Source organism: Macaca nemestrina, chromosome 2, assembly GCF_043159975.1.
Source record: "Macaca nemestrina isolate mMacNem1 chromosome 2, mMacNem.hap1, whole genome shotgun sequence".
NCBI classification, from domain to species: Eukaryota; Metazoa; Chordata; class Mammalia; order Primates; family Cercopithecidae; genus Macaca; species Macaca nemestrina.
In genome coordinates, this window is record NC_092126.1 from 12,236,222 (window position 1) to 12,480,014 (window position 243,793).

General features: G+C 36.8%; 1 protein-coding gene and 1 long non-coding RNA gene across 51 annotated transcripts; one reads left to right on the forward strand and one right to left on the reverse strand.

Moving 5' to 3' along the window:
* Positions 1-86,106: 86,106 nt before the first annotated feature.
* Positions 86,107-242,860, reverse strand: LOC105470906 (cAMP regulated phosphoprotein 21). Of its 50 annotated transcripts, none has more exons than XM_071090688.1 (21): positions 242,595-242,860; positions 200,601-200,774; positions 198,705-198,871; positions 197,699-197,740; positions 196,832-196,921; positions 192,762-192,906; positions 191,273-191,351; positions 190,533-190,592; positions 189,681-189,821; positions 173,270-173,378; positions 171,260-171,361; positions 164,868-164,905; positions 162,988-163,047; positions 158,755-158,984; positions 151,076-151,309; positions 143,122-143,306; positions 142,165-142,269; positions 140,905-141,165; positions 136,508-136,634; positions 88,057-88,205; positions 86,107-86,893 (listed from the first exon to the last, which is right to left on the reverse strand). In XM_071090688.1, exons 3-21 carry the CDS (start codon positions 198,831-198,833, stop codon positions 86,636-86,638), a joined length of 2,544 nt encoding a protein of 847 aa, XP_070946789.1. In that variant the 5' UTR covers positions 198,834-198,871; positions 200,601-200,774; positions 242,595-242,860; the 3' UTR covers positions 86,107-86,635. The 50 variants fall into 50 exon arrangements, 48 of the variants coding, with proteins under 48 accessions (XP_070946789.1, XP_011721509.1, XP_070946790.1 ...); XM_011723207.3 differs by having other exon boundaries at positions 158,752-158,984; positions 242,595-242,745; XM_071090689.1 differs by lacking the exon at positions 242,595-242,860 and adding an exon at positions 241,234-241,446 and having other exon boundaries at positions 162,988-163,044.
* LOC139361836 (uncharacterized) lies at positions 215,967-217,228 on the forward strand. The gene is made up of 2 exons (XR_011619555.1): positions 215,967-216,351; positions 216,738-217,228. It is a non-coding gene; the product is annotated as an uncharacterized lncRNA (long non-coding RNA).
* Positions 242,861-243,793: the final 933 nt, after the last annotated feature.

Below are 243,793 nucleotides of genomic sequence, written 5' to 3' on the forward strand. Positions count from 1 at the left end.
CTGTGGGGGATAAATGCAGACTATCCCAGGGAGGCAGGAGATGTTGCAGTTGTTGGAGAATAAAAACAATTTGTTATTAAGGTCTGTATAGGTCCTCCAGTGGATTTCCACACCTTTAAGACACAGCCTTAGAGACAGGCACACCTGTGACACAGCGTCCAAGAAGAGAAGGGAATTGAGACAATTAGATAAACTGCAAGGGAAAGAACAAAATTTAAAGAGAAACTTCATACCTGAGGTTACTAATGTTCCAATTTCCTGACACTGCAAGAAGTCAGCAATGTTCCAGATAATACTTTAGAAAAGGAAATGAAGGTTTACATGAATTTCTTCCCTCTCTCATATATCTTAATTCCATAGAGGCAAAATTAAGCTCTTACAGGGAATCAGATGGAACATTACAGGCAAAAAATGAGTGCTTGTTGAATAAATAAAGACATTTAAAAAGTAAACCTGGCAGAGCAAGATGGCTGAATAGGAACAGCTCCAGTCTCCAACTCCCAGCACCAGCGACACAGAAGACAGGTGATTTCTGCATTTTCAACTGAGGTACTGGGTTTATCTCACTAGGGAGTGCCTGACAATCAGTGCTGGTCAGCTGCTGCAGCCCGACCAGCTACAGCTGAAGCAGGGCTAGGCATCGCCTCACCTGGGAAGCGCAAGGGGGAAGGGAACCCCTTTTCCTAGCCAGGGGAACTGAGACACACAACACCTGGAAAATCGGGTAACTCCCACCCTGATACTGCGCTCTACCAAGGATCTTAGCAAATGGGCACACCAGGAGACTATATCCCACACCTCGCTGGGAGGGTCCCACACCCACGGAGCCTCCCTCATTGCTAGCACAGCAGTCTGTGATATCCCGGCAAGGCAGCAGCAAGGCTGGGGAAGGGGCGCCCGCCATTGCTGAGGCTTAAGTAGATAAACAAAGCAGCTGGGAAGCTCCAACTGGGTGGAGCTCACAGCAGCTCAAGGAGTCCTGCCTGTCTCTGTAGACTCCACCTCTGGGGACAGGGCACAGCTAAACAACAACAACAACAACAACAAAAAGCAGCTGAAACCTCTGCAGACTCAAAAGACTCTGTCTGACAGCTTTGAAGAGAGCAGTGGATCTCCCAACACAGAGGCTGAGATCTGAGAAGGGACAGACTGCCTGCTCAAGGGGGTCCCTGACCCCTGAGTAGCCTAACTGGGAGACATCCCCCACTAGGGGCACCGACACCCCACACCTCACAGGGTGGAGTACACCCCTGAGAGGAAGCTTCCAAAGCAAGAATCAGACAGGTACACTCCCTGTTCAGCAATATTCTATCTTCTGGAGCCTCTGCTGCTGATACCCAGGCAAACAGGGTCTGGAGTGGACCTCAAGCAATCTCCAACAGACCTACAGCTGAGGGTCCTGACTGTTAGAAGGAAAACTAACAAACAGGAAGGACGCCCACACCAAAACCCCATCAGTACATCACCATTATCAAAGACCAGAGGCAGATAAAACCACAAAGATGGGGAAAAAGCAGGGCAGAAAAGCTGGAAATTCAAAAAATAAGAGCGCATCACCCCCTGCATAGGAACGCAGCTCATTGCCAGCAACGGATCAAAGCTGGATGGAGAATGACTTTGACGAGATGAGAGAAGAAGGCTCCAGTCCATCAAACTTCTCAGAGCTAAAGGAGGAATTACGTACCCAGCGCAAAGAAACTAAAAATCTTGAAAAAAGAGTGGAAGAATTGATAACTAGAATAATTAATGCAGAGAAGGCCATAAACGAATAGACAGAGATGAAAACCATGACACAAGAAATACGTGACAAATGCACAAGCTTCAGTAACCGACTCGATCAACTGGAAGAAAGAGCATCAGCGATTGAGGATCAAATGAATGAAATGAAGCGAGAAGAGAAACCTAAAGAAAAAAGAAGAAAAAGAACTGAACAAAGCCTGCAAGAAGTATGGGATTATGTAAAAAGACCAAATCTACGTCTGATTGGGGTGCCTGAAAGTGAGGGGGAAAATGGAACCAAGTTGGAAAACACTCTTCAGGATATCATCAAGGAGAACTTCCCCAACCTAGTAGGGCAGGCCAACATTCAAATCCAGGAAATACAGAGAACGCCACAAAGATACTCCTCGAGAAGAGCAATTCCAAGACACATAATTGTCAGATTCACCAAAGTTGAAATGAAGGAAAAAATCTTAAGGGCAGCCAGAGAGAAAGGTCGGGTTACCCACAAAGGGAAGCCCATCAGACTAACAGCAGATCTCTCAGCAGAAACTCTACAAGCCAGAAGAGAGTGGGGGCCAATATTCAACATTCTTAAGGAAAAGAATTTTCAACCCAGAATTTCATATCCAGCCAAACTAAGTTTCATAAGTGAAGGAGAAATAAAATCCTTTACAGATAAGCAAATGCTTAGAGATTTTGTCACCACTAGGCCTGCCTTACAAGAGACCCTGAAGGAAGCACTAAACATGGAAAGGAGCAACCGGTACCAGCCATTGCAAAAACATGCCAAAATGTAAAGACCATCAAGGCTAGGAAGAAACTGCATCAACTAACGAGCAAAATAACCAGTTAATATCATAATGGCAGGATCAAGTTCACACATAACAATATTAACCTTAAATGTAAATGAACTAAATGCTCCAATTAAAAGACACAGACTGGCAAACTGGATCAAGAGTCAAGACCCATCAGTCTGCTGTATTCAGGAGACTCATCTCACATGCAGAGACATACATAGACTCAACATAAAGGGATGGAGGAAGATCTACCAAGCAAATGGAGAACAAAAAAAAGCAGGGGTTGCAATACTAGTCTCTGATAAAACAGACTTTAAACCATCAAAGATCAAAAGAGACAAAGAAGGCCATTACATAATGGTAAAGGGATCAATTCAACAGGAAGAGCTAACTATCCTAAATATATATGCACCCAATACAGGAGCACCCAGATTCATAAAGCAAGTCCTTAAAGACTTACAAAGAGACTTAGACTCCCATACAATAATAATGGGAAACTTCAACACCCCACTGTCAACATTAGACAGATCAACGAGACAGAAAATTAACAAGGATATCCAGTAATTGAACTCATCTCTGCAGCAAGCAGACCTAATAGACATCTACAGAACTCTCCACCCCAAATCAACAGAATATACATTCTACTCAGCACCACATCACACTTATTCCAAAATTGACCACATAATTGGAAGTAAAGCACTCCTCAGCAAATGTACAAAAACAGAAATTATAACAAACTGTCTCTCAGACCACAGTGCAATCAAACTAGAACTCAGGACTAAGAAACTCAATCAAAACTGCTCAACTACATGGAAACTGAATAACCTGCTCCTGAATGACTACTGGGTACATAATGAAGGCAGAAATAAAGATGTTCTTTGAAACCAACGAGAATAAAGATACAACATACCAGAATCTCTGGGACACATTTAAAGCAGTGTGTAGAGGGAAATTTATAGAACTAAATGCCCACAAGAGAAAGCAGGAAAGATCCAAAATTGACACTCTAACATCACAATTAAAAGAACTAGAGAAGCAAAAGCAAACACATTCAAAAGCTAGCAGAAGGCAAGAAATAACTAAGATCAGAGCAGAACTGAAGGAGATAGAGACACAAAAAACCCTCCAAAAAATCAATGAATCCAGGAGTTGGTTTCTTGAAAAGATCAACAAAATTGATAGACCACTAGCAAGACTAATAAAGAAGAAAAGAGAGAAGAATCAAATCGACGCAATAAAAAATGATAAAGGGGATATCACCACTGACCCCACACAAATACAAACTACCATCAGAGAATACTATAAACACCTCTATGCAAATAAACGAGAAAATCTAGAAGAAATGGATAATTTCCTGGACACTTACACTCTCCCAAGACTAAACCAAGAAGAAGCTGAATCCCTGAATAGACCAATAGCAGGCTCTGAAATTGAGGCAATAATTAATAGCCTACCAATGAAAAAAAGTCCAGGACCAGATGGATTCACAGCTGAATTCTACCAGAATTACAAGGAGGAGCTGGTAACATTCCTTCTGAAACTATTTCAATCAATAGAAAAAGAGGGAATCCTCCCTAACTCATTTTATGAGGCCAGCGTCATCCTGATACCAAAGCCTGGCAGAGACACAACAAAAAAAGAGAATTTTAAACCAATATCCCTGATGAACATCGATGCAAAAATCCTCGATAAAATACTGGCAAACCAGATCCAGCAGCACATCAAAAAGCTTATCCACCATGACCAAACAGGCTTCATCCCTGGGATGCAAGACTGGTTCAATATACGCAAATCAATAAACGTAATCCAGCATATAAACAGAATCAAAGACAAGAACCACATGATTATTCCAATACATGCCGAAAAGGCTTTTGACAAAATTCAACAGCCCTTCATGCTAAAAATGCTCAATAAATTCGGTATTGATGGAACGTATCTCAAAATAATAAGAGCTATTTATGACAAACCCACAGCCAATATCATACTGAATGGGCAAAAACTGGAAAAATTCCCTTTGAAAACTGGCACAAGAAAGGGATGCCCTCTCTCACCACTCCTATTCAACATAGTGTTGGAAGTTCTGGCAAGGGCAATCAGGCAAGAGAAAGAAATCAAGGGTATTCAGTTAGGAAAAGAAGAAGTCAAATTGTCCCTGTTTGCAGATGACATGATTGTATATTTAGAAAACCCCATTGTCTCAGCCCCAAATCTCCTTAAGCTGATAAGCAACTTCAGCAAAGTCTCAGGACACAAAATTAATGTGCAAAAATCACAAGCATTCTTATACACCAGTAACAGACAAACAGAGAGCCAAATCATGAATGAACTTCCATTCACAATTGCTTCAAAGAGACTGAAATACCTACGAATCCAACTTACTAGGGATGTAAAGGACCCCTTCAAGGAGAACTACAAACCACTGCTCAGTGAAATAAAAGAGGACACAAACAAATGGAAGAACATACCATGCTCATGGATAGGAAGAATCAATATCGTGAAAATGGCCATACTGCCCAAGGTAATTTATAGATTCAATGCCATCCCCATCAAGCTACCAATGAGTTTCTTCACAGAATTGGAAAAAACTGCTTTAAAGTTCATATGGAACCAAAAAAAGAGCCCGCATCGCCAAGACAATCCTAAGTCAAAAGAACAAAGCTGGAGGCATCACGCTACCTGACTTCAAACTATACTACAAGGCTACAGTAACCAAAACAGCATGGTACTGGTACCAAAACAGAGATATAGACCAATGGAACAGAACAGAGTCCTCAGAAATAATACCACACATCTACAGCCACCTGATCTTTGACAAACCTGAGAAAAACAAGAAATGGGGAAAGGATTCCCTATTTAATAAATGGTGCTGGGAAAATTGGCTAGCCACAAGTAGAAAGCTGAAACTGGATCCTTTCCTTACTCTTTATATGAAAATTAATTCAAGATGGATTAGAGACTTAAATGTTAGACCTAATACCATAAAAACCGTAGAAGAAAACCTAGGTAATACCATTCCGGACATAGGCATGGGCAAGGACTTCATGTCTAAAACACCAAAAGCAATGGCAACAAAAGCCAAAATTGACAAGTGGGATCTAATTAAACTAAAGAGTTTCTGCACAGCAAAAAAAACTACCATCAGAGTGAACAGGCAACCTACAGAATGGGAGAAAATTTTTGCAATCTACTCATCTGACAAACGGCTAATATCCAGAACCTACAAAGAACTCAAACAAATTTACAAGAAAAAAACAAACAGCCCCATCAAAAAGTGGGCAAAGGATATGAACAGACATTTCTCAAAAGAAGACATTCATACAGCCAACAGACGCATGAAAAAATGCTCATCATCACTGGCCATCAGAGAAATGCAAATCAAAACCACAATGAGATACCATCTCACACCAGTTAGAATGGCGATCATTAAAAAGTCAGGAAACAACAGGTGCTGGAGAGGATGTGGAGAAATAGGAACACTTTTACACTGTTGGTGGGATTGTAAACTAGTTCAACCATTATGGAAAACAGTATGAAGATTCCTCAAGGATCTAGAACTAGAAGTACCATATGACCCAGCCATCCCATTACTGGGTATATACCCAAAGGGTTATAAATCATGCTGCTATAAAGACACATGCACACGTATGTTTATTGCAGCACTATTCACAATAGCAAAGACTTAGAATCAACCCAAATGTCCATCAGTGACAGACTGGATTAAGAAAATGTGACACATATACACCATGGAATACTATGCAGCCATAAAAAAGGATGAGTTTGTGTCCTTTGTAGGGACACGGATGCAGCTGGAAACCATCATTCTCAGCAAACTATCACAAGAACAGAAAACCAAACACCGCATGTTCTCACTCATAGGTGGGAACGGAACAATGAGATCACTTGGACTCCGGAAGGGGAACATCATACATCGGGGCCTATCATGGGGAGGGGTGAGGGGGGAGGGGGGAGGGATTGCATTGGGAGTTATACTTGATGTAAATGACAAGTTGATGGGTGCTGACGAGTTGATGGGTGCAGCACGCCAACATGGCACAAGTATACATATGTAACAAACCTGCATGTTATCCACATGTACCCTGGAACTTAAAGTATAATAATAAAAAAAAAGTAAAAAATAAAAAAAAAGTAAACCTGAATACACAATCTATAGAGTCAAAAGATCTGTCTTATTGATAGGCATGTTAATGGGCTGAAACTAAAAGGTTTCTTCTGTTTACTTTCATTGTCTTAGATACCACTTATTGTTTTCTATGACTTTTAACGAACCCTACTATTGAAACTTGAAAAAATAAATTTCCATATGATAATTACTTTATAGGCAGAGAATTACCTTTTTTTCTGAATTTGGAATGTGGAGCCCAGCTGGCACTGTGATATTCTTTGTGTTATCTCTTTGGACTCTTCAAATTGGAAAGTCCTGAAATAAGTGTTTGGAAGTAGTGTAACACCCATGGCCCTCAAGGACAGATTCTGTTATTAAGGTCTGTGTAGGTCCTCCAGTCAACTCCCATACCTTTAAGATACACAGTCACACCTGTTCCAGTGAGAGAATCCAGGTATCACCTACTGAGGGAGCTTCTATTGATTCAAAATAGAACTACCCAGGAACCAAGAGTTCTTCTAGCTAGAAAGGCCCAGAATAACAAATTAAGAAGGGCCTTAATTTTTAGAAATGTTTTTACTATGCTAAAATATTACATAAAATTGTCATCTTAACTATTTGGAGGACATAATTCAATGATGTTAATTATAGTTATGATGTTGTGCAAGCATCACCAGTATGAATTTCCAAAAGTTTTCCATCACCCCAAAGAAGAACCTTATACCCATTAAACAATAACTCACCATTTTCCCTCTCCTCTGCCGTTGGGAACTTCTAATCTATTTTCTGTCACTATAAATTTTCCTATTTTAGATATTTTACATAAGTGGAATTACACACCATTTGTCCTTTTGTGTCTGGCTCATTTTAGCCAATTATAAGAATATGGGAGTTGATATCCGTGTGACAAAATGGTAAAAGTAGACTGATATCCCCCAAGGCAACACTAACTTTGCCATTATCTGCAAATCTGTACGGAGAAGAGAGAAGTACACACTTCTTTCTGATCAGTAGTTACACATCCCACCTCAGGCCCATGTTGATTTGCGTAAAAAAATCTACAACTTTCTTTCTTTTTTATTTTTTTTCAAATGGAGTCTTGCTCTCTCACGCAGGCTGAAGTACAGTGGCACAATCTCAGCTCACTGCACCCTCTACCTTCCGGGTTCAAGTGATTCTCCTGTCTCAGCCGCCTGAGTAGCTGGGATTACAGGAGTGCACCACCATGCCCAGCTAATTTTTTGTATTTTTAGTAGAGACGGGGTTTCACCATGTTGATCAGGCTGGTCTCGAACTCCTGACCTGATGATCTGCCTGCCTCGGCCTCCCAAAGTGTTGGGATTACAGGCGTAAGCCACCGTGCCCAGCCAAAAAAATCTGCAACTTTTTAAACAGCAGTGGTCATTGGAATCAATTCATGATTAATTTTTCACCTATCTTTCACTTTCAAGATCCTACTGCCACCAGTCCATAACACTGGTGCCTTCAATAAGCACTTGAAGGATGTTATTCTTGTCTGCAACCTATTCTGGTACCAAATACTACATCAGTTTGAACTCAGCTGTAGATAACAAAAGTACACTTGACAGTTTAAGCAGATATAGAATGTAATACATGGAATTAAAGGCTTACAAAATTATTGGATGAACCACGGGAGCAGTTTCCACTCTCAGCCTCTGTGGATGACTCTTAGAATAACACAACACACTAGCTCATAAAGAAAACTGCTTCCTCTGCCTCAGCCAGGAAGCTCAAAATCACAAAGCAACTGCGCCAATTTGTAGAAACAAATCACTTTAGCTAAATTTGGGTAGCAGAAAACTATCACAACAACAGTTGGTTTTGGAAACATGTCACCTTATGAGTGATCTGATGTTACCTGTGGAGGGTGTCCAGGTTCTTGGCATTTTGCACAAAGAATTGGACAAAATTTACAAAGAAAGAATGAAGCAACAAAAGCAGACATTTATTGAAATGAAAGTGCACTCCACAGGGCAGGGAGTGGGCCAAACAAGTGCCTAAAGAGCACTGGTTACAGAATTTTCTGGGGTTTAAGTACCTTCTAGAGGTTTCCCATTGGTTACTTGACTTAAACCCTAGGGAAATGTAGTAATGGCCTGTGATCAGTCTGATTGGTCACATTGAGGCTGAAGTTACAAAGTTATACTCCTATGCAAATGAAGAATTGACCTACCATCAGTCTGATTGGTTTGGGGATGGGACCAATCAGAAGTACTTTCAATGTTTTTATCTGCCATGCAGTAAAGTGGGGTGGGGTTTGCAAAGGGAGTAGCCTCTGGTCCTTTTGTTACTTGTGCATGGAAAATTGGGGTTTTCCTTTTGATTTAGTTCTAGGAAGTCAGCATGAATCAGCCTCAGGTTCATTGCCTCCAGACCCTATTTTCCTGCCTCACTGGGTTACAAGAAATTATGACAAAACGTGTTTATCTTCTGAGTCAGGGCATTCCCATTTTAACCAGCACTTGCAAAATGGACACCTTGCTTGCTATCAACTTATTTCGAATTCAAGTCAGAGCAAGTATATGTAACTGATAGAAACTAAGTTGTATGCAGACTTCTAACTACAAAAACAATTGTAGCTTTCATTTCTTTTCAGTTTCTGTAGCGCAGGAAGTTATTCTGGAAAGTATAGAACATATGGTTAGTGAATGAATCTTCCATCTCCCCCAGAAGAGGTGACTCTAGCTTTATTCAATATTTTAAAAGAATTCCTAATGCATACAAAAAGGAAAAACTTTCTGGTGTTTGCCCAGAACCAAGTAATTACATGTTAACTAGACTCTAGTCATAATGATAAGATACTATACGCAACAATGGACCTTACTGAATCCCAATAATTAAATCATCGTAAGCTAGGTTAAGTGATCTTTTGTTTAATAATTGCTTTAAAAATTGTTAGGTAACTAATACCTAACATTTTCCCCAAAGGCATTAAGATACTGTGTGACAGAAATTATTTAGAACAATAATTTCCTTTTTAACATCCTGTTAAAAAAAAATGTGTGTAACTTAAATGCAATTCAGGCAATAAATAGAAATAAATGTACTTTTGACTTTTGTTTCTCATTTGGTTTTTGTTTTCCTTTTGGTTTTGTGAAAATGTATTTCTGGAATAACTTAATATATCTCTTTTTCAAGATCTCTGTTAGGTATATCCTCATTAACCAAGCCATGACTAAAGCACTGGAGTGGTGAGTTTGATTATTTGGAAGAAAGTATGACAATAGTAAGTTCAGATGAAGCCAGTGAATATTTTTATCCATGTAAGAGCTACTTGCCTTCTGAATAGTCTTTTAAAATGATCTGAGATGTTTCAAAGTTCAGATTTTCTACAGGAAACCATAGCTGATAGTTGAAAACAAAAATGTAAGCTGGGTGCGGTGGCTCACACCTGTAATCCCAGCACTTTGGGAGGCCGAGGTGGGTGGATCATTGAAGGTCAGGAGTTCGAGACCAGCCTGGCCAATATGGTGAAACCCTGCTTCTACTAAAAATACAAAAATTAGCCAGGCTTTGTGGCACATACCTCTAATCCCAGCTATTCAGGAGGCTGAGGCAGGAGAATGGCTTGAACCAGGGAGGTGGAGGTTGCAGTGAGCCGAGATCACGCCACTGCACTTCAGCTGGGTGACAGAGCAAGATTCTGTCTCAGAAAAGAAAAAAAAAAAAAGAGAAAGAAACAAAAATCTAGCATTTTAAGGCAAAAAACTAATAATACTTGTTACCTGGAAAACAATACCTTAATAACTTAATTATAACTTGGTCACTTCTAACCTTAGTATCCAGCTTAAAGCTGTCTTTATAACATCAAGGAAAAAAGCATAAATGAAATTAAATGTGTTAAATTTCATAATAATTTGCAAAGTACTTACCAGCTAAATTTTGATTTTGTTATCCACTAACAGGTTGGATTGTAACTTTTACATAAGTGAAAAGATAAAATAGGCGACAGATACATAAAATGCACACATCTGAGAGTTAGGTCAAACTGCATTCACGTACTTGAATGGTCACTTTCATGTTGGAAATAGTAAATTACTGTCTGTAAGCCACAAAACGAGTAATCATTTATTGTGTGCTATCTATGGGCCAGTCACTGTTATAAGTAAACCATCCATATTGTGAGCCATGGAATGCTCACAATAGGGCTAGATGGTGGGTAGTATAACTATGATGATGAACAAACATATGATGAAAATAAGGCACTGAATAACTGACGTGAGGCCACACAGGTAAGATGTGGACAACAATATTTGAACTCAGGAGATTAAACTGTTTCATATCACACAAGCAACACTAAAAGAAAAGTGGACTGAAATACAATGAGTTGGAGAATGAGGAAAGAATCTTTCCCTTCCTTCTACTTATCCTCATTTCTTCAGGCACCCTTGAAGAAATGAGGCCTCTGTTTAGGCCTCTGTGTTATCATGGAAGAGAAAGCTGTTGTATTTTCTTCCAACTCAATATAGGAGTTGCTCTGGGTTGCATCTTACGAGCTGTGGTGGTGGTCCCAGCTTACACCCATAAACCGAAATATATTAAAAATATTTTGATTATTTTTTGCTGACTATATCCTTATCAATGGGAGATATATGGTAGACATGAGTTCTAAACTTGAAAGCTCAGTGAAATTCATTTCACTTTCAATCCATATCTGTCCCTGAGCATCACCCTTTACCAATATAAATAGATAATGAATAAGTAAGTAATGAGTACTCTTCTCAACCTGACTCCAACACTTTCTCTAAGGTATAACTGGCTAGTGCACGTGTTTCCCCTGATTGATTTTATCTTGTTTAGGGCTGTCCTTTGTGATTTTTAAAACGTCACCCTGAGGAAGAATCACCAGGAGGATCACCCGTGTAATTCCACCTCACGTAGGCCCTGGACTATTTTTGACAGCACACCTAATGTGTTGATAACACTCCTGCACTTTGCGAAATGCCAACACTCTGTAGGCTTTCCTAGATACCTTCTACATTCTGTCAACACCAGTCTCTTAAAAATGTTTCCTCTTCTCTTTTCATTGCCTTTAGAATGATTTGATATTTTATCGTAGTTTTTGTATTTTTCGATACATTTGTTGTAAATTATATATTCCTTTTATATTTCAGTGTGTAGACTTTACATCTTAAAATGAATATTTATGTTTTAAAGTTAATCATGTTTCTTACTCTTTTGTGAACAATACTTTAAGTAGAATTATTATTTTTTACCAGTAAATATTTGTTTCTATACATCCATGTGTACTGCTTTCTTTGCTTTTTACTCCTGCTTGCATCTAAAATCTTCCATCTCATCACATTATTTCTGCACTATCTATTAATTACCTATTTCTTTATTTTTAAAGTTCTTTTAAAAAATGCGTGTATTCCTTATTCATATTTTGTAGCCTTTCAAATGAATTATTTATAAAAGGCTGAACATTTTATTTTGGCATTTCCTAAGTTCAGTATCTTTAATTTTTAGGCTCTGATTTTGATATCGATTGTTCCTGCTGACAAGCTTATATGCCTTATTTTTCTGGGTATTTTGTGAGTTTTCTTCCTGTGAGCTGCTAATTTTTCCTGTAACTGTATGCATGCACATTTTCTGAGGCCTGGAATAATGTGAGTTTTTCAATAGAAAACGTTCAAATGCTCTTATAAGGTGCCCTAAGGGACTGCACTTTAAAAATAACTTTAAATTAAATACATGATTTAATTACTTTTATGTCACTCACACAGTTTGTGTTTACTCTTCTGTAAAGTGCCTGCTTAAGTCATTTATCCGTTTTTCTACTGTATTTCTTATCTCTTTCATATTGAGAGTCTCACAATTTTAGATAAGAATACTATTTTGGATAAATATACCACAAATATTTTTTCTAAGTTTGTGGTATGTCTTTTAATTTTGTTTGTGTTACGTTTTCAGAGGTGGCATTTATTTCTTTTAATGTAGTCATATTTATTATTTCTCTACATTTTGTTTAAGAACTACTTCTCTCTTATGTTATACATGTATTAATAGTTCACATTTTTCTAATGTGTTATAGTTTTGCCCTGCACATTTAAGCAGTTTATCCACAAAATACTTTTGTGAAAAGTCAGAATTGTAATTTATTTTTTCCCCATATGTATAACAAATGTAGAAGACGCTGCCCATTGAGTAATCCATCCTCGACCCACTTATCTGCAATGACGGATGTAACAAGGATTATATTCCTACATTGCCATCAGTCTGTTCTTAGAGTTCTACTCTCTTCAATTTGGTCTATTTGTTTATCACTAAGTCAAAATCACACTGTTTTCATTGGTAGCCTTTAAAACAAATCCTTGTATCTTGTTAATAAATCTTTGTATCTTGTTTCCCACCTTGTTATTTTCCTTCATTATTTTGACTATTTTTTAGCTTTGGTCTTCTCATGTATATTTTAGATTAAGTTAACTATTTCTGTCAGCCATCTACTGTCTTTGCTATTGGTGTTAGATTAGAATGAAGAACCAGAATGACATTATGCTATTCTTCTAGTACTTCCAAATTTCTACATTGAGAAATTTAAAGGCGGGAAAGTAATTATTTTTTGGGCACATGTTTCTTCATTCTTATTTTAAAATATAAAATAAAATCAAACTATGTAATAGATACTCTACATTGTGTCTTTGCCTACTTTTCTATCATATTTTCCTTTCCTATCTCCATGATTTGATTCTTTCATGCATTGATTATTTCATGCATCATTTGATTCATGCATTGAGGCATTCATGGGTACAGTTTACATGGGTCAGAAGTTTCTATTCGTCTACAAGTAGAAACTCTCAGATAACTCTTTTTCCCCTCCATAAAAAAGCTACATTTGATCTTAAATTACTGAAGTGTATGGCTAAAACATCTAAATTCATTTGATGTTTAGACCCTTCCCAGCAAGGGCTTAAAAATAATACTTTTGATGAGGAATGGAAATGCAATGATCTGTTTAAATTAAGAATCTTCTGTAAGAATTTTAAGGGGACCTACCACTCTCTGAGATGGATCTTGCTCAAAAATGAACCCTAATTTATTACTTCCAGTCCTGGTTTTTCTGTTGCTCAGTTGATAATGAGGGCTAAAAATAGCAACGCAGCAAACACCCAAAACACACAAAGTCTAACAATTTATCCTGCCAAAACTTAGAGAGAAAGTAGTACAAAGATATTCAGCAAATATTCAATCTCTTAGGGAATTAAAGGAAACATTATTTTCAATAACAGCTTATATCTAGGTTGAAAATTTAAAACTTTAAAAAATAGCTTCAGTCCATGTTGGAACTTGGATTTTTCCCCCCTTGTTGATACTGGTGGCATCAACATAGCTTAGCAAATTTTTGTCTGGGAAAAAATTGAACAAGAGTAGTTCTATATTTTTTTCTTTCTGCTTTACAAATACAGCATAAACTTAGACTGTTACTTTCAGAAGTCAAATTTACAGATTCAATTTTGTACTACTAATCTTCCTTTTAAAGTTATATTTGTATCTATATTTTCAGCCAATGTTTACTGTGTGCCTCTTCTGCATCAGACATATCTTTAGGTGCAGCATTAGAGAGAAAATACAGACATAATTTCCTACTCTTAAGGGGATGCAGCTTAATAGATGAAGGCATTCAACCTCTGGCCCTTATCTATTCAGAATTGGTTTGTGAGTGACGATTTGGGGGAAATCATCTCCCGGTATAGAAAAACAAGGAGTAATGAGACACTAAACTCAGCATGCACCTAAATTCATTTTAAATACACTTTAGTGAGGCCAGGCGCGGTGGCTCAAGCCTGTAATCCCAGCACTTTGGGAGGCCGAGACGGGCGGATCACGAGGTCAGGAGATCGAGACCATCCTGGCTAACACGGTGAAACCCCGTCTCTACTAAAAGATACAAAAATATAGCCGGGCGAGGTGACGGGCGCCTGTAGTCCCAGCTACTCGGGAGGCTGAGCCAGGAGAATGGCGGGAACCCGGGAGGCGGAGCTTGCAGTGAGCTGAGATCCGGCCACGGCACTCCAGCCTGGGCGACAGAGCGAGACTCCGTCTCAAAAAAAAAAAAATAATAAAAATAAAAAAAATAAATAAATACACTTTAGTGAATAAGACAAGCTAGCCACAACTCTAGGTTCTGAAGACACACTGAGATTCAGTACGGTCCTAGATTCTACTGGGAGAGATAGCTATCTAAACAGATTATCGTAATATCATATGATTAAAGGAAGCTCCTCACAACTTAGATTGAGACAAGTAAGATTTCACAGAGTAGGTAGCATTTGAACTAGTAAAATTATACAGTGAGTTCAGTAAAGACAAGATTTTCCATGTGGACGTTTTATGGGAAAAGGGGGAATTACACTAGATTTTACTTAACGATGACGAGTGAATGTCTAGAGTAAGCATTTTGCTAAAAATAGATTTGTCTTCATTGATAAATACTTCAGACAACACTTGACTCGGCAATATACCAAAACATTCTGTCTCCAATGAAGGAGAAACTCACTTTTAAACCATTTTTCATGTCAAATAACATTTTGTAGCTGTCTACTAGTGGGTATGAACTGTCAACTCTCATTCATGTTTCCTTGCTTCTTGAGGTCTCCCTTTTGTAGATATTGAGATCCTATAACCAGTAAACTTTTCCTAAAACATAGGAAGATTATGTGTGAACTGGAGAATGTATGAGTCCCTTTGCTATCATATTGCTATTTATTTTATTTAAATAAATAAAGCTTTCTACTTCAAAGAAGAAAGCTTTGATCACTTAAAGTCCCCAAGAAGGCTAAAAGTGACACTGAAGTTGTCTTTCCCTGGAGATAATAAATATAATTGGCTCAGTCATGAAGAGCACCTGTAGCATTAGAGCACCTGCTTAGCTATATGGATCCAGCTGCCCTTGACACCCCACTTTATGAATTAACTGAAAAAGAAAAAAAGAGGTAGAAGAAGGCAAAAGAGTCAGAATGTAAGGATCGAAAACAGAGGGGTTTAGATGACAATGCCAAAATTACATCTGGGGGAAGAATAACACTGATTTGGCCTAGATTCATTGACAAGACTAAAGAGAATCAATTTATAGCAAGCCTTTTATAATCTCTTTTAAGTTCATTTTTGTCTCTACTCAAATTATTGGCATGTCCTTGCACAACAGTCAAGAACGACAAGTATCAAACAATTAATCAAGCAAAAACTATCAGTATTTCAAAATGATTAATTTATGTGATATAGAGAATCTGCGATACACCAGAGTGAAGGCAAGTAAAGCAAGCCCTGTATTGCTAATGGCTTATAGCTGGGTAGAAATTAAGAGAGATTACTCATTCATTAATTTAACAAATATTTATTACACCCACTAAGTACAAGATTGTCTTTTTATTAATGAGTAAATAGCAGGGATCAAAAACAATAGATTTTCTGCTTGTGAGAGCTTATATTCAAACGAGAAAGAAAGAGAAACAATAAACATGTAACCAAGCAATTAAAAAACTACATAATATATCTACAGGTAGTTACAAATCTTAGCGGGGGGGAAAAAAGGGTAGACTGGGTAGATGTACAGGAGGATACTTAAAATTGAGTGGACAGAAAAGTATCTTTGGGAAGACTTTGAGCTTTGACTTGAGGGATTAAAAGTGATCATTTATACAAAGTACTAGGGAGAATGTTTCAGGCAGTCAGAGAAGCCAGCATGCTAAGAGTAAATTAGTCTGGCATGTTTGCAGAACAGAAAGAAGCTACAGTGGCTGAAATTTGGTAAATAAAGGAGAAAGTTTTATGAGAAATTCAGAAAAGTAGCCAGCCATCTGGTTGTATAGACTCTACATTGTAGAGTCTGGAAATATGTGATGAAAAATTTAGATTTTATTCTAATTGCAGAAGCAGACAGCTGATGGTTTTAAAAGAGAACTGAAATATTGTCAATTATATTAATAAAAAATGACTCTAGCTACAAGTCTAGAAGGGACCATTATATATGCACCAAGAATGGAAGCAGGAGATCAGTGAGGAAGTTGTTTTAGTAATTCAGGCAGAGTAGATGATGGTAGAAGTGACCATATAACAAGCAGTTAGATTGAACATATATTTAGAAAATAGTGTAGCTAGATCTACTTTATCTAGTGCAGATAGGTCGGCTTTGATATGAAAGTGAAAGAAAAAAGAGGAACCAAGAATAATTCTTCTTTAGTGGGGTGGTGGGGGGACAGGCTTAAAAATCAGGTAATGATATTATGATGATGGCATTTACAGAAAGCAGGAAGACTTCAGAGGAAAATAAGAATTTTATTCTGACATGTTCAGTCTGAGATGATTGTTGAACATTTAAGAGATATCTAGTAGGCAGTGATCATATATCAATGAAGGTGATATTACTGGGAGATAGCACTTTGAGAGGCCGTTTGCGCATTGATGGCATATGAAGACATACGTCCTAATGATAAGTTTTTTGCAGTATTAAAAATTATATAACTAGAGGCTTCTGGTTCTGAAATGAGATGGCGTAGATTCAATTTCCCTCCTGCTCTCCTCTAAATACAACTGAAAGCCCTATAAATAATTCAACAGACAACCAAAATATGACTCTGGGTAAGAAGAAAGTGAACTTATTAGGGATATCAGGACTTAAGTAAACAACACAGTGAGTTCTCTGAGTTTTTGGTTTTTATTTGTATTGTGGATTGGAGACTGAAGAGGGCTGCAATCCAAAACCACTAACAGTTGTAGACAAAATGATCAAACAAATAAGAAAAGCTGGCTAAAGAATGAGAAGCGAAAGCACATCAGAGAGCCAGTGGGGTGTTTCAACCCCTTCTTCACAACCACGCGCTGGCAGGATCTCCAATCTACCCATAAAGTCACAGGGGAATCTCCAGTGGAGCAAACAAAGTCCACAGTGGCAGTGAGGCCCCTGGCCACTCCACAGCCAGATCCCCAGCAAGCAGTCTAATTCTACCACAGCAGCAGCAACAGCAACAAGAGCAGCAGCAGCAGCAAAATCACAGTGCAACTACCCAATCCCTGCTCCATAACCAGCTACTTGTGGGTAGAGTCATCAGCCCAAAAACGTAGTATCAGAGAAGCTTAGCATCTCCACCTAGTGTTACAATGAGACGCAGGTCCAACACCTCAACCTCTATAATAGCATTGCAATGGGTCTGAAATCTAAATACACTGAGGTTGTAGCTCACATAAGCAAACCAGAATTTATGCCAGAACAAAACTTAAACTAAAGCCACGCTAAACATAAACAAGGCAACTGCATGCTAAAATACAACACTGAAAAATGATCAAAAGTGTTCTAATATAATGAGCAAATGATATGAGATATACTTACATGCTAAGAACCAAGGACCAAGAATCACAAGTTGGATGACAATAGACAATCAACTGATGTCAATACCAAAGTAAATCAGTGGTAAAATTGTTTGACAAGAATTCTAAAGCAGCCATCATAAAATTCTTCAATAAGCAATTATAAAATTTATTGAAAATGAAAAAGAGATCTCATTTAAAATTTGATATTATAAAAATAATCAAATAAAAAACAGAATTACAAAATATAATAGCCAATTTTTTAAAAAACAATCTGGATATTCAATAGTAGAGAGGAGAGGACAGAATATAGCATCCGTGAGTTTGAAGACAGACCAATAAAATTTACTCAAAGAAAAAGTAGAAAACAAAACAACAACAAAAAAACAGTGCCTTAAGAACCTGACAATAAAAACCAGTTCAACATTTGCACTGTTGATTAGTCAGGAGAGAACAGAAGAGAGTGTGAGATGGAAAAATATTTGAAGAAATAATGACTTAAAACTTCCAAAACTTGCCGAAAGGCATACATCTACAGATTTCAAAGATCGGGTTAACTCCCAATAGGAAAACCTAAGGAAATTTAAACCAAGACACATCATAATTACACGCTAATAAATTAAACAAAGAAAAAAATAAAAACAGCCAGATAGACAAAATTGTAGAAATAGATATTACCGACAGAGTTACACCAATTTGGATAATAGCAGATTTCTCATCTAAAATCATGGAGGTTTGAAGTAAGTGGCACAGATTTTTAAATTCTGAAAGACAAAGAAAGTCAAGGTTGAGCCTATATCCAGCAATACTATCCTTCAAGACATCCTAAGATGGATAAAAATTAGAGAATTTGCCCAGAAAATGTGGCACATATACACCATGGAATACTATGCAGCCATAAAAAAGGATGAGTTCGTGTCCTTTGTAGGGACATGGATGCAGCTGGAAACCATCATTCTCAGCAAACTATCACAAGAACAGAAAACCAAACACCGCATATTCTCACTCATAGGTGGGAATCGAACAATGAGATCACTTGGACTCTGGAAGGCGAACATCACACACCGGGGCCTACTATGGGGAGGGGGGAGGGGAGAGGGATGGCATTGGGAGTTATACCTGATGTAAATGATGAGTTGATGGGTGCTGACGAGTTGATGGGTGCAGCACACCAACATGGCACAAGTATACATATGTAACAAACCTGCACGTTGTGCACATGTACCCTAGAACTTAAAGTATAATAAAAAAAAAAATAGAGAATTTGTTGCTAGCACATTGACCATTAAGGAGTGGCTTAAAAAAACTCTCAAAAAATAAAAATAAATAAAAACAGGAGAAGGGTGGAAGCTTCAGATAGGAAAGAAGAATAATGTAATGAATAAAAATCAAGATAAAGATAATATAATGTCACTTCATGAGTTTCTTAATTTGTATAGGCCTAGCTCATTTTATGGTGCTTTGTTTCATTGCACTTCACTGATACTTCATTTTTTTTTTTTTTTTTTAACAAATTGAAGCTTTGTGGCAACCCTACATCGAGTTTCTATTGGTGTCGTTTTTCCAACAGTATATTCTCACTCCTTGTCTCCTCACATTTCAGTAATTCTTACAATATTTCAAGCCTTTTCATTATTTTTATGTCTATCATGTTCATCTCTGGTCAGTGATCTTTGATGTTACTATTTTCATTGTTTTGTGGTACCACTAACTTGGTACCCACATAATATGGTGAACTTAAACAATAAATGGTGTGCATTCTGAAGGCTTCACTATCTATTACCCTATTTCTTTCTCTTCATTCAGGCCTCCTTATTTCCCAAGGCACAACAATATCAATTCATTCATAAATAACCCTATAATTGCCTCTAAATGTTCAAGTGAAAAGTTACATGCCTCTCTCTTTAAATAAAAAGCTAGAAATAATTAAGCTTAGTGAGGAAGGCATATTGAAAGCCAAGACAGGACAAAAGGTAGGCCTCAAAAGCTGAGCAGACAGCCAAGTTGTGAAAGCAAAGTAAAAGTTCTTGAAGGAAATTAAAAATGCCACTCCAGTGAACACCCAAATGATAAGAACGCAAAACAGCCTTATTGCTGATACGGACAAAGTTTTAGTGGCTTGGGTAGAAGACTAAACCAGCTACAATATTCCTTTAAGCCAAAACCTAATCCAGAGCAAGGCCCTAGCTTTCTTCAAGTATATGAAAGCTGAGAGGTGAAGACACTGTAGAAGAAAAGTTGTAAGCAAGCAGAGGTTGGATTACGTGGTCTAAGAAAAGAAGCCACCTGTATAATATCAAAGTGCAAGATGAAGCAGCAAGTGCTGATCATGGAACTTCAGCGAGTTATCCAGAAGATCTAGCTAAGATAATTGATGAAGTTGGCTACACTAAATAACAAGAGTTTTAAGAGACCGGTTTCTGTGTCATCTCACCTTGTGCATTGATGGCAACCGCATAGTTTGAATGACTTTAGGCAACTAAAAAAAAAAAAAGGAAAAAGGTAGGCAAATAGCTGCAGAAAACATGGCTGTGCAAAACTGAAAGAAGATGTAGAATCTAAAGCTTCTCTTCCAGGAGAAAGGGAGAAAAGTTGAGCAGTCTTTCAACGTCCCAGCCTTTTAGCGTGTTGCCCAGTGGACTGGATCTTGCCTTACCTTGCCAGGACCATTGTTGAAAATGATGTAGTTTGGATGCCTGAAGGCAGCATGAAACAAAGGAAAAGGGTGGGTGTATTATTGTAGCATGCTCAGCTCTTCAAGATTTGGAGAAGACACACAAATTAGAGTTTCTTTCCAGGAAGGAAATTACAGGAGTAGAGTGTGCCTCCAACATCCCAGGCCATAATATAGTAGTCAGACACCAGGGGAAGCAAAAGATTATAGGCTCTTGAGAAACAAAATTATAAATCCCTCTGATTAGGAATCTATGTGCACACTACAGAGAAGACACATCCATAGAAAATGTTTGAGAGATGCTCAGAATCTCTATCCAGACTGACTGGGGAAGATCTTTCTCTGCCAGTCTATAGAGACTGGGAAAGGTGGCTATTTTATCAAATGCACAGATACTAATGCAAAGCTGAAAAAACAAAGACTCAAAAACCTAACCCAATCAAAAGAATAAAATAAATACCTGGCAACTGACCCTAAACAAATAAAGGTCTATGGATTACCTGAAAATTAATTCAAAGTGATGAGTTTTAAGAAGCTCAGTGTGTTACGAAAACACAGACAGCAAAACAAAAATCAGGAAAACAAAAGATGAACAAAATGAGAATATCACAGACATAGAAACTATATGTAAACACGGATAGAAACTATATATATATATACACACACATTTAAAAAACAGAAACTCTAGAGCTGAATAATACAATAACTAAACTGGAAATTTTACTAGAAAAATTCAACATCAGACTTAAAGAAAAAAGAATCAGCAAATTCGAAGACAGGTCATTTGAAATTATCCATGTAGATTATGAAAAAGAAAAAGGAATGTGAAAGAGTGAAGAAAGCCTAAGGGAAATATGGGACATCATCAAACAAGTGAATAAATGATACAATATGGGAATGCCTTTAGGGAAATACAGAGAGAAATGAGCAAAAACTTATTTAAATACAGAACAGCCCCAAATTTCTCTAAGGGCAGGGAAATTGACCTCCAGATTCATAAAGTCCAACAGATTTTAAATTGGCTAAACCTAAAAGAGGACACACCATAGTACATTATAATCAAACTGTCAAAAGTCAAAGACAAAGAGATAATTTTAAAAGCAGGAGGAAAGTAGCAGGAGGAAAGCTACTTGTAATATATAGGAGAGTTTCCATAAAACTTTCAGTAGATGTCTTAGCATTCACCTTATAGGCTAAAAGGGAGTGGGATAGTATATTTAAAGTATTGAAAGAAAAAAAGCTATCAATGAATAATATAATATCTTGCAAAAGGCATACTGTCCTTCACAAATGAAGAAAAGATAAAGACATTTGTGACAAACAAAAGATTAGAGAAATGTCAGTCAGAATGGCTATTAAAATGTCAAAAAACAACAGTTGCTGGTGAGGTAGCAGAGAAAAAGGAATACTTTTACACTATTGGTGGGAGTGTAAATTAGTTCAATCATTGTGAAAGACAGTGTGGCAATTCTGCAAAGACAAAGAGGCAGAAATATCATTCAAACCAGCAATCCAATTACTGGGTATATACCCCAAAATATGTAAATCATCCTATTATAAGGATACATGCACATGTATATTAATTGCAGCACTATTCACAATAGCAAAGACATGTCATCAACCTAAATGCCCATCAATGATAGACTGCATGAAGAAAATGTGATACATATATACCATGGAATACTATGCAGCCATAAAATGGAACAAGATCATGTCCTTTGCAGGGATATGAATGGAATATCCTTAGCAAACTAAAGCACGAACAGAAAACCAAACACCATGCATTCTCACTTATCAGTGAAAGCTGAATAATGAGAATCCATGGACACATAGGGGGAAATAACACATTGGGGCTTGTCAGAAGTGGGGCTTGCGGGAAGAAGAACATCAGGAAGAATAGCTAATGGATGCTGGGCTTAATACCTACGCAATGGGATGATCTGGGCAGCAAACCACCATGGCATATGTTTACAAACCTGCACATTCTGTGCAGGTACCCTGAACTGAAAATAAAACTTGAAGAAAAAAGCTTAGAGAGTTCATCACCACCAGACCTATCTTGTAAGAAATGCTAAAGGAAGCTTTCAGGTTGAAATGAAAGGATGCTGAAGTGCAACAGGAAAGCATACAAAAGTATAAACCTCAGTGGTAGGAGGAAATATATAGACAAATACAGAATACTGTAATATGATAATGGTGGTAGTTACATCACATTGAATTATAGTATAAAAGTAAATATAGAAAAATATTTTAAAAATATACAACATGTTAATAAATGCACAATATAAAGAGATGTCAACTGTGACATCAATTACAAAGTATTGGAGTTGAGAAGAAGTAAAAGTGTGGAGTTTTTGTATGTAAATGAAGTGGTTTATATCAGCTTACAATAGACTGTTCTAACTATAAGATGATTTATGTAAACATCATTGTGACCACAAGGAAAATACCACAAGGAAAATACCTGACCTCAGGTGATCCAACCACCTTGGCTTCCCAAAGTGCTGGGATTACAGGCATGAACCACTGTGCCTGACCAAGAAATTGAAATTCTAAACAGACCAATGATTAGTAATAAAATTGAATCTGTAAGCAAAACTTAGGAACAAAGTAAAGCCCAGGACCATATATATATATACCTTTATATACCTTTATATACCTCTTGGAATATAAAAAAAATTCAAAGTATATCACTACAAAAATTAACAAATTACAAAGACAGACAACAAGAGAAAGAGAGGGACAAAATAACAAGACAAACATAAAACAATTAAAAAATGACAATAATAAGTTATTCTCCATCAGCAATTACTTTAAATTTAAAGGATTAAATTCCTCAATAAAAAATACACTAGATGAATAGATTTGAAAAAAAACAAGATATTACTACATGTTGTCTGTAAGAGATGCACTTTTGTTTACACACACACATAAGCTGAAGGTGAAGTAATAGAAAAATATGCAACTCTATGCAAATGGTAACCAATTTATATGTATATCAGAAAAAAATAGATTTTAAGTCAAAAATGGCACAATAAACAAAGAAGGTCAATATAAAATTATAAAAGGGTAAATTAGTCAGTAAGATGCAATAATTATAATCATATATGCACCAAACATTAAAGTACCTGAATGTATAAAGCCCATAAAGACTTAAGTATGGTATATGAAGATTTTCTCAGGTCAAATTTTAGTTTAACAACAGGCACATGAAAAAATGCTCAGCATAACTAATCATCAGGGAAATACAAATCAAAACTACAATAAGATATCACCTTACCTGAGTTAGGATGGCTATGACTAAAAAGATAAAAAGTAACATGCTAGTGAGCATGTGGAGAAGGAGGAACTCTTATACACTGTTGCTGGTAATATAAATTAGTATAACCACTATGGATAACAGTATGAAGATTTCTCAAAAAACTAAAAATAGAACCAGCACATGATTTAGCAATTCCACTGCTAGGTAATTATCCAAATGAAAAGAAATCTGTATATCAAAGGGATACCTGCACTTGCATGTTCGTCTCTTCAAACTATTTATAATAACAAAGATATGAAATCAACTAAAGTGTTTATTGGATGGATGAACAGACAAAGAAAATGTGGTATATGTACACAATGAAATACTATTCAGCATGAAGAAAATAAAATCATGTCATTTGTAGCAACATGGATAGAACTGTAGGTCATTATGTTAAGGGAGATAAGCCAGGCACAGAAAAATAGATACTACATGTTCTCAATCACATGTGGGAGCTAAAATATTGATCTCATGGAGATAGAGAAGAGAATAATAGATATCAGAGGCCATGGAGGTTGTGTGGATGGGAGCAAAATATAAATATAAGTTTACTGGTGGATATAAAGAAATAGTTTGATAGAAGAGATAAGCCCCAATATTTCATAGCAGAGTAGGGTGATATAGTCACCAAAAATGTACTGCATATTTCAAAGCAGCTAGAAGAGAGTATTTGAAATATGATGTACACATAGAAAGAATAAATACTCAAAGTGATAGATTCCCCAAATACCCTGACTTGATCATTACACACTTTGTGCATGTAAAAAATATTAACTTATACCAATTAAGTATGAAAAATATGTTATATCAATTTTAAAAAACCAAAGTGGAAAGCTAGCAGAAGAAAGCAAGGAAAAGATAGAAAATAGAAAACAATTTTGTTTCTATAAAATATAGAGGGAAAAGATAGAAAATAGAAAACAATTTTAAAAGATCAAAGAAACTGAACTGTTTTTCCAAAAATATTAACAAATTTGAAAAACATTTAGCTAGACTAGGAAAAGGAGAAGACTCAAAATCTAAAACGAAATAAAAATGATGTTACAATTGATGCCACAGAAATAATATTGATCATAAGAGACTACTGTGAACAATTATATGCCAACAAACAAAATAACCTTGGAGAAACGGATATGTTTCTAGAAACATTACAACAGACCAAGGCTGAATCAGAAATATAAATTTTTTTTTTTTTTTTTTTTTTCTCGGCCAGGTTCTCACTCCATTGCCCAGGCTGGAGTGCAGTGGTGCCATCTCCACTCACTACAACCTCTGCCTTCTGGGTTCAAGCTATTCTGCCTAGCCTCCAAAGTAGCTGGGATTACAGGTGGACACCACCACATTCGGCTAAGTTTTGTATTTTTAGTGGAGACAATGTTTCACCATGTTGACCAGGCTGGTCAAACTCCTGACCCCAGGTGATCCACCCACCTTGGCCTCCCAAAGTGCTGGGATTACAGGCGTGAACCACTGTGCCTGACCAAGAAATAGAAATTCTAAACAGACCAATGATTAGTAATAAAACTGAATCTGTAAGCAAAACTTAGGAACAAAGTAAAGTCCAGGACCAGATGGTTTCATGAGTGAATGCTAGCAAACATTTAATGAAGGATTAACATCAATCCTTTTCACACTCTTCCAAAGAAATGAAAAAGAAACAGTTTCAAAATTATTTTATGAGGCCAGCATCACTTGACACTAAAGCCAGACAAAGACAGTATAATAAAAGAATACTATAAAACAATATTTCTGGTGAACATAGATGTAAAAATTCTCAACAGAATTTTCAGTATTCCATACTAGTAAATGGAATCCAACAGCACATTAAAAAAATCATACATCATGACCAACTAATTTTTCCCTGGAATGCAAGGATAGTTTAACATAAGAAAATCAATCAATGTGATGTACCACATTAACAGATGGAAGAATAAAAATCAAATGGTTATTTTAATAGATGCTGAAAAACATTTGACAAAATTTAATATCCTTTCACAGTATAAATTCTAAATCAACTAGGTATAGAAGAAATTATTAAAATAATAAAGTCCATATATGAACAGCTCACAACAGACACCATACTAAATGGAGAAAAACAAAGAACTTTTCCTCTAAGATCAGGAAGAGGGCAAGGATGCTCACACTCTCCATTTCTATTCAACATAATGTTGGCCTCCTAGTCAGATAAATTAGGCAAACTAACAATAGTAATATAAAATAAAATACATTCAAATTGCTAAGGAAGAAATAAAATTGTCTCTGTTTTCAGTTGGCATAATCTAATAATAGAAAACCCTAAAGACTAGTTTAAAAAAACTGTTAGAACTAAAAAATGAATTCAGTCAATTTGCAGAATACAGAGCCTACATACAAAAATTTACTTTTTTTTCTTAGGAAAACAATGGACCATCTAAAAAAGAAATTAAGAAAAAATTCCCATTCATGAAACAAAAAAATATATATATACTAAGGAATAAACTTAACCAAAGAGAAAACTTAAATAAAATAATAAAAAGCTTGTACACTGAAAGTGAGAAAGCATTGATGAAGAAAATTAAAGAAGACAAAAATAAGTGGAAAGATATTCTATGTTCATAGATTGGAAGATATCATATTGTTAAAATGTTCATACTACCCAAAGCAATCTACAGATTCAATGCAATTTCTATAAAAATCCAAATGGCATTATTTATAGAAAAATAAAAAAAAATCTAAAATAAATATGGAACCACAAAAGACCCCAAATAGCCTAAGAAATTTAAGCAATAGAACAAAGTTGGAGTCATTACACTACTTGATTTCAAAATATTCTACAAAGTTATAGTAATCAAAATCAGCATGGTATTAGTGTAAAAACTAACATATAGACCAATAAAACAGAATAGAGCCCAGAAATAAATTCTCACATATATGGCCAATAGATCTTTGACAAAGATGCTAAGCACACATTCTGAGGAGATGATAATATTATTCATTTGTATGTGTAAATCAAACATTTTTAACACTAATAAATAATGTGAATAAATTGAATAAAATTAGACTCTTATCTAACATCATGTTAAGAAATCAACTGAAAATGGATTAAAGTAATAAACATAAGACCTGAAGCTGTAAAAGTACTTGAAGAAAGCATAAAGGAAAAGATTCTTGATGTTGGTCTGGGAAATGATTTTTTATGACACAAAAAATACAGACAAAAAAGTGAAATGAACAAATGGGATTACAACAAACTGTAAAGCTCTGTGAACAAAACACACACAAAAAATCCAACAAACAACAGCAAAAAACAAAACAACAAACAAACAAATGAAACCAATGAACAGAGTAAAGTGTTAACCTACAGAACAGAAGAAAATAGCTACAAACCACAAATTTGATATGCAGTTAATATTCTCAATATAGAAGAAACTCCTACAACTCAACAACAATGAAAGAAATAGCCTGATTAATAAATGGGCAAAGTTTTTAAATAGAATTTTCTCAAAAGAAGACAAGGGATAGTATATTTTTTTCTTAGTCATGGTTTTGGTTCTTCCCTTTACTTCTTTAAAACATACTATACAGAGTTTGCTTATAAAACAAGTGTAAAATTTTTTTTGCATCGTATAATTTTAGTAGCTTTTTCACTTGTGTCTGTTTCTGTTGCTCGTTTCTTCTGCTGACTTTAATTCTTAGAGACTTTTTTTCTATTTCTTTTTTACTGTAATGTCACCTTTGTTGCAAATTATTCTGTAGGGTTATTTTATGATTCATTGAATGTGCTATTTATTACAAAAAAATTGTTATTTTTTATTGTGGTAAGAACACAACATGAGATCTACTCTCTTGATGTATATTAAGTTCATAATAAATTACTGTTAATAATAGGTACACTGTTATACAGAATATTTCTAGAGCTTATTTTTCTTGGATAACTGAAACTTTATACATGTTGAATACCAATTCCCCATTTCTCTCTTCCCACAGTCCCTGGTAATCATCATTTTATTCTCTGTTTCTGTGAGTTTTACTATTTTCAATTACTTATATAAATGGAATTGTGCAGTGTTAGTTCTGTGACTGTGTCATTTCAGTTAGCATAACATCCTTCAGGTTCAACTATGGTGGCAAATAACAAAGTTTTCTTCTTTTAAAGAAAGTAAAACTAAATAACATTTCATTGTAGTCTATATCCATTCTCTGTTGATAAACATTTGTTGTTTTCAAATTTTTACCATTGCTTATAATGCTGCATATAAGCAATAATGCTTCACATAAGAATGCAGATATGTCTTCAAGATCTTCATTTCAATTCTTTTGGATAAATAGCCAAAAGTTAGATTGCTGGATCATATGAAAATTCTGGTTTTTTTGAGGAAACTCCATACTGCTATTCGCAGTATAAAATGCACCATCTTATGCTCCCACCAATAGTAAACAGTATACAAGTGTTCCATTTCTCCACATCATTGTCAATACTTGTTATCTTTTGGGTTTTGTTTTATAGTAATTATTTTAATAAGTGTAAGCTGATATCTCATGGTTTTAATTGACATTTCCCTGATGATTATGGTCATTGATCACCTTTTATATATGGCTGTTGGCCATTTGTATGTCTTCTTTTGAGTAAAATCTATTTTAAAACTTTGCCCATTAATTAATCAGATTATTTATTTCATTGTTGTTGAGCTGTAGGAATTTCTTCTATGTTGAGGATGTTAACCCTGTGTCAGTTACGTGGTTTGCAATTATTTTCTTCTATTCTGTAGGCTAACACCTTACTCTGTTTAACTCTTCCTTTGTATTACTTCAAAAAATATATTTTTAATCTCTGGAAGTACCATTTTTGGTCACATATACTTTGACAAGGGATATTTGACCAAAACTGCTATTTCCAGAGATTAGAGATACATTTTTTGAAGTAATGCAAAGGAGGAGTTAACAGATTGAACACAGTTTAAGGACAAAGAGAAAATGGGAAGAAGAATCTGAGGAAATTATACAGATTGCAATAGTTAGAAACTATAAACAAGAAAGAAGTTAAGAGATATTGGAGATAAACTAGAAGACCCAAAATATATCTCTAATCAGACAATTATGGAAATAATGGGCAAGGCATGATATAAAAAGAGAGTAGTAAAGATTGTTCAGGAATTTAAGTCATAAAACCTCAAATTTAAAAAGCACAAGAAATCTCCACCATGATGAAGAAAAATATATTAACAACAAAGCATATAATAGTAAAACCGCATGAAACCAAATAAAAAAATTCTCCATAGCAAGTGAAAAAATTGATTGTCTAAAAATAGAAATAAGACAGCTGATTTCTCAGCAGTGACAAAAGAACTCCAAAAATGTCAGTAGTAACATAAAAGTGGCTGAAATAAACCTGAAGTTGTTTAAAGAGGATAAAGATATGCCAGAAAAACGAAAATGAATTTTCTATCCAGAGAGCTTCAAAATAAAATAAAAATAATCCCCAAACTACTCTGCAATGTAACAGGAATTGTGAACAAAGAAAACCATAGGTAAATGTTAGCAAGCACTGACAGCATAGGATAATGTTTTTAATGTCTAATTTACAGGGTTACAAAAATACCAAAAGTACATATCTTTTAACATCTAAATCATAGGTACCAAAAATGCCACAAGCTAAAAAAGTTGAAGGCAATGTATGGGGTCTAAACTGTGTAAGATTATTGTATTGTTTGAGAGGATTATAACCATTATTAATTTGATTTTTAAAAAAGTATGTACATTATAATTTCAAAAGTAACTACTAAAGAAATGTACGTAAATTAAAATGTTTAAACCTGTGAAGAGGGAAGGAAAATAGAAGAAAAGAACCCACAATATATTAAAAGGAAGAAAAAATATGAGAAACTGAAGAAAAAAAGATAGAAAAATGCAAATGTTGCTATTGTTACAATAATAAAACTGCATTAAAATCGCCAATTAAGGGAACCCGGGAGGCGGAGCTTGCAGTGAGCTGAGATCCGGCCACTGCACTCCAGCCTGGGCGACAGAGCGAGATTCCGTCTCAAAAAAAAAAAAAAAAAAAAAAAAAAAAAAAAAATCGCCAATTAAAAGACATGTTTGTAAGATTAGATACCAAATAATTATTGCTATATGAAGTATATAGAGACATATGTAAAACATAAGGACAAAGAGAAGAAACCATAGTAAAAGAAAGGAAAAAATGTGTATAGAAGTGTTAATGAGCTAAGTAATTTCTACACACCATCACAGAAAGAATGATTCAAAACCCTGTAGCACTTTGTGGGTTCTGACCTGTAGTACTTCTGACTTCTGGCATGATGAGGTGAAAAGTTTAAAAAGTCGCTTCCCCAAAATACAGCTATGAAGCTGGACAAAATGGCCCAAAACAACTGTTTTAATGCTCCAGAATATAACCAAAAGCATACAACAAACTGATTAAGTGGTTACTTATAAAAACTACTGAACTTGGGTATAAAGAATATGGGTACATGCTATTATTTCCTGGGGCTGCCTCCATCTTCCACCAAGCAGTCAGTACGGTTTTTCTGTTGTTGGGGGTGAACTATAAAACAATAAGCTTCACTGTCATTGCCAGATGGAAATGCATTTGAATTGAAGCATTATCAGTCCAAGTGATCATCCCAGAGACAAGTGAGAAAGATGGTCAATTGCTGTTCCTTGGGGTCGAAAACACAGATCATCGGACTTGCCAGGGATTTAACAAGGAATTCCTGAATGTGAGACAGCCCTATAGGAGACCTAATACACTCACTATATTTCCTGAAATGACTGGAGAAAGTGTCAGAACCCAGGTCACTCGTATTTTCCTGACTGACAGAGCCTGCACTTGTGCTTCTTAAACATAAAAGGCCAGCACAGACCAAAAGCCAGGGAAGGCTTGAAAATAATCTGAACTTTGAGTGCACTTCCCAACCTACAAACAAACCCATTAGTAGAGAATGGAAGCCTTAGTGACTTGAGATATTTGAGTGCAATTGCTGACCAACCTTTTGCAGAACACTAAGTCTTACTGTCACAAGGACAACCACTAGGAAAGCAGTCTTAAAGATGAAAACAAGGTGTTTTTAAAAAATGAGCAAGGACACTAGCAGCCAGATATCATAAGGTAGAGAGTCATCACACATTCTGTTCACACAAGTTATTAAACAAACAACAACTTTAGCAAAAACAGCATCAATCCTTGTGGGGGGTGGGAAGAAAGAATGCAGAATCTCTACAATATATTATCTAAAATGTCAAGTATTGGCAGGGCACAGTGGCTCACGCCTGTAATTCCAGCACTTTGGGAGGCCGAGATGGGCAGAACATTTGAGGTCAGAAGTTCGAGACCAACCTGACCAACATGCTGAAACCCTGTCTCTACTAAAAATAGACGAATTAGCTGGTTGTGGTGGTGTGCACCTGTAATCCCAGCTACTTGGGAGGCTGAGGCACGAGAGTTGCTTGAACCCGAGAGGTGGAGGTTGCAGTGAGCCAAGATCGTACCACTGCATTCCAGCCTGGGCGAAAGAGTGAGACTGTATCTCAAAATAAAAAACAAAGAAACAAATAAATAAATAAATAAATATAAAATGTCAAGTATTTAATAAAATATTGCAAGGCACTCAAAGAAATAAGCATAATCTATACTCAGTAAAAACAAAAAAACAAATCCAAGAGTCAACAGAAACCACCTCTGAGTGTTTTCAGATAGTGGATTTTGCAGACAAATAATTCAAATCGGATATTATAAATATGGTAATGAAAAAAGGAAATCACTTGTAAAAGAAAGTATAGTGACAATGCATCAACAAATAGAAAATCTTACAAAGAAGTTAAAATTAAAAGACAGAAACTAAGGACTTGAAAAAGGTAATAACTGAAAAGAAAAATTACTATAGTGGCTTAACAGCAGATTTGAAATATCAGGAGAATTAATATATTATAAAACAGATTAACAAAAATTATCCAATATGAAAAATACATAAGAAAAATATTAAAGAACAATAGAGACTCAAAGACTGGTGGGATACAATCAAGCATACCAACATATACATAATATGAATACCAGAAATAAAGAGAGAGAAAAAGGAACAAAAAATAAATATATAAAAAAATTACTCAGAACCTTTCCAATTTTATGAAAATCCATAATCCATAATACTAAGAAGCTCGGTGAACTCCAAGAAGAATGAACTAAGTAATTACACTTAGACAGATCATAGTCAAACTGTCGAAAACCATGACCTTGAAAGCAGCAAGAGAGAAACGACTCAATGCAGTCATAAAAAGACTATTGAGGGCTGACTTTTTGTCAGAAAAAATGCAGTTCATAAAGCAGTTGAATGACATACTCGAAGTTCTGAAAGATTAAAAAAAAAAAACACCAAAATTCTATAAATAGCAAAACTATGCTTCAATAATGAAGACAAACTATAGATTTTTCCAGATAAACAAAGATGGAAACAATTGTTGCTAGTACACTTGTTTTAAAAATAATGGAAGGAAAAGCTCATTGGTTTAAAGGAAGTGACTCTAGATGATAACTTGTATCCACGGGAAATAATGAAGACAGATGAAAAACAAAAAATATGTAAATAACTTTTTAAAACTCTACAAATACATTTTCTTACATATTTACACCTTGTTTAAAATACATAAAATGATATAAATCAATAATTATAACACTGCATTGTTGGTGCATAGCATATAAATATTGAAGGCAGTGACAGTGAAAGCACAAAGTATAGGAAAGGAAAGGAGATACATTGGAGAAAAAATTCTCTATTTTATCTGATTTGTTGCTAGTATTCTGAAGTCAATTGTAATAAATTAAGATATATATTTTATTTTCTAGACCAACCAATAAGAAAATAGCTCAAAAATATGGTAAAACTCAACAGAAATAAAAGTGGTACACTAAAAAATGTATTTAATGCAAAACAGGAGATAAGTTAGAAAGAGAGAGACTCAAAAAAACAAGAGCTAAATAGAAATCACATACCAAAATGGCAAGTATAAATTCAACCACAGTAGTAAAATGAGCCTTAAGCTGAACTTCATATCTTACACAAAAATGCACTCAAAATAGATCCCATTAAATGTAAAATGTAACTTTATACTAACTAAAACTTTTGGAAAAATACACAGGACTAAATCTTCAGAGCCCAGGAAAGATTTCTTACATTTGACATGAAAAACAAGTTCTGAGAAAAAGAAAAATTGGTAACATTTTACTTTATCAAAATTTAAAACTTTTGTTCTGTAAAAGACTCCATGAAGAGGTTACAATGACAAGCTATTAACAATGAGACAATACTTGCAAACCACATATCCAACAATGAACTAATGTCTAGAATACATAAAGAATTATAAAAACTCAACCCGATAAGAAATGAACAAAATACAGTAACAGACATTTCACTGAACTATATACAGATGACAAGTAATCATGTGAAAAGATGTTCAATATTATTAGACATTCAAGAAATAAAAAATTAAAACCACAATATCTCGGCAAAATTACAAAATTAAACAGTGATAACATGGCATTTTGGTGAGTGTTTGGAGAAACCGGATCACTCAAACATTGCTATTTGACATGGAAAATGGTACAGACACTCTGGGAAAGAATATGACAGTTCCTTACCCATTAAATATGCTTCTTAAACCTGAACATATGCTTATCACAAACACTCAGCAATTGCTCTTGGATATTGATCTCAGGAAAATAAAAACTTATATTCCTGCCAAAACATGCACTGAGTGTTTATAGCAGCTTTATTTGTAATAGCTCAAAACTATAAACGACCCAATGTCCTTTAAGAGGTGAATGGTCAAAAATATTGTGATATACGCATAGTGTGGATCCTGTTCATCAATAAAAGGAACAAACTATTGATACACACACCTACTTGGACGGATCTCAGTGTCATTGTGCTAAGTAAAAAAGCCAATCTCAAAAAGCTACTGTTATGGGCTGAACTGTGACCCTTCCATATGTATATGATAAAGTCCCAAGACCCAGTTCCTCAAAATGTGAGCCTGTTGGGAGGTAAGGTCTTAAAGAGGTGATTAAGTTAAAATGTCACCATTTGGGTGGGACTCTAATCCCATATGACTAGTGTCTTTAGAAGAAAAGGAAGAGACATTAGGGGTGCATGTGCACAGAGGAATGACGAGATGAGAACGCAGTTAGAAGGTAGCAATCTTCAAGCAAAGAAGATAGGCTTCAGGAGAATTCAAACCTGCCAAGACTTTGGTCCTGGACTTGTAGCCTCCAGAACTGTCAGCTAATAAATTTATTTTGTTTAAGCTACCCAGTCTGGGGTATTTTGTCATGACAGCCCTGAAAACCTAATACAGTTACATACTATATGACCCCACACACATCATCTTTTCAAATGACAAAATTATAGAGATGGAGAACAATTAATGGTTGCCAGGGAGTAAGGAGGAGTCAGGGAATAAGGTGGTTGTGCCTATAGGAGGATGGTATGAGAAATCCTTTTGATGGAACTTTTCTGTATCTTGACTATGGCAGTAGTCACATGTAATTGCACATGTGATAATATTATAATGACACACATGATAAATGAACACATGCACAATGAGTGCATGTAAAACTGTTGATGTCTAAATAAGTGAGTGGATTGTAACATTGTCAATTTCCTGGTTATGATATTGTACTATAATCATACAAGATGTTACCATCGGGGGAAACCGTGAAGACTATATGGCATTCTCTGTATTATTTCTTAACACTGCATGCGAAAATAAATTATCTCAAAATAAATCATTAAAAATATAGAAATACATTGTGTTATTGCATCATATCTTCCTCTAGATATGATTTGAATTTATATCTGGAAAGTGCTTAGATTACCAATAATCATGATCACTTTAGTCTAATTTCAGGGATTGATATGAATTGAAGCTGAGATGTAGTCTGTGTAAAACCACTTCTATTTCCAGTTTTCCCTTCCTAGGTTATACTTCTTTGTCGGGAAGAAGCCCTACGGCCTGGCATTGCAATAAAGTTTTATTGTGACATAGGCACACACGTTTATTAATCATCTGCAGCTAATTTCATGTTACAATAACAAAATTGAGTAGTTGCAATAGAAATGGTATGGCCTGCAAAGGCAAAAATCTTTGCTACCTGATTCTTTATAGACAAAGTTTGTCTACCTTTATTCTAGTCCAAAATGTGAAATGTTATGCTTGGCAAGTTGGTAATCCAATTTTTATCCCTGCCCCCACCTCCCCCCGAAACCCATGAGGTTGTCAGATGTACTGCTCACCTTCTCAATTTCTCTGTCCTCTACATTCTACAGAGGACTTTAGAAGAAAAGCAACCTCAAATGGCCATCTGACCTCTCTGGGCTTCATGTTTTTCTAGGTCTTTTTTTCCTGGGAATTCTTCATAGCCTTGCTATCAATCCAGTGTCTTTAAACGGGCTTCATTTCCAGTGATTCTAATTGTCCTCAGCAATCTGGTTGGTCTAATTTTCTTAGGCTGCCATCACCAGAAGTAAAAGTCAGTAATCTCCCCAGTTTCAGTCTCCATGGTATCTAATAAAAGAGCAATTTCCCCATTAACCATAGGAGCATGACTTTTCAAGCTTAAAGCATTCACATCAGATCCATCTAAAACATCCGAATTGTAACTCTCACCATTTATTTGAATTTTTAGTCATCTTCATGATGACTCCCCAAGGACCTCATGATACTGACTGCCCATGTGAATAATTTGAGAATCATTAAGCTAGATATAGTCATTGGAATATCTGTTATCTACAGGCACCACTTTAGAGTAACCGCAATGACCAAGGTCAGGGACTTTCAGATTTAGAGGCTACTTAAGGGAAAACCTAAAAAGACTGTGAGAGAAGTAGCTTTAATAAACTTCAAAGGGGTACTTGAAAGAAATGGGAAGCATGCTGAATGGATGGGTGAACAAAGGTTTCATGGTCATGAAGGGCAGCAGTGAGAAAATCAGGAATATGGAACTCCAGCAGAGAGGCATGAGTAAAAGGATAAAATACATCCAATGGGATACATAGAATATCTTTTCTATATATGTAACTTTTTTTCCATTGGCTGGTGGTCAAACGCTGACCCCTTTATAAAGTCACCTCCAGATGTTTTATACTATTTTGGTGCAGCCTTTAGTCTCAGAATATGTTGCCATGAGAACATGAATTCAGACAGATTTAGGCACGCTTTTTTTTTTTTTTAACAATAAGATGAAAGAATTTTTTTTTTTTCATTCAGGGCATGATGTGATAAAGCCCTCACCATTCTCCCACTGTGAAGTTCCAAGCCATGATTCATTTATAGTCTTTAAATAGTAGCAAAGATATTAGAGATATACAGAGAACAGACTTAACAGTGTGACATTATTGTTATTATTAATAATAATTACGAGAAATGTGATGGCATGTAGAGTAACATGCTTCATTCAGCCTCTTTAATTCTATGTTTTTTTCAGCCCTATCCATTTAGTTGCACCTGAAAACTTGTAGATAGCCAAAAGGCAAATGTATTTTTATCCATACTTAGAATGTTTTCTTTCAAAAAGCTAATCTAGGGTAAACTGCAGTACTGACTGTACTCCTTCATTCAGAAACTGTAGTCAGGGTCCACAGGTAGGCACCCAAACCAGCTGTGGTCACCTCTAGCCTACAAGGCAATTTTGTGGGAATTTGGAACAACACTCCCTCCATTTGGTGGGACACAGCTGCATTGATGTGTGGCTTGAGGGAACAGACAGTGAAAAAGGAACAATGAAACTGTAGAAAAGGAACTATGGACTGATGCTTGGCAAGGGGAAATTGGACTAGATTTCAGATGCAATTCGTCCTCTTTGCCAGATGTTCTTGTGACGTTAACTAAGTCTGTGATATCCCTAAAAGTAATCTTGAATAAATTTTGGGAGTTGTGGATGTTGCTGATCTGGCATGCGGCTCTGGAGAAATCACGTCTTCACTGTTACAAAGCCTCATATTAGTGTCCAGTATGGACTAGAAGATGATATTACAGAGGATTTATAGTTTTACTATAAATGGGAAATTTTAAATATGAGTATTACGCTCAGGTTTGGATGTCTATTACTAATACACATGCTACTATTATTACTACCACATTGATTTGCAATAATTCATCAGAACAGAGTGGAAAGCACATTAATGAATGGATATTGCAGGCAAAATATGACAACTTAATAGAAGACTGTTTTCCCTAGTTAAAACAGTCTGAAAAAAGATATTGTCTATATATTTTTGCTGTAATTATTGCTGAATAAATGAATTTTGCTGAATAAATGAATGAATTAATGAGCAGCAGTTAGAGCAGGACAAGTGCCTCTGCTACATACTCATAAAAATAACTTGTTATCACTGATGGAATTGCAGAAATCAAAACTGCTTTAAAATCAGACAAATTTGTATGTGAAACCTGTATATACAATATATTAACTGATGACCTCAGGGAAGTAATCAATCTTGCTAAACTTTAGTTTAACTGTAAAATTGGGATATAATCCATCCCCCACAGAGATATTGTGAGGATTAAATAAAAGTAACTATGTAAAAGACTTTACCCACTGTCTGGCACCCACAATCATTTGATATACAGTAACTATTATTTTTAGGTTTTTAAAAATAAACCAGTTCCTCTCTCTCTCTCTCTCTCTCTCTCTCTCTCTCTCTCTCTCTCTCTCCCCCACCCTCTCTCTCCTTCTCTCTATTGGTGGTATAATTGTCCACTCATTATTACAGGCCAGAAATCTAGAATTCATTCTCATACTGCTCTTTTTGCCAATGATCCACAGTCAAATTCAAGTCAAACCCCTCACCAAATATATAATATATATCCCATTCACCCTTCCTTCCCATCTCCAATGCCTCTGCCTTGGGTCAGACCTTCAACATCTCTTGGCTTGATTGCTGTCAGAGGCACCCATCTGATCTCCTGGCTTCCGCTTTCAATCCTTTCCAAGCAGGTATTTTATATGGAGCAACATAGTTATTTTTCTTAATTCTATCCTAACCATGCCACTGTTTTACTTTAGTTTTTAAGCTACCCTCCACCCATCCATTTGCTACAAATTAATTATAAACTTTTAAAACTAACATTCAAGGCTGTTAGCAATCTGTTCTTTCCTATTTCTTTAGACTAAGCTCTGCCTTTCTCTCATCCCTGTACCAGTCTTAAACCAAGCTAGCTTTCATCTAGCTTTAAATGTGTAGACTTCATTATAAAAAATAATGGCCACATTAAGTGAGATTTGGGGGATAATCCCTTAGTGATAGCCCACATAACCTCGCTTTTATTGAGATTCTCTTTCAACAGGTTTTAATTTTCCAATATGCTTTCCCCTATGAATGCAACTAGTTAGATCATCATAAAGCATACTCATTGCTATCATAGGATGTTATCTTAATCTGGAGACCCAGAGTAGAGTCTTGATTCTAAGGACCTGGGAAATACATAATTTGGAAATTCAGATTGATTAGCTTACCTTAGCTGCAATACAGTGCTTAGGAGAGCAAGATTACTGTCTCTTTTATATGTGGGTTGAATCTGAACATCCGGTGCATCTGGTACCACTTAGACTGAATGGGATACGTACCCAAGACTGTACTGAGTCTCTTCAGACATTCCACAGCTATATTTGTAACTTTGCACTTCTAGAAAAAAAGTTTTTCAAAAGGAGTAGCATATTATACCTGTCAGAGGATGTGAACATTTAGACAGGTTTAACGAGCCAAGTCTGGGACCCCTCAGTCTATCATTCTGCCATTGCAGAGAAACTGTCAATAGCAAGGGTATGTTTGAGTTCTGAGTTGCTTTGGTCCCACCCAACCCATGAACACCTTTCTAAATGTGTTATCTCTGCATATTTCTCTGCCTCCTGGTCATACTGGATTCTGTTAGGTATAATGTCAATGTGGGGATAAAGAATAGATGTTGTGTAACTTCTAGGGCCTACAGAACACATTTCAGGATAATACTGATTAGTCTGTAACTCCTTCAAATAAAAAATATCTGGAAGAAAGAGAGTTGCACACATAGCAGCTGATCATCCTAACCTATGAATATGTTCCCTTCTCACATTCTTATTTGAACTCTCACCTCATCTGTATAGCCCATAAATTGAGAAAACTGCCTTTCCCACTGATCAAACTATAATGTGAAAACATACATTTATGGTGATCCTTGCCCGCCGGGAATCCCAATAAAGCTTTGTGTCAGGTGGTGAACAAATATGCTGGCATCATTATTTTTTCAATCACAACCCAGAGACCTGGAGTTAGTGGCATCAGAAAGGCATCCATTAAAGTGCTGGTTTGGGCATCTGAATGTATTTCCTCTCTATACGAAGACCTGACTAAAATGTTAGTGAAGTATTTTATCTGCTCCATTGCGACAAGATGGACAACTCCAAAAACCTGGTTCAGATATTGACACTGACGGCACTACACACACAGTAAGAGAGTATGAAAAGCCTTTTTACTTACCTAATGAGACTTTCAGAGGAGATCATGGTGGCTCCCAAGTGATCTGAAAGTGGCTTAAGAGATGAGAAAAAGGAGACTGGCTTGGAGTTTTTATTGTTTAAGAGTGAGAGTGAGGTTAGGGTACCTGCACATGCTTTGGACTTCACCTCAGTGGCAAAGGAGGGAACACCCAGGCTTTCTTACCATATTGTCCAGATGTGGGGCAGAAGGCAAAGAGGAATGAGGCTTAAAAGCTGTCCTCAAAAATTCAAACAAACAAACAAACAAAAAACCCCTCAGACTCTTTATTACATAAAGGAGTGTAAAAAGTATCAACCTGTAAATCTAAACTAATCTGAATTGGAACATCATGAATAAGAAATTTCAATAAGATGTGGAAAAATAAAAGCAGTGGAGGATTTGGCAAGGAGGATAAAAACACAAGCTAAAATATATGTAAAATTGGACAAAGGTGTGAAGAGATTCAGTTCACCCTGCAGACTCTCAGAGTGTTAAGGCATCTAATACTATAATCTTTGAGTGTAAGTGTTCCACAGGGAAGTTTCTCAGTGGAGAAATTTCTCAGTGGTCCCTTTTGCTTGGACCACTTCAAGTACTCTCATGACTTCCAGCATCACTGATATTCTTGATATTGACAGGATATGTTGATAACTCACCCATAGCTCCATTTACACCTTTCCCTTGACCTACAGACCTAAACACCTACCTGACTGCTGAAGATCCTTCTCTGTATAACCAAAAGCAAGTTCCACTCCACTGCCCAAAGCAGAATTCATCATCTTTTACTTCAGCTTACTCAAGATTTGTATTTCTTACTCCCGTGAATGACTTTGCAATACATCTAGTCATCTCTCAAGATTCATCTCATGTTGCCTCACCTGAGAAAGCTTTTCTTCCTCACCTGTCTCCAGCTCACTCCATAGCTCTTTGGACTGACCCCTGTTTTATTAGTGACCCAATAGGTCAATACTGCAATTGATGATTCATCTTCCACTACAATGTAAACTCCTTTAGTGAAGGGAACATCTAATTTATAGCATTACTCTCATAAATCTGCCTGGATGCAAAATAAATGCTGTAACTGCTATAAATTTTACTTCACATCTCAGTTGTGAAAAATGTCACAGTCCTTTATTTTATTAACTCACATAAAGCAGGTAAGATATCCCAAATGGATCAGTCAGTGGAAAATTCAATCACAGTAGTGAGCTATAGAATCTCTTCCCCTATTCAAGAATATTCAAATTTTATGGACTCTGCATTCAAGAACGCACAAGGAAGGGGCATCCATCTTCATTCCATATTTGACAGCAATGATCTACTCAAAATTCCAGTATTTATAATTTCATATAAGAGAGAAGTTCAGCTGTTTTTAGGCTGATCTCAACTATGGAGAATTTTTACCCCAGGTCCCAGGGACTTGGCCATTTCTGGTGACTCCACTTCTTCTCTCTATACTTGGGGTTACTTTGTCATCCCATAAATGGTCCCGTACCTTGAAGAAGCACTGCAGTGGACTTGGTCTTGTGCCTCCCATTCACAGAAAACCCATCAAACTTGTTTCTTTCTCAATCTTACAGAAACCATCAAAAATGTTCTCCTGCCATAGTTGGCTCACCTTTGTGTTCCATATCCGAGGATCTCTTTCTTCCCTTTCCCTTGCAACTAAAGCCTCCATGAATTGCTACATTTGGCATACCTGGCAGTGACTGCTTTGGGTCTTAAATATACATTATGAGCTGCTTTTATAGTGAGAAGTCAAAATCTCTTCCAGAAAGTTCAGAGGGATTTGAGAGAGATGATACTGTTATTTTTCACCTACTATAATAATGAAAACAAAATATAAATAAGTACCTCAATAGATTATCCTTCTGTTTATAGAGTAAATGATAGATTCTGATTATGAGTCCCAAAGGAAAATGTTATTAAAGTCAACAAAATATTTACTAATATTATTTTACATTGTCTACAGATTTATATTGCCTGAGATAAGACAAATGCCTTTTAAATCTCTCGATCAACTGCCCTAAAGTGGACTCATTTTACTCAATGAGCATTAAGGAGCAGCAAACAACTTGATGCGTTTGTTTTGTTGCAGTCTAGACCCTTTCAAATAAATCTCTTTCTGAGGCCTCAAAATCAGGCAGCTATTGTTACAAAAATGGTACGTATTTTCATGATATGAAATTCTCTTTAATGTGATTAATCTTCATCTTTTACCTCCCTGCACCTCTTTCTGTCTCTCTCTCATATACACACACACACACACACATACACACACACACACACACACACCCCACAGTTATCATTAAGGGCTGTTTTTATTTCCAAAATTATACCCTGTGCTACAGTGTTTTTCCCCTCGTTAAATAGCTGAATTTTTTTTTTTAATGACAGGAATTTGACAACATCTGGAAAAGAACAAGAGTTGACATTAATTCATGAAACATTTGTACTGTGCAAAGATCAAACTGGTAAATGTTCTTGTGGTATATTCTACCTTCTATGCGATGCTCACATTGAACAAACAAATGGCGATATTCTTGGATTAAATGTGTTGTGTTTTTTCACCCTGTGCCCCGGTAAAGGTAAAGAAAAAATGTTTCTTTGCAGAACATTTTCCTGTCATGTTGGTGTAATCATTGCTGGTTTTGGTTTTTTGCCACAGTGAAATTATAGGTGGGTATGTTTATGTGTATACACAACTAAACAGATATAAGCATAGGCACAAATATTGATCCTAAGCCTCTCCTTTCTATATTATTTCTTTGCTCTTTAATCTCTGTCTGTTTCTTTTTTTCTCTCCTCCCCATACATACACATACACAGAGACACACACACACACACACATACAGACACACACAGAGATGTAAATAAATGTGTGTGTGTGTATATATATATAAAATAGGCATATCTCCCTTTATTGTACTTTGCAGATATTGCAGTTTTTGTAAATTCAAGGTTTGTGGCAACCCCGAGTTAAGTCTATTGGTGCCATTTTTCCTACAGCATGTGATCATTTAGTATCTCTCTGTCATATTTTGGTAATTCTCACAATATATCAAATGTGTTCATTATTATATCTGTGGTGATCTGTCATCAGTGATTTTGACGTTACTAGTGTAGCTGTCTTGGGGTGCCACAAACTGCACTCATTTAAGACAGGGACTTTAGTCAATTAATGTTGTGTGTATCCTAACTACTCCACCAGCCTGCCATTTTCTTGTCTGTCTTCCTCTCCTTGGGCCACCCTATTCCCTGAGACACACAATTTTGACATCAGGCTAATAAATAATCCTACAGTGGTCTCTAGGTGTTCAAGTGAATACAAGAGTTACATGTCTCTTACTTTAAATCCAAAGCTGGAAATAATTAAGCTTAGTGAGGAAAGCATGTCTAAAGCCAAGGTAGGGTGAAAGCTAAGTGTTTTGTGCCAACCAGCTAGGTAAGTTGTGAATATAAATAAAAAATTCTTGAAGAAAATTAAAAGTGCTACTCCAGTGAACACACAAGTAAGTAAAACAGCCTTATTACTGATATGGAGAAATTTTTAGTGTTCTGGATAGAAGCTCAAACCAGCTACAATATTCCTTTAAGCCCAAGCCTAATCCAGAGCAAGATCCCAACTCTTTTTAAATCTATGAAGGCTGTCAGGGGTGGGAAAGCTGCAGAAGAAAAGTTTGAAGCTAGCAGAGATTGGTTTACAAACTTTAAAGAAAGAAACCATAACATAAAAGTGCAAGATGAAGTAGCAAGCTGTGCCCCAAGCCATGTAGAAGATTTAGCTAAGATCATTGATGAGGGTGGCTACACTAAACAACATATTTTTCATAAAAACAAAGCAGCTTTATACTGTATTGGAAGAAGATGCCATCTAGGACTCTCCTAGCTAGAGAGACATCAATAACTGGTTTCACAGCTTCAAAAGACAGGCTGACTCTTGGTAGGGGATAAAGCAGCTGGGTGCCTTTAAGTTGAAGCTAATGCTTGCTTACCATTCTGAAAATCTAGAAGGCTGGTGAATTATGTTAATTCTACTCTGCCTGTACTCTATAAATGGAATAAAAAAGCTGGACGACAGCACATCCGTATACAGCATAGTTTACTGAATATTTTAAGCCCACTATTGAGACCTTCTACTCAAAAATGATTCCTTTCAAAATATTACTGCTCATAGTCACTCAAGAACTCTGATGGAGATGTACAAGGAGACTGATGTTATTTCCACACCTACTAACACAGCATCCATTCTGAAGCCCATGGATAAAAGTGTAATTTTGACTTTCAAATCTTCTTTTTTAAAATTTTTTTTATTATACTTTATGTTCTAGGGTACATGTACACAACGTGCCCGTTTGTTACATATGTATACATGTGCCATGTTGGTGTGCTGCACCCATTAACTCGTCATTTACATTAGGTATATCTCCTAATACTATCCCTCCCCTCTACCCCCACCCCATAACAGGCCCCGGTGTGTGATGTTCCCCTTCCTGTGTCCAAGTGTTCTCATTGTTCAATTCTCACCTGTGAGTGAGAACATGCGGTGTTTGGTTTTTTGTTCTTGTGATAGTTTGCTGAGAATGATGGTTTCCAGCAGCATCCATGTCCCTGCAAATGACATGAACACATTCTTTTTTATGACTGCAAAGTATTCCATGGTGGATATGTGCCACATTTTCTTAATCCAGTCTGTCATTGATGGACATTTGGGTTGGTTCCAGGTCTTTGCCATTGTGAATAGTGCCACAATAAACATAAGTGTGTATGTGTCTTTATTACAGCATGATTTATAATCCTTTGGGTATATCCCCAGAAATGGGGTGGCTGGGTCAAATGGTATTTCTACTTCTAGATCCTTGAAGAATTGTCACACTGTCTTCCACAATGGTTGAACTAGTTTACAGTCCCATCAACAGTGTAAAAATGTTCCTATTTCTCCACATCCTCTCCAGCATTTGCTGTTTCCTGACTTTTTAATGATCGCCATTCTAACTGGTGTGAGATGGTATCTCATTGTGGTTTTGATTTGCATTTCTCTGATGGCCCGTGATGATGAGCATTTCTTCATGTGTCTGTTGGCTGCATAAATGTCTTCTTTTGAGAAGTGTCCATTCATATCCTTTGCCCACTTTTTGATGGGGTTGTTTGTTTTCTTCTTGTAAATTTGTTTGGGTTCTTTGTAGTTTCTGGATATTAGCCCTTTGTCAGATGAGTAGATTGCAAAAATTTTCTCCCATTCTGTAGGTTGCCTGTTCACTCTGATGGTAGTTTCTTTTGCTGTGCAGAAGCTCTTTAGTTTAATTAGATCCCATTTGTCAATTTTGGCTTTTGTTGTGGTTGCTTTTGGTGTTTTAGACATGAAGTCCTTGCCCATGCCTATGTCCTGAATGGTATTGCCTAGATTTTCTTCTAGGGTTTTTATGGTATTAGGTCTAACATTTAAGTCTCTAATCCATCTTGAACTAATTTTTGTATAAGGTGTAAGGAAGGGATCCATTTTCCCACACCTGGCTTGGAGGGTCCTATGCCCACGGAATCTCCCCCATTGCTAGCATGGCAGTCTGAGATCTAACTTCAAGGTGGCAGTGAGGCTGGGGGAGGGGCACCCACCATTGCTGAGGTTTAAGTAGGTAAACAAAGAGGCCAGGAAGCTCAAGCTGGGTGGAGTCCACCGCAGCTCAAGGAGGCCTGCCTGCCTCTGTAGACTCCACCTCTGGGAGCAGGGCATAGCCAAACAAAAGGCAGCAGAAACCTCTGCAGATGTAAAGGTCCCTGTCTGACAGCTTTGAAGAGAGCAGTGGTTCTCCCAGCATGGAATTGGAGATCTGAGAACGGACAGACTGCCTGCTCAAGTGGGTCCCTGACCCCCGACTAGCCTAACTGGGAGACATCCCCCACTAGGGGCAGAATGACAACTCAAGTCTTCTTATTTAATAAGTACATTTTCTAAGGCTATAGCTGCCATAGTTAATGATTCCTCTAATGCATCTGAGTGAAGTAACTCGCAAATATTCTAGAAATGATTCATCATTCTAAATGCTGTTGACAATATCCATGATTCATGGAAGGAGAACAAAACATCAATATTGAAAGGAGTTTGGAGGAAACTGTTTTCAGTCTTATAGATGACTGTGAGGCATTCAATATTTCAGTGGAGTAAGTGCAGATGTGGCAGAAATAGCCTGAGAACTAAAATCAGAAGTGGAACCTGAAGATGTGACTGAACTGCTACAATATTATGATAAAGTTGAATGGAGGAGGAATTGTTTCTTGTGGGTGAACAAAGAAAGTGATTTCTTGACATGGAAACTACTCCTGGTGAAGGTGCTAGAAACATGATTGAAATGAGAAGAAAGGATTGAGACTATTATATAGACTTAGTTTATAGATCAGTGGCAGGGTTTTAAGGGATTTACTCTAATTTTGAAAGAAGTTCTACTGTGGGTAAAAATGCTTTCCAGCAGCAGCATGACATGCTACAAAGAAATCTTTTATGAAAGAGTAAATTGATGAGGTAAACTCCATTATTTTTTTATTTTAAAAATTTGCTATGATCATCTCAACATTTAGCATCCACCACTCTAATCAATCGGCAACTGTCAATATCAAGACAAAACCCTCCACCAGCAAGAAGATTACAATGATGCTCCAATGCTCATTAGAATTTTAGAAGTAATGTATTTTTAAATTAAGGTAAGTATATAATTTTTTAGACAATGATATTTCACACTTAATAGTGTACAATATAGTGTAAATATAACCTTTATATGCACTGGGAAACAAAAAAATGTGTATGACTTGTGTTATTATGATGTTTGCTTTATTGGGGTGATCTAAAACCAAATATATCTGAGGTATGCTGTTTGCACACATATGCACACGGACATACACACAGTCAAATGTATCAGACAAGTAAGCTAACTGGAGTGAGGTTGACACAGAATTATTTGTTTCCAAGTCTAGGTAAACTTATACCTGGGTAGAATATTGTTACCTCATTTTGTGGTAGAGAACAATAAGGTTAAAAGAGAGTGTCCATGATGACTTAAGTGGTATTGAGGTCACAGCACTCAATGCATTCTATTATGTGATATGGAGGAAAACATTAGAAATAGCAAGAATTCTTGACTTTCAAAATAAAGCCATGGTATTAGACTATAATATACCTCAGAGATATTGGGGCAAAATGGGAATACTGTAGCTTCTATTTAATAGGAGAACAGTAAATTTCATCATTAGTCGCCCTCATAAAATGTAATGGAGCTGGATGGGTTAACATGCATTTCTTTTTTCTTGCCTGTAACTCACTATCTTTTGTTCACTCTGAGAAGCAATAAGCCCAATGAAAATATTCTTTTCTCTTTGATCTGTCTTGACAAATCAATTCGGGATTTCTAAAGCACAGGAGGATATGAAATGAGAGAAGAGTCAAGTCTTAAAAGTACATTTAATTTTTACCGCTAAGACTGCAACAGTTAAAACTACCTTGCATGTTTATATTTTTCTTTCTTTTTTTTTTTAATTTATTTATTATAATTATACTTTAAGTTGTAGGGTACATGTGCATAACGTGCAGGTTTGTTACATATGTATACTTGTGCCATGTTGGTGTGCTGCACCCATCAACTCGTCACTTACATCAGGTATAACTCCCAATGCAATCCCTCCCCCCTCCCCCCTCCCCATGATAGGCCCCTGTGTGTGATGTTCCCCTTCCTGAGTCCAAGTGATCTCATTGTTCAGTTCCCACCTATGAGTGAGAACATGCGGTGTTTGGTTTTCTGTTCTTGTGATAGTTTGCTAAGAAGGATGGTTTCCAGCTGCATCCATGTTCCTACAAAGGATGCAAACTCATCCTTTTTGATGGCTGCATAGTATTCCATGGTGTATATGTGCCTCATTTTCTTAATCCAATCTGTCACTGATGGACATTTGGGTTGATTCCAAGTCTTTGCTATTGTGAATAGTGCCGCAATAAACATACGTGTGCATGTGTCTTTATAGCAGCATAATTTATAATCCTTTGGGTATATACCCAGTAATGGGATGGCTGGGTCATATGGTACATCTAGTTCTAGATCCTTGAGGAATCGCCATACTGTTTTCCATAATGGTTGAACTAGTTTACAATCCCACCAACAGTGTAAAAGTGTTCCTATTTCTCCACATCCTCTCCAGCACCTGTTGTTTCCTGACTTTTTAATGATCGCCATTCTAACTGGTGTGAGATGGTATCTCATTGTGGTTTTGATTTGCATTTCTCTGATGGCCAGTGATGATGAGCATTTTTTCATGTGTCTGTTGGCTGTATGAATGTCTTCTTTTGAGAAATGTCTGTTCATATCCTTTGCCCACTTTTTGATGGGGTTGTTTGTTTTTTTCTTGTAAATTTGTTGGAGTTCTTTGTAGGTTCTGGATATTAGCCCTTTGTCAGATGAGTAGATTGCAAAAATTTTCTCCCATTCTGTAGGTTGCCTGTTCACTCTGATGGTAGTTTCTTTTGCTGTGCAGAAGCTCTTTAGTTTAATGAGATCCCATTTGTCAATTTTGGCTTTTGCTGCCGTTGCTTTTGGTGTTTTAGACATGAAGTCTTTGCCCATGCCTATGTCCTGAATGGTACTACCTAGGTTTTCCTCTAGGATTTTTATGGTATTAGGTCTAACATTTAAGTCTCTAATCCATCTTGAATTAATTTTCGTATAAGGAGTAAGGAAAGGATCCAGTTTCAGCTTTCTACTTCTGGCTAGCCAATTTTCCCAGCACCATTTATTAAATAGGGAATCCTTTCCCCATTTCTTGTTTCTCTCAGGTTTGTCAAAGATCAGATGGCTGTAGATGTGTGGTATTATTTCTGAGGACTCTGTTCTGTTCCATTGGTCTATATCTCTGTTTTGGTACCAGTACCATGCTGTTTTGGTTATTGTAGCCTTGTAGTATAGTTTGAAGTCAGGTAGCGTGATGCCTCCAGCTTTGTTCTTTTGACTTAGGATTGTCTTGGAGATGCGGGCTCTTTTTTGGTTCCATATGAACTTTAAAGCAGTTTTTTCCAATTCTGTGAAGAAAGTCATTGGTAGCTTGATGGGGATGGCATTGAATCTATAAATTACCTTGGGCAGTATGGCCATTTTCACGATATTGATTCTTCCTATCCATGAGCATGGTATGTTCTTCCATTTGTTTGTGTCCTCTTTTATTTCACTGAGCAGTGGTTTGTAGTTCTCCTTGAAGAGGTCCTTTACATCCCTTATAAGTTGGATTCCTAGGTATTTGATTCTCTTTGAAGCAATTGTGAATGGAAGTTCATTCCTGATTTGGCTCTCTGTTTGTCTGTTACTGGTGTATAAGAATGCTTGTGATTTTTGCACATTAATTTTGTATCCTGAGACTTTGCTGAAGTTGCTCATCAGCTTAAGGAGATTTTGGGCTGAGACAATGGGGTTTTCTAAATATACAATCATGTCATCTGCAAACAGGGACAGTTTGACTTCTTCTTTTCCTAACTGAATACCCTTGATTTCTTTCTCTTGCCTGATTGCCCTAGCCAGAACTTCCAACACTATGTTGAATAGGAGTGGTGAGAGAGGGCATCCCTGTCTTGTGCCAGTTTTCAAAGGGAATTTTTCCAGTTTTTGCCCATTCAGTATGATATTGGCTGTGGGTTTGTCATAAATAGCTCTTATTATTTTGAGGTACGTTCCATCATTACCAAATTTATTGAGCGTTTTTAGCATGAAGGGCTCTTGAATTTTGTCAAAAGCCTTTTCTGCATCTATTCAGATAATCATGTGGTTCTTGTCTTTGGTTCTGTTTATATGCTGGATTATGTTTATTGATTTGCGAATGTTGAACCAGCCTTGCATAACAGGGATGAAGCCCACTTGATCATGGTGGATAAGCTTTTTGATGTATTGCTGAATCCGGTTTGCCAGTATTTTATTGAGGATTTTTGCATCGATGTTCATCAGGGATATTGGTCTAAAATTCTCTTTTTTTGTTGTGTCTCTGCCAGGCTTTGGTATCAGGATGATGTTGGCCTCATAAAATGAGTTAGGGAGGATTCCCTCTTTTTCTATTGATTGGAATAGTTTCAGAAGGAATGGTACCAACTTCTCCTTGTACCTCTGGTAGAATTCAGCTGTGAATCCATCTGGTCTTGGACTTTTTTTGGTTGGTAGGCTATTAATTATTGCCTCAATTTCAGAGCCTGCTATTGGTCTATTCAGGGATTCAACTTCTTCCTGGTTTAGTCTTGGAAGAGTGTAAGTGTCCAGGAAATTATCCATTTCTTCTAGATTTTCCAGTTTATTTGCGTAGAGGTGTTTATAGTATTCTCTGATGGTAATTTGTATTTCTGTGGGGTCGGTGGTTATATCCCCTTTATCATTTTTAATTGCGTCGATTTGATTCTTCTCTCTTTTCTTCTTTATTAGTCTGGCTAGTGGTCTGTCAATTTTGTTGATCTTTTCAAAAAACCAACTCCTGGATTCATTGATTTTTTGGAGAGTTTTTTGTGTTTCTATCTCCTTCAGTTCTGCTCTGATCTTAGTTATTTCTAGCCTTCTGCTAGCTTTCGAATGTGTTTGCTCTTGCTTCTCTAGTTCTTTTAATTGCGATGTTAGAGTGTCAATTTTAGATCTTTCCTGCTTTCTCTTGTGGGCATTTAGTGCTATAAATTTCCCTCTACACACTGCTTTAAATGTGTCCCAGAGATTCTGGTATGTTGTATCTTTGTTCTCATTGGTTTCAAAGAACATCTTTATTTCTGCCTTCATTTTGTTTCGTTATGTACCCAGTAGTCATTCAGGAGCAGGTTGTTCAGTTTCCATGTAGTTGAGCGGTTTTGATTGAGTTTCTTAGTCCTGAGTTCTAGTTTGATTGCACTGTGGTCTGAGAGACAGTTTGTTATAATTTCTGTTCTTGTACATTTGCTGAGGAGTGCTTTACTTCCAATTACGTGGTCGATTTTGGAGTAAGTACGATGTGATGCTGAGAAGAATGTATATTCTGTTGATTTGGGGTGGAGAGTTCTATAGATGTCTATTAGGTCTGCTTGCTGCAGAGATGAGTTCAATTCCTGGATATCCTTGTTAACTTTCTGTCTCGTTGATCTGTCTAATGTTGACAGTGGGGTGTTGAAGTCTCCCATTATTATTGTATGGGAGTCTAAGTCTCTTTGTAAGTCTCTAAGGACTTGCTTTATGAATCTGGATGCTCCTTTATTGGGTGCATATATATTTAGGATAGTTAGCTCTTCTTGTTGAATTGATCCCTTTACCATTATGTAATGGCCTTCTTTGTCTCTTTTGATCTTTGATGGTTTAAAGTCTGTTTTATCAGAGACTAGTATTGCAACCCCCGCTTTTTTTTGTTCCCCATTTGCTTGGTAAATCTTCCTCCATCCCTTTATTTTGAGCCTATGTATGTCTCTGCGTGTGAGATGGGTCTCCTGAATACAGCAGACTGATGGGTCTTGACTCTTGATCCAGTTTGCCAGTCTGTGTCTTTTAATTGGAGCATTTAGTCCATTTACATTTAAGGTTAAGATTGTTATGTGTGAACTTGATCCTGCCATTATGATATTAACTGGTTATTTTGCTCGTTAGTTGATGCAGTTTCTTCCTAGCCTCGATGGTCTTTACATTTTGGCATGTTTTTGCAATGGCTGGTACCGGTTGTTCCTTTCCATGTTTAGTGCTTCCTTCAGGGTCTCTTGTAAGGCAGGCCTAGTGGTGACAAAATCTCTAAGCATTTGCTTATCTGCAAAGGATTTTATTTCCCCTTCACTTATGAAACTTAGTTTGGCTGGATATGAAATTCTGGGTTGAAAATTCTTTTCTTTAAGAATGTTGAATATTGGCCCCCACTCTCTTCTGGCTTGGAGAGTTTCTGCTGAGAGATCTGCTCTTAGTCTGATGGGCTTCCCTTTGTGGGTAACCCAACCTTTCTCTCTGGCTGCCCTTAAGATTTTTTCCTTCATTTCAACTTTGGTGAATCTGGCAATTATGTGTCTTGGAGTTGCTCTTCTCGAGGAGTATCTTTGTGGCATTCTCTGTATTTCCTGGATTTGAATGTTGGCCTGCCCTACTAGGTTGGGGAAGTTCTCCTGGATGATATCCTGAAGAGTGTTTTCCAACTTGGTTCCATTTTCCCCCTCACTTTCAGGCACCCCAATCAGACGTAGATTTGGTCTTTTTACATAATCCCATACTTCTTGCAGGCTTTGTTCATTTCTTTTTCTTCTTTTTTCTTTAGGTTTCTCTTCTCGCTTCATTTCATTCATTTGATCCTCAATCGCAGATACTCTTTCTTCCAGTTGATCGAGTCGGTTACTGAAGCTTGTGCATTTGTCACGTATTTCTCGTGTCATGGTTTTCATCTCTTTCATTTCGTTTAGGACCTTCTCTGCATTAATTACTCTAGCCATCAATTCTTCCATTTTTTTTTCAAGATTTTTAGTTTCTTTGCACTGTGTACGTAATTCCTCCTTTAGCTCTGAGAAATTTGATGGACTGAAGCCTTCTTCTCTCATCTCGTCAAAGTCATTCTCCGTCCAGCTTTGATCCATTGCTGGCGATGAGCTGCGCTCCTTTGCCGGGGGAGATGCGCTCTTATTTTTTGAATTTCCAGCTTTTCTGCCCTGCTTTTTCCCCATCTTTTTGGTTTTATCTGCCTCTGGTCTTTGATGATGGTGATGTACTGATGGGGTTTTGGTGTAGGTGTCCCTCCTGTTTGATAGTTTTCCTTCTAACAGTCAGGACCCTCAGCTGTAGGTCTGTTGGAGATTGCTTGAGGTCCACTCCAGATCCTGTTTGCCTGGGTATCAGCAGCAGAGGCTGCAGAAGATAGAATATTTCTGAACAGCGAGTGTACCTGTCTGATTCTTGCTTTGGAAGCTTCCTCTCAGGGGTGTACTCCACCCTGTGAGGTGTGGGGTGTCAGACTGCCCCTAGTGGGGGATGTCTCCCAGTTAGGCTACTCAGGGGTCAGGGACCCCTGAGTAGCAGGGAGTCTGTCCCTTCTCAGATCTCAACCTCCGTGTTGGGAGATCCACTGCTCTCTTCAAATCTGTCAGACAGAGTCGTTTGCGTCTGCAGAGGTTTCGGCTGTGTTTGTTATTGCCCTGTCCCCAGAGGTGGAGTCCACAGAGACAGGCAGGTTTCCTTGAGCTGCTGTGAGCTCCACCCAGCTCGAGCTTCCCAGCAGCTTTGTTTACCTACTTAAGCCTCAGCAATGGCGGGCGCCCCTCCCCCAGCCTCACTGCTGCCTTGAGGGTAGATCACAGACTGCTGTGCTAGCAATAAGGGAGGCTCCATGGGTGTGGGACCCTCCCGGCCAGGTGTGGGATATGATCTCCTGGTGTGCCTGTTTGCTTAAAGCGCAGTATTGAGGTGGGAGTTACCCGATTTTCCAGGTGTTGTGTGTCTCAGTTCCCCTGGCTAGGAAAAGGGATTCCCTTCCCCCTTGTGCTTCCCAGGTGAGGCAATGCCTCGCCCTGCTTCAGCTCTTGCTGGTCGGGCTGCAGCAGCTGACCAGCACCGATCGTCCGGCACTCCCCAGTGAGATGAACCCAGTACCTCAGTTGAAAATGCAGAAATCACTGGTCTTCTGTGTCGCTCGCGCTGGGAGTTGGAGACTGGAGCTGTTCCTATTCGGCCATCTTGCTCCGCCCCTCGCATGTTTATATTTTTCAAGCTTTAAATGGACTTAAGATCCTCTCTGAAAAACCTTATTTCAGTTAAATCAGGTATCAGTATTAGAAGAAGGATAAATAAAGAGAAGGAGGAGGAGGAAAAGAAGGAGGAGGAGGATAATGAAAGAAAGCCACTGACATCTTGAAGAACCTGTTTTTATAAGATGCCCAGGTTGATTATTCTGCTAGCCTGTATCATCTAGGAATTGTTATTCTTTTTAGCAAAAAGGAAGGAGTAGGAAGATACAATGGGAGAGTTTCTCTCAAATGATCCAGTCCAGGATACAGACTGGAAAGAGTTGTTCTTCCCAGAACCCAACTTTTTTTTGGTCCACTCTTGGCTTCTGATTCCACCTCCAGAGAATGTTTGAGGGTAATGAACCAAATATATACAAAGATTCTCAGTTAAATATGTTAATGAAAACCAATGCATTTACCTCGCTTCCTCTAAACTCCACTAAAATGCTGGTACTATAAAGAGGTAGATACGGTAAAGGAAGAAAGCAGGCAATTTGAGAATTAGTGAGGAGATAACAGCCAATTTAAAATGTTAATTTAATTAATTTCAGATGCTGGAAACAATATGGGCAAGTGGTAACTGACTCAGTATATCTGACAAGCTGAAAGTGTGCAATGAGAAAACCTTTAAGGAGCAAGTTGATGCATGCCGCAGAACCCAGTAAAGGATGAAAAAATGAACTGCTGCATTCCAGGGTTAATGCCAGCCCCGTTTAGATAATCCTAGCCTTGAGTTCCTGTGACACTAGAATTCGCAACTATAGAAGATTTGTGACTGCCTTAGGTACATAAAGAACACATGTGAAATTGAATATCAGAGCCAAATGCAGTGATGGTACATGGTTCACTCTTTAATGGTCTTCAACCAAACAGGTGTGAACTCTTCAACCAAACAGGTGTGAACAGAGCCGAGACTCAATCGGCAGGTCTCATAGATAGGTCCCCAGGATCCCTGACACCAGAATGAAATGCAGACAAGATTCAGCAGCTGTTAGAGTTTCTGGTGCTTGAGGCTGCATTCCATGACTTTTCACTGCTTGGTAGGTCTCTTTGGGTCACCTTAGCATTTTGATACCCTGTGGCATTGTTCCATATCCCTTATCTTCTGAGTGCTTTTTGATGATTAACTGGTTAAACTTTAGAAAAAGAGGCATAGAGCGGACAAGAACAAGCAGCGATAACTTCCTCTTAGCTAAAGATAAAGAAGTACTCAAGTATTGGGATGTTAGATGACTCATACAAGATTGCAATGCCACAGATTCTGATACCAGATCATATGTTCACTTATTAATTCACATTATTGAGCAATTTTATGTGCTAGCAACCAAGTTAAATACTGAGCTGAGAGGAATAAAAAAGACAAAGACTGCCATTGTGGTGTTCCAACACTTATAAGGAACACACATAGACACTTAAAAAACTGCAGGAATGAGGCATGTAAAAAGCACAATAAAAATACCTGGGAGATTGCAAGAGAGGCTTCAAGGAGGCAACATCTGCCTTTAGTTTTCAAAGACGAGTGTGAATTTGCCTTAATGGTTGCCACATACGCTTGTATGGAATAGAAGGGGATGGGGAGAAGCAACTTCTAGTGTTTTGAATAATTAGGAAGCATTGTGCAAAGAAGCACAGACACACAAAATAGCACGTTGCTCAAGTTGGCACATTCTTTAGGCTAAAATGAGACTGTGTAGCTAGTGCAATATACCAGTTTAATGCATATTAATTAATTCACTTTTATCATACCACAAGCTTTGAATCAATTATTATTATTATCCTTGTTTTGGAGAATGAGAAAACTGTGATTTGTTTGAGATAAGTGGTGGAATTAGGTGGGTTTGGCTTCCACCACACCCTTAACTGCTGCACTCTACTGTCATTTCAATCTGCCTAGCACAACCAGGTAATTGTGGACTGAGAGGGAAAACCATGGCATAAACAAGGGTGGCAACTGAATTTCCCTTTCTCATGGGTCAGAGGGTATTCGGGGCTTTGCAGTCAATGAAGTGTAGTGCAGTTAAGGAACACTGTCTCATATGCTGGCATCTGATTGTCTTGTCCTCTGAGAGTTGCTCCAGGAGATAATGAAGAAAGCCTGCCTTTCAAACCCCTTGCCCTCCGCCCTTGGAAGGTGATTGTGCTGATAACTGCTGTCTGGGTAGAGATTTAAGAAAGCCCCTTATCATAAAAGACATAGGAACATTAGCCTAGACATTGGGGTCTTTAGTTCTGTAATAACTTATGCACTTTTATGTATTAAATATCTTTGTTACGGCACATTAAAATAATCTGGCCTTAACTGTTATTTATTTGAGCCTCTTTTCTTTTGGACTGTGCTTGAAGTCAAAGACTGGGTCAGATTCATTATCCTTTGTTTAGTGCGTATCCATACCTTGCATTTAGTAGAAATCAATATTCGTTGATTGAATTTCATTTAGCAACTTCAGTGTGTCTTTTCCTCTCCACCTTACATGTGTTCTTGCTCCTTTATTCAGTGCAGAAAGTGCCATTGCAGTGGTCCCCTAAAGTTAGCCCCATTCTCATTCTTATATTGCCTACAAAAACTATATATAAATACATATTCTATATATAAATACATATCCTATATTTACACTACATATTTTATATATATGTATTATATATGTTATATATAGGATATATATATATCCTAGTCTTAGCAGTAAGAACTTCTCCTTTTAAGGGTTCTGAGTGGTGGCATAGCAAGTCCTTAGGATAACAATTCAGTAGGCTTGGGATTGAATACAGGATCTGACATTTCCAAGTTGTGTGCTCTGTGTAAACACCTGAAGTCCCTCATTGCCAAATAAAAATAATAATTGCTATTGCAGAGGATGACTGAAAAGATTAAATTAAATACTATAGATCAAATGCTTAGCACCATGCTTGATACATAATAATTGCCAAATAAATGATATATAGTGTTACTACAATTACTACTACTACTATTTCAATATATGGAATACAGTTCCGAAGATTGAGTCTTGACCTACAATTGCTGCCTTAGTAACTTAAGGCATGTTAGAGGATGGTCTTGCTCATAAACAAAGGCTATATGCCACTAGAAACAATAATGACAATGCACATTTCAGATTAGCTCTGACCAAAGGACAAGGGAAGTAGAAATCATAGTTTTACAAACATAAAGATATAAAGTTACTTAACTCAGATTCCCAAAGAACCCTAGTGTTATTTTATTTGGTTTTGGGTGTGCAATTAGCTTGTCAAGGCACATCTTATTATCATTGTTCATTTTGATTTGGACTGAGAAAGTAGAGAGAGAGGGGTAGGGGGAAGAGAGGGAGGAGGGAACAAGGGAGGTGGGGAGAGAGGGATGGGTGGGGGGAGAGAGAGAGAGAGAGAGAGAAAGCATGCCATACAGGCTGCAGATGTACAAATACAGCAATAGCTACATTGCCTTGCATCTTGCTGTGCACCAAACACATCAGGATCATTGTAGACCTTTGGTAAATGCACATCCATATAAATGTGCACACATGTGCACACACCACACACACATACACTCAAACACTTCATCTTATTTAACACAAGGGAGAAAAAAGAGAAGAAGTGTCTTGAGATTCAGTGACATGGACAGCTTTATCTCAGAACTCAGGGATAAAATGAAAATTTCAATTTTTGGTGAGCAACTTATTTGTTCAGCCTCACAAAGTCCATTTTTCTCCCTGACTGATTCCATTTTCAGATAGAATCATCATATGTCCAAATGCAATTGCCTAAATTGAATATGTGGGACTCACAGCCATGTTTACATAGTATTCTTTCAACTCCAGAGATAAAGCTACTGATTTTGTCATCATCACACAGACTCAGTCTCTTCCATCAAACATCCAGAACTCATTTGTTCTCATTAAGTAATAAAATTACTGACCACCTGTGCCACTGACAGGTATGACATGTATGACTATGGAAAAAGTACAAAACCTGCAGAGAGTTGAGGAAAATAGCTTGCAGTCTATCAAAAGTAATGCTTTCTGAGCCTTACCAACCTGAACTATATTCCCTTTTACTTCTTTATCTTAAGCCTACTTTGCGTACCTATATCAGAGTAATTTTCCCAAAGCATAATTCAGATTCAACACTCCCCAGGCCAAAAGTCATCTCTAGTATTTTGATTCTCAATAAGTCATTTGTAGAGAAGATAATATTTGAACTGACTCCTATAGGAAGAGTAGGATTTCTGTAGGAGAGAGCGAGGGTGGATATAACCAAAGGGAAGGAAAACAGTATGAGCAGAGGAGGCAGAATTAGTTTGGAGAATAGCAAATAATTCTATATTGTTGAAGCATAAAGTTTCTCTAGTCAAGGTAATGTTGCAAAGCTAACAGATTTACCTTTGCAGATCCTTGAATTTGATCAGATTAGATTAGATTAAATAGATAAATGATGATAGATAGACAGAACAAGGTTTAAAGAAGGAGGGGAGAAAAAGAGGACAGAAGGAAGACAAAATAGAGACCAACAGAGAGTCAGGGAGAGATACAAAGAAACTGCGTATAAACAAGTCCAAGAACATGAAGAAATCTCAGATTACTTGGATGCATATTGCTTTGTAGTTTAATCTGTCCCTCTACAGGTGAGGGAGGTATTCAGGGTTATTGGAAAATCTGGTTTATGTTGGAAAGTAAGAAAATCTTTGAATTATTTTCTTCCATGTTTTCTAGCCTACTTTTACAATTACTGCAAAGAAAGAAAGAGTGGGAAACAATGTGAACACAGTAGCAATAAATTATGTTGTATGTGAATTTCAACCACTATTAGGGTGCCTGCAGAGGTTCTGTCAAACAAGTGTCCAGGGTGACTCTGACGCTACCTCTCTCTAAAACTCGGCCTACAATCCTTTCCCAACAGCACCTACATGTTCTAATCCCTGCCTAGTGATCAAACTTCATCCAACTTCATCTCCTACAGCTTTCCCCCAGCTTGCTCAGCAATAACCACATTGGTTTTCTTGGGATTACCAAAATAAAGCAAGCTCAACCCTGCTCAGAGCCCTTCACTCTTCAGTGTCTTCATTGGCAAGCTATGTTCTTGAACTTGACAGTACTAGCTATTTCTCTTCATTCAGTTCTCCCACATGAAGCTCCTAAGGAAGTTTTCCATCATCACACTTGCAAAATTAGCCCCCATCACTCTTTATCACTATCCATTACCTCCACTATTTGAAATTGCCTTATTTATTATTTTATCTTATTTTATCTACTGACTTATTTCTGTCTTCTTTTTCCCTTTACCCTCTTCCCCTGTATCATAGGCAAAACTATTAAGACATCTTCACGTAAACTTACTACACTCTTGAAACCAAGGAATTCTACTGCTTATGTTTTTAATTTTTTTATTATACTTTAAGTTCTGGGATACGTGTGCAGTACGTGCAGGTTTGTTACATAGGTATACATGTGCCATAATGGTTTGCTGCACCCATCAACCCGTCATCTACATTAGGCATTTCTCCTAATGCTATCCCCAAGCCCCCCACCCCCCAGCAGGCCCTGGTGTGTGATGTTCCCTTCCCTGTGTCCACGTGTTCTCATTGTTCAACTTCCACTTGTGAGTGAGAACATGCAGTGTTTGGTTTTCTGTTCCTGTGTTACTTTGCTGAGAATGACGGTTTCCAGTTTCATTCACGTCCCTGCAAAGGACAAGAACTCATCCTTTTTTTGTGGCTGCATAGTATTCCATGTTGTATATGTGCCTTTTTCAATGTAATGTAAGCTCATTGAGGCATTAGTCACTGTAAAACCCTCAATACTTAAATAATACTTGACAGATACTAAGTACTCAATTAAAAAATTAAAAGAACTGAGATGTTTTCAGTTTAATTTCAGCATGGAAATAACTTGGAAGCTATCTCTCCTGTCCTTACAACAATGAAAACTGGACAAAGTGAAATCAATGATTTGTTTTTGATCCATCAAATAAATGAAGTTTCAGGGCAAATGGTCAACTGTACATCTAGAAAAACAGGCATACCCAGAGAGTCACAGCTGACATCTGCTTATATGGAGCAGATGCTATTAAAGCTGTAAACTGGTCAGAATATTTTTCAATATTCAACACCAATTCATGTTAAAGCTGTAAACTGGTCAGAATAGCCAAATGGTAAGTTTGATGAGTTTAATGATATGTGGTTGGGTTTGATAAAACAAGAGCAGTTTATACCTAAAACAAGCAAAGAAATGAAATAATAAAAATCAGACTACTTATAAAATAAAATTGAAACAGGAAAACAATAGGAAAATCCAAGAAACAAAAATCTAGATTTTTTTTTTAACATAGATAAATAAACTTGGTAAACTTCTAGATAGACTAACCAAGAAAAAGAGAGAAGATACAATTTACCAATGTAATAAAAGTGGTCATCACTACAAATTCCACTGACATTAAAACAATAATTCCTTTAGGAATACTGTTAATAAATATGTGCCCACAATATAATAACTTAGGTGCAATGGACCAATTTCTCAAAAGACACATGGTTCAAAAACTGGCATAGGAACATAACATAATTTTTAGGTGGCTAACAACATAAAAATTCATTCTCTGTAATTTCTAGTCCAGATGTCCAAAATCAAAATGTTGGCAGGACCACCCACCCCAGGAATTTCTTGATTTGTGGACACATTAAGTTTCTTAATTTGTAGATACATCACTCCAATCTCTGCCTCTGTCTTCATATCATTTTCTCTGTTTCTCACGTGTCCTTTTCTCGTAAGGATACTCTCACGGGATTTAGGTCATATACTAATCCAATATGTCACTATCTTGTTCTTTACATTAGTTACATATACAAAGATCCTATTTTCAAATATTTGTAAGGTCACATTTTGAGATTCTGGATGGACATGAATTTTGGAGGGGATTATTCAATTACTACAGACTTATATCTATTCAAAAGGTTAAAGCAGTACTTGACAACTTTCCAAAAAATAGAAAGAATCAAGCCCAATTATTTTAATTCTGAATTATACCAAATAATTATGAAAAAAGTATGCCAATTATTCACAATTTCTTTCAGAAAATAGAAGCAGAGATAATACTTCCTAACTGATCCTATGAGGTTAACATTACCTCAGTACCAAAACCAGATGAAGACATTACAAGAAAGAAAGCTACAGACCAGTAATCCTCATAAGCACACATGCAAATATTCTCAACAAAATATTAGCAAATGAAATACAACAATGTATAAAAATAATTATACACCACAACTGAATAGTATTTATTATAGGTATGCAAGACTGATTCAGCTTTTGAAAATCAATCACTTTAATCCATCACATCAACAGCCTGAAGAAGACAAATCATATGATTGTATTAAATGATGCAGAAAATTATTTTTCAATATTCAACACCAATTCATGATAAAAACTCTCAACAAACCAGGATTAGATAGAGCCTTCTTAAATTTTGAAAAGAACTTCTACAAAAGCACATATAGCTAACATTATTTTTAATGGTGAGAAACTCAAAACTGTCCCCCTAAGATCAGGAACAAGACAAGGACATACCTTTCTCCAGTCCCAGTCAAACATTGTATGCAATATGCTAGTTACTGCAACATAATAAGAAAAGGAAATAAAAGGTATGTAGACTGGAAATTATTATATAAAACCATTTCTATGTGCAGACAACATGATTGCTTATGTAGAAGATACAAAAGAATCAACGAAAAGCATTCCCATTTCTAATATGCAAACATATCAATATTATAGGATATAAGGTTAATGATCAGAATCCATTTGCTTTCCTATATAATAGAATGAACAACCGAAATTTGAAATTTAAAAAATGCTTTTTACAATAGCACCACAAAATTGAAATATTAGATATTAATAAACAAAATTCATACAGAATGTATATGCTTTAAACTACAAAGCACTGTTAAAAGCAAGGAAGATCTATTAATAAATAAATGGAGAAATATTCTGTGTTAATTGATTGGAAGAATCAATAATGCTAAAATGTTAATTATTTCAAACTTGATGTACAGATTTAATGAAATTCCAATTAAAATTCAGTAAAATAATGTTTTGTAGATAATGACAACCTGATTCTAAAGTTAAATAGAAAGGCAAAGGACCTAAGCATCAAAACACTGAGGAACAAAGATGGAAGACTTATCACCAATAGTAAGACTTACTATAAGTTTATAGATATCAAGACAGCATAGCTTTTTAATAGAATATCTGTTCTATAGACCAATATAACAGAATACTGAGCCCAGAAATAGTCTCACGCAAATATAATCAACTCTAGGTACTCAGCCCTTAGTGTGGAGCATGTAAGGTGGAACTTCCCCACTCATAAAATATGAATGGTACCTAGTAACTTTCATCCAAGAGTATAGAAATGTGGGGAAAAAAAGAATAACTTTACAGTGGAGTAACATGATATAAAAGATCAGCCAGGTGATTAAGGTTAATATTAATATCAACAGTCTTAAGTCATATTGATATGATGTACCCTTGATATGATGTGATGAAAATCGTACTTTACCTTGTCACGTCCCCCCGAGACCCACAACCCCAGCCTAATCACGAAGAAAACATCAGGTAAATCCTATATGAAGGACATTCTACAAAATACCTGAGTATCAACCTTAAAAGCTATTAAAGTCCTCAACAGCAAGGAAAGTCTGAGAGACTGTCACAATTAAGAAGAGCCTCAGCAGACAACGCTACTAAATTTAATGTGGTATCCTTGATGAAACCCTAGAACAACAACAAAAAAATGGATAGGTGAAAACTAATGAAATCTGAAAAATGTACAGGCTTTTATTAATAAGAATGTAACAATACTACTTTACAAATTATGACAAATGTATCATGCTAATGTGAGATATTAACAATAGTGGAAACTGACTGTGGCATATATGAGAATTGTCTGTGTTATTTTCACAATAATTCTATAAATCTAAAACTGTTCTAAAAATGTATTTTTAAAAAATATCAAACTCTGTAGTGTCTTCATTTTTGGAATCAATATGAGCATAAGAATATTTATAGCTTTAAAACATTCTCTAAAAATTAATACATAAACCAATATACAGACAATTGAAAGCATTAGAACCAACTAGGGATTAGAGCTTTCCCACTTTTGCATTTTTGCCCTCCACTTATCTTTCACATTAGCCTGCTAATTTTCTCTCAAAGTTAATACATGCTCATTCTTCTCTGCCTCCACATCTTTATCCAGGTTGCTTTTTACACCTAGAAAAACCTTCCCATTAACAATAAAAAGTCAACCTCGACCAATCTCTTAAAACTGAGCAAGAAGGCTGAATCATCTTCTATCAACTGTTTCTTAATCTTCCCTTTCAATCTTCCCCAAAAGGAATAAAGCTCCTGGATTCACAATAACTGTAAACATTTTTCATAGTATCCTTCACATGACATCACTTTTTACCTCATTTTTGTCCATGTCTTATCCATCTATAAAATACTTTTTATAGTATTTATACTTAAACTAGGTTGCCCATGCCCAAGGCTTTCTTCTTTGTATTCTTTTACAGCCTTTTGCACTAAGCAGCGGATTGCTCAGTGGTAGGTATTTGATAAATTACCTGCTTCATTTATAAAGGAAAAAAATAGTTCAATTTTACTAGATTATATAGACATTCTCAATTGTGTCTTAATTTCTAATCTTACAGGATAAATAGACTCTGTGATATTAATGTTACATGAACGAGGCAATTGATGTCAAAGGAGAAAAAAAGTCAACATGGACTTCACTTCTGATTTTGACACATGTATTTTCTTGGGCCTCTGGGCATCAAAGCTTCCCTGCAAGCTTTGATGCATCACTTCATGACTAATGAAGATCTTCAAACTCTTCTTGTTCACACATCCAGCTTCCCTTGAAAGATCTGAACAAATGTCAATTGCTTTCTGTTCCAGTTCATCACTCAAGATGCCTGACAGCATTTGATTTTAATGAATGCCACCAGAATGCCTGGTCCCTGTAACGCAGCTCTCTTCCCTTCTTGGCTCATGGCCCACACTAACACTGCTATTATGATGTGGATACAACAAAATCTGTAGAAGAGATGTAATCACAAGCTACCCTCTATTTAGCAGTCAATCAATTTAACTGACACCATGTCCTTTTGGCTAGGTGTGTATATACTTGTAACTGTTCTTGACCGCCTGTGAAATTCTTAATCAGATTGATCTGCTTTTCTAAACATATGCAGTGGTTATGTTCCTTTATCCACCACACAAGAATTTAAAAATGCCATATTAGGCTGTGCATTGTGGCTCATGCCTGTAATCCCAGTATTTGCGGAGGCTAAGGTTGGAGGATTGCTGAGACCAGAAGTTCAAGACCAGCCTGGGCAACACAGTGAAACCCTATCTACACACACACACACACACACACACACACACACACACACATGCATTATGTAAATCAAAGTAAATTTAATTCTGAGTCTGTACTCATCTTAGTGACAAAAAAATTCAAGCTCAATCTTGTTTGAGGACTGTCTTTTCTGGGGCAGCAGAAAATTATTGAGACTTAGGTGACATTAAGTGACACTCAAATGTGATGGGGGAATGGGGAGTATGGAGGTGTGGGGTAAGATGGTCTTAGAGATAAGATCATAATGATAACATTTTACATATTTATTATCTGAACCCAGGAATCACTCTCAAAGATGGATGACTTCCTTCTGCTTCTTTTCAAATGGGGATGTTTTGAAGTAACTTTCACTGGTACTCAGGAACAGCTACCTAATTTGCAGAGCTCAGGGCAAAATGAAAACGCAAGGCTCTTTGTTCAAATTTATTAAGAATGTCTAGATGGCAACAGCAAATCTTTAAACCAAGTGCTGGGCCTTCTGAGCATAGGTTTCTGTGTTACTGCACAGGTCCTGTGTTCTTGAAGCCTGACCTGGTACCACTATTCTTTATGGCAGAACCGGAGTCATCTTCAGTTAACTTACCAGCTTCTTGTTCCCTGTGTGGTTGGCTCTCGGTGGAAACAGATCCCTACTAATTACAGGAGCTCTTTTTCAGGCCTAGGAATCTTCCCTTAATACTGGACAATTCTTCCTATGCACTGCCCAAACAGCAATCTACCGTCCTCCTGGACTATCCAGTTTTTTATCTTCTTGAACTTTAGGTTTTGAAAAAAAGCCTCTTAAATGTTGCCCTGGAGCTCAGGGAGGTTGTAGTTCTTTAGGATTTTGCAACTCAGTGTGGGATTTACACAGCAAAGACATCACCTGGGAGCTTGTTAGAAATGCAGAATCTCACCCTATTTACAATAGCAAAGATTTGGAACACAAATGCCCATCAGTGATAGACCGGATAAAGAAAATGTGGCACATATACAGCATGGAATACTATGCAGCCATGAAAAAGAATGAGTTCATGTCATTTGCTGGGACACGGATGAAGCTGGAAACCGTCACTCTCAGCAAACTAACACAGGAACAGAAAAGCAAACACCCCATGTTCTCACTCATGAGTGGGAGTTGAACAATAGGATCTCATGGACACAGGGCGGGAACATCACATACCAAGGCCTATCAGGGCGTGGGGAGCAAGGGGAGGGATAGCATTAGGATAAACACCTAATGCATGCAGGGATTAAAACCTAGATGACAGATTGATGGGTGCAGCAAACCACCATGGCACGTGTATACCTATGTAACAAACCCCCACGCTTTGCACATGTATCCCAGAGCTTAAAGTATATAAACAAAAAAGGAAATGCAGAATCTCAAGTCCCAACCAGACCCACTGCGTCTGAATTAGCATTATTACAAGATCTTTACTGCAATGCATTGCTAGTTCTTATTGAGATAGAGGGCAGAGAATGGGGAAAACATAACTTGTTCTCATTATGTTTCATTCTTCTACACTAAGAAAAATATATTAATTATCCTGCCTAATATTGATAATTAATAACTTAATTAACAAGAGATGTGAGTATATAGTATAGAGCAAGGGGTTACAAACTCAAATGCTTCTAAAGGCTAGGAAGGTAACCTTAAAAAGGGAAGCTGGTAACGTAAAGGAGGCATGCCGAGGCTGCGTAAAACATTATCTTATGTATTAATAGCTGATGAAGCAGCATGATCTCAATGCTCTGGAGCTTCTATTTCTCAAGAGAAGATTAGAATTTGGACTTTACTTGAAATCTTTAGCAACTAGTGCAAAACTGAAAATGTTCTAATAACCAGGTGAAGCATATGTTAAGACATCTGTGGCTAGAAGTGTGATCACACATCTAGAATTTTGTAATGAATGTTTTGAGACAGGCATTTGGAAGGCAGTGTATTATAAAAGATTGAAGTCTCTATCACTCCTTTTAATTTTAAATTTACATGACATTCTTTTCTGTTAATTTTTCTCATTTCATAAAACATAGCCCAAACTATTATCATGAAATAGAAGGAATGGCATGTGTGTACAAAGAGCTCTGAGTTTCCTGGATAACATTAGTAAATTGTTCGCAAAATTGTCTGCAATTATTCCCCTCCCCTTATCCACACTCCTAAAAGTGTAGCTTTGCAGCTCATTCCATCAAGAACTAAGACTATTTTTCCACATTTTGAATGTAGTCTGGTCCTGTGTTTGGCTGTGGCTAATAGAATGTGGTGGAAGTGACATTGTGTTAATTGTCAGCCTTCTTCCTCTCTTGGAACCCTGCCTTGCTACCATAGGAATAAGCGAGATAGCTTACTGGAGGACAGACGACCATGTAGAGCAGATACAATCCGTCCTAGCTTAGGTCATGCTTGCACCATCCAGCCATCAGTCAACTTGGCAGTTTATCATGCATGCAGATCCGTGAATGACCCCAGCCGATATCAAATAAACTGCCTAACTGTGTTCCACCCAAATAGACTACATAATTGTATAATTTTCTTTGTATTAATCTTGTTTAGTGTTTTTTTTTTTTTTTGAGCTTCCTGAATCTGTGTTTTGATAACTTTTAGCATGTTAGAAAACACCTTGACCATTTGCTCTTTAGTCATTGCTTTGTCCTCCTTTTCTGGGTCTACAATTACATGTATGTTAGACCATCTGCAGCCTACATATTTCCTATGCTGTTTTGCCCTTTCCATCATGTTTGTGCCTCTGTCTTTCAGTTTTGATATTTTCTCATCTGTTTTTGAGTTCACATTAATCCTACCTTCTGCTAAATGTCTCTTTTCATCCCTCCAGTAGGTCTCAGTTACAGTATTACATATATATTTTTTCAGTTCGAGAATGCCCATTTAATTTGTTTTTATAGATTCCAAATTTTAATTAAAATTGTTATCATTTCAACCATTTAAAAAATCTGTTTTCTTTAACTTATTTATTATGGTCATGTAAAATGTGCTCACTAACTCCTGTATCTTATTTTATTTATTTGTTTATTTTTTGAGACAGTCTTACTCTGCTGCCCAGGCTGGAGTGCAGTGGCTCAATCTCGGCTCACTGCAACCTCTGCCTCCTAGGTTCAAGGGATTCTTGTGCCTCACCCTCCCAAGCAGCTGGGACTACAAGTGCACACCACCATGCCTAGCTGTTTTTTGTATTTTTAGTAGAGACTGAGTTTTGCCATTTGGCTAGGCTGGTCTTGAACTCCTGTCCTCAAGTGATCTGCACACCTCAGCCTCAGAAAGTGCTGGGATTAGAGGTGTGAGTCACTGTGCTGGGCCACTCCTATGTCTTAATTGTCTTTGAGTTTGCTTCTATTATTTGATTTTTTTTCTTTCTTGAGAATCTTATTTATATATTTTTTTTATTTTACTGGGGCATTGTGAATAAAAAATATAGAGACTAATGATAATGATTTATTTTCCTTGTGAGAGGAGAATAATGGAGTAAATTCACTTCGGAATGAATACATACTAAGACAGAAAGCAGGACATCTGAATTCTAATTCTGACACTTTCACTATGAGCTCTCAAGATTTACTCTAAGGGGCCTCAGCTAACATTAAATGCTGTCTACAGTTTTGTTAGTTGCAAAAGTTTACAGTTCAATAATTTCCTACTGCTACAGTGTGGTACAAATTTTTTTGTAAAGGAGAAAAATAAATTATGTTGAAGCTTAATAATAACCTTCTGAGATGAGAAAATCCAAGCCCAAAACGTTTACTGTTTTGCCTCAAATTGCAGAAGTTACTCAGGGCTGCCAAGCAGCTTCACTATTGGATATTGGTAGTTATTAAAAGAGTAATCAGGGCCCTGATGCATATACATTTTCAAAAAATCCTAAATGTAGTTAATCCAGTTGTCTTTGATCTGTAGCCTTTACTATGATCTGTTTCATTTAGACTGTGATGTTGGTATTCAATATCTAGTAAATACTATTTGCAACAATAATAAAAATAGATATGAAGTGTTATTTCAAATCAACTAAACTTAAAAGTATCAATGATACCCAAATGTCCCAGGAAGTTGTGATAAATATAATTTTACTCAGCAAATAAATGAGACCCTGAGGTGAACACACACACACACACACACACACACTTCTTTCTTTCATAAATATTGCTTTCCCTCTACTTTCTCTGCTAAGAAAGTTTTATGCCTACCTAGCTAGTATTCAGATGACTACGTGAGGTGACATTTTTCCTAAGATGGGGGAAGGAATGCTGGCAGTGCTCATGGACCAACTATCAAGTCTCCACACAGTTATCTCTTTAATAAGTTATAATGTTTATAAGAAGGAATGTAGGATATTTCTCAATAATGAAGATTCACCAGTACCGTAAGTGAAGACTCAGAGGTGAAGAAATAAAACTAAAACAAACAACACAGCATACTTTGTTCTATGTATCTTAAAATAATGTTTATTTTGAAATGTCAAAGTTTCAGGGAAATATAAAGAATAAATTTTGCAAACAATCAGGTATTTAACCATCTATTTTTGTGAAATCATCTTTTTTTACATGAAATCATGTATTTCATATCTATTTGAAACTTCTTGTGTAAATATACCCATTCCATTCTTTACCCTTGTCTCCCCAGAATTAACTCCTAGCTTGAATATAGTGGTAATTATTAACATATATGTTTTATTACATGTTTTTAATTATGCTGTATTTACTCATATTTATAAATCATATATAGTATTATTTCTTCTTTCAAATTGATGTATCTTATTTATCTTCTATTTGTATATTTTATCACAAATTTATGTTTTTGAGATTTTTCTGTACTATGTACAACTGTAGCTCACTCATATTACTGTTGTATCATATTTTATGTTATTAATGCAATAATTTGCCCGTTCTCCTACTCTTTTTGGGTCATTTGAGTCATTTGGGTGACTCAAAGTTTCCTTTTTTAAAAACACTGGCCATTAAATATTCTCATGAACTAGAATATTATTTACCTGTGCAAGTAAAAATACTGCCCATTAAATATTCTCATGAACGAGAATATTATTTGCCTGTGCAAGGGGGTATTCTTAGGTGTCCTTCCATAAGTAAAATTTTAAGTGCTGAAGTATAGAATTTGCAAAGAATTAACAAAGCTGTCACTCCCACATAATAGGATTGCTTATGTAGAAGAACCAAATGACTATAAAGAAAAAAAATCATAATGTATACAATAGAAATGTTATACTACCAAAACATAACATGTAACATAACATATAATGCGATTAAGAGTAAAATAGCATAAGAATTTTAAAATTGTCATTTCCATGATCAGTTGTGAGATTGAGTTTTTATTTCAATATTTATTCACCATCAAGTTTACTATTTTATAAATTGGTTGTTCAATTCTGTTCTGTATCTTTCTATTGTATTGTATGTCTTTTTCTTATTGATTTACAAGTGTTCTTTTTATATTTTGAATACACACCCACAATCTCTTGGAGTTAATAGTATTTCTTTTCACCTTGCAATGGTAAAATTTTGTAGAGAAGTTTTACATTTTATGGTAATCAAAATGTATTAATAACTTTGCTTTATTGTGATTTTGTGTCCTCTCTAAACAAATCTGTAATAACCTGAGGGTATAAAGACATTTTGCTTTAGTTTCTCCTAACATTTTATGACTTTGCTATTTTTTAAAGAATTTTAATTTACCTCAAGGTTATTTGTGTGCCTCTTGTGAAATAAGAATCTAATTTTATTTTTATAGAGATTAAAAACTGTCTGCTTTGTGGTATTAGGTGAAATATTATTTTCCCACAGTTGGCATTGCATTATTTTCATATATAAATGTGTCTGTTTCTGGGTCCTTTATTTTATCCCTATGAATACATTAATTTATTGTTGTCTTAACATGTATATGAAATTGAGTTATCAGTGAAATATGCATCTTGAACATAATGTATGCTTCATTTATTTAGGTCTTTTACATATGCTTCAAAACTTTTACTGTTTTTGATTGAAAAGTTCTTTTGTATCATTGATACAGATGTAATATATTTGAGTCTTGTAAGTTACATACACTTATTATTTACATCTTCTCTATTTTTACATGTTTGCTGCATATGTTTTACTCTAATTAATAAAGTACATATTTTAATCTGTTATATGTTGTGTTTTGGTTATGTGAGATTTTTATTTTATAAATTATGATATTTTATCTTTATAGTCAGGTGGTTCTTCTATATATGCAATCTTATTATGTGGGAAGGACAGCTTTATTCAATCTTTGCAAATCTTTATATCCCTTATTGCTTCTCCATACTTTATTGCATTGGTTTACATCACCAGTATGATAATCAATAAATATGATTGTTAACAAGCATCCTTGAGAGTCCTTTGTTTTAAAAAGAATTCATCTAGTGTGTCATTTGTAATATGTTTTCTCTAAGTTTGGGTTAAATACATTTTTTTCTTCAATTAAAACATTTCCTGTTTTAACCTAGTGAGCTCGATAGAGATATTTTGTTGTTTTTAATCAATGGCATGTTGGACTCTATCAAATAGTTGTTTTTCAGCATCTATTGAAATAACTTTATATTTTAATCTGTTAATATAGCAAATTATATTAATTAATTTTACCAATTTTAAATCTTCCTACATTCCTGGGATAAAACCAACTTGGTTAGGATATACACATAAATTCATGTGATCTGCAATGCAATATATATAGACATAGTTGAGTTCCATTTGTTAATATTTTATTCTGAATTTTTGCAACTATTTTCATAAATGAACGGGCCTGTAATTTGACTTTTTTCTTTTTGTTTTGTTTTGATTTCATGGTTTTAGTAGATTCAGATATTTTTGCGGGGACTGCCTTTTAAAAACATCTCTGGAAGAATGTACGTAAGATTGCTTAGTAAAATTTTTGGGATGGTATTTGGAAGTTGGAATATCTTTAATTAATTATAATATGTATTTTTAAAATTTTTCATGTTTTCCAGATTTTGTATTTACGTATCAGCAATTTGATAATTAATATTTTTCAAATACTTTTTCTCTTTTTCAATTGTATTGGCATAGAAATGTTCAGAGTATTGACTTATTTTTTATTTATACTGTATTCATAGGTATGCTCCATTTGTTTTTTGTAATATTTTTTCTCTTTTTTTGTTATCAATCCCATCAAAATTATAACATTTTATTAGACTTTTAATTTTAGCTTTATTGATTCTTAGTGATAGAAAAGACTCACTTTCCAGCAAAGGTTTGGGTTTCTATTTCCGTATTGTGGGGGTCTTGCTGTTAAGTGGCCCTCTAACCAGGATATTTCCCAGACTCTACTTTCAGTGAAGTGCAGCTATGAGACTGAGCAGACTGACTCTTAGAGTGCTGGAAAAATCGATGGTCAGCCCTGAAGAAGAAAGAAAGCCTAAGCTTTCCTGAGAGATGGTAGAGGGGAGAATAAGAAGGGTGAGGAAATGGGCTTGGTGGAATAGATATACCATAAAAAGTCAGAGAACCCACTAGTTATCTTTCACAGGAGGCCCCGAGGAGATCATGACAGCATGACAATTCATCAAGATCAACAGGGGCTGTGGTGGTGAGAAGGAAACTAGTATTTTTAAGATCAGTGGTGGCCTTCTCTGCAGGTCAGGCTGATGCTAGGAGAGAGAGGAGGTTATAGAGCTAGGTGTGTTAATATTCACAGAAATGATGGTACCCCAGACTAATCGTGTCAGGTGGCTATACTTAGCTATTGGAAGCTACGGGCCACTGTTGCTGCAATGACAGATCGATTTGGAAAGGCAGCCCAGAATATTTGCCCTGAAAGGAGTTGTAGAGATGGTTGACACAGTATGCTGGTCCTTGGAACAAAATAGGCAGACAATATCTACCACCAAAAAAAGCAAAAGTGGAGGAGAAGAAGGTTGAAAGTGATTGATCCAACAAAAAGCTACAATCTCTTGCTCAGTTCCCACATTTGAGCCAGTTTTCACATCCAGAACTTATTCACTGAATACACAGAAGGATCCTGCAGCACTGTGGCAAGCATATACTGTGATGACTTTTCTCAGGCCTTCCTCAAAGGGACTTATGGCCATTGCATTAGTCACGGTTTGCTGAAGAAACAGAATGAATAGGATATAAATACAGTTCACGTGTTGCTTAACGAAGAGGATACATTCTGAGAAATGTGTCATTAGGCAATTGCACCATTGTGAAAACATCGTAGAATGTACTTACACAAATCTACATGGTATAGCCTACTGCACACCTAGGCTGTATAGTATAGTTTTTGCAAACCTGTGCAGCATATTACTGTACTGAAGGCTGTAGGCAACTGCAACACAATGGTAAGTATTTGTGTATCTAAACATATGTAAACATAGAAAAGAAACAGTAGAAATAAGGTATTATAATGTTTGGGGACCACCATTACTTATGTAGTCTATTATTGACTGAAAGATTGCTATGTGGCTCATGACTGTATATATGTATATATATGATACAGTGTTGGCTTACATTATTATGGAGGCTGATATGCTCCACAATATGCATTCTGTGAGCTGGAGACCCTGGAAAGCCAGTGTTATGGCTCAAAGTCCCAAAAGCCAGACAGCTAATGGTGTAGATGTCAGTCTGAGTCTGAAAACCTGATAACCAGGATCACCAAGGTCAAAAAGAGACTGATGTTCTAGGTCAAGCAGTCAGGCAGAGAGAGAGTGAAGCCTCCATTCCATCCCCTTTTTGATCTATTCAAGTCCTCAATGGATTGGATGATGTACACCCACATTAGGGAGGGAAGCACATTTTGCTAAGTCTATAGATTCAAATGCTAATCTCTTCCAAAAACACCTTCATAGTCACATCCTGAAATTATGTTTAACCGCGTATCTGGGCATCCTGTTATCCAGTCAAGTTGATACATGAAATTAACTATCACAGCCATTTACTAGACTATATTCTGGAGACGGAACATATCCAGACATCTCAAGGATTATTGGACACAGAGTCAACATTCATGTTGATAGGCATCTGGATGCCTAAAATGTCATCACAGGTCCTGTCAGAATAGGGTTTACATGGTCCAGGCAATAAATAGAAACCTGGCTACTTTGGGCTCGTAGCGCACCTGCTGGGCATAGCATCCCTTGTTGTAGTGATTTCTCCAGTTCCTAAATGTGTAATGAAAATTGTCATACCTGGCAGTTGGAGTAGCCTCTACACAGAATTCTTGACCTGCACATGAGACCATCAGAGTGGGGAAGGCCAAGAGGAAACCTCCGAAACTGTCCCTCATCCTTGGTCAGGACAAAAAAAAAAAAAAAAAAAAAAAATCAAAATAGTATCCTAATTGTGAGCCAGGTGGTTGGCAGAGTGTTGTATCACCATTAAAGACCCAAAGGGTGCAGGGATGATTGTCACCGTCATAGGTCCTCTATTTTTTTTTTTTTTTTGAGATAGAGTTTTGCTATTGTTTCTGAGGCTAGAGTGCAATGGCACAACCTCAGCTCACTGCAACTGTCAACTCCCGGGTCCAAGTTATTCTCCTTACTCAGCCTCTCAAGTAGCTGGGATTACAGGTGCTGGCCATCATGCCCAGCTAATTTGTTTGGTTGTTTTTTGTATTTTTAGTAGGGACGGAATTTCACCATGTTGGTCAGGCCGGTCTCGAACTCCTGACCTCAGGTGATCCACCCCCCCCCCCCGGCCTCCCAAAGTGCTGGGATTATAGGCATGAGCCACTGTACCTGGCCTGTAGCTCCTTTTGTTCTCCAGTATGCCCTGCAGAAATGAAATAATGGATGAGTCTCAACAAACCAAGTTCAACCACGCTCAAACAAGGTCTGAGCACAACTACTGATCAGGCCATGATATGGGTCTTAATACCAACAACACAGAAGGTAGAATTAACTCCAACCTATGAGACACCTGTAACATAAGTGAGTAATAAATTCTGCTTTGTAGGCCTTTAAGTACTTGGGCTTTTTGTCGCTGCAGCATTATCCAGTGTAAAGCTGATTGATACAGAAGGGAAGAACTTCTTCTGAATGATAAAAAACAAATCCTTTCAAAAATCTCTTCTCTTTCATACACCGATGTCATTGTTTTCAAATTTTAAAAGTTGAAAACATGATTCCTAGAACAAGATGTCAGAGAGAAGGCGGTGGGTCCTCCAATTTTCACACAGGGCTGGAGGGAGATGCTTCCATCTTTCAAGCGAAAGGATCCAATTGAGGGTGAGAGGGAGCATCTCATACACACTGAATACATTTTCTGTCACAACAGGGACTTATCACAACCCCAGTTCTATTGGAACCAGGACTCAGGCAGTTCTAAGAAATTCTAAAAAGTGGTGTGGATCTTCTATAATCAATGATTTCAAGAGACAGCCATGATGAATGTAGTTAAAATCACAACACTGGGTAATCCACAGAGATAATTACTAATTTCTAAGATTTCTTAAGTTTGCCTTCCATACTTGAACAAGACACCAACCAACACACACAAAAACACCCTTAAAAAAGGTGAAAAGTAGAAAGTACTTTAAATCAACCCCCTTCTCATTAAAACATATTCTACCAGATGAAAATGTTATTTTAAAATACTTATATCCAGAACACTTCTTATCATTTTGTTAAGAAGATGAAAAAGTGAGAATATTTTATAATTGAAAGGGGTTGGTAGGGGTTATTTCCCAGAGAGAACAAATTAATCATTCAATAATTTGAAAGTACAACAGACATACAGAAACGTGAGCAAAAAAAGAAGGGGGGGGGAAGATTGATGAATTTCTACAAACTGAGCAAACCTGAATAACCAACACACAGATAAAAAATATATAAGACTATCAGCACCCTCTTGTCACCCTTGTATAGCTCTCGAAAGGTAAAAACTATACTGGTTTTCCAGCATAGATTACTTGAGCTTTATGTGAGAGAATCATACAATATGCTACAATATGCACTCTTTTATAACTTTATACTCTCTTGTTGTTGCAGGTAGTGCCAATTGATTTATCCTCATTGATATATAATTGTCTAGTGTATAATTTATGGAATTTGTGATATTTCAATAAATACCACAAGGTATGTATCCATTCTATTGTTAATGAACTTTTCGGTCATTTCTTTTTTTTTTTTTTTTGCTGTTAAACATGGTGCTGCTGTAAACATTCTTGGACACATATTTTGTTTAGTGTATGCATTATTTTTGTTGACTATACAAATAGGGGGTTATGCCTACATTTAATTTTAATGGCTACTACCATACAGTTTTCCAAAATGACTACCAATTTTTAATCCCATCAGCAATGCACGAGAGTTTTCAGCGTTCCATCCCCTTCTCGCACTTGATATTTTCTTTTTTTTTTCAAGTTAGCTATTTTGGTGGCTAGATAGTAATATTTCATATGGTTTTAATTTGCATTTCCTTAATAGATAATTAAGTTGCACATCTTTTTCCATACGTATTGTAAAGTTTTATTTTTTTTGAAGTACATATTCAACTTTTATTGCTCATTATTTTATTGACTTTACTGCTTTATTCTTATGGGTTTTAGAAATATTTGTATTTTCTATATGTCATATACCAGTGACTTGCAATTTACTTGGATTATACATAGATTATCTTATTTTGTACATTCTTTATCAGTATTTTATTAGTGGACTTTTGATGACAAGAAATTCTTCATGTTAAAAAGTTTAAGTTTTCACCTTCTCCTTTATCATTAGCCTTTTTTTTCTCTTTAAGAAACCATTGATTACTTCAAGGCAATAAAAATAAGATTCTGTTTTATTCTAAAGGCTTTATAGCTTCAACATTTACAAGTACATTTACAATACATCTATCATTTAATTCTGTGTATAGTATGAGATAAAGATTGATTGATTTAATAAATATCTTCACTTATACCTAAAAAGTTTATGAAGTATATCGTACTAAATAAAACTTCTTAGTAAGAATAGAAACAATTTATACCATAAGGAAAAGATACCCTCATTATCAACAGTGGAACAAAAGCTAAACTATGTTAACATTTTATTGATGAGGAAAGCTTTAATGAGCAAAAATTTTCTACAAGCTTCCTAGCAGCCAGGGTGAAAAGGTAAAAATAATGAATTTCAAAGATATTATTGTCTATTAGAGAAAATAATGCTATTTCCTAGGGGAAAATAAATTATTCCTGTGTTTTGGTCTGAGAGTAGTTTTCTATGAAGACAGGCAGAAAGGCATTAATTGCAGAACCATTTGTTTAATTTCAGAAATAGGAAAGATGAATTACAGCCACAGGCAAACATTGAAACACAACTGTTTTCCTGCCTATTCAATAAATATAGAGATATTATATTTTTTCAGAGAAACAGAAAACACAGAAAAATTCAGATTTAGATTCTGAAACATAAGAAAGGCTCCCTAGAGACCACCACAAAATTAATTTGTATAACATGAACATATATTTAATAAATACATCAAGAAGCCTTAATTTTAAAATAGCAAAATAATTCAGAAAAAAATAGAAGATAAAAATTATTTCCCCTTATCTTCTGCCATTGGCCTCATCTCCAAGGACACAATGCCCAGGAAAAACATGCACTGGACAAGAAGGGCTGGTCACTGCTGGCAGCCTAGATCAAAGCAGGCTTTCTGCCTAGTTTGCCTTTAATTAAAACATCCATGCATATCACACTCACCCTTATGTTTGTTGCATCACCCTCTGAAGCACGATTACTACTATACAAATGTGGTTATTCCTTGTAGTATAAGGCCTGGAAGTGGACAGTAATATTAATTTTTTAAATAAATTCTATAAAAGAGGACTAAATTTTTGCAGACCTCTCCAAATTCTGTCTGTCCCCGAAAACTTTGTACCTTTTAAAAGAAAAAAAAAATCCTCATGGCCTTGAGTATCCTTTATTACACTCAGAAAATTACCCTAAACACATTTATTGCCCTGAATAACCTAGATGAATTGGGCTTTTTGTATAATGACCTAGAAATATTCTATATAAGTCATTAGTGTCTCCTAGAGCTGTCATGGATCTCAAAGGTCATCTAACCGTAATCCGACTGATGATCAGAGACACCTGTAGATCTTCCTAAATACATGAAATCATAAAGTCTCATTCCCTACAACCCATCCCATTTACTGGACATGAATCACCCAAATTTCACAATTGATCAGAGCATTTAGGGACATGGTACTGCACTGGAAACTCCAGGGATGGATAGACAGAGCTTCCTATCTGAAATCTCACTTTGTTCCTAAAGTTATTAAGTGATGGAGAAGTCATTCTCTCTACTTTGGAGATTAGTGAATAATGACTCAAAGACTGAATAACCTGTCTAAAGAAAGAAGATGGATGCCACAGTCAGGAAGATGGGGTTTTGAATGCAGTTAGGTGAAAAGGAAGTGGTGAGAACCGAAGGAGGCTGAGTGAGGGTCAGGCATGCCCCTTCTCCTGAATGAGTTGGGTAACAGCCTGTTCTGAACAGAAGTCTCTAAACATGGATTCCTTTGTGAAAGCTCTTTAAGACAGCATAAGAGAAAACTCAAAATATCCACTAAAAATGTATAGGTTTCCAGGAAGTACATTAATAGTAAGAATTTCAGGGAATCTTTCAGGTCAGTATGTCAGCCTTTTGGTTCATTTAGAACAATATGCCAAAATGTAATAAAAATCGACTTAAGCTCTATAAATGAACACTCCTTAGCCAATATGGCATTTTTCTTTTCCCTTCACAAATGTAGAATGTGAAATTCCAGAAGTTTAAGGATTTTGCACAAATTCCACAGTGAGTGTTTGGGTGTGTGTATATGGTGGTGGGGGGTATGGTATTCAAATTCGGAACTTCTTACATCAGTTAAAGGATGCTTTTTATCTCCCATGCTGCAGGTATAGCAATATGGCAGTGTGGAGGAATCCACATCATATCCTTATTATGTATGCATCCCCAACCCCAGGAATACAGACTGATGAAGAGCCACCAATTAGAAAAAAAAAACAAAACAAAACATCAATTAATTTCTTGAAGAAAGTTTAAATAAGATTTAAGATATAGATATATACTCAACAGAATTAGACATTAGATAGAAATACATGTGTGTTTGTGTGTATATATGTGTCTGTGTGTGCATATGCATGTGTATGCAAAAAATAACCCTAGGGCACTAACACAACATAGATTTTTCACAACACTAGCTCCCTACATTCTACTTGCCTGTTTCACCAAATTCATTTAGAACTTTGCATTTTGCATAAAGAAAAATAGAATACAACATCCTAGTCCTCTGGTACAATATGAGTCTTGCTGGCATGTAAAGGAAGCTAACCAACTCAGGTAAATCTCCAGTGAGAAAGATGCATAGGCACAGTAAGACAATAAATCATAAAATGATCTTTCAGCAGATTCAGCTGCAAGTGTTTTTTATCTATGTTCCTTTAAACAACTCTTTTAATGGCATCTCACTGTTCCTCCCTTAGGAAGTTATTTCATTGTATAATTGGCCTCGCTTTAAGTGAAATTTTCTTAATGTCCAATTTAAATTGCTGCTTTTTTCAGTCTCAGGCCATTGCTCTCTGTTACATTACTATTAAGCACCTTAACTAATTCCTTTCTCTTTGGAAAGATGAAACTGGCTTGCACATTTCATTTGAAAATGTAGCTCTATTCTTCTGACTCAAAAATTTAAAACACTTGAAAATGACAGATGTGCATCCTGTTTTTTGAGAAAGCAGGTGATTTTCCTGTTTCTGGGATTTCCACAGATGGCAGCAGCAGCCCACCTGGAGTGGTAGCTGTGAAGATCCAAGCTGCAGCGGGGAAGGTGCCACCAGGGCTGCATACTCCCCAGAGATTGTGGGATCACCACCTAAGCCTTCTGAGTTTGCGGGGTGAGCGCCCCATCCTCCTGGGCACAGCTGCAGCCACCCAGCCATGACTGCAAACACTGGCATTCCTGCCAGGCTGTCCTTCATATTCCCATGGAGTCCAGGGCTCCAAGTGAGAACTTATGGTGCTTTGACTGGGCTTGCCCATGGCCACCCATAGACCAATTAGCACAGACTTCCTCCCTTCTGAAGCCCTTAAAAATCCCCGGAAATGTGCAAGTCAGACTCAGGTAGAGTCAGGCAGCCTGCCTGCAGACAGGAGCTACCCACTCTGGGTCTTCTCTCCACTGAGGGCTGCAGACATTGGGATGACCTGCCTGTGGAAAGGAGGTACCCACTCTGGGTCTCCTGAGGGCTGTACTGAGGTGCTCAATAAAGCACCTCTTCACCTTGCTCAGCCTCTAGTTGTCTGCATACCTCATTTTTCCTAGACATGGGACAAGAACTCAGCACCTGCTAAATGGTGGAACTGAAAGACCTGTATGTAACACAAACAGGGCTGAAACATGCCCAACACTCCCCACCCCTGCTGCTTGTACTTGCCACGTTGCAAGGGACAAGAAGAGAAGAGCTCTGGCCTTTCAGGGAGGCCAGACCTAAGGGCTCCTTAAGCCGGGGTGTAACACCCTCTTTGGGGCTCTGTGGTTCCTGGTGTCTCCAAGCATCCAAGCTCCAATGCATTCCATACTACCCACAGTGGAAGCTGTTTGTCACACCTGGTCCAACTGCAACCTTGTGCAGAGCTGGTGCTTGTGCTGCTGCCTAGAGCTTCCTACTCTCCCACAGCTACTGGTATGTCTTGCTGTGCACAGTGACTGGACCCCATGCTGTCTCGTTCACACACCCCTTGCTGCTCTGCACCCTTGGCAGTGTGGCATCTGGGCTGGTAGCATGAGCCAAGTGCAGCCTGACAGGATGAGTGGGCAGAATGAGCCCAGCAGGCCCAAGCAAAACTTGGGCAAAAGCGGCAATAGCCACAGAAACTTCCAGCTGGAGAAGTGACACCCTAGGGATCCTATGACACCACTAGCTTAGAAATAATTAATGGGACTGAGACAAGTGACCAAGAATGTACTATGTACATAGAGTTTCTCTAAGTGATCCTGTAATGGAAAGGCAAACATACTGCTATTTCTTCAAAAAATGTGAACGTTATACTAGTTGAGGTTCACTAATCTTTTACACAAAGGGGAGAAACACATTCGCAGAGAGAGAGGTGCCTACTGACTGACTTTCTCAATAACGTGGGAGAAACAACTGCAAATATCATGTTAAAAAATAGAACTGCAAGGAGGTAGAGTCTTATGGTATCATCATGATAACACAAACTTTGGTGGTTTCAAACTATTAGTGCGGTAAAAACCTTGGGGATACAGGGTGAGTGATATGGCCATAAGTATCACCTACATTTAACCATCAGATCTATTTTATTAGGCTATTCTGACAGAGGCTCTGGATCTTTTACCTAGAAACATGATTCAGTGCTTCACAATAAACTTCCCTACTTTTAATTCCAGGACCTTTATACATATATGCCTTACCTTCTTCCTCCCTGGCCTCCTCCCCATCCCTAATCCCTACATGCCCTCTCATCTCCTATATACACCAGACGCTAAAGTTGAGAAGCCTGGAGTATTTAAAAAGTTGAGCTCTTCCCCAGTGGGATGGTATCTAGACAAATTGAACTGGGCCTGTGGGTCATCTGCCCACACATCTTCAAGAATACTTGCTGAGTTTGTTCATTGACTATCGATCAAATTCAGATTGAGCCTCATTCCTATTCAGATTTATTCAGATGTCTCCTGTTTGCTCAGTATCTGACCTCTTCTCTCTCCCGTTCAAACACTGAGGGTAAAATGGAATAAAGCACTAAAACAAAACAAATTAAATAACAAACACAATGTCAAAGTATTCCCTGAGCTTCTGCTGTCAGGGAGATATTTAATATTGTCTTAGAGGAAGCATCATCATGCCCAATAGAAGAATCAGTTTTCTGTTAACATATCAATAAGGTAGTGATTTTCCTCTACAGAAGAAGAGTATCAGCTGCCTCTCATTCCTACGAGGTACACATTATTGAGAGCAGCAGAGGACCCAGCTCAACGAATGAAAAGCTCTTGCCACTGATGACACAAAACAGTGGCAAATCTTTTTGTAGAAAATATTGGAGGTTGCAAAACCCTGCTGAAATCAGGTGATAAAGATTTGAACTTGAAACAAAAACTAAAGCAGAGAACTAGGAAATAATGCCAAAAACTCTAAAGAGAACAACCTTTCTTGGTAAAAGGTGAACAGAATAACATGGGAAGAAGCAAAGATTTCTAATCTTGTGTGGAAGAAGTGGTATTCAAAACAGTCCCGAAAAAAATATTCTGAGCCATAATGAGAAAACATTGTCACCATTTTTTTTATACAAAGGGGAATAGGGAGCTGACATCGGATTTCACTGCATATTGTGCATCGATACTGAATATATTGTGATGGAGACTTGGCAGCCCTCCCAATGCTGCTTCCAATTCCAGCTTAGTCTCTATTTGATTTTCCCTGACAGATTATAGTGACTGTGCCTTGTGATGCAGCTTAAGACAGAGCACTTATGTGCCCTGATGCAGAAGGTTATGTCCAAGAGGGAAAAATGAGACATATATCTCTCAAGCATTGCTGTGCATCCAGCAGAATTGCTCAGTGTTAAGAATTGAGAGCTAGAAATCATTTTTGAATTTTCCCAACCATGCTAATGGTAGCTGTAGCTCAGTGGCAAATTTTAATTATTGTTGCATTCATCTCCACTTTCTGAACGAAGAGTAATCTATCCTCTTTTTGAGACCTATACCTCTTTATAAACCATGCTGAGGTCATATCACCTTGCCATAAAAAATCTGCAGGAGTCGATGGGTGCCTGTTAACTCTGTGCCTGGCATTCAAAGTCATGCCAAACAGGTCCATTATGAATTTCCCTGTACTCCTCCTCTTTTTGTTCTAGCTGTTCACTTCCTACTCTAAGCAACCTGAATTATACTGCATACTTTCCCATGTTTCTTTCTTTTCCATGTAGGCATTTATCTTGGTTGGGGTTATAACCCACCCATCCTACCTCTGTGTTCACATTTCATCTAGAAATTTATCCAATAGAATCCAAGACAAAAGCTTCATAAAACCACAGCCAGAAGCCATCGTTTCTTTCTCTAAGACCTTTATACATCATTTTTCACATGAGTTCTATAGTTAATTTCCTATATTTTTATTTACTTTCATACTTATATAATGTCTTTCAAAAATTCATAATCTTCTTAAAGGTAGGAGCTCCATAGACTGTGGCTCGAGGTCTTGAAATTAGTAAGTGTGAAACAAAATCTTGCTGAATAAATGAATGTGTAATCACTCTTGTTCTCTTTTACAATCACATAAAGGTGTAAAGGATCAGTAGAGACAAGTATGTCTATATGACTATAATAATTATAGGAGTATAAATATAGATATCAAACCCTTCAACATTAAGAATTAAAAATAAAGATCCAGAAAGTCTGACATTATGGCATGACCTTCCAGATTCACATATTCACAGAAGAAATAGTTCAATAGTTCACACTACAGCAGTTACCAAAATATGTCATAATTGGAAGCAGGGTTACGATATTACATTTTGATGCAGAACACTGTTTCTACAGAATTAAAAGAGATCTATTCGTGCTCTTATTTTGGGATTCTCTAACACAATTAAAAAAAACCAAATGGTTCTTGCAATATTAGTCTTTTGATATATTCCATGAACAAAAGATACTGCGTTCAAATATGTTGGAGAAACTATGCAAATTATGCCTTCTTCTTAAAAGTTTGTAATATAAAGTGATATATTAAAGGTTTCCAAAAATTAGATAGCTTTTAGAAAGATTGTTTAACCTTGTTTTACCCTGTCTCTCAATTATGATCGTCCTTGCAACAGTCTGTTTCATAAAACTATATATATTCCAAGGAAAGAGCCTTCTATGGAATTTTAAAAAATTTCTTCATTTAATATTTATACAAAATACTTACTTTTATATGTAAGATATTACTTGACTTCAAAACCCAAAAGATCTGTTTTAATGCCACCATGAGGGTTAAGCATTTATAATACTTTACTTTTTGTTTATAAATGATCAAGCTGCTGTGACGTGAGTGCCAAGGCACAGGTAAGAGGTAGGCCTGCAGCTTTGCCCACTGTTTGTACCTGTATATATGAGATACGGTTAGGCTGTGTCCCCACCCAAATCTCATTTCTAATTGTAATCCCCATGTGTTGGGGAAACAACTGGTGGGAGGTGATTGGATCATGGGTTTGGTTTCTTCCATGCTGTTCTCGTGATAGTGAGTAAGTTCTCATGAGCTCTGATGGTTTAAAAGTGTGGGACAGTTCCCCATCGCTCACTCTCTCCTGCCATCATGTGAGACATGCCTGGCTTTCTCTTCACCTTCTGCCATGATTGTAAGTTTCCTGAAGCCTACCTAGCCATGAAGAACTATGAGTCAATTGAATCTGTTTTCTTTATAAATTACCCAGTCTCTGATAGTTCTTTATAGCAGTGTAAGAATGCACTAATACAATGTGGAACACAAGTAATAGGAGAATGGGAGTACGAAAGTGTCCCCTTGCACTTTAGCTGTTAGCAAAAGTGGAAGCAGGGTCTAAATATGCATTTATTAAATCTCAAAATCCATTTCTGCTGCAGCATTTTTTCCCTTGATTATATTTGCTTCATTCTTCAATTCTTTCTTGAAAAATTGCTCTGGTTCATATATACTCCACTTGTTTTTTATGATGATTTACAATTCTGTTCTAAGTCTTCCAAATATATTTGTTATGAATTACATAATTTCATTTCCATAATGTTGTATAACACACTTTGCTGCCTCATCTCATACCCTGTAGAACTATATTAAGTCAATAACATGATTATGGCTTAAATTTTTTAGTGTTCTAGTTACAACATTTAGTTACAACTATCAAACAATAACAAAATGTATGATAACATTTGCAATATAAATTTAAGTGCTTTAAATTTATATGTACTCTTGTTTTGAGTGGTGCCACATAATTAGAATATAATCCAATATGCAATAAAATTTTGCTGAAAAAAATGAATGCATAAGTCATTCTTGTTCTCTTTTACATTCACATAGAGGTATAGAGAATTATTAGGAATAACTATAGCAATATATCAATATATTTAAATATCCATGTTTTCCTATATGTTGATATATTTATAAACTGAATAATCTGTACTTACAAAATGTGATTGTAATAAGATTAGTAACTAAAATGAAAAATGAAGGGTCCTCCTGATAATAAATTTTGAAAATGTTTCACTAATAAAACCATCTTTCTACACAGCCATCCCGAAAATTCTAATGCAACAAAATAGTAAGCATAGTCTAAGATTTGGAATACCATAATGCTGGTGCTATGGTTTGGATGTGCTTTGCCCCCACAAAAACTCACGTTAAAATTTGATCCCCGGTTGGGCACGGTGGTTCATGCTTGTAATCCCAGCAGTTTGGGAGGCTGAGGTGGGCAGATCGTCTGAGATCGGGAGTTCGAGATCAGCCTGACCAACATGGAGAAACCACGTCTCTACTAAAAATACAAAAAATTAGTCGGGCATGGTGGTGCGTGCCTGCAATTCCAGCTACTCAGGAGGCTGAGGCAGGAGAATCGCTTGAACTCAGGAGGCAGAGGTTGCGATGATCTGAGATCGTGCCACTGCACTCCAGTCATTGCACTCTTGTTCCAACAACAGCGAAACTCCATCTCGAAAAAAAAAATTTTTTTTTTGATCCCCAATGTATCAGGGTTGGGAAGTGGGGCCCAGTGAAAAGTGTCTGGGTCATGGGGGCAGATCCCTCATAAACAAGTTAATGCCCTTCTGTGGGGTTGAGTTCTCACTCTTCTTGGTTTCTCTTTCTTGCTTCCTTCCTCACCATGTAGTCTCGTTGCACATACCTGCTCTTCTGCTTCATGCCATGAGTTGAAGCAGCTTGAGGCTCTCACCAGATGCAGCTGCCCAATCTTGGACTTTCCAGCCATCAGCACCTTGAGCCAAGTAAACTTTGTTTTTTTTTTTTTTTTTTTTGTAAATTATCTAGCTTTGGGTATTCTGTTACAGCTACAAAAATGGACTAAGACAGATATATAGGAATATGTTGTGAAAGTAGGAAAGAAGGTTTGGTCTGCAGCAATATCCAAATGGATTTATACAATAAATATCAAATGTCTAAACATGAAATACTGCTACACCTTTGGATAAAAGTGGCCAAATGAAATTTCTTTAGGTGTAAAGCCCTGTCTTTACCACTAACATACCATATATTTCAAATCCATAGAAAAGAAGGCTCAGTAATTCTGAAGATCTTGAAAGAAAATGTCAAAAGTTTGCAGAATTTTATGGAAAAAATAAATAATCAGGCTCATATTTGGATTATTAAATTTAGGAACACTCCCAACATCAGAAAGCTAAATGGAGAATATTTGCCAATCCCATCTTTCCATTAGGGGAAGGTATTAATTAAACAAACACATTGCTCTTTTTCAGAGTGGCTAATGGCTCAATAAGAAAAAAATGCAACATCCTCTTGTTATTACACTTTTCATGGTCAGGGCAGACCATGAAAATATTAGTAGACTGAAACTTGGAAAAATGGAACAGACTTCATAAGGAATAAAGCCAATTAGAGTATATGTAAGAGTTCCCTTTCAAAGGGAAAAGAAAACAATAGTATAGAATGAAGTGATGGTAATCTGCTAGATAAGAGTTTTTAACTGGCGCTTAACTCTACCCACAGCTGAACAACATAAAAACAGCAAATCTAACAGAGAATGTGATAATATAAAAACAATAGAAATGATCCAGATATACTCCTTATATTCCTCTCACTGGTAATAATGGTTTTTACGCAGAAAGTATAAAATACAAAACTATTAGTCATTGTACTATGATATTAAAGTGAAAACAAAGGGGTTTTATTTCCCCATTAATATCTTCCAGAAGGGCTGAACCTCAGAGTTCACAGTTCTGTTATTTCCCAAAGAGACATTAGGTAGACATAGGCTTCATCTAAATGGAATTGCCAATGTTCTAGATCTTTGCAATTAAATCGTTGCTATATTTACTTTGTTTTAAATTACTGGGACAAACATTAGCACTTTTGAATTACTGACTCACTGTCAATACTAGTGGCACTTTCTATTGTATGACCCGATATAACAGGCAGGATTAGACTATGCCTCTTTTGATTTTCCTCTAAACAAAGATACCTTGTTTTTGGGTACATAATGAAACTCGCATGAAGGTAAAACAGGGTTTGGTATAGGACTGTTGTTAACGAAGATACACAGGTTTTCCTAGTTAGTGAAGTGTAACTACATGCTTTTAATAGTCCTATAATTAATAGGAAGGTATGTACTTTAAAATTGCAAACCTCATGAATGAATGAAATGGATGCCATCTTATTTTCAGGACCCTTTAGTATTACGACAATAAACTACAGTTGGTTAAGTCTTTGCTACGGCATATCCCCATGTGATGGCAGTTTACTTATAAATACTTGAAAAACCTTTTCCATGCAGTATTCATGAGATAGTGTTTGAAAGGAATACAGTGACACATGAAAAAACACACATTGGAAGACATAGTGAACCAAACTGGTGGTAAAAACATGACCTTCCTCCATAAGGTCAAATAGTTTTATTATGATTAAACACTACAATACAGTATATATCCATTAAAAAAGAAAACTCTATAATGTATATAAATTATTCCTTCAATTCATCAGTTCTTCTTTTCTTTTCCATTACAGCTTTGGTACAATGTGATTTAGTATATAATTTTTAAATACTTTTAGCATCACAAACTCAACACAAAGTACAAAACTAATCCAAATTAGGGATATTATAATCTACACAGTGGTATTCAGTGGTAGGAGAAAATCTTACCTTGATGAATTCATGTCACTAGCTAAGCTATAAAGGCATACCTAGCAGACATGACAGAAATATGCACCATTAACCAGCTAACGTGTATATTAGTCTTTGTTTATTTTTTTACAGAATACCAGCAGCAATCATTTGAGTGTTGAGTGAATAATTAAGTCCTCAGCCAGTTTTCCCACCTTGTTCCTCTTCCATCAAAGGCCATGAGAAATATCTGAAGAAATGTACCACAACCAGAGCTCTCAGAATTTGACCTGCCAACCGGCATTGCTCATACTCGCACAGTTTGTCCTGCAGCTAGCCGACATCACTGGGACAGTGCTGGAGGGGCAGTGTGGGCCAATCAGCCTAAGGTTGTTCTGAGGGGTGGGCGGTGTGACATTACAGTAAACAGGCATTCCAGTGGCTGGGAGTGACCCTTGACCTGCCTGGTTAGGTAGCATGATTGGCTGTTGGTATGACTGCTGGGGCAGTCCTTGAGAACCCTGGGTCATTGGCACCTGTAAAAAGACACAAGCAAGAACCCTGTATGAAGAGGCTACTTTTGGTCTGTACAATAAACAACATGGTGTCATGAAAAATATTCAAGCTTTTGAGTTAGACCTAACAGGTCATCAATTCCAACTCTGCCATTTATTGGTTGTTTCACATTAGGAAAGTCACTTAGCCCCTCTGATTCCCTAGTCCATTGCGATAATGACATACATGCTTCAAAGTGCCATTGAAAGGATTGAAAGGATGGTGTACAGGGCCTGGCACACTGCCTGGAATGCAGCAGATGCTCAGAAGGTGTTAGTTCTGACTTCCCTTCTCTCTCCATGACCTCTAGAAACTATAGTCTAGATCTTCCACTCTGGGTTTCTCTCAGTTTGAAAAGCCATGCACCCTTTCCGATTTTATGCAAAGTGTCCTGGAGCCCTCCATAGTACAAAGGGCTTTTGTCCTGGGCACCCACTATACTCTCAACCTGCAACTTTAGAGAACACTTATTGTGGAGCTACAGGTAGAAGTCAATGCAACGTGAATCAGAATAGTAGGGTAGGGGTCCTAGGATAGGTCCTTTAGGGTCAGAAGCACCTGGTACAGTTAAATTTAATTATTATACCATTTCACTAACTCTTTATTTCTACTTCTGGGGTATTTCATAATATACAGCACAAAAGGATATATAACACTTTAAAAATGCTTAACTTGGGTTTAGTCCAGAGAATGCAGTTGTTAGGCTCCAAAAATGCCCTTTAAATGAATCTGAGATGCCATATTAAAATCTCTTATAACTTAAATTTATGGAAAAATGAAGTTTATTTGGATGTGTACAAAAATGAATGGGAATTTGTCATGAAGACTTTCTACCAATAAGCAAAATGCAATAAAATTTCCAAAGATCTTTATGAATAAAACTGTAGACTAATGCATTTTCTTCCATGAATATGAAGTTATACGGAAATAAATTTAGCAGAGCATTCAAAAGCCACAGTAGTGATAGAAGCATATCTTTTGCATTTTCTACTTTCTATTATAATCTTGATTCAAAGTAAATTATCAACAGTTATGGGCCAAGAACCCACTACCCAGCCAGCCACCCAAACCAGGGACATATCCACAGCTTCCACTTTGACAAATGCTACTTTATAACACAATTTTCCAAGCTGTTTATGAGCACCTGATAAGAAGACATGGTTGGGTAGGAAACCATCACGCTTTGCACCGGAGTTCCTTGTTGGTTATTCATCACGTTCTGACTCTGAGGTGGCTGCTGCACTCCTATTAGGCCTTGGAATCCCTGTTGACCAGACAAGACTGGCTGGTAACCTGTGAAGAAAAGAGATCTTTTGAACTGGTTGTGCCAGAAAGAACACAGAGATGTTTCATGGGGTAAAAGTACTAGTTCAAAAGGCAGCCTTCAGACATCTCAATCTCCACATTCAGAATGTGTTATCAGATGTTTATTCCATAAGAATGCTTGCTTGCTTTCTTTCTTTCTTTCTTTCTTTCTTTCTTTCTTTCTTTCTTTCTTTCTTTCTTTCTTTCTTTCATTTTTTTTACTTCTAAGAGTGAACAAGATTATGGCTTTAAAAATTAACTGAAATTTCTATTGTTATGCAGAATGGTCTATTAAACACATGTGACAATGATAAATTTTTCATGACACAAAAACAGAAGACTCTACTTATACCAATTGACTACTATAAATTACACCTTTCATATTTGGCTTTTTCTTTGGTTTTGAGGATATTTGGAGAATTAACAGATTATCAAGTTATTTTAAAATTAAATTGACTCATTCCTTTACTATCCTCTTTTCCCAAACAATCGCATTTGACACATAGAGACCATCAAACTTTGGATGAATTCTACTTTTTCATGTCCTAGTGAACCACATGATTCGCTACCCTGAGGAATTCACAATAACCACTGCCTTAGACAAAAAGGCAACAGCAAGCGGAACGCATGTCATACTTTTATTCTGTTTCGCCACTAGCTTCTGAGAGAATCTTTTGGTAAAACACTCCAATATGTGACCAAGTATTAATACATATAATAGATAATACAGAATACAATATTCAAAAATTTATCTGTTCGTGTCTTTCTGGGTGGGTCAGTTTGTTAGCTTTCATTTTTTTTTTTTTTTAAGTAGGCCAGAATTGATTTATTCCGGTTATTTAAATCCTCACTTCAATGAGTGGTTTCAAATGCATCCTTATAAAGGAAGCCTGTGGATTGCTCTTGTAAATGCTGGGTAGAAAGTTATGATTTAGGTGAAAATGACACAATGGTGGAGAAATGAAAGAGATTCACTTTATGCTGTATAATAAGTTCCTTCCAGAGCTCACATTATTAACCCTGTAGAGTACCTGAGAGTAAGTGGAACTGCTATCATAATACAGTTCTCTGACAGAAAAGAATCTTTAAGATCCTAGATTTTCTTAACACAAATATGAACTAACTTTCACAATAGGATTTTGAAAATTGAAGCCGAAAGTTAAAAACTAACTAATCAATATGCATCGTTAATAATCTATATATTGAGTGCCTCTGAGAGTCTTTATATTAAAGGACCACATTATATTATAGTCTTTATAGAAGACAACACTTAACTATCCTTGGATATACAAAATGTATCTTCATTCATTTCAGAAATATTATGAAAATTTGGCTTGCAAATAGTCACTGAATGAGGAGATTGGCTCAGTTCATCAAATGAGATAGAAGCAAGGCATCCTCAGTTTGGAGAACCGGAGAGCAAGCTTGGGAAAAGGCCAATTTGGGAGGTCTGACCTATGCCTACAATTGGCGAGCAGAACCAGTGTGTAATCTAAAAAGCTACCCTTTGACCTTCCTTATGTGTCCCATTGTTTTACATTCTTATTACTCACCGTAAATCATCTTCATAATGGTTTCAATTTACTGAATTATTTTAAATTATTGTAAATACACCACATATTATGAATATAATTAAGGGTAGTGACCACATTTCCTTGAGCTACATTCTGTCCACAGTAGACAGTCAGAACCTTCCTTTAATATGCTTGGCAGGTCCATTTAAGACTAATAAGATCAGCTCAGAGTTCTGCATAGCTACAGTGTTTGAAATCTGTACAATAAGGAAAACCCATCAGATCTGGGAACAAGAAATGCGATTAATCCCACATTACAATTTTCACTACTTCTACTTCTCTGTTCTCATTTGCAGAGAGACGTGAGAGACAATTCTTTTGACATTAATTGTAGAAAATTGTTTTCGATTGTTTTTCATTGTCTAGGTCTCCCATTGTGATTCATACATCCAATTGCCCTGAACAATTCCAAGGCTATTTTACCATTTTATTATGACATTATTCCAAACCACATCAAGCTCTTTGTAGCATGAATTATTATATACATAAGAAAATAACTTGGGACGATCATAGAAAACTTATAACCAACAGACTTCCTTCTGATTTAGTTCTATAGCAAAGGGCAGGCAATGTACACTCATTCTCAAGTCCATATAATTGTGAATATAATAGGGCCTTACTTCTGGCTGAAGATTGAAAGCACAAGTTGAAAATGAGAGGAGTGCCATTTAGTACTTTGGATTATATTTGTTTATACACTGAAAAGCCAATTGGCCTCAATGGATCTTCACAGAATAGATACAGTTACAATGTAAACAAACAACAACAACAACAACAACAAAATATGGAGAGGAAGGGAGGGAAGGAGAAGAAGAAAGTGGGGGAAAGAGGAGAGGGTTGCTTAGTGTCTGAAAATTATTTATGTATTTCCTTATTGAATCCTTCCATCCTTTCACAGCGGCATTTGTTTCAAAATAAATTAGGTGGCCTATGAGATTCATTTAACACACCACCTTCTAAACCAAAACTGGGTGAAGGGAAAATAATAGAGCTGTTAAGACATTCAGAAACAGGATGTCTTGGTTGGAAGAGGAAGCAATCCTTAATATCAAATAATATTTAAGGAGAGAAAAAGAGTGGGCAGGTTGGGTGGCCCCAACCCAGTAAAGGTGCAGAGCCTGTGACAGCAGGATTCATCTTTGCTGCCAGCCCAGATGCAGCTGCCCTGCCGCAGCATCTCCTTCTGCAGGCCTCCTCTGCCTGATGATTTGTAAACTTTAATATTCAGTTATGCATAGCAATGGGCTACCAGCTCTACATTGGGGTTCCCATGGTAAACACACTTAAGGCAAATGCAGATTTATGTGGGGAGTGAATACTTTACCATTTCAAAATGAAAACTTGAGTGTAAGGAGAGCCCAATTTGTATTCATGAATCCCATTTATTTCTCAATTCTCTCTCCAGGCAAGAAATTTACACCTGCAATGGTTTAATTGGGGTTACTCATTTCTTTAAATTATGTCACAGAAGGTAGATCGCAGAATGGTCTTTAAGACAGGCAGCTGTCTGGATGAAAATCTGAGTTCTGGTCCAGAAACAGACAAATAGAAATAAAACAGCAGTGACCTACGAATGAACCGACAGTGCCTGCCTGGGACACAACACACCCGAAGGCAGAGATGGCAGCACTGGTGGGAACTGCTTATCTTGTCTATTCAAATGAGAAATGTGTTCCAGTTTGTCAATTCTTAGCTGTGAAATGATCACTTTTTCATATTTATTGAGGATTAGCAAGATATAATGCATCTTACAAAACTGAAGCAGCAACAGTATCTGCCCTGTAGGCTTGCTAGAGATGACAAAGACATTAGCTACTTTTATTATTTCTTTTTCAGTCAAGATCGATTCAATTTTCAAGTCACATGTGTCATCTATTTTCTGGAGGTAAAAAGGTTAGGAATGGACAAATGCCTCCTAGCAAATAAAACAACGCACTTGGCAAAGATCGAGGAGTTTATAAGATTTAAAATGTCTGCATTGTATCAATCTGAAAATGGAATAGGTTTTCTACTAAAATACAACAGTTGCATACTATTTGTAGTTTGAGGGCATTTTGTTAATATTCAGTCAAGAAAACATTTATCTTCATGTAGCACAATTATGAACAATTAGAATGTAAATTGATTAGGGATTGTAGATTGGCATGGTTGTGACTGATATGATTTTAACTCTTACTTGAGTAGTTTTTTACAGTTTCAATATTTTGGAAATGAATGAAATGACAGACACAATAGTAGTGTCTATCTCTGCATTTCTATCATGCCTACTGTTAGTTATGGAGGTTGAAACAGGAAAGGGAGTATAGTGAAGAGGGCAAATTTCTATACCAAGCACATTTCTTCAGAAGCTGGCCAATTCTCACAGCCTCTCCTAATCCACCCAAGAAGCGTGATATACATGTGTTTATTAAACGAAGTAATCTTAATATGGTAGAATGCCTTTTCAAACGATTCGACTTAGCAAGCTGCTTCATATAAAAATTACTTCTCTTGAAGACAAGATATGAATATTTCTCCAAATTTCAAAGGAACCAGCAAGAGCCTTGATTCTGAATCAAACTCTGCTCTTTGTACGTGGTGTGAGGTAGAATTACAGTAGCTTAGCTTAATGGTATAGCTGGTGAAGAATATGAAGAAGAAAACTGCTTATCCAGAAAAGCCCTGTCCTTCAGCTGCGGTTTTAAAGTTTGTGCATTTGGCCACTTTATAATATCTGCCTGGGGCTGTTTTCTTGGCTTCATGTCAATTCTTCCGCACTTCATCTTCTTTGAGGATTTTCCATTATAAACTAGCTATATTTGTTGATCACTTACTCTAAGCCAAACAGCGAATTAAGCCCTTGTTACGACAATCCTAGAAGGCAGTCAATATTACTAAACTCCACTTGCAGAAGAGAAAACTGTGACTTAGGAGGATATAGTAACTTGCCAAGGTCACACAGCTATTACGAAGAATTGTAGCTAAAATTTAAATGGTGGTTTTCTGACTTTGGCATCCTTGCTTTTCTGTGCTAAATTGTAGTACCATTTATTTATACATTCTGCTAGTTCACATAGCCCTCACATCATCCCTTTTATGTGGTAAGTATTCATTGACTGCTTATTACATTGCTTTCTCAACATTTAAAACAATTAAGTAAAAAAGATAAGAATTATGCTCCACAGTTTGGTGAACAAGATTTTATTAATATCAAATAAAGAAAAACAAGATAAATTAAAGGTAAAACATGATTACCTGTCAGAATTAACTCATATCACTCAATAACAGTTTGAAGGCTTGTTACTTAGAGAGCGAAACACAAGGTAGACAGTTGAGGGGTGAGGTACGGGTGGGGCTATTCAAACAGATTCTCTCTCGTCCCTTCATTTACTTCATTTCCAGTCAGTGATACTATAGTTTTTAATTACTAGGACCATTTCAAATAATGGCTTTCCTCACAATCTTTGAAGAGACTATATTTATTCTGGCTTGTTTTCTCGAAATAATCTTAAAATCTTGAAATATGCAAATAGCTTAATTCCACATTAAATATACGATCAATTCAATGATTTGACTGTTCCAGGCTAGTGACTGCCTCTGGGAAAGTAACTTGGCCTTTAAAAACAAGAATAGTATTTATATTATTTGAAAGATAAAAACAGGTTTAAAAAAAGAAGGTACACAGGGACTCTGCCTAACAACCTGGGATATCAGATGAAGGCTTGGAGAAATAAAGACCCCTTAGGCCACTTGGAGATGGCTGTACTTTTGGAATTCATAGACTACTATCAGTCTACTTTCTAATTCTGTGAACGCTATAGATTTTTTTCCTGTCTCATTTCATTACTGGGGCACATCACCTTTAAGACAGAAATATTTTCTAGCTTCATCTATTGATAACCTTGTGGTGTTCATGGTAGTCTTAGGTGGAGAAAACAGATACACAGCTTGATATTTTAGTATTGCTACGGTTTTGTGAAAGAGGAGTCATTGCCTTGCCTCAGAAAGGTGAATTTTGGGGTTATGGGTGTTCCTGCCTGCAACTTCTCCCTCATGTAAAGCCGAAGAGAGCCTCCACAGTTTCACTCACAATGAAGCCTGTCAAAGCCAGGGGTCCTTGGGCACAAGGAAGGCATCAATTTTACTGGCCTTTATAGACTCTATCTTACTCTAATTCAAACCCCAGGAGATAAATCCAAGGAATTACAATGTAGACCAAGTGGTCTGGCAAACCATTTGGTTTGTCACAGTTTGTTAATTTTGACAAATAAGGTGTGACTCTTTCTTTTGCCTATATGCCAAACTCCTCCCAATTTACGTAATCTAAAACCCTAAGTGGAGCCTTTTTTTTTTTTTTTTTTTTTTTTTTGAGATGGAGTCTCACTCTGTCGCACAGCTGGAGTGCAGTGGCACGATCTCAATTCACTGCAACCTCTGCCTCTCGGGTTCAAATGATTTTCCTGCTTCTGCCTCAGCCTCCCAAGTAGCTGGGAAAACAGGCATGCACCACCACACCCAGCTAATTTTTGTATTTTTAGTAGAGACGGAGTTTCACCATGTTGGCCAGGATGGTCTCAATCTCTTGAATTCATGATCTGCCTGCCTTGGCCTCCCAAAGTGCTGGGATTATAGGTGTGAGCCACCACAACTGGCCAGGTAAAAGCTTTAAAATAAGAAAGCAATACAGACTAGACTGGAAGATATTATTTTTAAATATGTTTAAAAATTAAGATACGGTTAAAATATATACTCTTAAAATCATAATTAGGTACTGTTCTGTTCATATACATGAAGTAAAATAGCATAATGTGGTCCTGAAATATTTTTTAAAGACGATGTACAAGAAATTGCTTTTTTCTCTTTGTCTTTCTTTTTTGCTAAAGTTCATTATGACTTCTTTAATCTTTGACATAAATGTCTTTTTTTACCTTATTTATTGGCAGTTGCTGTATCCATCCTCTTTATTTTCCTCACCATTTATTGTCCACTGGTTTTAATTCCTTAGGAACTTGGTACAGGATGACCTGTAGGGAGTGTGCATGGACATGGGGGTAATGCAGTAGTCATCCTAGTAATGACCAGTCTATCCAAATGAATTTGAGGGGAGCTGTGACAGGCCCTAAGTGGAACTATGCTTCCTGAAGCAGTAGTTTTTCTTCATACTTCCTCTTTTGCTCATTAGCTTTCATACTACACAGAATGTAATTCTTAAAAGCCTCTTTACTGTCCCCTGAGAACATTCATGCATGGGTCATTTTCTAATGGCAGTACACATCAGATGAACCATCCTATTACTGCAGGCTCGGGGGCCTCTTCACTGCAATTATACTATCCTGATCCATGTTATCACAAATACAAAGCTGGTTTTCTTTCTTTCTTTCTTTTTTTAAATCAGGGCAAACATGAGACACATTGTTAAATGACTAGAGGAATGGATCATGCATGGAATTTCAATGAATGCCTCCAAGGGAAGCCAGCATTGAATTCCATTTTAAATGGAAGAGGCTGTCATATTATTGAAGTAATTCTCTGAACTTTCGTGGCCCATAGTGCTGTGCTGACATCCAGAGAGCTTCAACAACCCAGAGGGAGAAAGACTGCATGAAAGACTCACAAACGTTTTACTTTCTTAATGAGGTTGCGTGGCTTAGAAGAAAATGTGGCATTCTTGCACCTCTAGCCGTCGTGTTAATTATGGATATACTGAAAACCAGGCTGAGAGGCAGCAAACTACTGCTGAGGCAACATTAAGAAGCTTTTTCCCCAGACCAAGCTTGGGGCAAAGTCAAAATGGAGATGACTCTAATAATTGTCCCCATGATAATATTCCTCCTGGTAGATATTTTCATTGATGAAGTGCTGTTGGCCAGCTGACCATAGCAAGATAATTATGAAGTCAAAAGTCATGAGGTCAACATCATTGTGATCAAATTACTGTCATTGTTGCATGGTTACAGGATGTAATCTAGCCTTGGCCAATTATCTTGAAGTAAATACTATGGCCACAGATTCAATCTGTAGAAATCCACCTGTCATTACAACTGAAAAAAAAAGAAAGAAATTATTTCATAAGCAACTGATGATAAATTAAAAATGCCCTCTTTATATAATAAAGCATTATACATTATTATTCCCAAGGAGTCAATGATAACTATCTTCTTCAATTACAGACTGGCAGGACTCTTGCTCAAAGATTGTTCTAGTGGTAGGTTTAATAATAATATTGTTCTAGTGGTAGCATCTACTGGGAGGCAACAGTAGTTTTTTAGGGCAAAGACAATGAAGACATGAACTAAGGGAGAGGGCATAGGAATGGAAAGAAGAGGCGCAGAGAGTTATTTAGGATATGAACTGTCAGAAACAGGAATCTATGATTTCTGGTGGTATCACATGGTTGATGGACATGAGCATGAATTAATTTACTGCATTGTAATCATGAATATCAGTAGTCTACTGGAAAACTGTCTCCCTGTAAAACAAAAGCCCTAATTTGCGGTGCTTGCTGATTTCCCTAGTGTAAATATTCCCACCATGCCTACTTTCAAGCCTCAAAGGGCTTAGCAACCAGTTGGCAAAATTCCTGATTTTTAAACAGTTGGCTCTTGTGAGCCAGCGTGAGATAGCTCTGGCATGCTAATGACCTAATATTCAATGTCAGGCAATCATATTTTCAGTTCACATAAATTTTCGTCCCTTTGATTCTTTTTTCCACAATGTTATTGACTATTTCCTCTTGCCATTTGGTGTAAGAATGACCATAAAAGCCATTTACAGAGCTTATACAAATGGTGGAGACAGGCCATAAACAGAATCTTGCAGTACACTTGGATAGGCACCTGTCTTCAACTCTAGAATCACTGAAGAAAGAGTATTTACTTCTATTGTGTGTAGGGATAAGAGAAGCATGCAGTAGAAAGCTTCCAAGAGGTCATATTGAACCTAGCATTAGAAGATGAGCAGATATATGCTAATGGGGTAGGGCAATGTGGAAATAATCAGCACAAAAGAGGCATAAACATAAGGACCAGCATGCGCAAAGAGCAAAGGTACAAAAAATATGTTCGAGAATTGTAAATATACAGGCATAGCAATAGGTTAGAAACAGGCAGAGGAAGTAGAGGATAGAAATGGAGCTAGGCTCAAATCCTAGAGTCTTGAAAAGCATGCTATAAAACTGGAATTTAATGCTGAAAGACTTAAGGTGCCATGTAAGGTTTACAAGCAGAGCAATGAAATGATGAACAGCCATTTCATAAAACTTCTCCATGAGACAACATGGGGTTGTATAACTGGCAGTAGAAAGTCTACTGGAAAGCAAAACCAATAATCTAGGGCAAGGATGATGAACACATGAAGTTAAGACAAGGGTGGCAGCAACAGAGAAAAGAGACATATCAGAGAGAGAGAGAAAGAGAGAGAGATGTAGATGTGAAGTGTCAGAAACTGGCATCTATGAGCTGCAAGGAGGGGGTGACAGAAATTAAAAAAAAAAAAAAAGAATAAATTCCAGGTTCTAGTTTGGGTAAGGAAGTGGAATGCAGTGCCTTAGCTATAAATACAGAAAGAACAAGTATATAGAGATGATCAGTAAACACACGAACAAAATGTCTGGGGTTTGGAGCTCAGGCAAGCAGCCTGTTTTAGAGGCATAGATTTGGAAGTCATCAGGACATAGTTGCTCTTAAGGACAATATATTTATGAGTGGGTACCAATTGAGAAGACTATCAAAATGGAGTTGTAAGGCACAATCATATTCAAATACTGGACTGAGAAAATAAAATCTGGATAGGGGAATGAGGAGTAGTAGGAAAATGAGAAGAACTAGAAGAGAATGGTATCAAGGAAGAAGAAGTAGGGGAGTGTTTCAAGAAAGAAAAATGTGACAATGACCACAGTTGCAGAACTGCCAAGGAAGAAAAGAAAACAGACCCTACTTAAAAACAAAACAAAACAACAACAACAACAAAAACAAACAAAAAAAAATAGTGACCTCAATAAAAGCAAGGCTAGTGATGGGTACATCAGCCAGACAGGAAGAAAAAGAATTCCTTTGAGAAGCTTGAGAAGCCTGGCAGTGAAGCACCATGCTGGGCAGAGAAAGGAGCAGAGAGCCAGAGGGAGGCATAGGGTTGATGGGATTTTATAGTTTTGTTTTTCTTCCTCTTTTAATGTGTGATAGATGTCAGAATCAGTATATTTTAAAAGAAGAGATTTAAAAAATGAAAAACCTGGGAAAGAGTAAGAAAATCTATGAACCTGTCATAATTCACAGCGCATTCAACATCAATGGTTGCATACAACCAAGAACGCTGGGATTTGGATGACAGAGAGTTGAACTTTCTCTCTGAATCATCTAGTAGCTCTCTATTTCACCTACTCCTACTATATACCCTATTTGATCCAGCAGCAAAGCGTCCTGGATTTTTTCTTCTTGAGGACTCAAGACAGCTCAGAGAGCTTATTAGGAGTCATAACCAAATGCTATAACATAATTCTGGGAAGACAACAGAAGCTACCCAAGATAACTTCTGAGAAGAACCTGAAGGAAATATGTGCTTATTTATGTGATGAACATGATTAGTGTTTTTTGATCCACATGGAATTGCAATAAGCCAGGGAAGATTTGGTTAAAGATCAATCAGAAGTCCATGGTCCCACAAACTCTCCACTGCAAATTAATTGACAGGATCAGTTGATAGGAATAACATGCTCTATATTATTTACTAAAATGGACAATCAGCTGAAATTTCCATGAAGAGAGTGAAACAGGCTTCAGTAAGATATTTTCTACCATACTATGGATACATACTATTTGAGCATATGTACGTACAAAATGCTAAGTGCTAATGTTTTCAGGATCAAGTTTCCTCTGATTTTTCCTTAAGGTTCAGGTAGATATAATCAGTCAGTTTTAAATTTCAGAATGCCATAAAAAAAAGGCCCACTTGTTTACATTTCATTACAACCCAACAGCAATTGATTAGTTCTAGGTTATCTAATGTATAGCTCATTGAAAACAACAACACAACTAAGTTTGATATAAATGTATGTATTTTACCTGTAACCAATGTTTTCCAAGGAGAATTTGGGACTAAACATTTTTAAAGTTTTCATTCTAGTTAGAGTTGGGGAACATGACCTCTGACTCTCCATTATTTTGTAATTTCATCAATATCACAGCAAAAATTTACCCAAAGTAAAGAGTGTGGGCACCAGATGGGTCACAACCCCAAGCAATAGCCAAGAGATACTTTCTATTCATCTACATAATCAACTAGATCATGATTTTCCTTGGTAACAGCAAGAAGAAATATCTTTAATCTCACCTTATGAGGAACTGTTATTTAAAAGGGTTGTTTTATCTGGCTTGAGACAACAATCAGAAGTCTGCAGACTTGTCCACACAAATACAAATGTACTTATCTTTTCGGCTGGCTGGAACTGGAGGCTATGGTCAACACTCAAATCAGATTTTATAATAATTAAAGTGAAAATAAAACTAAAGGACAAATACCTGTCCTGAAGACTCTTTCAATCATCCCTCTGGGGCAGGCTGTTTCCATTTTGACTAGAAGTTTCATTCTTTTAATGGCTTGCTCCAGGGTAAGAAGAGAAATGATTCAAATCATTCACTCATTAACTTTCCCTTTCCACTCAAGGCATTCAAAGACAATACTTGCATTTCATCATGATTAAAAGTGCTTTACAAGCACCTAAATGAAGCCATGAGTATTTTTAAGTGGTCATAAACCTCTTTTCTCAAGTTCCCTTGAGGCTGCAGAGGAGCTCCCTCACAAGGGACAACCAGCTATCTAAATTCTCAGGCAGAGGGATCCCTGTTTTCGGAGTAATGAGATAGCAGGAACACTTGGTCTAAGAAAGCCTGGAATAGTCCTCACATTTTATCCTCAGCAGGACACCAGGCTACTCACTGAGGGGTGCTATAGCAGGCCCATTCACACCCAACCAGGTCTGCAGGCTGCCATTTCAGAGCTTTGGATTCTCACTGCTTGCCACTCAACCCAGCCTCACCATCTCACCTGTCTCTGATTGCCTGCTTCCCCATTCAGCTGAAATACATTGTTCCTGGGTCAATGGTTCTCAACTTTAACCTGCCTCCAAATAACCTCTGGGGCCTATTAAAACACGAATTGCTAAGCCTTAATGCCCAGATGCTTAGATTCTGATTGAGCAGGTTTGGGTTGGGGCTCAAACATATGCATTTCTGACAGGTTCCCAGGTGATGCTGCTGCTGCTGGTCTGGGTACCACACTTTGAGAATCTCTGCTGGGCCCTGGCTCTCAAACACACTGACTTGAATTCCTATTGTTTAGCCCACTCATTATTTTTTTTCCCTCACACTGGATCTGGCAAATTACATTGTGTGGGGGGCCATCTCTACACATTGTTCTTATCTGTAAAATTGGCACAATATTTTCATCAAAAGCTGTGAGGATAGGCTAAGATCTCTCTTGTAGGACATACAAGAGGCTCACCAGTGGTTAAGCCTCTGTCAATAACCAATATATGCTACTGCCCATGCCTCATTCTTTGCACTCCCCACTTTATGACCTTGAATCACATTTTATTACTTACTTAGCTCCTGCTTCTTAGGTAGGTTGCAATCCTCTGGGAAAAGAAGCATATCATATACATGTTTGCTTAGCCCTGTATTTCACATTCAGCGCCTCAAGAACATTCATTAATGATGCTAATTAAAAAACTGTCCTATTCCAGCCACTCCACAAGTATCTTGCAATGGCACGTAAGTAGAAAATAAGCTAGCAAAGAAAATCTTGAAGAAAATGAATGAAGAAGCGATGTATACAGAACACAGAGTCCAAAGCCTTGCCAGTGCAGAGGGAAATGATTTATCATTATCAAAATAGTATGAAAAGAAATCTGGACAGACAGTAACTACTTTCCCTTATTCCCTTTGCCTTTGGGCAGGGGGATGGGAAAGAGGTTCCTTCTAACAGTACAGTTTTTAAATTCTACTTCTTGATGGTGGGATGGGGCAATGACAGGTCCAGAAAGGGAAAGGAGGAGGGAATACAGAAAGGGACTAAAAAGAGGAGTGAGAAAAGGGAGGGAAAAAGGCATCTGAAACAGATTATGTTTGGCATTCTCAAACTGGATGAGGCATTTGGAAAACAAGATGAGATTCTTGTAGCCTGATGTTTTTTAGGATGTAAATGTGAGTTTGCTCCTTTATGAATATGCCTTAACATTTCACCTAAAAGAAAAGCAAACAAGAGACTGCATCTCACCTACTCCTCCTTGAGGCGGTATTTCTTGCTTTTCTAACCACGGCACCCCATTTTCTTTTGACCCTCACTAAGCCTACATTTATTTATCTTGAGTATGAACAATGGATGTGGCGATATCCTGGCACAAGAAACTCTGGATGCTGCTGCTGAGGTTTACGGGACTAAGACAGCTACTTGTTCAGGATCACACACAGAATTTCTCATAATCAGGGACAAAATCCCAGTTTTTGGTAACTAACTTCCCCAACATACATGCCACGATGCTTCCTCCAAATGTCGCTGACTAGATTACAAGAAATAGCTTTGCTTCCTGACTGCTCACACTGAGGAACTGTATTCTGTTTTGTTGGTAATAGTCCACAAGTGCTTCATAATTGGGAGAAAAAGCCATTTTCTTCCCCTACATGTGCCAGTTCTGCTGCTATTGTGTCCTTACTAGGAACCTGGAGAATACATCTTTTATAAGTGAATTGGACTTACCTAATTTGCCCCCAGTAGCTACCAACAAACTTTTTCTAAGATAACACAGAGTAAGCCATTAGGGAGAAAGACAATATAAGTTTTGGAGGTTCAAGTAATGTATGAGTTGCAAAAAATGGAATCAAACCATCTCTTTTAAAAATATCAGCTCAATTCTATCATTCTATCCTAAAATTTAGAAATACATATTAGTAGTTAATTACCAATAGGCAACATTTCAAGGAGGCCATATAGTGGATTAGTATAGACCACACTTACACTAACTCAAACAGGAAAGCAAGCAGTCTCCTTTCTTTATTCAAACTAATATAGTCACACTTCCTGGTTCACCCTATTGTACTCACAGGGCTCAGTGCTTTGTGAAGTGGGTATCATTATTATTCTCACTTTACAGAAGATAAAAGTGAAGCTTGAGGAATTGTGTAGATCATTTAAGACTATACGGTTTAAAAGTGCCAGAATTAGGACACAGGTATTTTAGTGACTTTTCCCCCATCTCCTCAGAGTCCTGTCAAGCAATGGAATTCCATTGAAATGATTCAATTGATGAGGTTTTAACAAAGGGAGTACTGCCAAATGAGTAGGTAAGCTGAGGGATCAACAAGTGAGGAAGACACCAGAGCCTAATAACAGTAGGGAACTGTTTTCTCCCCTTGTCTGTGGGTCTTAGGGGAGAAACCAGTGTTAGGAGCAGTTAGCAAGAGCAGAGAGGAGGGGCTGCCTGCCAGAACCAGCTGCATCCCAAGGTGAAAAGGGAATGGTGAGAAGACTACTCGCTGGCTGTCCCTCTGCCTGCTCTCTCTCCCTCTGACCTTTGATCTCTGGCAGCTGATGCTTTCCATTAGCAAAACCCAGGTGGAAGCCAGGGGGCAAAGGAACCTGACGGATGCAGCTTATGGGGTCAGGAGAGATGGATAGAGAATGGCTATGTGTTGGGAGGAAACAGAGAATAACCAGCACTCCTCTTCCCTTCAAAGATTACAGAAATATGTTTCTATGTCAGGGACCATTTCCCAAACTACTGAGGCAATCTCTTTAACTGAAGATTTTTTAAAAGAGATGAATAATGCTTTTAGTGGAATACTGTCTCTTGGTTTTAGAGACTTTTTTCCCCTCAGAAATTACCCTTTTAAACACCTGGTACTATGTCAGACGATGCACTTAGCACGACTGCTTCAGCAATTAAAGTAAATGTTAACTCTCAAATTTATATGTCATTAGATATTAGGGTAGAGTGTTTGACTCATGGTCCTAATGCTTGCCTTTCCATTTGGAGGAAATGGCAACGTTTGTAGGGAATTGATAATAACTTAGAAAGTATTATTAAGCAATGTTACTGTTTAAATATCTTGTAGAGCCAAAGAAAAAGTTAAATTATGATTCAACTCAAGCAGTACTACTCATTTTGTTGAATTTGACATTTTCCTTCTCTGGCTGCAGAACCAGATGACTGAGATCAAATAGATAACAATGGGTGAAGACTATTTCAGGGAAATGAAAAAGAAAAAAGGAGGATCTAGTTTATTTCTACAATGACCTTAACTGGTCCTTACAATTCTGACATCACATTTGGTTTAGAAAATTCTATACTAGAAATTAGTCTCAAGTTTAGTACATTTAGCCATAATTTGTTCAAATATTTAAAGCAATCACCTTCAAGGTGAATAGTATGAAGTGATATTTAAATGAGACTAAAAGTTTTCTGGTTTAAATCTAAGGAATTTTTGCTTTCTAATGGGAAACTCACAAGCTCCATGCTAGTTCTTCTGACCACTGACTCTGTGACTCCGGGAAGTTGCCTGATATCTTTGAGCTTCACTTTTCCTGCTTATTAACTGGGAGTAAGTTAATTCCCACCTTCCCAGGGCTTTTGTGAAGGTCAGGTAGATGTCACATAATGTGACTTGCTCAGCACATGGCATTTACTGTGTAGTGGTTAGCATTAGTTTCCACTAAATGGTGCTCAGTAAATAGGGGTATTTTCACTCTCTCCAGGATTATACCATAGATGTAGAACAAACTGGGTGTTGGTAGTACCAAGATAGATCTGTCAAAAACAAACGCACACACACACTATTCCTGGAACTGCTCCTTCTAGGGCTTCCATACTCTAAATCTCCACAAGAGCCAAGGTACACTCATTATGTGCTAGCCACATGGAAGAGACCATGGGTCAGGCAATGAATGCTCTTTTCGGCCTTGGGATTATAGAGAAATTTTAATCCCTAGTAGCAAAAGTGGCAGAAGCAGCTGTGAAAATGATGGTAGGCCAACCTCTCCATACAGCAGAGAGTGGAAGGTCAAGCTGGTTCTAACTGGAGAGCAGATATCCAGACAGGAACCACCTAGAAAGGCACTTGGGCCCAGACTCCCATTCCTGGTAGAGCAGTGATTTCTGGGTTGTAATTTCAGGACAGCCAGGCTGCTGTATTCCTTAGTTAGAAGCTCTACTCCATGCATGTCACCAAGTATTCAGAGAAAATTGAGGTCTCCTTCTTGTTCTCATATAAGGAATAAGCCCAGTTCCACTGTGTCTTTTGTCTCCTAATCAAAGCTATGCTTACAATTCCTACAATAGGCTACATTTTCTTGCCATCAAAGGAGAGCTCCCTTTCACCCAAAGCCATCCTAGAGCAAAAGGGTGCTGAGTGCAGTCTGGATTCATGCAGGTACCTTTCCATCTTTTTTCCGGTGACTTAATAAGTGCAGCTCCGTGTCATTGCATCAAAGATAAGACACAAAATGTTGCCCAGCCTTCCTCTGCTTTCCCTGGCCAGCTGTTCTCATGAAGGCTTGTCTTCTTAACTTGTTAGACTATTACAGTTCTTCTCAGTCCCTAACACATCTGAGTCCCTTGCAGAGGAATAGAGAAACTTCTACTTTCCCAGTGTTTCTAATGTAACCATTTTGTAATTTTTTGTGTGCAATAAAAGATTGAGCAAGTGATTTTTTAAAGAAAGCATAATATTTCAATTAACATATTATTGATAATATTCTAATATTCTTTAAAATGCAATGTTTAATAATATTCTCAACACACATGGAACAATTTTACTATTCCCCATTTAATAAATGATAAATGAGGTTTAATTTATTTTCTACTTAACTATGTAAAACTATGATTTATAAACAGACTTTTTTTTGAAATGTTGGGCTTTAGGGACTGAATAAATAGTAAAATGGGCATTAAATTAAAGACATGTTAAAGTACCAAAATAGACAAAACATCCAAACAATGTCTGAAAATATTACACTTTATGCATTTATAAAGTCAACTGGCTGGTTTTGATCTTTGTGTTTTGTTTCTAATTGATCAATAAGACAAAAGCACTTATGCTGCTCACTGCAAGCACTAACCACAGAAAAACAAATTACAGAATATAGATAGCCTTTATTCTTTCAAAAACAAGCAAATGAGATATAAATGTCACTATTTTCTCTATATATATTTTGGAATTCATTTGCTTATTTATTTTTAATCAGTAGCTTATATTTAATATACATTGTAACATATATTGCATAAAATGAAGATTAAAATCCAATCCAACTTTCTGACTCCTATCTTTTTTTAAATACAAGGCAAATTTTCCAGTTTTATATGGGACGACCAGATATGTCTGTTAATGGCTGTAGCTCTAGTTTATTTTTTAATAGCCCTTTTTCCCTCTCAAATGTGTATGGGTTCAGATGGTAAATTGTACAGTAAATACATACATACACACACACATATGTATTACACTCACATGCATATACATATTTACATTTACACACATGTGCACATACACTGTGTTTTCATGTGTATGTATATGATACACACTTTTATAAACATAGTGATTTTGTTGAAATGAACTTAGAAAAATGGGATTCATTCTGTGCTCTTGATAAATTGCATTGCAGCATTTGTTTCTTGTTTTCTTTGTCTTTAACCAATGGTTCACTATGCATGTAAGTTAAACAATGTAAGGCAAAGAATTAAAACTATTTAAAACAGTTTGGCATCTAATTAGGTTCAAAACAGTGACTATAGAAATGAATGATTTTTGTGGCATGCTCCCTCATCAGATTTCTACCACCAGTCACTCAGAGAGCATCTCCAAAATTCTTTCTTTGGGGAGTGGGGTGGGTGGGATAGAATGGTTATATTAATTTGTATTAATCTTATTTAAATTGACATATTTTACTGACTATCTTTAACAGCAGAAAACTTGAGTCCTCAGTTTAGGAACTACTGCTTAGTTTCCTCACTAGTCTTCGAAATGGGAAGAATAGGGCACTATTAAGAAAAATTATTGATCAAGGGTACTGACATCTAATATTTATAAATAAATATGGATCACATCAAAGATTTGATAAAAGTATTGAGCTCCTTTTCTAGTTAACTGTACCCAGGCACATACAAAAGTTATTTTGCATAAAATTTCTCTTTTCTACTTAATTGTACCCAGGCACACATGAAAGCAATTTTCATAAAATTTCTCTGGTTTCTTCTGGAAGCCCAGAAACCCAGTCACAAGAATCCAGAATTGAAAACCCTTAATTCAGGAGGAGAGATGAGTAACTCTCATTCTTTATCATCCAAGTATAACACAATTCAAATGGAGCCTGGTTATCAATACACTCCTCCAGAAGGATTCTAAGTATTTAAAAGGCGGTAGAAGAGGGAGGGAGGGCTTGAAGAATTCACAAGGAATGCATATCCATTGATAAAGAGCATTTCAATGTCACTTAGACAAGTTCAGGCATCTAAGACTGATCCAAGAGGGACAACCCACAGCTTGGAGGGGTCTTTGTAAATTTAATGTGGAAGCAAAGTTTTCCTGATATGACATCCCAAAGTACAAATTTTCTCTCACATGGTAATATTTTCAGCCATATTTTAAAATCATTTCTTATCACATAGGAAATTTTCTTACAAGCGTCTTGCTATATTCCCCAGGCTGGCATCAAACTTCTAGGCCCAAGCAATCCTCCTGTCTCAGCCTCCTGAATAGCTGGGACTATAGGTGCACACCACTGCACCTGATAGGAAATCATTTTTAAGCTGTTATCAAGTCAGTAAGCACATTTTTGTAAATGATCTCTATCTTACCATAGCTACACTTTAAGGAACACTTAACTGAGCAGTGAAGCTTTAGTACCTCACCATCAATATGACTTGCAGCAAAAGCGGGACACAGACACTGCCTTACAAATGTGTCTGATTAAAATGTGTCCCCAATACCTCCTGATAGAAACATCAGCTTAGTTGATGTTGCCTTGGTAATGATGCCAGAGAACACAAAGCTACGAGTACTCATATTAAAATAGATGTAGCCTAAGATGCAGCACAATAATTAGTTTTATTATTAACTAACTAAAAAAACACGTACGGCTGTTACTTTTGAGGATAAAATTTTAATTAAAGAAAGTTGGTACTTCAGCAGGTGAGGGCCCTTGGAAAGCTTACATGATGAAATTTCATGAACTATAACTCCTTAGCGGCCTGGCATTATTAACAAGATCATGATGAAGGACATAGTTGAGTAGCTTAAAAATAAATGATTACAACCACCTTACCTAGGGGTGAGAGAGCTGCTATTTGATACCTATTATCTATGACTACACATCTAATGATGTCTCAGTGGATGCAAACATTCTAGCACTGGTAAAAACCATTTTCAGGGAGGAAGTAAATATAATTATTGTTTGATTTTGTAGGCATAATCATCAAGTCATGAGAGGCAATATATTATGGTAAAGACATGGTCTTTAAGACAGACTCCTTGTATATCCTAGGGCAGTTACTTCCCCTGCCAAATTTCTACTTCCAACATCTGTAAAATAGGGAAGGTGACACAATTAATGATATCATTATCATTTGGTAAAGGAGAGGATTAAGTGATGTATACCCTTAAGCAAACTGGTAGACAGAAGGCACTCAAGTTGCTCATAATTATAGTTTAAAAAACTATTTGAAGTTAGAAATTCACATCCCACTAACAGTACGCCACTTCCAGGGTTCACCAAAAAGGCATTATATTGTAACAATATGTTTTATTCTCAAGATGATATACTTTCTACTCATTTTCAAGACCCTGCTTCAGTCCTATGAATGATAAGAAATTCAATGCTTATGCTCAAGATATGGCCAAAATAGCGGCTTTTCAAGCACAAAATCCTTTTTATCTCACTTTAATAAAAAGTAAAATGGCTATGAAGAATAGCCAGCTGTAGGCAAAAATAATTGCAACCTAATAATGCCAGGCTGTGTTACAGGAGTGCAATTCTGGAAGAGCAGCTGATCCAGACTCTGGCACACACCCTGAGCTCGGAGGCTGACATCAATGCATCAACCCAGGCAAGCCTGTGCAGCTGTTTTCAGGCATCCAAAGCTCTTTCATTTATTTGCAACTAATAAATCTGTGATTGCCACACAGATGACTGCCCAAAATAAAGTAGAATAAAAAGAGAGGAGGACTATATCTTGTAGAGTAAGCTCACTGAACCAGAAGAAAAACATGCTGGCGTTGAAAAAGGCATAATGGAAATGTGGTAGAGAATCTGATATTTTGAGGTCCACCAGGAGGATGCTGACTCATCTCTGAACGCAGAAAACATAGCTGACTGCTGAAACAAGGAGTGCTGAACTAATCACCAACCAATTGTTCAGCGAAATGAATATCAGCTCACAGCGTCTTACTGAGTAGTAAGGCTCTGAAGAGGTTACTTAACTTCTTTGGGCCGCAGTTTCCTTATCATTAATCTGACTGTAAAGCTAGGGGCCTGGGCTAAATTGGACCTGTTTTAAGATTTCTTTTGAGTCTAACATTCTAAAATGTAAACCAAACTGTTTTATTGGGACAATTTGGTAAATATTACTATGACACAATTTTTTTAAGCTCTGGAAGATGTTTCCCGTTTAAATATTCTTTCTTTTCATTCCATTTCCAAGAATAACTGATACTGATACTTCATACTTCAGCAGATGCCCACAAATGCTTCAAATTAAACTTATCAAATTCATCAGGTTTACATTTCTGACTGGGTGCAATAACCAGCTGCAGTCAAATTTAGTATTTTAATGGCTTCAAATAACAGCTACATTTGCTACTTACAAAGATAATATGAAGCCTGTACCAAATCTGGTATTAAGTTGTTAAAAAATATAAATCTTGCCTGATGTGAATTAGATTTTCTTAGGGTCTTTAAAGTCAGTCTACATTAACATGATTAAGAATAAACAAACAAAAAACAAAAACAAAATAAAACTCTTGATCTGCACATAATATGGTCAAAAAGCCTTTAAAAATACTTTGAGTTATATGATTACGCCATGATTTTCAGTCACTTTTCCTCTCCTTCTTGACTATAATTCCCTTAAGAGACTACTTCTATATTATTTATCTTTGTCTCATTGTTCGTACTTTGCTTACGCTGCACATTCTATGCAGTGTGATGCCTGCACACAATAGATGCCTAATAAATGTATTGTATTATTGTTGAATAAATGTTGATAGATAAAATATCATTACCTCCTGTCCAGGTGCGGTGGCTCATGCCTGTAATCCCAGCAGTTTAGGAGGCCAAGGCAGGCAGATCACCAGAGATCAGGAATTAAAGACCACGCTGGCCAACATGCTGAAACCCCGCCTCTACTAAAAATACAAAAATTAGCCAGGGATGATGGTGGGCGCCTGTTCCCAGCTACTCAGGAAGCCGGGGCAGGAGAATCGCTTGAACCCAGGAAGTGGAGGTTGCAGTGAGCTGAGATCGCACCACCGCACTCCAGCCTGGGCGACAGAGTGAGACTCCAGCTTAAAAAAAAAAAAAGAAAAAAACTCATTATCTTCTGATGTTATGTAACACTTCACATCTCTAGAGAGTGGAACCTTGTCTGTAGAGAGTGGACCCTGCAGGCAACAAGTCTGAGGCAATGGTCACCAACGTGCCCAGAGGTTAGGAAACTGATGGAAACGCCAGCCTGGAAAGAACCGTGGCCATCAACACTCTGACTTCCCATGCTGGCCAAGTGGGACTCTAGGTCCTAGGGAGAGATAGTACTCGACAAAAGAGAAAGAAAAAATTATTTCTTTTTTTCTTTTTTTTGAGTCGGAGTCTCGCTGTCTCCCCCAGGCTGGAGTGCAGTGGTATGATCTCCGCTCACTGCAAGCTCCGCCTCCTGGGTTCACACCATTCTCCGGCCTCAGCCTCCCAAGTAGCTGGGACTATAGGCGCCCGCCACCATGCTTGGCTAATTTTTTTTGTATTTTTAGTAGAGAAGGGTTTTCGCCACGTTAGCCAGGATAGTCTCCATCTCCTGACCTCACGATCTGCCCGCCTCGACCTCCCAAGAAATTATTTCTAAGTGGAGCCCCAGGGCACTAGCAGATGAGCTCTGTAGCTTTGAGCAAGGTGCATATCCAATTATACCTCAGTTTCTTCAGGTTAAAAATGAGAGTACTGGATGACCCTTCCAGCTCCATCAATTCATGTCCTTAATGTTTACCCAATATTGATGAGCATTGTCTTGCTTTACGTTGAAAATCCTGGATCCTCCTTATTGACTAGTAATTCATTCTATTTGTCACACCAAACAGCCATCTACTAATCAAAATGATGTATTACTGCAGTGATTCTCAACATAGCCTCTCATTATAGAATAAATCATATATGACAAACTGTCCATTGGGGCGTAAAGAATTGTGGCATAGGATACATTCCGCAGGCTACTGTTTACAATTTAAGCATTTTATGTTTAATTCTTCTGGCAGGCTATCTACCAAGCTCAAAAATAGTGCTCAGCAATTGTGAAATCCACACAAGGTGGCAAAATCACTGACCACCAATGAAAACTCATAGTCAAGTGCATTCACATTTCTAAAGGCTGGGTGGGTCTCCAGACCATTCTTCAAGAGTATTCTAAAAATGTGGCAGCAACTGTTTGACTACAAACAGTAAATTCTGCTTGTGGTGAAAAGAACCACATGTTATTCTAGAATGCTCAGTTTCCAGATCATTGGGATGAAAGGCCACATTTCTAAGATTACAGGCAGCCTGAGCTATAAAAGCATCAAACTGTTCCAAGGCTAAGAATGTTGAACCATTTTACTAATCTTGCCAATATATATCCTGAAAGAAACTACCTTCGGTAACACCAACCCACTCTTTCCTAGGACAAGTTGATGAAGAAAAAGAAATGAATAAAAGGAGGAATTTTAGACATCCAAGGAACTAAGATGTTCTTTCTATAAGATAATTTAGAAGCAAAGTTTGGGGCTATGCTGGGAAGCAGAGTCTCATATAAAATAGATTTGGATTTCATCTCAGGGAATATAAAAAAATTTTTTTGAATGAGTATTTGGTAGTTGACAACTGTTTTGATAGAGAAGGTTTCTAGTTTCTTTTAGATTTGCGCTAATGCAGTGTATTCTGTTAACGGTACCAACATGGCAACTTTAAGTAGGGAGTCAGCTGGATTGTGAAACTTCTTCATGGGCTACATACTCCCACACTCCCACAAGAGTTGTACACTTCTTACTTTGGTAGTTAGCAATAAATTGTTTGTACATTATCATGTCAAACCACCATATGCCCTTCTAAGCAATGATTCTACTACCACTGTTTCCATATCAAATGGCCTTTTCAGTTTCTTAGCAAGATAGTATGGGTTTAGCTACTGTAATGTGTTTTTTTCTATGCAGGGAACAAAGAAAGTTTGTTCCAAATTATCATGAAGAGGGTTTGGAAGGATAGATAGAGATAGTGTTAGCCTAGCGAACCTAAGATAACCAAGATCAAAACTGTAGGCTGACAATTTAATATTTTTTGCAATGAGGCAGGCAGTAAAGCAGAGGAGCCACAGGGTATCTCAGCAACAAAAGATAGCAAACTCAGGGCCATTAAATGATTTTTAAATGAAGCAGTGTTTTGACAGACTTAAAGCAAAGCAAGGCTGTGTCAAGGAATCATCATCCCGTCTAGACTGCATAGCAGACTCAGGATCCTATTTCCTTTGGAACCACAAATCTAAGATAGATGTGGAATCTTGTGAGCAGAAATGCCTGTCTGAAGCTGCGCCCTTGGGTTGTAAATTGAGGCTGCTACTTTATGTTATAATGGCATAGGTCTTCCAGGCAAGAGTGGAGAGGGCAGTAGTCACTCAAATAAAAGGGCTATTATGATACCCTACGACTGCAATGCCTCTTAGCAGGCATGTTGTTTCCTGTTAATTTTTCTCCTGGAAGAATCTGTGTCTGATATTGCAGCCTGATGAAAGGCTGTGCAGCTTTCTACTTTCTCTGTCTCAGATTATTTTTATTTTCTCAAGATATAGGTATATAATCATAGGGATATATAATCATGTATATACACATACACATACATATACACATACATGTAGAGAGAGAGTGAGAGAGAAAGAGAGGAAAAGAGAGAAAAAAATTTCTTCAAGGATTATTGATAATCATTTCCCATTACCTTCCACTTAGGCTTAACATAGGTTGACATCCAAAGAAAAAATTCTCATATACTAGCCTTTTCTAATATCTGTAACATATAACATTTCTGATTCTTTAGTAAACTATGCCTGTAAAGTGAATTTAGGATTTAAAAATGCTATGCTAGTGTTTAAAGGATACTCTTCCAACATGACAATAAATAGCAAGCAGTTAATGATAAAATGATTATAGTAATAACACTATATTATGGTAATGATTTAGAAAAGGGTGCAGGTGGCCTTTCAGTGATAAGACAAATTAGAGTGAGTCATGCTTAATTAAGCACTTAAAAATGTAAAACTCAACATGCTAAAGTGGGATTTTTAGTAAATAGCAAATTTTTGAATGGGATTCCTTATAGAAGCAAACAATCACACATGAAGTAATGCTCTTTTTATTGTATCTTTCTTTTCTTGAAAGACACACTGCTATTGAAATTAGTGATGCTAAAATAAATCAAATATGTTTTTATTTTATTAAATGAATAATTATAAAATAGTGATAGTCTCATATAATTGGTTTTCTAGAAAAGAATTTAGACTCTGTATGTCAGTGTTAGCCAATGTTCCATATTTCTAAAAATGAGTAAATCTTCCAAATGATAGGCCTCCTTCCACTTACTGTTTGGAGTAGAATTTGCCAACTGAATCTATCCTGGAGAACAGGAAACCACTTCCCTTTCATGGATTAAAAGAGAAAAGGGAATGAGGTGAGGGTCTGGGGAAAAGAGGAAATGGGAAGGGGAAAGGCAAAATTCTATCTACTTAAAACAGTGGAGAATCTGAATCCTCATCTCAAGCCTATCCTCTCCATCCTTCATTCATCATGCAACACACACACACACACACACACACACACACACACACACACACACAGAGAGAGAGAGAAAAGCATGGGGCATGGGCCATGGTATGAGCCTGGAGCTGGATGGGTTTATTGAGTTAGACCTCAGACAAGCAAGGAAGTTGTTGATAGAGCCAGAAACTGTGTAAGTGTGAGTGATGAGGTGAAAATCATGGGTGCAGCTGAATGATGGGGATGAGGGCAGAGTTCCCATGCTGATTTGAATAATAATGTTTAAGGACTGGTGGGCCGTGAGTTTTGTTTGTTCAAGGGTTTTATGATGGCACCACCACCTAGATGTTTGGAAACATTGGGTTAGAGATCCTGTAGTGAGGCATGAAGAGGAGGTTTATGAAGTTCTTAGTAATGGCTATCGAGTAGTGTAATACAAAAATAAACAACCATTGCAAACTGACAGAGCTACATGGAAAAGTCTGAAATTTCATGATGGGACATATAAGTCCCTTCTTGATAATAAATGTAGAAAGAATTAAAGCTAATTCAAATATTGCCATGTACATAGGAAAACACTTGGCTTTGAAGCAAATAAATTAGTTTCTAATTATAAAACTTAGCATTTTTGTAGACATTTTTTCTCTGCTTGGAGTGAACTATTGAGGCAATCACAAACAAAATTATTTTCTTATGTAAGAACTGATGGCAAATTAATTTATAAATATCAAGCAGTTTTTCAGTCAAGCCAATAGAAAAGAGCACACTTTATTGTCCATCATGGTGAATAGAGTACTGAAACAGTATTAAAGTTAGATTATGTTTGCCTTATTAGAAACTTAAGATATGATATCTTCATATAATACATTTACATCCTCAGGAATCTAAAGGATTTAAATCAGGTGCATTCTGACTTGTGGTTTGGTCATTGTGAAATAAAGAAGAAATTGAAAGTAAGTCCCAGAGATCACTATGGGCAAAAATTTGATTCTACAGCATGACTTATTGAAATGACTGTCTGCAGAGTTATCAATAGAGGAGGACAATATGTTAAAACATCAGGTTTCTCCATCTCATGCGTGGCAGGCCTAACAGGAATGATTTGTGCTTAGTCCTGTTTTTTTACAGAGTGGTTTCATTGAGACACTGGAGCAGTAAAGAGCTAAATGAAGTTTAACCACAATTCCAAGCATTTAATGCTCACACCATTATAGTAACTGCTGTTATAAAATAAGCAGGATAAAAAGTGCCCCGTTTCTTGGTCAGCTCACACCATTTCCTTGGACTACTTCCTTGTACCTTAAAATATGTTTATATATACACACACACACACATATACACATACACACACACATACACACACATATGTATGTATAATATGAGTTTCTTAATTGCATTTTAAGAAATAGGTGATGGTGCATTACAATTTACACAAATAAAAGTCTTAGAAAGCATTGCATCTATAAGGCAAGATGATAACTTATTGTTCTGGCAAATGATAAAACTGCTTACAGTGGCAGCTGTGATTTATTGAAGCAATTCAAATACACTTGGAAAGTATATTAGCTTTGCCTCTGCCCACAAAGGGCGCATTTGAGCGGGTAGGACACTCCAGTGATAAATTACAGACTACAACCAAGTGAAGGCAATTGGCACATCAAATGCCTAAAGGCTCAAAATTTGAGAAAGAATGTATTTTCTATGATAATCCCTCACATACCGTGGTATCTAGGGCAGGCAAAGAAACAAATTAGTACCTGATTGTTTCATTCTGTGAGTTTTAAGTAGCAAAGCTTCTCTTGTTTACATCAATAAAGAGATTGGCACCTCCATGCTGCATTCAACATTACCTTAAGTATGTGTGCCATTACTACTCTAACTTGTGAAGATTTACAAATTAGTTTCAGAATGGAACTTGGGAGAGCCATGTGCCTGTATTTAACCAAATGAATAGAATTCAAAATGCCCATTTTTTTTTCAAAGAATAAAAACATGACTCTAGTTGCATGTGAGTAGCATTTAACATCCAGAGAGTTAAAGTTCCATGGAAAATCACGGAATGCATTGGTTACTGGATACTCCACATAAATAATAGAGGGGGGTACTTAGAATAGTCTTCAGAATCAATGCTCATTTCTTGTACAGGCTCTCTGTGGTACCCAAAGCTACATTATTAATCAGTCATTGCTCTCTATGTGTCAAACACTAAATACCCCTCACTTGCATTACTGTATTTAATCCTTGATGAACTAGTCCTCAGATCATCTTTATTTTACATATGAGAACGCTGAGGCACAAAGTGGTTACTTTGTTTAAAGTCATGCAGATATAAAAGGCAGAAATTTAAACTCAGGAAATCAAATTCCTTAGTTCTTATGCTTAACCATTCCATTATGTAGAATAAATTATTTATATGTAGTAGTTATTGTGGCTAATCTGTTTTAAAAGACTTATTTTTGTCTTTTCTATCTTTCTCATTTTATATCTCAGTAGGAAGAAACTACTTACATTTCAATTTATTTTAAGAAGCATTGAAAGCACTCTGTCTTCATTTACATTTACATGTCACCTCTTTGTTTGGAATGGTGGAGTTTTGTTCCTTGGCAAGATAGTGTATGCAAAATTATATCCCAGCTATGCTCAACTGATAAGAAAGCTTGCTGACTGATTTCAGTATACTGATGCTTCACTTACGCAATAAACTGAAGGACTCAGTGTGAAAGAGGGGATCCAGTTAATGACACATCACAGCGTTTCCCTGCTACCCCACTCCCTTGGTTTCTGTTCTTAGCTAAGCTTCTTAACTATCTCTCAGAATCAATCTCAGACATGTTCTAACAAGCTTTGCTATCACTCTCTCAACCCAAATTACCATAGAAGAGAAAAGATGAGGGCAAGGCAATCCTGCTTAGAATTTGACATTTTGACAGATATAAACCTTGAAAAAGAAGGATAGGCTCAGGATATTTAAGGTAACAACAAACAATATAATCAGTGTATATATTGTTTAGTAATATGTGAAAAATGAAATAATTTCTGCAAAAATTCTATATAAATTTAAGTTCAATTACTTAAAAGATAATTTTGATTTAAAATACTTAACCTAAGTAGAATTTTCTTTGTCCTTTAGCAATAGTAGGTACATGAGAACATAACGTATTGCTTATGATTTTAGTTCTGATGTTGTAACTTCATATTTAATGAACAGAATATAGAGCATTAAATCAGATCCTGTGAAGTGAAAAGGTTTTAGGAATAATGAATGTTAAACTCCTTGCCACACTCAGTAAAATTTTAAAATTTCTCTGTATTCCTCTATGCATATGTATTTCTATGATATACAAATGACAGAACTATAATTTTTTAGTAAAAGTGGTGTCCTTACATTTACCTCTCCAGAACCAGTTAGAAAAACAAAATGTATACGTATATGCAAACAGAAAACTAAAACCCCACAAAACATTACCTAGGGTTCCCTTTTGGCTCTGTATTCTGAGTCCTTAGTAATCTCCTTTGTGACCAAAGACAACTATGCTTAAGAAGGTCACCTGAAGTATGGGATGCAGGTGTGTCACTTTCTGAGGTCAATCCCTGAATCTCCAGTCACTATCATAAATCAGTATCTCACCTCAGGGAAAGCACATAAGAATCCAAATTTAACTCAGAAGCCCAGGAGCATACATCAGCCATTGAAGAGAACAAAAGAAAATACTCGGAGGAAAAAACCTCATAAAATCTTTTGCCACACACTTTATGTAGTTGACAACTTTTAAATGTTTTAGTACAAGCTGTCAGCATTTAAAATCAAAGCCATGATATAAAAGTAATCATTTCTAAAAATGCTACTATTTATCAGCAAAAGCATACATATTATACTGTTATAATTCTTCTTGACCAAGATATGTGTCTCTAAGAGATTTCTTAGGGGTTAAAATTAAATGTTATTTTTCATCAACCTCATATTTTTAGGTTACCAAAAAAGTGAAAACTTCTGCCATAATCTTCTGTGAGGCAGGAACAGACACTAATATTTAATTTCATTTCATAAAGCAGGTTATTCTTTCTAAATGTACTTTTTTTTTCATTTATTATATTTCTTTTGTTTGTTTGTTTGTTCATTTGTTTGGAGATATGGAGATTTCCCTATGTTGCCTAGGCGTCTCAAACTCCTGGGCTCAAGTGATCCTCCCACCTTGGCCTCCCAAAGTACTGGGATTACAGGCATGAGCTACCATGCCCGGCCTGAAAATCATATTTGAGTTACAAAGTAATCATCAGCCAAATTTTACTGTTGATGAAGATTTTTCTGAATAGTTCTACAAATACTCAAAGGTGATGAAAACTTTGGAAATAATACAATTTAACACATGGTTTCTATACTGGTACTGTAGGAAGGGCCTACCCAGACATCTAAACTGCCACTGAAGTCAGTTATGCCTTCAAAGTCAAGATCAATGCACCAGATTCACTTCTGTAATACCTATTCAATTTTATGATAGCCGCTAAAGGATTCTCAGGGGTTTTGTTCCATTCTGGTGACTGTTCAAGCTCCATGTGGTTCCATGGGATTAGATAATTGCTCTTGTCCATAACAGTGTAACTGCATGGTGACAAGCATGGCAGAGGGTCAGCCTGTACTCAACTCCACACCTTGGTGATGCACGTCAATGAGAGACAGTTGAATGTTAGACACATATCAAGACTTTTAAATAACTTTATCAGATGCACAAACTGCAGTTCCAGGCAGTCTTCACAGGACTTCAATTCCCAATATGACATTAACTTTCTAATGTGTCACCCTAAGGCCATGTAAAAATTCCACCTTCTATCAACAGCCCAGTTGTAAGGGAGATACCCAAGAGAGGCAGAAATGAGGGAAGTGAGAGAACTATTAATCAAAACCAATGGTGTTTTAATGCACCCAAAGAGTGTCATTTAAATTACATCAGAGACTTCTGAAGGATTTTCTCAACCCTAGCTGTGTAATTAGATTTTTAAAAAGACACACAGAACTATTAATATTAGACATCTGTCTAGGAGTTCCTCATGTTTAACTGTCAGATAGTATATTTATGTACCCCATTGTAGCCTCTGACTCAATTCTCCAGATGTTATTTTAAAAGTCCAAAATATTCTTCTAACACTCAGAAGACCTGGTGTGTCTGGGCATCAGAATCAGTAATGTTTAGTGAAAGAAGGCATTGAGGCCAGCAGAGAAATGGACCCTCCTCACTAGAACTGAATAATCTCAGAGTGTGATCATGTCTTAACGTTTACTTAGTTCTAGTGTCTGAGTCTGGTTTTAAACTTCTAGCCATTAAAACATTGCTAAATTAGGGTTTTATAAAACCTCAATATATGCCTGTCTTCAAATTAGGAATAAACTGGAACCATCCTCTTAGAACCCTCCTTTTAGAACCATTTTTACTAATAGTTAGTATTATTTTAGGAAAGTGTGTCATTTGCTTGTTCAAGAAATATTGACTGCATGTCTGCTATGTGAGGTCTATATTGACACAACTGGTATCAAATGGTGGTAAGTAGTCATGAATGTTTTCCTTTCCCAGCCTTTTAGCCTCTATGAATCCAATATTTATCAGAAATAAGCAGATAATTATAATAAAAGAAAATATATGAGGACCTGAGAGTTTCATATTGAGGGGCCAATATACTAGTATCCTGAATAGTATCACACCTGCATATATAGGCAATGCTAGTTGTCAATTTTATTGATTCTATGTAGAAAGCAAATAAGTAAAAACTGAGAAATAATATCAGCACTTCTCTGATATTAATCACAAATATCATTTTAACATGTTCAATCTTGTTTACTAGCACAAAAGAGAATATTTTTACAACAGAATATCTCTGCAATTTTAATTGAAAATATTTGAAGAATAACAATTGACTCTTGATAAAAGAAAATTTTACGTGTAAGAATAATGATATATATTCCATATGCATATGTGTGTGTGTGTGTGTGTGTGAGAGAGAGAGAGAGAGAGAGAGAGAGAAAGAGAGAGAGAGAGAGAGAGAGAGAGAGAGAGAGAGAGAGGCTGTGTAGTTATTATAAAGTTTTTGACCTTGATGTTGAGGGATCTGTGTTTGGAAAAAATTCTTTGTTATTTAAACGTGTTGTAAAAATCACAGCAGGTCTGAATGGACTCATGGATGGATGACGTCAATGGTTTCAGTGTGGAATGATGCCAGGTCTGTGTCTTCAGATATCATTGAATATCTGCTGTCCTAGTAGGGGCTCAATAAGCACTTGCTGAAATGAATAAATAATTTGTCTGGCCACAAAGTTGGTGTTTTGCTTTTACTTAGAAATTAAATCTGTAGAAACAAAACTCACGACATAAACTTTTTTGCTCACAGCTTTAAGATGACTGGTGGCTGAGGTGCTAATCTTTCCAGTCTCCATATACTGGGAACCCATCTTAGCTTTCATTTTTCACCATTGAATAATAAAGAATCTCACTGTAGCTTAATTCCACTCAGATCATTTTTCCCTCTGTGAATATTGAAATATGCCCTTTAAAACCAGAGGTTTTTGTTTTGTTTTGTTTTTGTTTGTTTGTTTTTTTAGCAACAGAGCAAAGCACAAACTTTGCTGACAACAGGTCACCTCCATAGACATTAAGGCACAAGACAGAGGTGGTGCGGGAGAACTGTTCCCAAATGAACAGCCCTGTCTTCATGTGTGTGGGGAAGAAGCCCTCTTGAAGACACAGAGGTCTTAAGAGTAGCTTTGTGTTAAAAGCAGCCAAAAACTGCTAGCCAGATGTCAAATTTTTCATATACCTTGCCTACATCTAAATTTTGCCTACCCACCCACCTTGTAGTTTTAATCATCTCCAAATGCATCTCTAAATATGGAGAAAGTAAACATGTGCTGTATCAGACAGTGTTCCTGACAACCTAGATGCCTTTGAAAATGTGAAAGAAAATTTGCTCTCAATTTGAACTCAGTGGCATACGTGCCAACTTGGATTCCTTTGAACATAGAGAAGAAAATAAAACTCAGAAGAATTCTCAAAGTAGATTAGCTTCAGGCCAGTGGTTCTTAAATATTGATGGCATATTAATTGCTTGAGAATGCATTTTAGAAAAGCGGATCTGCCCGAGCATTAGTATCTGTTACAGTCAGGGAAAAAAAGTTTTTTTTGAAAGAGACTGGAGAAATGCACTCTTCCCACAAGAACTGAGTAGTCTTTCGGGGAAAGTGGTGCCCAGCCCTCAGAAATTCAGGAAGATTCATTTATCTGCATTTTTTATAAGACCCTCAACACCCTGCCAATCCTAATGTGGGTGGGACATCTCTCCAGAACCCATGATTTAGGAACCATGAAAATGCATTTTTTCCCATGGCAAATTTACATCACATTCACACATTTCCTTAGGAAAGTCTAGTATCCACAGTGCCATGATGGGCTGTTTAATTTCCAAATCTGTAAAGTTTCAGTTTGGTTTCACAATCCCTCCAAATTCTTCCATGTACATAATATAGTCCTGATCAATCAATGCAGTTCATCTTAAATTCTTTTAAGAGCAGCAGCTATCAAATTCTCAGCTGATTTTTTTTTTACCTCCTCCTTCTACTTCTGTGCCTGTTAGCTTCCTCAAATAAAGCCATCTGTGGTGATTTCAAAGAGGTTCTTCCTTCCCTGGAGAATCTCGAATCCCCCAAACTCAACTGAGGCTTCTGCTACATATCTAGCAGAAAGAGCCAGATGGCAGTTGTCATCGTACAAGTGCTGGCTGTCACCACTAGGCAAATGGACAGAATTCAAGTATCCAGTCTTTAAGACAATGCCACAGACCCTGAGGGCCACCAGTGTGAGCAGAGACAGGAAGACAGCTCCCTGGGATCCTGAGAGCCGGCATTACTGACTCACATCATTTACAGTCAGATGCTGTCTCCACAAACCAACAACCACAAGGGAGAAAAAGGAAAGATTTTGGATGTCATTTTAGCATTTTTACAGCCTCTTGAATAAACCCTGGCATGTCATTTTTAGGATTTTAAGATTCATTTATAAATACACATGAAGATACAATGTAATGCTTAATATATGTCATCTAGTTCTTAAAGGTATACTGTAATTCTTACAACAGCCCAGTGGCTCCACAAGGGAAGAACACAGGATCACTGTTTCTATTTTGGTTAATGATAGCTGGGGGTAAAATAATCCAAAGTGTTATTGTTTGTTTGCCACGTTATAAGAACACTTTGGCATAGCACATTGGTTTTCCACAATTAATGTTTTTCTTAAATTCTTCAGTTTAAAAAGAATGGGCAGACATTGGCAAATCAATGAGAGAGACTTCAGAAGAAATCAAATCTGCCAATGCTTTAATTATGAACTTTTAGCCTCCACAAATGTGGGAAAATACATTTCAGTTGTTTAAGTTATACACACACAAATACACACACACACACACACACACGGAAAAGGAAAGGAAAAAAAACGTAAATAAAAAAAAGAAAGGAAAAAAATGGCAGATACTAATTCTTTTGGTTTTTTTTCTACTTATGCTGAAGACTTCTTCCTGAATAAGATACAGTAAATATATTGGCAAACTCATAGATTCCTAAAGTTCCAAGCTGAACAGGTGGCTCAATTACCCAGAAAAAAAAAAAAAAAAAGTCTGCAACACACTAAACATTCTTCAATAGCTGACAAGCTCAGCAGTAGAATAATTTAGAAATCAACAACTATATATGCGTATTATGTCATTGTTCTGAGGAAAGAAAAGATACAGGAAAGAGAGATAAATTGTATTGGGAAAAGGTTATGCTTTGGACCCCAAATGATGTGGGTTTATTGGCTTCCTAGGCATAGTGAGCATTTAGGACTTAAAATCATATCTATTGATCTCCATATTGCTGAATGATGTCCCTGGATTTAGACCTCAGTTAGATTCTTCTGTCTGTAAGTTCATATACCTATGTTTGTCTTGCCAATTTTTAATCATGGGGGCTTATTCAGAAGCACACTTAATAAGTGTGACATAAGTACTGCCAAATTAATACATTACTTTTCATAGAGGTCCCTAAACATGTCATTGCCTCCTGCCAGCTTTTAAAATACACCTTATATGCAAATTTGAGAGACTGGAAATAAATGTAAAAATAAATGCTGTCAGTCACTTAAAATCCACTATCTGGACAATCACATTCATACACCCACCCACACACACACTTTTTAAAACCCAATTTCCCTTTCTCTACTTTACTTAAATATATAGAAAAGATCAGCTAAAGGCAGTAATGAGAAAATGACCATTCCACAGCTGAACTGGTTTCATTAATTAAAAAATAGAGCAAATGGTTTGTAAAGGGACTTATAGACAATCGTTAAACTAATCAGGAGCTGAATTCTTGTCAAAAGTGTAGTTTCTGTAATTTCTGAGCCTGGCAAACAGCAGGGCTGAAGGGCGCTGGGGAAGGAGTCAGGGAGCAAATATTTCCATGTTTTTTTTTTTTTCCTCATCACATTCCTGTTGCTAAGGAAACTATCTCCTTTGTGTAGCATATTCAGAGAAGGCACTTGAGGTAGACTCCAACTCAAAGAGTGTGAGCTCCTTGAATTGTGTCATTTTCAACAATGGGAAATTAAAAAGACAAAAGCTCTTGACAGAAGGTGGAAAAATACTCTGAAACGTCTATGGCATTGTCCTTGTTTGGGGAGAAAAGCAGCAAAACCAAAGTTTATTGTGAAATATTTGTTGAATATGGAAGCTAAAGAAGATACATGAGAGATTTGAAAGCTTTAGTTCCACGTCCCCTTCCCCACCCAAGTATATGCTTCTTTATTGATGAGGGAATCAGGAAAGCAAGGACTGCATAGAGAAATACTTCAAGTTGTAATTGCTGTTTCTCTACAAGATACTGCTTTGTGTCTAGGGCTCAAGGAGTGGTTCTCAGATGAATGAGGCAATGATCTAACCCTCCCTGGGCCACAAGGTCAGGAATCTTGTGATTAATTATTATTACTATTAAAATTGTGTTGCTATTATAAATACAATTTTTAAATTTTCTATTTGTTTTCCAAAAGTATTTAAAAATACAGTTGATTCCTGTATATTATCTCTCTATTCTGCAACATTGTTAAATTAACTTATTAGTTCTACTAGTTGTTTCGTGGATTGCTCTGAATTTTTAAGCAAAACATGTGAAATCTGAAAATACAGTTTTACTTCTGCAAAAAATTATCACAGAAATCAGAATCAAGTGTAAAATAATGAGTTTTGAATAAATATAATACCAAATACATAAGAAATTACGATACTCTATGATCACAATACATGTTTGTATCTTCAACGTGCATATATACATTCATTCTTTTTCTCAAAGTCAGAGTCAAAACTAAAAATTCATTGTTGTGTTAGCATGAAGTTTTGATGTCTTTTTAAAAAGCCTTCTTTATGTGCTGCATTGTTTTCACAATTTTTAAAAGGTTCTATATATAAAAAGAAAATATAACAAACATAAAAAAACCACCACTTGGATTGTCTTCTCTTTCTCCTAATTCTTGCTACAATTTTCAGCTAGGCTGGAGATTTTTTCTCGGATTTATTTTTTTTGTCATTGGATTGTTCTCTTTGACTCTTCTCAGTTCCACGGGTCCAGGTCAGCAAAAACAGAGCCTTTCCTAGCAGGTAGACCTAGTAGGTCTCAACTTGAGAAAATTGAATTATTCATCAAGATTCATTGAAGGGATCTGGGTGTGGTGGTTCACTCCTGTAACCCCAACATTCTGGCAGACCAAGGCCAAAGAGCAATTGAACTCAGGAGTTTGAGACCAGCCTGGCCAACATAACAAGACCGTACCTCTACATTTTTTTTTTTTTTTAATTAGCCAGATGTGGTGGTGGGTGCCTGTAATCCCAGCTACTCAGGCTAAGGCAGGAGGCTCATTTGAGCCCAGCAGTTCAAGGCTGCAGTTCTCATGCCACTGCACTCTAGCCTGGGTGACAGAGAAAGACCCTGCCTGAAAAAAAAAAAAATCACTAAAAGGTACTTCAAACCCTCTGAACTCTGTATCATAATACCACACCACTGGTCACTTAACACTGCCCATGCATCAATGAGTAATGAAAGTGATATTTGTTTATAAGTTGTTTTCCTTAGGAAACAAAAATTAATGCAAACCTACTTGGAGCTAGCTTGACAGCTTTTACTGCATATTCCTACAATACTCAAAATGTGTGTTCCACTGCAATATCCTGCATTCTGCAAGGTGTGCTTTTGGTTTTAATCTGGACCTTCTTTCTGCCATTTATTTTTTATTCTCAGAACAAATATGACACACAGTGGCTTGTAAAGGGTGCAATTGCGCTGGACCTATTACAACAAAAACAACAACAACAAAACAATCCCCAAGGCAGTAAGAGCGTCTGGGAGAATTGCAAGTCTCTAGGTACCTTCAGTAAACAGTGTGGGAATCATGATGTTGGCTGACATCTTCCCATGATTAAGCATCTTCCTCATGATTAGGGATTGGTGGGAGTCACTGAAGGGCCATCAAAATTATCACTGCCACCAGGAAGGACTGGCTGACAACTGTGAATAGCACCTAAATGAAAGCATGGGGAAGGTCTCTAGTGGTTTGGTGGCTTTGGACAGGAGTGTAAATGTGAAGGCTACTGCACGTTGGTAATGTACTCTCCCAATGAATGGATGTGCAAATATGCCTTAGCCATGGAATCATACTATAACAACTGAACCAACTAGTGAACCCACTTATAAGAGTGTCACTCGCATAAACTCTAAACAGAGTGCCTACGCTACAGTCTTTCTTTTAGAATTATACTAATTCAATGAGTTATAGACAGTATTGTAGCCTTCTTGGGTCACAGTGACTGTTGCTGTGGGACCATTACATTTATGTGCCACTCATCTGGACAGAAGAACTCATGGTATTTCAGAGCTGGAAGGGGTGATTAACACTGTGATCTTATGCTGATGGTCTGGGGAATAGACAAACTCAGACGTAATGAGTTAAATGAGCCCATGCTGATTGGTTTTGCTGAATTTGCATTTGTGTCCCTGTAGTAAGCAGTCACGTCTAAAGACTGTAGAATGAAGAAAGAGTTTTAAAAAGCAGCATCTTTCAGGGGTACTTATTTCTGAGATAGTGTCTTATAAGTTCAGCAATTTGCAAACTGCTTTCTATTCAAAGTTGGAACACCACTAAAGTTTTTAAGCAAACGTGTAGTTCTTGGAAATGAAAAATTTAAACACCATCCAAAAGCCTTGCCATTTTCCCATGGGTACCACTGTATCTCTGAATTTGGAAAGCAAGATAAAAAGAACACTACTCAAGATGCTCTTCACTCTTTTATCACAACTAATTGCTAAGTGAAGTCACAAATCCTGTGGGCCAAATTTACATTGGTTCTAGGGATACCAAGGTGAACAAAAATAGCATGGTATTCTTTGTGGTCTCTTACTAGAAAAGGAGAAAAATCCCAGAAATTCTTGTTCATTGTTTGACTGTTAGATTGAGACTGTCTCTGGAATAATGAAGTGTCCTATTTCATAATGGAGAGACATGTGCAGAATCGAAAGAAAAAGAACTGATAAATAGAAAAATGCAGACAACTAAAACATAACATAAGCAGCATCCTGAGTTTGAAGTGCAAATTTTATTTAATATAAGAACAAAGAAAGAGTATAAAGAGAGTTGCAGAGAACTTGTGTAGAGTCAAGCGTTAAAGATAGAAAATACAATGAGAAAACAGACAGGGTTGGGAAGGTGGTGGAGACAATGAAAAAGGTCTGTTTGTTCGTTTGTTTTAAATGTGCTTCAGAATAAAAGTGGGACTGAAAAACAGGGTAGTTCACAGATCTAGGTGACAACTGAGAACAGAAACTTATCTCAAAAAATTAACAAGAAACAAAAGGAGGAGAAAAGAAAAAGGGAGGGCCAAGATTTCATTCAGTTAAATAATCAGGTAAATCACATTCTTGGGAAAGTAGTTTGAAAATTTTAGGGTTATTTTGTTTTTTATTTAGTTTCTTTCCTAGAAAAACTGCAAAGAAATGCTAGAGCTTTCAATAACGTATATGTGTATGCTTTACTTGCCACCTTTCTTTTCTTACCATCTTTAATCCAAATATCCTTTTTCTTTCTGTTTTTGCCAAACGACTGCTTTCCATTTTCTTTTGTACAGTAAAGAAAACAGATAATGCTATAATTTGACTTATTTTCCATCTTTACACAAAAGCAGAAATTCTAATAATATTGGTAGTACTTAACTGCATAACAAATGTAAATTTAAAAACCAAAAATCACATAAAATACAAAGTGCTAACGCAATTACTGCAAATATGCGTAACAAGTTCCTTTTACTGTAACTTTCTAAGGGACAGAGAGAACCTGACCATCTATACCATTTTGGGGAATGTGTAAGATTTTTAGGTCTAAAAATAGCACGATTCTTATTATTGCTCTTAATAATGTTAACTTTTCTCTTAATCCCAGTGTTATATTTCTCATTATAATTTTTGTAAATAGAATAATTAGACCAATTAATGAAAGAAACACATAAACATTTCCATAGAAACCTTCTTCAAACTAATATTTTCAGAACAGCGTGTTCCACAAGGATTTATCCATGTGACTCCTCCCACTGATGTTAACAGACATCAGACAATTAAATCCTTGTGTCACTCTTTAATAACTCACCTCTCTGCTTTTGGAAATATAATAATGCAGACACTCAAATTATAAATCATGTCCTTAGAGCTGTCAAGTGTAACAACTTTTGCATTGCTTCTTAGTGTTATTAGTTATACCTATTTTCTCAAATAAAAAAATAAAATGATTAATGGACCTAAATGTTAAAATATATGTAAATTTTTAGGAAAATACATCTTTTTTAAGAATAATCAACTCTTAGAGAAGGGAAATTAAGGTATAAAGACAAAATCCTACTGTTCATAAATTAATGTATCTATTGGTCATACCAGTATTCCACATTCTTTCATTAGCTCTGATGCTCCTTCTCCCCATCTCCAGCCAACCTCAAGGAGCAAAAAATCAAGGTGAAGAATAGCAGAAGCACAAAGAATGAGAAAAGAGATATTTGGGGAAAAAAAAAACCCTTCTCAATTATATTGACAATTACATTAATCAGTCAAGCTAAAAATACTGGATTCACTGTCAAACTCACTCAACTGCTTTGGTTAAATAAATTTGTAGATTCCATTAAGGTACATTTTGCCCCATCCCAAATGTGCTTCAGAACAACATTAAAGAGGCAATAACCTTATTTCTTACTTAGAGTTGTTAATACTAACAGCTCGCTGTTATGTCAGAAACATTACTTCTGAAAGGAGAAACAAAAAAGCTAAACACGCTGCTATTTATTGAATTTCTATGGAGAACTATCAGAAAAGAAATTGTGGCTTTGGTCTCTTCTCAAATATACATGTTCCACAGATAATCATATCTTCCTGCCAGCCATGCCACTAAGTCCATTCCACTACTATTCATTCAAGAGTAAACTAAAATGATTGAAGGAAAGAGCTTCCAGGAGCAAAGAGTGATAGGGATACATTTTCACAGTCCAGTTATTTCCTGCCATCTGAACAATTGAAATGAGTTTTGATGGGAGTATTATTATTTTAAATTTGTTGAAATTCACAAATCACTAGGCATACCAAAATTGAAACATACTATACCTTCGAAAGTGTCCTAAAAGATCTGAGACATATTCCTTGGGTGTTTGAACTTTGAAACACAAAATGTGTTTATTCATATGTTGACATGAATTGATTTGTCGGGCTGTCATTCTATTTGATTTCATAATATTTAATCATGGTTTTGCTCTTATTTATACTTGAATTAGATGGTTGAGAGATTTCTGTTTTAGACTTTTAAGTATTCACACAACAACTTTACCTGAAGCACCATATTTTCCACAAGGGAAAAATAAACCACCAAGAGATCTGGCTAAAATGAAAATTATTTCTCTCTCTCTATCTCTCTCTCTCTCTCACACACACATATTCACCTCCTGCCATACCAAAGTGAAAATAGGTACACACATTATTCATTCATTTATGAGTGTCCACTATACCATGGAATCACATTATATTCATATGGTTTCTTAAAATTTGGATTTGTAAACCTTAGCATATTAATTCTAAATACTAGCTGTAATTCACAAGATTAGATATGTTGACTATGAAATATTAGAATTGTGCGTAATACAAATAATGTAAAATAAAACAATGAATTTAGGTAGGTCCCCTCCCTTTGCAGCAGCTTGTATATGAACTGGCCATGAATAAAAATGTACTATGTATTGCATTGCTTTCAAAACAGTAGACCCGAAGCACCAGCATCACCTGGGAGTTTGCTAAAAATGTAGAATCTCAAGACACTCCAGAACTTCTGCATTGAAATGCATTTTAACAAGATCTGGGTTTCCATGCACATTAAAGTTTGAGGAGCCTGGTTATAGTAACCTTCTCATCTCCTATGAGAGGGCTTGGGGATAGCATTTGCAAGATGATTTTACAAATGTTCAGAGGCTTAGAGTTGATTTGTGTACAGAAGTGCTAGAGGGAATTGAATAACTATAACTAAAGAGTTGAAAGGCATTTTGAATTTTTGCTCCAGAGGGAAACAAAAACTGGCCTATTTTAAAGTTTGTATTTCTGACAGGCTGACCCCCTCCAACTTCACAATTCTTCACCAAAGAACTCTTTAAACACATATAGTTTCCTCAGATATAGAACACAGGATTGATTCAATGGCATCTAGATCCAAAAGGTCAGAGTGCTGTCTGCAGATTCCTGATTGATACCGTTATCACAGTCAGTCAGCAAAATAAAACAAATAGGACCTGACCTGACCAGGTTTCCTCTTCCCTCACCATTCTTTCCTATGTCTTTTATTTGCATGTATTTTTAGTTCATTGCAACCTGATTTATCTGCATCCATCATTAGCTTCCCCGATTAGTTGAACAAACAAGAGGGCTGTTGTAAAGGCTCATTTCCACCTGCTCTATCTGGGAAGGAAAAGATCATACTCTGAGAGTTGGAGAATCTCTACTTCTTTTCTTATGAGTGGGGATAGGTAATAACATATTTCCAAATTACTGAGTTACTGTTTTCTCTTGTTTGTGTGCTCTCTTTTCAAGTTGCAGGTATTAGATGCTTTTGAGTTCACATAGGCAGAGTAGACTCTGACAAGTCAGACTTTGTCAGACTGTGAATAAGCTTGCTGAGTTTCTGAAATCTGTATCTGTTATTAAATCTGTAAGTGCTAAAGTAGCAGAAGCCCCTCTCTGACTCGGACAAGAGAGACTGCATTGGACAGGAGACTGGCCTTCTAGTGTCAATTTCCTCATTTAGAAAAATTAAGTATTTAAACTCCATTTATATTCATAGTAGTCATATCTCATTCTGGCTGTTGAGCAGACTGTAAGGGAAAGTCCACAGAGAGGTTTATCTTAAATGTAAGTGAAAAGAGTGAGTAAAGACATTCCAAAAAATTTCAAAGACTTCCACTATTGTCTTCCATGAGAAATTCCAACTCTACTACTGCAAGAATTGGAGCATCACTTACTTACTCACACAGAACAGAGGTACATTAAATCACCATAAGAAGGCCCCATAAGAGCTGCATGGCGTTTTGCAATACTATGCATTTTTAGGATTTCTTTTTTCATGGCTTCCTCCTGAACTGTAATTTCAAAAGTAAAACATTTTAATGGAAAATGCTCTATGAAACTGTTTTTTACCCAAAATGAATCATTCAGTAGATAGTTGGGAGTAGGGGAGGGTAGAAGAGAAAAGGCCTTTTCTAAAGCAGAGGTGAGACACATCTCTACAGTTTCAAAATCCATACCAAATGATTTTCTGCAGTTATAGTTTAATTTAACTTAAGGTTCCCTCATGATCTTTTTCACCCTTTTTACTCTGCTATGTAGCTGTCTTGATTTCGTACTGTTCTATCTTCACGGCATTCAAGAATAGAGACCCTCCTGATTTCTTAGGAAGGCAGAATTGTTGAACTGTCCTTTGTAAACGGTCATCTTCATAACTCTTCTACCTAGACCTAAAGTAACATTACTGGCATTAAACCACAAGGCTGAAAGCCTGGCAAGCGAGAGATGCAGGCAGCAGCTTATAGGAACAACTCAAACTCACCCAAAGCCCACTCACTGTTCACAGGACTTTTACCTTCCAGACTATTTTTACGAAACCTTAACATTTTTTTAGGTGATGAAATATTTCTTATTCAATTGCAAAAGGAACTAAAAGATAGCATCGTCTGAAAAACTAAATCCCTCCTCTGTCCTTGCATGTCAGGGACACTGGAGGCAACTTTTGCCTTGAAATTCATTCCAGGGCCTTAGAAAGTTTTATGGTGGGGTTGTGAATGTCCCCCTCTCAGCAACTGATGGAACTGTAAACATAAAAACAGAAAAAATATGGAAGACCTGAACAACAAAAGAAACCAACCTGATCTGGCTGATACATATAGAATATTCCACCCAACAACTACAGAATACCCAGTGTTTTCAAGTGTTTATGGAACATTCCCCTAAATAGGCTATTTCCTAGGTCATAAAACCACCTGAAAAATTTTATAAGAACTGAAATCATACAGAATATGTTATTTAACTGTAATAGAATCAATCAAGAATCAATAACAGGAAGACAAAAGGAAAATCTCTAAACACTGGGGCATTAAGCAACACACCTCTAAATAATCCACCGGTCAAAGATGAGGTTTCAAAGAAAATTTAAAAATATACAAATGAATGAAAATGAAAATACAGCATATCAAAATCTGTGGGACACAGCTAAAGCTAGACTGAAAGGGAAATTTATAGCATTAAATATTTATATTAAAAAAGAAAAAATCTCAAATAAAAAATCTTCTTATCTTAAGAAATCACCAAAAAAAGCAAAATAAACCTAAAATTAACAGAAGGAAGAAAATAATAAAATAATAAGGATAAGTCAGTAATCAATGAAATTGAAGCTAAAACAATAGAGAAAAATCAATGAAACAGAGAGCTAGTTCTTGGAAAAGATCAATAAAATTGATAAATCTAGCAAGACTGACAAAAATGAAAAGAGAGAAGTTAAAAACCATCTGTATCAGGAATGAAACAGGATATCACAACATATCCTGAAGCTATGAAAAGACAGTAAAGAAATAAAACTATCAATTTTATACTCCTAAATTCAGCAACTTAGAAGAAATGGGCCAAGACCTTAATGATCACAAACTACCCAAACTAAACAAAGATGAAATATATAATCTGAATACTATAATCATAAAAAATTAACTCATAATATAAAATCTCCAGAGACTATCTTAAAAAACAAGGTTAAAAAATGTTTCTGAAAATCTCCAGGGTCAAATGGTTTTATTGGAGAATTCTAACAAACATTTAAAGAAGATTTAGCACCAATTTTATACAATCTCTTTCCAAAAGTAGAAAGGGAAGGAACACTTTCCTATTCATTTTATGAGGCTAGTGTTACTCTGATACTAAACCAAAATTCTTCCCCCAATTCCCATTTAAGAACACACACAGGACTTCTCTTTTTAAGTCAAACTTCAAAGGAAATTTGGAGTTGGAAACCATCTAAGAGAAACTCTTTTTTGTTTTCTTTTCCTTTCTAATGTGTGATTTGAATGTAAATGTCTCAGCTGCTCTCTGCCATTTGTTGTTATTGACCAGCTCTGCAAAGTAATATGGAACCCCAAGCTCAGTAGGGAGGCAGAAGACAAAGGCTCTTACATTTTCTGCTTTTAGGTCAACCTGTGTACTTGAACAATTAACTTAATATTACCTGCCTCTATAACATGGGCATGCTGGTTTATTTCCCATATGCCAGTTTTTATACGATCATCCATGTTAGCATATAAAGGCAAAACTGGTAACTATGTTTAAGGTGTTCCAATAAAATGCTTACCACATGGGCTTAAAACCAGTCATGTCTGGGGGTGCTTTTCCCTACACAGTTAACCTTGAGACCCAGGATAATTTATTTTACTTCACTGAGGAATAGTTTCACCTATCTGTAAAGAAGGAACGCTATATTTCCCTTGTAAACTTGTGGTAGTGATTAAACTAGCCCACTAGACATCCCGAATCAATGGGAGATGTGATAATTGCCAATATTTTTTGGCCTTAAATATGTTTCTCAACAAGAATAAAACTATAGCAACACAGGTACTAACTAAAAAATGTCATGATAGCTAACTACTGAAATAAACTTAAAACATTAAGGAATGAAACATTTGTTCATCAGCACTTCATTTCAATATCTGAACATTGAGAAACTCTGTTTTCAGTTAAGATATTCTCACTTCCAAGTCTTTCAAAGATAGAATGATTTTAAAACTATAGTCCTTTTATAAACAAGTCATAACCTGATAACTGATTTTCTTTCCTCTTTCTTTCTTCCTTTCTCTCTCTCTCTTCCTTCCTTCCCTTTTTTCTTCCTTCCTTCCTTCCTTCCTTTCTCTTCCTTCCTTCCTTCTTTCTTTACTTTCTCTCTCTCTTCTTCCTCCCTCCTTCCCTTTCTTTCTTTCTTTCTCCTTCCTTCCTTCCTTCCTTCCTTCCTTCCTTCCTTCCTTCCTTCCTTCCTTCCTTCCTTCTTTCCTTCCTTCCTTCCTTTCCTTCCTTCTTTCCTTCCTTCCTTCCTTCCTTGCTTCTTTCTTTCCCTCCCTCCCTTCCTCCTTCCCTCCTTCCCTCCCCCCCTCTTTCTTTCATTCTTTCATTCTTTTTCTTTTTTGATAGGACTTTGCTCTGTCATCTAGGCTGGGGTGCAATGGCATGATCATGGCTCACAGCAGTCTCAACCTCCAAGGCTCAAGCAATCCTCTCACCTCAGGACTTAAAACTCTACACAATGAATTTTTATAATGTGAACTGGATACTATACTATTGATTAAATAGGACATCTGAGTTCCCCTGAGGCAGAGGAGGGAGACATAAGTTCTTTATCCCGGTGATGTTGTACTCCTCCAAGTTTCTAGGACTACTGGAAAGTACCACCATGCCTGGCTGATGAGGCAGTGCACCTGTCCTGATAACTGCTCTTCTGCACAGACTTGGGCTATCAATAATTCCCTCAGAAAGAAAACTGTCTCCCCACTATTGGAGGTATCTGATAATGCCAGATTGGCAATAAACAAATTCTTCTGTTGGAGATATTTATAAATGGAAGGTTTTTCTTTTTCTCACAAATATAGTTACAAATTCCAAATATCATTTTGCAACTCTACCATTTGATTTCTCTAAACTTTCTCAACATTAGTGTTCCTTTTTTTTTTTATTTTTAGATGGAGTCTTGCTCTGTTGCCCAGGCTGGATTTGGAGTGCAACGGCATGATCTCGGCTTACTGTCACTTCCGCCTCCCAGGTTCAAGTGATTCTCCTGCCTCAGCCTCCCCAAGCAGTTGGGATTATGGCAACCGTCACCATGCCCGGCTAATTTTTGTATTTTTTTTTAGTAGAGATGGGGTTTCACCATGTTGGTCAGGCTGGTCTCGAGCTCCTGACCTCAGGTGTTCCACCTGTCTCAGCCTCCCAAAGTGCTGAGATTACAGGTGTAAGCCACCACACCTGGCCCCAACGTTAGTACTCTTTATTTATAATCACCACCAACATAGGCTTCCTCTTCCACGTGTTTAGAACCTTTTACCATGTGCTGATCGGATGAAGAGTACAAAATCACCAGGATAAAGAACTTATGTCTCCCTACTGTGCCACAGGGGAACTCAGGTGTCCTATTTAATCAATAGTATAGTGTCCAGTTCACTTTACAAAAATTCACTGTGTAGAGTTTTAAGTGCTAGGAAAGATGTAGTAACTGACAGAGATTGCAATTCTGGCAAGAATGTAGGAGAAGGAAGAGAGGCTTTTTACTGCAATTAAATAAGGGTTAAGAACAGTGCCAAGAAGCAAATTCAGATTAAAATCTCATTTAGCTTTAACTGACATAATTCTGTCTCACTCTAATATTTAACCACATGATACCTGACGATGTTATGACACAATCTGGTGTCAGTATCAGATGAGATGGAAGAGGGTCAGATCCCAAGACACACAGCTGCAGGAGGCAGGAGGAAGAACAAGCCAAAACATCACTGTGGGAGGGTGACATGCTGATAGCCCATAGTTTGACTTAAAGATGGAGAAGGCTTATCTTCTAGTTCCTCCAGAAAATATAACTTGTGTAGTTATCTGAAGAGGCTCTTTCCCCTATGAGATAGTCCATCCACATAGAGTTGCTCTCACAAATGACTGCCATGTCCATTTGGAAAGTTTCTATTAGCCTCCCTAGGCTCAACAAAAGGCCTCCCAGCTGTAGGACTCAGAGTCTCTGTGCACTCTCAAAGAGCCACTGTGTGGACTGGTTACTTGGATTTTATTAGCAGAAGCGATTCTGTGTAAGGTCAGGGAACACCATCTGCTTTCCCAAATAGTGGGTACCTTCATCACTGTGGTGGAAACTGTGTTGGGATTTTAGACCAGGTATCCAGTGTGGTGGCCACAAAAACTAAGAGCCCAAAGGTCTCAGTCTGCATGTGTATACTAATGCCATCATTTCTGGGGACAATACTATATATGATCATTTCACTTTTCTCACCTCCTCACCCTGTACAGGCCACATTACCTGGTACTCACTTCCTTGACACCCTAGGCACTGCCTTGCTTCTCTATTGAGTTTGATGCTGCTCTAGAGTGCACTCTTCTCATTACAGTGTCATTATCTCGCCTTGGGGGTGCCATTTTTGTGGTGATGTGGGAGAATGTGACCAACCAAAGCCAGCCATGGAATGTAGTTGGAGCCAGTTAGGTCTCTAACTGAATGGGGGAGGGTGTTTCCACATCCCTAAATTCTCCCATCGTGTTTGATTAAAGAGTAAAAAATGTCTCATATATTGTCTCTTGTTTTGACATCGCTAATGAAGTTAGTGAAGAGGAGAAAAAGCAATGTAGAAGTCAGTAGGGGAGACCTAAACTCTTTTGAAATCTAATTCTGTTGCCCAGTTATCATATTCATCTAACTTTCTCATCCCCTCCCATAGATCTAGAGTTTATGGGTTTAGTGGATTCCAGCACATTTTGTAAATGCATTTCTTTGCATGATGACACTCTACCACAAGACTGAAATAATCTCTTTTAAAGTTGCCACACAATGGCACCAAACTTAATAAAAATCATTATAATTAGATATCTGCATCTTTCTTCTTCTAAAGGCATTGGAAACCAAGAAGAAAACTTCCCCATAGCCTCTACACCAGGATACTCAAGATGGTAAATTAACTCTTTAATTAACATTAGCATAAAATAAGATAGTCCAGAATGCAAGCAGCACATTTCTACAGCAGGTATCTAAACCGATAGCACAGTGACCACCAAAATGATAAAGATAATAACATTTTCCCCAAATCAGAGAAAATATTGCCAAGTGATTTTCTTAAAATAAATAGTTATTTGAAACCTTTTAGTGTCCTCAAGACACTGTAAAAGTCTAAAGTCAATTCAGAGGTCAAATATATTCTTCCCCAAACTAATACAGTGCTGAAACAAGACAAAATCTGGCTGGAAGATACAGGTTTCTCTAATTCTTCTCCCACAGACTTTAATTAGGCCATGAGATAAACCAAAGAACATGCAGCCATCCACAATACAGGGGAATTTAATTCTTTCTCCAATCAGACAGGCTGCTAGCAGTGTCAGCATTAGCATTCTTCGGGTGTCCGTGATTGGTGCGAATCCTTGGCAAGAACTGCACTTTTTTTATAGCTTATAAAAATGGTACACATTGTGTACATATTACATACATAGATCTGTATACATTCCATACGCATAACATAGATTCAGTGCAGAAATCAGATCACGGAGCAGGCATCTCCGAGCAGCAGCCAGGAGCACGTGCTCTTTACATGACCTACTTACGGAAGGCGGAGTCTCCCCGTCAGGCGGTCTTCAGCATGACAATTAGCAGTTGTTCTTGCAGTTTGGCCGGCAGGAGTGACACAAACCTCTCCCTAGCACAGGTCCCTCAGCCCTGCCGGGTTCCTGCTGCTCTCTGGGTAGCGGCATTTCCATTAGGAGTGTGACACAGTAGGGAAAGAGACCGGTTCACTGTGAGACCTGCTACTCACTCTCGTACAGTGTATCGGCCCCCCTTCCCACTGCACAGCGGCTGCCGGGCTCTGGGCAGGAGGCATGTGGCCATCATGAAAGTGAACCATGGAGTCAGAGTTCCACTGAGACACGCCGCATAGTCAGTAGCCTTCTCCTAAAGGCAGTATCTTTTAGCACGATATTGAAACAACCTAATTTGGTTCCCTAGCCTTAAGAACAGGGGAAGCACTCTCTTCAAATTGAAAAGAAAAAAAAAAATTAAAAGAAAATATGAACTAGAAAGGTACGGATGTGGTTGACTTTCTGCTTTGACAGAAGAAGGATCAAAAAATAATTTATGGAGGCTGTTTAGCATGCATGCCAGGGATGCTAGTCTGACATATGCTTCACCTTCTTGCACCTACTACTTTTCCACATAGAGTCAATCAAATGCTTTGTTATCTTCTCTGGGTAGAGGAAATGTGCTGATTTAAATTGCCAAGTTTGGACACTCATCTAAAGAGTACAAGATTCACCAGCAAAAATAACTGGGTTGAGAAGAAAATGGAAACAGATTCCGAGTACCTGCTTGCTGTGCTGCCTGTGGCATCTGCTGACTCCTCTGAGCATTGTACTGAACCGAGGCCATGGGCCGGTACTGTTGCGTGGTTGAGGTAGGGTACTGACCAGATGGATAATAATATACAGGCATCTGTGGAAGAAAGGAGGAAGAAAGCAGAGAATGAGAATGTAGATAATGTAAATTTTTAAACATAAAATATGTTTTCATCTTATAATTGTGGTAGGTTGTGAAGATGGCCACCACAAACTTCTCCTATGCCTATGTGTATGGGCCTGCTACTTCTCCCGTAAAGAGGCAAAATCCATTTCCCAAACCTTAAATCTGAGCTGGTTCTGTGACTTTCTTTTACCAATGCCACGAGGCAGAAATGACGTCTGAGACTTTCAAGCCTGATCCTAAAGAAGACTTGCACCTTCCACATCTGCAGGCAGGGACCCCAGCCAAAAGACAAAGAAGTCCAGACTATTCTGCTGCAGAAAGAGGCCATGTGGGGAACACAGGTACCCCCAATTGACTGGTTATCCTCCAGTTCCAGGCATATGAGTGTAGCCCTAGTCAAGTCACCCCAGCCATATGGAGCAGAGATGAGCCATCTGTGTTAAATCCTGCTCAATTGCTGACCTAGTCGTGATCCTACAATGGTTGTTTTAAAACAAGACTTTTGTGTTTTTTAGATGAAACAAGAGAGAGTGAAACAGTTATGATCAAAAACAAAAAACTACATTTAAAATATTATATCTAACTTGAGTTGCTTTTCTAATGGAAACCGGGGTGAAACATGAAAACTGCTGATCTGTAGCCTAAAAGGAGCAGGGAATGCAATTATGAAATATAGCAGTCTCTCAAAGCACATTGCAGAATGATTGGTACATACCACTATTCAAAAAAGTCTGTTCAATCTAAAAGGGGAAATATGATTTAAAAAATATGGTTTATGCTACTTTCTTAACTTCCTTATGACTGAGAAGGAATGAAAGTATTCTGACTATTTAATCATGATCCAAATGAAATGTTTCCTGATCTGATAGACTTCTTTGCCTGGCTCAGTTCATTTATATTAAGGTCACTTTCTTATTAATCTTGTTAATTATTTTCCATCTCTGCGCTTCTGAGATTTTGCCTATCATATTCTCTAAAACGAAAACTGAGGTATCCTGGTAGACCGCCGACAAACGTAATATACATAGAATAAAATTACAAGCCAATTATTTGAGAACTGTGATTTTCATGGTTATTTTGTTTTCTGATTTGCTCAGATCAAATAGGAAACACTTTTCTATTTCAATATTGCTGTTGAAACGTATGTACCATATTTTACTGCCTGAGGATAAAGTGGGAACAAAATATAACTTAATCTGTATGAACCTGTAGCTCTGTAATTTCATGGAATCATGATGAATTATAACTGTGGCTACATAACATATGGATATTCAAGGGCAAGAGGCTGGATGATTCTAAAGTAATCTTGGGTCAGTATCTGGTAACTAAGTTATTGTACACATTGCTTATAGTGATTTGCTCTTACTACTTCTCTTTTTTTGTCAGGCAGCTTATAACAATAAAAAACAAATAATTCTGGAGTAATAATGGCATTTAGCTATGCTCCGGCAAATTCTGGTGCTGTTAAAGATGACTAGCAAAATGCATCAGATGCCTACCCATATTAAAAATAAGAACAACTATCATCTAATTTATTTGTCAGCATTTATATTTATGTGTTTTTTAGGAAATAACATTTTGCTCCTTTAGAAAAGACTGTGTCTTGATTAAATGTAAGCTCATCAATGTGATAGCTATTCCTTGATCTCCTTTCTTATGTTTGATATAAAACATAAAATATCCTCAGGGATGAAGGAATTTATACTTACACATGTTTGTGATGAGCACTAATGGTTACAATAAAAGTACAACTGCATGGAAAAAATTTTAAGCTCAACTTTTGTTGTTGTTTGTTTTGTTACTGTTCTTTTTCCAGACATAGCTTCTGTGATACCTTTGCAAGCTGTGCTAGAGATTTGGCTACTTGTATCCAGCGCCACTCCAAGGTGGAGCTTTGGTCAGCTCTTAGGAATGATGATCCCCAACCGGATGAAGCAAATAAGCTCTTGGTTTATCCTTATCCTCTCTCAGAGAGGATGGAAAGAAAGCCAGGTTAATGGCAATCTTTTAAAAGATCAGTATGAAAGGTTTGAAAGGAGAGAGGTGAAGGGAGAAAGGAGTAAGAATAGCCTCAAAGGATGAAAATGTGTATTTTCAACCAATCATGTTAAAATATGGAGAATCCAAAAATGAGTGGATTCGAAGAGAAAAGAAAGAAGAAACTATAAGAAACATGCACTTCTCCCATTTCCCTTCTTCAAATCCCTCTTTGTCTCGTCCATGTGCTTTTCACTTCACCTTTCCAGCGGGCATTTAGAAAGCATACATGATGAGTCAGATGAAATCGAACTTTACATTTATTAAATAGATTCATTTTCTGCAGAAATTTAACATATTTCCACATATTGTTGTGGGCTGAATCTGAACTAAGTTATTTTCATTGTTCCATAGTTGGGTAATCAGATTTTAAAATGTTTACTAAATTGAAAGTTACAATGGGTTATAGCCTATACCTTTGTCTGTGATTCTTCAAAAAGAATTTCCTAAATGTCTAGACTGATTATGAACCATGGACACCTGTTTTGTCTCCCTCTCTTTCTATCTTTCATAAAACTCATTAAAGAAGGAATGAAAGTATTTCTGTCACAGACACAACAGGGGTTATGAATTGCTTTTGTTTCTGCAGCTGATTAATATTGAAATCCCTTCCGTGAAGAAAGACTTTCCTATTAAAATATTTATTTATTTATTTATTTATTCATTTATTCATTTATTTCATTTCTTGAGATAGGGTCCTGCATTGTTTCGTAGGCTGGAGTGCGGAGACATCATCACGGCTCATTGCAGCCTTGACATCCCAGGCTCAAGCGATTCTCCCACCTCAGCCTCCTAAATAGGTGGGACCACAAGAATGTGCCACCATACCCAGCTATATTTTTAAAATTTTTTTGCAGAGATGAAGTCTCCCTGTACTGTCCAGGATGGTCTCAAACTCCCAGGCTCAAGTAGTTCTTTTGCCCCTCAAAGTGCTGGAGTTAAAGGTCTGAGCCACCAAGCCTGGCTAAATTTTATTTATTTATTTATTTATTTAAAGATCTTTAATTAAACATTCTGCTTACATTTTGTTTGACAGCAGAAATTAGTAAGGACACTTAAATACTTTTTAGGCCAAAAGAGCTAAATTATTTTTTCCCAATAATTAAGGTTGAACTTATTAATTTATTGGTAAAAGTATGAATACATTAATGAAGCCCTTCCTCCTGTAACTTAAACTTATTTTACACATCTTTTAAGATCCCACTTGTGAAGAAATATTACAGAGAAGGCAACTGAAGAGGAACTACTAATTAATCACTCAAAATAAAATGAACAATTTAGTGACAATTATTTCATGGTAGAGGGTTTTGTGTGGCTTGAAAAGAAAATAATTTATTCAAGATGTTAAGGCAGTGAAACAAATGATACGAAGGTGACATTGCACTTTAAACAGCTCTTCCCATGCAATACTTCATAATTAGGATGGAATTTTCTTGGGATCTGTGTGCCTTGAAAATGGACCAGAAAATGCCTCTGTGCATTTTATATCTTGACAGTAATCACTTCTAATATTCTGCAAGGGATACCCAAGAGAGCACCAGAGATGTTTGGTGGTGAACAGTAACACATAATCAGTCTTTGAGAAGACAGTAAAAATCAGTGATCTGTGGTGTCTTACATGCTCAAGTCAATTAAATATGATTAATGGCTACCTGTGAGAGACGTGTGAGCTGTGCTTCCCCTTAGGGAGAGAAAAGGACCATGGATATCAGCTTACCTTCCTCCTTTATATTCATAGAGGAGCTCCTGCCTGGAGCAGCAGATTAGCCCCAGAAAATGCTTGTGAATTGATAAGAAAGGAAAGAACACAGTTTTGGAGCAGCAGCAAGAGAGTGTTGAAAGTCCCTCAGGTGCAGACCTTTCCCTTCCCCATGGCTTTTCCTTCCGGGGCAATCCCCTGAGCAGGATATCACATGGGAGAGAATGCTTTCTTATGGTCCCTGTACCAGCCGCCTGGAAAATGGGATATTCCCCTGTGGTTTTCATGGGCACTTGGATCAGTTTCATTCAACTCACTTTCTGAGCCCTATAACTTCAAACAACTGATGCATGAAAAAATACACTACTTCCTGTTGGTGAGGAATATTAATATAGACTAGAAAGGGAGGAGGAATTGAATCTGGTTATATTCTACATAGAAAGATAAAGGTCAAAATGCATGAGAAATCAGCTGTAGGTCACAGGCATGAGGAAGCACACCTACCTGTGCAGGCGGAGGCTGTTGCACAAATCCCTGTGGTGAGGCAGGGGGCTGGAGGACCTGCTGGGAGATGGGAGGGCCAGAGCCTGAAAATCCTCCTGTAGGAAGCTGCTGGCCTGTAGAAGCGATGACATAGCTGTGCTGCTGGGCCGGCTGTGGCATAAGGGAGGATGGGTAGACAGGACCTGATGGGGGTTCAGGAGTCTCCCCCGAGGACTGCCGGCTCAGGGTCATCTGGCCAAACTGTGTTGCCACGTCGTCTCGCTGCAAGTCATGGAAATGAATGAGGGAATTTGCAGGATCAGCTTGGTAATAAAAGAGGCACTCTGAGGCAGACACACAGGACATATTCTTGGAGTTGTGGGAGAGACAGGAAGTACAATTTGGAAAAAATAAAATGAAATAATTCTTCAGCCAAAACATAACAAGAGAACACAACATGACAAATCAGGTTTTAATCATCCCAAGAGTCAGAGATGGCAACAATTTTGATCCAAATATTTCTCTTGCAATGGAAACAAATTATTATTTTTCCACTGAAGGCACAGGCTCCTCAGGATGGTGTTGCACACGAGGAGGGCTTGATGTTCTGTCCTGAAGGGTCAGCTTGTCTTCCCAGCAGAAACCACAGAATTTGCCTCTCCAGAACACCCCTAAGGCAGAACCAGCCATACTCATCACCCCCAGTGCTGCTGCAAAGATGGAGCCAGGACCAGTATCGCCAACAGGCTGGGTGGGATTACATTACTATATGAGGGAGTATTTGTTCACCGGCCTGATCTGAAATTTAGGAGCAATGCTCATCCTTTAATCTGTTGTTCAAAGTGACCTACTGACTTGAGGGAAAAATGAAAGAAAATTGGGAGATTGGAATCCCAGGGACACCTACATCAGGAGCATAGGGTGATAATGGTTCCCATCCCAACACCAGCTTTGAGATCTTTCCCAAACCATCATGCAAAGTTCCTGTATCTTTCTGTTCCTGATTTCTAACTCTGAAGGCATTCAGTTCCTGCTTAGCTGGTATATTCTTAAGAGGGGACCAGACCACAGAAGCACCCAGCATGGGACAGAAAGATGACAGAAAGGAAACCATTGTTTTGCAGAGATGGGCTGTAATATTCAGAAATGAGACATTCACACATACCCCCTCACAGTCAGCCCAGGCACCCACTCAGTGTCAGCCAGTGGCACACAAAAAGGTACTAAAATCAGTGACTATGCTCTCCTAGGGGAAAATGTCATATACACATAATACAGTACCATGGGAAAGTGCTGCGTTGGAGACACAGGCAGGAGGTGCTGGGGAGGAAAAGAGACTGCCGGATATTGCACTGACTGGGAGGAAGCCTGCAGTCCCTGGACAGACTGGGGGAAAGAAAAAATCGATCAGGTGACAGAAAAGCACTGGGGTTGAAATCTCACAAGATGTACACCACTGTCCTTCAGAGGCTGTCGAGGTTCAGTGTGCTCCAGAGGGGACAACTAGCCACCAAAGAAAAGTCAAAGTTCTGAAAGACCAGAGCCAGACATACTTGAGAGAGGCTCATTTGCACTTAGTGATTATTTCTTTAAGAAGTTACTGATGTACGTTTGATATTGTTGGTTAGATCCTCTGGGTCTGAAAATATTGCCCCAAAACAAATAAGTAACACCAAAAATTTAAAATGAATTTCACTCTAGCAGTCTACCTGAGATACTTTGGGTTTCTGTGGACACATCTATGTGTCTTCCTAGCAAAGGAGGGTGACTCCGCAACTCTCTAAGAGGAGTATGTAGGAACAGCCAGTCCTCCTTGAAATTGACTGATTTCTGTTCTTCCCATTGATGAAGAATTCAATATTGACTCTTTGCAGACATGAGCATTTGATTTGTGATGGGAATGGGGGAGGAAGATGATGCAAAGACCTAGAGTTCAGTCTCTGACAGAGGCTTCTCCATACATTTAAAAAAGGACATTTAGGCCTAAGAAAAAATCATTTATTCTCCCTACTTTCGTGCCTTCAACTTGCAAGTTACTGGATGGGGCGCTCGCCTCTATCTAAACTTAAGAATCCAGATAAAATCCTGTCAATCTGCAAAGAACTCTGTGCTGTCAGGTTTTATTTATGAGAGTTGAGTGTAAAATATACCCCTCTCCCTGATTCAGTGCTGCTCTGAGGACTATGCAGCCTTCATCTCAGGGTACTTCCCTTCCCGGCCTTCCAATCAGCCCCTTACCTGAGTGACCAGAGGGCCTGCCATCTGTGGCTGTGGTGGCTGGACCTGCTGCTGGGGCTGCGGGGAGGGCTGCTGCTGCGGCGGCTGCTGCTGGGACTGCCCCACCATGGCGCTTCGCAGGGGCTGCTGACTGCTGGGTGGGTTGTATATTGCAGGAGTTCCATCGGGATTCACAAAGGGCTGGCCTGCAATGGAATCAGAGCTTAGTCCAGGTAAGCTACTCAATCTCTCCTTTGACATAAAGAATCACTCTGTTAGACACTCAAAAAGTAACCTAAAGTAAAGGGGCAGGGCAGTGGACATGTAAGACCCTAAAACCTTCACCAGTGTGAAGGCCTTACTGTTTGTGACCCATAGCTTAAGCTAGGTGACAGTGGGAGCCCATAGCCATTTAAGAAGCGACAAATAAATCGACAACCTTCAGGGAGCTTTGCCAAAGCTAAATGTATCTGTGGATGGAGGTACCCAGTGGAGAGGCCTGTGGAGAAGCAATCTTTACAAAGCTAGATGTTTTGCTGCGCTGCACCTCACAGCCATTAGTGAGATAACATACACTGAAGGGTAATGACTGCTTTCTAGTTACACACCTCCGGCTACATTCAGTCACAAGTTATTTACCAATACATTTATTTTGCCGCTACTAAGCCTTGTCACCAATTCAGAATCATTATCAGTTCTTCCAATAAATATACAATGTAACATAACACATCCATTCACTCATTTCTTGAAATAGACATAAGCAAGGATACCCGGGGTTTTAGATTCTAAACGTAGTACATCACAGAATCATCTTGTAATGGAAAAGCTAATATACATTCTTTTCCTTATAAAATGATGGCATGGTTTGCTATTATTAATATTGCTATTCATCATAGTATTGCTTTGTCTTTGAGGAGTATTTTGCAGTGTACAAAACAGCGTCATTTGAGCCTCATTACAATTCCTGTGAGGAAGAAAGGTATCATTTCTCTGCTTTTCAGAAGAGAAAATGAAGTCCCATTCCTGGAAAAATTATGGGAATACAAAGCTGAAAGGAGAAGAGTAAAGTGCAGTAAAGGAGGGGGTGTGGGAGTGTAAAGGAGAGAACAAACTGATTTTCCATGTGGCAAGCACAGTAACAGGCACCTTACGTGTATGATCTTAGCTCTCTTAACAACCTGCAGATGCGTATTCTCATTTCCACCTTAAAGAAAATTAGGACTCAGGGGGACCAAGCAACTTATTCAGAAATATAAAAAACAGTAAATGAGAGAACTAGAAAATGACCCTGGTCAGTAAGACTTCAAAGTCTATTCACTTTCCATTATGCCAAATAACTGAAGTGAATTATCCAATTTTACATAATGAGTACATGGAACAACTGGGTAATGATGAAAAAAAAAACGTGTCATAACTGAAAATTATTAATCAATGAATGAGAAGTCAGATGAGGTGAAGGATGTGTTTCAAGGTGAAGTAACACCCAGTACTGACAGATAAATAACGAGAAGCATCAGAACATGGGGAAATGGATTGGCAAACTGTTCATAGAACTACTTGTGAGTCTTCTCTTCCCTTTTCAGTAAATCCTGTAACCTTATTGGAAAAGGAACAGTAGGAATATTTGTTTACAAGTTGAAGTCACAGAAATATTCTCTAGGAACCTGAGCAAAATACCTAGAGAGAATGGGGCTCCCAGGATGGGGTCGATAGTTCAGTGGAAGGTCCTCTGTATCTTGGCATAAGGGAGATAGTGGAGGCAGCATGCTGAGCTCTGCCCTAGCACATATTCTAAAGCATCTCAATCCATGCATTGTTCTGATACACAAGGCTTGCATAAGTATTCTTATCCAGGGTAAGAAGCGTGTGATGGCAGAGAAAAGAACAACAGCCTTGTTCGTCAACAATATAAATAAAGAACAACCAAGGATCTTCAGTCACATGAGAAAAATTTGCAACAAAAGGGAGCAAGGACCAGGCATGGTGGCTCATGCCTATGATCCCAGCACTTTGGGAGGCCAAAGTGGGTAGATTATTTGAGCTCAGGAGTTCAAGACTAGCCTGGGCAACAGGATGAAACTCTTGTCTCTAAAAAAAAAAATACAAAAAGTTAGCTGGACATGCACACCTGTGGTTCCACAGGAGGCTGGGGTGGGAGGATCACTGGAGCCCAGGAGGGAGGTTGCAGTGAGCCAAGATCATGCCACTGCACTCCAGCCTGGGTGACAGAGTGAGACCCTGTCAAAAAAAAAAAAAAAAAAAGGAAGACAGGTAAAGAATTTAAAAACTGACCCAGAGAAAATGAAATATTCTAGTGAAAAAAAGTACATATGATATTCATACAAGAGCAGACTGTTATAACATGGGAACTAAGCTAATTAACTAAGTGAATATTGTAAATAAAGGAAATCAGTCACAAAAGGGCATCTACTGTGAAATCTCATTTATTACCTATAAGATCAGGGAAAACTAATCAACAGTAACAGAAGTCAGAATAGTAGTACCTCTGGGAGAGCCTGAGGAAACCGAAAGGAAGACTAGATATACTCTGGGTCTTATTCTGAGTGAAGTTTACACTAATTTTCACGTATGCAAAAATTTATTAAGGTCTGGACTTCAGATGTGTGCAGGTCATGCATTTCCCCTATATATTGTATAGTTCAATAAATTAAGAAAGTAAAATGGAGCAAGTTGGGGAGGAAAATGCTGAGATTGTGGTAAGGCCAAACAACATGCTCATTGGTAGAGAGCAAAAGCCTTGACTTCAGATCACTTAGGAACAGTAACCAGAGGTTAGTATTCCCCATTATTAGCACAAAATTTGAGTACAAATATATTTGTGTGTTTGTAACAAGAAAGTTTAAATGTTACATATTCAGAAACATATCTAAATCCTGATCAGTTTCATAACCAACAATAATGTGCTGTGATGGGGAAGCAAAATGTGCCGGAATTATATTTGCAAAACAGTGACAAAATCAACTGTTTGGTCTTGCTCTCTCTTTTTTATGTTCTTCATTTTCCAGGCACTTGCTTTCCTATCACATAGATGCATTTTATTGTTTTAAATGAATATTCTTTTTGAAAACTAGCTCTCCTCTAGCTTCAAAACTGTAACCCATTTTTCCTCCCAAATCAGCAATTTGAAAAATGAATTTTAAAAGCTCAATATTATAAAATCTATCAGCCCATTTAGTGTTCTAATCTTTAATTTTCCTGTGTTTCATTTGTCCTATATTTTAAAAAGATAAGACAAAAATTCTAGGTACTTAACTTTAAAAAAAAATCACAAAGACAGGCATACAACTCCATCTGGAATTATTTCAAAATAAGTCTCATGCTGTGCACACACACACACACACACACACACACGCACACACACATACACATGTACATGCACAATGGAAAGGAAAAAGAAAGGATTTTTACTATTTTTTTTACTATATTTCTGTATGGTTTTTATTTACCCCAATGAAAACTAAGGAAGTATGAAAAACTGATCATAACTAGAATTTTCAAACATAATCCCAAAACATTCATGTGTCTTTTGATAAATTCTAGATGCTCCATTTGAAATATGATTAATATGCAGTGGGCTAGAAGAAGGAGCTGTTTCTAAATAATTGCACATAAAAAGCACTAAGGATTCACTTAAGTAGAGAGAGATGGCAGGTTCTTCTGGAAAGAGAAGGGAGTACAAAAGATTGATTTTTATGCTCACCAAGGAGAGATGGCAAGAACTGAGAAACATGAAAGAAGATGGATGCTAGAGAACAGAACAAAGCAATTTCCTAAGGGACCCGGGATAGGTGACGATTGGTTTTCAATTCAGGCAATGACAGCCTCTCTATATTCTAGGATTTCTACCAATCCAGATGCAATTACACTGAATACAAGCAATTAGTTTGAATGACAGCTGCTGAAGACTAAAGAGGAAAAAAGGACTGGCTGGCCCTCGGCCTAGTTAGCCTAGAGGAGGTTTTCACGTCAGAAACTGCACAAGCACGCTCAGCAGGCCTTGGCATGGGTGCTGGCATAGGTGAAGAGAGTGCAATGACAGAAATAAGCCAGGGCAGAGAATGCAGAGCAGGCACAGAGAAAAGGATTAAATGCAGAATGCTCATTCCTCTCCAATATACGACATTAGATGAAAAACTGCTCTACTATCCACATCAACATGAATAATGGGTAGTAGATATTATTTCAATAATAACGTAATTATTCAGCACCTGCAGAGTGCCTAAGACCTTGCCATCAATTTCAGGAAAGCAAAAAAAAAAAAAAAAAAAAGCAAATAAAAAATAACTAAGCCTGGACCCTCCTCACATGAAGCTTCTACATGTATTGGTAACAAGAAAATGGACTAAGGGCAATTCACACAAGAAGTGAAGAAATCACATGCTCTTGGTTTTTAATACAAAAGTATTTCTGAATTTACCCTTCCGTCAAGAAGGGTAACTATTTAAAAAGAGAGAGAAGGGGTGAGAGAAAGAGATTTTCTTTTCCTAGTCTTTAGAAGGTGATAGTCAAATTACAAGGGAGCTACTGATTACGGGTAGACAAGGATTAACTTAGACCTTGCAAAGATACATTTATAGACAGAACACAAAATTCATGATTCATCTAATAAAAAAAGTGTAAGAAGTTTGGATTAATAGATGCTAGAAGTCCTGATAAAAATAAAAGTATAGAGTTATGGAAGTCCATCAGAAGCATTTGAAAGACAACAGCTCTAAAAGGCTCCCCAAAGTGAAGTCCCTGCAAATGACATGACCTTACATAACACAGTCTTGAACTTGCACCAGATAACGGCCAAGCAAAATATCAAAATAACATATATGAACATTAACAAGTTTTTGAGGGATGCCAATGCCTGTTGGCATTTCTGGATTGCACTGAGTTGAAGTAAAATAGCCCATAAAGCTGAGCTTTCTGCTAAAAATTTCCAAAAGGAGGCTGGATCCAAGACAACCAGAGGAAGACCAAACCCAAGATTCCAGGCTTGCCTTGCAAGAATGAAAATGTTATACAGGGAAAATTTTCAAAAACAGCCTCTGTGACACCTCACTCATCCAGATTCCTGAAAAGCAAAGAAAGAACAGGCAAGAGGTCCTAAGTTAGAAATGAGCCTGTTGAAAGTTGAGTCTGAGGCCAGACAAAATGAAAAGTTATGGTTATATTTGGGAAACTGCAAGGGTATATGTGAGTGGGTTGATTTCAGTGTGCCAAATATTTAGTACTTAGTAAGAGCCAAGTCAATTGTGCTGACAAAGGAAGTTTCATTTTCGTTTCATTTAGTAGGCACATGATTGGCAGATACCTTAGTATTTTTAAATTATTACTTGTCTTATATTTGTTTAAAACAGATGTTTTATCAATTATAATTTTGCACATGAACCACATTCCAAATATATGACATTAGCTGAAAACCTGCTCCGTTATCCATCCCACATATATAATGGGTAGGAGATATTCCTGCAATAATGATGTAATTGTTGAGCACCGGCACAGTGCCTGAGACTTTTTTATCCATTCTGGGCAAGCGACAAATAAAATAAAATAACTAAGTAGGCTCCTCTGCACAGGAGCTTGAAAGTGTGGTGGTAACAAGGAAATGAGCCCAAGAGCAGTTCAAATGAGAAGCAAAATAGTCGTATGATCTTGGTTCCTAACACCCAAGTGTTTCTATTGTGTACTTGGCAGAAAAGTACTTTAAAAAGGGTGAGAGGTGTAGTTTCTAGATTCACAGCAATGACAGAAAAAGGAGATGAGTTCCCGCCCAGAGGAGGCTAACCTTTAGTTTCAACAGTAAAAGTCATATAAGAAATTGGATAGGTAGATACATGTACATACACACACATACATATACTACAGATACACCTATACATATAACATGCATTATATATAATACATATATGTACATACACATACATGTGCATCTTTTCAATTTACAGAATAAATATATTCTAGAAAAGAGGAAATACAATTCACCTTGCATCTCACTACTCAAAAATAGTATACAATATATGCATACATTTCCCTTTGGTTTAGGATATTTTAAATCTAGCATTTGTCGGATCAGAAAAATATGTATGGAGAAGCTGTTCAACAGTGTTATTAAATCCTTTTGCTTAGTTGGGATCCTTTTACAAAAGAGATATTTTGATAACAGCTCTAAACGACTCGGTCCAATGAATAAGAATTGGGACTTGGCATCAAACAATATTCTGTTTCTTTTTTCTGTAAACAAGATTATAGATGATAATATACACATACACATGCACAACTATGCTATCATTAGAAATAATATTCCTGCATTGTACCCTAAAAATACTCTGTTGAGCTTTTACAAAACACTCTGTAATTTTGCTTAAAACAAACCACTCAAAACAAGTGGTTAAACTGTTTTCTTTTCTGCAAGCCCTCTATCTCAATTAAAAGTGAAAGAATTTCAGCCAACAAAGTCAGACAGTACTTTGATTTGTGTCCAAAGTAAAGAATATGATCCTGGTCTTCTTTTAATTTTCTTTATAGTGCTTACAATAATCCAGATAAAATACAAGCAATCTAAAAATCCTCCTTAGAAGTATCTAATCTGAAGCTTTCAAACGGTTTTTAATGAAATGATTATGCCTTTCTTCCCTCAAGCTTATAGCATTTTCAATATGTCTCAATCAAACACCATGACTTGGGAATGTGCCACATGTTTTATGAAAATGTGGCAATTATTCAAGTAACTATTTTACTACAGTTCTCATGTTTCTCTGAATTTCCTAATTACTAGTAGCACTACATTTGTGAAAAGATTGAGTCAGATCATTTTTATGAGATACTTACCCAGTTTTGCATTTTCGAGTTTAGCTAATTGAAGAAATAGTCTGGAATGATCTAAACCAAACTTCAGATCTCTTTCAAGACAACTCCATTTATTGCCGGTCCCTAATAAAGATGTCCTAAGAAGTGACTAGTCAATGTCAAGCTTTGTAAGTTGGGGATTCTCAGCCATGGTACCACCGACATTTTGTTCCAGATAATCTTCTGCTGTGGAAGTCTGTCCTAGGCGTTGGGGGCTGTTTAGCAGCATTTCTGTACTCTACCTACTGGGTGCCAATAGCAGCCCTGTTCTCCCCAGATCATGATAATCAAAATGTCTCCAGATAATGCCAAATGGCTTTGGCGACAGAGACAAAAATGCCCCAGGTTGAGAAGTTTTCCCCGCATATAAGCAGATGTTCCCGAGTTCTTTTGCTGATGTGAGAATCTCAAAGCCCTCAGTCTTTTGAAATCAATGTGGAAGTTAACTGACCCACTAGAAAAATGCAAAATTAAAGAACCAACGGCCATTCATCGTGGAAGAAACTATGATCATGAACAATTTTCTAAAACCCAACAAAATCAGCGTAAGCCTGACATTTCTAAAATACACAAGAATTTTCTCTCTGTATTCTCTTCACCACCACTGTTTCTTATTCCTTTCATAGGAGCTGGCTGAAGTTCTAAGGTTAAAAAGCAACTTCTAGAGTTAATGGTCACTATATATCTCAATTGATACTTCAATTCCAGAAATATCCTTGGATGCAAAAACCCTTTTGACATAATACAAGCTAATTGGGGATTTAGACTGAGAAACACAAAGTTTTAATTACTATATCCCAACTCATCACACCATTTTCTCTCATCTTAGCTCTTAAGCATGCATGGGAGACATCGTAGCAAAAGAAAAAAGAAAAGTGGACGCTTCTGGAAGTATCTATATCTACAAATCAATATAAATATTGATAGGAAGATATAAATATGGAGGTATAGATACTGCTATAAATCTGCTCTTTCTAAACAAAAATGCTTCATAACAGTTCATGCAACTAGCTTTCCTGTTCAGGAATTTTCAGAATACCTGCTAGCAAATTCATAAGATCAAACGTAAGAACAAACTTCTGAAAGCCTTGTATCCCTGATAAAGCAGGTAGTAACTCACCTGTGTGTGGATTAAGAAGGATGCTTCCAGGCGGGATGCCTGTTGCAGCTTCAAGTGGAAGGAGGATGTAGCTGGTGCTGCTGGGAGCAACCTGGCCCCCTATTCCATTCTCTGGATAAGGCACACAGCCTGGAGAGCCAGCTGCCACGCCTGAGACTAGAGGTGTGCTCTGGAGAGGTGGATGGGTGCGGGACAGCGATCCTGAGGAGCCTGCACTGCTGGAAGACTCAGAACCTGGCATAGGGATACAATCAAGAAATCATTCAACATACAGAGATGAGAGAAAGCACCAATCTGAGTCTAACTGCTCACTTTTCTGTGACGCATTATTAAAGAATTCAAGACTCATGCTGTAGGACGAGATTAACTAATGCCCCTCCCATATTTTGGCCTCATATTTTATTGAAATATTTGCTACATATTTTTCAGATGTGTCAATTTTCTGGGAAAAGAAGAATTAAGAATGAGAACTTTCTCTCTCAGCCTTTTCACAAACTACTAGGGTGATAAACTGGTAAAGGGTACCCTAAAGCTCTGAACTCAGTACCTGAAAACTCCATCGTATATCCCCAAGTAATTAGTATCATGGAAATGTCTTACTAAGTTGAAATAATATGAATAGAATGACTGGGATGGAGGTTAAAGATACTGCACCTTAAGGAAGAGCCTTGAGATATGAAGTTTGTGTGCATGGTTCTGAAGTACTGGTTCTCTGACACCTATACAGCTGAAGTCTGAAGGGGCCTAGTCATAAATAATCTGTTACCTTCATGTGTGAGTAGAAGACCTGGGAGCATAGTGTATAAGAGCAAACACATTTCAAAATCAAATAGGATCTCTTTTAAGGAGTGGCATGGTTTAGGAGAATGTGATTGAGTGTCAGGCAGAGACAGACGAATCAGGACTCTGACTTTTTCTAACCATCTGACCAGGGGCAACTTTAAACCATTGAATGTTATTGTTTTTGCGTGTAAAGCTGAAACTTCAGATATTAACGATTTAAACAAACAACCAAAAAAGACGGGCCAGGCGCGGTGGCTCACGCCTGTAATCCGAGCACTTTGGGAGGCTGAGGCGGGTGGATCACCAGGGCAGGAGATCGAGACCCGCCTGGCCAACATGGCGAAACCCCATCTCTACTAAAAACACAAAAAATTAGCCAGGCATGGTAGCATGCGCCTGTAGTCCCAGCTACTCAGGAGGCTGAGGCAAGAGAGTCGCTTGAACCTGGGAGGCGGGGGTTGCAGTGAGCTGAGATGGTGCCACTTCACTCCAGCCTGGGTGACAGAGCAAGACTCCATCAAAAAGAAAGAAAGAAAGAAAGAGAGAGAGAAAGAGAGAAGGAGAGAAGGAGAGAAAGAGAGAAAGAGAGAAAGAAAGAAAAGCAAGGAATCAAATAGATGGTGGGTATTATTATTAATGTAATATATTTAAGTGTTAATGATATTGTACTGAATTTTACATATTTGAAGAAGTCTTATTAATATGGCTAAAAGGTGGACCAAAGAGGGCTTGACCTTATAATGACTGAATATCCTTTAGATGACACAGAATAGTAAAATAATTGTGATGTTTATGGATTCCGAATTTTCAAACACGTGGGTAACAGGAACAGTGTGCAGAAGCCGCTAAGGTGAATCTAACAATCTCTTCTGTCTCACCATTATGGACAAAAGTAGAAACATATCCCAATATATCCACTGGGCACTCACTGGCATTTCACTACAGCAAGAGACAAGCAGCCCTAGTATCCTTAACCACAGTTCTCCTGGGCACTAGGTATTAACCAGAGCAGCCAAGAGAAAATGCACTAAGTAAAATTTATATTACTGCAAATTCAAACTAATAGATTACTTGGGTAATATCATAGGTTGCAAGAATGTAGTACACGAAGTTGATTAAATCATCAGCCTACACCATTAATTATGTTATTAAAAATATGTTCTTATGTATCGTTAAAGTCAAAATATAGAATCCATCACTAACACTCTTTTCAAGATTCTAAAATATGCCCTTAAATTAAACTGGAGTTATTTTAAAATAAGTGATAGGAACATAACATGTAAGTGCAGAGAAGAGGGGTAATTGGAGAGCATGATAATTTTTAGGAGAACGATAATATTTATTGACAACTTAGTATGTGTAAGCACTTGAATAAACACTTAAATAATAACTAATACTGCCTCTACAGATAGGGAAACTGACGCATAAGGAAGTTAGGTAACTCAGGTCAGCTCATATAGCTAGATAATGGCAGAGCTGGAATTTGGTCTATGCAGACTGATCTGTAGCTCAAGCTTTAACCACGACCCCACATTACCTCGTGAAATTGTACATATGCATATACCATGACCTGTCACAAGTGTTCTCAGTTGGGCATCTTCTCTGCTTTCCCCATGACTTGCTTATTACTAACGATAGTTTTATGTCAATTCAGGATGCTCCATTGAAGTGGTTTAGAGTGCTGATGGGGCTCTGAATAAGGCATGCGGAGAAAAAGTAAAAAATGTAAGAACAATATTGAAAATGCTAATAATAGTTTTGAGGCTGTATCACTGAAATTATGACTCTGTGGTCATATTCCCCATGCAGACTGTAGTGTGTGTTTATGGACCTGCTATGTATAATTTGATGCTATGTTACACATTTGACACTAGAGTCAACAGCAACAACATAAATAATTCAACAAAACCTCCTGTACCCAGGGATTTAATGTTATACAAACATGAGTCAGCTCATCTCCAGATTGAGGGGCTAGGCACCGAAAAATAGTTGGGGCCAAGGGAGCACGTCCTAACTCAGATTTGAACTGTAAGCTAGTGATGGCATGGGTGTGTGTGTTAGGAAGGATGGGTTGATGCAGACAGACTGAAGTGTCACAATCCAATCCAAAGAGTAATTTAATTTTGGCTTTAGAAGGATGGCCATTAATCACTGATTTACAATAGTATACCCTTCCCTTACCTGGGGGAAAAGAAACAGCGTCAACAGGAGAAATGAGAAGACTATGTAAATGATTTGATTTCACAGGTGAAAGGAAGGAAACCTAAATTTGGCTTAAATTCTCTGCATGTGCAAAGATGAAAATAAAGTCAAACCTCTTCAAAAGGATGACTCAGCAATCAACATACAGCCAGGATTTAGTAACTGGCCATTCTGATTGGCTTTGAATGTCAATCACCAAGGCCAGGGAGAGCCATATTCCACACATAGCCGGTGTTGTTCTGTGATAAAACACAAATGCTAGTAAAAGGCACAGGATTAGACGTGTTCAAAGATTTTTTAAAAAATGAAATTGACATTTGAGAACTTTTAAGATTTAGAATGCCTGAGAGTGAAAAGTATTTCTGGTTTCCTTTTTTCAGAGGTTTAATGATAACCATGATAAATATTTATACAGTATGCCTATGTGACAAGCACTGTGCTACTTTCTCTACATGAGTTGTCTAAGCTGATTTTTACAGCAGCCTCACTTTGAAGATGAGAACTGATCTTCAGATATGTTAAATAAATTTCCCAAAGCTCAGTGTGTGGTAGAATCTGCGCTCAAACCCAGGCAACTTGACTCCACAGATGGCTCTCTAAGCCTATAGGTCATGTTCATCTTCTTATCATTTAAGCAAGGCCCAGATGGGGGCCAGGGCCCTGACCAAGCCTGTGCGAAGTTCTAGGAGATACTAGATGAAAATTCCACGCTACTCACAGTGGAAAGCTCAGAAACTGAAGCTGAACCCTAATAGGTAGACACAGGGAGGAGAAAAAAGAAGATATCCGAGTGGCTGGGTGAGAGACTCAGGTGAACTCTCAAGAGAAAAACAGAAACTGGGAAACATGACAAAAGATAGAAAAGGAGATCACAAGGCAAAACAAAATGAAAAACCAGGAAAGGACAGGGCAGAAGGGGAAGGACATAGGCAGATTCCCTTGGAGCAGAGGAAACATTCCCATGGAGGAAGGATACTGGGTTTTAATTCCAGTTCTGCCACTTACTAGCTGTGCTTTCTTCAGGAAGTGGCTACTTTAGACCTCAACATACCCTTTTGTAAAATATAAGGTACCAGACTAAATGGTGAGCAATGGTAAGGAAGATGACCTTAATGTTCCCCTCAGCTTGACCAAACTTTTCATTGGTTTCTTCTAGACTAGAGGCTCCTCACCTTCCTATCCTTACAGCATTTATGCCCCTTTGAGATGTAAATCTCCTAGCCTCTAGCCACTTTTACAATCCATGAAGGACCTTCTTAAGTACCTGGGAGCCATCCGTTTGAAATCTAATCGTCATGAAAAATAGAGCCCCTATCTCTCAATTTCTGTGGGAGGATAGAAGCCTAACTTCCACAGCACCAATTAGCAAGCACATATAGCCTAATCACATCACCCAATTTCCTCTATAATGTCCTCCAAAATTTTGCCACTAGCTCACCCCAGTGCTTGAAGACTCTCCTGCTTTTTGATTCAGTGGGGCTCAGTTCTCTCTCTAAAGAGAAAGATCATAGTCTTGATCCCTGTTGCAATAATAATGAATAAATTCTCTTTTGCCTGCAATATCTTCTGCATTTTTTCTTTTACGAGGACCACAAATCATAAAAGTTTTATTTCTGAATTATATAATTCAAGAAAATATTTCCAGATTCAGGGGGTCAGTGTTCAGTAGAATAATCTAAAGCTTCCAAAATTACAAGAAGGAAGAGAATGTCCAGGATGTATTAATGTAGTAATAAAGATAAAGACAAAGAAAAGGAAGCGGTAGAAACACGGGGTGTCTTGCATTGGATCAAAAAATACTCCAGGATGTAGGCAAGGAATGTGACAATAGCAGGAATAGCCCTGCATCCAGAAAACAACAAGCCAGACCACCTAAAATCATTAAAACAAACAAAAAAAGAACATTTCATTTCTCTAGAGCAGTTGTTTTTGAAGTGTGGTTCCCAGGCAAGCAGCATCGGCATCAACTGGGAACTTGTTGGAAATGCAAATTCTCAGGCCCCATCCTAGACCTTCAGGCTCAGAAACTCTGTGGGTGAGTGTTGCAATCTGGGATTTAACCAATCTTTTGGGTGATTCTGATGGAGCTAAAGTTGAGAAACCCTGCTTTGAAGATCCAGATGGGGGAACAATAGTGACAGTATAGCTAGGCCAATGTGGTAAGCAACAGATGTCATACTCTTATATCTCAACCACATTGCTGTTAACAAAAAACAGCTGAGGTTGCCGTGCAGGTATCATTCAAGTGCTTTCGGTAAGGAGGATACAATCACATCATCTCCCTCCAGAAATGTATGCTGGGCATCTGGTGGACAGCCCAGGCCTCAAGAGAATGTGCTTGTACATTCATACTTCGGTAATATGCTTCCTTCCAAAATGTAGGAAAACGTGTTTCCAACATGGAAAAAGTCTCATTATTATCTATTTAAAGCTAGAATCTATGTTCTCAGAAGAGGAGAAGAGTAACTTAAATGTCACAACTCCAGACTTGGTTTCTAAAAGGTCATAAAAAAAGTTTGCAATTCCACTGTGAACAATTAGGTAGAAAACTGAAAACTGGTGCTCTTCTGAAGCTCCATGACAGCAAAACTGACAGCTTTGCTTCATAAATCCATCTTGGGAAATTGTAAGTTTGTTTTGACATCCTACCTTGATCTTCTTTAAGTTTTTATTCCCTTTCCATGCCTGCACTTTGACAAGTTTTCAAATGGAGACACTTAGATTAAAAGAACAAAAAATCTGAAGCACTTACAATCTCTAATCATTCTTCAAAGAACATGGCATTTTAACATTTTTGAAGTGTTTTAAATGTTTCCAAAGAGCTTTGCTTTGGAAGCGATTGGGGGTTGGTGCATGGAGAATGACTATTAATTTAAAAATTTTAAGAGCTCTCTTGGTGTGCTGGAATTTTTAAGTGCACCATTTAAAGTACTTGGTTTTCGCATCTTAAGGAAATTTAAAACTATTAAACCTATCTTAGTTTACAAGAGCTCAAGTGTACCACAGTGGATTTTCTTTACTTCGGTTGCTACAATAGTGGAATATGAGAGCAATTAATTAGAGTAAGAAATCAAGAACTCACCAATTAGTGAATAAAAATTGCAGAGAGGCAGTGTGAACCCATCTGAATCTTTCTGAGAATCAGGGTGTGTGTATTATGTAGTGACTGTAACTAAATGCTGTTATCTTTCTCCTTATATAGAAAAATGTGCGATAATTTTTAGGAGGAATTTGTCAACAACCTAATTATGTTAAACCATCAGCAAATGAACCCAGATTTTGCATGGAGGTGGGGAACCCCTAGGACCTAACATGAGTGTAAAGTTTAATTGGGAAAATATCCACAGTCCAGGGCAGCCCGTGTCTAAACTCTAACTGGGGTTCTCCATTCTTCATCCCACTCCTGCCTTGGCCTCCCCCTCACCTGTCACTTCAGGATCCTGAATGCTCCACCTGTACAATCTGTCACCCAGAGCATATGACGGAATCACAACTCTCAACCCCCCCACCCAAGAGAGTGTCAGGGTATTTGATTTTCTAGGACAGAACCAAAACAAAGCAAAAACAATTACATACTAAAATCACAAACTTCAGCTCATGGAGTGCCAGTGAACGGTCATTTGTCACCTTCCTGAGATTTTAGGAAGTATTTTAATTGTGAACATTCGAAAATAATTCAAAAACAATAGAGAATAATCTTTGGGAGACAGAAGAGCTAGAAATGGCAGACCATGAGGGCATTTTGCAGACTCATGTAAGCATCGTGGTGTATGCTTCCATCAGTTTAAAGTTGTTTCAAGTTAATGGCTCTCCTAGATCTCTCATTATCACTCACCTTCCAAAGACTGTTCATGCAAACTTGAACAACCTACTTCAGAATCACGTTATTTGCTTCGCTTGGAAAAAAAGATACAAGCACCTGGTAACTTGGAAATTCTAAACCTTTCTGACACTCACCTGTCTTATCTGCAAAGCAGGGGTGCAAATATTAAATGGCAATAACAAAAATGAATAAGGATAGAGTTTATTGGGAGCTTATAACTTGTCAGGCATTATTCAAGTTGCCTTGTGTATACTGACTCTTTTAGTCTTCATAATATTTCTACAATATAGGTACTATTATTATTTCTATTTATCAAGTGAAGAAAACAGAGGCACAGGATGGTTAAAAAAAACAGGCCCAGGATCGTACTAACAGCCTTCCAGTGCAAGAACAAAAGCTATTAATATTATAATTATTGTACAGTGTGTTTTTAAGGAATAATTAATATTATTAAATTTAAAAGCAATAGCAAACTTTTGCTAGGTAGTTACTGTAAAGCAAGTGCCACGGTAATCATTTTTATATAAATAATGCAATTTAAACTTAAGTTTACTGAATAAATTTAAATTAGGTAAGTAAACTTAAGTACTTAAATACACAAACACTAAGTCTACTGAGCTGGGTTTGAATAGCATTACATAACCTACATTTTATAGATTAGAAAACTGAAGCTTGGAGAGGTTAATAACTTGACCTAGGCACATAACTGGAAAGAGGCAGTAGCCTATTTAAATTGTACCTTCTTTCCAGCTATCCCTGTGATTAATATCATCATTATCAGTCAACTGAAAGTCAGAGGGAATGGTGACCATATGGCTTGTGTAGAATCCAAAAAATACCACAGGACATAAACACATTCAGTACTAACTACCTGCTTTGGACAGCTTCCCGGTACTCCTGGTACTGGAAGTGCTGTCACCCCTGGTCAGCACCGTGATGCCCCCAAAACTCGCCGTCTTGGTCATGGCGGGCTTTAGATTGCGGTTGGAACTGTCGGAGTCTGTGCTGCTCCAGGCCCTTTGGTGGTCAGACCACTTGAGTTCATTTTCTGAGCTGCTCTGTCGACTCCCGGATGTTCTCCCCGAGCCATCTCTGTTGCCCCTGGAGTATGACCACCAGAAAGATGCACAGGGACAGGATTACCTTACGTGAATGGTGTGGGTAGGCACACAGCAAGGCTTTCCTTGGAAGGTCATCCACACAAGACCCTTCCTACCAACCCTTTTCATTAAACCAGTTGCCTCCCAGTGTTACAAATACTTTGATGATGTATAGACATAACATCACACATAACACACAGGTTACTAACAGAAAAACCAAACCTAGAAATGTCACATGATCCCTCTGTCGGTGAAGGAGAAACAACTAGAAAGACATGGTATAAAATGTAATTGTTAATTTTTCTTGCAAGGAGAGTAGGGGGATAAGTTCTCCTGACTCAAATCAATAATTAATTAATGTTCAGAAGTAATTGTGATCTTCAATGATTCTAAAAGTAACTCCCACCAAAGGAGACTTTTTCTCTCTCTTTAGCACAAAATAATTGTCAATGGAAAAATGCACACAGATCCAGAGAAGCTGTTAATTCATATTCCAGCTTTATGAGATACACATCTGAAATCACCAAGGCTTTGACAGATAGTGTAGAAATCACGGAAATTACTCTATTAACCTATGGTAAGAATTTTGCCCAGAGTTTAACCTTCATGGTCAGAGGAAAGAACCCTTTAATTCTTTTCATGTAGAAAAACTTTTGAAAATAACAACAGTGTAAACACTATACACTGACACAAAACTTTCCAAGGGGAACAATGGAAATAACAAAAAAAGCTCCTCAGGTGAAAGAACACAATTGTTCAAACTTCAAATAGAAAAAGGAAGAGATCCAATAGTCAGAAATGAAGTTTGAAAACTTTAGAGTATCTCTCAGAAATATGCAAAGTTACATGTGCTTTATAGAGAAAATTGATGAAATTTGCACTTTCATTGGTTTCCAATCTGTCTAAAGCATAACTTTGTTAATAAATTCAAAGATTTCTTTGAAGATAAAAATAATGCATCAGTAAAATACCTTAAGATTTTAATGGATTATAAATAAGTAAAGGGAATATAAATCTCGATCAGTAAATATAACACCTAATTCATATTCGCAATGCGGCATATTTAAGCCTTGATTCAAATCTCTCAGATGTCATTGGTAGCTTCATTGAAAAATATTTTAAAGACAATAATGTGCTGTTGAGATGTTTGAAGTGCACACATGTGATTGAAATACTCACTGACAAAATTGTACAGACTACAAAGAAAAATTTAAGTGTTGCTTTAAATTTACTCACTCAACTTTTTCTTTTATTTCAGCCAAACATAAGAAGGTAAATGGATCCAAGAAATAAAAATGAAATAATTGATTTGTGACAGGAACTTTGTAAAGCAAAGGGAGGAAGAGGTACAGAATTTTCACAAAACAAAAAGCACTTTCGAGTGGAAGGTTAGATGAAAATATTCAGTGCCCTGCCATCTTCTATTAGTATTTTACAAACATTCTCTCTGTTCTCAGTACCACAGGGATGACTGGTTTTAGAAATAAGAACCACTTGATGAAAACCAAGTTGTAGGTATGAACGACCAGACCTTCACCAATGACCAGGTGGCTTTACCTCTTAAACTCCTTTGAAATTCAAGAAAGCCATGGGAGATAGAGCGGAGAAATGAATAGCCTTTTCAATGGCTTGGTGTTCCATTTCTGATTGTCTTCTCTTTAAATCTCCAAATTCAACTTCATTCTTCTCCCATAATCATGATTATGTCAAACTGTCTTTTACAAACTCTAGCAAAATCATTATTTAGCAACTGTGAATGCACCAGAAATGTGACAATAGTCTCATTTGCAGCTAATTTAAAATATTTATTATAGAAAAACACTGGCTTGATGATTTGGGAGTGGTGCTTAGCCTCAGAGTACAAGATGCGTGAGATGGAAGCTCTCCATATGAGGGTGATCTCTTGTTCTCATTACTAATTCTGCTTCAATTATCTCTTTAGCCATGAACTCTGCACTTCCATGGCAGGAATCCAGACTTCCTGTAAATACCTGTGTGATTGAGCCTTTTGGGTAAAGAAGGCAGTCACCACTATTTCTGGGTTCAATTTAGTGTGTTTTAGTCTATACCTTTCTCCCTTGTAGAGCTTTTTTTTAGAGCTATGAGAAGCTCCTTTAGACTTATGCCACATCGCCTGCTCAATAAGGCAACCTAAGATTTCTTTAACTTCTCTGCCTGTACCTCACTAGCTCAAATCACTGTCCTAAGCCATAATCTGTGCATTTAAAAATGAAAATTTAAGTTGCTGCTTTAGGGAGTTAGCATTAATGAGATTCAAAAATAATGTTTAATTCTAATTTATGATTCCTAGGTATTTATACATTAAAATATATTTTGTACGTCTCTATACTGCACTATCATCTTAACAGCGGTGAAGTGAGGTCCCGTATTGAATTCCAAATCTGTTTGGGTGTGGGATCATAGGCATTGTAGAAAACCACATGCACAGGTGTCTTCCCTTCTCTCCTAAGCCCAGTCTTGGTCCTCGCCTACTGGAATCCAGGAAGACGGTAGTAATGAGATATCTGGTCATTGGAGCTGGCCCTCTTGTAAGTAACTAGAACTTCATCCCAAGGTAGTTATAAAGCATATCTTTTAAGCTCTGCTTCTGTGCTGATTAACACAACTGAAAATATTTATTTTTCATGTCTAAATGTATCTTTTTTGCACAGGTTAAGGATGATGTATATCTTGCATTGCTTTTACAATTGTGTGAATGACTTTGTGCTAAGTTACCTTTCTGAGTTTCTGTGCTTGGTGATTTGGGTGAGTGATGAAATCCATATTTGGGATGGCTAACCTGAGTATATGGTAGATCTAGCTTGGGGACAGATTTGGGATTATGTAAAACTAATTGGCCTTTAGGGGACAAGAACCCATGTTTTATCTATATTGGCCTAAACAAACTAGGTCATAGTGTGTGAGCACAGGAGTAATGGTAAATTTTAGCTTTTCTCTGAGTTTTCAAAAGAAGTGCAAAGTTATTTTCTTAAATCTTCAAGTGTGAAAAAGAAAATTCATTGTCTAATGATACATAAGGAAGATTTCATAAACTTCATAGTTCAATCTGGAAAAGTGAGGGAAGTCCAAAAAGAAGCTTCTGTTTTTTGTTTCAATCAAAGTATAGGATAAATTAACTTTACTCATAATGAGTTCTAAAGTCCAGACTTATTGCAAAAACGCACTCTTTCAACATTCATCTACTTTTCTTAGTATTTTCTTTCAAGCGGGTAAGAGTTTTTGTTGTTGTTGTTCTTGTAATAATTCCTACAATGGAGGTAAATCCTAACATTCGTAAACACATTAACACATTAAATATATATAGTGGATACTGAGTATACTTATAGTACTGTGCACACTTTGCTCTACAATGGATGTCAATGTCAGATATACATTGAATAGAGCAGTGAGAAAATGGGTATGGTCCCTCTGCTTTCATAGAGCTTCTAGTCTAGTATAGAACTTAAAAAAAAATTATCATCCTTTCCCCTTAGCCCACAGAGATTTTAATTTAAGTAGGTCATTATAATTGGAAGGAACCTCATATCTTTCTTTAGAAATAAAATTCACCCTTGAAAACACACTGTTTGAAATATTATAACAGATAAAATTAAAAGTTAGTTACCCAAATAGGGCTATCATTGATTTATTTTCCGGTGTTGAGAATGTACGTACAGTTGCAATCTGTCAGGGAAAATTTAACTCAGAGTAATTTACTAAAGTTAATTTGGGAAAATTAAAACAGTGTGCTACCAAAGTTAGCCCCGGAAAAGCAGAAAACTAGAAGAACCCTAATGAATTGCAGACAAAGTGATAGATTGCCAGTCGCATATCTCATACTACCCAGTATGACTTCCATACTAGCTATGTAATAAGATTTACAAAGAAATAACTGGACTTTAAAAAATAAACAGATATCTTTTACACAAGTACACTAATATTGAACATTGATTCTACCACATAATCTGAAAAAAACACAGTTTAAGAAAGTAAACCATACCAACCGAAACAGCTGTCTTTTCTTATAGGTCTCATTGCATATGTTACTGTCTTCCAAGAGCCTACTGGAAATGAAAAACATGATTTTTATGATATAAAACCTAAGGGTACTAAATGCCTTGTGTTAAATGGATGTGTACTCTACTACAGCACAAATCAATCCCATACAAAGATTTCTTTACACGATATTGAATTTTGCCATAATAAATTAATGGCAGTTTGATAGGATTAAGATCTCTACCCTAGGATTAAGACATTGATGCTAGGCAAGGGGAAAGGAAGGAAAGAGGAAGTAGAGGGAATAGGAGAAAAGAGATTGATATAGATATAATAGAGATTTAATTACATATATTAGTAGTGTTTTTTAGAGTAATATATTAAAACTATTCTTTATATTTTGGGATAATGAAATACTGGCATTCCAGAGGTCGGTATCCAAGAAATGTATTTATTTTTGGAGGGAAGTCACTTAATTCGATTTTTGGTTTCCAGGACCATCAAGACCTGTTAACATATGCAATACATATATATGTGACCAATTATTGTAACGTTGAATATAATCCATTATAATATAAGGGATACTCAAATGTAAATGGGTAAGATTAGGGAGGAAGATAGTGAAAATCATTGGCTAGGAGACTAGAGGATAAGGTTTCCCATGAATCTGAATTGTAAATGCTCACTTAATCTTTTTGGCAAAGATAGAGTATTTTTGGAATCCTTTAGAATCACCTGCAAGATGTCAATGCTTATAGATGATTGGTTTTAATGTAAACAGGGAATATTTCTCTAAATATATATGGACTTTGAAGTTTTCTGTGAATCCCTTTTATGTGTTTCTCAATTTTATCTCCTCTTCTAAAAGAGATTATTCTATTAAGGGGTTTAGTCACCTTACTTGAAGATTTCCAACTGCAAATATGAATGATGGAATTTTTAAAGCCAATCATCTTTAATGCCCAGTTTAAATTTCTCTGAGTACTGGCATTTAATCAGTATCCATTTTAATCAATGGTATAGGAATACCCATTAAGCAAACCCCTGAAATAAAATTAACCACCACTTTATTTATAGACACCATATTTTCCAATCAAGTTGCCCATTTTGATGCCTCTTAAATGTGATTAGTGCAGTTAATGTGGATTCCTTAATTTGCCCTGAGTATCTGCAATTAAATCAATGGGGTATTTTAATATATATGTCAATTTAGAATGATTTTTGAAGCGTGTATATTAAGTTTGAAAAATTTTGCTCTTATCTCCAAGATTTTCTTTAAATGTTATAACCCATTTATTTTACAACTACCTCCCCCTACTAACTCCTATGCCAGGTACACTGCTAAATCTAGGCCAGTTTAGATAAGATTTTCAAGGTCAAGTCTTTTATGAAGATGAATAGATTGTTTAGAATAAAAAAACTGGAAAGAATATTATTCCAATCGTTACTTGTATAACTATATATCATTATAGGGCACAGGAAGTGGCCAACAATACCAAATATATGCATGCTTCCAGCGGACTGCTAAATAAGCCAATGAAACTGCAAGTTCCTGTGATGTCTCAATATTTATTATTCTTAATGCCTGGTGAAGGTAATAGGAAGTTTACCTTTGCAAGGACCGGAAATTGAGACTTTAAATGAGAAAAATTTTTACAATTCTGTTTGGAATTAACTGAGGGAAAATTTTTTCCACATTAGATAATTTTTAGATGTGTTAAATAACATAAACATGTGAATATATATGTGTGTACGCATAGATATATGTATTTGCTAATACATATATTCAAGCACACACTTATATATGGGATATATATTTATGAATATACAGGACACACATGACAGACGTTGTTCCTCTAAAGACAGGGAAAAGTAAATTTTATTTTACCTGTTTTCCACAAAAAGGCTTTCCTGGGAGCAAACTGACTGAAAAATAAAAAAAGGCATTGGATCAGACGTTCTGGATATGCTGAGGGATCCCAAATACTTGCCTGATTTTAAAACTAATTTGCCCCTCATAGGGGAAAAGAATTAAGAAAAATAGGTACAAAAGATAGAAATAAAAAAGGAAAAAGGTAGGTTAGGATTAGAAAAGTAAGCAATTCTCATGCCGCATAGGGTATTTTTCCTTCAGGGCATCTCCGGATTTTAGGTTTAGTCTGTTCGGCATGGAGGTCGGAAGAAGAGAAATGTGAATGAAACCGCTGGAGAAACGTGTGGCCGTCGGATTCTGAGCTAGTGGTTTCTTCTGGAGCTGCAGAGTTGCAGCCACCAACCAACAAAAGCCAAGGGAAAGGGTTCAAATCAAAGCAGAGCATGCAAACTCCATACGATCCACCTAAGAATGGGAGAGCCATAAAGCTACAATCCTGAAATTATTACCTGGTAATGATAAACTCTCACGAAATAAAGACATTGACTGCAAGACTCTCAAAATTGAAGAAATGCCATCAATTATTATTCTTAAGTAAGAGGGGAAGGCCAGAAGACAAGCTAATTTAAAAAAATCAAGCTCCATCTAATATTTTCCAGTTTTTCACATAGAAAATCAATGACTTTCTTCTTAGCTTCTATTCACCGAACATTCATTTCTCTTCTATCTTGTGTTTATGCACAATGTAGGGAGGATAAAATCCATTACTATTACATGCTGAGGAAAGGTGGATCAAATTAAATTTAAACAAATAGAAAAGAGAAGTCTAGACAAGATATGGTGGTGTGATCCTATAATAGGGTGACTGTATTTAGGAAGTAACACAAAACCATTTCCAAAGTACTTGAGTTTCTAAACATAAATAAATACACATCCTGCTATATATGTAGATTTTCCAAATGATGAATAAATGACCTGTTAAAGGGATAAACAGAAACTTAACAGGTCAATTTTAAGATAAAATAAAGCTAAAGAAGTAATAATAACCTTTCAATAACCAATTATTGACTTAAAAGTTTCTGCTAATGTAACCACTTCTGAGAGGCAAGCAGAATATTGGTTTCTATTTTCATTTTGCTAGAGAAATAATTTCCTTCCATTAAGTCAAAGGGCTAGATTTAGACATGGGGTTTCCTCAGTGTTATGAGCATTTCAGTGAAGGTGTCTCTAGAATAGTTTATGCTTTAACCTTTCTGCACTTAACATGCATCCTGAATTTCAAGTGTGCGAAAACCTCATTTAAGAAAAAGCAAAAAGAGACAATTAAAAGTAAAGCTTTTTGGAAAATACCTTTTTAAAAATCTTGACATTTATATATGAAAGGGAAACAAGGAAAAATGATGTGCCATTGGCATTCCTATGAAGGGCTCTTTACAGTACACTAAATGTCCTGACTTCTTTTATTTCCTTTAATTTGGTTTTACTATTGGCTGGAGTTAAGTAAGGTATGTAAAAGAAAGTGAGGTTAGCTCAGATATACATTATGAGTTTATACGTTGCCACTTTTCAGCTCTCATAATTGGAAACCAGTTGATTGTGTTTATAATGTTTTGTCTGGATATTGGAATTATTGAGACTCTATTTCTCTGAAGGAGTTAATTAAAGACATAGTGACCTCTTCAGACTCAATGTAATAGCACCAGGGGAAAAGTTAAGAACCCCAAACTCTGTATTAAAAAGGAAGATACAAGTAAGTCAAAGATACCTTGCCCATGCCAAAGTGGTGGCTCACACTTATAATCTCAGCACTTTGGGAGGCCAAGGCAGGCAGATCGCCTGAGCTCAGGAGTTCGAGACCAGCCTGGGCAACATGGCGAAACCCTGTCTTTACAAAAAATACAAAAATTAGCAGGGCATGGTGGTGCACACCTGTGGTTCCAGCTACTGGTAGACTGAGGTGAGAGAATCACTTGAGCCCAGGAGCTAGAGGTTGCAGTGAGCCGAAATCATGCCACTGTACTCCAAGCAACAGAGATCCTGTCTCAAAATTTTTTTTTAAAATAAAAAATACCTTTCCCAATAACATCTCGAGTATTTTTCTGATTTCTTTGGAAAGTTTCTTAAAAATTATCTCATTATCCCCTCAACTACATTTTCATAAATAAGATAGATATGGTTATGGGCTGTGATTCAGTAGCTGATGAAAATAAACTTTTTTTAAAGTAGTATTAATAACTTGCAAATTTTAATAGCAGAGAAAGATAAAATTGTCACAGTAATTAAGTGCAACATTCAAAGCTGTCACTTATATGCATTTTTGGATATAAAAGGCTTGCTTCTTTTTAAAAGAAGAAAAATGATTTTGCTTAATGGGTTATAGAGTTCTCTCCCACATCCCACCCTCAACTCTGGTGGCACCACATGCCCTTATCACCCATTCCCACTGAAGAGGAGTCCCAGCATATGCTAGGAGGACCACAGATGAACTCTTCACTGAATCCCTATTTATACACAAATATCCTTCAGAAATTAGCCTCCAGGCAAAACATACCTTCTCAAGTGTATTACTTTATCAATTTAACCTTTCCAAAGTCAGTTACATTGCATAGAATTAACCATAAAATAAGCCTAAATATAAAGTTTTGCCAAAGGAAAAAAGAACATTTCAAATATACTGACTACAAAAAAATACATTTATTATTTGGGTACTAAATTCTAAATTGTTGTTTTGACTTACAACTATTTAGTTCTCAAATAATGAAGAAATGTGTCTTATCTCAAGATGTCAAAATTCTCAAAGTGGATTTGAATTTGTTTCTGGAAAATCCCCAAAGCAACTCACATATTTTATGTGCCTGCATACAAAAGTACTCTCTCTCTCTCTCTGCCTCAGTCACTCTCTGTCACACACATACACACACACCATGCACACAAACACACGCCCCTTAGACACCAAGATATATTTGGACAATATTCAAGAATGTCTCTGATATTAGAATAAATTTGACTGTTGCTAAATTGTAAATACTAGGAAGTATTTCTGAACTCTCTACTTTTACTTCAAGTAGCAAAACAATACATTTAAGCAATATTTGAACCTGTTTGAATAACTCCACTACTTAAATAATAATTGCCAAGGAGAGCTGCTTTGTTAGCTCCGTTTTCAAATGATGAAGAAACTAAACTAAAGACCAGCTATGAAAAAGATTAGAGTTCTGTAATATAGTTTCCTTATGCTGGATTCTTTGCATTTGTTCTCTAATTGATTTAATATACTGTAATTATCATCTTATGAAAGAATGATCTTGTGCCTCAGCCATTTGGGCACTGGTAATGATCATTTGGGGATCTGGAAGTACTAGATGAAGGTCCCCTAAAGTGTGCTGGCTTTATGTTTGTGTCAATAGAGGATATAGTAATAGTCTCTTTAAACAGAGTCACCCCCAATGATCCCTGCCATTTGATATTCACAACCTTGTGTGGTACTTCCCACATTGTTCCAAGGTGGATCTGAGTGTCCAAGACAACATAGCTGGGGAGACATATCATTTCCAAGATTAGGTTATAAAAGACTGTGGCTTCCATCTTGGGCTCTCTCTCTCTTTCTCTCTTAAATCACTTTCCTTAGGGGAAGCTAGTTGCCATGTCATGAAGACACCAAACAGCCTATCGAAGCCTACATTGTAAGGAACTGAGATCTCCAGCCTATAGCCAGTGAAGAATTGAGGCCTTCCAATAATCATGTAAGAGAGTTTGAAAGCAGATAACCACTTGATCAATCCTTCAGGTGACTGCAGCCTCAGTTGACAGCTTAACTGCAACCTCATGTAAGACTTTGAGCTAGAATCACCCAGCTAAACCACTCCCAGACTCCTGACCCATAAAAACTGTGAGTGTTTTTTGTTTGTTTTCAGCTGCCAAATTTTGGAATTTTTTGTTATAAGACAATAAATAGCTAACACATAGAAAATACCAGTGGTATGAATACATATCTCTAGCAGAACTATACAGATAGAGAGAAAGACACTGGTTGTTTCTTGCCCTCTAAGAGAAAGGGTCTTAACCTTTTAAGGGTTATGGAAACTTGTAAGAATATGATATATAATAGGGACCATTTCTTTAAAAAATGCACACATGTTCATGAACATGATTTGCAAATGATGTCTGGGATTTCATTGAATCCTTCAAGTCCTTCTATAAGTATAGTCTGGGTATCTGATGCCAATTTAAACCCCTGCCCTACGATATCAAGTTAAAAGGCATGCTAGAAACAGGCTGGTCCTCCACTCAAATTAGTAAAGCCAGAAAAGCTGGCCACTAGAGAGGCTACCAAAGGGGCTCACACCTCCATTCCTACAGAGAGAAGAAGCCACAGCATTTTAAAGAAGGTTGCCAAATGATTTCATGGATTAAAAAAGCTATGGCAATAGCTTGACATTTAAGCTTTCTCACATTTACATGTGCTTTTATTTTTTAAAAACTGTTGATACAGCATGTGGGCACAGATGCTTCAAATAGCAACACTTGCCTAAAATGTTCAACCCAGATCCCCAGCTGTTAATCTCGTTAACAAGGTTGTAGGGAAATGCAATGTATAAAGAAAGTCATGCAGACCCTGTCTCCCTGTGACCTCTCTTTGGACCTGAGAGTTGGCAAATGAAATAAGCAGCACAGGCGTCATCTTCATCACAGACAGGCATCAGTGACAGACTTTCTGTCACCTAGCTGTCAAGTGTCTAGCAATGTGACACAACTTTAAAAAGAGCATAATATTGTTTGTGCATTTTAGGTGGGGTTTGTATTTTCTTTTCAACATAACTCATTCATAAATTACTTGACCTGCCAGGACCAGAGGGTGAGGGAAAATGTATGTGTGTGTGTGTGTGTGTGTGTGTGTGTGTGTTCGTGCGTGTGTGTGTGTTTGAGGAGAAAGAGCAGGAGAGAGAGAATAAGAATAAAAAATGAATTAGCTTTCAAAAAAAATTATCTCTATGAAGCTCTATGAAAGTTTTCAGACAGGCAAATGCTACTTCCCAGGCCACTGTAGGCATCCTTATCCTATTATGACTGGAATAGATCCTCTCATAACTTCATTCTTGTATCCACCAAACACAATTAAAGGCCCACCATATGTCAGGCTGTGTTTTGCATTATCTAAAATTCTGACCATAATGAAAGTCTAAGTAGCCTACCCATATGCAGAGTCTTCTAAAATTGCATCCAGACCTCCAACTATGGTAACTTCCATCTCCCTCACTCTCTCACTCTCCTAATTTCAGAGCTCTTAGCTGGATTATCCAATCATCAAAATTCTATTTCAGTGTGTTCAGGAAAGGTGGTGGGGGTTGTGGGGGGGCGGGATATAAACGTGAAAGAAGTGCAGTGGTGGAGGAGGTTGAATCTCCCCTGCACTTTCATATTAAAGGAACCAGCACCAGCTGGAAGATCAGAGAAACTGGCTTTGGCCTGAAACTTTTCAGGACAGCAGTCTTCCTCCAAGTCAAGCACTGAAGCCTACTTCTCTGGGCTGGCTTTGTGTGGCCTCCAGAAGCAGATCATAGCAGGAGATCAGATATTCCACCAGACTTAGCAAAGCTTGCAGTGTTGGCCACGGAGTCTTACAAAGGAGCTCACACTTCTACTTAGGCAGGGTGAAGAACCCACATCATTTGAGGAGGTTGCTAAATGATTGCATGAAATTAAAATGCTATGGCAGTTGCTTGCCCTTTTCCTTGCGTTTAAATCCAGCCTCTATTTTTTTTTTTTTTTTTTTTTACCTTTCAATGTTTAATTAATTGCATTTTATCTTGACCATAGCGGGTAAAGATAAAAAATTCCAACCTTTTTTGTTGTTGTTGGGATTTGTTTTATGATTATTCCCTTGACAAACTGATCACAGATCTGATTTGGAATTGAGGAGAAACAATCTAACTTTAGTGTAATGAAATGTCCGTATTTGCTAAGAACCCAGAAAACACTCATTGTATATGGATGTGTGTGTGAGATAAACAGATTCTTTCTTCTTTGTAATTCTTTCCCCTGTACAATGTTGTTATTAAAAAGAAAACAACCCTAGGTAGGTAATCTGTTGGCTAATGTGGAGGTGAAGGCATTTCTTCAAATCTGACAACCGCTCTCTGTACTTAAGGTCTGTATCACTGACCAAAATCATACCTCTCTATGTGTCCCCACCAGTCATATCCTAAGAACATGCCCAAACCCTTGGCTAGGTTTCTATCACTTCCCTGAACCAGATCCTTCTCCAGAATCACCTCTAGTTTTCTTCGGTTTGATTTGTTCTTTGGCTCCAGGCTTTTTATTCCTGCCACCTCGCTGTCTGGGGAATGAGGAAGCCTTACTGCTGATGGAAGGAGTGCACTAAAGAGGCAATTAAAACAACTACTCACATCGTGTGCAAATATTCTCTCCCTCACTCTCTGATATTCCTCTTCTCTCTCTTCAATTGATTTACTTCGTCTGTCATCTCTAAATGGATGCATTCTGTTTTGCTGAACAGAAAAAAGAAATCAGGAGGGTTATCCAAGTTGCGTTGTTAGAAATCTGCGGTTAAGCAACGGTCAGCTAAGAATAATAAATGTTCACTTAAACAAATGGAGCCTGAAAAGTCTCATTCTCTCTGTTCCCTGAGGAGGCTGTGTCGGGTGCATGTACCAAGTGTGTGCATGCCATGCAGTAGTGAGAGGTGTTTGCTGCTGCTGGTTGGTTCCTCGCTGGATGCAATAGCACAAGTGTTTCCCAAATGAGTTCACCTCACTGTGCCTCAGGTATTCAGCCAATTCACATACATGGTGGCTCGTCACTGATGGACTCTGTCTCTTTTGCTTACCTGTGTGGTTCTGACACCTCAGAAGGAGGCAGAATGCCGGTGAAAAAAGAGGAAGTGGCTAGTTCAAAGTGGCTGAGGGAAGAAATCATTTTGAAAGCTTGGGGACTGGAGAAAAAGCAAGTGAGCAAAGAAAGTAATGAAGAGAAAGGAAGATGTGGACACTATCACTTCACCTTCTATTTTGTGTTATTCATTCAGTGACTGATCCTACGAATTGCATTTAGCATAGAATGAATGACCCCAGGTTTACAGGCTAAAATTTAAAAACCTGTTTGTTGACAAGAGTCAATACCAAGAACTCTAAAGTAATGCTTCAAAGAACCCAGCATGAGGACTGTTCTTTATCCTATTTTCTGAACTACTTCCTGAATCTTAAGTCTCCTTCCATCTATTCTTTCCATTCCTCACAAACTGCTCTGCACTAACCACATCCATCCATCCATTCAACAGACACCCACTAAACATGACACAGGCACGTGTTTCATAGTCAACAGGAGCCATGGTGGAGCTTGGTGGTAGTGGGAGGAAACGAGATACAAATGATGAACAAGTTTTCAAAAAGTGCGTCAGAGATGCACATACTGGCTGAATGACTCACTGAGAGTGATTAAAATGGTAACTTGAGATGCACATTGTCTTACCTTTAAAAATTCTAAAGCAAAGTCATTTTCAAAAAAATCTATTTTGATTGTCAGAGACACAAAGTATAATTGTAATGGCATTTATATGACTTTCTATTGTTATTATCATTTAAAAATTTGTGGGATTTTTTTTTTTTTTTTTTTTTTTGCCATTTACTTAGCTTTCTTCTAGTCACCCTGGATCCCACAGCCCCCATCTAAAGAAGAGATTTAGTAAAGCCTCTTTACTCCTGTCCAGGTACCACAAATAAGGCTACTCTAGAACAACATAATGTTTTGTCACAAGCAAAATACACGAGGATAAAGTTCTGCTACACTTCATGCAAAACAAGCAGACAATTTACATGGACCATAAAACATGGGAAGGAGAGGGGATAAAAGACTAAAACATGAACTCAGTTCTTTTCTGTGAAGACTTATTTTAGGATAGTTGCAAAATCCACCTGTCCTCACCATAACAAGGTTTGTTCTTTACAGCTACACCGGTTGATCATCGGTCCGTATTGATAATCCAGCTCAATTTGTGCACAACTGAAGGACAAAGCTGTAGGGAGTGGAACGACTGCCATAGTTACACAGACATCTGGAAATGCGACTGACAAAGCTTTACTCCACAGCTCGGAGCCTGTGGCATCCCGACCCCCCCAGACATGCAGCAGAAACTGCGCCAAGCACCACCCATGCAGCCCAACACAGAGCCATTGCTAAAGCAACCAGGACATTTTTTTTTTTTTTTTTTTTTTTTTTTTGCTACCCATTGAATGCCAAAGGGGGAGGCAAGGAGGAGAAGAAGGTTGGAGATAGGACAGTGGTATCAGAGGCAGGGGAGGATCGGAGGGAAGGCAGGGACAACAGAGGGACGACAAGAACATCAGTCAGCCCACCTTCAAAAACAACAATGTCAGCCACTCTCAAACTTGAGAACCAACCTGATTGTCTTCTTTATCAATACTAGAGTTATCTCGCTTCAAGATAAACCGCTTCTGGGATTCTTCACCTTTTTCATCTTTTAAATGTTCACAAAACCTTTGCTCTGGTCTGCCAGCAAAGTAAAACATATCAATAAAAAAGTTTTTCCCCCTTGTTTAAAGTTATTTCTTAGTGTTGTTCTTCCCCCACAGTGTCATTTAACTTAAAAGTTCACAAGTGGTTTTGATATTAGAGTTGCTGGCAATATACAGGTAGGTAATGACATGTCACTTCACAGGTTGTTAGAATACTTTTTGTTGTTTTGAATTTGGGGTCTTGTTTGCTACATGCTGCTCATCATGGCTGAAATTGAGAAAAAAATTTAAAGGCCTTCCTGTATATATTGTACAGATGTTTTCTTTAGTTATTTTGACTTCTATTATTCCTGAATTCAAATAACTTCCTGACCATATTCTCAAACAAATATACATGTTTAGAACTTGACAGTAACACATTAATTCACCAATGTCTGGAAACCGACAGAATATCTTCTATCACACCTTCCCTTTTAAGAGTCTTTGGACCGTACAGCGAGAGAGGATCACTTAAAAACTATTGTCTGTCTCCTCCAATAACAAACGCTCTGGAATCTGACTCTAGTAGACTCTGACACCCTTGACCATGTCTTGTAAATCAGTTCAGTAATTGGAGAAACTGGAGGTATTTAGTTTAAACAACTTAATGGCTGATTAGCATGGGGAAAATGCTTCAAGTAGTTACACACTATTGATTAGTCAATTGATTTTTTTAGGTCCTCTTAATCATTTGGTATTATTAAAGGAAAGGGCTCCATTTCCTTGTTATTTTCCCATAGTTGTCATTGCAGACCACAGAACTCAGTGCATGATCTGGACTTGGGTTCATCCACAGAGGAAGTGCTAAAACATTTGCTTCTGATTTAGACAGTTAAAATTTATGACTCTCATTAAAGGGTCTCTGTCATATCTGATGTATTACTTCTGAAGCCTAGAAGGTTTTCTGTCCCTGCTGGGTTCATTATGCTTTGAGTCATTAGGAAGCCACTCACAGAGTCTGTTGTGTAATGTGAGTGACCAGTAATTAAGAGAAACTTATCATTTACTCCTAGCTCCAAAATAAGCAAATAGCACTTTGAAAATAAAGAAGTTTAAATGTATAATTCAAATCTTGATGAGAAGCATTCTTTCTTTCCTTAAATATGTGTACATAAATTGTAATAATATTGATGAGCAGACAATAGCAAAAAACTGGAATAGTATCCGTTAGAGTTTTGTAAACTGAGTATAATTTTTGGAACATGGTGTCAATATCTTATTCAATCCTTACAATAAAAGTTCGGTGCAGAAGCAAATATATTTTGCCTCTTTTAAAGACAAGGAAACCATCTCTCCATGCTTCTTTTGATTTCACGTTTATGCATTTGCCCAGTAAGCCACAGGCATCACACAGCCTGGTCACATCCTTCCAGAGACTCAGTTTTGTTCCTCTGTATTGTACACAGTGGGCTGAAGACCCTCAAACCCAAAAATAAAGAACCAAAATCCTCCAACAAATTATCCTAGTTTTCAATGTAAATGTTTTCCACCAAACTTAAAATGTAACCAAAAACCTGAAAGTGCTAATACGACATATTGAAATTACTATTCTAGAGAAGTAAACTTGTACTTTACAATGAAAAGGCCATTTACAGTAGATAAATTAAACATGTTTCAGTGTAGCATAGTCACAAGACACTTCAATTTCTTATTACACTGTAAAGATATTACAGTGTAGACTTGCAGGTCCCTGTAAACACTAGCAATTCTCTAGATTTTTTTAAAGCATTCCAACATTTTCAACCAATACACATATGTTGTTACACATTTTTTTTCCATAGCAAGTGAAATTAGGATGCTGACTTAAATACAGATGTTGATTGTATCAATACTATTTTGGTGTCTTCTAATATCCCTAAGCTCTGTAATCTGATAAACTCCAGCTAAGTGAAATGATTTACTAACTTCTAAATTTACAGAAATTTTGTTTGTATTTGTTTATAATAGTCTGTAATTGTCCATTTACAAATAAAATGATCTCAGAATGTGAACTTTCTGATTCATGAGCATAAAGTGAATTTGTTATAGATTGACTTATTGAGGTTGAAAAGCATTAAAGTGAGATTTCAGCATACTAACCAGAATTAGAATTTAAGTTTCATCTCAGTACAGACCTTGTCTTTTTTAAATACTTAAGTCTTAGTGCCTAGAACCATGCCTGGTACCTGAGAGGCATTTGGCTGAATAAATAAATTAACCAATGTATAAACAAATGAACATTTACCACAGCTATTCATAAATCACTATAATTCAGGGACAGACAAAAAAGTCACTTAATAAGATACAAAATTTTAAATCCTATAATTATACATCAGAAGAGAATTTGGTTAGTAGGAGTATACATTCAAATTTAGAACATTAGTAAGATCTTTAAAAATCAGATTTATGTTTCTATTTATATTGACCAAAATTAATCATGTTACAAAAACAAATGTTTTTGTTTGTTTTAAATCAGAGAGTGTCTCTTGGGAAGACATGGAAGTGAAAATGAAAATTTTGGCTTTCCTAGTTTGGGAACTTCTCAGTTTCAAGTGTCATTGTAACTTTAAAACAGCTATTTAAACATTATTTTAAAAATATCATTTCCATTTCTTTGTGGTAGTCATTTATTTGTTTCTTATATATTTAGAAAAAGTGCATCTACAACATAACTAAAAAGTAATCAAAAGGCTTATTCTAATTAATAATGTAAATATTATTTAGAGCAAAAATATTTCCCACTGACACAAATTATGCAAGATGCATCCTTAATAACTGCATTTCAAACACCTTAGGATTTTTTCAAATACTGGAATGTAATAGTTCAAATTATTAATCCTTTTATATTTTTCCAGAAATATTGAATGATCATAGAGTAACTATTAGAATTTTGCTTAAAAAATCAAGTGAATCTAATAAAATTTTTCTAGGTTGATTTGATAGAGAATTGTTTATGATTATAGCACTAAAGAGCAAATTTGCAGTTTAAACTCATGCAAACTGAGGCATATACCTAAAGTATTGCAAGTGATTAGACTAAAAATTACTGGTAATGTACCATTATATTATAGCTTTGAAAACTCAACTCCCTTTCACAGTTAATTTACCACCATAGCAATATTATTTCTAAGCAATAAAATGAATAGAACTAAAACAATGTATTGTAGACCTTCATTTAAAATGGTAATGGGTAACTTTTAATGTATTAATATGTGAATGTAATTAGATGAAAACATTCTCAAAACTGCAAAAGGTTGTGGTATTTATCAAATCAATGATGACTAGACTTTACTATATATTTTACAGCCCTGCATCATTCATGCCTAACTTCTTTTTCTGGTAGATTTTAGTACATATGGTATTATTTCTATCTTTCTCTATATTATCATCAAAAAAGCATGGAAAATAAATGTAATGCTCATTCTAGGTGAAAAATACTTTCTTCTTCTGAAGGTAAAATATGTTTTTCCACAATTTGTAGCACATAACTACTGTGAAACTCATTGTTCATGTGTAGTGAATAGCACTGGCATTTCTGGTCAATTTCTTGGCAACCCCACTGAAACCTTTGAAAAGTCAGAATTAATTATTCATTGTCCCTTAATTAGGCATAGTTCATGAATTGAGAAACAGTGTGGCTGAGTGACGATAATCAAACTCTTGTCTTCTAGTCATTCATTTCCAATTTTAGTTTTTTTCCCCTCGAAGCCTGAAATAGATGAGTACCTATTATTATTATTGTTTTTAATCTTTCTTATCTTGAAGTATTTTAATAATTTACCTTACTGCCAGGTTCTTAAGACTGGATTTATTACTTTTCTTCCAAATAGTTAACCTTAATCCTTCCCTTATTTTCCAAACATAAATGAAGAATTTAATTCTACTGAATATGTAGAGTCATAGAGAGAAGTCTTGAATTTCACCCTGAGTAACTGAAAGGTGGTTATCAGTATGCATGCATATCTCAACAAATAAAAGTTTCTATGTGCAACAGTATAAAATATGTTTATGGTGTAAGACACCTATCAAAAGCATTTTAATAATCAAACAAATTAGAGAAATCTAATGACACTGTTCCCTTAATATTTCAAACATTTTCAATTAAAATACGTACATTTTGGATGTATTTTATTGAAAATAGGAAAGTCTTATGCTCTTCTTTTTAAATAAGTGTATCTCACAATTTGCATTATCAGTTTGTCATTTCATACCACTTTGTTTTCTTTTAAATGAGACTACTATACCTTATAAACTTAATATGTGCAGTGCTAAGTAGCCAATGTTCTTTATTAGCATCTTTCAAACTCTTGTTCCAAATTTTGTAACACCCTTGGAAAATTCATTTTATTCTTCTCTGCTTCTATAGTGTACTGTATATATAAGCAGAGGCATGCAAACCAACTCTTTAACTCTCCTTTAACATAAGACTTTTCACGAACAACAACATTAAGCACAACATTTGAAAACAACATGCATTTGTAAGACATGTCTTACACTGGCACCTCTGCCCTGGCAAACAATTTGGCTATGTGGATTTGGAGACTTAAACATTTTTAAATATTTTGTTTTGACAAAGTGGTTCCATTTTAAATAATGAATCCAAAGAAAATAATAAATGAATGCAGAGTTCTATCATTCACAACAGCAAAATAGCGAAAATCTATAGTAGATTAGGTAAGCACTTTAAGGTATGTAATGTATGATATGTGACTCTATAAAATTATATCCAATAATATTGAGTAACACAGAAAAGCAATTAAAAATGTAGATATGATTTGATCATATTTATGTTGAAACTATAATATATAAGAATAATAATGCTAGGAGTAAGTATGTCTCATGGTGGGATAACAGGACATTTTACTTTAAACCTTTTATATACTTGTGATTATGAAAATAATAATTATTTTATAACAACAAAATGATGAAAATTATTAGCTTAAAAAGATAGAAAAACAATTCAAAAACTTAGTAGTGGTTTGTACCCAATTACTGGATAATAGATAATTAAAATATTCACATACTTTGGATATTTAGAAAATATTCTTTCATAGCACATATTATTACAATCACCTAAAATAGGCATTAGATATTTTGTTTTGTCAAACCAATTCTCAATTGTTCCACTGCACTGCTACTTTTAAAAATACCAGATTTTTTTTTTTTTTTTTTTTTTTTTTTTCTGAGACGGAGTCTCGCCCTGTCGCCCAGGCTGGAGTGCAGTGGCGCAATCTCGGCTCACTGCAAGCTCCGCCTCCCGGGTTCACGCCATTCTCCCGCCTCAGCCTCCTCAGTAGCTGGGACTACAGGGGCCTGCCACCGCGCCCGGCTAATTTTTTGTATTTTTAGTAGAGACGGGGTTTCACCGTGTTGACCAGGATGGTCTCGATCTTCCGACCTCGTGATCCTCCCATCTAGGCCTCCCAAAGTGCTGGGATTACAGGCGTGAGCCACAGCGCCCGGCCAAAAATACCAGATTTAATTACGCTTCCTGCTTCTAAGGCCTTCTAGAATATGTAAACCACTCCTACCCTGCCACTCACTCTTTTTATTGCTATGTCCTTTTTGATCTGTATATATAAAAACATCCATTTACTAATGATAATATAAGGATAATAACTAAATAACACTGTCCGCTCTGAAGATCTCTTTTTTCTTATCTATAGGAGAAGACTAAATAATGATATTATAGAAGAAGATTATAAGGATAAGAAAAAAAGGGGAAAACATGAAGTTTTAAAAAGGGAAAGTAATCACATGCAATTAAGACCTGGTATATTATATACTAGGTTTGTGAGCTTGATTATCCATATTGAGCAAGGTGTTGGCAACAGCACATAAGAGTCACACACATCAGATATACTTAGCTTAGCAAAACAGACTTATTTCTTCAAATTTACCTATACATTTAGAATTTCCACAAACGAAAAATTATGTCTACAATAGAAAAATTACTTTATAGAATGCCAATTCTTCTAAATGATATGTGGATGATCTTATATGAATTATCTATGAAATGCTGTGCACATATGTTTTAAAATATGAGGATAACATCAAATATATGCCTAGGTTCTTGAACTTATCAAACATTTCAAGTTTTACATGGGGATCATTTTACAGATTGTTAGGCCACTATGTAAAACTTGAAATGTTTTGGATTAGCCTAAAATTGATGATTCCACCAAATAGCAACCATTGATTGATTCATCATCAATCTCAATCATGATAAAGATTTAGGATTAGCCTAGGACAATTTTAGGCTCCTTAAATTTTCAAAAACTCTAGGGTACATGTACACAGCATGCAGGTTTGTTACATAGGTATACATGTGCCATGTTGGCTTGCTGCACCCATCAACTCATCATTTATATTAGGTATTTTTCCTAATGCTCTTCCTCCCCCAGCCCTCCACCCCTAGACATGTACCCTAGAACTTAAAATATAATAAAAAAAAAATAAAATTTTCAAAAACTCCAGTGGTATCTTCTAGGTAAACCTATAAACAAATAATCTAATGTTAATCTACAAATGTGATATTTGGTTCAATATATTTGATCATGTACTTCTCTCTGGTGCTACTTTGACAGAAGAGCACAACACTTTGCATGCTGAATTCACTTCCAACACTGAATTGATGATGAGTGATTTCTTCTTCGGCTCCAGGGTACTAATTTCTTGCAAGTTTTCTAATCTCAGGCTTTTCTTATCAGTGGTAATAAACTGAATAAAGTCAGGGCTAGATTATTGGTGTACCTTTCTTTTTTTCTTTAAATTCTCCACCCTTCCATTTCAGTGCTATAATAACACTGAATGATAGTAGCATTAACACATACAATGGCTCAAAGTTCCACTCCCTGAAAACAACCATTGAATTTTAATACATAACCTAATTTCTTTATATGAAATGGACATGAACTAGCATACTGTATTTGAAATAGCAATAGTTTCAATAACTCAAATAGTTTTAAGAATACAGACATAACACTGAGAAGCAAGCCTAAAAACGGTTATGTCTGTTCAGCTCTGCAGCTTACTGTGCGACTTTTCACAACATACTTAACCTCCCGGAGGGAGAGCACTGTTGTTTGGTTTCTTGTAAAAAAAATAGAAAATATAACACTTAACTTGCTTGGGAGGATTACATAGATGCACAATAATGCAAGTAAGCTGCCAAGCCCAGTGCTAGGCACTGGTAAAGCACTTAATGAATTTTATAAACTATTGTTACACTGTTCATATTTTTTTGAGTAGAAAAAATCTAAAGGCAAAACAATGATTATTGATTCAAAATTTTCCTTAGCGTTAACCTTAAGTAGGATTAATATAATCTGTATTATAATACTCAAATAATGGATTGATCTGTGTTTTTCCAAATATGGTATTCATATTTTTCTGAAAGTGATGTTTTCTTTGGAAACTGTTCAATACAATTGTTGTTGTTGTTGTTGTTGTTTTGAGACAAAAGGCTTTTCGTTTATATGTTGTGATGTTGTATAAAAAAGTATTCCATTGAAGCCCATATGCAAATACAGTATTTCAATCCCAGTGAAGGCACAGTTACTAGTGTAGTTTACTTGATAGGGAATTGCCAAATATTTTTGGTACGTGTAAATAAAAGCTATATGTATATATTTTTCATTTTCCTGGCTTGAAGTCCAGAAGGCGGGAAGTAAAGATTGGGAAGTTAAAGGCTAAGCTCCTCTGCGAATTCTGTGGTACCTGAAGGACTGTACATTGGAAGAAGTCAGGTTGTGGGATAAAATGTGTTACATAAATGTGCTCTGCTCTTGATAGATTCCAATTTATTGTTTGAAGAGTTGTACTGAACATTAAAACATATTATTATTATTATATTCATTCTACATAACCAGACTCTCACCTACAAGTATTCTCTAAGACTTCCAAAACTATAAGTGCAAAAATGACTGTCAGCCCTACAGGAGGATTTATAAGAAACAAGGAAACCCTCAGGTACTGGGCATAATTCTGCTGCCTATAGCAAGCAAAGATGCAGATTGAGGAAATTGAGTCACAATAATCTTGATTCTTCCAAAACTATTATACATTTAGGACAATATTATATGCAGTAGGTATGTATATGATGAACTTTCAACTTCTAAACTGTATGATACACAATATGTATTTACACACACAGACACTCTTGTAGTTACACACTATTGTATTCACACACATACACACACACAGTTTTGATCAAAATTGTCATGGCTCCTCAAATAAACCATGAAAAGAATTAACATGTGCTATAGCCTATACTTCTTATGTTCAAAGCACAGTACTGAACACTTGAGAAATGATTTTCATCTGACATAATTTAAGAACATGAAACAGAGTTTTGTGTCACTTCTAAGTATGCCAAGGCAATTATGAATCCAGTGTGTCTGGTGATTCTGGAGACTTTTTTTTTTTTTTTGGCATCATGGTTTTGTCATCTATCTTAGTACTGATGTTGTTTAATTTGGTTCTCTGCTCAATTTTAAAGGTAATAAAATGCAAATTTGAATTTTTATAAGTGAATCAATAGGTACGAGTTAAAGAACAGTGCTTGGTTTACTTCTCTTTACTTTTCATCATTGTTTGAGAGTATTAAGCCTATTAATGCTAATTCCTCTTTCCCTAACTTTAGGACAGGAGTCATGGCTGAGTGACAGTAGCACTAAATTTTGATCTTGGTCTTCTGTGAATTGACTAGATAAGATCAGAGATGGATCTCAGTTTTCTCTCCTGTAAAATGGCTTAGCTTTATCTACCTAGGATGTCATGAGCAAAATAGATAAATAAATAAATAAAATTATTAAACATATCATGACTCCACAGATAATCTCTATAAAAATGTTATATGAAGTACACTATGTTATAGAATGTATATACATGTTTCATTTCCAAAATAGTTAATTATACATTCACACACAAAGGCCCATAAATAATTTCAAATAGGGAAAGTAATACCACAAACTTATGTTCCTTCTTATGGTATATTTCTGGTATTTACCTATGTCATCTACAGAATCTTATATTCTCTGAGGTATTTGAGAATAATAATTTGGAGAAAATATAATATTTGAAGAAAATGACATGGAGTTTGACCAGTGTGAACAAATAAGTCTCATTTTGAGCCTGAGTATAGATTAAAAACTGAAGCGTCTTGCTCAGCAAATAGTTTCATAGTTTTCCTGAGAACAATGTGATTCTTAGGTTTTCTGATCTTTGGCAACTAGTCAGATGATTTTTCAGTGCCATTCCTGTAAAAACTGCAGAGTAAATTTACCATGTTTAGAAATGACAGGATGCCAACCAACCACTCATAGATTTTTAAGAGGCACTTAAATAAATTGATGCTTGGTCTTCTTCAGGGATGATTAAGGGAGCATCCACATCAGGATGCTGCTCATTTTATTCAGAGCCATGCACATTCCCAGCCAAAGGAAGATAAATATAATAAACATGGAAGGAAAAGCATGTTTTGCTTTATTTTGTTTTGTTATAAATGTACTTAATCACCTGCAGGGAGTGAAATGCTTAAGGGCCAAACACCAAGGGTTCTCATTTTCAGCTTTAGCCTCTTCAGAAAACTAAGCACAGTAGACGTTCTGTGACCTTGGCATACTGCTATCCACTGTTGTCTGGGTCTACCCACTGAGAAAGTGGAAAGTCCCACAATCCTTCTTGGTGATGTAGTAATAACTATCCATTACTTCAGGGGTTCTTAATAAAATCAATTGGTCTCCATTGCTCTATCTATAGGGAAGCTTTATTTAGTTCTAGAATGAGTTTCATGGCTTTTATGATTTACCAAACAGCCAACTCAGTTAGTCATCCTTTCTGGAACATACAACAAACGAACTGCCATGGTCACTACCCACCACTCACCACTCCAGGCAAAATACCCAGGCTCACACTTCTCAGGATCACTGGCTATGTCCTTGGGCACTTAAGGTATAGCCTCAAACCAATGCCTTTGGGTCACTATTTTTGTTTCATAGTTTCTAGGGCCTGTATCCACTCTCTTTCAGTGGATTTGCTGTTTCCTTTCTTTGCTCTGCACTGTCAGAGCAGGGGATTTGAGGCAATGACAGTGGGTGGATGTCAAAGACAAGAAAAAAATGTTCAAGAGATGACAATCTTTTAACATGAAAATTATCTGGGATGAGTTAAACAGTTCCTCTGACATATGCAAAAACATTCAGATATACATGGGATTCTCATTGCCTGTGGCTGATCTTGGCTTTTTGGAAAACACTTGTGCAAGAGGATGGTTTCTAATCTCCAATGGTACACTCTAAGTGTGCATCCTTTCTCTGGGATGAAGAAGAGGAAGGTTAAAAATATATCTAACAGAACAACAATAAACTGCTTTGTGCCAAACACAGAAAATGAGTAAAAGAGAGAGAAACTGAAGATCAGAAAGTGAGAGAAAAAGAGGGGCAAAATTTCTTACATAGAAAGACACATATATTTGTGGCATTTAAAATATTTTGATAAGATCACTATTCATGTTTTTAGCCTAAATCCTAAATATAAAAAAATGTAACATTATGTGGAGTAAATACATTATAATTATAATTTATAATACCAAAATAACATGGACCCTAATACCTTCACCCTAGCAAGGGTCTCATTCATCATCATCACCTAACCTGACAGCTGACAAAAAATTCCATCAAAAAATAAAAAGTGTCAGGGCAAAACATATTTCTGGCAATCTACAATGGGATAGAAGACAGGAACTAACTAAAGGTGAAGGAACTAACTAAAGGTGAAGGAACACAACATGGAGGGCCTCTCAGCTCAGAGACTCCATATGTTAGAGGAGTCCCAGCTGTTAAGACCCAATCTGTAGACCAAAAGGTGTGGTTGGAGGCTACTGGTCACATACACAAATCTGTTCTTACTCTGGTTAGCTCTGAGCAACAAAAAAAATGCAGTGCTGTGGAGGAAAGGTGACTTCCTTTACTAATTCTCTAAAGTGCATCGGTTTGCTCAGGTGACAGTACCACCTTGAACTGTTTCCCAAATGAACACAAATATTACTTCCTACTTCTCATAAATGTTATTCTTAACTCCAGCCTCATGCCTTGGTGACAGCAGCACTCACCCAAGTCTTTATACTCTTGGTCATTTCCTCTTGAATATATCCCATTAGTCAATACCAGACCTGCCTTTCGAAAGTATCATGTTATGCACATCAAGTCTCATGTTCTAAAGCTCTAAGAGCTGCCCGCCTTCAAGATTCTATTCAATCTTATGTAGCCTTCCACTGTCATTGACAATATCATTGTCTCCATATTTGCCTCCAGCCAGTACAGCATTATTTTAAAGTCTCCTGGATTTGAGGCCAAATATCCTGAATTAGCATCCTGCTGCCACTGTGCAGCAGTGTGACTTTAGACAATTCACTAATTTTCCTTCGGTACGTATTTCTTCAGTAAAGTTAGAAAAATAATTTTAAAAAATCCTTTTCATTAGGTGGCTGTGAGAACCTAACACAACCGTCTCAACAAAATGCCCAGCTCTTAGTAAATGCTCCAAAAATGTAGATATTATTATCTCATGTTCGTTTATAGCCCATACTCCAGTTTGCCATGTATCCCCCTCCTCATGATGTTTGTTTAAGTCTTACCCTTTCTAAATGTCTTCCTAAATGTCTATTTGAACCGTGAAATGGATGGGCAGGTAGTCCCCAGTGAATCTGCTATATACGTTCTGCTGGATATTTGATACAGTGTTCCTTCAATTATGGAGCGATTCTCTAGATATCTGTTACGTGTCTACTTTGGATCTACAAAGAGTTGCACTACATGTTTCAAGTTTTAAGAAGACTGAGATTCTGAAGTTCTTCCCCCATCTATAACCATAGCGTAAAACGTTTGAGGACAAGAATCCTATCTCGTAATTTTTTGTGTGATCACCGACACTGAAGTCTGTTGTTGGTGAGTTGTAGTTGCTGGAAGTGTTTTCAGTATCTGGAAAGTTTTGTCTGTGTATATTATATGACTGCAAAAACATAACATCTCTGCTCTTATCAGGTAAGATTTACAGAAACCTGGAATGTATTAATGTAAAATCTCTATAGACAGTTGACTTTACTTCAACTATCTTTCCATCTTGTCTCATTGCTTCTCACTGCACCTAATGGTCTTGTAGATGTGGCACAAATCCATGGAGTTGAACAATCAGATTGCTGTGGCAGTAATTTTGTAATAACAAAATAAATAGGTTCACCCCCTTACGAACATAATTAATAAATGTAGCTTTTTCATTCTTAGAATAAAAGCGTGAAATGGAGTAAAGCTTAAATTTTTATATTTATTTAAACTTCATATTTATTTAAACTTTATATATTATATATTACATAAATATATATCATATTATGCATATCTAAATATATATTTTGATATAATTAATATATATGAATTCCTTCAAAAAATCACATCTTGTGGCAGTAATAAGCACAGCAAATCTAGCAAGACCTATCAAGTTGTAGGGAGATTCCGTTACTTAATGATACCACTGAGTTAATCTTCAAAAATATCTTATCTATCAATCACTGTTTTCTATCAGACAACAAAGGACTTAAAAGGATTACAATTTTCAACCAATCCAGGGACTCTTCTTGAGGACTCTGCTCAATATTTTCTGGGTATTTTTGTTTTAAGAGAATAAGATTATTTAAAAACATCTTTTTGATATTAGACACATTGGTTTAGGTCTCAGTGATGCTAACCATTGCTTCTCTGTAAGCCCCAAACTAAAACCCAGTTTGTGCCTAATTTTCTTCTTCTGTAAAATGAAGTTTTAATTATTATATTGTAAAGGTTTTTTTGTATTAAATGTAATAATATACATTTACCTCATGTAATGTATATTATTACAAGACGTAAAGTGGTGAAATGAATAAGCAGTAGGCAATGTTAGTATAAGTAAGGGATGATATTTAACAAACGGAAGTATATCCTGAGATAAGTTTTTTCATCATAAAAGAGCAGATAGATTATATCTGGGTATATTATTGAAAATACTAGAAGTCAGTGCAGTACACACACATATGTAATCCTCACAGAGTATATTGTTATGATCTTAATATTTTGAACTTCATGTGAAATTCTTTCTTCTCCATGAAAAACCTAACCTTCTCAAGTCACGTTCTATAGTTACTTCAACTGCCTATTACCTAGAAAATCAGAATTCTGGGAAATAAATTCTAACCAATAAGGAGCTGAAATAGTTACAATTATTTAAACATCAATGTCAGGGTAGTATTGAAGTGTCACTGAAGAAGAAAAACGTCAGAGTAGTATTGAAGTGTCACTAAAGAAGAAAAATATAAAAGGAAGTTTTTTTTTTCCCTCTACCTTTTAGTAAACAAAAATACCCTCAATCCACATTTTTCTGCATTTCTCTCAGGCTACAGTGTCATTAAAATATGCATTTCATGTGTTTACATTGGAGTAGCATTAAAACTCTAGACATTGAGAAAGTATTCCCCAAACACAAAACTCACATGGAACTCTCATCTCAGTATTCTCTCCTTTAAATAAATGAAGACATTTCAATCCAGAAATAGTTTGAAATTAATATGGTTCTCCTGACCAACACATGTTGATTGCCCTGATAAGACAATTCTGAAATTTTTCACAAAACCAAAAAACCAAGACACCTAGAACTTGAATAGAATGTTTTGGGTATAATGTCCCATTTTGAACTTCAACACCAAAGAGCATGGCAACAGACTTTTAAAATCGAACATAATTTTCCACAAAACAACACTTCTTTTCACTAAAATTGATGACAGTGACTCAGGTTCTGAAAACTGTGATTTGTTCCTATTTGGATACAGAAATTTAATTCATCCTCTTTTTCCGTGTGCTAAAATACATCAGTTATCCACCCCCGCCTCAAGAACTACTCAAATAGAGGATGAGCCACCACCATCCCTCAAGAGCCACTCAAATAGAGGATGGTCAGTGTAGTTAGAATAGAACAGTAGAACTTGACAGCTATGAATTGAACATTGTTGAGCTCAATACTTCAGTAAATACCTTAAAAGTCCATGACATACAGTTACTTGCCTTTTTTATATAGGCATGATTTGCTTTGACTCATGAAGGGGTGTCTAAATGGTGGTGTATAAGAGTAAGGAGTTAGCCAGAGGCTGAGTCCTGGTCTTCCTGTTGTAGCAACTGTACCTTCAAGAGGGTGTCTCTGCACACACTTACTTCTAACTCTTCCTAAAGGTGTAAACCTATAGAGTCTATTTTTAAATGGCCATTAAAAAAAAAAAAAAAACTGGCACTCTTCCAGAAGTGAAAAATTCTAGTAATATGATACCTACTACCTAGAAAATAAAAGTTTTAAAGGAGAAATTATGCTCTCCAGTGGCATTTGGAACTTGCAGGAAACACAAAGATTTAAAAAGAGCTGATCAATAGAGAGTTCTAAAATCATATCAGTGTTCCACATCTGCTCTATCCAATAGCTGCTTGAAATATGGCTCACCTGATAGAGGAACTGAATTTTAAAGTTTAAATTTTATATAAATTTAATAAATGTGAATCGAAATGTAAATAGCCATATTTGGCTACCATACTGGGCAGATCAGGTTTAGAACCAGCACTCAAAGTTGACCAGGAGTCTTGATATAATTCTTAATTTTCTCAAAGCCATTCTCCAAGGGAACATGTCTAAAATATATGGACTAGTATTTATGACTATGTGATTGCAAAATTGGTGTGAATTAAAAATAAATCTACTATCCACCAGTTGAAACTGTATCATATTTAATATACTTGACCTATGGAGTTTTCCATGTTTGCTATGACCTTATAGACAAAGAAGAAGAAAAAAAATCTCAAGGAAGTAGTCAACTGCTTTTCTATTTTGCAATCAGCATGTCCCTGCATTATGATATCTAAAAGCCATTAAAAAAATGAAGAATAAGAAACAACAACACAACTATAACAACAGCAAAGAGTATTTGATGGAGAGGGAATATATAAAGGATTTTAAACGTTATCTTTAATTTTTACTACTAGTCAAATATGAGGCACATGTGTAAACAGTCAGGTAAAATAGGAAGCTAATAAATTTTTAAAATGTGTTTTGCTAACACAGTAGAATGCAACTACAGGACTGAATGGTTCTGAAACTTCAAGGACCCTTAAACATGATTCCGTTCAAACTATCGTGCAGATATATAAGTAATTTGAAGCCCACAGAAGTGGAGTGCTCACTGTCCCTGAGATAATAATAATAGCCATGCTTGGTCCCAGATCACCCAGTTTGTGCTCTCTTCACTATGACTTTCCCCTGACCTCTGCTGAGCACAAACTGATGCTTGAATTGAGAAAGAGCCTCATCTCCATCCCCACTTGTCCCAAACTCTGGTGAGCAGAAAATATAGAGTATTGTAACCATGATACTCTGCTTGACACAAAAGCTCCCTTCACTAACATTCCTAAAGAGCACGCAATTTACAGTTTACCAAGCACATTGTGAAAAAAGAAAATTATAAAAATGGATGCTTTCTGTGGGCCGTTTTTTTAGTTTAACATGCCTTTTGTTATAGAAGTGGCTTGTACTGTACTCAACAGATATATAGGTTCAAGAAAAACAGCTCCAAGCTTCAAAGCAAATGACTACTCATGTTATTATGCTTCTGGTGACTCAAAGAAACAATGAATAGGTATTACGATAAAAACAAACAATTACTTTAAAGGGAAAAAACTTGTCATTCTCTTTTTAGAACTAAGTCTTAGATGTTTCATGTAGCTCAAAACTCGCATTTTACAGGTAAAAAAATGGAGACGGCAGATGTTAAATGACTTGCTCCAAGTCACACAACTAGTAAGTAGAATTGGGTTTTAGAGGCGGGACTTCTGCCTCTAGGTTAGATAGATGTCTAAAAAGCAGAAGAAAGAAGAAAGAAAATAACAATTATTCTGTGTATGTCATGGTCATTTAAAAATATCTGTTGTTTTTAATTTAAGTTATATTTTGACATAAAATTTTTCACAGCTTTGTTTGTAATTTCACAGAGTACTGATGGAAGAAAGAGAATTATGTTTCAGGAACTACGTAAAAGAGCAGGAAATAAATCCACTTTATTTTCTGAATTTTATAAACTTTCTTGGTTCTCAGATAATCGTCTACAGATAAATGCCACACTACTTCTGATAAGAGCAAGAGATAAATAACATTGCACATTTTAAATGTCATGTACTGTGAATTTTATACTGTGATCTTATAAATGAATCCATAGGAGAAAAAGAAAACGCTAAATAAGTACAGTGATGGGGCTTACATTCTGGTGCTGCTGGTCTTGTTGATGATAACAGACTTTCCTGTTTGATCCACATTGTGATCCAATCCAAAATAAGCTGCCACTCGATGGACAAGCATCCTCTGATACGATGACATCTGAGGGAACTTTTTATAATGATTACTGGAATATAATTCAAGAAAAAGTGGAATCAGCATTTTCATTTTTTGCCCATAGTACATTTTACAAGTATACACACAAAACTCTCTCTCTTCCATCTAAACCACTAAGCCTATTGCATTTCTGGCATCACTTAATGTCCTAATTTCCAGAAAAAATTTCTACTTATTACAGATTTATTGATTATGCTATAATAAGCATCTTTGTTTCATTGTTGCACATTTCTCTTGCCAAACAGAATGTCATGTCTGTTGGACAGTGTTGCATTTTAGTCCATGATACCTTATCACAGGACAAATGATGTGACATAATACGTGATTGCAGATGTCTATATGGAGATGTGTCATTACACGGTTTACACTGAAGCAGCACAATTATTTTCAGGCATAACTGACTGCAGCCAGCTGGAGCCCATTAAAAAACTATAATAAAAATGAAAAGGGTCTCTTCTTGTTACTGCTACTCTATGCTAATCAGTGGCCCACTGTTTATAGCCATTTTGTCAGGAATTTAACAAGCAGAAGCACACATGGTCCAAGCAACAATTCTCATCAGCATATAGTTCCTAACTCCAATAATGTCTCCATTTAACAAATCAAGGAACATATTAAACAATGTTTTATCTATCCCTAAGTCTTTCCAGAGTGGATAATTTAACTCCAGTACCCAACTAGGATACATCAGCAAATTAACCAGCATTGCAGTTTAACATACTTGTTGTCAGCAATGAAATCGATAATTTCCTGCTCCATTTTCAAAAGTATCATCCTGTCCCTGCAAAATAAATGTTAAATGTCAAAGGTTTTATGTATGTCCGACTTCCAAAAACCTAAAGAATTCATTAAATGTATGGAAAAGATTAATGTATGCTGCTACAAACTTATACCTAATTCTTCTTTGGAATATGCTGACCATTTACATATTATTTCATTTCATTCATTACAAATGATTTCATTATTTAAGAGTATTCCTTTGTGAAGTATATTGAAATATCTAAATTTTGTAGTCTTAATGTGAATTATGACATGCAAAGTACTAGGATCAAAAAACACATCAAATAAGTAGCATATTTCAAATAAATAGGAAACTGGAACAAATCAAAGGCCAAGTATTGACTGTAAATGAATACACAGCCGCATTAAAACATAATTGGCTTATTTGACAACAATAATTTTTATTCACTATTTTTCCCCCAGCCAGTATCTCTTTGTGATCCCAAAAGCAGAACTGTTAAACTATAATTTATTAATTGGGTAACTACCCAGTTACTAAGACTCTCCATAAAAAGTAAACATGCAAACCATTAGCAGAAAAAAAATGCAGGACATAGTTTAAGACATCAGGGAAGGTATCTGCATTTTACAAGGGCTTTCTTAGAAGTGTTGGATTAATAACTTTGATTGTAATATTCTATTTGATCCTTCTAAAAATAAGAGGCTTATTTAATAATTTACCTGGAATTATTCTTTAATGTGTTAATCAGAAACTCGTGTAAGTCTATGCCTGTAGAATCCGTGTATTCTTGGCTGCAATCTGAAACAAATAGCAGGACAGAGTTGTCGGGAATGATGGTGGAAAGGTGGGGTGGAAAAGGTTGCCCCAACCTATCCTGCTTCCCCCCTGCTCAGATAAATTTTAGGTGAAGCTGTTGGTATAAAAATACATGTTTCAAAACTAGCAGCCTGGCAATATAACATCAGGATGAAAATTAGATTCAGGGATTGAAAACACCCAAATAAATCCTGACTATGGGAAGATCCAAAAGTCATACAAGGGGAAGTGGGCACAGTCTGGGTATGGGGGAGAGGTGGAGTCAAATATCATGTGTTCATCCTGCATTGTAAATTGCAAGGGCACAAACCCCACATGACAGAACTCCTACCTAAGAGAGAGCTCTCAAGATTTGAGATCCCATGGAACCCTTTTTCTCTTAAAGAAAGTGAAAAAAAAAAAAGAATGTTCTCTAATGAGACTACCTATTAATCAGTACAAAATACAGGACACTAAATATTCCCAAGACTTTTACATATCCTAATGCTGTCGAAAGCTTAATTTCTAAAACTGTTTTAGAAACCTGAACTTCTTGACTGTCATATACACCTTGAATTTTAGATATTCCTCAGCAGAAAAAAACAATTATAAGTAGATGTATGGTTATAGAACACATAACTGTTAGAGGCGGTTGTCATTCCTCAGTTGACCAGATGCTCTATTATTTCCCAGCTGCCCAGTTTGTTTGTTTGTTTGTTTAAGTCTACGGCAAGACTGTTTACTCATGGTAATCTTCATTTCAACTTAGTTTTGTTTTTGTACAATGGTATGGCAAAAATTTGGGCCGTTTGGATTGTAGGTTTTCAGTTTGTAAAGGTATGACTCTTTTGGACAGTGATTTGGTATTGAAGTAGAAGTGTGTATTTCTTAAATAAACATTATGTGATAGTAGATGCGTGCAGAGACTAAATTCTGTGCCAGATAAAATGTGAATCATGTATTACACTGACGTATACATCTGTACTTTGGGGACCATATCACTTATGAACTGAGAATTGCTAATCCACTCTCTGCCTTTTAAGATAAACATGAGAGTATCAAACTGGGTATCATTACTGTTCACCAATCCAAGTTAATCGATCCAAGAAACCTAAATTTAGGGCAGATTTATATTTATTCCTTGTACAAGCTTGCCACTGAAAACAGAAGATTAAAATGCGAATCCAAAGAAATATGTGATCCTAAAAATAACCTGTCTAGCAACACAAGTAATGACACTATAAACAGAAAGAAAATCAAGTTCACATTTTTTACACACACACAGATACGTACACGTATAGAATTATATGCAGGGTTTGGTGGGAGGTGAATATGCATTTGAAATCTAGAATATGTTCTGTGATTACGTGTGTGCCCAAATTGAGTAAGTTAAGGAAACATTTTCACATTCACCTTTTGATAACATTCTGATCTTGGGTTTTTCAGAGGTTTTATCTTTGTTTTTATCCTTTTCTTTTTCTCTTTCAGAGTCATCTTTCCTAGATTTATCCTCCTCTTGCAGGCTGGAAAAACTGGAAAGCTGTAAATGAATTGATTCCTGTTGGGGAAAAAATATAATAATTTAGGGCCAGGTTTAATAATCTCTGTCTGGCTCCCATTTTGCATAGAGGTTATGAAGTATAGAAAAATGAAAACCAGGTGCAGATTTTTTTTCTTAAATGGTAAAAATTAAACCTGTCAGAAAATTAATTGCCCTTTAAAATGACTTAATCTTCAGGAGTCAATGGGAGGTCATAAGGAACATCTAGTACTAAAACTTTGCCTCATGAATATTAACCTTAACCAAGATGAATTCCTGTAGATCACAATACTTATTTTTTTTCTACGGGTTTATTTTTAAACACCTAGAAAAAATTTCTTTATTGGTAAGCTCGCATCACAGCCATTGTATTTAAAAAAAAAAAAAAGAAGGACTCTGTAGTTCTATTCTATAATTCCTTATAAGGGGAAATTGGCACAGAGACAGACATATACTAGGAATCATAATTACAAATAGAACAGACATAAAGAAAGCCTCTATTACCAAATTTGCAATAAAAACTCGATTCTAGACCCAGGTCAACAATGATTTCTACTACAATGAAAAGCAGACTACATAATTGCAGGAATTCTAGGCATAAACTTATTATAATTGTTTATAAATACCATTAATAAATCATTATAATGTATAGTTACAATAAGCATTGCCTTTTAGAAAAGGTAGGAAGTAAAATCATATTTTTCATAAATAATATATATTTAATATTATTTTATTTTAGCATCAGTTAGTCCTTTCCAAAATATAATATTCTCTTGAAATGATGTTTGATATAAGATTGACCATTTATAGCATTGGGACTGGATCCATTTTTATTCTTATCTATTTTGCACTGAAAATAGATTATTTTGCATACCTCACATGTATCAGCCATTTGATTGATAGTACATTCACCGTTTTGAAGAAGAATGAGCCAAATCATGTTTTTCAGTTTTATGAAAAACCTATGCTATGATTAAAACTATGACAAATTAACCAAAGTTAAGCCCACTTATTCTTATGTAAGAGATCATTTGATGGCAAAGCTTTCTTCCACTAGTGACATTAAAATTTATGATGTAGGAAAAAAAAATCCCAATGACTAATAATGTCTCTCACTGAAAATTAAACTAATGCTCACATGACATGTGACTAAATTGATGCTTGTACCCTCATAATTTGGGATTCTTAATGGTTCTCAGTAAACCTAGCCAATCTAACAAACATAAAGAAAAGTTCTCCGAAGCTAAGATTCTTTTTTGGAAGGGGCTCCATTGTGAACTCCCTGTTTCACTATGCTTATAAAGTCACACAATATAAATGATGAAATAAAACATACTTTCATCATAGATATCTTAGCTGAGTTTTCCAACTTCAACATGTTTTCCCTGGGGATGTAAATATATAAACTTTGTAAAAATCGAGTGTAATTTGATTATAGAGTCATTTATTGCAGTTTGGGACAGAAATGTCTTCATATGCAAAGGTTCAGGCAGGTTCTAGGGATAGGATTTGCTTCTACTTGCTAAAGAAATCACTGGGACATTTCTGGTCCAGAAGACATGGCTGGGGTGGGGAAGATTCAGTTTGACAGTTAATCTTCAAGGGAAACTAAGGGCTCCCAGGCCATGAAGGTGATCTCATCGCTTCTTCAAAACTGACTGAAACATCCAGCCTCTGTATGTATGAATCTAAAATTATAGAGGGTTGGACATATATTATAAATGCATGAGCAGAGGCTAAAGAATATCCACCATAAAAAAATGTACAAATTGATGCCATGTGTTGACAAATACTATACTCAGGAAAAAATTATCTTTTCTATGCATATACGTTACGGTGTTGAAAGAACACACAAAAGTGCTATAGAGTTGGTAAAAAACAATCTGTTATTTTTTAATATTTTTATTGATATGCTCAATAATAAAATACAAGTGTTAATAAATACATTGGTACAGGATAAGTTTATATCCAACAACAGTAAAAGAGTGATTCAAGTTGCAGTAATACACTGATAGGTAAATAGTATAACATTAGAAAAGCAAAATTCCTTTAACTTAAGGACAGACTGAACCATCAGATATGGGTCTGAGATCAAGTAATACAGGTAGCAAGAGTTTTTCCCACACTGGAAAATGAAGGCAGTTTTCCAAATACTGTGGATTTACAAACATTGGGGAAGCGATACAATCCATACACTGTATACTTCTGCCAGTGTTCTCTGGGATTCAGTCCGCACATTTTGTAAGTGCCGGTGGTACCTAATGAAGGCATTGCATATAAACTCAAAAGTCTGTTTCTTTATTCTCTAAAAAGGTAGCACGGCCACTTGCTTATATGTGTGTGTCTGGATGTTTTCTATCAGCCCCCTGCTCCCACCACTCCTCAGCCAATCCAAAGAGAAGCGTGCAGGCTCTCATTCTCTCCTACAAAGCTAGTCTTGGTTTCTGAGCTTGGAACCAGCAGGAACAAAGCACCATTTACACCTTATTTCTCTGCACCAATTGTATGGAGACACTAGACTTAGGTCCAGAGTGGGCACTATGATACAGATGATCCCTTAAAAAATTTCCTCCTGGTACCTTTTCAAATGGGACAAAAAGCAGATTAAGTCTATAAAGGCTGTCCTTCTCTGCCTGGCATTAGGAGTGGGGGACAACTGGGGCATTACTTCTTACAGGGTCTGTCATTCTGCAGAGTTAACATATATTGTGAGCGGTACATTACAAGCCATCAATCAACATTTAATAATATAAGCCATGATATTCACATTATTCTCCCTTTTCAATCTCCATTAAAAATAGAAGCACAAATAAAATGCTGAAAGAAAGCCACACGTTTCTCAGAGCCCAAGTAAAATAAAGCATGTGTAGGAAACACAGTAATGGCCACTGAAAGATAGCCTGTCCATGCCTTATGACATGAGTGGCGTGTTGAGAAAATGATGCTAGAAAAAAAAAAAACACACATTCTTAGGACAAAATCTATTAGGAATTTATTTTTGGTCCTTTTAAAGAAAGTGCTCTCAATGCTCTCTGTTTCCATGAGGGGAATTCAGAGTATTTCAATTAAAGTAAAAAGAAAAATGCAAAACCAAATCAAACAAAAATAATGATATCTTAATCGATTTTTCCCTCCCCTGGGCTCAGGTAAACCATTTTACTTTTGTCTTGACTGCTCCCAGCCTCTGATAAAATAAGTACAATTTCAGCAGCAAGACCATTTTTTATAAAAGCTAATATGATGCCTAAAAGGCAAACAAAAAGAAGTATGATGTGAAGTTTCCCATTTTGTCACGAAATAATTTTGTTGAAATTTAAATTTTTATAACCTACTAATCTTGCTGTAAGGAGCAAAAATAAGGGTAAAAATATGCAGTGATAGATTAATAATATTAAAGTCACCATCAGCTCAGATTCATTTCTGGACAACTTTTGCAGTATTGAGAAATCTCCACCAAAGGCCATAAAAGTATTTCTCCAAAGTTCAATGCACCTTATTCACTATTTCCTAAGTTTCATATGAACCAACAATTGTATTTCTTATAGGCAAGTGCATTTTGGGGAGCTGAGAGGTAAGACATCTCCAACAAGGAAGGAGAGAGGATACTTGGGATTATATTTGGTTCAGCCTTATCAAAAGAGAGCCTTTGAGGAAATTCAGCACTACTGTGCCTACTTTTTATTTAACTTTTAATCTAAATTCTTTTGAATTCCTTTCCATTTGCAGTTTTCAGAGAGTCTGGAAAAAAACAAATGTAATACTCTGTGACAAACCATTAAACTATTTTAGAATGTTGAATAAGCAAGGGATGAAGCCAAAAAATGAATTATTTTCTTCAATTATATTTTTCTCCCCCAAAACACTGTTTAACACCAAATTAAGAGCCATGCACACAAAGGTGGATCCCGTTCATGCAATTAATGATAATGACAAGGGGATATACCTGATCCTGAAGACTTTCACCTCCTGGTCTGGCAGAAGATTCCTCACAGACAGCAAGACTGCGAGTCAGTTTACCTTTTCCTGCTCCTGACTAGGAGGGGGGAAAGAAAAGGGAAGGAAAGGAAAATAAAGGAAACAAACAGGAAACATTCTCATACTGCCAAATCATCTCCACATTTACATGACTTCCCCAAATGAGATTTTTAAAACCAAACTTCAAGTCTCCTGATCAGTACTGTGTACACTGGCTCTAAGCATCGTACCTCTATATTGATGGGGATGGAAGTAAAGAGGAATGTGAACAGATAAATTAAAAAAATACTTTTAGTAAATTGTGTGCGTCACATTGGGAACATATGAAGAATGAATTGCTGCCATTTCCTGAAAATATCAGGAGGAAAAAATGACAAAATTAATTTCTACTAAAACTAAGTTTGCAGGAGATTTGACTGAGAAGATAGTTAAAAGGATGAAGAGTATGTACTAAACAGCAGTATCTGTTTACTTCAAGGCAGAAATCAAGGAGTGAGAATAAAACATCTACTCTAAATTTTATTTAAAATAAAAACAAAACAAGTGGTCGTTTGTTTTGTAAAGTACTGTCAAATCTCTACGTGCGAAAACAGGATCAAATACATACATTTACAGGTATTTGAACACTACATCCTCTAATTAAAATATACAGTGCCAGAAAGTAAGACATGCATAAACACAATCCCATCAGAAACAGCCAGCACCAGTACAACCAGGATCCCCCACAATATCTGGACACAATCATCCGAACTGCTGGCAAATCTTTTAACTCTGATACAAAATATGCAATTTATACCCATGATATCAGGTCTACTTAGAATATTAAGAAGCCTACCTTGGATTTTCTTCTTTCTTGATTCTGAGCCTCCAGCCGCCTCTGTATGTTGGAAAGAAAATAAAACAAAATAAAATAAAACAAACAAAAACAAACAGTAAACCAACAACCAAGAGAGAGAGAAAGAAAGAGAGAAAAATGTCACTACTGGCTACAGTAGAGAAGTCAATAATAATAGCAACAGAACATCACAAACATTAGGGAGGACTCCTCCTTCCCTAGCTTTAAAAATCTTTTGACTAACTTTTAGCTCTTTTCTCTTTATAGCAACTATTGGAAAGGGGAAAAGGAAAAGCCAGCTTTGAAGTCTTTTGACCATCATGCAGTTATCTGCCTTTGTTAACTGTTGGTATATAAAGAGTTAACACTTCTGTAGTTTAGTTAAAAGAAAATCAGTACTTACAAGCTTTTTGTAAGTGCAGTTTGCTTTCCTTCTACCAAATCTCTTTCCCTTGTAAACCATGATGTGTTTCACAACACTTTTTCATTTCCTTTAATCACTCCCAGTCTTTCTTCCTCCTTCTAGTATTCTCTCTTTGGCTGGGAATTCTAGGGTTTAGCTTGGTTGCTAATAAGATTTGAGCCTTAGCATGCCCATGAAAGTCAAAGGAACACCTGCCTTTGATTTTTCTTAGTTTACCATAAATTGAGTCTTCATCTTTCCACAGAATAGCAAATTCATTTTTAAAACTCAGCTAGTCTAAAGCTGCTTTGGGAGAAGCCCTCCATGTACACCTTGAGGTGTTCTGGAAATGGGTAAGGGGATGCTGTGTGCAAATTCAGAAAATAAATACTTTCCTATGACTTTTTCCCCACAAAACACATTTTAGAGCATGGTTGGGTTAGGACAAAAAGTGACAAAAATAAAGAAAGTAGGAGACGAGCATTTCCTAATGATACAACTAGTGAAACTCTTTAAAAAATAAATCTTTAAAGTATTCTGAAAATAAAAGAAGGGATCTGCACACAGTTGTATGAGAGTCAGGGTCTCTTCATGCTCACTCACCTGAAGTTCCAGTTTCTCCTCTTCATCCAGACTTTCTGATTTAACAATGCCGTTCTCTGGAGTAGCCGTCTCCTGCTCAGTCCCTCCTTCCTCTGCTATCGCCTGATTCAGGTCTCCTTGCTCAGACATTCTCCCAGGTGCAAATTAAAATAACAAGATTTTATGCCCTAGAAGGTTAAGATATCAGAAAATAAAGTCAGTGTAAGGTACTTACTATCATTCTTTAGATATTTCATTTCTCCTTTCATATTCAAATCCAAATGAGCAATTTTGAGAATTTTATACAAAAGGGGGAAAAAATAAGGTGAAATCAAGTACCCAAGGCATGCACAAGAGGCAGATACAGTTGTCCCATCCACACCCCCTTTCCACACACTTGTGAATACACCTTGCCATCAAAATGGGTCAACAAATCTTAGAGACACCTAACTCCCACACAACTACCAGTGCCCGATTCTCCACTAGAGTAGAAGCAACAAAAGAGGATATTTCTCCAACTTTTGAATAAATGACCCTCGACTTCTGACTCAAGATGTGGTACTGATGTTCTGCAGCATCTCTAAGATGACTGAAAAATTATTTGCAGGTTCCAAACATAGACATGCTTCCCTAGATATAAGGAATACGGTAGTCTGCAAGGGCAAAAAATCTATTGAAAAGGTAACAATTCAGCATAAATATGGTATCTAATTTTGGCAATAAACCTTTCAGGGTCAACATTTCCAGGTTTCGAACTGACAGCTACGTTATTAAAAACGTAAGCCCTCTCCCAAGCTCCTGTCAGTTGCTGGTGCGACAAGATCCTGTGGAAGGGAGTCTTTGGCAGGCAGCTCTAATGAAGCTATCCCAACTAAACTCTACTTCTCCATGCTCACAATAGACTACAGACACTGGAAATGGCTTTTCAGAGTTAAAATCTGTTATTATTTTTTTTCTCCCTACCTTTATAAAACCCCTGACACTTCCCCTTCTGATGTGCTGTCAAATGAGGCTCATGAATAATTTAGCATTTACTTCCTCCTCACTTTTTTTAAGCTGTGAGAAAAATAGAAAGAAAAAAAAAAGAAGAAAGAGAAGGAGGGAGGAGGAGGAGGAAGGAGGAGGAGGAAAGAGAGAAGAAGAAAGAAAAGAGAAAGAAGAAGGAGGAGAGAGAGGCGCTGTAGCTTAGAAAGTTAGTTCTTTAACAAAAAATTCCCAAGCAATGACTGTCCCATTCCCAGTCATTACAATGGTAATTATTATTGGACAAATAAGAGTTTTAATATGTTTCTTTGAGAGTGTTCAATTACCATTTACTAATTCAGTAACTTTATTTCCAACTAAAAATAGGAAGCGTGAGAAAAATCTAAACCACAGAAATTTCGCTAAAATCTACCATGACAAAACAGATGGTATCTAATGATATCTTTAAAATATACAGGCTTATTCGGCAAAGGATTGTGGGAATGTAAAAGGAAGTTTTCCGACAGGATGGTAGCTTGAGTCTGTAAAGTGACTAGTAAGCAATGCATTCAGGTTTTGGGAGGTTTTAGGATATTTCATCCAGTGCATTCTGACGGATTTCTCATATTTCAGTGACGCTCAGTATGTGTGGTTAATGAAATAAAAAGTTCCATTTTCCACTGGCAAACAGCTTGTTTCTCAGTGCATTGGGTAGGGGACTTCTGTTGTCCTAACTCATTTTTCAGAGCATTTAAGTAAAAAGCAGACCATGACCAGATTTAAAATGGAGTGAACAAATTGAGCTCTAATTCTCCAAACTACAAGCCAAATGAGTCTCTGATACAGATCCTGTCATGGTCACATTCAGTGAACTGCTGGATACAAGCAGGCACATTTATATAATAATAAATCTAAAATACAGATGAGATGACAGCCAGACAACAAGACCTTTACCTTTCGTGCAGAATTCCTGCTGTAGGTCTTGGCGACTTACTAGCGGCTTCTGTCGTTCTACGCCAGGAAAATCCACACAAGTGATCAGAGACAACTGGAGTCCCATGTCCCCATTAACAGTTCGGAATGCCCATCTCCATGCGATTCCCTTACACAGTGTGACACATCGTCAACCTGAAAAAAGATGAAAAGTAAATAATAATAATTGCAATAATCATGGTAGGGTGAAGGATGAAATAAATAAGACGGTGTTTCTAACACTAATGACCAGCTTCCAGCAAATCACGTTCACAGCTTGATCCAGCTCCACCTGTCTCAAACTGCCTGCTTCTTCTCTAATGAAGGCTACAGCCGGCTGTTCAAGTCAGAACGGCACCCACGCAAGGAGCTAAAATTAACAATTGCATTATGCACCGAAGATTACTCACTTCAATTTTAACCTTTTTTAGTGAAATCTCGCACTTTGTATTAAAAAAAAAAATAAAAAAAAAAAACAACAAGCTTGTGTGTTTGCCCCAATGAGAATCAGGATCACCTATGAGCAAAAGTTTTGCCTCCTTTTTCTAACCAAAGCCTTTATCTTAATTATAGATTATATTATATATTTTAATGCTGTAGTTTCTCTCTTTACGAAAGTTACCTGAATAAAGTGCACTGAAAGGTTTTGATTAAATGAAACATTCTCTATGAAAGTTAAAAAAAAAAAAAGAAAAGAAAACTTTTATAATGGCATGGCTGAGAAAGCTCTTTTCTCTCCACTTATAGTTTGGGAAGAAGAATGCCTAATATTCTTGTTGCAGGGTGAACACAATCTATCCACAGCCCTCCCTCCCCATCGGGATTGCCACTGCCAGCTGGGCATTCTGTTTGACAGCGAAGAAACACTGACAGAGGGATTCAACAGATTTGCAAACTTCAAGCCTGTTGAAAACAATCCATGCTATAATGTGCACTTTCTCTTTCTCACAACTCCTACAGGAGCAGCGGCAAAGACAGCTTGAATGCAAACACAGAGACGGGCTCCTAATAATATTTGCCCAAATCAAGCTGCATCTCTTCCTTTTCCCTATAACTCTACTCTGGTGCACGACGGCTAAATCCAACAGCATGCACACCTCTTCCAACATATGCCTGTCTATGAAAACACTAAATGCATCCCAGTTATTTAGTTTGAAGGTTAGAAACCTCTCCCTCCTCCTTGCTACCCTCTTCTCCCAAGTTTAAATGAGCACAGCTGGTTCCTTACAGGATTTTACTGTGGCTATATTAATAACATATTGGGTTACAAAGCCATTTGTTGTGCAAAGGGAAAACAACTGTTGAAAATTCAATCACTTGTACAGTCAATAGTTTCTGGATTTATTCATGTTTTATGAAGATGGATGATCAGACTTTAAACTATGTTTCTTTCATTTTTGGAAATTATATGGCTTTTGAGAGCTAGACATGCATTTACGACAAAACTGGATTGCTAATCAATAGTAATTTTATTTTTTCAATTTTGATCAGTTTCACCACAGCTACTATAACTAATAATATTAAATAGAAATCATCATGTTTTAAAAATTAGAATCTATTTAACTAAGAAGCCTGTTATCTAATATGTCTTAGCATAAGCGTCAGTGATGGTTATGAAATGCATTCTGGATTCTGTTTTACTTTTCCCAAGTTGAATGAAGTTCCCAAGGATCACGGCAACTCTTTTGATTTCTCTTTAAGACCCTCATATTTGTACAGTTCACTCAGCAGGTGAACAGCAATGTAATTTCCAAAACTAAGTCTTAGATGCATTATTCCAGCCTCAGTAGGAGGATGCAAGATATAATTCTTTCCAGGAAGAGAGAAAGAACAAACTGATATTCACATAACTAACTCAAAGCGGGGACAGCCTGGATGTATGTGTGTGCGTAATTACCAGGACACGTTTTGAAATAGCACCAAGCTCTAAAGTCAGTGAGGTATTATTCTTGCATGCCTGAATCATAAAGTCATCATCTACCAAGATAAAAGAGAATATGGGCATATGGGAATGAGCAGAGAGGAACATATGGATCACAAATATTTTTGTAACTGATTAAAATTGTTCTCTTTGCTGAGAAAGCAGTGCCAGGAAATCAACCCTACTTCAGCTTTCTGTTCACCAAACTAACCGGACTCTTCCACTGCCATTTAATCTTGATCTGTTTCAATTTCTTTCATTTCTGCAAATAATCCAAACTATTTTTAACAAATATCTTTTCTTCAACATTTAGCTAATAAATACTCTGGCCAAATTTCAACTGTCACAGTTTGAAGGATGGAAGGAGAAAGACGAGACTATATACAAATGCACAAAATAAAAGTTACTGTAGCTTTTTTTTTAGTGGAAATACTATTTTAAACATAATTTTGTGGGTAGCATTTAGTAAATGCTGTCAATAGTTTGCAAATTAAGCTACAGAAAATTAATCAACAATGCTGTAAACTATTTACCATGAAGATAGTAAGTAAAATAATTGCTATCTCGCTTTATATTCATACTGTTTCTTATTTCTTTAGTTTACTTTAGAGTTGAACACTGTAATGATTTGGATTGTGGATTTGAGCAAGAAAGGAAGAGAGAAGAAAGGCAAAATGAAAGCACCAAATATGCTGTCTTTTATCATCACTGTCAAAAGAGATATGTGCTCTGTGTGTGTGTGTGTGTGTGTGTGTGTGTGTGTGTGTGTGTGTTGTGTGTGTATGAATCACTGTGCTGCCAATTGGGAAAGAAAGGTCAGATTTGATTCAAATTTCAGCAATAATTTAGTTCACCAATGAAAGGGAAATTAAAGTTAAATTTTTATCAATAAGTTGGGAGTGTCACTGTATTAGTCACTTTCTTCACAATACTTATGCTAAAAAATTAACAAGAGAAAGACTAATATTAACCCAAATTAGCATGGGTACTTTATGATGAAACAACACAGTCAAGATTTACTTATTGAAATTGAAATGTTTTGCCAATATGCACTGCTGCTGCTTTTTTTTTTTTTTTTTTTTTGAGACGGAGTCTTGCTCTGTCGCCCAGGCTGGAGTGCAGTGGCCAGATCTCAGCTCACTCCAAGCTCCGCCTCCTGGGTTCACGCCATTCTCCTGCCTCAGCTTCCTGAGTAGCTGGGACTACAGGCACCCGCCACCACACCCGGCTAGGTTTTTGTATTTTTTAGTAGAGACGGGGTTTCACCGGGTTAGCCAGGATGATCTCGATCTCCTGACCTTGCGATCTGCCCGTCTCGGCCTCCCAAAGTGCTGGGATTACAGGCTTGAGCCACCGCGCCCGGCCTGCTGCTTCTTTTTAAGCTGGGCATGGTTCTGTAAATGAAAGCCACTTGTATATTGGGGTGGTTATTGATTTATCAAATTGTCACATAAGACATATAAATATTGCAATACTATATAAGCCAAGCATATAACCCATTCTCAAAACAACTATTCTGTTAAAGTTTAAGAAAGATTTTGAACCTTTAAAATTAAGTTTAAAGCAAGAAAAAAAGTAATTGGGATGTAATCATTTCAAAAATAAGAACAACAATGCCATGAATAGAACATACATACTAATATCTTTAGCAAGTCTGAAATTTTCCCAAGGTGACCAAAAATATCAATGAGAAATTTTCACACTAATTACCCTCCCAAAATGTAATCGTTCAGCAGTGTATAAGAAACACTCAACCAGGAGCTTTACCCTTTAATTAAACTCTTTATGGTCAACCTCATGTGCAGGAATTCTGTAAGGTTCTTGAGCCATCATGAAAATGCCAAAATTGCCAGAAAACTATTTTATTGGAAGAACAGAGGGGGACATTTAAGAAAAAATGGTTAAGATTTTGGGGAATATAAATGTTTTAAGGAATATCCTTGCTTAAGCTTTAACCTAAGAGCCTGACACTTTATAAACATGTAGAAGGTTATATATAGGATCTCACATTTCCTTTTTTAACTGTGGTAACCTGGATCAAACATAACCAAGATCAACATTTAGCAGAATGCCAAAAGTGGAAGGAACTGATGCCAAAGCTCTGCACAGGAGTAGCACCATATCATGAACGCCATAATGATCATGAACGCCATTAAAACTAAGGAAGGTCTGTTGTCAATAAAAACATCTGAAGAAAGGCCTTGTGCCAGTGTTTTATTTCTTTATTTGTATAACAAGTCTTTACTAATCTTCTACTGTGAGCAAGAATGTTCTACACTGTGACATGTTATTCAGGTGAACTAACACAATCTCACATTTAAAAATATTTTTTTCTTCCTGAATATAAATTTAAAAATAAGCAAATTAATATACACACATACAGATCAAAGGCAGAAAATGATACTATAAGATGGGAAATTGGAATTCTGCTTTACAAAATTTCCTCTGACATATTGATGAATTGATGACACATATGTATACAGACTAGTTCTTTGGATGTAACATTCCATGGTCAGTACTTGACTCACACCGGTACCTACTAAATGCTATCATCATCATCATCATCATCATCATCATCATCATCATCATCTTAGCAGTACCTGGTGACATACATTGCTATTTATGTATCCAATGTGGACTCAGCAAGAATAAAAAGGTTAGATAGAAAAAATACAATGTTCAGAGAACACCTGCACCTCCACCAGAATCAATGCATGTACAGCCAATGTGCTTTCGCCAACAAAGGGTAACAGACATCATACTTCACTGAAAAAAAAACTCTATATTTTTTTTTCCCAAAGCTTACCCTGGATATGGTCCTGGTACAATACAAACATCAGGATGTCAATAATCTGAATGAGAGAGCTGGATGGAATGCAATAGCTGATGGGCAGCCTTGTCACAAGACTGGCCCAGTTTGTGCATATTTTTGCTACAGATAAGAAGGGATTTTTGACCAAAATCAATGTCACAGAGAATGAAGCCAACGGCTCTGCTTCCGTGTTAGAAAATAAGCCAAGAATCTGACAGCATCAAGGTTAGTTTTAGTTTGAGTGTGTGACCATTGAGACCAGTCCAAAGATTTTTAAATGGCCTAAACTTCCATAACCCATACAGGCAAATCGCCACCTTACATTTCCAACATCATTCTATTAAGAGTCTGGCATAATTTATCCATATGCAAGGTGGTGTCATCAACCTCCAGCATGATGCAAACTTAAAAAAAAAAAAAAGTGCAAATACCCAGAAAACCACAGAGCTGCAAAGAAGCTTGAAATTAGTCTAACTGACATTAAATTCAATGACTCGGACAAGATCTAGAACCAGACTTATCTACAAGCAGAGTTGGTTCAGGAAACATAGTCATTTTGACTGGATGTCAGAGCTCTTTTCAATAACCTGTGTTCCTCTAGTGATGGTTCTATTAGAAATAAAGGGCAAGTTTACCTAATCTATGCAATTAATTCCCAATACGTCGCAAGAGAGACCCACACATTGTTTTTCACTGGACCACTATCTTTTCTCCTTGTGAACAAGCCTGCAAATACTGCACAGAAATGACCTGAGCATATCAACTGATGATGGTATGTGTGTCTCTTTCTTGGATTTATCCCCCAAATCACATGGACACATTTGGGTTTCTAAATCTTATGCTCAGTTTCTCTTTTTGAAAATCCTTAAGGCCCATTTTTCATGGCTATCAGAATGCCCAATTTCCTCCTTCCACACCTACAATTCATAGTGCCCAACTTTCCAAAAGCCACACAGAAAATTACACGCCTGCATTATTCCCAGATAAAGTGTACCCAGGTTTTGTAGGTAGGAATGATCATTTTTTAATGTGGAACAACTAATTATAATCCATACTGGTGCTGAAACATGGGTAACATTTCAAAAAGACTGTCTCCTTAATCTTTAAGCAACAAGCCAGGATCTCAGACTTGAGCAATAGCCTCATCATTCCTGGTGTAACTGAAACAAATTTCCCAGGTACGTAAATAGTTCTGTTGGGATCTTGTGGATAATGATACCATATAACTTTGCTAAGGCAAAAATGTTCTTAAGTAGTCAGATCTTCCAGGAATTTCAGTGAGTTACACACTTACCCTAGATATTTCTCTCGGTATCACTGTTCTGTGATCTCCTATATCAAGCAGTACTATTTCAGGGATGAGAAGTGGAAATGATCCTCTGAAATGATGATACTCTTGTTTGGGCATTATTAATCTAACTGGTACTGGAAATTCTGCATTCTACTTTCAGTTCAATTCAATTTAATAAAATATTTAAAAGTTTCTTCTTTATCTGGATGTCAAGAAAACAATTCATTATTTATTTTCAGTTATTTCTATTGGAGACACTCTCTAATGAAACAATAATTTTTCATAAAGTGCATATCTTCAATTCTGGCTTAAAGGATTCAAAAATATAAAATTCAACACAAAGAAAAAAGGCATTTTTAATAAGTGGGGAGAAATACTAATTTTAATAGTAATCATTATATCTGACATGAACTCTTTTCTTCTTCATTCCTACAAGATGTGAAAGAAGCATCTGTCATTTCAAAAACAATGAAATAACAAATGTGATGCAGTAAGAGGTGCCAAAATGGGAGCTAAGTGTTTGAGTTATTAAAACCTTTCTCAAAGAAAGTAAAAAGGAAGAGACATTTAGGTAAAATGAATAAAAGCAAATAAAAATTGCTAAGTTGTTATTTTGTCTGATGTTTGAAATGTCCATAAAAGTCATGTTTACTCCTATATGTACATTAGGGAAAATAAGATGTTTCCATTGCTATGACATCTTTGTTTTATGTCAATACTTTGTATTTGGTACCATAAATGACTATTTCATGCCTTAATATTACCTTTTCAGATTTATTATTACCAAAATCATCACTCCCAAGCTTTTTAAAAAAGAATCAACATAGAAGTTTAAATTGCCCATCTATGACCTCAGCTCCCTCCCTAACAGCAAAATGAATGAAAGGATTTTCTAAGGGCGCAAAACAATGAAAGGGGGAAGGTCCCCAAAATTAAAAGCCAAAATGTGAGCATAAAGGATCTATGATCCCAGAAGCTATGGCCACAGGAGGTGTACTCCACTTCCAAAAGGGAGGGAGAGAGGGCAGAGAGAGATTAGCAGAAACGGATGTATGCTGCCATCCTAAGTATAGCTTGTGGAATTTCAGAAGACACAGGAACAAAGGGAGTTTCCAGTTATGTAGGGCAGCTCTGAGCTATAGTTTTGTGTTAACCTCTTAATAGCATTCTCTTTCTACAAGATTCAACCACCACACCAATGAAACAACTACATTTTATTGAGTACTACACGGGTATTTTTTGACTGAGTTTTCTACATACAGTATTACATCTATTAATAATTCTACACAGATGATTACATATATTATTACAACTGCCTTTTACTGAGTACTACAGGAGTAATTTTTGACTGAGTTTTCTACACAGATTATTACATCTTATCCTCACATCAAATACATTTATTCATTGCTGGCCTACAGCAGGGAAGACAGCAAGCTCTCTGCCTGTCCTATCTCTTTAGTGTTAAGTTGGCTGGCTGATGGCTTGTTCAATCACTGGATTCCCCAGGTCTTAGAAAAAGCAGATGAATCATTCCTTAACAAAGCTCAAAATTTGAACCAAGTAGTAAAAAGATTCTCTTCCCACTATTATGTAAACTCCACAATCATGGGGGTTTTGCCTATTTTGTGTACCTCAATATTAACCCCAATACTAAGAATAGTGCCTGGCACATAGTAGGATTTGTTGACTCAGCGAATGAAAAGAGGCTTAAAGCCCTACCTGGATTCTAATTAGTAATGGCTATGTGACTTTGCTGTGCATCCTCCACCGGACGGCCAAGATATCTAATCATGCAAAGACCTATGAAAACTAATGTGGCAATAACGTTTTTTCTTAAACTAAACCAACAGTCACTAGAAGGTACCTGAAAGTAAAACCAGGACATGTTTCTGGATGTTTGGATCTCATGAAGGTTTTGGTCTGGCTAAGCTCTGGGATAGTGGGCCAATCCATTCAAAGAGAGCTAGGCATATTTACTGATCTCCTACTGTGCACAATATTTTGTGGCCTTCTGGATAGGATACCGGGGAAAGGAAAGAGATGGCGCTTGCTGGGAAGCAGCTATGAAATTAATTATAGAAGTCAGCAGACAAAGGGATTTGAGAGCAAAGCAACCCAGAGGACTGAAGCATATAATAAACACATATTCCACTGCTGACATTAAACTTAGGGGTTTCTCAATGTCTTCTTGAAAGCTAATTTTGAAAATCTATCTTAAGGAAACTAAAGAATGTAAGTAAGGAAAAATAGAGACAAACGAAAAGATATTCTCATTAAAGATAAAAGGAGAGTGTTGAAACTTTGAACTGATGATGCACATGCGGATGAGTTTCTTCAGGCTCTTGGTGCTTTCTGAATTCTTCTGAGAAAATGATGGCATCATTAGTTGAATGATTTATCATGATTAAACTGACCAAACATCTAGGCCTCACTTATATTGCTAGGTGACAAAAAAGCTAGATGAAAGCAATGTCTTTTCTTTCTTTCACACTTGACTTCTTTCAGTGTTGCATGAGGTTTCCTCTGAGTGCTTACTCTAACAGGTTCCTCATCGAAGTGTCATTTCTCCCCTTAAGAAGAAGTGCTACACAGGTGCAATGGTGTTCCTATTACAAAGTGGAAGATAATCTATTCTTATCCCATGTGCCTGCTCTGCCTCTTCTTAAATGCTGGGGTCTTTTGTTTTCTCTCCCTGTTTTGTTTATTCCTTTCTCTACACTTCCTAATATAGTGTTACATAACATTACATACTAACACCACTGAAAACAGTCATGAAAACAAAAAAGTGCCGTGTTGAGATCAACGTATTTGCTAGAAAAAATGTAAGTGTTCAAGAAATAATTCTGACTCTCCCCAGACTTTCTGAAAATAGGTGAACTTGAAATATAAAATAATTCATTTGACATTGGCATTTATTTTGGTAGCCACATTGTGTTGGAATTTTTCCTCACCACGGTTAAATATCTTTTGGTGTGTTTAAATGGAAAATGCAAGAGATTAACAACCAAACTACCTGAGAATGGGTGTGAATGTAGTGCAGAAAAAGGGTCCATATTCAGGACCTCAAGTGCTGAAGAACGTGTTGCAGAAGTGTTTCATCTGATGTCTCTTTCCCTAGGAGACAAGGAAAGCAGCCAGGAGCGTGAAAGGAGCTATGTGCCTTCGGAGAGAGGACTTACAGAGACTCTGGTACAACAAATGTACGGTATATGAAAATAAATATGCAAAAGAGTGTCTCAAAGCCTTTATTTCTAAGCCATCAAGGGTGTGACTTGTGTTTGGGGCCATGCTTTAAACACTAGCATTTTGAATAAATGTTCCAGATGAAGAATGCTGGCCATAGACTCTAAGTTCCTTGGACAGAGACTGCCCTCAGGCCAGCGTGTCTTCCAACTGTTGTTTAGTGCAGAGCAGGAGCACTATTGATACCAGCTTGCTGAAAGGATAAATGAATACATTCCTGGGAGGAAAACATTTTCAGGAACCTCACAACACATTGATGCAGCAGAATCTGCGGGTTTTTTTTTTTTTCAGTGTGTCCACGGCTTAGCCAGAAGGTACGTTCCCACTTAAACCATCTGAATTGGTGTGTGTTTGTTTGTGTCAGGCACAGGCAGCACTCAGGCTCTGGGGCCATCTGTGGCAATGCTGATTGGACTCCAGATGCCCTGTTTGACAATAACCGAAAGAGACCATGTGGTTGGTCATTTGTAAGAGAAGGGCTGCAGTTCGAGGTTGGCCTGCCTATCATCATTGAATGTGAGAATACGATCACATGAACATGCTCTACCTGAAAAGGCTGGCATGGCCCGATGATGTCAACCTCCCCGTAACCCCTGCCTGCTGTAAGCCTGACTTTATCTGATGTTCCTTTTTTTTTTTCTTTTTAAACAAAACATTCTTCTTTGAAGGAGAAGTGAAAGAGTCAGTTACATTTAAGACTAAAACCATTTTCAGGTGAACATCTTCTGCATGATGGACTCTCCTACTTGGGCATTCCCTGCACAAACCTGACAATAAGACCCTTCAATCCTAGCAAGCCAGAGTCAAAGAAATGGGGTGTTTGCTTTTTGTAATCTTCATATTTCAAAATATTTAATACTTTTCAATGATCTTATAAAAAATAAATGCTGATATAATCTCTGTGAATTATTAGAACCTGCTATCATTACCTGTTACTAAAGAAAGAGGAAAAAGCAGATTCTTAAACCATACCAAATGAAGGAACTGGCAGAAACTATTGATATTTGGGAGGGACACAGTCAATCTGAACTCATGAAGAAAAAGGGTTAAATTGTGCTCAGAAACTCCCTGGGGTCTCCTGATGATGAAGTTGAAGATTTGGGGATTTTATTCATGGATTCTACAATGCCTAAGCTAAGTGCCTACAAGGGGTAATTAGTTTTGTACATGGTTGTTATGGGCACACAAAATAGTCTTAAAGTGTACTTTACAGACACTTCAGTAGAAGAAAACTGTTGGTGCACATGGTGCAAAATGACATTTCAGAAAGGAAGACGTGAAGTCAACCCACCCTCTTGGGTGTCTCTAATGTTTAACCTTGCACTTGAAAAAAAAGTGGGATGTGGCATTCCTATGACAAATGGAACAATCTGATTCCTGAAAGGGAGGCTGAAAATCTGGCATTACACAAAAGAATGGAGACATAACAAAGTGTGGTTTTGAATGTTTACAAGAGTGCACATCCAAACTACGGATGTGGAATTGCCAGGGTAAAATTTTCCAGCAAACAATCAAAATTATGATTTGACATATCACAGAAATGAACTGTCTGTCTATCTCATGTAATATGAAATACTCAGCTTCTGAGCTGTGGGTTTATTTGTGAAACCTTCAAGATTTTAAACATAGGTAAGAAAGGAGAAGCCAGTAGTTGCATTTGTAACATATAGCAAGGTACTGCCAGAAGTGGAATCTTTTTTTTGTCGAACGGTCTCCTTAATAAAGTCTAAGGCCTAAAATTTGGGAAAAATCTTATGCACTGGGAGAAATTATTACCTTTCTTTACTCATAATGATAATTAGGAAGGAAGGAAGGAAGGAAGGAAGGAAGGAAGGAAGGAAGGAAGGAAGGCCGGCCCAACTGTCAAAAACTCTCCTGCAAATATATGAAAGTGGAATATGAAATATTTGGAGGAATGTATTAATATGATGAACATTGCAGCAAAATTTAATTTTCACAAATAAATATAAAACTGTGAAAACAAAATGGGTCATTTATTCTTTATTGCAAGCACCTAGCAGAGAGGACTGTTCATAATTGTATGTAAGTATTATATTAAGAATAGCATTTCCCTGTATTTGATAAAGTCTGATAAATAGAAAGATGTGTTTTACACCTCAAAAATTACATATTTTCAGTGGACAAAGAGATATAAAGAAAGTAAAGAACTCAATGAGATCCTGTTGCATCTCAAAACATATCTGCCTGATGACAAGAGAAGTAACTTGAATCTCCAAGTACCAAAGAAGTCTAAGCATATTTACATAAATGATTACTTTTAGTCAGTCTCACAGGCATTATTAGTATCCTAATTTTAAATGTTTATGTGTGTGCATATATAATTTGTGTAATTTGATTCTTGTGTAATTTGTCAATTTGCAAATGTAAAAATGGCAGATCCCAGGTATCTAAAATCCTGTGTGGTTCCAAACCATCCTTATATCCTGGTAGACTGTTTTCAGTTCTGGGAGCACTAGCTCTCTGCTGGCAACTCTGTGGCCTGACCACTCATATGGGGCTTGGGCATACCCACAGATGCCAATTCCAGATCAGGCCATGATTACTCTACACTTCAGAGACTCCAGCAGGAGCAAGGAGAAGATAGCATGCCAGCCAGTGGAACACATTGACTATTTGCTCTACTGGCAATCCACTAGGCTCCCCAAGATGCCACACTTAAGGTGATGCTGCACAACTGAAAAGAAATGCTGCCCATCTAAGTACTAAAAATGCTCTGTTTTTTTAGGTTTCCATTTTTTTAAATTTACTAAAAAATATATACTTCCAAAAATTTACACTTTTATATTTAGGACTACTATTTTCCCAAAATGGAGAAGAACAAAGTCAGAGATGATACTTTACAATAAATAGTAGCAAGAAATTTCTGAGGGAGGGACATTGTCTCAGGACAAATTTCCTGAGAGGGAAATTTGTGTTCTCACTTACTTTATGAGTTTCTTTTTCTTCTTCTTCTTCTTCTTCTTCTTCTTCTTCTTCTTCTTCTTCTTCTTCTTCTTCTTCTTCTTCTTCTTCTTCTTCGAGAAAAAAAGTACTGCAGGTGATCTTCAAGACTTCCTGATTTCCAAAGTGCAGTATTTTGGAGTGATACTGCATCAATACCATTGCAAAATTTCATTATAAATTAACTTGTCATGCATTACGATCCAATTTAAGACTAGATTACATTTCCTTTTAATTAACTAGAAGGACTCTTATATATCTTTTTCTCTTCTTTTAATCTAGCATCTCTCTCAAATATAGTAAGAAGTGATCAGAGCTACAAATAGAGTCCAACTTCCAAGGGTCAGTACAAAAAGATTGCTGCTTCTTTGAGAAGAATCTGTAAGTGACTTATCCCTCTCTCACCTAAGTTATTTTAAAATGAGGAATATTGTACTAAAACATCTAGTAGAATGCTTGAAATTCAATAATAACTTGATGAATTACTTATTTAAAGAATTAAAACATAAATTTAGCTAGTCATGAGATTATAACACCTAATCACAATGCAAAATGACTGTGGTTTCATTCTTAAATTAGTTCCCCATTATCATTATCACTGCCACAAATCACATTGCTAAATAAAACTAGTTTTACTATGACACAGCTTGAGATTTTGAATAAAAATTAAGTTAAATGTTAATATAAATAGTATCAATTTAAAACAATTTTAATATACTTATTGGAGACTCATTGTGTGCCTGACAGTATTTTGATTAAAGAATATAGGATAATAGGACTAGCCCTTAAAGAGTCACATTTTAGAGTGGAGGAGGCTGAGTCATAGATACATTAAGCATATCAAATATTTCACTCTAGGGGTGAGGCAGAGCCTAAATTCTGACAGATTGGTTCTGGGACTTCAATTTTATCCACAGGCTTTCGAAATGAGTGAGGATAATAGTTAACTACATGCCCGGCAATAAATACTAAAGGCATGCCATAGTGATGCCAGTGGTAATTCAGGCGGATAGAACCACAGAGGTTAGTTGAGGCTGCGTGTTTATTCTAACCTTTCCAAATCTCAAAAAAACCTGTTTACTTTTATATTCAGAAAAGTAAACATAAAGACTGAGAAGACACAGAAAATAATGAATTAATTTGGATGCCTGTTTGCAGTGTTATCACACTGTAAAGCATGTTTGTGGTTGAAATATAATTACCCATTTAATCAAAAAATAGAAGAGTAAAGACAAGGGAAAAATTGTTAATAAAGCTAAAATTAAGAAGAAGTACATTTAATAAAATGTGCAATAAAAGGAATTTAGTCTATAAAAAGGCATGTTTGAAATTAATGTCAAAGACAAACTAAAATAAAAACCCTACACCTACACACAACCAAATAATTTAATAAAAATTTTAAAACTAGTTGAATAACACCAAAGAATGTCAAGATTTATTAAATAAACATTTAAATTATCATAAAATATGCTTTGTACTTGGAATAAATATCAAAGTCAAAACAACTCGAAATCCTTATAAACAAAGTCAAGAATAATTTTGCAACATAACTTGGGCTAAAATTTCTTAGGAATTCAGGGATATTTTTGTGTGGAGCCACTGACTGGAATATTTTGTTCTAAGCCTGCTTCCTTCTACAAGAAACCAGTAAAAAAAAAAAAAAAAAAAATCAGAAAAAAATAACAGTTTGTGGGAATACCCTATAACTCCATTTAAAGAAATTAAATTCCCTTCTGCTTGGTCGGTTTAGATTCAGGGAAGGGTATATAAGTGACAACATAGATATTCATTGGTAGCAGTCTCAGCATATACTATTTATTAATCTCCTTGACTGAGTATCCCCCAAGTAGGTTTGCCACTTTTAATCAGCTCCTACTTCAACCACTATTGTTTGAACCGCAAGGTTGGAGTTGAGGTTCTGAGGAGACGGGCACAGACCAGTTGAGCCATCATACAGTGAGCAATGATCTGGGTGTTTTAGAAACCACAACAACACACACATCCTATCATGTTTCCTTTAGAAAACCATTAATGAGCAGGATACATTTTACTGCCTTCCACATATTGTGCATACACTAACTAAATACCTTGATAAGAACAAGCATTACAACGATGACTAGAGTACAGCCCTGCCCTCTAGGAGACTCCAGGGGAAAGTTGTATTAACTCTTTAAAAAATGGGATAGGGTTCATTAAGTAGCTCTTCATCTGCAGCAGTGCTTTTGAAAACGAGGATGGTTTCATGAACGAATGCAATATTTACCCAGTGAATTCTTTTCTTATTTCTCAAATACAGGAAATGACTAAATCCTGAATGTTTGATATAACCTCTTGCCTCCTAATGAATGTTTACACTATACAAAACAACTCAGTGGTAAAGTCATTTGCAAAGACCTATTACCTACTGCAATGTAGAACTAGATACATGGCTGTCTGTGTGTGTTATCTAAGTACACATTTTGATTCTGCAGATATTTTTAGAGTGTCCATGTATAGCACTTTGCTCAGAACTTTCCACTTACTTTAAATTTTTACTTCAAAAACAAGCTCTTATAATTTCATGAAAGTTTTATGATCTTGTTATCATATTAAAAAAAGCTTAGGCTGTTTATGATCTTGTTATCTTATTTAAAAAAAAAAAAAAGGCTTAGGCCAAGGGCAATGGTGTTGTCCTTTATACTTATCTACATAAAGGCCACATAAAACCTAGCACTCGGTTCTTCTAGTCCTGTATTCTTTCCAAGTTGCTTTTGTGCATATGTAGACAGACATAAATATAAACCAAGGCACACTTATGTTAAACTTATGTATTCTGAGTTAGGGTGGTCCACTCAGCTTTAACTTTTAAAATCATTCCTTTAAGATCTGCAAATTCATTGGCCTCCAAAGGAGCGAAGTTTGTTTCTTTCAGTGACCTAAAATTTTTCATGTAATTTGAATGTTGGAGGAGTCTCACTTGAATTAGGTTAACACACACACAAAATAGCAGGTGGGCTAAGTCACTCAGAGTATGCAAGTGACACTCCTCTGAAGCCCCTCCCTGAATGCCAGATCAGGCCACATAGCAGCCTGGAGTTGGTTCCAGCTCAGAGAACAGAGCAGCAGCTGCTGGGAGTTGGCGGCAGCCCAAGTCTCAGCTGTATTCTTGGCCTTCTGCCTCCTCCAGGCACTTACCCGGGGCGCGTGACCAAGGAAACAGCTGAGCCCCCACCTCAAAGAGGAAACGCAACCGCCACAGCCCCCGCCGCCACCTGCTCCGGAGCCAAACCACCAACAAATTCCTGCTCAATTTGAAGGGGGAAAGCGGACTGCTGACTCACTCCTAGGAACGCCGGGGCTCTTTCCACTGAGGATAGAGGCATAGCTGAACAGGAATGGAACGTCATCGTGAACGCTCAGGCAGAGCCACCTGGGGCCTTGAAGTTGCAGGGAATCAGAAATGGTAGAAGCAGTTACCAGAGTCCAGGGATCGTGGGAGGGATGATGGAGAGAGTCTGGTCAACAGGTACAAAGTTACACTCAGGAGGAAAAAGTTCTGTTCTAGAAGTTGCTCTATAGGATAACTATAGTTAACAATATTGTATTGCATATTTCCAAATAGCGAGAAGAGAGGATTTTTAATCTTCTCACCACAAAGAAATGACAAATATTTGAGGTGAAGGATATGCTAATTACTCTGATTTGATCATCACACAATACATGTGTCGAATACCACATTATACCCCATAAATATGTATGCGTCAATTAAAAACAAAATCAAACTTTAAAAAATAGTTTAGATGTTCAAGTCACAGGGTTCTATTAGATTTCAAACACTGCTTTAGATACTGTCTGCAAGATTTTTTGAAGATACTCCTTTCTTAAACAGTAATTTTGATTTTCGTTTTATAGTGGGCTGAAAATTTGCCAAGAACATGGACGACTGGACAGTTCACTTTTATGTGCAACAATTTCCAAGAGGATCCTAGGTTACACAGCATAATTACAAAACTAAAACAAATATGTTAAATGCCCTGCACCTTTTTTGAGACGCCGAGTATGGCCTTCTTGAGTGCCATGAAGCATTAAGATAGCCTCAGGCATCAGCACACATTCCAGGTCCAAATCCAGTTCTCACGGCCCAGCAGGCAAGCTGGGACGGTGGAAATGCGAGTATATGGCCCAGCATTACTCCGGAGGACTGTGGGGGTGAGCATGCCACTTCCCAGAACCGTGGCTCTGACAGCTTCAACTGCACTCACGTCAGTGCTATTAAGAGATGTTCCTAACTTCAAACATTGTGAAATCTCACCCCGCTCCGAGGACACATCCCTCCAGATCTGTCTCCCATCAACACGGGAGGCTGTGCTTTGTGCTATTAAAAATTTCTCTGGAACAAGAAAGGCAAAATGCTGACGTTCCATGATGCATACATGGGGGTTTGTTACACAATTATCTCCATTTTGTGCACATTTAAAAAATTTCCATGATAAAAAGTTCAAAGTATAAAAATTTGTCTGGGAATTAAATCATTGTCAGATGCAAGAACTATGCTCCCAAACTGGGCTTCTGTCCAGGTGGGAGAAACTCTGATTTGTAGGTGATTGCTTATTATTTCCAGGGAGAATGTGAGGGGTTTAAAAACCTTATAGATCACAGCTTTTTTTGAAAAAACTGACCCACATCGAGTGAAGCCTTTTCTCCCTAGCAGATATACACAATTTTAATTCAATTCTGGGGTGACCATTTAGATACATTTGCTCTGGGGCATCATGAAGTTTCTGTTGTTATTTTTTTTTATTTGTACAAATTTATAGGGTACATGAGAAAAGCTGTTACATGTATACAATGCATAGTGATAGAGTCAGAGTATTTAGGGTGTCCATTGCCTGAGTACAATATCTTTCTGTTAAGTATAGTCACCCTACTCTGTTATCAAACATTGAATCTACTCCTTCTATCTTGCTGTATGTTTCTACCCTTTGATTTACTTCTCTTCATCCTTTCTCCCCCATCCCACTCACCCTTCCCAGTCTCTATTATCTACCTTTTTACTCTCTATCTCCATGTGATCAAAATTTTTAGCTCCCACACATAAGTGAGAATATGCAATCTTTGTTAATTTTTTTTACCCTTCTGGTAGATTTCACTTGGTGGACACAATTCTCCCTTCAAGTTCTTGTTCCCTCTTGTAGAACTGTCTCTTCTGCAGAGAGCTGCACTACCTCATGCACACTCTTTCCTAGAATAATCCACATCCAATAATTCAGTAACTGATCAAGAGGGGACTGGAAGCCCTGAGATCTCAACCCTTTGTGGGACTTTCTGAAGGTCATTCTAGTGGCAGAGCTTTCTGCAGGATCAGCAGAGGCTGTCCTCATCCTCTGGCCTGAACTGCAGCCCACCTTCCCTCTCTGCCCAGTCCTGCTCCTCTCTGTCCCTCTGTGGGGTTGGTCCCAAGAACTCTCCTTAGTAAACATCCTGCACACTTAACTCTATCTTGGAGTCTGCTTTCCAGGACCCTACGTACAACATCACAGGACATCCTTTCGGAAGGGTTGAAAATGCTTTGCAGTAGTGAAAAAACCTAGGTTAAGAATCACCACTTAGTTTTAAGCCATTGTTAGCTCTTCTTAATCACCTCTCTAATACCTGCCATCTCATCACTGCTCCAAATTGTGCAATATTTCTAAAAGTATTAAAAATGTACATAAGATATGCACATGTATGCCAATTGGTAGTGCTGAATTGGCTTATATGGGATCACATAATTAATTCTTAAAAATAAACCATACACACTATGATTCTCTCCAATGGTGTGATTTCTCTTCCACACCTGAAATCTCATCTTATTTTGACCTTTAACTCTCAGAGGCCACTATAATGCTACATAATTCTCTAATCTCAAATCCAAAGTATGTCTACTGTGAACACCTCCAAAAATTATATCCTCAAACTTAATTTTAAAAACACCAATAGCTAACACCAGGCCTGACACATAATAGGCATTCAAGATATTATGATTATCTATTAGTTAGTGCCCATAAAGTGTTCCAAAACTTATACAAATTATCTCATTTCTTACTTCACAACCACAAATAGCTATGTCACTGTCTCCTTTATACACATGGGACAACTAAAATTCAGTAAGGTCAAGGAACTTGCCCAAGGTAACACAATAAGTACAAAGGCATCCACTGTGTCTCACTGTCTCTCCAGCAAATATGTATTATTGTTGCCTACAAAAGTACTCTTTTGGGAGATGAGGCAGGACATAAAAAGGTCAATGAGAATTGAATACTGTTGATTTTTTGAATTTTATAGATGGTCATAAGAAATTTATAAGTGTTCTGATTTCTTTATGCTGTATATTTTTCAAGTTTCTATATTCCATGCAGAGAATGTATACTAGCAGTTCAAAGATTCTAATAAAGGAGCTGCCTAAATAATTATAATAGCAACTAACACTTACAGCATGTTTCTATATGCTGAGCAGTATTCTATTCCATGACTTTTACTGGAAGACACAGAGTCATTTTATCTCTTTTCCTCTTTGTATCTCATTGTTCGCCATTTCTCCTTGTGGATATGCCTGGAGGAGGTGAAGTTTTAACAGCACAAATACACCATTCTCACGAGTACAGCTCAATAACTGATTTTTATACTATGACAATGAATCAATGAGAGAATATTAAATTATAATCTATATTTGATGTTTTACAAGACTGAGATTTTTATTTAAATTGGTCAAAGTAAAGCACTTGGTCTCCTGGAGGATCCAGTTTTAATTGTACAGATAATCTACGTGTATGTGATCCGTGTGTGTAATTAGGCCTTGTTATGCCCTTGAAGTGGATAAACTATTATTGACCCAGCTCCTACTAGGTGTAAAAAATTCTGCTAAAAATTGTGAGATGCAAAGATAGATGTAGCCCCATACCTGCCTTTAAGAAATTTATAATCTGCTAAAAACAAGGAGTTACTCAATTTAGCTTTCCAACTACGTATTTTCTTTGTTTTTCAGTAAGTATGCTAGGCAGTGAATTCCAAATGAGTCCTTATAGGATTGTTCACTAATTTTCAAGATAAAGGGATACTTTAGACTAATTCATTATTTGGGGGAAAAAACCCACAACTATCTCTCATCCAGTAAGATAAAGAGAGTAGTATCCCACAAAAAAGAATAGAAGCATTTACTCAAAATCCTCTGTCAAAAGTCAGTAATTCTCCTTACTGATAATTACCTATCAATAATCTGATAATTATCCCCCAAGAAGTGAACTTTGAGAATGAAGTTAGTCATTATCTTAACCTCTTGTTACACACACTCGAGAGCTAGAAGCAACATTCCTCTGTCTTTCCATGGGAGTTCAAGTATTGCTCTCCTTTTCCAGAACTTTCTCCAAGGATGACACAGAAGAGATTTCGAGGACACAGACTATAGCCAATAGCAAGGATGGTTTGAAAGAGCATAAAGTGAGGTGCACTTTTATGGTGTATGTGAGGGTAAGGGGGTGGAAGCAGAGTAAGAATTTGGCCTGCTCACATCTGGAAGGATGGGGCCAGAGGCAGAAGCTGAAGCTAAGAACAAATTCAAAGAAGTATAAGAGAGCAAGAGGTCCTCTGGTGGCTGAACCGATCATTTATAGATACTGTCTTGTGTTTTATTCAGAATTGGGAATAGACCAGCCCCCTGTGTTCTCCTAGAGGAAATGGAAAGAACTATGTAAATGCAGATATTTAAAAGATTTTTCAGTAATTTAGAAGTGATACCTCATGATTATTTATTAAACTACCTCTTGCATTGCTCTAGGTCAAAAAGGGGAAAAAGTCAAGGTCCAAAAGCTGAAAATCCCTGAGAAGGATGCCAAGAAGGCTTGTCAGGACTAGAACATTGATCTGTCCCTTGGAAAGCCTCTCATGCTCTGCCTATGCCAGCAGATGGTGCAATGCACACCTGTGACTCTTGTCATAAAACAGCTCTCTGATGTTTTTATTACAAGAACTTATAAGGCTCTTTACACACCCAGGTGTCATTGTGGACCAATGTCTTTTGACTGAGCTGCTCCTGAAATAATATAGTGCTTTTGGTATAAAACAGGAAGCCCCTCCATCAGTCAGAATAAAACCCCAGCCACCTTTATTCTCTAAATGTTTTCTCCTTTTGAGAAACTCATCTTACAACATGTGATGAATTACTGCTTCAAACGTGTATATTAACCAACAAAATGAGATTCACCCCTTTATTAACAAATCTCCTAGCTCTCTACCACCCACTTTTCATGATCTGTTCCTCCTCTGTGTTCACCTTGATGTCTCTATCAGGCTACATACCTGCACTTCAGCACTTATCCCAGGGCCTCGAAATTATCTGAGAGTCAGGCTGTAAGTTCCCCAAGGGCAGGGATTGTGCTTTGCTTATCTCTGGGTCTCCAGGACCCGCCAAGATGTCTGGAATACAATAGGAAATGAATACATGTTTCTAAAAATGTAAATGTCTTCTACAAATGTCTTCTAATCATCTAAACCCAGAAAGGTCTATTAATTTTTCAATTGCTTAAAACATTAACTATTTATGTTATATTCATATTATCATATTTTAAAATGTGTTTTTAAGGCATAAATTTAACCAAAAAAATCTGAACTTGTGTGTTGTGTGCTGTGTCTACCTGAAGAACACAAGTGTTTGTGGAGTCTGTGTGTATTCACAAGCATGTATGTATGTGTGCTGGGACTTAATGTAAAAAGTATCTCTTAAAATGGGTCTGTGTAAAAAATGTTGCGAGAATAGATGACATCATGTTTTCATATCTATTTGAAGAAAAACTTGCAATATACATAGCTCATGTCTTGATTATCAAAGTCAGCAAGAGAGAATATGGGCTGTGTGGGGTTCCTGCTGTGAAATGCAAACATTATCTGTGAAATTCAAAGACTTTATCATTTAAATATGAGGATTGATGCCTCTGATGAAGATAGAGCATCTTAGTTAAAACAAACAAATGATTATCTTGGACAACAGTGTAAACAAGACCCTAATTCATGAAGCTGCTAATTGCTCTTCCCAGCTGCAGAAGATTGGCCTGCACTCCATCTCTCACTGCTCACCCTGTGAGTAACACTTGTGCACTCTCTCCTGAAATTCAGCACAGCACAGGTCCAGCCTCACACATCAGAGCCTGGGGGCCAAAAAGGGGTCAGGTCAGAAAAGAGCCTAAAAGGCAGATACTTAAAGGAATCAAGGGCTTCATTTTATAGACGTATATTTACTTCTATGGTTGTGCTGGAATTAAGCTCATATTTAAATTACTTTGTTTCCTCACAAGGCTTATGGGTATGTCATCAGGAGAAAAACTTTAGCAACAGTCTTTGTAACCAAGAGAAATTGATATTTCATGTCACTTTTTGAAAGTAAATCTAAAAATTGGTACCTGGATAATGATCATCACAAACTCCCAGAGTTGTTCATATTTAATTCAACTTAAATACAGATATCATAACTCATGGTAAACAAACAATAGCTATCGTGTTTTCATACATTATTTCATAACAAAATGCCAAAAAGAACACTTTATACATAGTGTTTTTAATCCTCACTGTAATGAATCATTCACTCATGGAAAGAAGAAGAAAGAAAGAGAAAGAAAGAAAACAGGTTCAGAAAGGATAAAATTCCCTGCCCAAGGTCAAACGGTATAAAAATTATTCAAACACAGTTCTCAAAAACCCATGCTCTTGCCACTGCCTGCCATCACAGTGCCCAGTCTATGAGTCTGGAGTGTGTTCACCAAGAAGGGAATGCAACACTCACCCACATAATCATGGGTACTGATTAAAGAAAGATGCCGAACCATATAAAAACTGTATCTTCTATCACAAGAGAGTATTATTCCAGTTATCACTATCCAGAAATGTGCAATTACTTTTTATCAGTAATGTTGCTTCAGATATCCCAGTAACATACAAAAGTGCACACTCAACACTTGATTCTCTAGTAATCTTAAAACTGAGAACCAAATTAACTATAGAAGCCCCTGTTACTGTAGAGTGAATGCATGACCACTGGTCCAAGGCCCAAATGTTGTCATATCTAGGAGAGCTATTTCTAAGGTTTATGGAGCCTCACCTCGACCACCATGCTAGGGTTCAGGCTTGGAGATTACTTTGAGGAATGGAGCAGACCTTAGGCTGTTGCAACCTCAACCCACAGCTGCCTTTTAGTACTAAGTCAACTGAGACTATCTTTGAAAAAAAAGAATGCCTGTGGGGAACATAATCAGAGTTTAACATAAGAATGATCAGCGCGACACTGAATGGAAGGAAAACCTCCTGTTTCTAAGATTTGGATTGGAGTTTTGTAAAACTCTGTCTGTTCCACAAGTTGAATCAGAGAAAAAGTGAGGTGAAGGGTTCCTCAGCCATTTCTTCTCTGCTCAACCAAGGAAGTTGGAAAAGCAGATTTATCAGGCTGGTAGTAGGCTTCTCAGACAAACTTCCTCTTGGAAAAGCATCTTATTTAACCAGGCAGCACTCAAGTCTGAGTGACATGAGAGCAGTTTTCTGGTTCTGCAAGGGGAAAGTGTCCACAGGATAGGAGACACCGTACTGTCAAGCTTGCCAACATGTCTGCCCCCACAACAGCACCACAACGCTTCAGGTATCACCAGGCATTTCAGCTGCCCTCTCCCTCTGCCCATGGCTACAACTCTATCCACACTTGTTTCTACACCAGCAGATCCACGTATCCGTTGGCATCCTGTACAGCTCAGCTCAAACACTAGAATCTGAATGCATTCCCCAGTTGGTGCAACCAAGTCATTTCTGTACAAAGATTTATGAATTATCTAAGGCTGATGGGTCATATGTAAACTGTATATATCTGTAATATCTGTATATATGTAAACTGATATCCATTAACAACTGTGTCAGTCTGTTGTAAAAGGAGGAAATATAGACAAAAACAAAACAAAAAACAAAACAAAACAAAAAGCAGAGAAGTGTTATGGAACGGTTAACTACGTGGACTCTGAAGCTGGACATCAAGGGCTTGAAGACTGACTCCACCATTGACTCTGAGCAAGTTACCAAATGTGTTTGTGCCTCAGTTTTCTCATCTGAAGATGGAAATAATAAGGGTCCCTAACTGAAAAGTGGTTTGTAGGATTAAGCACGTTAATATACATAAAGTACTCAGAAGAGTACTTCACACAGAGTTGCCATTATAAATGTATTAGCTATTAACTCGTTCACTGAGAGAAACATATGCATCTATTCAACAGATGTTTATTGATATCACCTGATCAGAGCCCTGGCTAGAATTAAACTGCCAGTACTTCTGGAGACCTGATCTTCCAGACATTTCTAGAGACCTTAGTGTCTTTAAAAATTATAGCTACTTCAGAATGGTATGGGCAACCAGCCCTGAGGTAGCCACCACTGGGCTCTTCAAGTTGTGAATGGATGGTAATTTCTGAGGGTGTGTACATATATGTGGGAGGTAACTGGATGAAAGTTCTAGGGCTGTCAGTTTTTCACAGTAAGTCTGAATGAGAGAAATAAACGTGTCCATGAAAATCGTTTTTAAAGCAGAAAAGTTTACAGGAAAGGATTCTAAGAAAAACACCGAACGAGGAAATAGGGGAAGGGTACCAGGGGTAACACAGTTAAGGACTATGTCAGCCAGATTTTTCCAAATTCCAAAATTTGCCTAGGATCTCTGCCTGGAAAAAATGGAATTAGTACTTGTTTTGAAAAACGCTTCTCATAGAGATCATATCTTTTTTATGTCTTTTGTTTGAAATAAAGCATATTTTATTTATATAAATTGATACTTTTACCTCATATAACTGTGCAGATTCAGTTACTTGATGTAGCTAAATGGTAGTGTAATTCTGCTTTTTTTAATGTTAAAATTATTATACAGTAAATTTGACTTGTTTAGGTGCTGTATGGTTTTATTAATTTTGACACTTGCATACATTTATATAACCACCATCACTATCAGGCTACAGAATAGTCCTAGTTTTTCAACTTCCTTATACGACCCCTTTACAGTGACACCCCTTCCTTTGTCATATCTCCTAGCAGTCACCAATCTGTCCTTTGTCATGATAGTTTTATCATTTTGACATGTGTTATAAATGGAATTACACAGTCTGCAATGTCTACAGATTGGCTTCTTTCACTCAGAATAATTCCCTTGAGATCCATCCAAATTATCATGTCAATTAGTAATTAACTCCTGTTTATTGCTGAGTAATACTCCATTCTATGAATGTGCTGCAGTTTATCCACCCACCTTGTAAAGGATATTTGAGTTGTTCCTAGTTTGGGGCAGTTGAAATGAAAGCTGTTATAAATCTTTGTCTTCACATTTTTGTGTTGACAGTTTTAATCTCTAATGCTCACCAATTTTTATTTTAAAATTTTCCTTGATTTTTAGAATATCCAGTCTTGTGGATTAGGGGATTATTATTATATCAGTGGATTTTATAATCCTACACTGGAAACTCTTAGTACACACAATCTTAGAGAGAAATTTGTATTCAATAATCATTCAAAGCAGAAGCTGCTTAACTCTGTCTAGTGGAGTCTGCTATCCTCATCACCTCCTTTAAAATTATGTTTTAAAAATAATTTTTAAATGAAAGTAAATTCAAAGTTATTCGAAGATTAGTTTGTTTTGAAATTTTATAGTATTCCTTTGTTTTTAGATTATAAAATGTCAATCATATACAAATTCTACATTCTGGCAAAAAGTTTTATGTTTTAGATCAGTGGTTGTCAAATTCTGGTTCATGTACTGGCAACATCCAGATCACTAAGAACCTGTTAGAAATGCATATACTTGGGCCCCACCACAGACCTGCTGAATCCAAAAATTCTGTATTTCAATAAACCTTCAGGTGATTCTCATGTATGTGATGTTTTGAGAACTACTGCTTCAGAAATAACTCTCCTATGTGATATAGAAGGAGTGCCACCATCTGAGATTTCCCCTTGAGATGACATAAGAAAACTCACATTTACTTCCGTCTGTAATAGTATTCATTTAAGGAATAGGATGGCTCATTTGTGTTAAAATATGGGCCTTGAATCACCAATTGGCATTTAAAAGACATACAGTATAGCTCATTTTGGTCACTGGGGCAGAGCTATGAAATCAAAATCTAAAGTGTACAGAAATCACTGAGTCCTCATTTGAAACAATAAATTCATCATCTTACTCTCTAGTACTATCTTGCCATTTCATCAGCGGTGATGCGCAGAGAAGAGGGGTACAGGCAAGTTTCCTCTCTTCATTGATTCTCTTCTATAATCTTAGCCTTAATGGGATATTGTTTATTAGCAATGAAAAAAGTGAATTCAGGAAGAAAAAAAGTAGAAAATAAGCTAGACTGAAGCACCCCATCAGTCATAATAATAAAGATTATTCTTTTTATAATAAGAAAGCTCAAATATATACACATATAAATGTATTTATCAATATACACACATACATATTTATCAAAGAGTATGCATATTTATTTTCTGTTATCTCTGCAGAAATATTTCTCAACAGTAAAATAAAGCTTATACCCTTGTCGAAGGTTAAAACCTACCAGAGTAAAGCTAGCTAATGCATATGACGAATTAGGTTAAGAAATTTGTAGCAATATGTTTTATGTACATAATGTAAAATATATTGATAACAAATAAATCTTTATATTTACCTGTAAATATTATTTCTAAGATTTTGCCATTTCTTCAAGTTAGGTAAATGGGAAAACAAAGAAAATTTTTTTGATTTTTAGTTTACTTTAGGTCATAAAATAAGATTTAACATTTAATAAAAATTAAACATTGCCTTTAAATTTCTCTTTCCAAATATTTTAACAAATGCACTACCTTTGACAAATAATTAATAAACATGTTTATGATACCTACTATGCTTCACTTTTATTTCAGGGTAGGGCTGAAACATCTGTTAACCTCACCACTTCCTTTATCTGAGAAACTGACTCCTTGAGGGTAGAAAGATAAAAAGGCCGCTCTGATCCTGCACATCTGCTAAAAGCAACCGTCACCCTCTGCCAACAAACACAGAAAGCACAGTCAAGGAATGAGCGTGTGCATTCCAGGTGTTTGGTTCGCTTGGCAGAAAACAAATTGAGGACAAACAGTCTGCGAAGAAAGCTCACACGGGCTCATTCTTATCTAAGTTTTTCAGAAGATAATTGCAGGAGAAACGTATTAGTGAGAACGGATAATTTCATCCTCAATATCGGTAAATTCCATACCTTTATCCATCTGGTATTACTTCTCCCCCATGGGGCAGAAGACAGGTTGTAAATAAATAATATAGCGCCTTTCCCTGAGTTTACAGAGGAATATCTTGAGAACACATATTTGAAGAGCAAGGTAATGTGCCTTAACTGTGAAGAATCACAAAAGAGTAACTTAAAGCATGCACTTAAAAGCTCAAACCATGTGAACCCATTAGGGAAAAAAATGAAAATGGAATTCTCCTTTAAGCTTCACTAATCACTTAATATGCATCTTTAAAACCGTTTTTCATCTATTTGATCACCATTTATTTTCTGAAAAAATATTTTCCATTAATCACTTATTACTGGGCATCTATTTGTTCTTAAGTGTGAACCATTAGGTCCCCTAAATAAACCTCATTGCTTCAAATTAAGATGGGTGGTGAGTGCAAATGTGGATTTAGATATGCTGTATTTTTTTTTCCTTTTTTTTTTTTTTTTACTTAATTATATATCTTGTTGACACTTTATAAAAGCCAATGATACAGAATCTGACAACCCTCCAAATTTATTTTACTTTTCCAGTTATTCATGGACTGATACAATATTTGTGACACAAACCACAACTTTATAGTATTTCCAAAACAAATATTGATATACATACAATTTCAGTATACATATTCTTAGAAGTTTCAGTGTTTTAATGGATAGTCAGGACATGTAGAGAAAGCCAGAACCAGCTATCATTTCTATTATTTGGCAAGTATTTTACACGTAACTCAGGAAGAAAATATTAAACTCACAATGGTTCATTAACTTGGCTAGGTGAGTAAGAGGCAGGATGGAATTCAAATTTAGATCACCGTGATGTCAAACCTACCCACTTCCTTTGACACCGGGGGAAAGTGTGTCCCAGAGATATGTAAAATCAGGAGCTGATAGTCCATGGCATCATTCATGCCATAAACAGCAGCCACAAATAGATCTGTGAAGCATGCAGACAAATTTCCATGCGCTTTGCGGCAGTTTCAAAAATTAATTTCCATGGCCTTCTTTGTCATGGCTTCACTATACCTACTTCCCTTAGCTCCTGATTCTTAGTTAGATGATACCCAGATGAGATAATTGAATTCTCTGTTTTGTGTGGCCATTACATATTACAGGGTAATTCATATTACGAAGAAAAAATTAAGGATGAAATATATATCTTTCATGCTTCCTTAAACAAGAATCCCTAAATATATCATAACAGAGATAATGTCACTGCTATGACCACAGCTAAAAAGCAGGTAAGTATGGACATTACATAGGTACACAAAGTCCCTTTCACACAGGAGGGGGTTTATAAATAGTAGGTAACATTCACAGTGCAAGAAAATAAAACAAATTATTTCTTTGAAATCACAATGCCACATGTAGCTTTTGATCAAGCACGATCCAAAGGTAAACTCAAAATCAGTAGAAGAATACGACTTTTCACTTATCACTCTCCCTGTGCCTTCAGCAAATAATATTCACAAGGCTACAGAAATCTTGGATTTCTATACTGGTAAGAATTTTTGCCTGGACAAACAAGGTAATTCAGAGTGCAGGAAGAGCAAGCCAAGTGAAGTAATTCCTGCAGAGCAGAACAAATGGCACAAATGACCTAATCGATACAGAAATAAGTACAGATTTCCTCCACAAATGGCCACATGGTAGCTTCTCTAACAAGTTCAGAAAAACATCACACTCCTTTCATGAAGATCTTCTTTACCCTTTATCGATGTGCCTCATCAGGAATACCTAAATTTTGGCTTTCTGTCAATTCAATATATTAGGTAAGTTTACCCAGACTTGCAGTAAAATGTATCAGTTCATTTAAGTTTGTAGGTCTGCTTCTGTCTCAATGCTGTAAATTCTTTGGCTAACAGTGCTAACCGTTTGATCCCTGCTTAAGCCTAAGGATCCAATCAATAAACGATGAAACAAGTGATATCTCCTCATCCTTTCTTAAAACATAAAAAACAATCTATTTTCACAGCTAGATCAAAACAATGAGGTAATGTTTTCAGTGATTTTAGAAAAATTGATTTTAGAGCTCTCTTCTCTTGCTATATCCTTTGGGCAAATCTTTTATTATACAAATGGCCTTCTGCTGGATATAACCATTGGTTTTATCTGCAAAGTGAACAAGTCACAGGTTTACTGTAATTTTATTTGAAATCATTCTTAGTTCTTAGATGACAGTCCCAAATTGCTCCTGGAAGGATGCTAAGACTAAACTCTCCACAGTATTACTAGACAAATCTAGGAGGCCTAGTTAACTTCCTCTGTAAATCACCACCAGAGCCACAATCTTACCCAAAGCTGAGTCACATTAGTAGATTATAAAATACTGCATGGAATTTTGCGTACACATAGAATTCTGAATCACCCGTGAATACCCAAATCTCTTTTTCAAAGTCTCTACTGCCCATCCAAGCTTATAAAAGGTCAAATCCTGCTGTCTATGCAAGGAGTGCCTTCTAGAAACAATGGCCTGCACTCTATGTGTTCACAGATGGCCTCTCCTCACTGAACCATTGACATGGAAGCATTCCTCATATAGAGTATAGATGTGTTGAAAACAGATTCCAATTATGCCTGAAGAAAATACCCAAGACAACTGCCACATCATGAAAACATTTTCAATCCGACTGGGAGGGATTTTATGGGGATGCTTTATTTATGTGAGGCCTATGCAATCAATAAAACATAGTGATAAGGACATAAGAAACTCTGAAACTATGATCACCAGAAAAAAATGAATACCAAGAAATGAGGTAAGAAGTTTATATTTAATTCTTAGAACAATCCCCTTTTAGAAATGAAACAGCTGAGATTTAGAAAGCTTAAGAAACTTACTAGTAAGTTGCAGAGTTGGATCTGAGCCCAGGCCTGGGAACCCAGATTCTCTTTTCTTAACCAACTATTCTTGATAAGAGCACCTTCTAATCATTTCACTCTGTTGGGTAGCATTAGTGCTTACTTCCAGGACTAAAGAATAAAAACATAGTTAACATTTATGAACAAGCCAATAAAAATGGATCTGTGAATATTATACAAAGAAGTGTCATTAAATAATGGAAATTATAAACTGGAAGAGATCTTAGATATCATTTGGCATAATCCTGTTGCTTACAGGTAATTTCAAAAAGTAGGTTCTTTCTCAGTATTTCAGAGCAAGGTATTTGAACAAGAGGCAGGTCAGAGGCAATATATATTTCTCCAGACATCTCTCTGCCTCCAAATATCAAACTTGTTTTTGCTGCCAATGAAAAAATAATGCATCTTAAAAAAAAAAAAAAGAGATTATCCTTCAAATGGCCTACAGATCAAATCATTTATTCCTCTGTGGTTTTCCTACAGAACCATTTAAATTTCATCTTACTCTGATCACAGGCACTATTTTTAATTTATTAAGGATTAATAGATTTTATAACATTTTATACTTTTTATTTCTGAAATGATTTTCCTGTTTCTTCTCTCAAACACACAAATGTGGAATCTCACAACAAATTCAAAGAATAACTTGTCTTTTGATAAACCTAATTTTTAATTCTAAATAAGTAGGCTGGTTCATATATTTTCTATATTTTACTCTGATCAGGTACCTTGAACTTCGTTCCTGTTCATAATCCCAATGTAATTTTAATCATTTGCTTGCAGCCCTAGTAACTAATATAGTAAATGTATGATGTAATGGGATTGAAAAAGAGAATATGACTGGTTCATACTAACTTCATATACATTTGTCTTGGTTGATGGTGTTTTTTCTTGCTGGAGAGCAACCTAACTGATGGTTTTACTTTGTGGCCTATTACCACCAACAGAACTTTCCTGCCCACCAAAGCTTCTCAGTGGTGCTCACTCTTCCGTGTTTGTTTTCTGGAAACCAGTATTTTTCTACCCTCAAAGTGTACTCCCTAGGGATTTCCTACTTAACTTTATTGGTGAAGAAAGATTTTTCTAATTTGTTGGAATTAATTCACATTGCTTTATCATCCAAAATATTGTCTACCTATAACTTTGGATTTTTGACAAACCCTCAATTACTCAATTCATTGTTTAGAAACGTTAAAATGCATTCATCTCATCCAAATGCCTATAAAATCCTACACATCAAGTTTTCCCAAGTATTTAGCCTGAGACACAATACATAGAAAACTTCAATAAATACTTGAAAAATAAGAATGAATAAATGAGTGAATGGTAATGATATCTGATGCAAAGACAAGCCTTGTTAGCCATCACCCAAGAACTCAGCTGGCTACTCAATTTGGCTTCCATGGACGTTCCCTTACTTTGATACAATGTGTTCTCGAATATATTTTGCTGGCTTCCTGATAATAATATCAATGGTGTCAAAATCTATTGCTTTCTATATGTTTCTAAAGCCTGCCACAGTCTCAGAGAAGTAAGATAAGGTATTCCTCTTCTAAGTTAAGGTATAAAGTTTTATTTTATTTTATTTTATTTTTTATTTTTTATTTGTGTGTGTGTGTGTGTGTGTGTGTGTGTGTGTGTGTGTTTAAACATTACACTTAGCCTTTCTTAAAATGTTGGAAACAAATTAAGAAAGCAAACTCATTTCATTTGTAATCAGCTGGACCCCTTCCTTTCAAACAAGATTATTTTTATAGATCGGGTAAAACATGAATTCAGTTCTCTATGGTCCAGTTAGATTAAATGATTTTCTATTTAACTGCGGTTAATCCTATCATCTTTCCAAAGTAGCAGGAAGAGAAGAGCTTCCTATAGCTTCGTGGCACCTGTTCTGCTTAAAGCAGGAAGGGGGTCTGAAAGTCTCCAATTTGTTAATATTCTCTTCTCCCTTTGTCCCTCATCCCTGCCTTCTAATTCAGCACTGTCTACTTGCTTGTTCTTTGGAGGAGTGAATTCCTTCCTCACATGCTGGGTGTCCTTCACCATGGTTAATCCCTCCAAAGGCACACATCCAATAAAGATGGGTTGCCTCTAGCTCTGTGTAACAATGATTTGGAAATATTTTGTAAACGTGCTTTTGCCTCATTCTTTCTTCCAAGACCATATTAACTGAGTGTTAATGAATTCCCTTCCACTTAGATGGAAAGGTAATGTTTGTAGTCAGCTTAAGCAGATTGAACTCTTACGAGCCTTGCTATTCCCATCAAATCCCCAGTCATTGTCTGAGATCTGAAGAAGAAACTATTTGTAAGAACCAAAATAATAGCTAGTGTAGTTACAATTCTACATATAAGGGCAGGTTTTTGTTCTCTCAAAAAAAATGAATATCAAATCGGCTTAAGCTGAAACTTCAGGGAAAAATACAATTAAAACCTTACTTAGAGTAGGTTTTAAATTCTGAGTATCAGTAGAAAGGTCAATTTTTAATTCAACAAACTTTGATTAAATATCTGCCACATGCAAGCACTATACTAGCCAACAACTGCTAAGGACAATGAAAAATGGACTGAGAAATAGGCCTTTCTTTGTGTGTATTTAATGTAAGTTAGTTAAATGACTTGTGCATAAGCATGTTGACTCTAGCAATACGTATGTATACATATATGAACAAAATATGTCTACACTTTCCTTGTTTTTGTTTGTTTTCCAAAAAAATATTTGGATAGCAAAGAAATATACATTTATTCTCTGACACCTTCTGAGAAATTTTGTTGGATAAATAGTTGATTAGGCTATTCCCCAGAAGAATGCTGACATCCATTTTATAATAGGAAATAAAATGCAATTATCGGATGCATTTACTGCTTTGTATAGCTCACCTTCTCCTGTGTTGAATACTATCTGTGGCTCTCCATTTTTTGATAGGGGAACCAATTGTTTAAACCTCAGTTACGAAAGAAGTCTTTCCCTCCTCTGGCCATGTTCATAGAGGCAGAGTGCTGACTCATTTCAGCAAAATTAATGCAGATACTTTAGGATCAGAGGCCAGATCAGTGGCCCTGTCCAAACAGCTCACTCAGTGCTTGGAGACAGGAAGCTGGAGTCTTCTATGGGAGTGCCAAGGACCCCTCAATGAGGCCAAAGCTCCATTTGCTTTGTTGCAGAATAGAAAAATGTTTCTCTCATGTCACCTCAAATATGTTGTTAGTCCCAGCTCCCATCCACTAGTGCAGGATTTTAGGATTTTCCTTCATGGATTCATTCCAATTGTTTCCTATTCAATGATTTGGTTCTTTATTCACCTCATTTAAATGGTAGAAATTACACAACTAAAATGTTCCAGAGAGATAATACCCATATGTTAACTTTTTAGACAACTGAATTAGACCATTTCTTCCCTTACAAACTGGCAGAAGATTATGGCCTTATTAAGCATCATGTTCTTTACACAATGAACACCTCTGAGATTAGTTAATACCTTGGCTTGGCCTTCAATATTTCATAGCACAGAAAGAGTCAAGCATAACCAATTTTAGCCATCAGAAATATTATGGGATAGCAATGAAGGAGAGCTGTATTCCAAATTACCAAAAGATTTTTTTTTTCTTAAATGGAAGTGGGGATCCTTAAATGTAAGAAGAGTAAATCTCTCTCTGAATGTTTTATGGAAAGGAAAGTGGTTTATTTTAAGTGAATAATATCCATGTGTCAGGGGCTTTGTTTCTGCTTTGATCATGAAAGGTAGATATTATTCCCACCTTATAAATGAGAAAGTTGAAGCAATCAGGAATTAACTAAATTGCCAAAGTCACACAACTAGCAAGTTGTTGAGTCGGGATCAATGTCACTACACAACTTTCACTGTAGAAACTGTGAAGCACAGACAGGTTTAGAACTTTGGCCATAGTCACACTGTTTAGTCAGACCCAAAAACCAAACACCAGTACCACACACCAATTCAGGTGGCGAACTGCATATTTATGAGGGTAAGTCACAGAAAATGAGATTCAGATACACCACTTTTAGCACTTATTTCCCTGGACCTTTCATTTTAATCCTAATTTTGTGCATTTCTCTAACCTGCAGAATCTCATGGAGGGCCTTGCGCCTCCTTGGTAAAGCCTTCCTTCATCACTTACAGCTCATTTACCTGCTCCTGCTCAGATAAGCTCCTAGACTACCTTTGGTATACAACCTCTCTATTACTTTTCATCTGAATTTCAAGCAGAAGCTCCACTGAATTCAAAACATCTCTGTCTGTGGCTTCCCACATTATATCAGACAAATAACACAGACATTACAATTATTTTTGGAATAAAATAATTTCCCTATTGGAGGGATATTTGCGTTCTTATCCTGGAAGATGTATAAGCTTGTCGCAATATACACATTCTATCACATTAGCTACGTATACTCTCCTACCTCTCGATGATGAAGAAACACTAAAACACTGAGTCATCCATAGTTCTGGCTGAAGACAACAATGATAACGATAATTAAAGATTAAGGCATTAATCTTTAATTGTTAGAGTGTTTAACAATGCTAAGGGTTGTTAGAGTGTTTAACAATGCTAAGGGTAAGCAGATAGCTGCAGCATATGTATGCAACATGATTATATGCTAGATTATCTTATCATTCCAGAACGCTGTTAGTGATTATGTGAAAATTTCAGCGTTGGAGAGAAATTTGAAACTTCACACAAAAAAGTGTTGTGACCAAAGTTAAATGACATGAGAATGAAAAAAATGATGAATCATTAATACTAGCTAGTTCCTTGCTGTGAAGTTTTTGAATTTAGTGCAATGCCAGTTGTTTGACAATTTCCAAAAATGCTTACAACATCAGCATATCTAAGTAAATTTAAAATAAACAAAATATAAACAAAGCCATCAAAGAGTGTTATCTTGATCATTCCTCTAGGCCAGTTACAAGAAGTAGTCAAATATGACTGCAGAATCCTAATGATTAATTAATTTGGCAGAATTTAATAGCAATTTTAATACAGCTATGGGCCACATTGGCTTAAAGAATCATGATTTGACTAAAAACCTTAATCTTCTTTTTCTAAACAAAGAAAATAAAGTCCCATATTTTTAACCAAAAGCCTCTTTACACCCATTTAAAAATTATTTTAAAGAAGCATTGAGTAGTTAAAGCTTGCAAATGCTGCAGAATTCTTGATTCTGTCACATACTCACATCGAATCTACTTGTTCTCTGTCCAAAAGCTCTTTGATGATTAAATCAAATCTGATGCCAGCAACACTGGGATTTCCACCAAAGTTACATAGATATCAACAAGCAAAATGCTAAGAAAAACATGTAAATGCAGAGTATAGATTTTTTTTTTCTTTTAATCTCTCTATGTTAGAACTTTTTGTGAGGACTTTAGCTTGCGGTTTTAGAAACATACAAAAAGCTGAAAAATAAGTTTGTTATCTTTCCATTTTCCATTGAATGTATGGGCAAATAAAATTTAAACAATTACAAGGAGTCATTGAATTTTGGTGAGTTGACATGCTCTTCCTTCACCCTCTATTGACCAGTGGGCTCGATTTTTATAGGTCTATGTAACAGTAGTGAGATAATCTGAAAGCAACTTGAATCACTGAACAATTAGATGATAGCTGGGCCTTCTGATTTACGTGTCAAAGGATATTTTATCAGAATTCATAGGACCATAAAACTTTTAGAAATTGATGTTCAATTTTGTTCTTTAAAGATGTTGAAATATTTTACCTCGCTTGTTGTTTCTCAATTTCGACTAGACCAAAATATATCAACACGGATAAACTATCTTTTTTTTTTTTTTAGTGTATGATCCAATGGACTAGACTGTTCTGAATGAGTATTGTATCTTAGCAATTAAAAGGAAATCTGCTAAGTATATGAAAACCACTTCTCTGGTTTCTGTTTCCCTAGAGAGAGTTCTTGTTCTTATCTCAAGTATTTAGTGTATCATAAAGAAGCAACCAAGGATGACACAAATGTAAAAGAAGGCTTATCAATTATTAAGAGTTCCAGCACTAAATTTGGCCATGGAACCACTTAGTTCTTTTAAATGTCCCTATCATAAGGAATTATTTCCTAACTTGTGTGGGTATCAGTGAGAGATGACTGGCTTATCTAGGTAGATATGCTTTGTGAATTTGTTTCAATGAAAAAGCTGCAGAAAAAAAGATCATATATTACACTTTACAATTCTTCACAGAAACATTACCCATAATATACCAAAAAACTCTAGAAAATTCGCTGGAATATTTGAAATAAAAAGTGACGTAATTGTTTTCTTGTTAAAAATCTTGAATCCTTCCCTTAAACTAAAAGCAAATTTTATTAGCAATTATCTTAAAACCAATGTTTACAGAAGGGATTTTGTTAACAAAATCTTAATATTTTGTGTGTTATTCAAAACAGATTTCTAATTTAAGAATTGTATTATCTTGAAGTAGTGTGAAATGTGAGAATGTAGTAAAAGGCCTGTTTTTAAAGGGGATAATTACTAGTGGACACTTGCCCTCTTTACCTGGATAAAAAGAAATGATTTTCTTTTGCTAGATAACAGGAACAATTGTAATGTATATTACTTTTAAAATGTATGAATTTATGACTAATAAATAATTAGGAATATATTCCTTGAATGAGACAATTTTGGACTAATGCTTCAACATTTTAATGTCGCAATTACAATTGTATCCTAATATATATATTACTTTATTACAAAACGTATACAAAAATCTTCTAAACCTGTCGCATTGAAAGGTATACTAAACAGGGGTTATACAACTGCCAAAAGACATTTCTCTGGGCAAAGTGTGTAAAAAAATTAAAAAATATTGATCTACTGTGACCATGGACAGTGATTAACATTCTCTCCACCTGGAAATGCCAGGAGCTATACTGGTGACTGAAAAACAGGAGCATAATATGATGCTAAGGATTCAATCTGAAAGTAGAGAGCAATTCGATGCATTCAAACAAACCCCTTTGTTTTTCAATATCCCCTCCATTGTCTTGATGTAATTATTTCAATTCACTTTTTTGGTTTGCTGCATAGCTATTTCTCAGAGCACAGATATGTCTCAGTAAGTTTAGAGAAAGGTGCATTCAAAATGTTATATGAGCATTTCATGCCTAAAGAAAATATCTTTAGGCCACAGATAACAATGTTACCAGGCATTTAAAAACTGCTGAATGAACCAGATATTCTTTCTCATGCACTTTATTCTTCATGAAACATATTATGTATATAATTTAAATACTTCATATCTCAGCTCATATCTAATCCTCATAGATCCTTGGTTATGATATAAATACAAGTAATATGTACTTCAATATCTAGGGTCAAAATTAATCCAAGATGAGCAAAATTAATTAAATAAGACTAAGGCACTACAAATAATCAATTTATTAGAACTTGGCATAAAGCCACCTAAAGGAAACTAACACTCAGAAGCAAAGACACCCTAAAAAAAACCAAATCTAGTTACAGATACGTCTTGTTAGTATTTTCTTTCCCCTTCGACAGTCCTTCAGCATTTGCTTACATCCTGGCTTGAAATTCATTTATCATATTTAACATAAAATGCTAGAATAAAAAATAAAAGAAGGCAAAGTCCACAGAAATGTGGAGCTTCTGGAATCATAAAGATCCTTTGTCTAAAGAGAGGAAGTATATGTTTTATAAATGCATCATCGCTGACTTAAAATATATTCAGAACTTTCCAGGTGATATAATATATTTTTAAGGAAGTCAATTCTTTTTGTGATTAGAGATTCACAAATTTCTAAATAGGCTACTACCATGTGATACCAGTTAGAATGATGCCAGTACTTACCATATGAAGAAATGGCTTTCATTGTCGACATCACCTTTAAGCCCCACATTCTCTCCTAACCTTGTCACAAAGCAGATCTGAATTAAACTGACTTGTATACAAATGATTAATTTGCAATTTCCAACCTTATGGACTTCAAACTGTCTCCTCATACTAATGAGAATTCTCAATCATATTCACTTCTGGCTACGTTGTATATTGTGCCTTCAGTGGCTGACTCATTCTACACTCTACTTATGTAGCTTATCATTATCTTGTCCACAGACAAAATAGACATTGAATTCCGATGAGAATGCCCACTCATCTGAGAAGCTTGAGAAAGGTATCAGCATTGTGGTCCAAAAGGCATGACCACTAAGGGAAATATTTTAGGCAGTGTGAATTGTTTTTCTCCTCTAGAACTAAGTCAAAAAGACAAACAAACAAACAAAAAAATCACAGTAACTCATTGTGATGTGTTTTCCTTAGTAGTTTATTTTTGGGGGTCATTTTCATTAGAATTGGCAAAAATTCAGATCAACTTTGCACATTGTTCTAACAGCTTCATTCAAAAATTATATGACTAACCTTCACATTTAATAGAAACTGCTTACTTTCTCTTATGTTTGTTAACCTTGAAACTACTTAAGTATTTTGTCTAATTAGCTTTACTCTGAACAAAAGAATAACCTGATTATAGTATGTTGTTAATGTGAAAATCAACACAAGACCTTTCTGACGGAACATTCTCACTTTCTACCTCAAGACAGGTGTTCTGCATATATGCAAATGTTGCAGACAGATGCCTTCTTCCATTGTACACACTATAACGTTAAGATATTTTGCCCTTTATTGTAACATTCCAAAACATATCAGTGCTGCCTCTGCTATTTATGTTTTTAAAATATTTAGCCTTCAGAAAGATGATCTGTAGTGCTTATCTTAATTCTAAGGAGAGAAGCACCCCAAATATTCTATCGAGTTCAATCAAAACTTCCTGCTTCTCTTAGTTGTCACAATTCTGGACCTGGACTCCAAGTTCATAAAAGAAAATGAAGCAATTCGCAAGGCAGAGCTTCAGGTTATTGTAGTATCTTAGAAGCATGTTAGTTATTTTATTCGCAGAATGTTTTACAAGCTCCCAACCTTTCAGCAGAACAATATTTTAGGAATTTGAAATTATTTCTGTACTTCCCACCACCCAAGAATATGACAGCTTGTATTAAAAATAGTATGCATGCAGGAACTCCCTGGTTAGTATCTCCCTCAAGTTTTAAAAACTCAAATTATTGAGTCTTCTTTCTAAGAACTAGTGAAGATGTTTACGAAAACACCTATTGAACTATTCATGTATAATTCTCAAACAAAAATCAGTATTTCCATTCATACAATACATTAGGACTTAATTAAAATTACCATATCCAATGGTCAGCCTTTACCTTTCCAAACATCCTTGTCCAGTATCCATAACCATGCACTGCTCTGTCTTCCCTCATGCTTCTTTTATTGCTGAGTGAGGCGCTCGCTCCTTCATTAAATAGCATTAAAAATAGACTGCACAGAACTCCCCAGTGGAGCATGCTCTAACACGGCTAATACCACAGTTCTCAAGGTAACCATACTCAACTGGGATCTAAGAGGGAAAGTCACTGGGAGATCAGCAATTTGCAAATCTAATAGCACACACAATTCTGTCTTGGTCTGAGCTAAATACTGCAAAGGACAAATCATCATGTAGTGAAATTAAGTCACTGAGGAGATGAGTCAATTTCTTTAGCTGTATAAGTTTCTTTAAATATGCTTCCTCTAAACAAAGTACTCTGTTTAACAGGCATGTCTTCTAAAGTAACTTAGTTAATTATCCAATGGCATAAATCATGCCCAGAGAGGATAAATTTAAAACATGAATGCATAGCAATCCACATATCTTAAACATTTCATTTAAACAAAATCAAAATACTATTGATAAGCAAGTGTAGTAATCAATTATGTTTCCATATCTTTTGTAATGAGGAAGCATATTCCTCAAAGTGTATACCCAAACTCACTCTCCAGAAAATTTACAAATATTCTGTTAGTCAAAGTGATGAAAAGCAGGAGAATGTTATAACAAAGGAAATATAGCATCAAACACAAATACATACCTTGAAAACCCACATACACTTGAAAAGAGTGTATTCATAACCTCTCACATGCAATTCACATTAGAAATGCAGCAGACATAATTACTGCCAAGATAGTAGATTACTCGGCTATTTGAACGAAAACATAGATAGAGCTCTTGGCTTCCAAATGACTGTCTTTCATGAAAATGACATTAACTAAAATCCTATTAAGATATTTAAGCCCTGTGGTAATACATACACAGAGGATCAAAGGAGTAGGTGTATTTATTTTAAAGTGTGTCAAAGGTTTTCTGATTTTTAACAAATGAAAAATGATTTCCTGTCATCTCCACTTCTCTGTTTACTTAAAACAATCATAGCAGTTGTTATCTCCAAAGTAGATGAGGAGGGGTTAGGAATCATTTGAATTTATTCTGCATTTGAACGAAATCTTATACAGATTCATTTCAACTTTGGAGAATATCCTTCTTGATTTGAGAGGCTGTCATACTGGTAGAAAATCAAAAATCAAAAAATTTAAAGAAATCAAAAATTAAAATGAATATCTGTACTCTGAACACATTCTAATGAAAATGATTTCTACCAGCCTTTTATATTTCTTAGCTGCCCACCCCTATAACTTTCAATTCTCTCTTTGATTTTTATTTTAGGCTTGGACTCTGTCCTGATCCTACATCTTCAGGAGGTGATCAGGTAACTAACCTGAATAGCTGACAGCAACCACATCCACCCCAGCTATATTTCTATGCATAAACATTGAGTGAATTAATTCCTATTCCTAAGAAACTTTCTAAACACCTGTCTAATTCAACTCAATTCTACCACCATATCTACAACTTGAGACAGAAATGTGATTCGCAATGAAGCACAGATTTCATACATGTCAAAATAAAACTGAACATCTTTTCTGTTCTTCCCCTTGAGCCCTTTGGGACCTAGGACCCCAATCCTTCCATACAACAACAGAGTATAACTTTCTACCTCTTCAATGGGTCTCTTTCAAAAAGAGCATCGCAAACTTTCTACCATAAAGCCTATACAAATCACTGTAGACTTCTCTGATGAAAAACATTGCCAGCTTCCAGCTTTCCACATCTGTCTTTTTTGGGGGAAGGGGAGTCCATCCCTCCTTGACGAAACATAAAAAGCACAATACATGTATAACAACATCAGCTTTCTACAAACACAAAGAAGAAATACAGACAAGAAATAATTCAAAAGAAACAGACAGATATATGGCAGAAAGAAAGAAGGAATTCTAAAAATCCACAAAAGGCGTGCAATGTTCACGTCGGAAGACCTTGATTATTACCTTGATCGAACAGTGGATATCCCCCCTGCGTCTTGGTGCCTTGACTGGTTTGATTTAGTTTTGGATTTTATTAATATTATTGTTTCTCAATGATTGATTTGGCTGGATTAGTTTGTTTTGGCTTTTGGCTTGGCTTTTGTTGTTGTTGTTGGGTTTGTTTGTTTTGTTTTTTTTGGTCGATTTATTTAACTGCTAGTAAAAGGAGCTTTCTGCAGTGTCGGCTGGGATCCCGCACAGCTGTGGCAGCCGGGGCTGCGGCGGCGGCTCGGTCGCGGCTTGCCTCCCCGATGCCCCTGCTGCTGCTGCTGGTCTCTGCTCCAGACGCGCTCAGAAGGTGCCACCGCCGCCTTCTCTGCCCGGCTGGCCGCCGGGAGTGAATGCGCCCCCGCCTCCTGTCTGCTCTTCTGTCCGTCTGCACGTCTGTCAGTCCGACCGTCTGTCGGTCCCACTAGCAGCTCAGCGCGGGATTCTCGCTTTCCTGCACTCTGCTCTCAGAGCTGCCACTCTCGCAGGCTGCCAGTCTGTGCGCTGGTCCGTCCGTCCGTCCGAATCTCTCCGTCCCACCAGCAATGCAGCGTCCCTCTTCCGGTCTTCTGTGCCCACAGTCCTCTCCCACTCTGTGCCCCTGGCCGCTCCGCTCGGTAAGAGGAGGGCGTGTGGAGGGAGGGAGCACGCGAGTGTTGCTGTCTGTCTCTGTGTGCCTCTCCCTGCCTACTTAATGCTCTAGCTCTCTTTGCGTTCTGGTCTCTCTCTCTCAGGCTGTCTGACTGCTCCCACCTGTCCGTAGCTCTGCCAGTCCCACCCCTAGCCCGCCAGCCTCGGTCGATCCCTCGGTCCCGTTCCTCCCGCTTGGCCGCCTCCGTCGTCTGCCCCTCCGCCGGTCCGTGCCCTCCCACGCGGCTGGCACTGCCGCCGGGGGCGGCGCCCGGCTCCTCCCCGCAGCCCCGGATGCGTCCGGTCCCCGCCCGGGCTGAGGGCAACGCGCTTGTTGCACGTGGCTCCGCAGCTGCTCTGGCCGGAGACCCCGGGCCCCAGACCCGCCACACCCGGGAGGTGGCCGCAGCCGGGCGCCTGCCGATGTCGCCGCGTCTGTGCCACTGGGAGCATCCAGAACTGGCCCATCCAGAGTGATGGCACCTGCTGGGTGCGCCGGGCGCCCGCGGTACCACTCATTCCCTGGGCCGTTCTCCGCCAGCCCTAAGGCTGGAGACAAAGCGCATGAGCCACGCGCAGCAGCGTGAGCATTATTAATCAGAGAGAAAACTGGCACGTTGCCCCCTGCCCCGCCACACCGCCTCCCTGCTCCCAGCCAGCGGGCATGTATTCTCTCTTGTCCCCCGTGCCCAGGCCCTCCAGCGTACCCGTCTGGGGGGCGCCCCTGGACTCCTGGGGACTCTTGACGATGCCTTGCTCCACTCCCTCCACCGCTCACTCTCCAGGCCAACTCTGCAGAGACAATCCCACAATAATAACACCTCGCCCCACCCGAATCAATCCGTAGCCTCAGAGCTCTTGGAGATTCTCTGCTTTGAGCAAGACTGAAAGTCCGAGCGTGCAGCAGCAAGTGTACTCCCTGTGGGTGACTGCCCAGACTGCTGCCCGCCTGATCGCTGATTTGGAATCACAGAGGTGACACACAAACCTGGGCAGGGTAGGACCTGGGGAAGGAACAGAGTTGACACCTGAAGAAATAAAAGCCTTGATTTTACCGCTTGTTCTAGAGATGCACTATTTTTATTATCTGTAATTCATTTTTTTTTTCATTGTCTCGGAGCACTCACTAACACACTACAAGGAAGAAAAAAAAAAAAAAAAAAAAAAAGGAAAAGGCATAGTGAAGGAGAGTGAATAAATTTCCGGAATTCCACCTACTCCTTCTGAGTGAATGTAGAGCTACTTTTCCAACATTATAGGTCACCAACCAAGATATACCACTCTAGCTTTCTGCTCCCAGCTGAGAGCAAGGCATTTGATTCTGGGCTTCTTTGCAAGGTTGTTATTAATGTGCAGCAAAATCGTAGTTGTACACTCACACATGGAATTGCCAAAGCTCATTCTGACTGTATCCAGCAATTCAGCTTCTGAAATGTAGACACTGAATAACTATGTATCTGGTGAAATGAAAGCCCCATCCCACAATAAACCAAAGAGGAGAAAATCAACTTTTACCAGCTCTAATTAGTAACCCCATGAATAGACAACAAACAAATAACTAGCATAAAACATGTCATGAAATTGTCCACATCCTTTTAGTTTCACTTATTGACACCCAACCATAATGACAGAGATTACAAACAGATTTATTAACATAAATGCCTTTGCATTATTATAGAAATGTGATTTCTACAGCTGTGGCCATGTTCATATATGCTAAGATATTGATTATACATCTCAAATAAGTGATATGTCTACTTCTAGAAACTACTATAAAAATAGAATAAGGTTGTACCGACCCTTGATGAGTAGGTAATTATTTTCCAGCTATTTGAAATTGTCTCCCTTGGTGTTCAGCTCTCACCAGAATAAGAATGAATCTGCTGTATGAGGTTTCAGGCAAACC

Excerpts from the sequence above, each read along its gene's own strand:
- LOC105470906 (XM_011723207.3), bottom strand. The coding sequence starts at position 198,833 with ATGTCTGAGCAAGGAGACCTGAATCAGGCGATAGCAGAGGAAGGAGGG. Across the intron at positions 196,922-197,698 it reads AAGAAAGAAGAAAATCCAAG|TCAGGAGCAGGAAAAGGTAA; the intron begins GTAGGCTTCTTA and ends CCCCCCTCCTAG. Across the intron at positions 171,362-173,269 it reads TTGATAAAGAAGACAATCAG|CAAAACAGAATGCATCCATT; the intron begins GTTGGTTCTCAA and ends TTTTCTGTTCAG.